This window comes from Cetorhinus maximus, chromosome 14 (assembly GCF_964194155.1).
Source record: "Cetorhinus maximus chromosome 14, sCetMax3.hap1.1, whole genome shotgun sequence".
Classification (NCBI taxonomy): Eukaryota; Metazoa; Chordata; class Chondrichthyes; order Lamniformes; family Cetorhinidae; genus Cetorhinus; species Cetorhinus maximus.
In genome coordinates, this window is record NC_135892.1 from 101658375 (window position 1) to 101946732 (window position 288358).

Here is a 288358-nt window from a genome sequence, read left to right on the forward strand (position 1 = left end):
ACTACGTCCTGAAATGTGCTATCCACGAACCTCTCAGCCTCATGAATGCACCGTAGTGCCCCCAGCTGCCGGTCCAGCTCCAAAGCCCAGAGCTTGAGTTGCTCCAGTTGGATGCACCTCCTGCACATATAGTCATCCAGACTACTAGGCTCACTAGTAAGTGAGTCTGGCATCTAGGATTTCCCACATAGCACAGAATGTGCAAATCACAGGACTGAGCTCCCCTGACATATCTTAACTAAAATAGAATATGGACCCTTGCTTTTATTTTACCCTTTCTCCTACTTGAGTAGATGGTAGATCCTCTAGATAGACTAGATCCTCTAGGTGCTGCTGACTGCCTGTCTCAGGGTCCTCCTCTCACACTCTCCTCTAGGTGCTGCTGACTACCTGTCCCAGGGTCCTCCTCACGCGCACCCTGCTGCGTGTGAAAGATTGAGAGGTGATGTCCCTTGAGCTGGCAGTAAGTGCAATGCCAGTGAATGTGTGATGGCCTTGTGAGTTTAGAGTGATGAGGTGGTTGCCTTACCCTGGCAGATGAGATCATTAATCCTCTTTCTGCACTGGATGACCAACATCTTCTGTGCAGCGTTGGTACTGACCACCACCACCACCGCCTCCCAAGCTGGCGTGGAGAGATTGCTGGACCTCCTGTGGCCAGAGCGGGGGTGGAGGACATCACGGCGGGCCTCCAAAAGGCATTCCAGTGATAGGTCACTGAACTCTTCCTGGCTTTCGCAGCCATGCCTTCACTGGAACAGTCCTGGGCTGCCAGCATTGAGAAGTGTGTGCACAGTTGCAGTTTAGATATGGCACCCAGAGTGAGGAAACGGTGAGATAACGGCATGCTTCCTGTGGCTGCATAATGAATGAGGCGGGAGGCAGATTATACGGCGTGAAAAGCCACCATTGCGGCCGGCGGGTAAAACGTCTTTTTTTCCTGTTCGCTACTGCACTTAGGGGGGAATCGCCCCAGAATTGGACTTTGTGTTCGCTGAACTGTTGAGCACCTCCTGCTAAAATTCAACGAGTTGGCACATGATCATTCTGGGAATGGATATGCTCATGCTGAGCAGGTTTGACTAATGAAAACGGAAAGGGCTGATAATCAGGCCATGGGGTCCGCGCGTCAGGAGTATAGTTAGTCTCCCTCCTACTGTCAATAACTACTCAAACACACACCGTCTGTGTACGTGTTTGCAATTCAGCAGGTTGGATTTAAATAGAACCATGTTGACTTTACTGACAACAGTTCAGGAGCTTCTTAGATCAATTATAAGGAGTTAATAGATAATAGGCTTGGCCCAGTTGAGAGGGAGTATAAATTCAGTGAAATCCTCTTAGTCTGAGGGATTTCTTATTAATATAATCTTCTATTAAGCCTACTGTTGATTCAACTCAATGCTATAATGCTGTAATAGTGCCATTATGGCACAGAAGGAGGTCATTTGGGTGATCGAGTTCACGCTGACATTCTGTAAAGCAATCCAATCAGTCCCTTTGCCCTGCCCCATCCCTGTAGCACTCAGCTTATTTCCCTCAAGTTCCCATTCAACATCGAAAGATAAAATAAACAACATGTAAAAACTCTGGAATTACCTTTCTTTGAGGTTCCTTTTGATTGGATTAAAAACGAAGAGCTAAAATGGTCATTTAGGAAGTTCCTGTAAGAACACTGCCTATTTACTTAGTATAAATTACACACTATGGGTTCCACAAACCAGGCTGTGCTATTTTATGTGAAAAAATGAAGGATGGCACAGAGGGTCATTGAGGTCTACAGCACAGAAAAAGGTCCTTCGGCCCATTGAGCCTGTGCCGGTCAAACAAGTACCTAACTATTCTAATCCCATTTTCCAGCACTAGGCCCATAGCCTTGTATACCATGGCATCGCAAGTGCACATCCAAATACTTCTTAAATGTTATGAGGGTTCCTGCCTCTACCACCCTTTCAGGCAGTGACTTCCAGATTCCCACCACCCTCTGGGTGGAAAAATTCTTCCTCACATCCCCTCGAAACCTCCTGCCCCTTACCTTAAATCTATGCCCCCTGGTTATTGATCCCTCCACCAAGGGGAAAAGTTCCTTCCTGTCTACCCTATCTATGTCCCTTGTAATTTTATACACCTCAATCATGTCCCCCCTCAATCTCCTCTGCTCCAGGGAAAATAACCCCAGTCTATCCAATCTCTCCTCATAACTAAAACTCTCCAGCCCAGGCAACATCCTGGTAAATCCCCTCTGCACTCTCTCTAGTGCAATCACATCCTTCCTATAATGCGGATTCCAGAACTGCACGCAATACTCTGGCTGTGGCCTAACCTGCGTTTTATACAGTTCCAGCATAACCTCCCGGCTCTTATATTCTATGCCTCAGCTAATAAAGGCAAGTATCCCATATGCCTTCTTAACCATCTTATCTACCTGTCCCGCTACCTTAAGGGACTGGTGGACATGCACACCAAGGTCCCTTTGATCCTTGGTACTTCCCAGGGTCCTACCATTTCCAAGGTGTAAAGAAAGTAGATCCAAGTAATGAACTGTCTGAAGCTGCATCAGAGCAGTGGCTTGTGACCCACGGCTCACACATTCCATTTAGATATGGCCGGAGCCTCGAAATGACTGGTCAGCCAACCAAAAGTTCAAATTGACACCGTTAATTAATTTTGTGGTGTATTGTGCTAATGGTTCACTGTCCTGCAGCAGCAGTGATAGCGAGATCTCAGGAATTCTTCCTGTCAACCCTGTCTCCCAGCATATTGTGCAGGACGCCCAGCTTCTGCTACCCGTCTCCCCCCCCGCCCCTCCCCCACCCCCAGCCATACATACACACGCACAATGCCATGGCAAGCGGGAAGGCGATGGACACTCTACAAACCACCCCTCCACCCGACTTTTTTTTTCTGGGCTGCTTGCCCTGCCTCCCAGCCTGTTCCTGGGGGCCTGGCAAAATCCAGTGTATTTTCTATGATGAGGTTCGGGGCTTATTGTTGTCATGAATATTATTTCCAGGTCACCAGACCAGCATTGTGCACTTAAGATATGAGCAACATCTGCACTGTCTGGAAACCGTACACTCATCCCCATAATGATGTGGTGGTAGTTGTAGACCATTTGAATGGTCGCTGGGTAATAACTTTTTACTATTGATAAGCATCATGCAAATGTTACCACAATGTTTCAATGTACACAAGAAACTGCTGGAAAAACCCAGCAAGCCTGGCAGGCTCTGTGGAGAGAGAAACAGAGTTAACGTTTCAAGTTCGATATGACTCCTCTTTGGAAGAACTGAGAAGGTCTGAAGAAGAGTCATGTTGGACTCGAAACGTTAACGCTATTTCTCTCTCCACACGCGCCGCCAGACTCGCTGGGTTTTTCCAGCACTTTCTGTTGTCATTTCAAATCTCCAGCATCCGTGTTATTTTGTTTTTGTTTAGATATACACATGGGAGACACTGGGGTAGTGTTAATGCCACCGAGATAGTAAACCAGAGGCCCAGGCTAATCCTCTGGGGACACGGGCAACGGCAGCTGGTGGAATTTGAATTCAGTTAATCAATCTGGAATATAAAGATAGTCTCAGTAATGGTGACCATGAAGCCATCATCAATTGTTGTAAAAACCCATCTGGTTCACTAAAGAAAAGAAATCTGCTGTCCGCACCTGCCCTGGCCTATATATGACTCCAAACTCACAGCAATGTGGGTGACTCTTAACTGCCCCCTGAAATGGCCTAGCAAGCCGTTTAGTTCACGGGTAATGAGGGATGGGTAACAAATGTTGGCCTTGCCAGCAATGTCCACATCCCACAAAAGAATTAAGAGAAACAAGAACGGGCTGAGTATACACACGTGCACTCGATGGTATTCTGTACTCTGGGAATGCTGCATGTTAGGAAAAACTCTATCAACCAAACTCGCTGACTTTTGTTTATGCAGCAGAGTACGACAACAGAGCATGTGACTTAAGTAAACCACAGGTTTGACTAATCCTTGTCAGATCTCCTGCTATTGCCTTGGAGGAGGTTGTATCAAAAAGGCTGCAATCACTTATACCACAGCTGAGCTGTGGGTTGCTCCTGTTGCTGTATGGCTGAGTATTGGCTCCAGAATATGAGGCAGATTATCTTTGAGACATCGCTCTTCAGCGGGTTAAAGTAGTTCCAGGGCTGCAATGGACATGCTAGGGGTAGTGGTGAATCCTTGGCAGTCCTCTCTCATGTCCTCAAGACTTCCTTAGCTGTTCACTGCTACTGATCATGTTCCCCTCTTTCAGCATGTCCAGATTGCTGTTGTATGGAGCAGAGTTGCTCTCCTCAAACACACCTTTCCCCACACTGGACTTCTGCCAATTCTCACTGCTGCCTTAACATTTACTTTCTAGCAGCTGTAATTAATGTGATTGGGATAGAGGGCAGAATGACTGAATATTCTCTCTGGCCCTTCAACAGGAGTTTAGAAGGTCATAAGAAAATGTTTAGCAGCAAGTCTATGTGTTAGACGTGTTCAGCCCCAGGAGAACTTACACCAGTGAAGAATTCACTAATGCGATGTTGATGTTAACATCAGACTATTACTTATTAATGCTCATTTAACAAACCCGATTTATTTGACTCAATAAGATTTTACTCCTGCAGATGACAAGTGTAATTCAGTGCATTCAACAGTGGTATTCAAGAAATTTATATAGTGCTTTTCACAATCTCAGGATATCCCAAAGTACTTTGGATTGTAGCCCTGTTGTAATGTAGGAAGTGCTTTTGCCAATTTGCACACAGCCAGCTCCCACAAACAATAATGTCATAACAACCAGATAATCAGTCTCAGTGACATAAGTTGAGGTATGAATATTGGAACCTATGTGAAGATTTTCAGCAAAAGTGCAGATGTATCTTACTCACGTGAAATAGTAGAATTCCAGCTCCTCTACGGACACTTCATCCAAGTCAAACTCTCCAAGGTGGTGCTTCAACTCTTCCTCAAGGTGACTGAATGACAAATACGGTTTTATATTGAATATAAAATTATAAGCATTGCAGAATCTTTTATATATGGTCAGAAAGGGAACCTGAACCATACAATTTTCCATTTACTACCCACCCCACCACCAACTTACCCTGATAGCACAGGCTCCTGCTAGATTTTGTTTCCAGTGCATCAGCAGATGCCTGGGCCCTCACCCATTCATGGTATTAAGCCCAAATTCTTGGCATTGAGACAGACAATTAACATTGGCAAGTGCGTGGGGTCAACTCCCAGCTCAGCTGAGTCTGGTCGCCTCTTCTGTTGTCCACATGTATATTTTCCAATCTAGGAAGAATTCATCTTTCACCCCCACTCCCACCTGCAGCCTAGCAGTTCTGAGGCCAACAGTAACAACTTGCATTTATATAGCACCTTTAATGCAGTAAAGTGACCAGGGTGCTTTACAGGAGCAATATCAGCCACTAAGTGGCATAAAGAAATAAAAGGGCAGGTGACCGAGGACCTGATCAAAGAGGTAGGTTTTAAGGGGTGTCTTAAAGGAGGAAAGCAGAGAGGTAGAGAAACTTAGGGAGGGAATCCCAGAGTTTAGGACTCAGGCAGCTGAAGACATGGCCTCCAACCGTGGAGACTTAAAAGCAGGGATCATGCACAAGTGACCAGAATTGGAGAGTGCAGAGATCTTGGAGAGTTGTAGGACTGGAAGAGATTAATAGAGATAGGGAGGGAGTGAAGGATTTGAAAACAAGGATTAGAATTTTAAAATCAAGACACTGATGGACTGAGAGCCAATGTAGGTCAGCGAGCATAGGGAGAAACAGCGAATGGGACTTGGTGCAAGTTAGCATGTGGGCAGCAGTTTTGGATTTTACAGTCACACTTCCCTTGCTGTAAGAAAGCTGGGTTTCACTATCCTGATAAATACACATCGAGGAACCAGACAAATTCTTACCGAGGAACAGTGTAGGGGAGGTTTGACCCGCCTCTCAGCGCCAATTTGCTTTGATGCCTGATGCAGGTCCCAAACGGTCTTAAGTTTAACCCAACTCCGATCAAAATGAATTTAATTTACTCGCCCTCGGTTAAAGTACCCACGAGCTGTTGGGTGAGTGAATGAAGCTCTTTCTTGCTGAGCCATCAAGGAAGAAGCCATGATCCCACACCCATCCTGACCTCACTGCCAGGCCCCGTGGGCATCTGAGTCCCGGCGATCAGGCTGAAACGTCGGTCACAAACACGCATGGTGTGAGAAACAGTCACGCGTTGTGGTTTTCTCCAGGGTGGCCAATTAATTGCCAGAAGGCGGGGTCATGTTTCAATTAAGGATGGCAAGTGGGCTCTAGAAACTGGAAGGTCAATCAGAGGCCTTCCAGCTTGAAAGGGCCAGCTGGCGGCAATGGAAGATAAGCGAGTGAGAGGGCACTTCAAAAATGGAGGTGCCCTCTCTCTCCAACTGGAATATCTCAATCGGCCTTCTTTAATTGGCCGTAAGTGGCCCTTAAGGAGCCGTGCCTGTTAGCCATTGCTTGCAGATGGGTGGAAGTGCTGCCCTCACATCCCGCAAAAACCGCTGTTTGGTGGTGGGGGGGTGGGGGGGGGGAGCGGGGGTGCGGCGGGGTGGAAGGAGCTGGGGAATCAGCACGCCAGCCAGCAGGAATATTGTTAGCTCCCACCCACCTCCAATCCCAACTGCAATGGAGCCAACAAAAGCCATGTCTCCTTTCAATTTTCTCCCAGGTCTCAGGAGCCCCAACTCCCTCGTCTCAGGAGCCCCAACTCCCTCTATAATCCTGATCCAAGGACCTTCTCCAGTGCTCAGATCTCAGGACTTAATGTGGCCAGATCATAGACACTTTTCCCACTGCCAGATCCTGGCCCAGTCTTCCCAGGAAGAAACCTTCTTCACAGAGTTTCTACGCTTCCCTATGTTCCCATGTCTCTGATCCCTCTCGCATTACAGTACTGGGAGATCTGAAAATCCCTCTACAGCGATCTCAGATCCTGTGCCTGCCTACAATGGTTAGAAAACAGTATCCCTCAAACTCAGTGGCAAAGCAGCACAGTTTTAATAAGACCTCTGAAGCAGCATCACAAGACAAAAGCCAGCAAAGTAAGCTCATAATAACAGGGTGGAAAAAAGAAGTGATTGTACTGAGTAAGAGTTTGCCACAAACTTACTGGTGATTGGTGATGATGCTTCTGTTGTGGAAGGCATCTACTAATATTCCCTCCTTGGGAACAGTAGGCTGCGGAGAATCGCTACACATGGATAAGTGGCCAAAACTGAAAAAAAGCAGGCAGAGAGCTACAGGACACGACATCTTCTAACCAAGTCGTCTGTCCCTTGCTCATTATGCTGCACTTGTCCCCAGCAGATGCACAATTCCCAAGCACCTTTATCTGTACTGACATTGAACCGCAATATGTTCTGGTTGTAGTTTTGCCAAATTGCAGCTTTATAGCTCCAGATTATCTGTTGTCCTTCAGTTCAGCGTGACAAAATATTCAGCTGCAAATATGTAACTGATCGATTTGCAACATGACTTCCCTTCCATGAAGCAAGCAATCCCACACTGAACCTCCACCAAAAAAATAATGAAAGCATTAACGTTTCAAAGTTTGAATGAAAGAAAGATTTCACGGTATTTGTTAATTAGAAGTACACCCAAATGCATTCTTCATAATATTCGCTGCTTCAAGATGTTGAGGCAGGATTGCTGATTGCAAACAACTCATGGATCAGTTATTTAATGCGTCAATCTTTGGGTTAGCCAAATGACATAAATTCATTATTTTTTTTAACCTCTTATGGATCATTTGGAAAAAGCAACATGCAACAGAACCAATAGAAAGAGCACCAGATCTCAGTCACGATCTGTGCTGGGCAAGCTGACTTCAGCTACCATCTCAGCACCCTGGGCTAAGGAAGTAAATCAATCTTTTTCTCAGGGTTTCTATTCCTGGTTATCACCTTACATTTTCAGCTGGAAAACAAATTGAGTGAGGAATGTAAGGGCAAACGGACAGACAAGATAGGAGCAAGAGTGAGCCGTATGGCCCCTCGAGCCTGTTCAGCCATACATTAAGATCATGGCTGATCTTCGACCTGAACTCCACCTTCCCGCCCAATCCCCATACCTCAATTTCCTTAGTGCCCAAAAATCTACTGATCACAGATTTCAGACAGAAAGAATATATACACACATTGCACCTGTTTCAGCTAAACAAAATAAGTGACAGCCATTTGCTGGCTTGTGCTTCCAAACAGTGCCTTGACCAATCAGAATCAAGCTGCCTGGTTTAAATTTCAAACAATGCTTGGCAGTTAACTGTGAATCACTATTAACTGGTGCATTCTCCATGGAACACTGCTACCAATCAGATTCCACTTGCCAATCAATCAGCACTCTCTTCTCATATAACATAAAGTTGTTGTTTCTCCTGACATTGGTATTCTTGCGATTGTCCTGATGATTGCAAGAGGAGAAGCTTTGACAAATGTTGTTTTTCAGCAATACTCATGACACAGAGAATAAGATTAGGCGCAATGTAATGCCATCACACTGTGGTCAAGTATCAAGCCAATGTTTACAGTTGGGATTCATTCATGAAGAATGGCCCAGTGAGTGAAGTGTCAGAAGGCAGTCAGCCCTTGTGGACTGTACCTCCCCCTCCCCCCACAGCACTTGTGGACTGTCCCCCTGCCAGAACCTGAACCAAGAGAAGGAGGTGAGGAAATCAGTGTGGAAACACACATGACATAGCCTAATTTCCACGTGCTTTTCCTGATCCAGGTTTTTAGTCCAGTGGGCCGGGCCTGTTTTAGGTCAACTGGCTTCTTATTTCACTAATGTAACAGATTAGGGTGTAGTGGAAATTTCACTAAAACTTACTTGTTAATCTGACTCCCCAAAGCCTGTCCAACATCTACAAGGCACAAGTCAGGCGTGTAATGAATTATGCTCCACTTGCATGGATGAGTGCAGCTCCAACAACGCTCAAGAAGCTCAACACCATCCAAGACAAAGCAGTCCGCCTGACTGGCATCCCATTCAACACCTTATACATTCACTCCCTCCACTACCAACACACTGTGGCAGCAATGTGTACCATCTGCAAGATGCACTGCAGCAACTCATCAAGACTCCTTCAACAGCACCTTCCAAACCTGTGACCTCTACCACCTAGAAGGACAAAGGCAGCAGGTGCATGGGAACACCACCATCTGCAAGTTCCCCTCCAAGCCACACAACATCCTGACTTGGAACTATATCACTGTCCCTTCAATGTCGTTGGGTCAAAATACTAGAACTCCCCTCCCTAAGCATCTATGTTATTTTCCGCAACCATTTCCTGATAGTGAGTTTCACATTCTAACCACACTGAGTAAAGACATTTTTCATTTCCCCACCAGATTCATTAATAACTATCCTGTATTGATGGCCCCTAGTTTTGGATTATTCCACAAGTGGAAGTATTCTCTCCACATCTCACCCATTCGATCCATTCATAATTTTAAAGACCTCTATCGGGTGACCTGTAAGGTTGGAACTTTCCCTGAGTTGCACAAAGTGCAGGGGCGGGCGTGAAAAAAGATGTTTTCCCGCCAGCCGTAAGGGTGGGCTTTTGTGCCATATGATCCACTTCCCGCCTTATTAATTATGCAGCCACAGGAAACACGCTATATTGCTGGTGGGCAGCCTCTGAATCACCCGCCACGCCATTACCTCACCGTTTCCTCACTTCGGGTGCCATATCTAAACTGCAGCCGGGCACAGTTCTCAATGCTTGTAACTCAGGACTGCTCCAGTGAAGGCATGGCCCTGAAAGCCAGGAAGAGTTCAGTGACCTATCACTGGAATGCTTTTTGGAGGCCCGCCGTGGTGTCCTCCAGCCCCCGCTCTGGCCACAGCAATCTCACCACTCCAGCTTGGGAGGCGGTGGCTGTGGTGGTCAGTACCAACGCTGAAAAGGGCGGCCATCCAGTGCAGAAAGAGGATGAATGATTTCGCCTGTGCTGCCAGGGTAAGGCAACCATCTCATCACTCTAAACACACTTAGTAAAGTGATGGAAAGGGTCATCAACAGTGCTATCAAGCGGCACTTGCTTGGTAATAACCTGCTCCCTGACACTCAGTTTGGGTTCTGCCAGGGCCGCTCAGCTCCTGACCTCATTACAGCCTTGGTTTAAACACGGACAAAAGAACTGAACTCCAGGGGTGAGGTGAGAGTGATTGCCCTGTCATCAAGGCAGCATTTGGTTGAGTGTGGTATCAAAGAGCCCTAGCAAAACTGGAGTCAAAAGGTATCTGGAGGAAAACTCTCCGACTGTTGGAGTCATACCTAGCACAAAGGAAAATGGTTGTGGTTGTTGGAGGTCAATCATCTCAGTTCCAGGGCATTGTTGCAGGAGTTACTTAGGGAAGTGTCCTCGGCCCAACCATCATCAGCTGCTTCATCAATGACCTTCCTTCCACCATAATGTCAGAAGTGGGGATATTCGCTGATGATTGCACAATGTTCAGCACCATTCGTGACTCTCAGATACTGAAGCAGTCCATCTCCAAATGCAGCAGGACCTGGACAATGTCCAGGCTTGAGCTGACAAGTGGCAAGTAACATTCGCACCACCTAAGTGTCAGGCAATGACCATCTCCAACAAGAGAAAATCTAATCATCACTCCTTGACTTTCAGTGGCATTACCATAGCTGAATCCCCCACTATCAACATCCTGGGGGGTTACTAATGACCAGAAGCTGAACTGGACTTGCCATATAAATACTGTGGCTACAAGAGCAGGTCAGAGGCTAGAAATCCCATGGCGAGTAACTCACCTCCTGACTCCCCAAAGCCTGTCCACCATCTGCAAGGCACAAGTCAGGAGTGTGAGGGAATAGCCTCCACTTGCCTGGATGAGTGCAGCTCCAACAACACTCAAGAAGCGTGACACCATCCAGCACAAAGCAGCCCATTTGGCACCCCATCTACAAACATAAATAAAAGCAAAGAACTGCGGATGCTGGAAATCCAAAACAAAAACAGAAACAGAAATACCTGGAAAAACTCAGCAGGCCTGGCAGCATCGGCGGAGAAGAACACAGTTGACGTTTCGAGTCCTCATGACACTTCAACAGAACTGTTCTGTTGAAGGGTCATGAGGACTCGAAACATCAACTGTGCTCTTCTCCGCCGATGCTGCCAGACCTGCTGAGTTTTTCCAGGTATTTATTTCTGTTTTTATTCCCCATCTACAAACATTTACTCCCTCCACCACCAACACACAGTGGCAGCAGTGTATACTATCTACAAGATGCACTGTAATAACTCATCAAGTCTCCTCAGACAGCACCTTTCAAACCTCTGACCACCTCCATCTAGAAGGACAAGGGCAGTAGACACATGGAAACACCACCACCTGGAAGTTCCCCTCCCAGCCACAAACCATCCTGACTTGGAAATATATCGCCGTTCCTTCACTGTCACTGGGTCAAAATCCTGGAACTCCCTCCTAAGAGTGCTGTGAGTGTACTTACACCACATGGACTGCATGTTCAAGAATGTAGTTCATCACCACCTTCTCAAGGTCAATCATGGATGGGCAATAAATGTTGGCCTAGCCAGCGGCATCCACATCCCGTGAATGAGAATAAAAAACTCATAAGGCCATCACACATTCACTGGTATCTCACTCACTGCCAGCTCAAGGGACATCCCCACTTTATCTCCCTCTCACACACCCTCACATCTCCAACTGGCCTCATCTCCTCTGGGGACTGCCTCCTCAGCCCTTATCATCTTGAAGCCACTTGCACACATCAACTTATGCCCCCATACACTTCCTCGGATACCCATCCCCCACTTCCCCAAGCAAGCCCTAGTGCTGCAGCTGTTGAAAAGCCAAACCCACTTTATGGCTGGTCTGGTAGGTAGAGACCTGCCATGAAAAGTGATATGGTGCTGCCTGCGATGTCTGGCGCTGGGGACCACAAGTGCTGCCCGAAGCAAGGTAGTCAAACAAACCTCGAAGTCCTTAGCGAAGTGCAAGTCGCCAGGTGCACATCAGTTAAGTATCGTTGTGAAACACGTCAGCATGATTGCATGACCCAGCGTGGTGGGGGGGATGACCCCAGCGAGCAGGGCTTATAATGAGATGCTAAAGCATCGAAACAAAAACAGAAAATTCTGCAAAAACTCAGTCAGGCAGCATCTGTGGAGAGAGAAACAGAGTTAATGTTTTGAGTCCGTATGACTCTTCTTCAGAGGTAAAGAGAAGTAGAAATGTGATTTTATACCGTTTGAGAGGGGGTGGAGCAAAATAGGTTAGGGATAGGTGGGAGCGAAGGAGAAATTTGACAAAGTTGTCATGGACACAGGACAAAGTGAGTGTTAATGGTAGTGTTAAAAGACTAAAGGAAGTGCTGATAGTGGCATAAAGGTGAGATACCAGAATATGTTAATGGAAGAACGAGGAGCAGCGCTCTGTGAAAGCGAAACAAGTGACAGATGACCCTCTGGGTGGGTGGGGCATGAGATTGGGGGAAAAGGATAGCAAAACATTTAAATATTAATAAATAAATTAAACATAAAAAAATAATTGGATTAAAAAAGGTGTAAAAATGGTCTGAAGTTGTTGAACTCAATGTTAAGTCCGGAAGGCTGTAAAGTGCCTAATCGGAAGATGAGGTGCTGTTCCTCCAGTTTGCGTTGAGCTTTGCATTGCAGCAGGCCAAGGATGGACATGTGGGCATGAGAGCAGGGTGGAGTGTTGAAATGGCAAGCGACAGGGTATGCTTGCTGACTGAATGAAGGTGTTCCGCAAAACGGTCACCCAGTCTGCGTTTGGTGTCCCCAGTGTAGAGGAAACTGCATTGGAAACAGTGAGTACAGCAGACAAAATTGAAGGAAGTGCAAGTCAGGTGCTGCTTCACCTGAAAGGACTGTTTTAGGGCCTTGGACAGTGAGGAAGGGGGAAGTAAAAAGGCAGGTGTTGCACCTTCTGCAATTGGATGGGAAGGTGCCATGGGAAGGGGGTGAGGAGTTGGGGGTGAGCAAGCAGTGGACCAGGGAATGGTCCCTATGGAATGTTGACGGGGAGGGGGGAGATATTTTTGGGGGTAGCATCACACTGGAGTTGGTGGAAATGGCAGAGAATGATCCTTTGAATGTGGAGGCTGGTGGGGTGAAAAGTGATGTCAAGGGGGACCCTATAATAGTTCTGGGAGGGAGGGGAAAGGGTGAAGGCAGAGGCGTGGGAAACAGGTCGGACACTGTCAACCACAGTGGGGACGAACCCTCGGCTAAGGAAAAAGGAAAGCATGACAGAAACACCATTTTGGAAGGTAGAATTATCAAAACAGATGTGAAGGAGGCGGAGGAACTGGGAAAATGTGATGGGAGTCCTTACAGGAAGCAGGGTGAGGAGTTGTAGTCGAGTGCAATTAGGAATGGGGCAATGAATACTGGCCTAGCCAGCAACACCCACATTCCATGAATGAATTAAAAAAATTTAGGACAAAGCGGCTCACTTGATCAACACCCCATCCACAAACATCCACTCTCTCCACCACTGACACACAGTGGCAGCAGTGTGGATCATCTATAAGATGCACTGCAAGTACTCATCAAGGCTCCATAGAAAACGCTTTCCAAACCCACAATCACTATCATCTAGAAGGACAAGGGCAGCAGACACATGGGAACACCACCACCTGGAAGTTTCCCTCTAAGCCACTCACCATCCTGACTTGGACATTCCTTCCCTATTGCTAGGTCAAAATCCTGGAGCTCCCTCCCTAACAGCATTGTGGATGTACTTACAACACATGGCCTGCAGTGGTTCAAGGAGGCAGCTCACCACCACCTTTTCAAAGATAATTAGGGATGGGCAATAAATGGTGGCCCAGCCAGCGACACCCACATCCCATGGATGAGTAAAGAAAAAAGGACAAGTTGCATATACTAGGCTTGTATTCCCTTAATTCTGGATTTGGGGTGATCTAATTGAAAGATGTTTAAATGGTTAAAGGATTTAAAATGGCAGATAGTGAGAATCTATTTCTTTAGGTGGGGGAGTCCCAGTAGAATTAAAATTAAAATTGGTGCTAGGACTAGGATAAAGCGAGGAAGGACTTCTACAACACAAGGGATACTGGAAAACTGAACTCCCCCCCCAAAAAAAAGGCTGTTGAGACTTGGGGTCAAATGGAATCTTCAAAACTGAGACTGATGGATCTTTGTTAGGAATTAAAGGGTACAAAAACAAGGTGATTAAATGGACTTGAGACACAGGTCAGCCATGATCTAAGTGAATGGTAGAACAAGCTTGAGGGCCGAATGGCCTGCTCCTATTCCCAGCTACTTGATGCATTAACCAGGGAATCTCACCATTCTTTATTTTGATAAAAATACTCTACAATACACATACTGTCCACACTCTAAAATGTGTAAATCAAGTTTATTTGTTCTCAAAGAGTTGCATTATGAAATAAAATTACTGCCACAAACTTTACAAGCTGCCAAAGATACAGGAATAATAAATTAAGACTACTGCCACTTAAAAAATATTGATATTCTACATGAAAATTAACAAAAAAAATAGTTGCCACCAGGTCAGTTATTCACAACTAAAAAGAAAACCATATCAAGTTACAGGATTATTACAGCATGTGTATACACAGGCATGCTTGGTTCAACAGACTCTGCAGGTACTGTTAAAGGTGATATGTTTCAGCATAGTTTCAGAATAATTGCTCATGCAGCTCTAGTATTGTGGCATTACCAGTTTTTAACTTGTGTGCTTTGTGCATGTCTACTTTCCTCCATTCTGTAAATCTTGTGATGGTACAGTACAATGACAAGGCTCTGTTTCTCACACAGCAGCCACTTTACTGAAGCCATCAGCCAAACTTGCAAGCAATATTGTATCAAAGCCGGACTTTCACTTTCAAAACTACTGCATGCGCTGGAGTTCAATAAAGTGTGAACTGATTCTCAGTCACATGTAGGGTTTTTGTTAAGATCGTTTTTGTTGATAATTTTGGCAGCGAAAGGCAAAGAAAGGAGGGACAAATGAGAAAAGGAGAAGTACGAGCACTTTAAAAAAATTCCTATTATATCTTAACTGAAACCACAGTACATACACAGTTTACAATCATGGTTAGCATGCTGCCTTTAATTTACATATGGGCTAAACGCATTCACAATAATATCCCCTTACGACTACCATTAAGAAATATATAATTTAACTAGACTGCTAATGATGAACCTATTAACATTCATTGCACATGATTAGCATTAATCAGTATGTTTTGATGAACTGAGACACAGGATGAATACAAAACATTCTACAACATGATCCATCAAACAGAAGCCTGCGTGCTGGGTCCAGTTCGTGTTGAGTAGTGTCCTGATTCAGCTGGCACAATTCACAAATCGAACTCACTTTCTTTTCTTGCAGTAAACATAAAGATGATGCAGCCAATTAATGCTTAATTTTATTTAAGGATCAGCCTCCCTGCTTTTGTTGGCCTACCTCAGCTTTCATTTAACACTTAGAAGTATTCAGTACCCTCCTCAAATAAAAATGAACCATCAGAAGATCCTTTCCTAGACACAACAAAAACACAATGGAGGCCAATATCTATAGCATTACGGTCACATTGCTATGAAAATATATTTTAAAAATACCCCAAGTAAGAGATAATTTTCAGAGGAGGGGAGAGGGGGGAACCAGGTCTATTTCAGCTTTTGTAACCAATAAAAAGTTATTCTTTAATAAGCATTTGCATTCTTCAACCTAAATAGAGTTGTGTGGCAGAAAAAACAAATCTGTTAGCAGATGAGCTCCTCTGTTACTACTCTGTGTCTCAAATCCTATCTATGGAGGATGTTCAGAAACAGACCACACAAATTTACAGAATTCCATTTGTTTGCAATTTTGCAATCAGCAGCAACTTGGGTACTTTTTACATTTTCAAACCTGGCACTCATTTAAAACCCCAAAAAAGGGCTATTAGTGAGCACTGTATTAAAGGACCCATGGTATGATGGGATGCCTCAGTAGTGCAGTTAAACTATTTGTTCCCTTTTTGAAAATTAGCATAATTGGAATAAATAATAAAATACAGGTTTGCTGCTTTGTGGGTTTGGTTAAAATTCTTGGAGCCTATTTACACTCACTGTTGCTTGAACAGTTTCCCTTAATGATAAAAAGTTAACTTCTCTAGATCCTACACATTGTAAAAATAGATATTACGCTGCTAATACAATACTCATGGTTAAAACTGTACAGCTGTTCTTTTGTTTTACGCTCTGGTAGAAACAACCAGCTGGGTTTGCACTGGGGCATGGTGGTAACACTCGAACCTGCAGGCAGGTTGTCTAACACTGTCCACTACAATGTCTGGGAGGTAGGGAGAAATCTTCACTGCCATGCAATTAAACTACTCTCTGAGGACTAGTGAAATTAAAAAAAGACAAGCTAAGCAAGACATTCTAGGATAAGAGAAATTAGTAGACTGGGAGGCATCGGAAAATAAAGGTGTTTTTCTCTTCATGGGAGTCAGCAGAATGCGATCTTCATGCCCCTCTGGTGTAAAGGAAGAGTGCTGGCTTTAAGTTGGGCAGAGCACTGCAAAAGGAATAGAAGTACATTATTAGCATCCAGGTACAATTGGAAATTACACAGAATTTACAGCACAGAAACAGGCCATTTGAACCAACCAGTCCATGCCATTGTATATGCTGCACTTGAACCTCCTCCCATCATTTCTGAACTAACTCTGTCAGCATAACCCTTTGTTCCTTTCTTTCTCATACGTTTATCTAGCTTCCCCTTAAAGACATCCATACATTAAATAACATTTACCATGCCATTGAGTATGTACTATTCATCTTAGCTACCCTATGTGATAGCAACTTCCACATTCTCACCACTGTCTTTGGTAAAAGTCTTTTGATTTTCTATTTGATTTCTTTGTGACCATCATATTGATGACCTCTAATTTTTCACTTCCTCATAAGTGGAAACACATTCTCTGTCTTTCTTTGCCTATTCTATTGAAACCTTCCATAATTTTAAAGATCTTCAATAAATCACCCCTCAGCCTTCTCTTTTCAAGAGAAAAGAGATACAGCTTGTTTACCCTATTCAAATTGGCATAACTTCAAAATGCTAATCTCATCCTTGGAAATCAACAGCATTACCATTGCTGAATTTCTCACCAACATCTGGTCACCACCAGAAATTTACAACATAAATATTGTGGCTACAAAAGCAGGTCAGAAGTTGAGAATTCTGCAGTGAGTAACTCACCTCCTGACTCCCCAATGCTTGTCCACCATCTACAAGGCACAAGGATATGATGGAATACTCCCCACTTGCCTGGATGAGTGCAGTTCCAACAACACTCAAGAAGCTCAACACCATCCAGGACAAAGCAGCCCACTAAATTGGCACCCCATCTACAACCTTAAACATCCATCTTTCCACCTTTGGTGCACAGTGGTTGTAGTGTGTATCATCTACAAGATGCACTGCAGCACCTTGCCAAGGTTCCATCAACAGCACCCTTCAAACCTGCTACCTGTACTATACTGAAAATGGGCTCCAGGTTCAAGGGAACACCACCCCCTCCAATTCCCCTCCAAGGCAGGTGAGTAGGTAGGTGGGGGGTTCCAGATTTCTACTACCATTTGTGTGAAAAAATGGTTCCCAATTTCACCTCACGATAAAGACCAGTGTTCTATTAGTCTTTCTGAATGCTTTGCATGCCTATGCACTGGTTTTTAGTGATTTGTGTACAAAGACTCCCAAAGTCGCCATCATTTCTTATCTCATGTCATTAAAAAAATTGAACTATCTTTCTTGGATCCAAAATGGATGACCTCACACTTCCCCACAATGAACTCCATTTTCCACCATTTCGCTTACTCATTTAATCAGTCTACACCCCTTAGTATCTTCCTGCTCCCATCTACACAATCTACTATGCTGTCTATCCAGAAAAATTGTCATAGTTTCTTGTTCGGTGGTTCATGGGGAAGAAGTGGGGCCAGCAGGAAGGGGAGGTGGGGGTGGTGAAAAGACAGAAGCACCTAAAAGAAGCCTGTCTGTTATCTTTGCATTGGAGAAAGAGTGGGTATTATAAAGTTTTGCTTTTTTCGTAGAAAGGTTTCCCATCCCAGATTAATCCTAATGTAAAAGTGAAAAGTATTTAAAATTTGTAATCATAAACTTACATCACTCTCCACACACTCGCAAGGGGAGAAATTTGTTCGCATAATACCGCTACCAGCTACCTGCACAGCATTCTTCAAGAATAATGCTATAAGTGGTGCTATATGAATGAATTTCTAGCTCTCAATCTCCAAAAGCAGAAAGATCTTGTGCAAGCGCTACCCAAAACCACAAACAGAACAAAGAGTTAGTGTCCGCTGTGGAGAATCTGGTCTCCTGGAAGACAAAGAACACGCTTGAGGCTCTTATGTTATTTAAAAAGGTACAGGACTTTAAAACCTCATACTCAAATGTGCTGATTTATTTCTAGGTTGACTCGTAATCCTGCAACAAATGTACTTTCTAGCCTTCAGGGTCCATATATGGCTTTAATTCCCCTAATTAACTGCCCTGTACATCACTAGAGACTTTCAATTATTATAGCAGATGTTACCAAGCCAAGTCGTTTCTTTTGAAGATGAGGCATCTCTTTTCACAAAAGATGTGAAGTTTTCTCCCAATACCAAAAACCTCAATGACTGTATTGCTAGTTTAACTTTTCATTTAGTAAGAGGGGGTCTCTATCTGTACCAGATCTATGAAGATATCAGCACAGCATGAATGCTTCTGCTTCCCATCCACAGAGAATGCCATGGATGTGGGACAGAGAAGAAGGCAAGCTTCTTTTCATGGAGAAAAGGAAGTCAGGTAACTGATCGTGTAAGTTTACATAATAAACAAACGTCTTTCTACCAGCATTGCTGTGATGAAACGTACGTTTGAGAGTGAAACACAAGGTATGGCATATATTATATAAAAAAAACGAATTGGTTAAAAGGCAGGTACTTAGCTTTGAGTCTCTGGTGAGGAGATAAACATGCATGAAGCCCCTTCTTTAGCACAACCCCCTTGTAATCACCCACTATTCAAGTAATAATCAATCCTTTTGCATCATGTTAAAGGACCAGGATATTAGTTCCTAAGAGCTGCATAAATATATAAGTACTAGTTACATTAAACATTTCAGAGCCCCCTGTTCTTCAGACAATATACACAAACCTCAGTCAATCCAGCCTTTACACGAGTGCTAGCACAACAAAAAAAGCAAAACAAAGAAAAGTCAGGTGACAGAGGAAAGGAAAGAAAATGTAAATTGAACAGAAAGAAAAATCAAAGAACAAAAGAAAAAAAAACCTGAAGCGAATTAAAGACCAACAGTTTTCTCAATTCACTTTATCGCAGAGTTATTAAATTCACTTAGGTGACTTTGAGACAAGTTTGTTAGTGTCACAAACGGCCTTTCAATTTAAAAGTGAAAAAGTGATTCCCCATTGGGGCCATATACCTCCATGAGGTCAGTTTGCCCTCAACCAGAAAGGAAGACAAAGCTTAGCTCTGGACTTTCCACAGTTGTCACCAGAATTGCTGTTGGTCAACAGGAAGCTCTTGTGTGTAGAATGGCATGAAGTTAGGATGTCAACTCTATCTCTAGTCATGGGACTGCTCAGCTCTCTAAAGCTGCACCACCTGATTGCTGAATTGACGGCTGGCCAGAGTTGTCACAACCAAAGCTGGGTTGTTAACAGGCTACAGACTCGAATCTGCAATCTGTGGAAAACCATACTCTTCCTGTTGCCATACTGGATTAGTCTGGTATTATCTTTAACTTTGCAATGCTTTTGAACATTCATAGACTTAAAATCTTAGCAATTCTGTTTGGTGAGTTTTTTTTTAAAGATACTTTGAACACCTTTAAATAATGACATCTGAAGTTTGACAGATCAACTTTAAATATAGCACTTTTACTTGGAGATATCTTTTGGATTATCTATCACTTTCAACAATTCAAAGAACTTCTAAACTGTTCCTTTCTGTGTATTAAATCTCACTGATCGATTTTATCTAGGTAGATTTATTTCCCAGGTGCAAGACAAGGTAAGGAGAAGGAGGTCCTGCAAAGCTAGGTTTACATCCATTTGTTTTGCCCACATAATTCCTGGGGTTCCCTGATCGAATTTGCTCTCACAGAATCGTTATGGCACAGGAGGCCATTTGGCCCATCATGTCAGCACCAGCTCTCCAAATGAGCAACTCACCTAATGCCATTTCCTTGCCTTCTCCCCATAATCCTACACATTCTTCCTTTTCAGATAACAGTTTAATTCCCCTTTGAATGCTTTAATTGAATCTGCCTCCACCACACTCTCAGGCAGTGCTTTGCAAACCCTAACCACTCGCTGCATGAAATTTTTTTTCTTCATATCACTATTGCTTCTTTTGGTAATTACTTTAAATCTGTGCCCTATCATTCTCGATTCTTTCACAAGTGGAAACAGTTTCTCCCTATCTACTCTGTGCTGACCCATGATTTTGAATACCTCTATCAAATCTCCTCTCATCATCTTTTCTCTAAAGAAAATAGTCTTAACGTCTCCAATCTATCTTCATAACTGAAGTCCCTCATCCCTCTCTAATGCCTTCCTAAAGTGTGACACCCAGAACTGGATGCAATACTCCAACTGATGCCAAACTAATGACTTAAGCTAGTTCAACATAACCTTCTTGCTCTTCTACTCTATGCCCCTATTAACAAAGTCCAGGATACTGTATGCTTTAATAACCGCTCTCTTAACCTGCCCTGTCACCTTCAATGACTTATGCACATAAACACCCAGATCACTTTGCTCCTGCAGCCACTTTCAGTCTTAGAAGATGGGAGAAGAGACTGCAACATAAGTCCTGAAGGCAATGAGAAGATAAGTCTTTATTCACATGGCCAAGAATATGACCATGAGGACTGGAGGTCTTCTAGCTGCTGATCTTGGACAGCCATCAAAAGTCCTGAAGCTGGTGGCTGTTACCTCTGTGCAGTTTTTGACATTCTGTTCTCATTTCTGGGTACACATCTGCACTGAGGAAGGTCAACCTGATGCAGAAAGCTTGAATCTCCAGAGCTACAAGCAGCTTCAGGTCAGGTCAGGTCAGGCACAACGCACTTTGGGTGTACTTTACCTGACTTGTGCGTAGGAAGGGTGGGGGTGGGGAAAGAGGAATAGGCCTTACATTTCATAAACTTTGATGGAATTTTCACATCTGTGTTCTGTTCTGTGGCCAGTTTTTGTACTTAATGAATCTTGTGACGGTGATGTAAGAGAATTTTCCTCAAAAATTAAAGTACCATCCCACCCCTCATCATGAGGTAGAAAACTCCAGCTATATGATTAGATATATGACATATTTCAAGAAATCAACTGTAAAACAGGCCAGTGACTGAATTACCCATTTCCACAGGTTCACAGCAACAAGGGGAAAACAAATTCCTTTGTCTACGTGGTACAATTTCCTATGAAGTGCATTTATCATTCTGCTCTCTTTTTTTTCCCCCTATTTTTCTCTTTATCTTCACTGTCATGTGTTTAACATTTAGAGTTAGTTTGCTGTAAAGTGCCTGAAGATTAATTTACAATGGCAAATTTGCTCACAGCAAATCAGCATGGTAATCAGAGCTTTTTGTTGTACACTTATAGGCAATGAAGGTTGCTTAGCAACATGCCATCTTGTTTCCAGATAATGCACATTATGTATGTAGCAAGCAGAGAAAGGATTTGTGTTTGAACCACTGCCACAAGGATGAAAACTCTTCAAATGAAATTTCTCTGCTACAGGCCTGCACTTTGACAATAATCTAGTTGCTTTTTGCTTGTACTCATGAATAATAATTAAGAAATCATTTCTGGTTTGGGAAGGGAATAAAACCAGAAAGGAAAGAAGAGGATGAGCATGCAATAATTGATGTATTTGATGCCCTCAAGCTTTACAGCCAAAGAATCACTTCGGAATGGTTACCCCAATTTTTATAAGCAGGTTGAAGGCACGGTACTGCCTCATGACATATTAGTTATCAATGCTGGAAAACGAAACATCTTCTCATTTTTACATCCAAGGTAAGCATCAAGCATTGCAGATCAGTTGTAGTATGAGTAAGATACATAGTATAGCTATAATCATACCCCAATTAGAAGCTCAGACCCAATTTTAGAAGGGATCCTATAAAAAGGTACCTAGCTGTCTAAATAACCAGGTTCCCAGAGTATATTAATCATTGCTGCCCAGAGTTTCTACAACAATTCTTCGGATCACCATCCGTAGCTTTAGAGGAATCTCTCGGGAAATGATCACTTTGCTGGGGTACTGCTGAACTTTCGCCAAGGGAGATTGGGGAAACCCCGTTCAAATTCTGTCTGAATTTAGGAATGCATACAAGAACTTTACATGGCAATATAGTACTCAGTTTCCATGATGCTGATATTAGCCAGCATCATAGCAAAGTGTTTTAATGTAATTTACATCACTGTGTTGATCATTTATTGGCAAAAAAAAGATTTGCCAAACACTTCCAAGAACATTCTGGCTATTTAACATCCATGGAGGTAACCACTAATTTACTTTTTTGACCTGGTAAAACTAAGTTAAGATGCAAGATTGTTAATGATCTGTCAGAATGCTTGCAACAGTCTTAGATTTTAGTAGGGCCATCAGTTCTAGTAAGTATAGTCATCAGATCTTGATTTTAAATTTGGCTGATGCACAACCAAGATCTTAGCTGAAGTATTCTTTGGCAGTTCTCACTGAATCAAGTATGGCAAAATTTTAGTCTCCTTCCTGTACTAACAATCAAACAATCACAAGAGGTCTCAATACAGGCCAGAACTACACCATATTGTTTGAAATAGCCACATTTTAATAAAAGATTCAGTTGAAGCATTTCTTTGCAATAAAGTTCAATACTGAAACAAAATAATATCAAAGTACATATCAAATTTATCAGCATTTATTAATGGATCAGTGAACAATTTATAAAGTAATTCTGCACTAACCTTTCAGAATGTAATCTGTCAACAAGCTTGGTACTCTCTCACTATCTTCCTTCATTGCCTGAAGAACTGAAAGGGAATGCCAACAATTAAGATTTTCAAATCAACTTTTCATGAGTTCAGAAAATCTTAAGTACAGTGAAGCAGAGAATGAAGATCTTTTGGAATATTTAAAATAACCAGAAGATTAAACACTCAGCTATCACAAATATAAAGTACACAATTGTGCAGAAAAAGTTCACAAAGAAGTACACAAATATGAAGAGTTCCTCAGGGTAGTGTCCTAGGCCCAACCATCTTCAGCTGCTTCATCAATGACCTTCCTTCCACCATAAGGTCAGAAGTGGGGATGTTTGCTAATGATTGCACAATGTTCAGCACCATTCGTGACTCTCAGATACTAAAGCAGTCCATGTCCAAATGCATTAAGACCTGGATAATATCCAGGCTTGGGCTGACAATGGCAAGTAACATTCACGTCACACAAGTGCCAGGCAATGGCCATCTCCAACAAAAGAGAATCTAACCATCACCCCATGACATTCAATGGCATTACCATCACTGAATCGCCCACTATCAACATCCCTGGGCATTACCATTCACCAGAAACTGAACTGGACTAGCCATATAAATACTGTGGCTATAAGAGCAGGTCAGAGGATAAGAATACTGCAACGAATAACTCAACTCCTGACTCCCCAAAGCCTGCCCACCATGTATAAGACACAAATCAGGAGTGTGGTGGAACACTCTCCACTTGCTTGGATGAGTGCAGCTCCAACACTCAAGAAGCTTGACACCATTCAGAACAAAGCAGCCTACTTGACTGGCATCCCTTCCACCAACGTTCACTTCCTCCACCACGGACGCACAATGGCAACAGTGTGAACCATCTACAAGAGGCGCTGCAGGAATTCACCAAGCCTCCTTAGACAGCACCTTCCAAACCTATGACCACTACCATTTAGAAGGACAAGGGCAGCAGTCACACAGGAACAATGAGAAAGGGGACGGGAAATACAGGACTGAAGGTGTTGTATCTGAGTGCACACAGTATACGAAATAAGGTAAATGAGTTGTGGCGCAAATTGAAATTGGCAGGTATGATGTGGTGGGCATTACGGAGACATGGCTGCAAGGGGATCAGGACTGGGAGCTAAATATCCAAGGATATACATCCTATCGAAAAGATAGGCAAGTTGGCAGAGGGGGTGGGGTTGCTTTATTAGTAAGAAATGAAATTAAATCGATAGCAAGAAATGACGTAGGGTCAGATGATGTAGAATCTGTGTGGGTAGAGTTGAGGAACCGCAAAGGTAAAAAAATCATAATGGTAGTTATGTACAGGCCTCCGAACAGTAGTCAGGATGTGGGGCACAAGATATACCAGGAGATAGAAAAGGTGTGTAAGAAAGGCAAGGTTACAGTGATCTTGGGGGGATTTCAATATGGAGGTAGACTGGGAAAATCAGGTTGATAGTGGATCCTAAGAAAAGGAATTTGTGGAATATCTACAAGATGGCTTTTTGGAGCTGCTTGTGGTGGAGCCCACTAGGGAACAGGCAATTCTAGATTTAGTGATGTGTAATGAGGCAGATTTGATAAGGGAGCTTAAGATGAAGGAACCCTTAGGAGGAAGTGACCATAATATAATAGAATTTACCCTGCAATTTGAGAGGAAAGCTGGAATCAGATGTAACGGTATTACAGTTGAATAAAGGCAACTACAGAGGCATGAGGGAGGAGCTGGCCAGAACTGACTGGGAGATGAGCCTAGCAGGAAAGACAGTGGAACAGCAATGGCAGGAGTTTCTGGGAGTAATTTGGGAGACACAGCAAAAATTCATCCCTAGGAAGAAGCATACTAAAGGGAGGATGAGGCAACCATGGCTGACAAAGGAAGTCAGGGACAGCATAAAAGCTAAAGAGAAAGCATACAACGCGGCGAGGAGCAGTGGGAAACCAGGGGATTGGGAAGCCTACAAAGACCAACAGAGGACAACTAAAAAAGAAATAAGGAGGGAGAAGATTAAATATGAGGGTAAACTAGCCAGTAATATAAAAGAAGATTGCAAGAGTTTTTTTAGATATATACAGGGTAAGAGAGAGGCAAAAGTGGACATCGGGCCACTGGAAAATGACACTGGAGAAGTAGTAGTGGGGAACAAAGAAATGGCGGAGGAACTGAATAGGTACTTTGCGTCAGTCTTCACAGTGGAAGACACGAGTGACATCCCCAAAGTTCAAGAGAGTCGGGGGGCAGAGGTGAGTATGGTGGCCATTACCAAGGAGAAGGTGCTAGGAAAACTGAAAGGTCTGAAGGTGGATAAATCACCTGGGCCAGATGGATTACACCCCAGAGTTCTGAAGGAGATAGCTGAAGAGATAGTGGAGGCGTTAGTGCTGATCTTTCAGGAATCACTGGAGTCAGGGAGGGTCCCAGAGGACTGGAAAATCGCTAATGTAACCCCCCCTGTTTAAGAAGGAAGTGAGGCAAAAGACGGGAAATTACAGGCCGATTAGCCTGACCTCGGTCGTTGGTAAGATTTTAGAGTCCATTATTAAGGATGAGATTTCAAAATACTTGGAAGTACATGGTAAAATCGGGCAAAGTCAGCATGGTTTCATCAAGGGGAGGTCATGCTTGACAAATCTGTTAGAATTCTTTGAGGAGGTAACGAGTAAGTTAGACAGAGAGTCAATGGATGTTATCTACTTGGACTTCCAGAAAGGCCTTTGACAAGGTCGCACAGGAGGCTGCTCAGTAAGATAAGAGCCCATGGTGTTAGAGGCAAGGTACTAGCATGGATAGAAGATTGGCTGTCTGGCAGGAGGCAGAGAGTGGGGATAAGGGGCTCCTTCTCAGGATGGCAGCCGGTGACTAGAGGAGTTCCGCAGGGGTCAGTGTTGGGACCACAACTTTTCACTTTATACATTCATGATCTAGATGAAGGAACTGAGGGCATCCTGGCTAAGTTTGCAGATGATACAAAAATAGGTGGAGGGACAGGTAGTATTGAGGAGGCGGGGAGGCTGCAGAAGGATTTGGACAGGTTAGGAGAATGGGCAAAGAAGTGGCAGATGGAATACAACTTGGGGAAGTGTGAGGTCATGCACTTTGGTAGGAAGAATAGAGGCATAGACTATTTTCTAAATGGGGAGAGAATTCAGAAATCTGGAGTGCAAAGGGACTTGGGAGTCCTAGTCCAGGATTCTCTTAAGGTTAACTTGCAGGTTGAGTCGGTAGTTAGGAAGGCAAATGCAATATTCGCATTTATTTCGAGAGGACTAGAATATAAAAGCAGGGATGTGCTGCTGAGGCTTTATAAGGCTCTGGTCAGACCACATTTAGAATATTGTGAACAATTTTGGGCCCCGTATCTCAGGAAGGATGTGCTGGCCCTGGAGAGGGTCCAGAGGAGTTTCACGAGAATGATCCCAGGAATGAAAGGCTTAACATATGAGGAACGTTTGAGGACTCTGGGTCTACACTCGATGGAGTTTAGAAGGATGAGGGGGGATCTGATTGAAACTTACAGAATACTGAAAGGCCTGGATAGAGTGGGCGTGGGGAAGATGTTTCCATTTGTAGGAGAGACTAGGACCCGAGGGCACGGCCTCAGAGTAAAGGGAAGACCTTTTAGAACAGAGATGAGGAGAAACTTCTTTAGCCAGAGAGTGGTGAATCTATGGAATTCATTGCCACAGAAGGCTGTGGAGGCCAGGTCATTAAGTGTATTTAAGACCGAGATAGATCGGTTCTTGATTGGTAAGCGGATCAAAGGTTACGGGGAGAAGGCGGGAGAATGGGGTTGAGAAACTTATCAGCAATGATTGAATGGCGGAGCAGACTCGATGGGCCGAATGGCCTAATTTCTGCTCCTATGTCTTATGGTCTAACACCATCACCTGGAAGCTCCCATCCAAGTGACTCACCATCCCGGCTTGGCAATATATCGCCGTTCCTTCACTGACGCTGGGTCAAAGTCCTGGAACTCCCTCCCTAACAGCACTGTGGGTGTACCTACACCACATGGACTGCAGCAGTTCAAGAAGGTAGCTCAACACCACCTTCTCAAGGGCAATTAGGGATGTGCCATAAATGTTAGCCTAGCCAGCGATGCCCACATCCCATGAATGAATTTTTAAAATTATTTAAATGGGCACGGGCATGAATGAATGCACTGTAACATCAATTGTTTTGTGCTCACTACTCCAGCAACAAAAAATAATTCCTTAAGATTCAGGTTTGGCCTCCAAAAGTCCATTGACTTGCGGTGGGACCAAAGATTGGGTGAACAGGTGCGGAAAATCCTGCCCATAGTCATTTTTTTGTAGTAAAAATCATGAGGCATAACTCTATCTTGGACAATGGCACAAAACAGGTAAAAGCAAATTGATAGCTCATTTTACACTTCACCCAATTTTTACTTCTGATCAGTTCAATGGAAAAGAAAATTGGGTATAGTGTAAGACGGGCTCCTGATTCAACATTGGCATCTCCAGTAGTCAAACAGGATGGAAAGGTACTGTGATACTCACTTACAAACTGCAGCTGTGATAAATGATGCCCACAAAGACAGAGCAACTTGCACCAACCTATTAATTAAAAAGTGCCACAAGATCTTGCAACTCTGCAGCAAGTGTGTTTCAAGGGATAATAAGGACCAATTACATGGGGCTATCTTCCTGTAGCCTAATGGCAGTGGAGGTACATCCAATGCAATACTGGGCCACTAATTCAACTGCACTTAGTGGACTACCTGAAATTTTAACAAACAATGCTTGGGAGCAGTGAACCTAGTTCACACGTTTATGGATAATTCAAGCATTGGTAGGTTTCAGTCAGCAGTGTTTTGATACACTGGTCCTTTCCATCTTCCAGACCATTTACTGGTACCACCCATCATAAAGGTTACCTGAATGCTATCAGTAACCATACGCCTCTGTATACCTATTTAGAATCATAAAATTACAGCTTAATTAAAGTTCAGCCACCTATTTGAATTGGTTTTAGCTCGCTTAGTAATTGAGCGCAAATACACAGGGAGAATTCGATCTGTTCCCAGTAAATCATTGAGTATAAAAGGCTACAATTATAATTTATTAGAAATAATGGCAAAATAAATTCTTCCCTCAGTGTTTTGAGAGCTAAGGCTTGCATTTGGATTTTATAAATCATCTTTACTCACTTTTGGTCAAGATTTGAAGATCTTCTACGGATGGGGGGCCAGCCTTCTTCTCATAAGGGATGACTGTTGTTAAATACTGTCACAAAAAGAGTAAAACAGATAATAGTGATCTGCCATGTACAGCATTAGTATATAATTGCTAACATAGGTTGCATTTATTACTCAAGGCTGTTTGCATCTCCAATGGCTGCAGGTTAAAGCCAGCAGGAGGTAAGCGGCCGAGGAATAGCTTCTAGTAATGTCCAATCATACTAGATTCAATCACACCATTACATGATTTTTACTCAGGTGCTGGTAACATTAAATGTCAAACCGTCAAAACTCAACAAACACAGGTAAATAACTAGCATACATCACAGTTGTTACTGCACTTGAAGAGCACAATAACAGACAGACAATATACTCATATGAACATACGAATTGGGAACGGGGTAGACCACTCGGCCCCTCGAGCCTGCTCCGCCATTCAATAAGATAATGGCTGATCTGAATGTAGCCTCAACCCCATATTCCTGTCTACCCCCGATAACCTTTCACCCCCTTGTTAATCAAGAATCTATCTAGCTCTGCCTTAAAAATATTCAAAGACCCCCGCCGCTTTTTGAGGAGCAGAGTTCCAAAGGCTCACAACCCTCAGAGAAAAAATTTGTCCTCATCTCTGTCTCAGTGGAAGTATTCCTCTACACTGAACAAACCATGAGAAGAGGGGATGGATGAATTTGTACACTTACAAACCGAGTCATAATGATAGAGTGAGGTGTCATCAGTTTTATTCAGAGGACTAATAAGCAGTATACAGTATGTACAGTTGTAGAAAGACTGTGTTTATTCCTCATTGAAAACGGTGGAATTGTGCCTCAAATTCTTAAAAGCTAGAAATTGGTCTGTCAGTATGCAAACAGAGCTGAAAAATCACAATGGGCCTGAACTTCCTTGGAGTGGCAATCAGATTCAGATTGTCACTCTGTGCCCAATTACCTACCTCAATTTTTTTTTGGACCCTATCTCGCCGGACTGTCCGACTCAGGCCGGGCGAGATACAGGCATTACAACACGTCCTTGGGGCCCAGCTTCGAAGTCCAGCAGAGTCTAAGTGAAGGAGACCATGTCGCCTTTTTTTTTTTACAGCATTAGCTGCTGTAAACCAGTTAAGTTTAAAGGTCTGTTGAAATTTAAAGGTTCTCGGCAGGCCAGGGGAAAGGTAAGTGTCTAAGGTAAGTGGATAGGATTTAGCGGGTGAGGAAGATCAGAGGTCAGGTCTGCGGAGGGAGGGGGGGAAAAAAGATGGGTGGGGTGAGGAAAGGTCAGGTTGGGCCAGGGGGGAGCGAGGAGTCCCATACAGGTGGGGGGAATCCCGTGAGATGGAAAGGGAGTCGGGGAGTCGATGAAGTCCCCTGAGGGGCAAAAACAAAAAATGCTGGAAAAACTCAGCAGGTCTGACAGCATCCGCGGAGAGAAAGACAGAGTTAACGTTTCGAATTTGTATGATTCTTCTTCAGAGCTTCTTCAGAGTGGAAATCCCCTGGGGAGTTGGGGGTGTCCCATGGGTGGGGTAGTTGGTGGGGTGGGACTGAGTGGAAAGACCTGGGGGTTCGGGGGAGGGTGTGGGGAGTCCCATGGTTGGCTGGCCAGGGGGGTGGGGGGGTCAGTCTGGGTCTGTACAATAAGTGCCCAGAATTTGTTTTAATCCTTCTAACCTTTTCGGGTAACTAGTGGCGTAACCCAGTCCAGTCAGGCCAATCCGAAGTTTGAGATTTAAATCACATTTTCAGATGGTTCCCAACGCATGGCAATTGCCCAGGGGAACTAGGCACTTCTGGGCAATTGCCGTACAAACCTTACCTGGGAACTTCCGAAGGAGATTCCCCAGCGCATCTTTGAGATACTCCCCCAATACGACACTGGGAAACTCGGCCCAACGGCCCATAATATTTTACCTAGACTAAATAGCAGTCATCCCGCCTAACAATCTATACCAGTAGATTTATGAAAATGTGGCAAGGGAAAACCAGTTCCCAATTGACTGTTTCTATAAATTGTCATCTCATTATCTGTCTTGTACTGAGGATACAAATGCATATTGATGGCAGGTAGTGTTGATCTAAAACATACATTGGCAGCTAAATCTTTTTGAGAGCTATCAACATTAGATTCTGCTATACCTGTGTGTTTGCCGGCACAAGGGAAAAATGATCACAGGACTTCATGGGATATCTGAAATGTTTACATGGCCATTTGTTTAATTTATTTGAGCTGCTAACTGATTGGAGTAGGAGTAGGTAACCAATAATGAATTATGTAAACCCCTAGGTCATGTATGTTAATCTAATTAATAACATTGACAAAAAGGTGATTTCATTTTTACTTAAGATCAAAGGATACTTGCTGAGGGGTACAAAATATCATCTGGAGAATATCAAGTCACAACTTCGTAAATCTTGCACAGAACTTGTCTGCAAATGTCTCATTTCCTCAATGGATCTATATCCATGTGTCCATTAAATGATAGACTACCTCCTTCCAGATTGAATTTACATCAAATGGTGTGGAAGTCATGTTACAGTTATATAAAGCTTTGGTGATGTGCCACATTTGGAGTACTGCTTGCAGTTTTCAGCACCCCGCCGTAGGGAAAGATATACTGGCCTTGGAGGGGCTCAAATTATACCAGGGCAGGGGATAAATTATGAAGGTAGGTTGCTTGAATTCATGAGTGAAGAAGGTTAAGAGGTGACCTAACTGATGTGTTTATAATGATTAAAAGATATGAAGTTTTTCTTTATCTACTCAATTTATTCAGCTGAGAGTGTCCAGAACACAAGATAAAGCCTTAACATTAGAGCTAGGTCATTCAGGGATATCAGAAAGCACGTTTTTGCATAAAGGATAGTGGAAATTCAGAACCCTTTCCCCAAAAAAGCTGTGGAGGCTGGGGGTCAATTGAAAATTTCTCAATTAAGATTGGTAGTACAGGACATGAGTATAGAAAAAAGATAGACATGTTGTCAAAGCTTTTTGTCTTGCACTCATCAGAACAGATGCAAAAATGCCAAATTTCAAAGGGAGTAACAATTTATGCTGCATGAGAAAAGGGTGATTAGTTGGCAAGTCAACTCTGAATGGTTGAGGCATTGCCGTGGAGGATGCACCAGGGAATTAATGTTCCCCATGCTTTTGTTTAATTCAACAAGGCACAATGTCTGTACATATTTCTTATGCCTGCAGAGGACAGCTTCTAGCAAAGTGAGTCATATTGTCAGCCCGACTGAATATTAGTTGTTAGTGTATGTCTTTAGACAGCATGTCTTTTATTCCAGCAAAACGAAGATTGATTGATTTTTATTTGGTATAAAATATATTAAAAATATCATGGAAAGAAGGTGGGTAAATGAAGCTGAGATACAGATCAGTAATGACTGAACTGAATGATGGAGCAGGCTCGAAGGGCTGAATTCCTACAATCCTAACAATTTTCAAAGATAGAATTACTACACTATTAAAGAGTAGCATATCAGTAGAAGTTAAATTTTCATTTCAAAGATTACACAATGCAAAAGCTATGGCAGGAATAAGATTTTACTCAAGCTGTTAAATATATGAATGGTTCAATATAAACAGAAAATGCTTTATTCTGGAAAGTGTGAGACCTGAAATTTAGTTGTATTGTTTGGCATTTTTCTTGGTTTCCACCTCCCTCACACCACTACAGTCAGGAAGGTGTGTGAATGTCAGAATGAAAGAGCTTAGACTGATATAACACCTTAATCCCTGTGGCATTCCAAAGTGCTTCACATTCAATGAGTTCCTTCTGAACTGTAAATATTGTTGTTTTGTAGACAAATGTGGTACCAATTTGCACATAAGATTCCAGAAACAGCATATGACACATTTATCTGGTTTTAGGGATGAATGTAGGCCAGGACACTGGGGTAACGGCTACCATCTTCTTCGAATAGTTTCATGGTATCTCTTGCACCCACTTTAACACAGAGGGAGCTTCAGTTTATTGTCCCATAAAAAAGCTGGCACGTGAAACGCCTTCTTAGTATTGCATTGAAGTACTGCCAGGTTTAATCAAGGCATCAGATTGTCAAGCTACACGTGGGACAATGTTTAATGCATGTTAAACCAAATCGTGTTTTTGCCTATTTTGTAGGACCATCTTTGAATTCATGAACAGTGCAAAGTGAAATCAGGTCTAACAAATACATTCATTGCAGTTTTCTCACATATTGCTGTTACACTAATAGTAAATATTAATCTTCCAAATGCCAGGAAATAGAGGTGCATATCTTGTCAAATGCTTTAGAATCCCATTTATAAAATGAGAAGACAACATCAACATTTTTCAACATTCTGTGGTGAAATGAGGATGAAAATTACTTTCCATATTTCATCAATAAGCAAAGGACTCATGCAATGCTACATTATGCACAATGCTGCTGTAATTTTCTCCCAGAGATACCTGATCAAACCACAATCCTATTCAAATAAATTTCCTATTTTATCAGATCACGTCATATTCACAACTATTTCCGAATAATGATTCAAGGGAATATTTTTTGCAAAGTTTTGATATTTTTTACTACTCAGCCAGTCACGCCGAGTATTGTCATTACCTAACCTCACAAAGACAAGAACACTGGTTGTGTCATCTTTATGTGGATTCTGCGTGATTCAAAAAGAACTGTGATGTGACCAGTGAAACCATTAAAGTACAAGCATAGTCCTTTGTAACAGCTAGTTTTAGTTTTTGGCAATGTCCTAAGGGTGCAGAGCAAAGCCCAGGTGCTTCCTTAAATCCAAATGACACAGTAATCCCACTGGCCACAAAACTAATTTCTATATGTGAAGTGTGGGGGTATGGGAGGAAAGAAAGAGATGTGGCAGTGGACAAGCTCCCACAAATAGCAATGTAATGATTTACTGTTTTTCCAATGTTGACTGAGGAATAAATATAGACAACACTGCAGAACCCTGCTTTTCTTTGAAATAGTATCACGGGATCTTTTATGTCCACCTGATAGGGCAGACGGGGCCTCGGTTTAACATCTGAAAGACAGCACCTACAACAGTGCAGCACTCCCTCAGTACTGTGTTAGAGTGTCAGCTTTGATTTTTGTGTTCAAGTCCTAAGGCAGGATCGTCCCAGATTTCACTGTATCGTCTCAAACCCGCCGCCTTAATTATGCATTCCCGGGAAACATGCCATTTCCATGGCGGGAGGGCTCTCATTCACCTGTCACACCATCATCTCGCCACTTCACGGCCGGGCACCATATTTAAAGTCCAGCCTCACGCACACCTCTCAGTGCTTCCAGCCCTTGACTGCTGCAAAGAGGACATGGCCCTGGGAAGCAAAAAGACTGCCACTCCGAGGTTCAATGACATGCCGCTCGAATGCCTTTTGGATGCAGTGGAGGCTCACTGTGATGTCCTCTATTCCCACTCTGGCCGCAACCTTGCTAATCCGGCTTGGGAGGCGGTGGTCAGCACCAATGCCCTGCAAAAGAGGATAGCCACCCAGTGCCACTACAGGGTGAATGGTCTCAGCCGTAACACCAAGATAATTCACTCTTCTCATCACTCTCAACTCACACTCACAAACCCATCGCACATCTACCCTCAAAGAACAACACCACTAACTCTCACACACACCCTCACATCTCCATCAGGCTCATACCCTCTCGAGCTCACGTCCTCATCCTGTCCATGGCTCCGCTCACCAAACGTTCCACACAATGCCATGCTCGCACTCTCTCCATTTGTTTCCATGCAGGAGAAGCTGGCTCACATCAGCAGGAAGAGGTCCCCGACCAGGGGTGGAGTGGTCCACATTAGGCCCTTCACTCACTTTGAGGAGTGTGCCATCGCACTGACTGCTGAGGACAAGGGCCTACTGCACCACATCATCCCTCTCTCAATGCAACTGTGAGTGCTCTCTCTTCTGCTTTTGACTCTGCTGCCATGCACTAATTATCTCTACTTTGATTCACAGGGAGCTCTGCCAAGCGGCCGATACCCTCAGCCAGCCATTCCCTCAGCTCCATCCACGTCCTCACCTCCAGTCAAAATGACACCTCCTCCATTGAAGAGCTGGCAATAAGTAGCCTTGAAGTTACAGCACTTACCCACACCCTGCACCTGTGAAGACACACACCTCGGTGGAACCTAGATCCAGACCAGGCTTGGGTTCACAATCTGGTGGTCAACACACAGATACGTGTCCGCAGCAGGAGGAGGCAGGTTCATGTGAGCTCCACGGCACTCAGAGGACGGCTGGGGATCAAGCATCTATGAGCTGAGAGTCAGTTGATGAGCTTCTAGATTTGGCCTTCCAAATCATCCTAGAGAGTCAGCAGAAGGTGTGGAAACATCATGCAGAGCTGTTGGAAGCCCTCAGCAGAGTGGCACGGCAGTCGGAGGACTGCTTTCTTTTGTGTGCATATGGAGATCGTCATGGGGAGGATGGCGGATGCCATGGAGACCTGGTCCAGCAGAATGTGCAGATGTGTGCAGATCTGCACTCCATTGCGGGAGTCATGGGTGAGTTTCGGTGGCAACGCGAGGGGGAAACGGGGCACCTCGACGTCCCTCCAGATGCTCTCTCCCATCAAGGAGTCAGGCTGGGGAGCAGCAGCTCCTTGAGTCAGGGATGACCCCCGAGTCATCCACTGTGGAAACTCAGAGGCTGCCCTCTCCAAGTCCCCCAACCTCGTCCTCTGTCACCACAGAGGGAGCAGCTGGCCGAGTGATTCTGGAGGGAGAAGTGTGTGCATGGCAGGGCCTTTCAGAGCCTCGTGCAAGCACTCTCCCATGCACACGGATCCTTCATGTATCATACTCACCTCAATGTCCTGAGCATTTTGAATGCTACCTGCTGGGATTTGCTTTCAGTTGTCCATCTGAGCTGACCTGCATCTCTGCCCACCTAATGATCACACTCCCATGCAGCACCTGATCTCGCCCATCACAACTATTGTTTCACTTTCGATTTGGACAGCATGGTCTGGATTCCATCACAGATGACCCCCACCCCACCCCGCCCCTGCACCACCTTCCACCTCCCCTCCCTGACCTACTAGCCACAACCCTTTTCCTTCGGGGATGTCCAGGTGACTGTGCACATTCCCTTCTTTCCTGAAAATCCCACCCCCATCCACATTCGCCTCCCTGGCCTCCTCTTTCCCAGCCCCAGGGTCTGTGTCTACCTCCGAGTTCCCACCAACCACCTTTATTATCCCTTCTACCACTACTGTCGAACCCTCCTACCCTACCACCCATTCTGCCCACGGTCATTCTCTCTATTTCTTTATACCACACCCACCCTCCGTTCGCTCCCCAGGAGGCAGTCATGGACCCATGAGACCCCTCCCTTGCACATTAACTTGGACATCCCTCCTTCTTGACCCCTTTCCACCCAGAACGCCTTGCCCCCAGCCACTTAGGCCTCCCGCTCCACTGGATTACCCCCACCCCCAGCTTAGTCCCTAGGCCCTCTCCCCTCTCTGAACTCCCTCCTCCCCCAGACTCCTTCCCCCCCACCAAGCTTCTTCCCTTATACCTTCCACCCCTCTTATACCCACCTCCCCAGTTGGCATCTTCTCCCCCGTTAGCCCCTCCTCCCCCCAAACCTCAACCCCCGACTCCTTCATCCCCCCTCTCCCGACCTCACCCCCAATACCTCGTCCTCTCGCAGTCAATCCTAGGCCTTCCTCTCCCACCCCTTGACCATCATCCATTGTGAACATCAACTGTGACTTTCCAACTTTCATGAGCTGCTTCGCAGCACAGCCACGTCCATGAGAATCCACTCATGCCATGGACGTTCCTCCAGGAACCTGTTGCTGTCGGGCTCCAGCATCTTCTGCTCCTCGGGGGTCCACAATGTGAGCAAGGCCCTGATGGTAAGTCCCGAATTTTGCACGTCACAGTTGTCAAGACGTGTCCTGCACCGGCGTGTTTTCCTACCAACATGGGCAGATGATCCAGCAGTGGGGGGGGAATGACTCTGGCAGGCTGGCTTTATAATAATATTCTGCTGTATTACAATGAGGTCCCCGACATCTGATGGCAGGGAATGTGGCCCTCCATCAACAGGCTGGGCCGATGATCGCAAACTGGTTTCACGACATCATGAAACCGATTTATGGGCTTCTCACCATATTATCTGCTCACGCCACTGAACATGCCCGAAGCCAGGGGATACGGAAAATCCCAGCCGTAGAGTGAGACTTGAATCCAGAACCTTCTAACACGGATAACACACAAAGGCATACAAATGCATTACAGTTGAATTCAGTATCGTCAGCCAAGGAAGGACAACATAAGCTTGGATTCCTGCTCCCAAAATATATCAAACAATCCTTGTATAGATATAAGGTGAGAATGGAGTTATGTTCAGCTGTGATGCCCCAATAGTCTAACATCCTATTTCAATTGTTTGTATAAGATCTCTAGGTGATGGAGGGAGGAGTCATTGCTGGGACAATAGGGCAAGATGGGTGGAAGACTATTTGTTGGTTGTTCTCTAGCAGGGAAAAGATTTACAGCCACAAAAAATCTAGAATTAGGGCTGATTTGTGGAGCCAATTAGGCCAATAGATCAGGTCAACATAAGAACATGAGATATAGGAGCAAGAGAAGAGCATATAGCCTGTCAAACCAGCTCCGCCATTCAATATAATCAATGCTGGTCTTGGGCTTCAACTCCACTTTCCCACCTGCTCCCCATATCCCTTGATTCCCCAAGAAACCAAAATCTGTCTATCTCAGCCTTAAATATATTCAACAATGGAGCATCCACAGCCCTCTGGGGTAGAAAATTCCAAAGATTCACAACCCTTTGAGTGAAGAAATTTCTCCTCATATCAGTCCTAAATGATTGGGCCCTTATCCTGAAACTGTGCCCCTTGTTCTAAATTCCCCACCTAGGGGAAACAATGCCTCAGTATCTACTCTGTCAATTATGTTTCAATGAGATCACCTTTCATTCTTCTAAACTGCAGAGAATATAAGCCCAAGTTACTCAGCCTCTCATCCCAGGGACCAATCTAGGGAGCCTTCACTGCACTGCCTCCAATGCAAGTATATACTTCCTTAAATATGGAGATCAAAATTGTACACAGTATTCCAGGTGTGGTCTCACCAAAGCCCCATACAATTGTAATAAGGCTTCTTTATTCTTGTACTCTAATCCCCTTGCAATAAAGGTCAACTTGTCATTTGCTTTCTTAATTGCTTGTTGTAACTGCATGCTAACTTTGTGTCCTTGCACAAGTACACCCAAGTTTCTCTGAACACCAACATTTTATAAGTTTCACGCCTTTTAAAAAATATTTTGCTTTGCGATTCTTATGACCAAAGTGAATAACCTCATGCTTCCCCACTTTATAGTCCATCTGCCTCATTGTTGCCCACTCACTTAACCTGTCCATGTCTCTTTGCAGCCTCTTTGTGCCCTCCTCACAATTTACATTTTCACCTAGCTTTGTATCGTCAGCAAACTTGGATACATTATTCTCTGTCTCTTTGTCCAAGTCACTAATATAGGTCATAAATAGCTGAGGCCCCAGCACTGATCCTTGCAGCACTCACTAGTCACAGCCTGCCCATTTATCCCTACTCACTGCTTCCTGTCTGTTACCCAATCTTCCACCTATGCTAATATATCATCCCCAACTCCATGAGCTCTTATCTTGTGTATTAATGTTTTGCGTGGCACCTTGTCAAATGCCTCTTGGAAATCCAGGTATACTACATCTACTGGTTCTCCGTTATCTACCCTACTAGTTACATCGATTTCCCTTCCATAAAAACCATGGGCAGAATTTTCTGCCTGTAAGGTGGGTGGGCCCGACCCAACGTCTGACGGGCGTGGAGCGGATCCCCGCCAGTGAAGCGGGCCACACCGCCATTTTACGTGGGCGGGCCAATTAAGGCCCACCCAGCGTGACGTCCAGCAGGAAGCGCTATGCGCTCCCTGTGCGGGCGAGGGGAAATCCCTGAAATCGAGAGTGCGCTCTTTCGCGCATGGGCACGAAAGAGCACACGTCTCCCTGAGGCTAAGTGCAGCCTCAGGGAGATCGCCTGGACTTTAAAAAATATTAAAAATAGAAAAAAAAATTCCCTTACATGTCCCCCTCATGTGACAATGTCACATGAGTTGGGACATGTTGATATTTACAGAATAACTTTATTACAATTTTTAAAACCCTGCATGAAACCTCATCCCTCAACCTTAAGGTTGGACGGGCAGGTCCTTTAATTGGTTAAATGATCCTGTCAATGGCCTCAATTGGCCATTGACAGGTCAGCGGGCCTGCAGCTGATTTTGCTGCGCGCCCGCTTTCCGGAAAATTTAAATGGGGCGGGGTGATGTCGGGGGTTCCGCCCAACATTATCCTGTGTCATTTTACGTGTCAGCGAGTGGGCCCTGCCCCCTGCTCGCCGACGGCAAAATTCTGCCCCATGTTGACCCGTTCTAATCATACGATACTTTTCTAAGTGCATTGTTAAGACTTCTTTAAGAATAGATTCCAGAACGTTCCCAATGAACGTTCCCTGTTTTCTCTCTCACTTTCTTGAATAGTGATGTTCAACTTGCTAACTTCCAATCCACTTGGACTGTAACAGAACTTAGGGAATTTTGAAAAATCATAGCCGGTGCATCCACCACCTCTGCTGCTTTGTATTTTAGAACCCTAGGCTTTGTAAAAGGCATAGAGTACAAGAGCAAGGAGGTTATGTTAAACTTGTTTGGCCTCAACTGGAGCATCACGTCCAGTTCTAGGTGCCACACTTTAGCAAAGATGTGAAGGCATAAGAGAGAGTGCAGAAAAGATTCACAAAAATGGTTCCGGTGATGACGACCTTTAGTTGCAAAGACAGATTGGAAAGTTTGGGATGTCTTCTTTGGAGAAGAGGATGTTGAGAGGAGATTTGACAGAGATATTCAAAATGATGAGGGGTCTGGACAGTGTAGATAGGGAAAAACTCTTCCCACCGGTAAAAGGATCGAGAACGAAAGGGCACAGATTTAAGGCAACTGGCAAAAGAAACAATGGTGACATGTGGAGAAACTTTTACATGCAGTGAGTGGTGAAGATCTGGAATGTGCTGCCTGAGAGTGTAGTGGAGGCAGGTTCAATTGAAGCATTTAAAAGGCAATTGGATTAGTGGGGGAATGGCACTAGGTTAATTGCTCATTTTGAGAGAAGGTGCAGACATGACAGGCCAAATGGCCTCCTTCTCTGTTGCAATAATTCCGTGATTCTGCAATGTAGGCCACCTGGTCCTGGAAATGTGTCACATTTTAGTTCAAGTTTCTCCAGTATTTTTCTCTGCTAATGTTAATTTCCTCATTCTTATTAACTCCTAGGTTATCCTCTATTTCTGTTATGACGAGATATTTCTTCAATGTTCCTATTTCCTCACTCCCAATGATAATTTCCCTTGTTTCTGCTGCTAAGGGACCAATGCTTATTTTAGCTATTCACTTCCTTTTGATATACTTGCAAAAGCTCTTACAATCTATTTTTATATTCCTGGCTAGTTTATTCTTATATTCTATTTTTTCTGGTAGCCCTTTGCTGGTTTCTAAAATACTCCCAATCCTCAGACTTACTACTATTCGTGGCAACATTAAAAGCCTCTTTTTTTAATCTAATACTATTCGTGACCTCTTTAGTGAGCCACAGATGGATCTTTTGCACTGAGGTTTTGTTTTTCAATGGAATGTATTTTTATTGAACATTTTGAATTATTTCTTTAAATATTTTCCACTATTTATACCTTTTAGTCTATTTACCAACCAATCTTAGCCAGCTCTCCCCTCATGTAACTGACTTTGTTTAAGTTTAAGATTCTTGTTTGTGATTGGAGTATGTTGTTTTCAAACTTAATGTGGAATTCAATTGTATTATGATCACAATTTCACAGCGGATCTTTTACTAATTAACCCTGCCTCATTAAACAATACTGGATCTAAAACAGCTTTATCCCTAATTGGTTCCACAACATATTGCTCCAAGAAACTGTCATGGAAGCATTCTAAAAATTCCTTTCCCAGACCACATTTGCCAATTTGATTGTTCCAGTCTATATGAAGATTAAAGTCCCCCACAACAATTACACTGTTACAAGCCCAAATAATTTCTTGTTTAATGCTCTGTCCAACGATAACTACTCGCACCAGAGTTTTCTGACCCTTGCTATTCCTAATCTACACCTATATTGTTTCTACTTCCTGATTTTCTGAGCCAAGGTCCTTTCTCACTAATGTCCTTATGTCATCATTTAATATCGGGGCCACCCCTCCTCCTTTTCCATTCTGCCTGTCTTTTCAAAATGTTGCATACCCTGGAATATTTATTTCCTAACCTTGGTCACCTTGTAACCATGTCTCTGTAATGGTGATCAGATCTAAACCATTTATCTCTACTCATGCCACTAATTCATCTATTGCGAAAGCTCCATGCATTCATATAAAATGACTTCAATTTTATATATTTTTTAATACTATTCCCTCCATGGACCTTATTCCCTGATGCACTATTACCATTAAATTATTTGTCCCTTCCTGTCCCACACAGCTTGTCTTTACCCACATTGATATATTTTTGTACTGCTTGAATTTTTATTTTTGGATTTCTAAATCTCCCTTCACCTGAACCCTCATCCCTCCTGTTAGTTAAGTCACTTTTTTCCTACTTTGACCGTATTTGTTGGTGCACTCATATCTATGCACATTCTTTCCCTTCCTGTCACACTCTGTTTACCATTGCCCATATCGCTACTCTGCACTATTGCTTTGTCCTTTCTTTTTAACTTTCCAAATCTCCCCTCACATGACCCCACCCCTCCAACTATTTACCTTAAAGGCCGCTCTACATTTCTAGTTATACGACTCGCCATGACATTGGTTCCAGCACAGTTCAGGTGAATCTGCGTTGCTTCTGTCTGTCTGTGCCATTTCAGACAGCTTCAAGGATCTGATGCCTTTCGAAAACCTTCAGCATACCCATCATCTTTTTAGTGGACTTTACCATCAAGGTTCACTTCAAATATTGGAAATCTTGGGCTCGGTTTTATGCCCACAAATTGGGCAGGTTGTCCTCCCACTCCCTGCATGAACATAAAATAGGGCGTGATGACGTCGGATTGGCCATCCAACACTTGATTGGAAATGCTAAGAAGGCAGGAGGTGGGAATGATGGAGCACTCAGTTTCCATCCCACCTCCCTCACCCCACTGGGAGAAATTGTGGCAGAGATCATCATGCTTTTTAGTGGGAAAATGGATAAACAGAGCAGAGGAATATATGCTAGAAAGTCAGGAAGGGGAATTAGTTTTGAACTGTTCCAGCACAGGCTGAAATGGCCTCCAGTGTGTGGGATAAGGTGACAAGCTCAGTAGATCTAAAATTATGGAGCCCATTTGCTTCATGTTACTGAATTCAACAAGTCAAATTCCTCAACTCACAGGGTGCAACCTATTACATTATGGATTATCAGACTTCACAAGATCTCCCACTGACAGAAAAGTCTTGCCCACAGTAAACTCAGATTTCATCTGGGCATTTGGCAAATATCTCCTCCTCTATGAGTCTAAGCTTCAGATTCACCATGGAAGCTGTAAGGAGTATGATGTCATGATTTTTGTACCAATTTCAGACAAATTACATGGTGGAACAAGGAAACTGACAAGAAAAGACCACCTATCAAGCCTGCCACATCCAGAAATCATGCTGTCCCTGTCCACCATCAACTGAACCTCCCATCTCTTAGAAAGGCAAAAATTAGAGATAAAACCAGAATCTAATTTTAGGGAAAACTCTGGTAGCTTCCTTTCTGATCCCCAAACTCAATCGAGTAAGCTCCAGGATGCTACGAAACCTCACCAAAATCACCAACCCCAACTACCCTGCAACCTATCTTCCATAACTCAGAATATCCTCAGATATTCCAAAGTAGCCAAAAACTGAATGATGTACCAATTGTTTTGCTGTACTGAAGGAATGTGGTAATGAGGTAATAGCTGCACTGAAGTAACCAGATAACTTACCTGCACAATGCAGTCACCATAGCTGTAGCTAGGTTTGTGCTTGATATAATGCTGCAACTCACTGCAGAAATCTGACCCACTGCTCAGGTTTCCAACTTAACTCCTTTTCTTCTTAGTGGCACACCATTTCTGTGCCATTCCTTTTTAAATTTTCTAGGGACATGAGCACCACTAACAGGGCCAGCATTTATCCCCATGAGAATGTAATGGTGGATATTCTTCTTGAACTGCTACACTCTTTGTGGTGAAGGTGTTGTTGTTAGGCAGGAAGCTCCAGAATTTTGACTCAGCGACAATGAAGGAATGATGATATATATCAATTAGGAGTGGTGTGTGATTTGGAGCTAAACTTGGAGGTGAGGGTGTCTCTGTTCATCTGTTGCCCTGGCCCTTCTGGGTGGTGACAGTTATGGGGTCTGAAAAATTTGCCTGCATTATTTGCTGAAGCAATGCTGGAAATTTTTTTAAAAAAAGGAAACTAAAAGAGGACATGGTTTAGGGGGTAACATATTAGCATGGATAAAGGATTAGTTAGCTAACAGGAAACAGGGAGCAGGCATAAATGAGTCTTTTTCAGGTTTGCAAGCTGTAACTAGTGGAGTGCCACAGAGATCAGTGCTGGGGCTGAATGTTTTGTAGCTAAATTTGCCTATGACACCAAGATAGGTAGGAAAGTAAGTTGTCAAGTGGAGATAGAGAATCTGCAAAGGGATATAGACAGGTTAAGTGAGTGGGCAAAAAATTGGCGGATGGAGTATAATGTGGGAAATGTGAACTTGTCCACTTTGGCATGAAGAATATAAAAGCAGTATACTATTTAAATGGAGAGAGATTACAAGGGATCCAGGTGTCCCAGTATATGAATCATAAAAAATTCAGCAGGTACAGTAAGTGATTAGGAAGGCAAATGGAATGCTGGTGTTTATTGCAAGGGGAGAAGTTTTACTGCAGCTGTACAGGGCATTGGTGAGACCACATCTTGAATACTCTACAGTTTTGGTCTCCTTATTTGAAAAAGGATATAATTGAGTTAGAAACAGTACAGAGAAGGTTCACTTGACTCATTCCTGGGATGAAGAGCTTATCCTATGAAGAAAGGTTGAACAGGTTGGGCCTATACCCATTGGAGTTTAGAAGAATGAGAGGTGATCTTATTGAAACATATAAGATCCTGACGTAACTTGACAGGGTAGATAATGGGAGGATGTTTCCTCTTGTGGGGAGAATTAAAACTAGAGGAGATATTTAACAGGTCTCCCTTTTAAGACGGAGATGAGGAGAATTTTTTTCTCTCAAAGGGTCATTAGTATGTGGAATTCTCTCCCGCAGAGAGCTGTAGAGGCTGGATCATTGAATTTATTCAAGGCAGAGTTAGATAGATTTTTGATAGACAAGGGAGTCAAGGTTTATGGGGTCAGACAGAAAAGCGGAGTTGAGACCACAACCAGATCAGCCATGATTTTACTAAATGGCAAAGCAGGCTCGAAGAGCTGAATGGCCTACTCCCTCTCCTAAGTACTATGTTTTTATGCTCAGCAGCCCAGTGACTTCTCCTATTACAATTGTATATTGGTAACATACTACTTTTGACTAAAAGGAACCTGCATAAATTGTAATTACTGAAAGAATAGATTGTGCATGGCATGTAGCATTCTTTACCACTAGGTGGCAACATTTCACAGACAGGCAACCAACCAGACAAAAATGTTTGTGTTTCATCTAGCCTGTGATGTTGTTTTAAGTTTCCCTTAATAAACTTTACAAGACTTATAAAACATGTTGCTCTAAATCAAGATGTTAAGTTTGTTATAGAGTCAAGAATTAGGTTTGCCCTGATGAATTTATTCTTAGGATAATTAATGGTTGAATGGAGTTCCTTAGCCACCAGCAAATAAATAGCTGTGTACATTATGTTATCCCTGGAACATCTTCTGTTCATCAAGGGAAGAGACAGCTTTCATTGAAGTAAGACTCATCTGGGTGATATAACAAACACTTGCTATTTAAAAGACTGTTCTGTAATCGCTGCTAATATACAACAAATGAAAGATCTGCTTGAGTTTTCTATGTTAATGTGTGGCCCAACTCTACAAAAACATTTTAATTGTTGTTGGCAAACAGAGAAATTATGTACATAAAAATTTACACACCATCAATCCAGCATATGATCACAAATGAAACGAGCAGTAACCACATGAAAAAAGGTGACCAGAAGGGAAATAAAAATATAAACCATACAAGGCACCTGTTTTTCACCACCTGAGCTTCCAAATGTCTGGCGAAAGCCATTCTGAATGACATTTGAGAGTCCCTCCATGCTGAAACGCTGAAGCAGCAGAAAGCAGAAAAAGGACAGAGAAAGAGCATATGAAATCACAGGCTCACAACCAACAGCACATAGCAGGGACAAGAGCAAGAAGATACAAGATGAGGACCAACCATTAAACATAAAGCTATTACCGCACAATAAAAGATCACCTTTACAATGTTGAAAAATACATACTATATTACCAATTCTAAGTTAAAATCCTTCCATCAAATTTCATACATCCTGACCCAGAATTTATCTTTAAAGTCAGAACCTTTGCATAATTTGTGTGGAGAAATAATGACTATATCACTATAGTCAGCAATGTGATATAACAAATAAGAAGGGACTACAACTAATCTCTAACAACGTAATTTCTGAATTGTTTAATCTCACTTGAATATAACATTTATTATAACTCATGATACATTGGCTATCAGAAAAAAAGATAAATAATTTTATAAATTCAACTCTGATACACAAATATATCTTATCTAAATATTTCCACTCATTTCCAAAAATCAAATAAATTGAAGGATTTTGTTTTTGATTCCTTTCTAAATTCTGTCCTTGGAGATTTTCAGGGCTGTGAACAAGAATTTGTAAGAATATGAGAGTGACAGAACTTCTGACAGCAAAACTGGAAGGGATGAAGCAGACTGCTATCTCATATCATTTAAAATAATTTAATTAGTTGAATATAAATCAGATTATACCTGGTATATTTTGGAGAAATTCACTGCTCTGTCAGCTACCATTTGTTTAAAAAATTTTCAACAGGCGACAATCTTAATGTTGTTCTTCAAAAGAAGCCACTTTGATATTGCAACTTGCGTTTTAAGAGAGTGAGATAACCGTCATATGCAGCCAGTCTTCATGGAAATTGGCTGCACTATGGTGGCCATCAATTTGCAATGGCACTAACATTTTGATCAGGGCGCACATGCAAAGTAGTGTTGCGATAATGCTGTATCATACAATGACTGGGCGGGGAGTGGAATAGTGGCACATAAAGACATCAAGGTGTGCTGTACTGCTAGGAATGCGTGCTTGTACTGACCCAGGAAAACCAGGCACAGCTAGAAAGACCCAATAAAGAATTGTTGGTCTTACAATATCCAATTGATTTACCCTCTTAGACAGAAGTATAAACACTGCTTTATTATTGTAACTTATTATGCCTTTACGATTACTACTCACTTGAGAATGATTTTTTAAAAATTGTTCTCGAGGTACGGAGAACACAGGCAAGGTTGAGAAATTGGTACTAAGATAAAAGTAAAATACCGCGTAGGTTGGAAATCTGAAATAAAAACAGAAAATGCTGGTAAAACTCAGCATGTCTGGCAGCATCTGTGGAGAGAGAAACAGAGTGAACATTTCGAGTCTATATGACTCTTCTTCAGAGCTCTGTTTTCCGTTTTTATTTGAGAAATGGGTTTTGGACCTTCTCCCTGAACTGCTACATTCCTTGTGCTGCCCAATAATGGTGTTGGATAGGAAATTCCACAATTTCATAGCATTTTGATCCACAGCAATGAAATACGAGCCAGGATGGCATTCACCTTGGACAGAACATGGGCGATGATGTTCTATAACATCGCTACTCTTGTTCTTTTTGGTAGTAGATCATCACAGGGGAGGAAGTTATCTGTTATCTACTATAAAACTTATTGCTATTCATTTTAGACGGGTGGAGTGGGAGTAGGGAATCCCAAAAAGACAAAAATAAATAACAAACACAAAATTAAATTTTCAAATAATACATTACTGTATCTGAATTGGGCTTGGCAGCTCCAAGTATGTTATTTCCTATCCAATGCTTTGTAGGGCATCAGTCTGCTTAAATTAATGGATGACAGATCTCACAGCAAAGAAAAACCTATTTGAAGCTTAAACCTTCAATTAAAGTCTTAAATTTGAATCCCAGAAGTGCTGTCATTGAAACTTGCTGGCCTTGGTCGAAAGAATATTTCCATTGCCCTGCAAACTGAAAAGGTGAAACAGCCAGCAGTCCAAGACAGAGAGAAGAAATTAAAAAAATACATTTGAAAAGAACAGTGGGGGGAAAAAAAGGAGACCTGTTTATCACATCTATTATCTGAATTGGTCCTTTATTAGTTTTAGAAAGATATAGCAGCAAACTATCTGCATTTTGATAAGTTAAAATGCAAGGATGTTATGTTTGATAAGTATTTTTTTTATATAACATCAAAACAGACGGGAGGGGCAAGTCAACTCAAATAACTAAATGAAGATTTTAGATAGTGTGATTCTGTCTGTAAAATACTAATCTAAAAACCTCCCTGGTAAGCACTGCAGCTGTAAACCATCGTTGCAAATCAATTTAGAAGCTTTTTCACTTGAAAAACAGAATCAGTACAGAGTCCCCACTTTGATGTTGGGAGTGTTCACATGCACAGGAACAGTTATGAAATTGTCCTTTCTTCTTCCTAGGAAACATTCTAGTTTCTCCACCACACACTGCTAATTTCTTTGACATGTTAATCCACTGAATTTGTTCAGTGGGAGAAAACGCATGTGAGTCTTGGTTTCTCTGTGTTATCTGTCATTGATGTTGTTAACAAAAGGCCCACATAGCTTTTGCAACGCTAATCAGTGTGACAATATGGAAGACGGTCCATGGCCAGAAAATCAGATGTGATTATGACTTTTTAACAGCTTTGGGTGATTAAGCTCATGCACAAATAACTTGGCTGCTATGAGGTGGAAATGGAGAGGATTCAGTGCACTGGGAGCTCCCACACAATTTGGAACAACATCGACTAGAAGTAGTCATGCACTTCTCAATACCTTCATCTGGGAATTCATTCCACGAAGATAAAAGGAGAAGATCACTTGATTGGGGTCCTGTAAATAAACTTTCATCTCCTTAGCTGTCAGCCTGGCTGTATAAGAAACATTAAAAAGATAGAATCTGACAGCACAACTGATTTAATGTAGGAGTTGGATATTCTAAAAATTATCCATGTCCAAACATTAAAATGGGAGTTAGATAAATCAACAGCAAAATCGTATAGTTATATTTGTATCCCCTTCTCTCTTTACTACTCTATCAGAGGAAATAAAGAAAGCGCATCTCTGACAGCTTGCAGTCAACTAATAGGATAGCACCATCTCCCCTGCCAATACATCAAACAGTTCCACGGCCATGAAGTTTTAAGTTAATGTTTTCTCTCCTGCCCCCTCCCTCAAGACCATCCTTACATGAGAGAAAGCTGGTCTACAACATGCCACAATAAGGCTGTGCTGGATGTGATTAATTATCCATTTTTAATTTTGCTCCTCAATAGCCTTCCTTACACAAATAAATGGAAAAAAAACCACACGTTCAGCAAAATAATTTGCTGATTCAATATTATTTGAATTTAAAAATGCACATTGATCACAAATAATGCTAAGAGCTTTGTCCTTTCAGTAATCTAATCATGACTCACCGTTCCCGGCATATGACTTTTTTCCTGCTTTCCATTTTGCGGGCTTCCATTCTTTTGTTTCTTTTTCTTCTTCATTGTTTCCCTATGCTCCTTCTGTTTGTTTTGGACCTCAATGAGTATGGAGATGAAGCTGTTTTTCACCTCTTTTTCAAACTCGAGCTCATCACGCAAGGCTAGCTGTTGAATCAGCTCCTCTGAGTAGTCTTTTATTGCAGTCTCAATCTCCTCCAGAAGCTCATTTAATTCAGCCATAGACAATCGCTTCACTCCTGAAAATATGGTTAACAGAAATTCTTGAAAGGTCAAGCGAAATTCACAATACATGGAATAATTCTGTGGCAGCTTACAGAATCCAAAATTTAAGCAATTTTGTATTTGGCAGATCAAGTAAATCGGGCTTTGCTTTATTGCAAATCATTAACTAGTATTTGTGAAAATAAGTATTGTCTACAGTCATCCATCAATGTTAATGAAAAGCAGACGATTACCTTCAAATACCCAATGAACAAACTGTAATCTAAATAATAACAGCATCCTCTCACAATGTACTGATCCGGTACCAAGAAATATGATTACCAAAATTATTTGTCTAGTCACAAAAGCACAAGTATAAATACGATGGCAGTTGTATGGTTTACCGCAATTTTCTTCCCTTAGTTTATGTGAACTCATTATACAGTGATTTACGTGATTTTTTCATCATCAGCATTCTTCCATCTACGAAAGATAATAATCAAATGGGGTGTCTTCCTATGATGCATCTTTGCTAATGGCTGAAGAGGCCAATCCTTGAGAGGCAGATTCTGCCTCAAGTGCCGCACATGAAGCTGCCAGGTATTAAGCCTTGACATCCTTGCATCCATAAAGATGCAAGTAAACAAAAAGTTTACCTACATCTGAACAAATTGCAGTTTTCCTATGCATCATTTTACTATTTTGTTTCATCTTCAACAAAGAGTAAAACTAACAGATTGAGCCTTCTGGATGACATAAGGTACATGCTGTGCCTTTCTTATCCCTTCCCTTGCCCCACAGGACTGGATTTCAAAGGTGCCTGCATCTACATTATTCATTATTTCATATACATTCTATACATTTGGATATTTTAATCCAAAAGAAAAGGATGCCATTTAATTAGTGAAAATAATTGATTCCATACCGTTTTATACCTTTTTTCATTCATTCATGGGATGCCATGCCAGCATTTAATGCCCATCCCTAATTGCCCTTGAGAAGGTGATGGTGAGCTGCTATCTTGAACCGCTGCAGTCCATGTGGTGTAGATACATCCACAATGCTATTAGGGAGGGAGCTCTGGGATTTTGACCCAGTGACAGTGAAGGACGATGATATATTTCCAAGTCAGGATGGTGTGCGTCTTGGAGGGGAACTTCCAGGTAGTGGTGCTCCCATGCATCTGATGCCCTGTCCTTCTAGATGATAGTGGTCATGGGTTTGGAAGGTGCTGTCTAAGGAGGCTTGGTGAATTCCTGCAGTGCATCTTTTAGATGGTACACATTGCTGCCACTGTGTGTTGGTGGTGGACAAAGTTAGTGTTTGTGGATGAGGGGCCAATCAAGCAGGGTGCTTTGTCCTGGATTGTGTCAAGCTTCTTGAGTTTTGTCGGGGCTGCACTCATCCAGGCAAGTGGAGAGTATTCTATCACACTCCTGACTTGTTCCTTGTAGATAGTGAACAGGCTCTGCAGAGTTAGGAGGGGAGTTACTCGCCACAGGATTCCTACCCTCTGAGCTGCTCTTGTAGCCACAGTATTTATATGGCTAGTCCAGTTCAGTTTCTGGTCAATGGTAACCCCCCAGGATGATTGATAGTGGGGTTTCAGCAATGGTAGTGCCATTCAATGTAAAAGGGCGAAGGTTTGATTCACTTTTGTTGGAGATGGTCATTGTCTGGCACTTGTGTGACGCAAATGTTACTTGCCACTTGTCAGCCCAAGCCTGGATATTGTCCAGATTTTGCTGAATCTGAACACGGACTGCTTCAGTACCTAAGGAGTCACGAATGGTGCTGAAAATTGTGCAATCATTAGCAAACATCCCCACTTCTGACCTTATGATGGAAGGAAGGTCATTGATGAAGCAGCTGAAGATGGTTGGGCCGAGGACACTAACCTGAGGGGCTCTTGCAGTGATGTCCTGGAACTGATGTGATTGAGCTCCAAAAACCACAACCAGCTTCCTTTGTGCTAGGTATGACTCCCATCAGGAGAGTTTTCCTCCTGATTCCCACTGACTCCAGTTTTGCTAGGGCTCCTTGATGCCATACTTGGTCAAATGCTGCCTTGATGTCAAGGGCAGTCACTCTCACCTTGCTTCTGGAGTTCAGCTCTTTTGTCCATGTTTCAATCAAGGCTGTGATGAGGAGAGGAGCTGGGTAGCCCTGGTGGAACCCAAACTGAGCGTCAGTGAGCAGGTTATCGCTAAGCAAGTGCCGCTTGATAGCGCTGTTGATGATTCCTTCCATCACTTTACTGATGATCAAGAGTAGACTGATGGGGCAGTAATTGGCCGGGTTGGAATTGTCCTGCTTTTTGTGTACAGGACATACCAGTGTTTTATACACAGAGGTGCACAAACCCACATTTGTCTGTGCCGGCTTCAGCTATTGTTAAAATCAGTTGTGAAGAGTATTAATTTACATGGGGTACTGTGACTAAACAAAGGTGAAATAAAGAATGTACTGCCCAGGTTCTCTGAACAATAGCTCAGATGTCTGGATATTCTTGTCCTCCGGATGGTTCACAGGCGTTGGTTCAGACCATGGTTTAAAACTCTCATCAGTTGCCTACGGGAGATTTACAGTACTCGTAGAGTTCTGAAGAGAGCTCAAGAGTAATTAATCCAAACAAATGACGTCACGTTATATAGCATTAAAATGTAATATTTAATTTATTCTTAATCCTGCATGATTGCTCAACTGGATTTGATCTGCTTCAGACCTTGGGGACTAGGAGGCTGACCGACTGGAAAATTCCAGTCAGCCTCCTGTAATTTGCCTCAATTAGATGGTCGGGTGTAGCCAGAGAACCGGCTTGTCGGACGGCAGGGCTATTTTAAAGTCCCATCCATCTCCAATTCCAGCCCCAGCGTGGGCCAAAAATCCAGCCCCGAATCTCAATTTTGCATTCAACAACTGTAAACTTTGCTCAAAACTTGCAAAATGTAATGAAACGATCAGAAGACGCTCAGTAATTTATTATATGCAAAAATAAAATGGGTGCTTCTGCATTTGGCACTGATCATTGGACACCAATAATCACAGTCAGCTTCCTGCATCTACACTGGTCCAAATACACAGAATATTTATATTCCCCCAGCCTTTAGTTCCATAAATCAACTTTGAAAAACACAAAATTTAACTCCCTTGAACTTTCAGCTAACTGTTTTCCTTTACAACGGTATTTTAAAATTGGCACCCAACAGGCCAATTTCCACATCTGAATTTGAAAAAAACTTCTGCTTTCATAAGCAAGGCTGAAAGTTTACAGGCTTCTTTTATTTTTCATTCATTTCTTTTCCCCAAAGTTATCAATAATAGAATCCATGCAGTCACAAATGCAGCATTAAATTAAAATAGTTACTGTTGACCATGGTGGAAACATTTCAAATAGCCATTTTGAAATTAGCCTTAGTGTGTCACTGGTGACGCATTCAAAACATCTTTGCAGTTTTGTTGGTGCTTTTACCATATGCTGCAAGGAGAACTGCACAAAATAGACAAACCTGTCTGCAAGCAAACATTAGGAACATAGGGTTTAGGAGCAGGAGTAGGCCATTCGAGCTTGCTTCACCATTCAATGAGCTCATGGCTGATCTGGTTGTGTTCTCAACTCCTCTTTCCTGTCTGCTCACACCACCCTGCCCCCGCAACAATCTTCGACCCTTTGTCTACCAAAAATCTATCTAGTTCAGCCTTGAATAAATTAACTGATCCAGCCTCCACTGCTTTCTGGGGAAGAGAATTCCACACAGTAATGACCCTTTGAGAGCAAAAAGTTCTCTTCACCTCAACCTTAAAAGACTGTCTTATTCCTAAACCGTGTTCTCTAATTCTAATCTCCCCCACAAGAGGAAACATCCTCTCAGTCAAGTCCCCTCAGATGAAGAGTCATCCGGACTCGAAATGTTAACTGTGTTCCTCTCTGCAGATGCTAAACTCCAATGGGTATAGGCCCAGCCAGTTCAATGTTCCTTCATAGTATAAGCCCTTCATCCCAGGAATGAGTCGAGTGAACCTTCTCTGAACAGCTTCTAACACAATTGTTTCTTTTGTCAAATGAGACCAAAAATGTACACTCTACTCCAGATGTGGTCTCACCAAGGCCTTGTACAGCTGCAGTAAAACTTCCCTACTTTTATATTCCATTCCCCTTGCAGCATTCCATTTGTCTTCCTAATCACTTGCTGTACCCACAAATTTTTTTGTGATTCATGTACCAGGACCCCAGATCATTGTGTACCTCCAAATTTTGCAGTCGCTCTCCATTTAAATAGTATACTGCTTTCCTATTGTTCCTGCCAAAGTGAACAAGTTCACATTTTCCCACATTATACTCCATCTGCTAAGTTTTTGCCCACGCATTTAACCTAACTACATCCCTTTGCAGACTCTCTACTTCCTCTTGACAACTTACTTTTCTACCCATCTTGGTGTCAGCAGCAAAATTAGTTACCATACATTCAGTCCTTTCATCCAAGTCATGATATAGATTGTAAATAGTTGAGACCCCAGCAGTGATCCCTGTGGCACTCCACTAGTTACAGCTTTCCAACCTGAAAAAGACCATTTATCCTAACTCTGATTCCTGTTAGCTAACCAATCCTTCATCCATCCTGTATGTTACTCCCTAAACCTGTACTCTTACACTTAATGTGGCACCTTATCAAATGCCTTTTGGCAATCTAAGTACAACACATCTACAGGCTCCCCTTGCTTGCTTGTTACTTCCTAAAAAAACTTGAATAAATTAGTTAAACATGATTTCAATTTCAGAAAGCCATGTTGACTCTGCCTGGATCACATTATAATTTTCTAAGTATCCTGCTATAACCTCCTTAATAATGGATTCTAACAATTTCTCTATGACAGATGTTAGGCTAACTGGCCTATAGTTTCCTGCTTTCCATCTCCCTCCTTTCTTGAATAAAGGTGTTATATTTTCCATTTTCTAATCTGTTAAGACCCTCCCAGAATCTTAGGAATTTTGCAAGATTATAACCAATGCCTCTACTATCTTTGCAGCCACTTCTTTTAAGACTCTACAATGCAGGCCATCTGCTCCTGGGTACTTGTCAGCCCAGGTCTAATAGTTTTCACAGTGCCATTTCCCTGGTGATGTCAATTGTTTAAAGTCCCTCCTTCCATTTCACCTCTTGATTTTCAAGTATCTTTGAAACATTTTGAGTCTTCTACAGCAGACACAAAATACCTGTTCAGCACCACACCATTTTCTTGTTTTCCCATTATCAATTCTCCAGACTCACTCTTTAGAGGACCAACATGAGTTTTAATTCTTCTTTTCCTATTTAAATATATGCAGAAACTGTTGCTATCTGTTTTTATATTACCATCTAGCTTTCTCTCATAGTCTACTTTCTCCCTCTATTTTTTGCTTAGTCATTCTTTGCTAGTTCTTGCAATCTGACCAATCTTCTGGCCACTCATCTCTGCAGATGTGTACAGTGCTTCTCTCAATTTGATACAATCCTTAACTTTCTTATTTAGCCATGGATGATGCATCCTTCTCAAAGAGTCTTTTTTTCTCACTGGGGTAAATCTTTGCTGTGAGTTATTAAATATCTCCTTAAAAGTCTGCCATTGCATCTCCCATGTCTCAACTTTTAACCTGGCCACTAGTTCACTTTGGCCAGCTCTATCTTCATATATAGCTTATTTAGATTTAAAACACTAGTCTTAGACCCACATATCTCCCCTAACTGAACGTGGAACTCTATCATGGTATGATCATCGTCACCTAGAGGCTCCTTTACTATGAAGTTATTTATTAATTCTGTCCCATTGCACATTACACACAAGACAAAAGGTTGGTTTCTTTTTTTTTATTTGCTCACAGGGTGTAGGTGTATTGGATAGACCAGCATTTGGGACGGGGAAGGGATTGTCAATACTGAGGAGGACTGCAATAAATTAGAGGATGACATTAATAAACCTGCATACTCAGCAAAGGATTGGCAAATTAAGTCCAACAAGGCAAATAAGAGGTGGCACATTTTGGTAGGAAAAATAGAGAGGTCACTTATTGCTTGGAAGGTGCAAATTTAGGTGGGGTAGAGGATAAAAGGGATTTCAAAGTGTAAATACGCCAATCACCAAAAGTTGTATCACAGGTTAGCAAGGCCCAAAAAGCAAACCGAGCATTAGGTTTCATTTCTACAGGGACAGATTTGAAAAGTGAGGAACCACACTTAAAAGAGTACTGTGTGCAGTTCTAGGCGCCACATTGTAAAAAGGATTCAGAGGCACTGCAGGCTGTGCCAAAAATGGTTAGGTATACATATCAGGAAAGAATTGACAGACAGGCTGGGTCTCTGTTCTCTTGAGAAGGGGGCTGAGGGGTGGTCTAATAGAAGTCTTGAAAATTATGAAAGATTTCGACAGAATGGATACACAGAGAATGTTTCCTCCTGTGGGGAAGAGCATAACTAGAGGCCATCAATATAAGATGGTGGTGTAGTGTCTTACACTTCACTTAGGGAGTCCTGGACCCATGGATAATGATGGTAAAGGCTCCAATGTTCTTTCCTTCACATGCCTGACCAGAAATCTCTTCCGCTTTTACTGCCTGCCATTGGTATGGGTTGGAAGGATTGGCAGATTGATACTCAACCTGTTTGGCCACGTGTGGCCACTGTGGTCGGACTCGAACCTGAGCTTCTGGCTCAGGTGCTGGGTCACTACCCACTGCACCACAAAAAAAAGTTGTTCCTTATTTCACCTCTGGTTCTTATGTTGATTTACTTCAATTCTATGCCATTTGGTAATTGACCCTTCAGCCATTGAAAACAGCTCATCCTTAATTGCACTATCAAAATCCTTCATGATTTTAAACACCTCCATAAAATCTCTCCTTGTCCTCTGTCAATAAAAGACACAGTAAGTCCTCGCTTAACATTGACTTACTTAACATTGTTTTACTTTAAAGGTGTTAATTTTGTGGCAGTATATCCATTTAACATTGTTGGTTTCACTTTAACATCATTTGCCACAGACGTCCTCTTCTGTGGCCTGTCTTCATGACTTTTCCCACAGTGCTTCCACCCTTGTCCTCAGTCCCTCTTCCCCGAACTCTCGGCCTTGCCTCCCCACCCTCCCACCCCTGCATATCCACTCCCGGCCTTGCCAACTCCCCCATCATTGCAGACTCCCAGCCTTGCCAACTCTCAGCCTCGCCAACTCCTGGCCTTTCCTCTCCCCACTTGCCGACTCCTGGCCTTGCCATGCCAAGTCCCAGCCTTGCCTCTCCCCCCTTGCTGACTCCTGGCCTTGCCTGTCCCCCGTCTTCTCAATTGCTGAATCCCGGCCTTGCCTCTCCCCCATCTCCTCCATTGCTGACTCCCAGCCTTGCCTCTCCCGTCTCCTCCATTGCTGACTCCCAGCCTTGCCTCTCCCCCGTCTCCTCCATTGCTGACTCCCAGCCTTGCCTCTCCCCCGTCTCCTCCATTGCTGACTCCCAGCCTTGCCCCTTCCCCCTTGCTGACTCCCAGCATTGCCTTTCCCCCCTTTGCCGACTCCTGGCCTTACCTCTCTCAGCCTTGTTGACTCCTGGCCTTAATTGCCTCTTTCCCTCCCCTCTCCCCCTTGCCTTCACCAGGAAATCCAATCTGGAATTCAGAAGAAACTTTTTTACCCAAAGAGTGGTGAGAATGTGGAACTCACTTCCACAGCGAATGGTTGAAACAAACAGTTATAGATGTATTTAAGGGAGGTTAAGCAAATGAGGGAGAAGGGAATAGAAGGTTACAATGATAGATTTAGGTAAGGGAAAATGAGGCGGGGGGGGGGGCTCAATTGGGGCATAAACACCAGCATGGACCAATTTGATCAGATGACCTGTTTCTGTGCCATATATCCTATGTAATCTTATGTAAACACTGGATATTTAAATAAATGGGTGGTTTGAATGTGCTGCAACTAGATTCTCATCACAAAGTTAGAATGTACAGCACAGCTGGAATTATTTTCTACATTGATGGCAGTGAAACAGAGCAGTTACGTCTCAACTAGCATCTGAACTCAAATGCACAAAGCCAAAACATCTGAATTCTGTGACACTACTAGGTTTAAAACTCCACAATGGCTGCATAGATAAGAGCACACCTTTGCTGAAAAGTATTCACATAAACTTTTCTCTTTTCCCCATTGTTGGGCAATCGAGCACCATTCCTGGCTGAGAACAAGGGGATAACATGCTAAAGCTCAACAGCATTATCGGGGAGGGGTGAGGTAACTGAAGAGTGAGGTGAATTCCTTTATCATTGGAATAATACAGCACTAAAGAAAGGCATTCAGCTCATCAAATCTATGCTGGCACCTTTGAAGAGCAATTCAGCTAGTATTGCTTGTCCACTTTTGCCCCAGATCCCTGATTTTTTTTCCTTCAAGTATTTATCCGATTCCCTTTTTTAGGCTACTATCGAATCTGTATCCATCACCTCATCAGGCAGTGCATTCCAAATCCTAACCACTCGCTGCATTAAAAAAAGGTTGTTCCTTATTTCACCTCTGGTCCTTATGTTGATTTACTTCAATTCTATGCCATTTGGTAATTGACCCTTCAGCTATTGAAAAAACAGCTCATCTTTAATTGCACTATCAAAATACTTCATGATTTTAAACACCTCCATAAAATCTCCCCTTGTCCTCTGCGCTCCAAGTAGATCAGCCCGAGTTTCTTTAACCTATTGACCGTAACTGCACCCCGTTCCTGGAACCCTTCTGCAAATCTCCTCCCTTGTTTTACGCTTGGCAATGTGGCACGTAGGATGCAGCCAGGGGCAAGTGTAGGAATGAAAAATATCACATGAAAATCAATGGCTCACTCTCGTGGAGCATGGGGCTCAGTTCTATTTGTACTAGAAGACCTCCAGGACTTTGTCCAAGTAGCCATTTTTTATGTGTGAGTGTTTTTTGTGAACAGACCCATAACCTTGTGAAATAATAACGCATATCTTATTTTATTCCATTGGAACAGATCTACAATATATCCCAGGTCCCTTCCATAGAGAGGGGTGGGGTGAGGCACTAGACTAAATCCCAGCATAAAACGGTTTAGTTATCAAGACGGGTTGAAGAGCTGGGACTCTACACTTTAGAGAAACAGACTTAGGGGTGATCTGATTAAGGTTTATAAGATAATGAAGGGAATATATTGTGTTGCAGTTGACAGTTTATTCCAGTAAAACAGGTTTATAAGGACCAGGGGTCACAATTTTAAGTTGTGTAAGGCCAGATCTAGGTTAGATGGCAGGAAATGGTTCTTTTTCCATTACAGAGAAAGTTCATTTAACTAATTCCTGGGATGAAAGGGTTGTCTTATGAGGAAAGGTTGGACAGGTTGGACCTGTATCCATTAGAATTTAGAAGAATGATTGAAGCATATGAGATCCTGAGGAGACTTGTTAGGGTGGATGCTGAATGGATGTTTCCCCTTGTGGAAGTGACTAGAACTGGGGACAGAGTTTACAAATAAGGGGTCTCCCTTTAAGATGGGGATGGGGAGATTTTTCTTCTCTCAGAGAGTGGTCTGTGGAATTCTCTTCCTCAGAGAGTCAGGGTCATTGAATGGTTTTAAGGTTGAGTTAGATAGATTCTTGACTGACAAGGGAGTCAAAGGGTATAGGGGGTAGACAGGGAAGAGATCACAATCTTATCAGCCAAGAGCAGGCTTGAGGGGCCAAATGGCCTACTCCTGCTCCTAATTCGTATGTATGTTTGTATTTAGTGGACCTGTAGAACAGGCTGCCAGCTCATGCAGTGGATGCCAATTCACCAAATTCTTTCAAGTGAGAGTTGTTTCTGGTTGGAGTGGGCAACACCTCTTACAAAAGGTAGGTAACTTCACAGAATTGAGGGTGAGAGTGATCATCTAGACTAGCTTTGATCACCTAGATGGGCTGGAGAGAAATTTCCCAGAATTTCCCCCCCTAACTGGTCTGTTTTTTAAATTTGATTTTTCATCTCACCCAGGAGATCACATGATTTGAGTAGTGCATATATTGTGATACACAAGCTATCGCAATTGTGTGGAACTACCATTGTTTGTATGCTGATTAAGTCCCCTTTATGTGCTGAAACTGTAGATATGGTGGAGTGGGGAGTCAGCCGGCATAGTACTACACAAAGTGGTAGATGAAAGTTCAATGCTGGCAGCTGTGGCTTCCGCTAACACCAGTGGCACTCTGTGATCCGAGTTACTAGGTAATACCCACTTTCCAAAGTGGTGTTTCTCAGTTTACTTTAAAAGGTCACCTCAGCAACTCTTTGGAATTAATGGAGTACAAGTACCTATTACTAGTTTCAATGTCACAAGTAAATATAGAATACTGACATATTGTTAAGTTTGTAGATGCATATAAGGGAAAGCTAGACAAGTGTATAAGGAAGAAGTGAATAGAGGATGATGATAAATTTAGATGGAAAGGTGGAAGGAGGGACAAGTGCAGCATAAACGCCAGCATGGTCTGGTTCAGCTGAATGACCTATTCCTCTGCCGTATATCCTATGTATGTAATCCTAAGTAACTGGGTGAAATTTCTTATGCTTACAACAATAAATGGTCAAGAATGCATTACAGCAATCTTTATGCATGAGCAACCCAACTCGATTTTTAAAAAATGTTCTCTTTAAATAGAGTAACATGCCTCAAGACTAATAAATATTCCACCAACAAATAAAGCAACAAGCATATCAAATGTTAGCTCTCGCAAAATCAATGACCACTCTTAAAACATATGTGACACAAAATGAACTGCAGCGCTAATTGATATTCTACAGGCCCTGTGCTTAATGAAAAGATAATTGGCTCCAGTATGCTTGGTGGATTGTTTTTTTTAAAAAAAAGCACATGACATTCACAATAAGCATTTCTGTTACCATCTGGCAGGTTGGCTGTCTTTGATCTACAACAGGAAAGAATTACAATATTTACAGCTAAAAGGACTCACAAGCATCACCATTTTAGCAGAAGGCTAGAGCTTTGATGGATCCATCGTAATGCAACAACCGTATTTGGGTTTCCTCCTGACAAATTGCTATCAAGAAGTGTAATTGAGTGAGCTGCTTAAAGGATTTAAATAATGTAAATGCATTTCACACAACATTGAAATCACAAGTTTGCCAAATCTGATGTGATCTATTGAAATGATTTGTGCTGATAAGTTTTGCAATTTGGTATGATCTCCAAGTAATTTGAAGGTGATGATCAATTTATCCTTTTTGCTTCTATGAACTTAACTTATAGAAGAAATGAAGCCAGGTTCCCAGGCATTAACATGTAAGTGACTTAAAGAGAGTCACATGTCACATGTCAAGAACAAATGCAAAATTCTAAGTAAAATCTTGGAAAGAGGGATTAAAATTTCAAATCAGTCAACAATCATCAACTGCTTTATCAATGACTTCCTGTCATCATATGGCCAGGAGTGTGATTGTTCACTTATGGTTCCATGGCGTTCTCCTCCAATAATGATGCATCCCATGCTGGCTTTTATTGCACCTGAATATCATTCAGGTTTGGGTTTACACTGACATGTAACATATGTGCCACTTAATGCCACTAATGACCAAAAAGAAAATCCAATCACCCCCTGCCTGAATTTCCACAATTCCCCTTTTGACAAGTCCCCCAATAAACATCTCAAGTGTCGCTATTTACCAGACTTCAAATGAACCAGCTGTGGCTGGATAATCTTTGACAAGTGGCTCATCTCCTGATTATCAAAGGCTCAAGTGACGAATATGATGGAATATTCACCTCTTGTCTGGATGGTGCAGCTATTTTCAATTCCTGACCAGGGAAATGAGTCATTTCTTTTTATTGACCCTCTTAATCATATTTTGGTTTAAGGTTTGTAGGTTTCCTTTAAATTTTGTCTTTGTTTTTGCAGTTTCCCTTTAAAGGGGCTGCTTTTTAATTTGTCCCTAATTTTGTTAATTCAGTTTACTTGGTTGACTCAAAAAGAGTTACAGTAGTCAAGAACTTCAGAACCATCTAGGACAAAGCAGTACACTTGGTACCCTTACCAAAAGACTCAAAATCCAATCCCTCCACCATGACTGCATTGTGGCTGCAACAAATGCTATTTACAAATGCATGGCAGCAATTTATCAAGCTTTCTTCAATAGCAATCTCTCAGGTCTACAACCTTTACTGCAAAGAACTAAAGGATCATGGAAACACCATCACCTCAAAATTCCCTTCAGTCATAAGCCAATCTGACCTGGCATGTACTGCCATTCCTTCACTGTCACTGGGTCAAGTACCAGGACTCCCTACCTAACAACATTGTGGGAGCGCTGCCAAATCAGTAATGCTATAAGAAGGTGATCAATTATTTTCTCAGAACAATTAAAAATGGTGATAAATGCAGCCCTGCCCATGTTAAACACACCCCAAAAACAAATTTTTAAAAACTGTGTTTTGTCTGAGGCCCAAATTATAGCATACCACTTTTTAAATTTTTGATTGCCATATAAAGATAAATTTTAAAATATTATTTTTCATCATTGAATCAATACATTGATATATTGCTAATGGTAAATATTACAACCTAGAAAGAACAAGTGGCTTCAGCGGACAAGGATATAGCATCTTCTTCTACATCATGCTGTTTCTCCAGTAACCACAGACTCAAACCTTTTCCATTTTGCATTAATCTGCTCACAGCTTGTTTCATTTTGTGGTGCATGTTCCCACTGACCATTTATTTTATCCAGCTATCTCACTGCACTGCATAAAAAGCAGCAACTGGATCATTAACTTTGTGAATCCACATGCATTTAATTATTATGCCATTGGGAATGTCTTAGGGCAACGGAAAATCAAGTGACAGGACTGGTAAAGGCATATTGCTCAGCGGCATACTTGCTGCATAAATCAGCAGAGTACCTCCTCTGGCTATCTGGAGATCTGGCAAATTGAGCTTCCAGCAAGCTGCTCCGCTGATATATGCAGCAACCCATAAAATTTGGAATTTTTCTTCTTATATAGATGAAAAACAACTTTATTATTAAATAATATTTATGGAGGGAAGAAGAGAATATTTTGGATTACAATTAATTGCTTAGCTTTTCCGTTGGCATTATTCTGTAAACTACAGTGCAATGCAACTATGACTGTGCCAGTCCACGTTGAGATCCATTCTAAGCACTGGTCCTCCGTAATTTGTTGCCAGTAGGTTTACAGGAATGGTCAAGGTTAATTTAGTGGCTAATTTGTCTTCCCCTCAGAGATGTGCTAACTCTGTGGATCAGGAAAACACTCTATGGAAAACTGTGATTATGAACCTGCGCTATACAATTCTGTACCACAGTTCAAAAGTGTTGTATCACTGGCCATCCAAACATTTCACAACATCTAAAACTGTGTCTATTAACTTGAGGTTATAGCTTCTGTTTTTTCTCTCCCACAATCCTCTCTTGCCTCTGTAGTAAATGTGAGACCTACTTTTACAGAATAGATTGTTCTAAATATTAATATTCCGTACCTAAAAAGGTTGATGCTAGTAGCTTCTCTGAACTATGTAAATAATAAATGTAGATTAATATGTTACTTCTTTAAATCAATTTATTCCATTGAATCTAATTACTCTGTATGGCCCTTACAAACAAAAGTAATCTGAAGTTTATATTCTGACAAAAACAGATAATTATTTTGTGTCCTTCTCGTAAGTAATCTGACCATTCTTCAGAAATGATTAAAAATGCCTTTATCTAAGGCCGTCTAAATGCATGTTGTTAAATCTCAATGAATAAAATCCCTTCCAAGTATGGTAAACCAAGGAATCAGTGCTGTTATCCAGTTTAGTCTGTGCGGGTTCTTTGTCCAACTCAGTATGCTAATTCTCCTTTGATGTGCTCTGGACATAAAAAGTAGACACAAGAAGAACTTGCGATGCTCTCCAAGTCCTCCTGAAGGTAATCTTTAAAACGAGGATCTGATAATCAGGTAGGCTGTAGCCATGGAAAGTTTACAACTTAATGATCAGGACAAAAATGGAAAGCTCAATAAATTATAACAGCCTCATTTTTCTATGCATTTTAATATAAATGATGAATATTTCATCTGAAGAGTCATATTTGACTTGAAATGGTAACTGTCTCTCTCCACAGATGATGCCAGACCTGCTGAGTATTTCCAGCACTTTTTGTTTTAATTATGGATATTTCATAGCTCATTGAGATTCCTCCACACAAATTTTATTTTTTTAAATTTGCATTTTGCTCTAAACAACTGCACCTTAAGTTATAGAGCCTCCAATTTATCTGACTAAATGAGTCAATGGTTTCACTATATGGGCTCCAGGATTTTCACCTGTATTTTGGCGATCACATTCTGCAGTTCATCTATATATAATTTGAGATATTGATTATTCAGTCACTATAAACCAATCATCATTACGACAAAAATGAAAATTCTTCTCCCAAGGGGAACAGGGTTGAAGGAAAGCAGAAAAACGTCACCACAGTCGTTCCTGCAAATAATCTTGTGGCAGAGACCTAAAAGCAGGTATCCTGTTTGCCACAAGTAGTACATGTTTGTGGGTGGTGGGGTGAACGTGTAGTGGAGTATGGGGTGGGGGCACAGAGAGCAACAAAATGCATATTTAAACGATTACACGGTGTTTAAAAAAAAGCTACACTCACTTATCTTCCCAGGGAAGGATGTGGGAATAGGAACATAAGTAGGCCATACAGCCTGTCCAGTCTGCTTTGCCATTTAACTAGATCATGGCTGATCATCTAGCTCAATGTCACTTTCCAGCACTCTCTCCATATCCCTTGCTGTCTTTAGTCTAAAGAAATCTATCGAATTTGGTCTTGAACATGCTCAATGATTGAGGGGTCCACAGCCCTCTGGGGTAGAGAATTCCACAGATTTGCCACCCTCTGAGTGAAGAAATTCCTCCTCATCTCAGTCTTAAATGGCCTACCCCTGATCCCGAGATTATGTCCCCTTGTTTTAGACCCTCCAGCTAGGGAAAACATCTTATTTACATTCAATAGAAAAGTTATGGTACAAAAAGAGGCCATTCAGCCCATCGTGCCTGCACCAGTCAAATAAAAGAGAAAAAAAGAAAGCTGCCGCTCATTTTTAATTCCACTTTCCAACACCTGCTCTGTAGCCTTGCAGGATACAGCACTTCAGTTGCAAAACCAGGTACCTTTTAAATGAGTTGAGCATTTCAGCTTCAACCACCAATTTTAGGTAGTGAATTCTAGACGCCCACTATCCTTGGATGAAAAGGTTTTTCCTCATGTCCCCTCTAATCCTTCTACCAATCACCTTAAATCTATGCCCCCTGGTAATTGTCCCCTCAGCTAGGGAAAACAGGTCTTTCCTGTTTACCCTATCCAGACACCTCATAATTTTGTACACCTTAAATAGGTCACCCCTCATCCTCCTCTGTTCTAAGGAAACCAACCCTAGCCTATCCAATATTTCCTCATTGCTGCAATTTTCAAGCCCTGGCAACATTCTTGTAAATCTCCTCTGTACTCTCTCCATAGCAATTACGTTTTTCCTATAATGTCCCACCCTGTCATGCCCTGTAAGAATTTTGTAAGTTTCAATGAGGTCACCTCTCATTCTCTGACACTCTAGGGAATATAGATCCAGTCTCTTCAATCTCTCCTCATAAAAAAATCCTGCCATCCAGCAATTAATCTGGCAAACCTCCGTTGCGATCCCTCTGTGGCAAGTATATCCCTCCTTAGATAAGGGGACCAAAGCTGTACACAATACTCCAGGTGAGGTCTCACCAAGGCTGTATACAACTGCCAGCAAGCCCTCTTCTGCACTCAAATCCCCTTGCGATAAAGGCCAACATACCATTTGTCTTCCTAATTGCTTGCTGCACCTGCATGCTAACTTTTAGTGACTCATGAACAAGGACACCTGGATCACTTTGGACATCCCCACTTCCCAACTTCTCATCATTTAAGAAACATTCTGCCTTTCTATTTTTTCTACCAAAGCGAATAACTTCACACTTATTCACATTATAATCCATCTGCCATGTTCTAGCCCATTCACTTAGCCTGTCTAAACCCTCTTGAAGCCTCCTTGCATCCTCCTCACAATTTACATTCCCACCTAGTTTGATGTCATCAGCAAATTGGAAATATTACAATTGATCCCCACATCTGAATCATTTATATAGATTGTGAACAGCTAGTCCTGATCCTTGCAGTACCCTACTAGTACAAGCCAGCCACCTTGAGAATGATCTGCTTATTCCTACGCTCTGCTTTATATCTGTTAGCCAATTCTCAACCCATACCAGTATATTCCCCCCAATCCCATGCGCTCTAATTTTATTTACTATCCTCCTGTGTAGAACTTTATCTGAAAGCCTTCTGGAAATCCAAATACACCACATCCACTGGTCCTTCTTTACCAATGCTACAAGTAATATCCTCAAAAAACTCCAACAAGTTTGTCAAACATGATTTGCCTTTCATAAATCCATGTTGACTCTGCCCATTTTTACCATTCTTTTCTAAATGTCCAGTTATCACATACTTTATAATAGATTGTAACATTTTCCCTACTACTAACTGCAAACTAACAAATCTGTAGTTCTCCATTCTCCCTTCCCCTCCAGGCCCCCACATTAACCAATATTGTAAACCTTTCTCTCTCTTCAGGTGTTGTCTCTCTCTCTTCAAAAAACCAAACTTGACTCCACTGTCCTTGCAAACTTATGTTCCATCTCCAACCTCCCTTTCCTCCCCTAAGTCCTTAAAGGTGCTGTCACCTCCCAAATCCGATCCCATCTTTCCCAGAACCCCATGTTTGAATCCCTCCACCAGGTTTTTGCTGCTGCTACAGTACGGAAACAATTCTTATCGAAGTCACAAATGACATCCATGACGGTACATTGGAACAAAAGAGTCTAGGGATAAACTTTTCCTCCTCGTCCTGGCTGCAGCCTTGACACAGTTGATCAAACCGTCTTCCTCCAAGGCCTCGCTACGGCTGCTCAGCCGGGTCGGGCTTTTCTCATCTAGTTCCATTCTTATCTATCTAATCGTAGCCTGAGAATCACTTGCAATGATTTTTATTCCTGTTCCCACATTACCTCTGGTGTCCCCCAAGGATCTAACCTTGGTCTCCTCCTATTTCTCATCTACACACTGCCGTTAAGTGACATATTCCGACGGCACAGCATTAGTTTTCAAATGTAAACTGATGACACCTAGCTCTACCTCACCACCACATCTCTAGGCTCCTCCACTTTTACTAAATTATCAGATTGTATGTCCAATATCCAGTACTGCTTGAGCAGAAATTTCCTCCAATTAAATATTTGGAAGACTGAGGCCATTTATTTTCAGTCCCTGCTTCAAAGTCTGTTCCCTCACAACCAACTTCACCCCTCTCCGTGGCAACAGTTTGAGATTAAGCCAGTCTGTTCGCAATCTTTGTGTCACATCTTATCCCAAGATGAGTTTCCAATCCCATATTTGTGCCATCAGTAAGGGCTCTGTAACATCGCATGATGTTGCCCCCAACTCAGCTTATATGCTGTTGAAATCCTCATGCATGCTTTTGTTACCTCTGGGCTCAACTAATCCAATGAACACCTGATTGGTCTCCCACATTCTACTCTCCGTAAACTTGGGATCATTCAAAGCTCAGCTGCCCGTGTCTTAGCTCGCTGCAAGTCCTATTCCCCTATCACCCCTGTGCTCACTGACCTATATTGGCTCCTGGTCAAGCTGTTAATGTCTTGTCAATTACATTGACATGACATTAGCAACCTTTACAATTACATTGTTACGGTTAAGAGAAACAGGTGATGAGTATTAATTATCTTTGAGCACACATAAAAAGGAGACAAGTCTGCAAACGGTAGGCACCATGGGGACTAGGGTGCATCATCACCCTCTGAAATTACATTTTGGTTTAGTTAGTTAAGTTTCCTTGATGTTTTGATTTTTGTTACAGTGCCCCACCAGGGCCTGTCATCCCCTCCCATATGTTGATTTTTGTTTAATTTATTGATTTTGTTTTACCAAAAGAATATCGGGGATAGGCCTTCCACCTGGTGGGCACCGCGGGGGGTGGGGTCCATCATCACCCCTGGAAATGACATTTTGATTTGATTTTGTAAGTTTCCTTGGATGTTTTGTTTTAGTTACAGTGCCCCATCTAGGGCCATCATCACCTCTCATTTATTAATTTTTGTTTCACAAAATAGTATAAATAGGGGATTGCTGGAACACGGGTAGGGGGGTGCAGTGGGAGGAGAGCAGTGAGGCTGAACAAGTCAATAGGCTCTCAATAAAAAAAAAGCTCTTTGTCTTGGTTTCGGCTTTACCAAACAGCTTGGATCCTATTAACACAAGCAAAATCTCAATTTTAAGATTTTCATCTTTGTTTTCAAGTATATCATGGCCTTTCTCCTCCCGGCCCACAACTTTCCGAGATGTCTACACTCCTCTAATTCTCTTCTCTTAATTCCCAATTTTAATCACTTCACCATGCCTTCAGTTGCCTTGGCCCCAAGCTCTGGAATACTCTCCCTATACCTCTTTGCCTCTCTACCTTGCTTCCCTCTTAAGACAATCATTAAAACCTACCTGTTTGGCCAAGCTTTTGGTCATCTGACCAAAATATCTCCTCATGGCTTTATTTTATAATGCTTCTATGAAGCGCCTTGGGACATTTCATTGTGTTAAATATATGTTGGTGTGGTTGAATAGGCAAAAAAGAATGCTTAAACATATTTATACAAGTTAAATATTCTGAATGTCTAATTCTTGACAATTTTATCCAGACAATACTTACAAGTTAAACATAAAAAACAATAAGCCATAAGGAATGTTCAGTCATCGGCAATTAAAGTGTGACTAATCGACAATTAGAAGACGACAGATTGGGCCCCAGAGATCAGCATGACAAGTCTGCATCACTCAGACACTGTGTTATTCCGAACACAATCAAAGTAAACTGTAGGACTTTAAACTTCACTATGGCACAAAACAACCAGCTCAACACACGTGCCTCATCAACCTGCTTCACATCACGACTTTTACCAAATTTGGCAGGATTAAACTGGAATGGGTGCACATTTCTAAATTTTTACATCAGAATATTGGTTTTAAAATATCTACTTCAAACAATCCATCTGTCTTATTCCAGTCATTCACCCGCCTCCAAAATAAAGCTGCAACTCTCTTTTACGGGATCATACACCCACATTGTCTTTACGACAATAACATTGAAAATTTTGCTTTGCTTTGATAATCTTTCAAAATCTCCCATAGCCCAGCTTTAACTACATGCATTCAAAGCACTTACGTTCTTCATAGCTGTTGCTGGTGTTAGATCTCTTGAGCGTCTGAATTTCCTGGGAAAGTATGGAAAGTCGGTCAGACTGTGTGGGTGTGTCATCTTCCTCAGGGTCAGGAGATTCTTGCATCATTTCTTCTATTTCCTCAATCACCTTATAAAGAAGCATGAAAGTATGTTTTATAGCAGCCACAATGTATTGCCATTAGTTTCTAGTGGCAGTAAAAATAACAGTAATATAGATTTTGTATTAATTGGATCACCAAATAGGTCTTTCATACATATATTGACTTACTCATGGGCTTATCCATGTCAAAACACAATCACATACAACTTTACAAGAACTGCTAACATCAATCAACTAAAGAGAAAGCTAAATGATGTAAAGGTATTTTTATGTTCATTAATGGTGAGACAAGTCTCATGTAGCTAGTTACAAACCAAATTTAGATTCTGGATTTTGCCAACACAAAAATCCAGGAAAATCCACTTTTGGGAGTCTTCCAGGTCATCAGTCTGTGCCTGTTCTGTCAGTTGCATACTTGGCTTGCAAGCGGTTACACAAGACTGGTTTCTGGGGAATCCAGCAACAATGGTATAATATAAAAGTGCCTTTACACGCTTATATTTGGTCTCCTTTGTACAACAGGAAGGAACAACTTCTTCAATATCCAAACTGACAAAGAGCTTAGAAGGAGTAGTGCTGCTTATTTGGATCGAAGTCATTCTTAAGATAGTGTCATTCTTAAGATAGAATGATTTCCATCATTCATTCTGACAATTAAAGTTCTAGGTTGCTATAGTATCATACCAATTGCATAATGGATAGTAAAGTAGGTGACAGGGGTTTTCTCTTCCCACCACTCACATCCAGGAAAAACCTGCGGAGAATTTCAGAGCCTGTTTTAAAATTTGCACAATGAAGAAATAGTAACTAAAATTTATCAAGGATAGTGCCAAGTATGGCTTAATTTTAAGAAAAATATCCAAATTTATATGCACTGATACAATGTACTTTAGGAGATTTAACTCATTTAAAGTGCAGAGAGATTTCAATACTTTGATGTAACAAAATAACAAAAGTGATTTTCAAGAATTAGATTAAAGTACCTCTTACATGCATATTTTTGAGGCATAAGCAATAATGGATAATTGAATTTAGAAGAAAGATGAAACAGAATTTCATGTAAAAAGTGACTTGAGGAGACACTACAAACACCTAATGTGCTGAAGACATAACCTATCATATTTGCATAACAGATGGATGTGTTTCTAACAGATTCTAAAAAATTTAATTAATATTTATAATTTTCTGCTCAATAGCTGTGAAATGACAGCTATTTAACAACATTTTTGTTCCATTTATATCTCAGCTTGGCTTTGTCAGAATGTCTCTTCTCTCTGAATCAGAAAACTGAGAGATTTAAGCCCCTCTCCTAGCAGGTCAGCACTGAGGAAGTGTTGCATTTTCAGAGATGCCAACAAATTAAGGCCCAATTTCTCTGACAAGTGGATGTGAAAAACCCCATCACACTATTCAAAGAGGAATAATCAGTTTGACTCAGTTGATAACACTTCAAACATTTCTTATGTTTATTTCTAATCAGAGAGGGCAATCTTAACTCTAAAAACCGATTGGTTAGGGGCAGGTCAGAGCTAACTTTTTTTAAAACCTCAAAATTGACCCCAAGCCCTACTTCTAGATTTAATAGTGTGTGTCGGTGGTGGTGAGGGGGCGATGGCAGCACAGGCAATGAATCCATTCTTGGGAGATGGATCATTTGATAATGTTATTTAAGAACTACTGACCAAGCTGGCTGAGTCCTAAAGGACATACCTGCTAGACTGGGTCTGCTGCTGGTGGTGAGGGAACCAACAAGAAGGAAAAACCTACTTGACCTCGTCCTCACCAATCTACCTGTCGCAAATGCATCTGTCCTTGACAGTATTGGTAGGAGAGACCACCGCAGAGTCCTTGTGGAGTTGAAATTCTGTCTTCACATTGAGGATACCCTTCACTGTGTTGTGTGGCGTTACAACTGTGCTAAATGGGATAGATTTCAAACAGAACTAGAAGCTCAAAACTGGGCATCCGTGAGGCGCTGTGGGCCATCAGTAGCAGCAAAATTGCATACAACCACAATCTGTAACTTCATGGCCTAGCATAGCCCCCATTCTACCACTACCATCAAGCCAGGGATCAACCCTGGTTCAATGAAGAGAGCTGGAGGGCATGCCAGGAGCAGCAACAGGCATACCTAAAAATGAGATGTCAACCTGGTGACACTACAACACGGGACTACTTGCATGCCAAACGGCAAAAGCTGCATCTAATAGTCAGAGTTAAGCAATCCCACAACCAACAGATCAAATCTAAGCTCTGAAACCTGCTACATCCAGTTGTGAATGGTGGTGGACAATTAAACAACTCACTGGATGAGGAGGCTCCACAAATATCCCCATCCTCAAAGATGGGGGAAGCCCAGCACATCAGTGCAAAAGACAAGGCGGAAGTATTTGCAATAATCTTCAGCCAGAAGTACCGAGTAGATGATCCATCTTGGTCTCCTCCGGTGGTCCCCAGCATCACAGATGCCAGTCTTCAGCCAATTCAATTCACTCCACACGATATCAAGAAACTGCTGATGGCGCTTGATACCGCAAAGGCTATGGGCCCTGACAACATTCTGGCAATAGTCCTGAAGACTTGTGTTCCAGAACTAGCTGCACTCTTAGCCAAGCTGTTCCAATATAGCTACAACACTGGCATCTACCCAGCAATGTGGTAAACTGCCTTGTATGTCCTGTTCACAAAAAGGACAGATCCAATCCAAGCAGCTACTGCCCCATCAGTCTACTCTCGACCATCAACAAACTGATGGAAAGTGTCGTCAACAGTGCTATGAAGCAGCACTTACTCAGCAATAACCAGATCACTAACGCTCAGTTTGGGTATTGCCAGGGTCACTCAGTTCCTGACCTCATTACAGCTTTAGTCCAAACATGGGCAAAAGAGCTGAACTCCAGAGGTGAGGTGACAGTGACTGCCCTTGAGATCAAGGCAGAACTTGACCTGGTGTGGCATCAAGGAACACTAGCAAAACTGGAATCAACGGGAATCAAGAGGAAAACCCTCCACTGGTTGGAGACATACCCAGCACCAAGGAAGATGGTTGTGGCTGTCGGAAGTAAATCATCTCAGTTCCAGGACGTCACTGCAGGAGTTCTTCAGGGTCAGGCAATGACAGATCTCTAACTAGAGAAAATCCAACCATCTCCTCTTGACATTCAATGGCATTACTATTGCTGAATCCCCCACTATCAACATCCTGGAGGTTACCATTGACCATAAACTGAACTGGGCCAAGCATATAAATACTGTGATTACAAGAGGAGGTCAGAAGCTGGGAATTCTCTAACTCATCTCCTGACTCTCCAAAGCCTGTTCACCCTCTTCAAGGCACAAGTCAACAGTGCGATGGAATACTCTCCATTTGCCTGGATGAGTGCAACTCCAACAACACTCAAGAAGCTCGACACCATCCAGGACAAAGCAGCCCGCTTAATTGGCACCAGCTTCAACATCCACTCCCTCTACCACCAACGCTCAGTGGCAGCAGTGTGTACCATCTACATGATGCACTGCAGCAACTCACCAAGGCTCCTTCGACAGCACCTTCCAAACCTGCGACCACCTCTACCACTTAAGAGGGACAAGGATAGCAGATGCATTGGAACATCATCAGCTGCAAGTTCCCCTCCAAGTCACTCACCATCCTGGCTTGGAACTATTGTATATCGCCATTCCTTCACTGTCGCTGGCTCAAAATCCTGGAACTCTCTTCCTAACAGCACAGTGGATATACCTTGGACTGCAGCAGTTCAAGAAGGCCGTTCACCATCACCTTCTCAAGGTCAATTAAGGATGGGCAATAAATGATGGTCTAGCCAGTGATGCCCATAAAATAATAAAAAATAGAAAAGAACAGCAGCTGGCCATTCATTTCATTTGCTATTTGTGGGACCTTACTGGATGAAATTACTTCCCATATTTGACCACAACAGCAGTCAATGCATTTTTCTTTTCCTGGGCTACTAGTTACAGCTACACTCCATAACCAGGAGCATCTAAGCTTTGGTTTTAAGCATATGTAATGCAAGGCAGCGGTAGCAAATAAGGCTACTTTCTATTTTGTTTTCCTCAGTTTCTACTAACAGGAGTTAATGGCATGAATTCCCTCTGCCCTATATATGGCTAGCCAAAGGTGAGTGACAAGAATCCTAGCTGCCAGTGACTGGTCTATTCTCTCCAGGGTACATAAATGAGCCCAGTTTGTCGGTCAATCATCAAATGTAGCACAGACCACCCTGGCTCAGTTGTCAGATTATTGGTTCTAAACTACCAACGGGAGTATTTTATCTTGCAGCTGGCCTCCAAAGAAACGCATTTTAGTTCCTCACAGATCCCTCAAGAAGACAGTGACTAACGAATCATTAGAAAACTATCAAGCTTAGGTTTGAGCTCCTGATTATGCCATCTACATTACTGCGCCACAAAAGGAATGGCTGATAGACTGATTCTCTCCAGGGCACTGTGGTAGGTCGTTTCATTTTTTTTGTCAAAAACTTAACTCACAGCTTGATTTTCAGTCCTGCAAGTGGGAAAAAGTAGCTCTTCTGTAGAATGCAATGGCATGCTGAAGCATGAATACTAATCCTAGCACTTTACATGCTGCAACCTAATCCCACATTGGAACTTTGACCTTACTAGTCTTCCTTCAATTACAAGAAAGTGGAGGCTGAAATTGGCATCCACCAGGGCCCCAGGTGAATCAACAGTTGGGATAAATTTTACCTTCTAACTTTAAGGTACCCTTTGAACTGAGCAAATCCTTAGTACTCACTTGGAGGCACCACCCACCTTATTTCAGTGGATAGCCTACTGTTGAAGGTGGAAGGAGTGCTTTGAATTCCTAGGTGAATCTGCTAACACCACCACATCATCAGCAAAAGAACATCACATTTCTTTCAAAAATGTCTGGCACAGATACTCTGAAGCTGTCTTTCATGCTGCCATTCAACATATTACTGGTTGTATCCTAACATGACTTCTTTAAATTCAAACCCTGGGTTTTTAATTGGCTGAAATAAAAAGTTTTAAAAGTAATTTTTTAGGTCAACAAAGCTAATTTTTCTAAATGTTTCTGTCCACTAAATGGGCTATGAGAGGAAGTAAGTTAAAGGCTCTTTAATTTTGGCAGAGAAAATGTTAAGAAAAAAATGAGTAGAAAAAAGTAACACTGAAGATGAAAAATCAAAATAGAACAGGAAAAATGGAAAATAGAATTGTTAAGTATGAGTTCTAAAGGGTTAATAGAGGTCATAGAGGTCTACAGCACTGAAAAAGGCCCTTCGGCCCATCAAGTCTGCACCGGTCAGACAAGTACCTAACTATTCTAATCCCATTTTCTAGCACTAATAGCGATATTCCAGTAATACAATAAACCCTGATATTGAAGTAATTTTATTATTGTAATACCAGTCCGTATTTCAGTGTTGCAGTGAGAGCTGAAAATTGGATTAGTTAACGCACTTAAAATTGAAGCAACCTGATCGTTGAGATACAATTAAAAAAAAGAGTATTCTCAGCTGTTGTTATATTGCCTATATTTTAAGTTTTATTGTACTGAATAGGATGGTCATTTTGTCTAAAGGGAGAGTAAAACCTTAGTAATGAAAATTGCAATATTCTTAATGAAGCACACTCAAATCTTTATCAGAGCTGTCAGTTTCTGTTGAATATCAGGAGTGACAATTATAATCATAAGTAGCAACATAACTGGTAATATATGAACATATGGAGCCATGTTTAAGAATGACATATATCATATTAGATCATCATGGGGAGATGGTGGCATATTGGTAATGCCACTGGACTAGTAATCCTGAGACCCAGGCTAAATGTTCTGGGAACATGGTTCAAATCATACCATGGCAGTTGGTGAAATTTAAATTCAATTAATAAATCTGGAATGGCAATGGTGACCATGAAACTATCAATTGTTGTAAAAACTCATCTGGTTCACTAATGTCCTTTTAGGAAAGGAAATCTGCCATCCTTACCTGGTCTGCCCTACATGTGGCTCCTGGCCTACATGTGGCTCCAGACCCACAGCAACGTGGTTTACTTTTAAACCACCTACTGAAATGGCCTAGCAAGCCACTGAGTTCAAGAGAAAATTAGGGATGGGCAACAAATGCTGGCTTCACCAGTGACACCCACATCCCATGAAAGAACTTAAAAAAACATTTTTAACCCAGACATCTTGTCACTTCTAATAAGCGACATCTGTGACTTTATATAAGTGTAAATATAGCATCCATCTCTATTAATTTTAAGAATCATTTGACCTTGCAATACTTCTAACAGTGCAATATGGTTCCCTCTTATAAAATGAGAAGAGGTGCTCTAATTTGCTCAATCTAGAAGCAGCCTACTCAATGATTATGAAGCATTATAGAAGCAGGAGCCGATGGACGAGCAGGACTTAATGCGGAATAGGATGCATTCAGAGTTGTGGACAAACAGGAATTTATGGAGGATGGAGAGCCAGAATAGACAGTATTGAAGTAGTCAAGCCTGGAGGTGACAAAGATTTCAGTGCTGGAAAATTTAGCTAGGGTTACAGGCAGGCCATACTACTGATAGGGAAGTAAATGGTTTGGGTGATCGCCAGGATGCAAGGCTTAAAGCAAAGCTCAGGGCCAAACCGGATGGCATGGCTGCAATCAGTCTGGTTCAGCCCAAAAAAGTGGTTAGGGAGAAGGATGGAATCAGTGACAAGGCAATAAAGTTTGTGATAGAGATCAAAGACGACAATTTTGGTCTTCCCAATGTTGAATTGGAGAGAGCTACAGCTCATTAAAGACTGGATATTGGGCAAGCAGCCGAACACCACGGGGATCTGGGTCAAAAGGTGGTAGAGCTGGGCATTATCAAGTTAAAAATGAAAGTTGATGGTGTACCTGCAGGTTATATAGAATAGGAATTACAAGAGGAAAACGGGCACTTAAGACCCAAACGATCCACATTTGTGTTTGTGTTTCACATAAGCAGTACCCCTGATCCCATTTACCCACCTTTTTCTGTATTCCTTTATCCTACTTCAATCAGCTATCTAATGTATTCTTAAGTGTTCACATGGGGCTGAAGTTTGTTCTGAGATCTGGATCCCAAAGTTGAGTCCATTTCTGGGTCCTGACCTCTGCTACCTTGACGTGATTTTTGGTCAACAGGGCAATTAGTGGTCAGGGTCCACACTTGCTATCCAATTAAGGATGGTGATCAGGATCCGGAGGCTGGACAGCCAATAGGAGGCCCTGCAGCAGTGACAGATCGGCAGCCCCAAAGAGGGAGAGAGAGAGTATGAGAAAGCACAAGACAATGAGAGTACGAGGAAGAGTGCAAGGGAGACTGAGAGAGCGTGAGACAGAGCACAAGAGAGAGAATGGGAGAGCGAGAGAGAAAGAGTGCAAGAGAAAGCGAGAGAGAGCGCAGCGCAAGAGAGAGACCAAGAAAGAGAGTGCGAGAGAGAGCACAAGCAACAGCCAGAGAGAGAACGAGAGCAAGAGCGAGAACGAGAGCGAGAGCAAGAGCGAGAACGAGAGCAAGAGCAAGAGCGAGAACAAGAGCAAGAGCAAGAGCAAGAGCAAGAACGAGAGCAAGAGCAAGAGCAAGAGCGAGAACGAGAGCAAGAGCGAGAGCGAGAGCGAGAACGAGAACGAGAGCGAGAATGAGAGAGAGCGAGAGCAAGAGAGAGAGAGCGAGAGCAAGAGAGAGAGCGAGAGAGACTCAAGATGGAGGTGCCCTCTGAAGATTTTTTAAAAACTTAAAAATGAAGAGGCCACAGCTGCCAGGCTGTCATTGTGAAGGGGGAGGCCCTCAATGCCTCCACAACGATCTGTGGCCACAACTGTAGTCATCTTGCAATCTTGCCACTTGGGGGAGGAGGGGATTAAAAAATTATAGATGGAGGGTTGGCCGTCTGGAGACTGCCTCCATTAATTGGCTGGATTACAGCCTCAATGGGGTGGCCAACTGGAAAACTTCAGTCACCTCCTCCCCCAAACCCCTGAAGCTGCATGTTTAAAAATGGCCTGGAAACAGAAGCAAGCTAACAAGCCGGCAGGTGGGTGAAATTTGTGGCCCCATTTGCATTCAGTTCCACCTTCACAGCCTTTTAAAAATTTGGCCCATGGACTCAGCATTATCAGTAATTCTGGTACATTCCAAAGTCTCATGGTTTACTCTGTAAAAGAAAATGTTTCTCCCGCTCTATCCTAAATTTCTTACATTTAACCTTATATCCCTTCATTCTAGAATCCTCAAACACAGGAAATATATTCAGTACGAAGATGAGGAAAGGAAAAGGGTCATGAATAGACTCTTGGACGTGGTTACTGGTGGAGATACATTAGCTATGTTTAGATAGGTGGAAATAAAACTACGTTACAGCAGTCCATTAGTTGGCCAACAGAGGTATTAAAGGAGGATGGCATGGTCACCGATGTTGAATGCTGTGGAGAGGTTGAAGAGGACAAGGAGGGTTAACGCACTCTTAGCAGTCATGATAGACTTTACTATTGAGCTTACAGCAGACTGCATATTCCTGGAAGATATGGTTTACTGAACAACAGCCTACACATTTCTTATTAGAAACTGGCAACAGGAAGGATTCACAATAAGTTGTAAAAATACAGAAGTTGGTTGTAATCAACCACCAGTGACATAGTTAGGCCAATCAAGGCAATACAAATTCAGTTGTAAGAAATGGGTTCCTATGATCAGAAGCTGAAGCTGCTGAATTTTGCAGAAACAATCTCAACACCATCTTTTTGGGTAGTACGCTTGATATTGAGGTAGAGTGTGATTTTGGCCACGAGGGGACACAATATTCATATTAACCAATGCTATAATAAAACAGAAACCTAATACTGACAACGCCAAAGGATTTATCAGCTACACTGAATCTTACTTTTGACATGTTTACTTCACTGGGCTGAGAACTAAAAACATGCCCTTTAGCATAAATCAACAGGATAAAGAAAAATTGGGTAAGAAATTTTGCTCTGCATTGCTGAATAATGTGCTGCCTCCGTCATGTGAAAGTAGAGAAGTTGGAGAATTGAATCATATTATCTGTCTAATGTGAGGCAACATGGATATAATTGGCATAATATCTTATTATAAACATATATTTTGTTCTATAAAAGGCTGCTAACAATTGTAACAATCAAAATAGCACTTTTAAGAATATCAGTTAAATAACTGATAACTACTTGGAATAAAAATAAAAATAGCTGGAAAAACTCAGCAGGTCTGACAGTATCTGCGGAGAGGAATACAGTTAACGTTTATAGTCTGGATGACTCTTCTGGGATTAGGTCTCACAACTTTACTTGAACAATTAATGTGTTAATTAATTCCACTGATTTCAAAAAAACTGGTTGCTTTAATTTAATTTGAGCGCTCAAATTGAAGTCACCTGTTCAGCTGTGAAGAGTGGCTCGTCATTTATACAAGAGACAATAATGGAATGCATGTCCAACTGATCCCGTAGCTCCTCATCATCAGAAAGATCAAGGTTGAGGTTATCATTCAGCTAGAAAACAAAAATAAGATCAATGTTTAAATTACTCAGTCTTTACTTATTGGGAAGCTTATAAATCAGCATCTTCATTTATAATTCATCATCTCTTTCACTTGCTTTTGTTCATTGTCTTCTGAAGAACTGAGTTGCTGCAGCCAATCATTAGCATATGTTGTACTACACAGGTATCAATAAAGACCATATGTGACTACACCACTTTGAAATACAATGTTGTTCCAAATAGCGGTTTACGGGATAAACTTGGTGGTTTTCAATTTGTGCTACTAGGTAAGGATTTGATTGTTCAACAAAGGAAGTCTTGTACGATAAGCAAAATAGAAAATAATTGGACACCTTCACCCTGTCTGTAGGATTGAAAATTAGGCTGCTCTTTACTTGGCCCCCAAGTATTGCTGGCTGATGAGACAGCTAATGAATGTTAGTCACTCTGCCAGGTTTAGAGGAGCAGTTGTGAAAATTAAAGGTTATTCTGCCAGTCACTTACAAATTTCCAATTATTCAGCCATTGGCCCTCTGTCCCCTCAACATTTCTGCGGCTACCAATCTGCTCAATCGCACCCTCACCTCCACTTTTGAAGCTCTTGCCGTATTAAAACTCTCTCACCCTACCTGTTTCCCTGGTACATTCCTCAACTCTGCTCCTTGACGTCCATGGGACACAAACATATATGATTATGGTGGATAACTGGTTTAGCGACTCATCGCTACATCTGGCTGGATCACAAAGTACTATTGAATCCTGCTCTCCTCCATCAAAACTGCTCACTATTCCAGGATACTTTTGGAACACCAGGCGTTAGTGGTGATCTTTCAGGAATCACTGGAGTCAGGGAGGGTCCCAGAGGACTGGAAAATCGCTAATGTAACCCCCCTGTTTAAGAAGGGAGTGAGGCAAAAGACGGGAAATTACAGGCCGATTAGCCTGATCTCGGTCGTTGGTAAGATTTTAGAGTCCGTTATTAAGGATGAGATTTCAGAATACTTGGAAGTGCATGGTAAAATCGGGCAAAGTCAGCATGGTTTCATCAAGGGGAGGTCATGCCTGACAAATCCGTTAGAATTCTTTGAGGAGGTAACGAGTAGGTTAGACAAAGGAGAGCCAATCGATGTTATCTACTTGGACTTCCAGAAGGCCTTTGACAAGGTGCCGCACAGGAGGCTGCTCAGTAAGATAAGAGCCCATGGTGTTAGAGGCAAGGTACTAGCATGGATAGAAGATTGGCTGTCTGGCAGGAGGCAGAGAGTGGGGATAAGGGGGTCCTTCTCAGGATGGCGGCCGGTGACTAGTGGAGTTCCGCAGGGGGCAGTGTTGGGACCACAACTTTTCACTTTATACATTAATGATCTAGATGAAGGAACTGAGGGCATCCTGGCTAAGTTTGCAGATGATACAAAGATAGGTGGAGGGACAGGTAGTATTGAGGAGGCGGGGAGGCTGCAGAAGGAGTTGGACAGGTTAGGAGAATGGGCAAAGAAGTGGCAGATGGAATACAACATGGGGAAGTGTGAGGTCATGCACTTTGGTAGGAAGAATAGAGGCATAGACTATTTTCTAAATGGGGAGAGAATTCAGAAATCTGGAATGCAAAGGGACTTGGGAGTCCAAGTCCAGGATTCTCTTAAGGTTAACTTGCAGGTTGAATGGGTAGTTAGGAAGGCAAATGCAATGTTGGCATTTATTTCGAGAGGACTAAGATATAAAAGTAGGGATGTGCTGCTGAGGCTTTATAAGGCAAAAACAGAATTACCTGGAAAAACTCAGCAGGTCTGGCAGCATCGGTGGAGAAGAAAACAGTTGACATTTCGAGTCCTCATGACCCTTCGGCAGAACTGAAGTATAGTTAGGAGAGAGGTGAAATATAAGCTGGTCTAAGGTGGGGGGGCGGGGGGAGAGAGAAGTTGAGGGTGGGGTGGTTGTAGGGATAAGCAAGCAGTGATAGGAGCAGATAATCAAAAGATGTCACAGACAAAAGGATCAAAGAGGTGATATTATCTAAGAAAAGTGCTAATTAAGAATGGATGGCAGGATACTCAAGGTACAGCTCTAGTGGGGATGGGGTGGAAAGACTAACAAAGTTTTAGTTTTAGATTTAAAAATAATGGAAATAAGTGGGAAAAGAAGAATCTATATAAATTATTGAAAAAAAAGGGGAGGGGGAAGAAACGGGGTGGGGATGGGGGGAGGGGGAGTTTAAGATCTAAAGTTGTTGAATTCAATATTCAGCCCGGAAGGCTGTAAAGTGCCTAGTCGGATGATGAGGTGCTGTTCCTCCAGTTTGCGTTGGGCTTCACTGGAACAATGCAGCAAGCCAAGGACAGACATGTGGGCAAGAGAACAGGGTGGAGTGATAAAATGGCAAGCGACAGGGAGGTTTGGGTCTTTCTTGCGGACAGACCGCAGGTGTTCTGCAAAGCGGTCGCTCAGTTTGCGTTTGGTCTCTCCAAAGTAGAGGAGACCGCATTGGGAGCAATGAATGCAGTAGACTAAGTTAGGGGAAATGCAAGTGAAATGCTGCTTCACTTGAAAGGAGTGTTTGGGCCCTTGGACGGTGAGGAGAGAGGAAGTGAAGGGGCAGGTGTTGCATCTTCTGCGTGGGCATGGGGAGGTGCCATAGGTGGGGGTTGAGGAGTAGGGGGTGATGGAGGAGTGGACCAGGTTGTCCCGGAGGGAACGATCCCTACGGAATGCCGCCAGGGGGGGTGAAAGGAAGATATGTTTGGTGGTGGCATCATGCTGGAGTTGGCGGAAATGGCGGGGGATGATCCTTTGAATGCGGAGGCTGGTGGGGTGATAAGTGAGGACAAGGGGGACCCTATCATGTTTCTGGGAGGGAGGAGAAGGCGTGAGGGCGGATGCACGGGAGATGGGCCGGACACGGTTGAGGGCCCTGTCAACGACCGTGGGTGGAAAACCTCGGTTAAGGAAGAAGGAGGACATGTCAGAGGAGCTGTTTTTGAAGGTGGCGTCATCAGAACAGATGCGACGGAGGCGAAGGAACTGAGAGAATGGGATGGAGTCCTTACAGGAAGCGGGGTGTGAAGAGCTGTAGTTGAGGTAGCTGTGGGAGTCAGTAGGCTTGTAATGGATATTGGTGGACAGTCTATCATCAGAAATTGAGACAGAGAGGTCAAGGAAGGGAAGAGAAGTGTCAGAGATGGACCATGTGAAAATGATGGAGGGGTGGAGATTGGAAGCAAAATTAATAAATTTTTCCAGGTCCTGACGAGAGCATGAAGCAGCACCGAAGTAATCATCGATGTACCGGAGAAAGAGTTGTGGGAGGGGGCCGGAGTAGGACTGGAACAAGGAATGTTCCACATACCCCATAAAGAGACAGGCATAGCTGGGGCCCATGCAGGTACCCATAGCCACACCTTTTATTTGGAGGAAGTGAGAGGAGTTAAAGGAGAAATTGTTCAGTGTGAGAACAAGTTCAGCCAGACGGAGGAGAGTAGTGGTGGATGGGGATTGTTCGGGCCTCTGTTCAAGGAAGAAGCTAAGGGCCCTCAGACCATCCTGGTGGGGGATGGAGGTGTAGAGGGATTGGACATCCATGGTGAAGAGGAAGCGGTTGGGGCCAGGGAACTGGAAATTGTTGATGTGACATAAGGTGTCAGAGGAATCACGGATGTAGGTGGGAAGGGACTGGACAAGCGGAGAGAGAAGGGAGTCAAGATAACGAGAAATGAGTTCCGTGGGGCAGGAACAGGCTGACACGATCGGTCTGCCAGGACAGTTCCGTTTGTGGATTTTGGGTAGGAAGTAGAAGCGGGCCGTCCGAGGTTGGGCAACTATCAGGTTGGAAGCTGTGGGAGGAAGATCTCCAGAGGAGGTGAGGTCAGTGACAGTCCTGGAAACAATGGCTTGATGTTCTGTGGTGGGGTCATGGTCCAGGGAGAGGTAGGAGGAAGTGTCTGCGAGTTGACGCTCAGCCTCCGCGAGGTAGAGGTCAGTGCGCCAGACAACAACAGCACCACCCTTGTCAGTGGGTTTGATGACAATGTTGGGGTTGGACCTGAGAGAACGGAGTGCAGTAAGTTCAGAGAGAGACAGATTAGAATGGGTGAGAGGAGCAGAGAAATTGAGACGGCTAATGTCACGCCGACAGTTCTCAATGAAAAGATCAAGAGAAGGTAAGAATCCAGAGGGAGGGGTCCAGGTGGAGGGAGAATATTGGAGGTGGGTAAAAGGATCCGTTGAACGGGGAGAGGACTCCTGCCCAAAGAAGTGAGCACGGAGACGAAGACGGCGGAAGAAGAGTTCAGCATCGTGCCGAGCCCGAAATTCACTGAGATGAGGGCGTAAGGGTATGAAACTAAGTCCTTTGCTGAGCATTGAACGTTCAGCATCGGAGAGGGGAAGGTCAGGGGGTATAGTGAATACGCGGCTGGGGCTGGGGTTAGAAGATGGGGTGGGGACGGAGGGACAAGCAGGGGTGGAGGGTCCCAGATGGGTGTTGGTGTCGATGAGTTGTTGGAGCTTGCGTTCCTTAGCACTTGAGAGAAAGAGAAAAAGTTTCTTGTTGAGGCGTCGGATGAGGCGAAGAATAAAATGAAACTGGGGGCACGCACAGCTTTGAAAAAGGGTGCGGCGGTGCTGTTGGAGGGAGAGATCGAGTGTGTTCATATGGCGGCGCATGGCACTGAGTGTGAATCTCAGAATGCGACGGGAACAGCAGTCCGAGAAACGTTTTATGTCCCGGAGATACCTGTAATCCTGGGTGGGTTCGAAACAAGAGGGATGGAATTTCAGTTGAAATCCATGTGGGGTGAGTCGGAGACGGAGACAGTCACTGAGAAAGGAAATATGGCTGTGAAAGCGGGTTTTAGTAAACACCTTGTCAAACACCAGGAGAGAAATGGAAAGCAATGAAGGTGAACAGGGCAGAAGAGACAGGCGGAAATCCTGTCGGAGAACAGAGCAGTACTTCTTCAGGGAGGGCATTTCTTGAAGAGAGGTGGCAGTCAATTAAACACAGAGATAAAAACAAAAAGCTAAAAGCTACTGCAGATGCTGGAAATCCAAAACAAAAATAGAATTACCTGGAAAAACTCAGCAGGTCTGGCAGCATCGGTGGAGAAGAAAACAGTTGACGTTTCGAGTCCTCATGACCCTTCGGCAGAACTGAAGTATAGTTAGGAGAGAGGTGAAATATAAGCTGGTCTAAGGTGGCCTCCGCATTCAAAGGATCATTCTCTGCCATTTCCGCCAACTCCAGCATGATGCCACCACCAAACATATCTTCCCTTCACCCCCCCTGGCGGCATTCTGTAGGGATCGTTCCCTCCGGGACACCCTGGTCCACTCCTCCATCACCCCCTACTCCTCAACCCCCACCTATGGCACCTCCCCATGCCCACGCAGAAGATGCAACACCTGCCCCTTCACTTCCTCTCTCCTCACCGTCCAAGGGCCCAAACACTCCTTTCAAGTGAAGCAGCATTTCACTTGCATTTCCCCTAACTTAGTCTACTGCATTCGTTGCTCCCAATGCGGTCTCCTCTACATTGGAGAGACCAAACGCAAACTGGGCGACCGCTTTGCAGAACACCTGCGGTCTGTCTGCAAGAAAGACCCAAACCTCCCTGTCGCTTGCCATTTTAACACTCCACCCTGTTCTCTTGCCCACATGTCTGTCCTTGGCTTGCTGCATTGTTCCAGTGAAGCCCAACGTAAACTGGAGGAACAGCACCTCATCTTCCGACTAGGCACTTTACAGCCTTCCGGGCTGAATATTGAATTCAACAACTTTAGATCTTAAACTCCCCCTCCCCCCCATCCCCACCCCGTTTCTTCCCCCTCCCCTTTTTTTTCAATAATTTATATAGATTCTTCTTTTCCCACTTATTTCCATTATTTTTAAATCTAAAACTAAAACTTTGTTAGTCTTTCCACCCCATCCCCACTAGAGCTGTACCTTGAGTATCCTGCCATCCATTCTTAATTAGCACTTTTCTTAGATAATATCACCACCTTCAACACCTCTTTGGTCCTTTCGTCTGTGACATCTTTTGATTATCTGCTCCTATCACTGCTTGCTTATCCCTACAACCACCCCACCCTCAACTTCTCTCTCCACCCGCCCCCCACCTTAGACCAGCTTATATTTCACCTCTCTCCTAACTATACTTCAGTTCTGCCGAAGGGTCATGAGGACTCGAAATGTCAACTGTTTTCTTCTCCACCGATGCTGCCAAACCTGCTGAGTTTTTCCAGGTAATTCTGTTTTTGTTTTGGATTTCCAACATCCGCAGTAGCTTTTAGCTTTTTGCTTTTATCTCGAGGCTTCATAAGGCTCTGGTCAGACCACATTTAGAATATTGTGAACAATTTTGAGCCCCGTATCTCAAGAAGGATGTACTGGCCCTGGAGAGGGTCCAGAGGAGGTTCACGAGAATGATCCTAGGAATGAAAGGCTTAACATATGAGGAACGTTTGAAGACTCTGGGTCTATACTCGATGGAGTTAGAAGAATGAGGGGGGATCTGATTGAAACTTACAGAATACTGAAAGGCCTAGATAGAGTGGACGTGGGGAAGATGTTTCCATTAGTAGGAGAGACTAGGACCCGAGGGCACAGCCTCAGAGTAAAGGGAAGACCTTTTAGAACAGAGATGAGGAGAAACTTTAGCCAGAGAGTGGTGAATCTATGGAATTCATTGCCACAGAAGGCTGTGGAGGCCAGGTCATTGAGTGTATTTAAGACCGAGATAGATAGGTTCTTGATTGGTAAGGGGATCAAAGGTTACGGGGAGAAGGCGGGAGAATGGGGTTGAGAAACTATCAGCCATGGTTGAATGGCGGAGCAGACTCGATGGGCCGAATGGCCTAATTTCTGCTCCTATGTCTTATGGTCTAATACAAAGATAAACTCCAGCTTCTCTACTCTGTGATAAGCCATCTTCTTAAAACCCCTCTTCCCACCTCCAAAAACAAGTATGAGGTGCTAGTGAACACCTGTCATGAAGATAGAGAATATCCATTCAGCTATCTCTGCCACTTCCCTCCATTCCCCAACCCATCAAACTTTCCTCAAGGTGCCACCTGGCGTCCCCACTCCCTCCATAATCTTGCATCTTTCTCTCTATCCTGTTTTACCACTAGGAGCTCTAATTGGCCATGAGCTCCATCCCATATGCATCATCGAGCCTATTCCCACAAAACTGCTGATCACCCAAATTCATTTCTTGGTCCCATGTTTGCTAATATTCATAACTGTTCACTCTCCTCAGGCACTGCTTTCCTTCCCCTCAAATCTGTGATAATCAATCCCTCCCCAAAAAACCCACTCATGACCCCTCTGTCCTTGGAAATTACTGTCCCCACCTTTCCTATCCAAAGTCCTTGAACATGTCTTCAATTCCCAAATGGGAACTTATCTTTCTCAAAACTCTATTTTGATCCCTTCCAACAGGTTTCGGTACAGCACTGAAATGGCCCTTCTCAAAATCACAAACTCACGCATAGAAACATAGGACTTAGGAGGAGTTAGCCATTCGAGCCTGCCCTATCATTCAATAAGATCGTGGCTGCTCTGATTGTGGTCTCAACTCCACTTTCCTGTCTGCCCCAATAACCCTTGACTCCCCTGTCTACCAAAATCTAACTCAGCCTTGAATTAATTCAATGACCCAGCTCCATTGCTCTCTAGGGAAGAGAATTCCACATACGATCCTCTGAGAGGAAAAAATTCTCATCTCCTTCTTAAAAGGGAGACCTCTTATTCTTCTACTGTGCCTCCTAGTTCAAATCTCCCTCATAAAAACATCCTCACCCTTTCAAGTCCCCTCAGGATCTTATATGTTTCAATAAGGTCACCTCTCATTCTTCTAAACCCCAATGGATATAGGTTGAACTTGTTCAATCTTTCTTCATATGATAAACCCTTCATCCCAGGAATGAGCTGAGTGAACCTTCTCTGAACTGCTGCTAACGCAATTATATCTTTTTTCAAATAAGGAGACCAAAACTGTACACGGTACCCAGATGTGATTTACAGCTGCAGTAAATCTTCCATACTTTTATATTCCATTCCCCTTGCACTGAACGTCAACACTCCATTTGCCTTCCTAATCACTTGCTGTACCTGCATTCCAAATTTTTGCGACCATGTATCAGGATACGCAGATCCCTCTGTACCTTAGAGTTCTGGAATCTCTCTCCACTTGAATAGTATTCTGCTTTTCTATTCTTCTTGCCAAAGTAAACAAATTCAGATGTTCCCACATTATACTCCATCTGCTAAATCTTTGCCCACTCACTTAACCTAACTATATCCCTTTGCAGACTCGCTATCTCCTCTTGACAACTTACTTTCCTACCTGTCATCGGCAAATTTAGCTACCATACATTCAGTTCCTTCATCCAAGTCATTGATATAGATTGTAAATAGTTGAGGCCACTGGCACTCCACTAGATACGGCTTTCCAAGCCAAAAGAGACCCACTTATCCTTACTGTCTGCATCCCGTTAGCTAACCAATCGTTTATCCATGCTAATATGTTACCCCCATACCATGTACTCTTATTTTGTGTAGTAACCTTTGATGTGGCACCTCATCAAATGCCTTTTGGAAATCTAAGTACACCACATCTAAAGGTTCCTCTTTATCCAACCTTGCTTGTTACTGCCTCAAAAAATGAATAAATTAGTTAAATACAATGTCCCTTTCAGAAAGCCATGTTGACTCTCTGATTACAATTTTCTAAGTATCCTGCTATAACCCCCTTAATTATAGATTCCTGTGATGTTAGGCTAATAGAGATATCGTTTCCCGCTTTCTATCTCCCTCCTTTCTTGAATATACGTGCGACATTTTCCATTTTCCAATCTGCTGGGACTCTTCCAGAATCTAGGATGATTATAACCAATGCCTCTACCATTTCAATTTCTTTTAAGACCCTAGGATGCAGGCCATCTGCTCCAGGGGACCTGTCATGCTTAGATCTGATAGTTTCTGCAGCACCATTTCCCTGGTGATGATAATTGTTTTAAGTTCCTCCCTCTTTTTCACCTCTTCATTTTCAAGTACCTTTGGGGAGTTTTCGAAGTCTCCTACAGTGGACACAAAATACCTGTTCAACGCTTCCATCATTTTCTTGTTTTCCATTATCAATTCTCCACACTCATTCTCTAAAGGACCAATACTAGCTTTAGTAATTCTTTTCCTATTTAAATATTTGTAGAAACTCTTACTATCTGTTCTTATATTACCATCTAGCTTTCTCTCATACTTTCCCCCTCTATTATTTTTTTTATCATTCTTTGCTGGTTCTTAAAATCTGACCAATCTTCTGCCCTACCACTAATCTTTGCAGATGTGTACAGTGTTTCATCCAATTTGATACAATCCTTAACTTTCTTATTTAGCCAAGGATGATGCACTTTCTCATTAGGATAAATCTTTGCTGAGAGTTGTAAAATATCTCCTTAAAAGTCTGCCACTACATCTCAACTGTTCTACCTTTTAACCTAGTTTTCCAGTTCATTTTGGCCAGCTCTTCCTTCATACCTGTATAGTTACCTTTATTTAGGTTTAAAACACTAGTCTTAACCCTTACTTTTCCCTTTCAAACTGAATGTGAAATTCGATCATGTTATGGTCGCTGTCACCTAGAGGGTCCTTTACCATGAGGTTATTGATTAATTCTGTCTCATTGCACATTACATATTACACACAGCAACAATCACACACAAGACAAAACTGGTCACCTGGTTTCATTTTATTTTTATTCAATCATGGGAAGTAAGCGTCGCTGGCTAGGCCAGCATTTATTGCCCATCCCTAATTCCCCTTGAGAACTTTGGTGGTGACATGCCTTCTTGGGCTGCTGCAGTCCATGTGGTGCAGGGTACATCCACAGTGCTTTCAGGAAGGGGCTTTCAGGATTATGAGCCAGCAACAGTGAAGGAACGGCAATACAGTTCCAAGCCAGGATGGTGTGGGGCTTGAAACCATGCATCTGTTGCCCTTGCCCTTCTAGGTGGTAGAGGTTGCGGGTTTGGAAGATGCTGCTAAAGAACCCTTGGTGAGTTGCTGCAGTGTATCCTGTAGATGATAGACACAGCTGCCAGTGAGCAACGGTGGTACAGAGTGAACTTATTTAAATGGTGGATCGGGTGTCAATCAAGTGGGCTGCTGTGTCCTGGAGGATGTCAAGCTTCTTGAGTGTTGTTGGGGTTGCACTCTTCCAGGCAAGTGGAGAGGATTCCATCACACTCCCTTGTGCCATATAGATGGTGGATAGGCTCTGGGGACAGGTTGCGAGTTACTCTCCACAGAACTTCAGCAATAGTAATGCCATTGAATGTCATGGTGAGGTGGCTAGATTCTCTCTTGCTGGAGATGGTCATCGCCTGGCACTTGCGTGGTGCAAGTGTTACTTGCCACTTATCAGCCCAAGCTTGAACACTATCCAAGTCTTGCTGTATATGGACAAGGACTGCTTCAGTATCTGAGGAGTCATGAATGGTATTGAACACTGTGCAACCATTAGCGAACATCCCCACTTCTGATATTATGATGGAGGGAAAGTCATTGATGAAGCAACTGAAGTTGGTTGGGCTGAAGACACTACCCTGAGGAACTCCTGCACCGATATCACGGGACTGAGATGATTTACCTCCAACAACCACATCCATCTTCCTTAATGCTAGGTGTGACTCCAGCCAGTGCAGAGATTTCCCGCCCCTGATTCCCATTGACTCCAATTTTGCCAGGGCTCCTTGTCTCTCTCACTTCACCTCTGGAGTTCAGCTCTTTTGTCCATGTTTGGATCAAGGCTGTAATGAGGTCAGGAGCTGAGTGGCTCTGACAAAACACAAACTGAGAGCCAGTGAGCAGGTTATTGCTGACTAAGTGCCGCTTCATAGCACTATCAACAACACTTTCCATCACTTTGCTGATGATCGAGAGTAGACTGATGGGGTGGTAATTGGCGGGGTTGAATTTATCCTGCTTTTTGTGGACAGAATGTACCTGGGCAATTTTCCACATTGCTGGGTAGATGCCAGTGTTGTAGCTGTAATGGAACAGCTTGGCTAGGGGCACAGCCAGTTCTGGAGCACAAGTCTTCACTACTATTGCCGGAATGTTGTCACAGCCCATAACCTTTGCAGTAACCGGTGCCTTCAGCCTTTTCTTGATATTGCGTGGTGTGAATTGAATTGGCTGAAGACTGGCATCTATGATGCTGGAGACTTCAGGAGGAAGCTGAGATGAATCATTCACTCAGCACTTCTGACTGAAGGTGGTTGCAAACGCTTCAGCTTTGTCTTTTGCACCGATATGCTAGGCTCCTGCATCATTAAGGATGGGGATATCTGTGGAGCTTCCTCCTCCAGTGAGTTGTTTACTTGTCCACCATTATTCTACCATGGATGTAAGGACTGCAGAGCTTAGATCTGATCCGTTGGTTGTGGGATTGCTTAGCTTTGTCTATCACATGCTGCTTCCGCTGTTTTGCATGCAAGCAGTCCTGTGTTATAACTTCACCAGGTTGACACCTCATGTTTAGGTATGCCTGGTGCTGCTAATGGCATGTCCTCCCTATACAGTCAGCCAGCGAATCACCGATATTTGCTTCTCTTTTCGCTCCCACACTGTTACTTCAGAGTTCCCCCAAGGATCTATTCCTTGTTTCTCTGGAAGAACAAAACCATCTTTGGTCTCCACCACAATTCCATTCAACTGCCATCACCTCCTTCCCTCTCCATAGCCATAGTCGGAGGTTGAGCAGGACTATTCACAACCATAGCATCCTATCTGATCCTGAGCTGAGCTTCCAATCCCACATCCTGAATATCACTAAGAGCAACTACTTCCACCTATGTTATGTCAGCTCATCTGTTGATGAAACCCTCATTCATGGCTTTATCTTCAAACTATCCTCTCCTAAATGCTCTCCTAGACAGTGTCCCATCTTGCACCTTCCATAAACCTGAGCACACCCAAAACTCTGCTGCCTGTGTCTTTTATCATGCCAATTTTTGTTCACTCATTGCTCCTGTGCTCACTGACCATCTAACAATGTTTCCATTTTAAAATTTGCATCCTTGTTTTCAAATCCATCCGTGGCCATACCCTTCTCTGTCTTGGAAACCTCTTCTGGCCCTAAAAGATCACTGCTCCTCCAATTCTGGTTCCTTGCACATCCCAGATTTTCTTCACTCCATCATTGAAAGCTGTACCTTCAACTCTCTAGGCCCCAAGTTCTGGAATTCCCTCGCTAAACCTCTCTTTCTTCCTTTAAGATGCCTCTTAAAACCTACTTGGCCAAACCTTTGATCGCCCATCTTAATATCTCCTTATGCAGCTTGGTGTCAAATTCTATTTGATAATCGCTTCTGTGAAGCACCTTGTGACATCTTACTATGTCAAAATCACAATAGCTTTATTTAAGAGATAAATGAGTGAAAAACATTACATCACCATTTGAAACTCGTGTCAACTCTACCATAAAAATTAGGAAAGATAAAGCGACTGAAATTGGTCTACTTCAGCAGTGCAAAACGGGCTTGTAGAGAGTTGATTTTTATTTTTTACTGACTTAAAAAAAATCTTGCCAATATTTTTTCATGAACAACCTAGACTCAGGCAGTATCATTATAAAACTTCCAGATGATACAAAACTTGGCAAAGTGGTAGATGGTGATGAGAATACTTATAGGTTTAAAGATGGCATAGTTGGGGTGATGCGGCAGATGGAATTTAATGTGAAGAAGTATGTTTTGGGAGGTCTAATATGGGAAGGCAGATTTCGACATGATTTCGAAAACTGTAGATGAGCAGAGACTGCTTGGTGTCCATCTACAAAAACCTTTAAAGTTTGCATATGAGGTGGTTAAAAAAAAGGACATAGGTTACTCGGATTTATAAATAAAGAAATAAAATATAAAAGTATAAGAGATAATGCTCGAAATTCAGAAATCACTAGAGGTCAGATTCAAAATCATTGGAAAAGATCTAGAGGGGAGATGAGGAGAAACTTTTCCGCTAATAGAGTTGTCAGAATCTGGAACGTTTTACCTGAAAAGGTGGTAGAAACTGATTGCAAAAATAATTTTCACAGAATCTCACAGTGCAGAAGAGGCCCTTCGGCCCATCGAGTCTGCACTGACACGTGAGAAACACCTGACCTACCTACCTAATCCCATTTACCAGCACTTGGCCCATAGCCTTGAATGTTATGACGTGCCAAGTGCTCATCCAGGTACTTTTTAAAGGATGTGAGGCAACCCACCTCCACCACCCTCCCAGGCAGTGCATTCCAGACCATCACCACCCTCTGGATAAAAAAGTTTTCCCTCACATCCCCCTAAACCTCCTGCCCCTCACCTTGAACTTACGGCCCCATGTGACTGACCCTTTAACTAAGGGGAACAGCTGCTCCCTATCCACCCTGTCCATGCCCCTCATAATCTTGTACACCTTGATCAGGTCGCCCTTCAGTCTTCTCTGCTCCAAGGAAATCTGTCTATCCAGTCTCTCTTCATAACTTAAATGTTTCATCCCAGACAACACCCTGGTGAATCTCCTCTGCACCCCCTCCAGTGCAATCACATCCTTCCTATAATGTGGTGACCAGAACTGCACACAGTACTCCAGCTGTGGCCTCACCAAGGTTCTATACAACTCCAACATGACCTCCCTACTTTTGTAATCTACGCCTCGACTGATAAAGGCAAGTGTCCCACATGCCTTTTTCACCATCCCACTAACATGCCCCCCCGCCTTCAGAGATCTATGGACACACACACGCCAAGGTCCCTTTGTTCCGCAGAACTTCCTAGTGCCATGCCGTTCATTGAATACTTCCTTGTCAAATTACTCCTTCCAAAGTGTATCACCTCACACTTTTTCAAAGGAAGTTGGACAGCTACTTGAGGATAAGAATTGCAAGGTTAAGGACAAAAAGTAGGAATGTGGGGTTTTCAAAGGGCTAGCACAGCAATACTGGCCAAATGGCTTTTTTCTCTGCTTAGTTTCCATGATTCTATCTTAACTATGATATTTAAGCATCACAACTTTACACAGACCTAAATATAGCAATACAAAATAAAAATAGAAAATGCTGGGGGAAAAACTCAGGTCAGGCAGCACCTGTAGAGAGTGAAAATGAGTTAATATTTCAGGCCATTTCAGAAGCTGTTTATTTCCCCTAGATGCTACCTAACCTGAGTTTCTCCAGTATTTTCTGTTTTTATTTCAGATTTCCAGCATCCGCAGTATTCTCCTTTGGAAATAATAGCTGTTATCAGTTCAATTTGCATCTTATAGTGGAAGAATTACACTTCCAACCTTATGGGAATAATTGCCACAATGTTTAATATTGAATTGGAAGACAGCAAGGAGGGAAGAAAATTCTCCCAGCATTGAATAATTATGGCCTAATACTAGTCAAGTATTTCAACAGATCCGAAATAAATTTCAGGGGCAGCTCGTGAAATAAACGATAAGTGCGTCCTGGAAAGGTATGTTCTTTTTTATATAGCTTTTTGCTCAGTCCACAAAATAAAAGAGACCTAGAGCAGAATTTAATGGGTGGCAGGGTTTCTGCCCCACTTTCCAAAGAGCTCTTGATGGAGAGGCTGGGGAGGTGGGGTGAGAGGGAGCATTGGGTGGGGGGGACCGGGGTGGGGTGGGTGGAAAGCAGGGGCCAGGTAAGGGAGGCACCCAAACCCCCTTTCCCACCAAGGCCCAAGCAAGGTGATATGCTGGGCTTCCCCACACACCTTGACCTCCTCTCGCTGCCCTAGGCCTCACCCACCCCATAAAATTGCAGCCAGGTCAGAGGTGGGTGGGAGGGCGGTGAGAAGGCCACCTGTGAAATTTATCAACAACCCAACCTGTAAACCTGCCAGTGGGGACTGTTAAATTCTGTCCCAAGTGTACTAGAGCCCATATAAATAAAGTGGATTAGAAGTAATACAAGCTCGTATAATGCCAGGATCACTTCTCAAGTCATTGTGAAAATGTCATTAGTTGCTTCAACACGTTTACACTATTACCTGACTAATCAACACGCTGATAAAAAGTATTTTAATTTAATTTTACTGTTTGTCAATGAATCCTACCCTATTCTGCAACTTCACCCTATTGTCCAACTACTTTTAGAAATTACAGGGTGTGGTAGCAGACTGGTTATGTTAATGGATTAGTAATCCAGAGGCCTGGACTAATGATCCAGGGACATAGCTCAAATTCCACCACAGCAGCTGGCAAATTTACATTCGACTAATTAAATAATATTGGAGTCGGCGAGAACAGCAGGGTCAATCCTGTAACCAGTTTCCAGTCAGAACCCGGGTTCTGAAAGAAAAATCCATGTGTGACATCACAGAGAAGCAGGCAGGTGATCAGCTGGTGAGTACCCATTGGCTTTGCTCATTTATCTTCCAAAACTGGTAATTTATTTTATTAGTGTAAAGTTTAGGAATAATAGTAAGCTTATTGTGAGTAGAAGGATTTACTAATTATAAATTAGTTAAGAAAATAATAAATTAATTAACACATAATAAAGTTGGCAGGACAGGTGATGCATGGCTGCTGTAGAATGTGTGAGCTCGTGGACACCAGTGTGATACAGGCAAACACACCTGCAGTAAATGTCTGCAGCTTGAGGAGCTTCGGCTCGGAGGCCGAGCTGCAGACGCTGCAATGTATCAGGGTGCGGGAAAGTTACCTGGGCACTTTATTTCAGGGAGCGATCACACCGCACAGAATAGGGTCTTTTGATTTAATCTGTGGTCAGGGAGAGGAGGATGTGACTGTGAGTGAGGCAGGTAAGGAGATTGAGAAGGTAGGGGTGGAGGAGCCTCAGTCCTTACGTATTTCCAACAGGTTTGAGGTTCTTGCAACCTGTATGGATGGTAGTGGGGGCTGCAAGGCGGATGAGCAAACTGACCATGGTACAGGAATGCATTCAAGTGGGGGGAGTTAATAGGAATGTAGTGGTAGTAGGGGACAGTATAGTCAGGAGGATTGGTAGTTCTCTGCAGTCGAGAGTGTAAGTCCAGATGGCTGTGTTGCTCTGGGTTAGAGAGAAACTTGCAATGGGAGGGGAAGGAACTAGTTGCGTGATTCACATTGGTACCAATGACATAGGTAGAACAAGGGGAGAGGTTCTGCTGAGGGAGAATGAGCAGCTAAGGGTCAAATTAAAAAGCAGAACCTGAAAGGTAATAAATCTCTGGATTATTACCCGAGCCACAAACAAATTGGCATAGGGTAACTAAAATTAGAGAGTTAAATGTATGGCTCAAAAATTGGTGAGAGAGAAATTGGTTTAGATTCATGGGGCACTGTACCTTTGGGATGGTCTTCATCTGAACCATACTGAGACCAGTGTTCTCGTGAGTGGTATAACTAGGGCGATGGAGAGAGATTTCAACTAAATAGTGGAGGCAAGGGATCAAATTTGGGAAAATATGATGAATTACATAGAGAAGACAAGACAAAAGAGTAAGGGAGCAATAAGAGAAATAATGCTCAGAATGTGGCAAGAAGGAACAGAATGTACAAACCTAAGTGTGCACTAGCAGATAAGGCTTGAGGTTACAAAAATAGTAAAAGAACAGAACTAAAGACTCTGTATCTAAATGTATGGAGCATTCGTAACAAAACAGATGACATGATAGCACATATAGAAATAAATATGTATGATCGGATAGCCATCACAGAGGCATGGCTGTAAGATGACCAAGTCTAGGGCCTGAATATTCAAGGGTACATGACATTTAGAAAGGAGAGGAAGCTAGGAAAAGGTGGAGGGGTAGCTCTATTAATTAAGGATGACATCGGTACAAGAGAGAGGGTTGCCCTTAGTTCTGGAGATCAAAATGTAGAATCAGTTTGGGTAGAGATAAGAACTAGTAGAGATAAGAAGCCACTTGTGAAAGTGGTTTATAGGCACCCTAACAGTAACCACACTATAGGACAGGGTATACAGGAAGAAATAATGGGCGCTTGTGAGAAAGGTACAGCGATAATCTTGGGTGATTTCAATCTACATATAGATTAGACAAAACAGATTGGCAAAGGTAGCCCGAATGATAAGCTCATAGAGTGTTTTTGTGACAGTTTCTTATAGTAGCACGTTCTAGAGCCAACCAGATAGTAGGCTATACTAGATCTGGTAATGTGCAATAAGACAGGATTAATTAATGATCTCATAGTGAAGGCACTCCTAGGTAGCAGTGATCATCATATGACTGAATTTCACATTCAATTTGAGGGAGAGAGGAGGGGATCTAAGACTAGTGTTTTAAACTTAACTAAGGATAATTATGAAGGCATGAAGACAGAGCTGACTAAAGTGAACTGGAAAACTTGGTTAAGGGATAGGTCAGTGGAGATGCAGTGGCAGACATTGAAGGAGATATTTCAGAATACTCAGAAAAGATACATTCCAGTGAGAAAGAAAGCCTCTAAGGGAAGGATGCATCATCCATGGCTAACTAAGGAAGTTAAGGATAGTATCAAATTGAAAGCAAAAAACATATAATTCCACAAAGATGAGCGGCAGGTCAGTATATTGAACAGAATATGAAGAACAGCAAAGAATGGCTAAAATATTAATAAGATGGGAGAAATTTGAGTACGAGAGAAAGCTAGCTAGAAATATAAAAACAGATAGTAAGAGTTTTGACAGGTATTTAAAAAGGAAAAGAATAAGTAAACTGAGCATTGGTCCTCTAGAGAGCAAGTCTGGGAATTAATAATGAAAACTACGGAAATGGCGGACGAACTGAACAGATATTTTGATCTACCTTCACTGTAGAGGATGCAAGTAACATCCTAGAAATAAGTGTGAATCAGGAGGTGAAAGGGAGGGAGAAATTTAAAATAATTACAATCACCAGGACAATGGTACTGAGAAAATTATTAGAGCTAAAAGCTGACTGGTCCACAGGTCTTGATGGACGTCATCCTAGGGTCTTGAAGGAAGAGGCTGCTGAAATAGTAGAGGCATTCGTTTTAATTTTCCAAAATTCCCTAGATTCTGGAAAGGTCCTATCAGATTGGAAAATAGCGAATGTAACTCCTCTATCCAAGAAAGCAGGGAGACAGAAAGCAGGAAACTACAGGCCAGTTAGCATAACACCTGTCATTGGGAAAATGCTAGAATCTATTTTTAAGGAGATTATAGCAGGGCACTTAGAAAACCTCAATGCAATCTGGCAGAGTCAACATGGTTTTGTGGAAGGGAAATCATGTTTGATTAATTTATTGGAGCTCTTTGAGGAAGTAACAAGCAACGTAGATTGAGGGGGACCTGTGGATGTGCTGTACTTAGATTTCCAGAAGGCATTTGACACATCAAAGGTTACTACACAAAATAAGAGCTCACGGTTTTGAGGACAACATGTTAGTGTTATAGAGGTTAGCTAACAGGAAACAGTAGGCATAAATGGGTCATTTTCAGGTTAGCAAGGTGTGGCAAGTGGAGTGCCAAAGGGATCAGTGCTGGGGCTCAACTATTTACAAATTATAACAATGACTTGGATGAAGGGACTGAATGTATGGTTGCTAAATTTGCTGATGACACAAAGATAGGTAGGAAATAAGTTGTGAAGAGGACATAAGGAGCCTGCAAAGAGATATAGTTAGATTAAGTGAATGAGGAGTATAATGTGGGAAAATGTGAATTTGCTCATTTTGGCAGCAAGAAAAGCAGTGTACTATTTAAATGGAGAGAGATTGCAGAGCTCTGAGGTGCAGCGGGATCTGGGTGTCCTGGTACATGAATCGCAAAAAGTTAGTATGTAGATACAGCAAGGAAGGCAAATGGAATGCTGATGTTTATTACAAGCGGAATGGAAAATAAAAGTAAGAATGTTTTGCTACAGTTGAACAGGGCATTGGTGAGACCACATCTGGAGTACTGTGTACAGTTTTGGTCTCCTTATTTAAGAAAGGATATAAATCTGTTAGAAGCAGTACAGAGAAGGTTCCCTCGAGTGATAACTGGGATGAGGGTGGGGGTGTTACCTTACGAGGCAAGGATGGACAGGTTGGGCTTGTATCCATTGGAGTTTAGAAGTTTGAGAGGTGATCTTATTGAAACATACAAGATCTTGAGGGGACTTGACAAGGCAGATATTCAAAGGGTGTTCCCCCTTCTGAGGCCAGAATGAGGGGACACAATTTAAAAATCAGGGGTCTCCCATTTAAGGCAGGGATGAGGAGAATTTTTTTCTCTTACAGCATTGTCAATCTTTGGAACTTTCTTCCCCAGAGAGCAGTGGAGGCAGAATCAATGAACATTTTTTAAGGCAGAGCTGGATAGATTCTTGACTAACAAGAGAGTCAAAGATTATTGGGGAATGTGGAATTGGAATGTGGAATTGAGGCCACAATCAGATCAGCCATGATCTTATTGAATGGCAGAGCAAACTAGAGGAGCCGAATGGCCTACTCTTGCTTCTGATTCAAGACTACAAAGTTAGTATGACTACAAAGTTAGTATGACCACAACCAGATTACTGCAAAGTCCCATCTGGTTCATGAATGCCCTTTAAGGAGGAAAATCTGTCATCCTTACCTGGCCTGGTCCATGATTCCAAACCCACAGCAATGTGGCTGACTCTTAACTGCCCTCTGAAATGGCCTAGTAAGTCACTCAATTGCACTCAGGAAGGCAGTTCAAAACCACCTTCTCAATGGCAATAAATGTTGGCCTTGCCAGCACCACCCACATCCTGTGAATAAAAGGAAAACTACTCGCTACATGGTGTTGGGTTTACAAACTTCTATCTTAAACACAACCATTGAAATGTTTTCTCACACTGTTTTTATGCAAAGTAAAGCAGGCATCCTTAGGCAAAACTAATAATTTTAAAATTTAATTGAAGTGCAAAAACTATTTCATTCATAGAATCTTTTAATATGTTGAATGCATTATTTGCAATTGCCAAGAGCAATGAACAGACTAGAATATAGAATCATTCTCTCTGAAGCACTGTTGACAATGGAAAAGTATTTAAAAATACCTCAGATTTCCTGATTTTATCTGAAGAACATCAGTTAAGTTGCAATTCACCAACTAGAATGGTAAGGTGAAAGTAGATGAACTCTCAGTGCCACGCTCTGCTACCTCTTGCCTCAAAGTTCTGTGTAATCTGCAGAAAAAGGTTTCAAAGTCCAGGAACTAACATCGGTATGCTATTTGGAGACCACAGATCTAGGCTCACGGGGAGAATAGCTACAAGGAAGACACATGGAAACTGATGTTATCTAGAGTGCTGTATGCCAAGAGAACTTCATACTTTCAGGAAATACAAGAAGATTTGGTAACACTCAAGGGGACCTTTAGAGTTGAATTTATTTTCTGTTCAGTAAAGCCTATCTACTTCACCACTATCACCCAAGCAGGACAGATTGATATGGGGAATTACACTTAATTCTCTTTTTGTACATTTTACAGTATATTCAAGTGTTTTTTCAAAATGCACATGGACAAGGAAAGTACTAGTACTACACCAGCAATCTTCTAAATGACAAACCAACGAAAATGCAACAGCAGGCTATAGGAGGAACAGCTGAGCTCATGATAAGATGAAATTGGTTAGTGAAGCATTCAATTCTGCTTGCTTTCTACATACATCAAACAATACTGCAGAGTAGATGCAATACCGACAGTGGTGATAAAGTGCTTGGCAGCTCAGAATCACCCAATAGAAAATCTAACAACATAAGTGTGAATTTTGATGGAAGTTGTCAACTGAGAATCAAGTGATGACTCCACTGTTCGCAGCAGATCTCTGAAGTTTGGTCCACATATACTTCAGGGTCATTGCTTCATTTTCTTTTCATTAAAATCATTCGAATCTTATTTTGTTTGTTATTTTAAGCCTCAAGATACTATGGCAAAGACTGACCAGACAAATGTGCTAGAAATCAAAAATTTTAGTATTCACACAGAACATAAATCTTTCTATATTTCTGGCTTAATTCACTTATTACAAAATGAGCCTGGGCTCAATGATAGCATTGCCACAATTGAGTAAGAGATTATAGGTTTGACCCCTACTCAGACAGCCAGGAAAATCAAGACATATTCTTCTTCACTTGCACCATTTATACAGATAATTAGTGCATGGTCAAAAGCAAGAGAGCGAGCACTCACATTTGCACTGAGAGGGGGTAATATGGTGCAGGATCCTCAGGTGGGCGTTCACCGCCGACTTCACCACAGGCATGGTCCACATCCGCACAAGTAAGCTCGATGGCATACTCCTCAAAGTGAGTGAGGGGCCCAATGTAGGCCACTCCACTCCTGGTATGGGACCTCTCCCTGCTGCTGTGAGCCAGCTTCTCCTACCTGAAAACAGATGCAGAGTGCGTGCGCAGGATGAATGGCACTGCGTGGAATGTTTGTCTGGTGAGCGGAGCCATGGACGGGATGTGGATGCAAGCTCTAAGAGGATATGAGCCTGATGGAGATGTGTGGATGTGTGTGAGAGTTGGTGGTGCTGTCCCTTGAGGTGTGAGATCCCTGTGGATGTGTAGTGGGTTTGCGAGTGTCTAAGTTGAGAGTGATGAGGTGGTTGACTTACTCTGGTGGAACGGATGAGAGCATGAGATTGGTGCCTCTGGTGGACCTCCTGCAGCCAGAGCAGGGGTAGGGACATCATGGCAGCATTCCACTGCGACCAGCAGGCACCCCAGAGAGGCGTCACTAAATTTGGGGGCTGACGTCTTTGCTTTCAGGGTCATTTGTCACCTGGAGCAGCCCTGGTTTGTAGAGAAGAAGTAGGCAAGTGCTCTGGTGCACTTTCAGTCTGGCACCCGGAACAAGGAAGTGCTGAGTTCATGGCGTGGTGAGCAAATCCGAGCCCACCCAACAGCGATCACGAGTGCTTCCCGTGAATGCATTATTAATGAGGCAGGATGCGCTGGGAATGGGACGATACAGCGCAAAAACCTACAAATGACTTTTTACACGCCCACTACCGCACTTCGCACAATTCTCAGACGATTCCACCCACTGTCTCAAGGAGAAAAAAAGCTCAAAATTTATTCAAATATTCAAGAATTAAAAAAAGCATAATTATGTTCTTTATATAGGTATTACTTAATTTTAAGCAGTGTCAACATGGCTAAGCGGTAGTACTCCTGTCTTTGAGTCATCAAGTTGAGACTTCATACTCCATTATTGAGAAACGGGTACATGGTAGGTGATACTGTCCTTTGTGTAAAATGTTAAACCAGGACCGAACTGACTACTCAAATAGATTTAAAATATTCCACAGTACCATTAAGGAGGAAGGTGACCTGACCATCATTCATCACTCCAACAAAAATTATTTGGCATTAATTGCCCACTTAAGGATTTCAATTGGCAGTTGGTGGGAAGGCAACCCACTGGTCTTCCCAGCACAGACTGGAGGCAGGAAGGCACCAGTTCTCCACTGCTATCCCCCCCACCACCAATCTTGCCACGGGGGTGAATATGCTAGCATTAAATTGCACCCTACATTTCTAACATATTGATAAGCTGTGGAGGATTTTGGGAAGGTCTAGTGTTTCTGAAATGCATATAAATTAAAGTTTTTCTATTTAATATAAATAAAAGAAATATGTACAGGATGACTCAAGAAGACTGTGACCATGTGATAGAGATTTTATCAGTGGCAATCTGGTCAACTGGTAACATAAGAAAGGGATAGGGAAAAGAGAAGCAGTAGAAAAAATAAATGCAAACAAATGGAAGAATGGGAATATGCGGAGAAAACATGGCTTTTTGATGTGTAATATGGTAACCGCACCATTCATTGTAATACACAGAATACAGAAGAGAAGATTCCAGATTTAATCCCTAGTCTATACAGTTAGTTGACATACTGTGAGTGTAAGTTACTGTTTACAATTAAGGTTGTCAGTCGGGCTTGCAGTGTCGTGCATTTGGGTGCACTGGGAGCTACGTATATTAATATATAGGACCCTGTGCTTTGCAGACAAAAAGACATGTCGACACAATGTTCCTGCTTCAGCTAAACAAAATAAGTGACAGCCATTCTCTGGTTCATTCCCCAGGGCAATGTCTTGACCAATCAGAGTCAAGCTGAGCGGTTTAAATTTTGAACAATGCTTGGCAGTTAACTGTCAATCATCATCAGCTGGTGCATTTTCCATGGCAACACCTCTACCAATCAGAGTCCATTTGCCAACCAATCAAAATTCACTCTGTTGGCTCTGGAGCATTGCTGTATAACCGTGAATCACTGGTAGGTGCAGCAAGTCCTTACTTTAAAGTTGTGGTTGGATTCCTGAAAATTGCAACTTTAAGTGAATCATTGATTCCTATGGGAACCTATGTTAAAGAAAGAGATTGTTTCTTCTGGATGAGAAATGTCCAAAAGAACTTGTGTGCAACTTGTATTTATATTGCATGGTACAGTATTTCAAGTGTCAGTGGCATGTGTATGCGCGAAAGAGCGCACTTTGACAGATGGGAATTCCCTCCACCCCCCGCACAGGAAGCGCATAGCGCTTCCTGTCGGGTAGGCCTTAATTGGCCCGCCCACTCAAAATGGCAGCAGGCCCCGTTTTGGCGGCAGGGTTCAGCTGCCCGCCTGCCGCCGAGCCGGTGGAGCCTGCCTGCCCATCGAGGTAAGAATTCTGCCCTGTTTCTAATAAATTTAAAGAGAAATTTACTGCAGAAATTGTTTAATAAAATAAGAAAATTGTAATATTTATCACACTTACAGTGTTTTACTTGGGAGTGGAGGTAGACTGTGTTCAGGAATTAAATTGCAGCAACAAGGAACACTCACGTGCAAACAACAGCAGATGCCAAACGCGCAGTGCACATTTTCTACTGCAGGAAATATGTCATAGACACCTTTTTTTAAGCTTTATTTAGGCATTTTTTTTCTTTTCTTCGGCAGTTTCTAAAGACGGCGCCAATTTTTTATTTTTAAAACGATGGATAAGCGAGCATTTGGGCCCGCAATGGATGAACTGGTGTACAAAGACTTTAGTGCAAAGAAGCAAATTCGCGAAAGAGGAAGTCGGGAATGGCGGGACTTCGCTGTAATTTTTAAAAAGAATTTAATCGGGTTTTATATTGTATTTAGTGATGTAATTTTATTTTGCAAATTATTTCAGCTAGGAATACACAGTGCTGCACATGCATGGTACAGTATTTCAAGCTGTAAATAGGTTCTTTTGGAGAGAAAAGCCAATCTCTGACTTTAACATTGATTCCTATGGGAACTTTTAGTTCACTTAAAGTTGCAATTTTCAGGAATGTAACCACAACTTTAGAGTGAGAACTTAGTGATTCATTGTTATACAGCATTGCTCAAGAGCTAGCAGAGTGAATTTTGACATTGTCATGACAACCATAAGCAATTGACAATCTCAATACTTGGGTACTTAGTGTTTTTTGTACATTTCTCAAAGGGTGATAAAATAAAACTTCTGTTTCACATCTTTTCTCAAAGCACTATGCAGTTTATCACTTAAGGCAGATCTTTGTTGTGTCAACTATTTAAAGTAAAATTTACCTTTTTATTTGAAGTATCATTTGCCTGTTAATTCATGTTTAATTTGCATTAGTTCTGATTTGTATTAAAGTAGATGTTACAAAAAGTGAAATCTTGTTAGTAACTTCTTTTGGGGGAGTTGTTTGGTAATTTTGGTTATTTTGTTTTACAGTTCTCAAATGGGGATCGTGTCAAAATTGACACAGTTACCAGATCCTCTAATTACACTGAGACAGATGACATAAAACTGAATGAGATAACATGTTATAATGTAATTACTGACCCATAGTAAGGCGATAATGGGCAATAATAATTAAGGCCTGCAGTCAGAATGTGCATAGCCTAGATGGATCTACATACAGAGATATATAAACATGTATACAAATCTTGCCAAAAATTCAGTTCAGTGCTATTTTAGTAGCTATTCAAATCCCATAGCGTGTGCCTAGTCCTTACCTCCATGCAAACCCTTGGTGACAGTGTGTGAACTATGAACTCAACCTTAATTCTGTACAGAACTGTACATGACTGGTTGCTGTGCATCAGTAGGAGCCCCTTGGGATTAGTGTGTCCTTCGACTCACAGCAGTTAAATCCAGAGATAGAACTGCTGCAAGCTGCAATCTTTTATTACCGTATGTGCAACCAGGTCCAACAACTCGATGGGGATTGCAGTCCCATGAAATCTAGGATATATTCCCTGCTGGATAAATTTTATAATGGGAAATTGTGAGGTAATTTGGCTGCTAATTGGAAATCAATTTCATGACTATAAGTCAGTTGAATAGCAAATTCTTAACTGCAACTGACAAAAGTCAGACTCCCCACTGAGGCAGGACGCATGCTGTTCTGAATTGGACAGTTGCCAATATAAAATGGTTACTGACTTCAATCCAAAATCTTTCTCATTTTTCCCCCTTGAGCTAGCTGCTTTGTCTGCAACCCAAAGGCAGCTACAGGCTCTTTCAGTCTACCACTAAAATCATTTTGCATGCTTTTGTACAGATGAGAGACACAACATTAACTAGTGTCAATCAGTACAATAATAAACAATATATATTAAAAAAACAGTTCTATGATTTCAATACAACGAGGTAAGACACCATGGGGTTAAACACTATTTAGCACAATGTTCATATCGTCATAGACATTCTCAGAAGTACGAGAATCAACATAGAGAATTGAAGAAAGATAAATTATATATTAAAAAATTACCTTTGCGCATTGTTTTAATGTGCATCAAGCTCTTGCGCTATCATTACAGTCAGGCAATCTGTCTACTGCAATGAGTCCTTCCACTGTGTGTATTCAATCTGTCAATTTTTTCTTCTCTATTGGTAACTGTATTCATTTTCAAGAGATTAAAAGCTTTCATTATTCACACTTTGCAAAAGCCTTTAGTCTAGTTTCAATTTTTTTTTAAATTAATTATTGGGGTGTGGGTGTTGCTGGCAAGGCTGGCACTTGTTGCCCACTCGTTGCCCTTGATAAGGTGATAATGAACCTTCTTCTTGAACCATCACTGTTGTTATGTTAATTTGAGCACAGCAATGTTCCTTAAAAAAAATGATGAGATTTTTAGTGATTTGATTTAAGGAAGAACATTCTCTGGGATTTTGAACAGTTTGATGAGATCTTTCACATTCACTGGTCAGGCAAGTGGAAATTAAAATAGAGGTTCCCCTAATTGTTGCCATATTACCAATTTATCACCAGCTGTATCAAAAGGGCATAATTCCATGGGACAATACAGCTTAGCTATAACTGTAGCACTGGGTATTACATTTTGGACTTGGATAAATATTAATCATTTCAATTTGCAAACCCTTTTTGATAGATGTATTGCCATAAGTGGAGTTCCGTGCATTTGCTGGCCAAACTCCATCTGGAATTTTTAGATGTCAACATGATTCATTGGTTCAGCAGTGAAGATGCTCACTTTTAGACATGTGTCTCAATTAATGAAACTCATTGGTAGCCTTCTGATTTTTGCTTTTTAAATTTTCCTGCAATTGGGTGAAATCAGCTGTGAGCAAATACTCGCTTTGAGTCAAAACTCAATGTTCACAATCAGAAAAAGCCAGGTTTAATTACCAGAACAATTTCTGAAGGGACAAGTAAAATATTAAGTGAATAATAAATGCTTACAGCTGTCTTCACAAAGTATCTTCAATAGTTTCTACCCAATGAACTTTGTTCACTGCCTCTGATTCATGTGATTGAATGTAGGTTCTGCATCGATGTTGTGTCAGGGCAGAGAGATAATGAAACTACCCTTGCATAGAACAGGAAAGTGGCTGCATCTGTCACACCAGGCCCAAATCCAATTGACCCGAACACATCTGGAGGTGGGCAAAGAAATCAGAAGGGGCTCGTTTTCTTTGCCTTTTGGGGGGTACATATTTGGATGTCACATGATGACAGAATCATATTCAGCTACAATGTTAAGTCAAAGAGAAAATCCTTCCTCAGAAGTATATTGCAATTTCCTTCCTCATTTTGGCTGATCTTGGGCTTCAACTCCACTTTCCCACCCACTTCCTTATTCCTCGATTCCCTGAGAGACCAAAAATCTGTCCCAGCTTTAAATGTATTCAACGATGGAGAATCCACAGCCCTCTGGGGTAGAGAATTCCAAAGGCTCACGACACTTTGCGTGAAGTAATTTCTCCTCATCTCAGACCCAAATGGCCCCTTTTTAGATGTTTTAGATTCCCTGACCATAAGACGTAGGAACAGAAATAGGCCATTAGGCCCATCAAATCTGCTCCACCATTCAATGAGATTATGACTGATCTGATAATCTTCAACTCCACTTTCCTGCCTTTTCCCCATAACCCTTGATTCTCTTACTGATTAAAAATGTTTCTATCTCAGCCTTGAATATACTTAACGACCCAGCCTCTGCAGCCCTCTGCGATAAAGATTTACACAGATTTATTACCCTCAGAGAAGAAATTCCTCCTCATCTCTGTCTTACATGAGCAACCCCTTACTCTGAGATTATGCCCTCTGGTCCTACACTCTCCCACAAGGGGAAACACCTCTCAGCATCTATCCTGCTGAGCCCCCTAAGAATCTTATATGTTTTAATAAGGTCCCCTCTCATTCTTCTAAACTCCAATGAATACAGGCCCAACCTACTCAACCTCGCCTCATAAGAAAATCCCTCCATACCCAGGATAAACTTAGTGAATCTTCTCTGGACTGCCTCAAATGCAAGTGTATCTTTCCTTAGATAAGGAGACCAAAACTGTTCACAGTATTCTAAGTGTAGCCTTGTATAGTTTTAGCAAGACTTCCCTACTTTTATACCCCATTCCCTTTGAAATAAAGGCCAACATTCCAATTGCCTTCCCTATTACCTGCTGAACTTGTTACGTTAGCTTTTTGGGATTCATGCATGAGGACTCCCAAATCTCTCAGTGCTGCAGCTTTCTGCAGTTTTTCTCCATTTAAATAATATTCAGCTCCTCTATTCTTCCTGCCAATGTGCATAATTTCACATTTTCCCACATTACATTCCATCTGCCAAATTTTTTACCAGTCACTTAACCTGTCTATATCCCTCTGTAGACTCTATCATTCTCACTACTTGCCTTCCCATCTATTTTTGTGTCATCTGCAAACCTGGCGACAGTACATTCATTTCCCTCATCTGAGTCATTAATCTATATTGTAAATAATTGTGGCCCAGCACTGATCCCTGTGGCACTCCACTAGTTACAGGCTTCCATCCTAAAAATGCTTCTCTTATCCCAACTCTGTCTTCTATTGGTTAGCCAATCCTCTATCCATGCTAATATACTACCCCCAACACCATGGGCTCTTATCTTATTAAGTAGTCTGATGTGCGGTACCTTATTGAGCGCCTTTTGGAAATCCAAATATATTACGCCTACTGGTTCCCCTTTATCTATCTGGCTTGTTACCTCCTCAAAGAATTCTAATAAATTTGTCAGACATGATTTCCTCTCCATGAAGCCATGCTGACTCTGCTTGCTTATATTATGCATTTCTAAATGCTCTGCTATTACATCCTTTATAATAAACTGTAACATTTTCCCAATGACGGATGTAAAGCTAATTGGCCTATTGTTACTTGTTTTTTGTCTCCTTCCTTTTTTGAATAAGGACAATACAATACAAGTTTTCCAATCTTCTGGGATTTTTCCAGAATCTAAGGATTCTTGGAAGATTATTACCAGCGCATCCACTATCTGTGTAGCTACTTCCTTTAATATCCTAGGATACAACCTATCAGGTCCAGGGGACTTATCAGCCTTTAGTCCCATTAATTTCCCTAGTATTTTTTCTCTAGTGATAGTTATTGTATTTATTTCCTCTCCCCTTTTGCCCCTTGATTATTTAGTATTTTTGGAATGCTACTAGTGTATTCTACCTTGAAGACTGATGCAAAGTATTTATTCAACTCCGCTGCCATTTCCTGGTTCCCCATTATTATTGACCAGTGGAAACAATCTCTTAACATCTACCCTATCAAGCCCCTTCAGAAGCTTGTATGTTTCAATGAGATCGCCTTTCATTCTTCTAAACTCCAGAGAATATAGGCTTAATCTACTCAGCCTCTCATCATAGGACAATCCCTCATCCAAGGGACCAATTTAGTGAATCTTCACTGTAATGGTTTGAATGCAAGTATTCCCTTCCTTAAATATGGCGACGAAAACTGTACACACAAATTGATCTGGCTGCACCACGTGCAATGTCTGAACAAGGTTATAAAGCTGTTTTTCTACTTGTAGTCTTTTCATTTGAATTCTGAAAGAATTTACACTTTGTTACATGAGCCTACAAGTCTGCTGGCAAGTAGGCGGAAGAGATACATAAATAAATTCGGAATGAAAAGACCAATATAAAAAGGATCATAAATTTACATCTTTTTTTAGCAGCAAACTGTTTTTTGTGGCCCTTTAATCACTGATTCCCAAAAGATTAGGCTTAGAAATACAATTCTATTATGTATAAATTTTATGTAGTAACCCATAAAGTTCACAGCACCAGACTGTTTCACACAACTGATAGGCTGATTTTATTAGCAGAGACCAAAATCTGAAAATTCAGTGATGCCCAAGTCAGTAATGGTGAATCACTCACCGCCTTTTCTGATAGATTCAGTGTTGGCAGGTGCAAAGCACGAGTGTGGGATGTCTTCCAGTCCACAGCCATTACATTACCATAGTTATCGGTCAGTGCATTCCAAATCCTGGAGAGAAAACAGATGCATCAACAGAGTGTCAATGAGGTAAGCTGCTGTTTACAATCTGGCAGAAATTCAACTTCACCTTAAGCAAATAATAGAAACTTCAGATCAATGCAACAATGTCTCAGACATAATTATATATAAGGAAACATGTATGTTTAGAACATCTGATGTTTTAAACTTTATAACTTTGCACTTCCTTCCATATTTATGCAACGTTGACTCAAATGGGCATCGAGGAGCAGCATAGCCTGGATCTCCAGCCACCCTGCCCAAAGGTTAATTACCTTGTTCCCATTTGGTCAGGTACTGTAGTAAGAGTGATAAAGCAAAACAAGATACTTTTCCACAAAAAAATTAAGAAACATCTGAGCAACCTTGGCATAGTTTGCCTTACAAAGCCACTGAGGAAGGTTGTATGAAAAAGGGATGAGGCAAGAGAACCATTTGATCAAACGTTCAGGATGGTAACTTTGCGACAGTCAATACTTAAGTCAAATTTTGACAAAGGAATTACACTGTAACAAAAGCAGTTCAAAGTGGACATTTTGACAGTGAAAACAACACCAAAGATTAGCACTAGCAAATCACCGACAGGCACAAAGACCAACTAATGTAACACAGTAACTATGATGTCTCACTAGTACTTATTGAATGTCAACATAGTATCATACTTTCAGTGGTCAAAGCAGCAACTAGTTTCTAGAGAATGGTTCTTTCTATTCCAACCAGAATGCAACACTACAAATGGCATTATCCCAGTTGCATGGGGCAACTGAAGGGTTTACGCAGGGTAGTGAATGATAGCACTCTAAAAATTAAATGATCAAATTGTGAACAATAAGTTATAGATAAAGAATCTATGTCTAACAAGCACAAATGAGTTCAGTGAATGTATCGACTCACCATTAACATTCATGTTATCATTTATTGCAGGGGGAATTGAATACAAAGTAGGGTGGTTATACTTCAGTTTTCAGGGCATTGGTGAGATAACATCTGGAGTACTATGTACAGTATTGGTCTCCTTATTTAAGGAAGGATGTAAAAGCGTTAGTAGTAGAGAAGGTTTGCTAGGCTAATACCTGGAATGGTCTTATGATGAAAGATTGAACAGGCCAGGCTTGCATCCGCTGGAGTTTAGAAGAGTAAGAGGCAACTTGATTGAAAAACAAGATTCTGAGAGGTCTTGACAGGGTGAATGTGGAAAGAATGTTTCCTCTTGTGGGAAAATTAGAACAAGGGGTCACTGTCTAAAAATAAGGGCTTGCCCATTTAAGACAAAGATAGGGAGAAATTTTTTCTCTCAGAGGGTCCTGAGGCTTTGGAACTCTGCTTCTATCGCCTTTTGAGAAAGAGAGTCTTTGAATATTTTTAAAGCAGAGGTGGATAGATTCTTGATAAGCAAGGGGGTGAGAGGTTATCAGGGGTAGGTGATAATGTGGAGTTGAGGTTACAATGAGATCAGCCATGATTTTATTGAATAGTGGGCTAAGCTAGAGGAGCCAAGTGGCTTACTCCTGCTCCTACTTCATGTTTGTATTTTACCATGATTATGAATGCTATTTTAAAAATTGCTCACCTCCCTGTACCACCTTGACAACACAAACTTCTAACAATTTCAGAAACATTTGCTGACATGAAAACAAGATATTCAATTCTCACCGCTTAGTTACTTTCTTATTCACTTATCCCAGTTTAACTTCCTGCGTCCAAGCTATCCGCCAAGTCAGAAGGATAGGCAAATGTAAAAACAAAACATACAGTTGTGCCTCCTCAGTTAGCTGAGAGAGAGTAAAAGAGAGGATAAAGAACAAGAGGGGAGAGAGAGAAAAAGAGAGGAAGAATGAGTGAGGGAGAAAGAATGAGCTAGGAGGGAAAAAAATGAGCAGGGAGGGTGTGAGAAATGAACAAATAAACACAGGCAGGTAGACTAGAAACCAGTCACAAAAGATGAAAAAAGTTTGCAAAAATCTCTTAGAAACTTGCAAAGCAATACTATAGGCCAAGTATTTATTCTGGCCAAAGGGTGAAAACAGGTGTTAAATGGGTACATTGCTAATCAGGTTAGCCTGTTTCAAAGATAAAAACAAAAAGCTAAAAGCTACTGCGGATGCTGGAAATCCAAAACAAAAACAGAATTACCTGGAAAAACTCAGCAGGCCTGGCAGCATCGGCGGAGAAGAAATCAGCCAACGTTTCGAGCCTTCATGGTTCTGCCGAAGGGCCATGAAGGCTCGAAACGTTGGCTGATTTCTTCTCCGCCGATGCTGCCAGGCCTGCTGAGTTTTTCCAGGTAATTCTGTTTTTGTTTTAGCCTGTTTCAAAGTTTGAATTTAGCACAAAGATTTGGTCCTCATTACAGATTATTATAATTTGAGCATGCTTGGAGATGCTAAACCAAAAACCTGCAGGTTTAACAGTCAAGCATTGATTAAATGCAATTTTTATGGAGCAGCATGTTATGGACACGAGGGGGGTTAATTTAAACAGCACTAATTTCTTTTCTCACCACCTGTCCGTAAACAGAAATGTGTTTTGATTTGTTTCCTTCTTTATAAGCGGTGGTGTATTTCCCCAGCACCTGGGTTTTGTGTGATCCAATTTTCTTTAATAACCCCACAGCAAACTCAAGATAGGATGAACTCAAAGGGTTAGTTTATTTGCATAAATTCAAAATGCGGGAGGAAGGTCGCAACATCAGCTCCACACTCAGGCAGTAAAGAAAGGGATAGAGAAAAGAAGGATTCACAGTACAGACCACCAAGAAAATAAATACTGGGTCATGTTGGTTCCAGAGTCAAAGTCCAATGAGGTATTACTTCAAAGACATCAGCTGGTTGAAAACTGATGCTGTATAATTCACTTTTCCAGTGATGTTGACTTCACAAAATGAGACAGGCACACAGAGATGAACCAGTCTTGTAGGTGGTGGCACAGAACCTCCAACAGAAGCAGTGTAGTGGGGCCAGGTGTTCAACCTGGGCAGAGCTCCTTTTCTGTGAGGCTGCTAGTCAGGTGGTGAACAGCAGACTGAGACTATGCAGTTCAGCAAGGTAATACTGCTTGTTCCACAAGCTGTTCCACAGACAGGAAAAAGACATCCAAATACTGGTTTCTTCAATAAGGTTAACCAGATCACATGGGCATTTAAAATTCTCTAATGTTTGCTGCAATGGAAATGCCGAGTGCTAAATCCTGGCACTCAAAATCAAAGATATATAATCAAGCTGTTGCAGAAAAAGAAAGCTGAACTGCTTACAAGAATTGCTGACAGTGAAAAAAGTCTCATGGAACATCAGACAGAACCACTTAAAATACAACATCAAAAGTACCTTGAGATAGTCAGATTGATCAGCGCTGCAGTCTTTAAGGTGCTAAAATTTGCAATTTTCTTAGCAAAGTTTAGGGAAACAATACATTTCAAAAATGGAATAGCAGTTTGTAAAAGCTATGAGATTTTTCAAATGTGTCAAAACACTATCGGAAATGTATGTCCATTTCAGTTAATTTCACATACAGAAAATGTGAACACTGGCTTTGGATTATCTCTCAATCACCAGTTTTCATAAACAGGGCTTGAATTGCAGTTTATCCCTCTTCAAATTCCACTATAATTTCTTATTTACATATATTAATTACACTAAAGGAGCATGATAAACATCACCTTGTTTTTCTGTACATTTTTTTTGCAGGCTCCCCTAATGGGACATTAGGCATTAATGGCATTGAACATTATGGTGCTGAGCCATAAATATCTGGACAGTGTTGGGGATGCTACAATTGACCTCAAAAACTGCACAGCAAAATGTACAATGATCATTAAATAGTGGGAAAGTTGGATTTATAGGGATAATGACTTGCAAATATAATGTCTGGTATGGCACATTTCTGATGCTGCCTATGATTCATGAGACGTGCTGTCTGGAAGGTACAATACACTGCAAGGAGACAGGGCGGGGTCAGGAAAGTCACATTACAATGGGCCAGCTCAGCAAAAGCAATTTGCTGCCTAAAAGCATGTACAAAAGTTCTCAGCGCAACTTCCACGGGTCATCACCAAAAGATGGGCTCTTTTGTTCATACATGTAACATTGGATGAATGTATTTGAATTGTAATAAAAGCATTATTCTCTAGTCTGTGTTTTAGACAATCTCAGCATAATTCAAAGCAATTTCTGCTACAGGCTACAGTAGTACAACATGGTTTTATTTTCATTAACACAATGAACTCTTAGCAAAAGCATGTTTATAGTACACTTCACAATATTACAAATCCACATGTTGAACTTGAGCCATGCCATAAGCAACTGGAAATGCTGGCTGATCAATATTAAATGTCAACTGGGAAAGTTGTGAAGTTCAATTAGCTAGATAGCAATAATAACTACAAAAATGATAAGGAAACATATCTACCTGAAAACTTTTAGAATGTTGATGGGGAGATGGTGGTGCAGTGGTAACGTCACTGGACTAGTAATCCAGAGACCCAGGCTAATCCTCTGGGGACATGGGTTTAAATCCCACCATAGCAGCTGGTGGAATTTAAATTCAATTAATAAATCTGGATTATGGTGACAATGAAACAATCTGGTTGGCACTAATGTCCCTTTAGGGAAGGAAATCTGCTGTCCATTCCCAGTCTGGCCTACATGTGACCCCACAGCAATGTGGTTGACTCTTAACTGCCCTCTAAAACGGCCGAGCAAGCCAAGTTCAAGGGCAGTTAGGGATGGGCAACAAATGCTGGCCTTGCCAGCGACGCTCACATTCTGCGAAAGAATCAAGAAAAAAGAACATTCAAAATTAAGCTAATTGGTAGCACTCATATCACTGATTCAGAGGGCTAGGGGATTCATATTCCATACTATGATTCATAATCTAGCCTAGCACTTTAGTTCAACACCGAGGGAATGGTGCATTATTCAAAACACCATTCTTTAGCTGAGACTTTAAATCGAAGGATGTTTTTTGTGACTCAGGTGGACAAGGATCCTGAGGCACTACTCACAAGGCAGAAAGTTCCTCTGATGCCCTGGCCAACGTTCGCCCCTCAACCGATATACCAAAAACTGGTTAGTTTACAGTTTGTGACCCCTACTATGCTGCTACATTTCTCTACATAGCAACTACCAGTAGGCTTCCAAGTAATTGGGAATCACTTTTGAGACATTTCTCAAACAGTGTAAAAATACTATGTAAATGTAGGTCTTTCTTCAAAATGTTCCCGTAATGCCCTTCAACAGTTCTACCGTGACCAATACCACCAAAAACCGATTATCAGGTCATTTATCTCAGTGCTTTTGGAGGGGTGAGGGGAGAGGTTGCTTTTATGTGCAAAATGGCTGCCACTTTTGCATAATGTCCACTACACTTCAAAGTAAAATAAGCATATCTGAAGCACTTTAAGAAGTAATAAAATAGAATATTAATATACATTTCTCTTTCTTTGAAATATCCAATGTTTGCTACAATCTTAATCAAAATAATAATCACACCCCTTTACAAAATGTAGTCACTTTCAATAACAAAGTGCAAATTAGATGGGATAAATTTGTAGCATTCGTATAGGATATATGTTTTGATGCATTCCCATACCCATATAATACTGAAAAATACATGTCCATTTATTGCACCATAGTTTTCAAAATCTCCACTAAAACGCTCCCTTTTCCCTATTTCTCATTAAGGCCCTAACCTTCATTGAGGTACAGTCCCATGTTGCTGGCAAAACATTGCCTGACGGTCCATTTCCCATGGGCAAGCCTGGATATTGATTGCCTGCAGCCTATTTCACCTTGAAGGGCATCTGTTCTCACCAGACATTCATTCACACTTATTTTCCAGTCAGTCTGTCACTGGATAGCAACCAGGAATGCTAATTCTGAGAGGGTTATTTTGTAAGCACTAGAAAATGTTCTACAAGAAATGTATACTATAAATGTAACTGGTAATTGTAAGTGCCACATAATGTGCTGAGAGAGATTTTCTGTATTGCACTTTATGTAATGCCTTATTTGAATTATGTAATACACTTTTATAAATACTATAAGGTATATTGTTTTTAAAAAGTAGGGGTTATTTTGGGATGGAATGAAAACAGGCACCAAGTCAATGCTGTGCCAATAATACATGCCTGATAAAAGACTGGTTTGAGCTCACAATTTTGGGGCTAATTGGAGATTGTCATGATTTAAACATGCCGTCAACCACTGATTAGCACAATTTTCAGACAGCAGTGTTTGCACACAGACCCACTGAAGGTATGGAGTGCGCTGGCTAACAGACAACTACATGTATCAGGATGGCTCCAGGACTGAGGGAGTGGGCTCAAAAGTTTCCCAGAAGTAGCATTTGGAGGTTCTGGTAGAGGAGGTACAGAGGAGGAGGGATGTTCTATGCACATAGGGAGGTGGGGGGAAGGAGGCCACGGAGGCAAATAATGTACTGGGCACGAAAGAATGCCAATGCAGTCAAAGTCAGGCATCCTGGACCCAGGACATGGCTCCAGTACTGAGAAAAACAATTAACAATTTGACACGCCTTGGTTCAAACATGAACAAGAGGTGAACTCCTGAGGTGAGGTGAGATTGACTGTCCTTAACATCAAGCCAACATTTGACCGACTGTGGCATCAGGGAGCGCTAGCAAAACTGGAGTCCATGAATCAGGGAATCGGGGGAAAACTCTCTACTGGATGGAGTCATAGGTAGGACGAAGGAAGATGGTTGTGGTTGTTGGAGGTCAGTCATCTCAGCTACAGGACATTACTGCAGGAGTTCCTCAGGGCAGTGACCTCGGCCTAACCATCTTCAGCTGCTTCATCAATGACCTTCCTTCCATCATAAGATCAGAAGTGGGGATGTTCGCTGATGATTGCACAATGTTCAGCACCATTCACGGTTCCTCAGATATTGAAGCAGTCCATGTCCAAATGCAGCAAGACCTGGACAATAGCCATGCTTGGACTGACAAGTGGCAAGTAACATTTGTGCCACCCAAGTGCTGGGCAATGACCATCACCAACAAGAGAGAATCTAACCATTACCTCTTGACGTTCAATGGCATTAACATCCTGGGGGGGTTACCATTGACCAGAAAGTGAACTGGACTAGCCATATAAATACTGTGGCTACAACAGCAGGTCAGAGGCTAGGAATAGTGCAATGAGTAACTCACTCCTGACTCCCTCCTGTGACGAGTAACTCACCTCCTGACTCCCCAAAGCCTGACCACCTTCCACAAGGCACAAGTCAAGAGTGTGATGGAATACTCTCCACTAGCCTCGATGAGTGCAGCTCCAACAACACTCAAAAAGCTTGACACCATTCAGGATAAAGCAGCCCGCTTGATTGGCACCACATCCACAAACATTGGCTCCCTTCACCACCGAAGTACAGTGGCAGTGTCTACCATCTACAAGGTGCACTACAGGAGCTCACCAAGCCTGCATAGACAGCATCTTCCAAACCCACGATCACTGCCATTTAGAAGGACAAGGGCAGCAGACACATGGGAACTCCACCACCTGGAAGCTCCCTTCCAAGCCACTCACCATCCTGACTTAGAAATATAACGCCGTTCCTTCACTGTTGCTGGTTCAAAATCCTAGAACTCCCTCCCTAACAGCACTGTGGGTGTGCCTCTGCCACATGGACTGCAGCATTTCAAGGCGGCAGCTCACCACCACCTTCTCAAGGGCAATTAGGGATGGGCAATAAATGCTGGCCTAGCCAGCAACATCCACATCCCATGAATGAATTTTTAAAAAGCTTTATACTGATATTCACATAACCCACGCTATTGCAATCCTTCATACATATGACTCAGACCTCCAATCACATTTTGAAATGTTCAACCATCACACACACCACACACAAACAAATACATTTGCTCACAATCACCACTATTTTTCAGGACGAGATAGCACATAACAGGCGCCACCAGGACCTGATCAGAAATGGGAAGCCCAACAGCATCAAATCACACCCATTGAGGCAGCTGACGGTGATTGGCAGGGGAGTGGCAGATGCCATGGCCATATATAGAACATGGGGACATCTTGCTTCAAGGTATGTGGCCACTCCAGATTCCTTACATATCCAGAACTACTCCTAATTCCTAATACCCTAAACCTATCCTCACAGAGGAGCTCCATATAATCTCATCACGCACATCCTCTTATTTTGGCCTAATGCACTGTACCCTGACCTTTCTAGCTTTAATCACTGCAGACTTCCAGGGGCAGAAGCCACCTTACCCCTGGAGGAAGAGGAGGTCAACAGCGAGGAAGAAGGCACTGCATCAATGGGCATCACCAGCTCAGAAACTAGCACATGTATCTTGGAGACTTGTGTAGAACATGGATCCTCACAGTGGATTGCACTGGACATTAGAGGGCAGCAGTAGCCACGTCAACTGGAAGCAGCACCAGAAGTGCCACCTTGTTGGGGTGGGGGGCCTGGTCACATACACATCAAATGCTTAGTGTAATAGCCAACCCTCCTAAAAGCTTACAGTTCATAGGTAGAAGCGTGGGGGAGTTCACCTCTGGCTTGGCTTGTGGCTTGACAAAGAATCAGTGTGGAGACTTTCCAATTACATCCAACAACCTGTGCAGCCCAACATCATGCAGGGTCTGATGGAAGTCACAGGAGTTTCAAGAGAATGGCAAAGTGTTGCAATGGAAGCTCAGGCAGTTGCCATGGTGGCTCTGAGCTCCTGGTTTGAAAGGGACTTGGAGAGTATCTCAGTTGCTCCTAGATCTGTCTTCCAACAGAGCAATGTGCTAACTGAACAGATGCTCGGAGGTAGTGAATGGGAATCGTGGAGCAGGGACATACTGGGCTCTCTCCAGATGATAGCATTCTTGCTGCCTCCCAATTCACTCCACACAACTCCTGAAGCCTGTGTTGGCACTCATCTTGAAATGCAGTATAGTCAGTCATGAACATTGAAAGTGGAGCAATGGCTACAAGTAGTGCTCAGATCCTCACTAATCACTTCATTATTCTTGTTCAGCTGCTTTGTTGTTAGGAAAAGTCATTACTTGCAGGGCTAACCAGCAAAAAACGGCATTCAGCCTCTTTAATAAGCATTAGGAGCCACTCTAATTTGTCGTCAGGATTTTAATGATACTTTGGTCAACCCCTCCTAGTGCTCCTTTACCAAGATGGCCTCTTACGCTAAAAGTGGGTTAAGCAGGCACATTTTGATGACCACATTTTGGTCATCTAGGAGACGCTTTAGCATCTAAAGTACCCAGGGAAAATAGCCCTCTGCATGCCTGTCAGAATGTGGAATCAAACCAGGAATTTTCTGGTCTACTTAGCATTCTATGGGTCAGTTGTATGCTTCTAACCCTGATTTTTCTGTTGGTGAATCAACATTAGTAAATCTATTGCCAATTATGTTGATTATAACATATAGCTACTTAACGTTTTACATTTTCTCCTCACCCCCAAGACAGAAGCATTGGTCAGCTCAAGTAACTATTAGCTGTCTGCTCACACGTGAGCAGATTACTACCTAAACAAAAGACTGGAGAACTGCTGACATCTAAGAGATCATAGTACACCATAAGCCGCCACCTTCAGAAAAGGAGGTAAAAGTGGAAATAAATATCTTTAGCCTGAATATTTTATGTATTCATGATGGTAGAAAGCCCTCTTGCTTTAAAATTCACCATCTGTGATCATGCTCCCCTCCCCTTCCCCTACCAATCAAACAATACACATCCAAAGTAGAAATCCCAAATGCAAGACAGGTGCTGCTAAAGAACTCTGTTTAGAACAGAAAATACAACTCAAACATTGAATCTAGCCATGGTGCACAATTTTAAAAAGGTATTATTTGGCAGGAGTATGGATTCCATAAAAATGCAATTTGTGCAGAAACAAAACAATTTTGGTGGAGCCAGTGAAATAAGGTTGCCACTAAAACAGGGGCTGGCAATTTCTGTGCCCGTTGGCACGGGCGTATTCAGTGGCATGAGTGGACAATATGGCAAGGCAGCCAAAAATCGCTTTCATAACCTCATGAAACCAGTTTGCGATCGTCCGCTCCGCCCGCTGATGGCGGGCTGCATTTCTCGCCATTGGTCATTGGGGAACTCATTGTAATACATCTGCATATCATTATAAACCCAGCCCACTGGAATCATCCCTCGTAGACTGCAGAACAGTTGGACGACTGGGCACGTTGTACAATCTCCTTCCTAAAGCTGACCGTGGAGCACCACGTGTGGAGATACTCACAGGCCCGTGCAATGTCATCATCCTGATTTGGACCAGTCTCTCCCATGGTTCAAGCTAACAGTGCAGTCTTGGAGCACAGGTTAGGAGAATGCCTGTACCTGAGCTGAGAGCACAGCATGCAATCTAATGGGCAAAGCTGCCGCCAACTGGTCAGGTGGAGTGGGGTGGAGGTGGGTGGGGTTTCCCACAGCCATGCAGCGCACCAATCTCTGGCCATCCAAGTGGTGGCCAGTATTCTCCAGGATGAGTTAAGTGGCCTACTGGCTTAACCAAGATAGGTTCTTAGTACACTCGTGCTAACCTACGCATCTCTCTCTTTCATCCTGCAGGAGTACAACAGCAGGATCATGAAGCCTGGAGAACTAGCTGTATGCCTTGTGGCAGTCAGAGAGCGAAGACGACTGAGAAGAGAGTGTTGGAGGCATCTTGTGAAGGAGGGAGAAGCAGCACCCTCTAGAAGAAAGGGTGGCTGGGGCTCCCTTACACGCCGTTGAAGAGCCACAGCCAGCCGTTGCTGCTCGGCACCTGGTTAGATCCAGGGTCTATAGATGCCACCTTTCATTCCTGCAGATGTTCAAGAACAAGTGTCACAAAAGACCGCGCATGTCCTGGGAAGTGGTCGGTCACATCTGCCGGCTACTGCAGGATTTGGCACCACGGCAGTCAGAGTGCATCCACTGCCAGTGGCCTTGGAAGTGACTACGGCACTCAGTTTCCATGCCAGTGGCTCCTTTCAGGGCTTCACAGGTGACCTCTGAAGGATAACACAAGTCTCCACTCACCAATGCATCCATGAGGTCATAGATGCCAGCTTCAGAAGGGCACAAATGCACTTTGTACATTTCACCCGAGACCAGAACAGCCAGGATGCATGAGCGAAACAAAAACAGAATTACCTGGAAAAACTCAGCAGGTCTGGCAGCATCGGTGGAGAAGAAAAGAGCTGACGTTTCGAGTCCAACATGACCCTTCAACAGAACTCGAAACGTCAGCTCTTTTCTTCTCCACCGATGCTGCCAGACCTGCTGAGTTTTTCCAGGTAATTTTGTTTTTGTTTTGGATTTCCAGCATCCGCAGTAGCTTTTAGCTTTTTGTTTTTAGGATGCATGAGCGATTGGATTTGCCCAGATCTCGGGTATCCCACAGGTGCAGGGTGCCATCAACTGCACTCACGTGGTGCCCAGGTCTCCATCGCAACACGCAGTCAACTATGTTAACCACAAGGGATTCCATTCACTGAATGTGCAGTTGATGTGACCACTACAAGCACATCCTGCAGATTTGCACACAGTTTTCCAAGGGCTGTCCATGAATCCTACATTCTGAATTGGTCACAGATCCCTGAAGTCTTCCAGGGTCCACAGAAGCTGCATGTTTGGCTCCTCTGGGACAAGGGCTACACGCAGAGGACATGGCTGACAACACCCATGCGGCAGCCTCAGACTGCAGCAGAGCGAGGGTATAACGAGGCTCATGCTGCAACTCGCAACTTAGTGGAGCAGACCATCGGGATGCTGAAAATGAGATTCTGATGTCTGGACCAGTCTGGTTGGAGTCCTTCAATATAGTCCACAGAGGGTGTCACGCATCGCCATCATCTACTGTGCCCTTTACAACCTGACGCTGCAACAGGGAGAGGCTGGGTGAGGAGGAGATGCAGGAGTTGGAGGTCTCCTCCAATGGAGGAGGATGTCGACGAGGATGAGGGTGAGGGGGTCCTTGAAGGCGACAATGACTGGGATGAGGCCCTCGCACTGGCCAGACGAGGCAGGCACGCTCAGGAGGTCTTCATAGCTGCTAGATTTGTGGAGGATAATGACGACATGCAGTGATGAGACACCACAGATCCTCACATTGCATCTATCTGTCTTATGGCAGCACATTTACTGTCTGTGATAAGGCTCCTGTCATGGAGACGCAATGGAGGCCCCAACAGTCGCTCTATTGTAGGAGGATGATGACAACATACAGTGAGGACACTCCATAGATCTTCACATAGCCTCTGAGAATGTCTGACTTCTGTCTAGCCGAGGGCATCTCGCTTGCGCTCTGTGATCAGGGCCATATCATAGAGACGCAGCCATGAAACTTTAAAAGCATCTGATCCTTTGTCTGCCTTTAGCATCTGACCCCTTCAGGGGCACAGCGTCACTGGTCACAGGTGCTGAAGAGATGGGGGTCAGCCCCACCTTAAAGGTGCGACAGCACACAGAGCAGATGGCGGAACTCTGACACCTGCCCACAAAATTCTGGCAGCAATGACAAGCACCATCGAAGTGCAGTCATCAGTAATGTGTCCAGAGAGAGGCCAGGCCATCACTTTGGTCTGAAGGCTGTACAAAGCACAGGGAAGAGGCCCTTGACGGAGACACGTGCCTTTATCTTGTGCAGAAAGGTTTCACATCTGAGTGACACGAACACTGCTCATCAGAACAAGGGGCCATAGGCAGGGAGACATTCTTGGGAGTTAATTCACAATAGTGAACAGTATGTACAAGTGATTAACACCCATGTGCAACTATACCTTAACTTTCCTAACCCTGCTGCTACATCTTGGTGCTCCCCGGCCTTCCACAGTGGAGGCAACCTGCTGACTGCTATCTGTCCGTGATTACCTTGGCGGGCGTCCTCTGGAGGATTGAGACCTGGAGGGCCCTGACCTGCTTTCGGGATCCTGCTGTGTGGCAGTGGCACCCTCCTCGGCCTGTGGAGCTAGAGCTGCTGAGGTCACAGAAAGAAGGGATTCGGCTGGGTCAGACAGTCCCAGAGTCACCTGGCTGGGTGACCCTGGTGGGAGGTACACTTGCTGATCCTCCTCCCTATAGGATCATTAAGTGTACCCCCCACCAGGGCTGACTCCTTCAGGAGAAGGGGTAGCTGGAGTGAGATCGAGCTGCCCCACACCCCTCTCGTGTACACACTGCTGAAGGCCAACTATGGCGTCAGTGGTGGAGTTGAGCCCACGCAGCAGTGCAGGAGTAACATCCTGGGCCAAGGTCTCCATGGCGGCCACCATCCTACCAGTGTTGGACTCGGTGCGTTGGCAAGCTGGTGCTATCACCTCAGCCTGAAGGCGGACGGACTCCTCCATTGTGCCTTGCAATCTGAGGAGTGCAGTGGACATCCCTTCCTGATGTTCTCGAACTTGCCCTTGCAGTTCCAGCAACTGTGACATAACTGAGTCCAGAGGCTCATCATCTGACTTGGACTCAGCAAATTTCTGGCCTCCAGCCATCCTCCGAGTCCCAGAGTTCTGGGAAACCCCTGCCACCGCCTGCTGTGGATCACACAGTGCAATATGCTCACCAGGTTGTGATCTGGAAGCTGCTGTAAAGCTAGGTCCCACCGAGGTGTCTCTCTCTGCGCTGGTGGAGGTTTTTTTTTTCATTTTTATTCATTCATGGGATGTGGGCTTCGATGGCTGGGCCAGCATTTGTTGCCCATCCCTTGTTGCCCTTGAGAAGGTGGTGGTGAGCTGCCTTCTTGAACCACTGCAGTCCATGTGGTGTAGGTACACCCATAGTGCTGTTAGGAAGGGAGCTCTGCGATTTTGACCCAGTGACAGTGAAGTAACGGTGACATATTTCCAAGTCCGGATGGTGAGTGACTTGGAGGGGAAATTCCAGGTGGCGGTGTTCACAACTATCAGCTGCCCTTGTCCTTCTAGATGGTAGTGGTCGTGGGCTTGGAAGGTGCTGTCTAAGGAGCCTTGGTGAATTCCTGCAGTGCATCTTGTAGATGGTACACATTGCTGCTACTGTGCGTTGATGATGGAGGGGGTGAATGTTTGTGGATGTGGTGCCAATCAAGCAGGCTGCTTTGTCCTGGGTGTGGGTGAGCGATGTGACGGGACTTCAAGGAAGGTGCCTCCAGATTCCTCTTCATAGGTTTCATTGGGACTTGATTGAAGGCCCTAGGTCGTGGACGCCATCGGCTTTTTCCCAGATGTGCCTGGGAAGCAAAGAGAGATAATTAGTGCATGGCAGTGGCCTGTGAAACAGAACACATCAGTCACAGCACAGTTGTCTGATGGATGTTGCACTGCTGGATTCTCACTTGGTACAGCACCGCCAACCTCACTGTCAGCAGAGAAACAGTCCAGATCGTCGCCGACCAGCTGGATGGCTCTGTTTTCAAAGTCCGTGAGGGCCTTGATTTCAGGCATTCCTTCACCAGTCTGCAACCTCTCTTTCTTGTTGTGTGCTAGATTGGTCCTGTATGAATAGAGATGGAGAGAGTGTAAGCAGGGCGCCTGCCAGGCCAGATGTTAAGTATGTCTGGCATGTGTGTCTGGTGAGTGGTCCCATGGACAGGCTGAGGATAATGAAGGTGTGTGTGAGAGAGTGAATGGTGATGTCCCTTGGACCATCAGTGAGGGCCCTGTGGATGTGTGACGAGTTTGAGTGTGAGTTGAGAGTGATGAGAAGAGAGTCACTTACTCTGGTGGAATGGAGATCATTCTTCCTCTAGCAACAATGGGTGGCTGTTCTCTTTTGAAGGGCCTTGATGCTGACCACCACTGCCACCACCTCCCAAGCTGGATTAGTGAGGTTGCTGCCCATCCTGCGGCCAGAGTAAGGGTAGAGGACTTCACGCTGAGCCTCCACTGCATCCAAAAGGTGCTCGAGGGATGCATTATTGAACCTGTGGGCTGCAGTATTTTTGTCTTTCAGGGCCATGTCTTCTTTGCAGCAGTCCTGGGCTGGAAGCACTGAGAGGTGTCCGAGTGGCTTGACTTTAAATCTGGCACCCAACACGCTGAAGTGGCAAGGTGATGGTGCGGCAGTGAATGAGAGCCCACCCACCATGGAAACAGCGTGTTTCCCAGGAATGCATAATTAATGCCACAGGTTTGGGAAGATATGGTGTGAAAAGCTGCCAGTGCGGCCCCACCTACTACCGCGCTTAGTGCAAATCTGGGACGATTCCGCCCAGTCATTAAAATGTTACATATATTAATATAATAAGTATAGTGAAACAATATGATTCAGTCATTGCAATTCTAAATGTAGCATCAATTCCTCAAGGTCTCAGTCATAAACCATGTGCCATTTTTCTCTAATTACTCAGAACTGTTGAAGTAAACAGCAGTCCTCATAAACACTGTGTTACAAATATGAAGTTTGTAAGATTGTTTTGTTTTGGACTCTCTATTTTAGGGTAGAATAAAGCAATGAAGGGGGTACGGTGACCAGTTCTGAATTCTGCCCATCATCAAGCTTGGTGGCTTAGTTGTTAAAGGTTAAAGTGGGGCCCAGGTTGTCTCACTAGGAAGAAGGTGTGAGATATTCGCATCTGTCAACAATGACCAGAGCAGCTGTGTTGACAGTGAATAGATTTTTAATTTCCAAGTATCATAGAACATGTGGGCAAGAGAGCAGGGTGGAGTGTTAAAATGGCAAGCGACAGGGAGGTTTGGGTCTTTCTTGCAGACAGACCGCAGGTGTTCTGCAAAGCGGTCGCCCAGTTTGCGTTTGGTCTCTCCAATGTAGAGGAGACCGCATTGGGAGCAATGAATGCAGTAGACTAAGTTAGGGGAAATGCAAGTGAAATGCTGCTTCACTTGAAAGGAGTGTTTGGGCCCTTAGACGGTGAGGAGAGAGGAAGTGAAGGGGCAGGTGTTGCATCTTTCGAAAATGAAGCAGCATTTCACTTGCATTTCCCCTAACTTAGTCTACTGCATTCGTTGCTCCCAACACGGTCTCCTCTACATTGGAGAGACCAAACGTAAACTGGGTGACCGCTTTGCAGAACACCTGCGGTCTGTCTGCAAGAAAGACCCAAACCTCCCTGTCGCTTGCCATTTTAACACTCCACCCTGCTCTCTTGCCCACATGTCTGTCCTTGGCTTGCTGCATTGTTCCAGTGAAGCCCAACGTAAACTGGAGGAACAGCACCTCATCCTCCGACTAGGCACTTTACAGCCTTCCGGACTGGATATTGAATTCAACAACTTTAGATCTTGAACTCCCTCCTCCATCCCTACCCCGTTTCCGTTTCTTCCCCCTCCCCTTTTTGTTTTTTCCAATAACTTATATAGATTTTTCTTTTCCCACCTATTTGCATTATTTTTAAATCTATACCTTTAATGCCCTGTTAGTCTTTCCACCCCACCCCCACTAGAGCTGTACCTTGAGTGTCCTACCATCCATTCTTAATTAGCACATTCATTTAGATAATATCACCACCTTCAACACCTCTTTGTTCCTTTATCTGTGACATATTTTGATTATCTGCTCCTATCACTGCTTGCTTGTCCCTACAACCACCCACCCCCCTCAACTTCTCTCCCCCCACCTTAAACCAGCTTATATTTCACCCCTCTCCTAATATTACTCAGTTCTGTTGAAGGGTCATGAGGACTCGAAACGTCAACTCTTTTCTTCTCCGCCGATGCTGCCAGACCTGCTGAGTTTTTCCAGGTAATTCTGTTTTTGTTTTGGATTTCCAGCATCCGCAGTTTTTTGTTTTTATTTCCTGAACCATGTATGTGCAGTTGTCAGTGTCAACGATACAGCAGCTTCAGGTTCCCAGTGCAGTGAAACAATGGGCAAATTCTAAGCTGCTTAACACTACAGGGAGTAGCCTCAATTCCAATAATATTTTAATTATTTTGTTTTATCTTGCAGAGATATCTGATCTCCCTTGGATCCCCTGTCTCTGTCATGGAAAATACTTTTGAACAACATTTGCAAATTGAAACACTTAAGAAAATGCAATATTAATGTAATCAGCATGTATTAATGTAACTACCAACAGCAATTTAAAGCAACACTTGTAAAAACAATGAAAATAATGCTATCTGACAACACAACGGAATGTACTTGTAGTAAATAAAAGAAAAACACCTGCATCTACATAGCATTTTTCATGCCCACCAGACATCTCAAAGCACTTTATAGCCAAGTCCTCCTTCCTTAGGCAGTTCATCAGGATCAAGGATGACTTGCCCCACTACAGTTTGATGAGTTCTAAGATAGCTAATAAGTCCAATGCATGATCTGCAGACTCTGCCACCGAGTAGGTATTACTCTGTAATAAGTAGATGGTGCTTGGTGGGTTGGGTAGATGAGTTGTTGGGAGATTTGCACACTCTCAGATGCCCCGACTTCGCCTCTGCATGTTTCCAACAAAGTCTCTCTATGTGTTCGGTAACCTTCTCAAATGAACCTTCGCCATTTTGGTTGGTCACAAGCCAGGGACTCCCATGAGTGAGCAGGGTGTTTTCTCTTCAGAGATGCTTTGAGGACATCCCTAAAGCATTTCCATTGTCCTCCTGGGAATCTCTTGCCACAACCGAGATCTAAGTAGAGTAGTTGCTTCGGGTGTCTGGTGAGAAGCATACAAACGATTTGAATGGCCCTGCAGAGCTGGTTTTGAATGATTAGTGCCTCGATACTGGTCATGTTGCCTTAGGAGAGGGCATTGCTTTGAACCAGCTTTCTTGCCAGCGATTTGGAGGATCTTGCAAAGGCACCGCTGGTGGTACTTCTCCACTGTTTTGAAGGGCCTGCTGTTGGTTGCTCAAGATTCTGAAGCATGTAGTAGCATGGGGATCACTGTAAACCATGACCTTAGTCTTGGGTTTGAGATTCTGGTCCTCAAATATGTTTTTCCTCAGTCTGCTTAAGGCTGAGCTGGCACATTGGAGGCGATGATGAATTTCGTCATCTATGTCTGCCTTTGCTGAGACGAGGCACCACAGACATGATCTCCACTGCAGCAAATCCAAAAAAATGCAAGGAACACCACTAACCTGCTATACATGGCTTTTTTCAACCCATGAAAGTCTTTGACTCCGTCAAACATGAATGTTTATGGAGTATCCTTTTCAAATTTGGCTGCCCTCAGATTTGTCACCATCCTCCACCTACTGCACAATGATATGCCACCAATATGATCCTCACCAATGGAACACAGACCCTATTTTATCTCAGTGAAGATTGGGGTCAAAGAAGACTGTGTCATTGCACCAACCCTCTTCTCCATCTTCCTTGCTGCAATGCTACACTCATCTATAGCAAACTACCCACAGGTGTGGAGCTAATTTACAGAACAGACAGGAAACTGTTCAACCTACACTGCCTTTAATTCAAAACCAAAATCACTCCAACTTCAGTCATTGAGCTCCAGTATGCAGATGGCATGTGTGTGCATTCATTCAGAAACAGAGCTTTATTGTTGTTTTGATTTTGTTGACACTGGGGGGTCACATTAACTTTCAAATGTTAAAATGGGGGTCATATTGGAAAGTTTGGGAAGTACTGTTAGAGAGTATAAATCCAGGCTGCCAGATTACTAGTCCAGTAACTTAACCACTACACTACCATAACCGTCATCAAGGAGTAAATGTAGCTCCATTCCTGAATGAGTTACTTCATAGGTACAGAAAGGGTTTATATTTGAAAAATTAAAATAAAGCAAATGTGGAGTTCATGTCCAATCTTGTTTCGACTATTAGGAGTGAGTTACAATAATAAGATTTTTCATAGACTGTTCATAAATAAATGAGATTTTGATCTCTTATTTCATCACAGTTTATCCTTCACTTTTCAGAGCTTCATGAGTAGGTGAAACATTTTTAGCACATCATTGCAAGAATGTTGGCCAAGAACAAGAAGAGCTGCTCCTGTTTGAATTATAATAGATATTTTTATATTCACCTGATGAGGCAGAATGGAGCACTTGCTCAATGCTATACTGAATTATTAGCCTATATGTGGTCTTGAGATGAAGCCTATAATCTCCTGCCTTAGAGGCAGTGCTACCAAATGAGATGTTCCGGTTTAGAGGAAGACACTTGGTCTATACTAGAAAAATATATTTTTTAAAAATCTGGAATGATTATAAATATAGGTTTCTTGAATTGTCAAATTTTTGCATATAAATGATTGCTTTTCAAACAACGTGGTGCTTCATTAAATCTGAACCAGAAAAGAGGTTTACAATATTTAGAGGCCTCTGACGAGCATAAAACTTCACCATAGGTAGACAGAACTGCCATATATGTACTCAGTAACTTCATTGCATGTACAAAAAGGAGATTTCAATTCTTCCTCCTCTGTTGATTTTTGCTCTTTTTTTTAATTGTACAAAGAGGTTCAAAGTAAAGATGATCTGTCTGTTTGTCCTATGATAGGTGAATGACCCAGGGAGAAAAATAAAAGGAGTCTTAGCGTTATGCACATGCACAAGGAATTGCTTTGATTTTTGTAAAAAAGTCAGCTATGAGAGAACCATATTGCAGAAATACTCAATTAAATCCAAAATTCATATAAAGAAATTATAAAACATAACCAGTTTCAACATAACATGAGATTTTTAATTAAAACAAAAAAAAACTCCTTTCCATTGTCTGCAGAGGCGTTTATTTCAATTCATGAGCCTTTGATCTATTTCTGCTGCCAGATCACCTGCTTTTAATGACTTTGTTTAGGTTCAATCTGCAGGACATTCATGTTTCAAAATGCAGACGTAGCAGTGAAGTTCAGATCTTTCTGCAACTTTGATGTTAAGATACCAGGCCTAAATTAATCACACATATCTCCAACAAACCCACAATTAATCAATCTCAACATGGGAGAACTACCTCAAACAAGCCAGCAAGAGAAGCAGAGATTTCAGGATACATTGCTGTGGTCCAGCACATAAAGCAAGACTATTGAAAAGAGCAGCTCCCTGAACAACAAAGGCGTCAATTACATGGGCCTGAACCAAGTACACCATTCGCAACACAGGTTGCTAATAATTATCCTTTTGCATGCAACTGTGTAGAACTGATTTTTTTTTTAAACTTGGAGGTTAGGTTTAAGGTTTAAAACAAAACTGAAATTACAATGTGTATATAATCTTCCCAGAAGACTAATGTTCATGAGCATGGAACAATTGAAGTTTGGAGTACAGAAGTAGCCCATCCAGTTCAACAGCTCTTTGCAAGAGCAATCCAGAACACATCCCACTGTCCCCCAAAGTCTGGCACCTTCTGTTTCTTTTTAACACAAAGTGCAGTATAAATTTTGAACACTCTCCCCCAAAAGGCTGTGGATGCTGTGTTAATATCAATTTTCGAGCCCGAGATCAAAAGACAATAAAAGTCTTTTTCTAGGGAATTCAAAACAAACATTTTTTATACCAAAACAAAAACAGAATTACCTGGAAAAACTCAGCAAGTCTGGCAGCATCGGTGGAGAAGAAATCAGTTAACGTTTCGAGTCTTCATGACCCTTCGGCAGAACTGAGTATAGTTAGGAGAAAGGTGAAATATAAGCTGGTCTAAGGTGGGGGGGGGCGGGGGGAGAGAGAAGTTGAGGGTGGGATGATTGTGGAGATAAGCAGGCAGTGATAGGAGCAGATAATCAAAAGATGTCACAGACAAAAGGATCAAAGAGGTGTTGAAGGTGGTGATATTGTCTAAGAAAAGTGCTAATTAAGAATCGAAGGCAGGATACTCAAGGTACAGCTCTAGTGGGGGTGGGGTGGAAAGACTAACAAAGTTTTAGTTTTAGATTTAAAAATAATGCAAATAGGTGGGAAAAGAAGAATCTATATAAATTATTGAAAAAAAAGGGAGGGGGGAGAAACGGGGTGGGGATGGGGGGAGGGGGAGTTTAAGATCTAAAGTTGTTGAATTCAATATTCAGCCCGGAAGGCTGTAAAGTGCCTAGTTGGAAGATGAGGTGCTGTTCCTCCAGTTTGCATTGGGCTTCACTGGAACAATGCAGCAAGCCAAGGACAGACATGTGGGCAAGAGAACAGGGTGGAGTGTTAAACTGGCAAGCGAAAGGGATGTTTGGGTCTTTCTTGCGGACAGACCGCAGGTGTTCTGCAAAGTGGTCGCCCAGTTTGCGTTTGGTCTCTCCAATGTAGAGGAGACCGCATTGGGAGCAACGAATGCAGTAGACTAAGGGGAAATGCAAGTGAAATGCTGCTTCACTTGAAAGGAGTGTTTGGGCCCTTGGACGGTGAGGAGAGAGGAAGTGAAGGAGCAGGTGTTGCATCTTCTGCGTGGGCATGGGGAGGTGCCATAGGTGGGGGTTGAGGAGTAGGGGGTGATGGAGGAGTGGACCAGGTTGTCACGGAGGGAACGATCCCTACAGAATGCTGCCAGGGGGGGTGAAGGGAAGATGTGTTTGGTGGTGACATCATGCTGGAGTTGGCAGAAATGGCGGAGGATGATCCTTTGAATGCGGAGGCTGGTGGGGTGATAAGTGTGGACAAGGGGGACCCTATCATGTTTCTGGGAAGGAGGAGAAGGCGTGAGGGCGGATGCGCGGGATATGGGCCGGACACGGTTGAGGGCCCTGTCAACGACCGTGGGTGGAAAACCTCGGTTAAAGAAGAAGGAGGACATGTCAGAGGAGCTGTTTCCAGGTAATTCTGTTTTTGTTTTGGATTTCCAGCATCCGCAGTAGCTTTTAGCTTTTTGTTTTTATTTTTTATACCTAGATTGGCAAGAATGTGGAACTCACTACCACAAGAAGTGGTTGAAGCGAATACTATAGGTGCATTCAAGGGGAAACTAGACCTGCATTTGAGGGAGATGGGAATAGATGGCTAAGGTAGCAGTTTTAGATGAGAAAAAAGGAAGTTCAAGTGGAGAATAAACACTGGCATGGACCCATTGAGCCAGACAGCCTGTTTCTGTGTCGTATATCCCATGCAATTTTTGGCCATACTCAACCAGATTATGTTTGCAAAACTCAGAACATATTGTAATACAATAGTAAAGTAATAGAATAAACATGTCTAACGCAAGATGTGGTTTGTGATTGGACAGCACTTGCTGAACAATCCCGAGTGTGCCAAGAATTACACTCTCAATCAATTTAAGATTATCAGTTGGGCTCAAAATATGGCTCACCCACACTTGCTAGAAGCTACATATATTCATATGCAGGGACCTGTCCTCTGCAGGCAAAAAGAACATGTCCGGGCATTGCACCTTTTCCTAAAAGCGTAGGGAACAATGCTTCCCTGGTGCGTTCTCCATGGCAACGCCTTGAACAGAGCCGACTTGCCAACCAATCAACACCCTTTTCTCATGCTATTTAAATTATTGCTCCCTGAGAGATTTGACATTCTTGCATCTGTCCTTATAAGCGCTCAACAGCATGTCTCTTCTTTCAGCAATACTCAAGTTCTGTACTACCAAGCGACGATATGTAGTTTTAGTTATGCAATGGTATCAACAGACGTGGATTAAAAGCAGGTGAATGGAGTTGAGATACACATCACCCATGATCTCACTGTATGGCAGAACAGACCCAAGGGACTAAATGGCCTATCCTTGTCCCTATACCTCAGATGTTCCATTTTTCCTTAAAAGGATACAATGGTGTCTGCCTCAACCAGTTCCTGTGGCAAAGCATTCCATGTCCTGACAAACTTCTATGCAAAGAAATTTCTCATAATTGTCTCTGCTTATTTACTTAGTGATCATATTAAACTCATTGCCTTTTGTTACGAATTCACCATTAAACTGAGGAAATTGGTTTTCCCTACTCACTCCAAGAAGCCTCTTCATAATTTTAAAACATGTATTAAGTCTGTTCTTAGGCTTTTATGCTTCAAAGGCTCATCAAAAGTTCCGATGTCACATCATTCTTCATGCTTAGGTCCTATCCCTGACAAATATTGTGATAAATCTGAACTGTACTATAGCTTTAATGGCTTTTCTCTAATGGGATATCTAAAACTGCACACAATATTCAAACTGTGGCCTAAACAATGTTTCATATAAATTGATTATTGCTTGTTTATTGTTGTACATTCTGCCTCCATTTATAAAATCCAAAAGCTAGGGGATGGCATAGTGGTATTGCCACTGGACTAGTATTCCAGAGACTGAGGATAATGCTCTGGGGACCCGGGTTCAAATTCCACCATGACAGATGGTGAAATTCTAATGATGATCATGAAAACCATTGTCAATTGTCCCACCTGGTTCTCATGTCCTTTAGGGAAGGAAATTTGCCACCCTTACCTAGCTTGGCCTACATGTGACTCCAGACCCACAGCAATGTGGTTGACTCTTAAATGCCCTCTGAAATGGCCTAGCAAGCCACTCAGTTGTATCAAATCGCTACGAAGTCTATAAGGAATGAAACTGGACAGACCACTTGGCATCGACTTAAGCACTGGAAACAACAATGGCAAACTCAGCCCTGTCAACCCTTCAAAGTCCTCCTTACTAACATCTGGGGGTTTGTGCAAAATTGGGAGAACTGTCTCACAGGCTAGTCAAGCAACAGGCTGACATAGTCATACTCACGGAATCATACCTTACAGGTAATGTCCCAGACACCACCATCACCATCCTGGGGTATGTCCTGTCCTACTGGCAGGACAGACCCAGCAGAGGTGGCAGCACAGTGATATACAGTCAGGAATGATTTGCCCTGGGAGTTCTCAACATCAACTCTAGACTCCATGAAGTCTCATGGCATCAGGCCAATCATGGGCAAGGAAACCTTCTCCTGATTACCACGTACTCCTCCATGTTCAACACCACTTGGTTGCACTGAGTCTGCAAAGGCATAAGGGTGGGGGACGTCAATGTCCATCACCAAGAGTGGTTCTGTAGCACCACTAGTGACTGAGCTGGCCAAGTCCTAAAGGAGACAGCTTGCGAGACTTGGTCGGCCGCAGGTGGTGAGGAAACCAACAAGAGGGAAAAACATACTTGATCTCATCCCCACCAACCTGCCTGCCACAGATACATCTGTCCATGACAGTATCAGTAGGAGGGACCACCGCACAGTCGTTGTGGAGATGAAATCTGGTCTTCACATTGAGGATACCCTCCATCGTGTAGTGTGGCACTACCACCGTGCTAAGTGGGATAGATATTGAACAGGTCTAGCAACTCTAAACTGGGTATCCATGAGGCACTATGGGCCATCGGCAGCAGAATTGTATTCGAACACAATGTCATGGCCCGGCATATCCCCCACTCTACCATTACCATCAAGCCAGGAGATCAACCCTGGTTCAATGAAGAGTGCAGGAGGGTATGCCAGGAGCAGCACCAGGCATACCTAAAAATGAGGTGCCAACCTGGTGAAGCTACAACTCAAGACTACTTGCATGCCAAACAGCAGCATGCAACAGACAGAGCTAAGCGACCCCACAACCAACAGGTCTAAGTTCTGTGGTCCTACCACAGCCAGTTGTAAATGGTGGTGGACAATTCAGTGCCATTCGTGACTGGAGGAGGAGGCTCCATAAATACTCCTACCCTCAATGATGGGGGAGCTTAGCACATCAGTGCAAGAGGTAAGGCTGAAGCATTCGCAACGATCTTCAACCGGAAGTGCCAAGTGGATGATCGATCTCGGCCTCCTCTGGAGGTCCCCAGCATCACGGGTGCAAGTCTTCAGCCAATTCAATTTACTCCATGTGATATCAAGAAATGGCTGAAGGCACTGGATACTGCAAAGGCCCCAACAATATTCCGGCAATAGTACTGAAAACTTGTGCTCCAGGCCTTGCCACGGCCCTAGCCAACTTGTTTCAGTACGGCTACAACACTGACATCTATCCGGCTACGTGGAAAATTGTCCAGGTATGCCCCATCCCCACAAAAAGCAGGACAAATCCAATCCAGCTAATTACCACCCCATCAGTCTACTCTCGGTCATCAGTAAAGTGATGGAAGGGGTCATTAACAGTGCAGTTTCTTAGAAATAACCTGCTCACTGACGCTCAGCTCGGGTTCCACCAGGTTTCTGACCTCATTACAGCCTTGGTTCAAACATGGACAAAAAGAGCTGAACTCCAGATGTGAGGTGAGAGTGACTGCCCTTGACATCAAGGCAGCATTTGACCGAGTGGGGCATCAAGGAACCCCAGCAAAACTGGAGTCAATGGGAATCAGGGGGGAGTATCTCCGCTGGTTGGAATCATACTTAAACTATCTCTATTTCCAAACACTAGGTAAGTTATATGCGTTTTTGGGCGTGTTAAATATTAAAGATATACCTCATTCTTAAGTTTAATTTGTATTTCTGTATTCATGTGTTAAGAAAAGGAGAAGTTGAGGTTTACTTTCACTTTAAAAAGTGCTTGCATTCTAATGAGATTTTTATAACTCTTGAAGGGAGTAAGACAAACAAAGTAGGCAACATAAACTATGCTGTTGCCTAACAACAGGGACACACACACACACCCCCACACACACACCCCCCCACACACACACACACCCATACCCACACACACCCCCACCAACCCTAGAAGGGACAGATAGCCATTCCCAAACTAAAGATCAGTTGAAGCCAGGACTCAAAATGAGTCAGGACAGGACAGGAGAGTAAACTGCATAAGCCAGTTCCAGAAACTAAAGAAGAAAGTCCCAAAATCCAGGGGAGTGGAACAGGAAAAATCAAAGAGGACATTCTAGTTATAGGACATGGACAGGAATCTGGAAAGGTCCTGTTCTGTGGAAGTGAAAGTAAGGAGCAGAGAGGAAGGCTCCATGCGTCAGGCTTAAAGAGAAGAAAGCTGCAGGAAGCAGATTTAAAACAAGAAACTGGAAGATCCAAGGAGACAGTTGAAGGTCTGTGACTCTTAACTATGGGCATGTGAAGCAACGGTATACTGTTGGCACAGCTAAGTCAGAGAGAGAGATTGCGTGGAAGGAAGCTTGAATGCACGTGGCGATCCAGGAGAGAGGAACATCGGAAGGAGAGTTCAAAACTCTGGAGGTGGATACTTGCGAAAGGCGTTGTTTAGGAGAAGATTCTAGAACGAGTTCTTCAGGAAATCCTCATGTGAAAGAGAGAGTTCAGTGAGGCCAGTTGGTTCATAATATGACAAGTGGAGAGATCCACAGCATCTGTTTGGGGTGGCATCTGTCACATGGTTTCAGAGTGTGGTGTGCCTGACCACAGGTCTCCTATTGGTTTATACGGAATATGTACTTACTGTGAACATTAGAGTATAAGGTAGTTCTTGCAACTTGTGTTATCCTTACAAATCTGTATATATCTGCAAAGATATAGTTGTGGGTGAAAGAGTATTGTAATGTAGTTCATCTTTTCTTGTTTAATAAATGTTTTATTCTTTTGTTAAAAGTTCCTCAGCTGACTCCCGTGACTCTGTTCAGCAGCCACTCTCCACGTATCTAAACAAAAAAATAAAAGTTCGGATCTATCAAGCCAGGTTCCACCATGGGATCACACTTGTCCAGTAGTAACATCAACTGGGATCATAACACTAGCACAAAGGAAGATGATTGTGATTGTTGGAGGTCAATCATCTCAGTTCCAGGACAGCACTGCCAAGCATCTTCAACTGGTTCATCAACAACCTTCCTTCCATCATGAGGTCAAGAGTGGGGATGGTCGCTGATGATTGCACAATTTTCAGCACCATCCGTGACTCCACAGATACTAAAGCAGTCCATGTTCAAATGCAGCAAGACCTGGACAATATCCAGACTTGGCTGACAAGTGGCATGTAACATTCGTGCCACGTAAGTGCTAGGCAATGACCATCTCCAACAAGAACGAATCTACATCGTCCCTTGACATTCAATGGCATTACCATTGCTGAATCCCCCACTATCAACATCCTGGGGGGTTACCATTGGCCAGAAACTGAACTGGACTAGCCACATAAACATTGTGGCTGCAAAAGCAGGTCAGAGGCTAGGAATCCTGCGACAAATAGCTCACCTCCCGATTCCCCAAAGCCTGCCCACCATCTAGAAAGTACAAGGCAGGAGTGTGATGGAATACTGTCCACTTGCCTGGATGAGTGCAGCTTCAACAACACTCAAGAAGCTCAATACTATCCAGGACAAAGCAACCCACTTGATTGGCACCCCATTCCCCACTGATGCACAGTGGCAGTAGTGTGAACCATCTACAAGATGCACTGCAGGAATTCACCAAGGCTACTTTGACAGCACCTTCCAAACCCACAACCTCTACCATCTAAGAGGACAAAGGCAGCAGATGCATGGGAACACCACCACATGGATGTACCCCTTCAAGTCACACGCTATCCTGACTTGGAAATATATCGCCGTTCCTTTACTGTCGCTAGGTCAAAATCCTAGAACTCCCTCTCTAACAGGGTGTACCTACAGCACATGGACTGCAGGTGTTTCAAGAAGGCAGCTCACCACCACCTTCTCAAGGGCAATTAGGGATGGGCAATAAATGCTGGCCTAGCCAGTTTTGCTACATCCCATGAATGAATAAAAAGAGTGGCCTTTTTTTTGATGGTTTTTTCTAACTGTATTTACACACCTAGGTCTTGGTTGATCCACACCTTTCATCATTTTTCCATTAAGAGTATACCCTTGTTTTTGTCCTAAAATGTATACTTCATACATATCTGTATTAAAATGTATTCACCACAGGTCTTCCAGATAGATTTTACAGGCCTCCTCATTGTTTGCCAAACTGCCTACTTTTGTCTCATCAGCAATTTTGAGATCTTACTTCTATACCATATCTATTCATAGCAAGAACTAAAGTGGACCAAATAGTGACTCTGGAATTCACAACTTCCATCCCTTCTCCAACCCAAGTTACTCCAACTCTGCCAGTAAATCAATTTAAATTGTTTTTAGTACATTTACATCAAACACCTGAATTGTTTTAACGTGTCTCCCGTGAGGTGCATTCTGAAAATCCATAGAGTACTTTAATTGCATTCCCTGAATATATCCAATTGGTCACTTCAAAAAAACTCATGTTTTTCAAACAAGATTTCCTTTTAGCAAATTCATGCTGGCTCTCTTATTTTAACCCATGAATTTCTAAATGCTTACTGATTATATCTCAAATTCTAAGAGTTTGCCCACAACTGATGCTAAAGTAACCAGTTTACCCTGCTCTCTTTCTTGAAGAAGAGCTTATTCAGCTTCTCTCAATGACACAAATTACATCTGTGCCCACACCACACTACAGTGGAATGCAGTACTGTGCTGCAAATTAGTAAATTAATGAACGTTCCCACTGGGGAAATCTAACAACATCTGAGGGCAAAAGGGACAAAGATAAATATCCATGAGGCTAGATGCCAGATTTCGTTGCATGGGATGTCAATTCTCCAGACCTATTATGAAGTGAGGTGCAAAGAAATGCAATATCTTTTAATAGCAATACGTATCCAGGAGAAATTACATTAACCCATTACCTCCTCCGATTTGGATGCAATCTACTCTAGTTCAATTTGTTGTGGCGGGAAGGAAAATAATACCATCTGTGCGTACTTCATCTGACTGCTATAATTTATTGCAGGTGAAAACGGCTTGAATCAGCCTTCACAAATACCCCATTCCATTCATCAAAACTTTCCAATTGTTTGGCTTCATAAGGAGTTTTGGAAAGTATTGACATTTGGAAATAAAGATATTTAACAAGGTGAGAATAGATGAGGGTTTTTATTTTGTTGGGGTGGGAAAGACAGGTATATTGAAATCATTCCGAATGCAAGATGCTGTGTCCAGTAGTGTTTCTAACCTGTATTACTATTGCATACCTTTTACATGTCAAATTTAAATAGCCGAGCAGCTAAGGAACTGTGACCCAAAAGGAGCCATGTTCTCACGGCAGGATAGGTAAACAGCACTATAATATGAAAACAGCACCAGATCTTTACTTTAGAAATCGCAGTAGAAATGACAGCTAACTAAATCTTAGCATCTTGGTAGGTCAGTACCTTTCGTCACTGTTACAGACCATCATGTTACTAGGGACAATGCAACAGCTCTGAACTCTCCCACCAAGCAGCAGCATAATCATTAGCATTCAACTGTGCTCAGTTTCCAATTTTTATAATAGAGTGCGACGAATTAAATATCCACTTATAAGCAGTTCAAGCATCCCTATTAAAATGGAAGGTAAGCTCTCATATTAGTGAGAGGTTGGTTGATACCTTACTTCTTTTGGACACAGCAATGTTTGTATTGTACTCTCATTTTCTCTAGAAACTCTAATGTAAAGTATATACAGAAGCATGATTAAGAACACCCAGAGAACCTTCTTCAGCTTATTTCAACTACTGGTCTTTGAAGGGTGGAAGAACAATGTTACACTAGAATTTGATGTTAGTTTTACCTGTCAATCAAAAGTACAAATGGGCAAATCAAATAAGATGGTTGCACTTAAATAGCTTGACTACTTCTTCACACACTAAAATCGCTAACAGTTGAATCAAACACAACTTCTGTAAATGATGCCAATTTTTAGCCCCTTGTGCATCACATTAAAATGAAAGTAGCTGACACCATGCTAACTATTAGATAAAATAAAGCTCCAACTTCTTCTAAGATTTAGCATGGTATTGGCTGCTCTAATTCTGTCATGATACATATGGGGTTAAAGACCAGCTTCATTCACAATAGCAGTTTTAAAGGAAATTAGGAAACAATTTTAAAACAATATAAAAAGATATGTAAATACAACAGAGAAATGAGATTAGATTAGATAAATCTGGTGAAAAGCACTGACACGTGTGCAATGGGTTGAATGATCTCCCTTCTGTGTTATAATTCAAACATTTTTTCAAGTCAATAAAGCAATGAGAGAGAAATATAATTTCATATATAAAACAGAAAAATCAGCTTCTCAAATCTTAAACTGAATAAGCATGCTCATTAGAGTGGTCAAGTGAACAGTGAGGCGTACGCACATCATTTTTCAATGGCATCATATACCCCAGGCAAGTGCTTTTTATAGACAAAAATCAAATCAATGCTACTCAATCTGCTATGAAAGCAAATCACTTAAGGGCAGAATTGTCCCACTAATCACATTCACTTGAAAATTTAAACATGTGAAAAGAACATCTCTTTATGACCTTTTCCGGAGGTGCCCTCAAATTCCTCATAAATTATCCTGGAGGATAAAATTAGAATAATACATATTTGTAAATAGAAATCAGAATGAACTACTTACATCATGTGTACATGATGTGGAACTGTGAATAATCATTTCAGATAGGAGTCAAAGAGAATCTATCAATGCATTGCCATAGTTTTTTGTATCAAATCTTGACTTGGAATTTTTGCCACATAGGGAAAATTATTATATAAGAAACAAATACTTTACTGAAAGACTACTTTAAACCTATATCGTATGATACAACTAAATCCTGAGGCACTTTGGAAGAAATTGCAACACTTATGCTACTAGCACCTAGATTAAGTGTTTTTTTTTTGGAGAAAGAGCAAAATCCTGTTGAGAATCAGCCTCTGTATATGCTTTGCTGAAGTGGTGTTAGTTACTTCAAAATTCATTTAAGTCAATTATAAGACAAGAGATGTTCCTGGTTTTACAGGATAAATTCAAACATTTTGGCCTTAAACTACAGAGTTGGGCATGGAAAGCGGGGATGAAGTCAGTATTTCGGAACGATGCCAAAAAAATAGACATTTACCCAAAGCTATCAACATATTTATGCTTTTGTTGGTGAAGAACCAGATAGTCTTCAAATAGTTTGGGTCCTGTTCAAAATACATGTACTTGTGCAGTATTTAACTGAATGCCTTCTGAGCTAAACTCGGAGTGAGGAGGGAAGTGAAGCCATTCAATAGGTTTTCTCTGCATGCGGATACAGTTCTCAGGAATTCTCCCAAACTGAATTCTTATTTTAAAACATAAAAAACTGTAGAAGCCACTGCAGCTGAAAGACCAGGGAAAAAGTTGATAGAGTGGAAAAGAAGAAAAGGGATGATCTATAATTAATGGCGACTAGCAGAAGAATGCTTAAAAATAAAGAAATTAACATTTTGAAACTGACAAATACACAGGTTTAAAAAGAACAATTGATACTTTAGAAGTGTCACAATCTCTGTAGAGGCTGGTCATTTCTAAAAAGAAAGGAATTTCCACAACACCAATGGAAACCGCTAAACAAGACTTCACTTTTTAAAACTTTTACTGTAACAAATCATATAAAATCAACAAAATTCAAACATTAATTAACAGGCGAAGGATATTTCAAACAAAGAGGTAAATTTCAATTTAAATACAACGAAGATACACCTCACACAGTTACATGCATTTGCATTACTTCCCACACAAATGTGGCACCACATGTACTCTCAGTCTGTCAACGCAGGTTCTGCTATAGGATCGCTCACTTCCCACTCGATCGTTTCATCCCTTGAGTTGAATTCACCAGCAGCCATATTTCATCCAAACACTGTTACTACCAACATGGTTCATGTCTACGAACCCACTCTCACTTGGGTCACAACAGTCCTGATGGCACGGAATCCCCAGAGACTCCATTTTCTGATCTGGCAACACTGAAACAGCAGCAATGGGCCTTAAGCAATCCACAATCCCTTGCCCTTCCTATCTTCAGATCTCTGCTCTTTCCAACTGCATAATGCACACAGTAACACATCTGCTCTATTCTCAGCAACCTGCTTAACCCCAGGGTCTGTTCAAAGGCTGCCAAACAGAAAACTGTTCCATTCAGAGAGAACCTTGCTTGTTTCCTCTTTACACAAATCCTGTGTTCTGAACAGCCAAACTGAAAATATAGGCTGACCCTACATTGCTGCAATTTCCATTTACTGTTTGCTTCTTAGTTATTCAACCCAATGTCAACCTCAAGTCACATGGGCATTTCTTGGAACCTAATGATGGCATAGTTAGGAAACCAATTAATCCTCTTTCAAAATACTCCCTAGTTCACCCTGGTCTTAAAGGGGACATTGCACAAAAAAGAATATATATGTTTTTCCTAGCACATAGGTCCTCACACAGAAAATACAGGCTTTTCCAAGCACATGGGAGATCCACCCAAGGAAGAGGAAAGCTAGTGCATGTCAAACAGAATGGACAGCAGGAACAATCTACTTGTCCAATTAAAATGCATGGGCAGTATTTCCTACATTGAAAGTGGATAACATACCCAGCTGAGGCACATAAAAAGGACCATGGAAGGGGGTAAAATCCTCCTGTGAATAACTGTTGGAAAAAAAGAAAAATTAGCACAAGTTCAAAACAAGAAAATTATTTTGCTAAATTACCTACAGAAGGGAGCTCACCCCAATTAAATGGTAAAGCAAGCAATTTCATATGCACATTTACAATCAAGTATGTTTTGGTAATCAATTTGACAGTTAAAATCCGTAGATAACGTGTTTTATCACAAAAGCATTTTGGAATAGTCTTCTCTCTTCCTCCATTATACATTCTCATCTAATCCCAAAGGCCTATTACTCTATACAAGATCAGATAGAAAACTCTTTATACTTCCCTCGTAAGCATGCAATTTTATTCAAACATCTATTGATCAGACTTTTATTTGTCAACAAGCCAGCGCTCACAGCACACAATGAAACTTTGCGAAAGCTTTTTGCGATAGCTTTTAGCTAGCTTGTGGTGAATTGTACTACCAATCTAAATAAGACAGTGATCATGGTACTGCATGTGTCGTCTCTACTTAGCTAACATGACATTAACACTTGGTGCACAAATTTGGCTAAATTAAATCTACTGTCTTGAGTAATTTATTCAATTTATGACAAACTAAACTCTTGCATCAGAAAGGCATTAATCACATGTGGATAACTGACTAGGTGTATATGGAAATATTAGAAAATGAACAGCGAACAACATGAGGGTTTAATATACATGTTCTGAGCACACAGCTGTACATCAGCAAAAGCTAGAAAACTTGCAGTAGACCGGAGTGAAAACAAAACTCTTTCCACACCCTCTCTCTCTGCAACATTCCAAATATGAAATGAGAAACAATGTTCCCAACACAAAGTACTTGAGGTCACTAAGTAGCCAAGTCTAACAACTGTTTTCAAATACAGACACCATTAATGGCTAGGTCATCTGTTTCAGATGCGAGATGGGCAAGTATGGACAATTTGCTGATTTTTTGACACAGTGGTTTGACCTAGGCTCAAATTTAAATCCTTCTGTAAAAAAGACTTGCCATGATCCTGGACAAGACCCCAAATTTGCTACAATCCGGTTAGGGGCCAGCAATGTTTTGTTTAAAGTAGACAAAGTTTGAGATCTCAGGTACTTACTAAGGTAATAAAGCTACAAGATTCCATAGTTTTAAACAAACCAAAATAAACCTTACGAAATCCGAAAAGTAAAATAGTGGCTTCCCGAGGCTGCACTCCAGCATCAACTCACATACACAACTCTAGCTCTTCCGCCGCACCAAGCAGAACACCACCGCTCCAAAGGATTATCTCTGCCCCAATAGCCTGCAGCACAGAGTCGACCAACTTCCGCTGCCTTTTCAGCTCTCCAGGGCTTCTCTTGAGCCCTATCAGTACAGAGTCAGCACACAGCATCTCGTTTGCTGCCTGAAGCCTCTTCCTTTGCTCCTCTCCCAGTGGTTTCTCTCCTACTCTGGATCCCCTTCTGGGTCCTCTTCCCAAAGGTTCTCTTCTTTCTGTGGGCTTTCTCAGGTGGTTCTTACCCACAGTCACAGAACCCCCACCTTTTATGGTGCCATACTGGGTCCCACGGTCGGGTTTGCATGCCATTTTTCTCACATAGGTGTACTTCTGTCAGGATAGCTGAGCCCTTTAACTGCAGGAGAAGAAAGCTAGAAAAGGGCACGCACGGCCAGACACGTTACCGTGTACTGCGCATGAACTAAAACCCACGGCCTGCCAAGGATCACAGTCCTCGGCCGCCACCTGGGAAACCCCGTACCCACACCTTGAGAGAAAGATAAGTAGGTTTCATAACAGCCTTGACAGATTTTAACATTGATAATACAAGCAGGGATTATGTGGTTAACAACAGGCCACATGGTAGCATTATGCTGTATTGGGAGCTAAAGAGGTTGGTGAGATGATTGTGAGACAATGTTTAAAGAACAATGCCGTGCATCAGGATGAAAAGTTAACACCATGTGAGCTTTATCACCTGGTGTTGAGATTTATGTCAAGGGGCAGACCACATTTTACGAGCCCCCTGTCTTCAACCCTGCCAGTGGTGGACCGTAAAATTCCACCCCAAATTTTCTTAACTCCTTGTGGACAGGGACATGAAAAAGTCACCTGGGCAAAGCTACCATCTTGGTTTGGAAACTTGGAGGAGAGGAAAGGATGAGAAGAGTGAAGACATTAATTTTTTTGTGAAGTGTGGGTTGTGAAAACAACATGCTTTATTAAAAAAGCCGAACTTATTAAAATAAAATCATGCTTGTCTTCCAAAGGTAGGGTCTATTAAATCCTTTGCAGACTTAAAAAACTTCAAATGCCAGCTATCATGATAAACAGCAGATAATCAGTAGATGACAATAAACGAGAAATAAAGAACAAATTGAAAAACTAAGACAATTCAGGATTAAGCTGCTGAAGCATGAATTCTACCCACCCACATAGAATTATTGGGTTTTTTTTATCTGTAGCTTGATTTAATAGCCATAAAATTTAACACAAAAGCAGAGTTTGTCTTTTTTTTATCTTGCTTTATGAAAACAGCCAAATTTACACAAATTATAAATGTAATAACAAAAATCATCCATATCTTACTCCGCAAATTTAGATAACACTGCCCCAAAGGCTGAAAGGAACTTGTTTTATAGTAGAACAACTCAGTTTCAGACTATCTCATTCACAAAAATTAATGAATAAAGAAAATATGTCAACCACTAAACCCTCCTTTGGCACTAATTGTTTGACACAGAAATGCTATTAAACAGTAATATTTCCCTTAAAAATGATAAAGGATTGCTGGCTTCAGTTAGGAGATTTGCTATGAATTCATGTTAAAGGTACCCATTTATCAACGCTTGCAAGCTTAACATATATGCTATACGTTGCATATCATACATCATCTCCACTTAAAAAAAATTATATATGTAAAACAAGCACTCATTAATAGCTTCCCTGTATTAAAAGCCTTATACCTAATATTATGTGATTTATGTTACGCTACTTGGAAACATTCACCAAGATGCTACAACAACAGACTAGATCTTGATCCTAACAACAAGGAGAAAGCAAAATACTGTTGAAGCAGGAAATTTGAATAAAACCAGAAAATGATATAAACATTAAGCAGGTCAGTCAACATTTGTAGAAAGAACAGATATTTTCTTTTTTTGTACATTAAACTCCCTAGGCAGTAGCTTTGGCAAGTGACCTTGTTGGTTTTGACAATAGTGAATATAGTCACATCTATTGATACTGTAGAAGACAATCAAACTTAGAATCTCAACGTCCAAGGACTGTATTTTCCTTTTATAATCTATCAGCATAATACCATAGCACAGTTCAGCACAGGAGACAACAATTCGGCACACTAAATAAGTCATTTAAAGAACAATGCAGTTAGTCCCACTCCCCCGCTCTTTCCCTATATTCCTCCATTTTTTTCTCCTTTAAATATTTATTCAATTTTCTTTTGAAGGTTACCATTGAGTCTCTCTGCACCATCCCATCAGGCAGTGCATTCAAAATCCTAACTACCCATTGCCCAAAATGTTTTCCTCATGTCATCTCTAGTTCCTTTGTCAATCACCTTAAGTCTAGTTATTGACCGTTTTTTTCCATTCTTTCACAGGATGTGGGTGTCACTGGCTCGGCCAATATTTGTTGCCCATCCTTAATTGCCCTCTAGAAGGTGGTGGTGAGCTACCTTCTTGAACTGCAGCAATCCATGTAATGCAGGTACACCCAGTGTTGTTGGGCGGGGGTTCCAGTATTTTGATCCAGCGACAGAAAAGGAACAATGACATAGGTCCTTCAGCTACCAGAAAATGTTTCTCTTTGCAAGCTCTTCACGATTTTAAATACGTCTATCAAATCTTCTCTTTGCCTTCTCCAGTCTATTCACCTAACTGCAATCCCTCATCCCTGAAACTATTCTAGTAAATTTCTTTTGTACCCTCTCCAAAGCCTTCATGTCCTTCCTAAAGGATGATGCACAAAATTGGATACAATACTCCAGTGGGAGCCAAACCCGTGTTTAGCATTTTGTATTTCAAGTTTCCATTTCTAAAGTTCTGGCCCCAATGCTTTATTAACTGCTTTTTAACCTGTCCTGTCACCTTCAAAAATCTTTACAACAGCAGCCCCAGTGTCTCGCTTCTTGCATCCTCTTTAAAATTGTACCATTTAACGTGTCTCTCCTCATCTTTCCAAATGTATCACCTCTCACTTTTCTGCATGGAATTTCACCTGTCATGTGTCCACCTTGGTCTATGTCCTCATGCTTCTGTGCACATCACAGGGCCAACAGGAAATAATCCTGTTTTGGCTGCTTCCCTTTGTTTGTCAGCCATGGCTCAGTTGGTAGCACATTTGCCACTAAATCACAAGGCTCTGGGTTCAATTCCCATTCCAGTGCTTGGGCACAAAAACCAAGGATGACACTCCAGTGCAGTACTAAGCAAGCATTATTCTGTCAGAGGTGTCGTCTTTTGGATGATTTGCTAAACAAAGGCTCCATGTGCCTGCTCGGGTGGATGTAGAAGATCCCATGACACTATTTCAAAGAGCAGAGATCCTGGCCAATATCTAACCCTCAATCAACATCACAAAGCAACAGATTTTCCGGTCATTGTCACATTGCTATCTGTAGGAGTTTGCTGAGCGCAAATTAGCTACCACGTTTCCTACACCATAACAGTGACTACACTTCAAAAAGTATTTCATTGGTTGTAAAGTGCTTTGAGATGTCCGGTAGTTGAGAAAAGCACCACATAAATCCAAGTCTTTCTTTCTTTCCCAGTGATGTTCTCAGTACATTCAAAAACCAGACATTAGAAAGCTGAGTTCGCCCCCTCAATATTATAATTTAGCTGGAGTGCTATGCTTCAACTATTGATAGTATGCTATCACAATAGAAGAGTCAGCAGGCTGTCAGAACATTAGAAATTCTCAGCTGGCAACTGAAAGTGAGTCAGTAACTTGAGGAAACAGATTTAAAATCACTAGCAAAATAATGAAGGGAGAGGTTAGAAGAAAATTATTTTATGCAGAGGATTATTAGGATTTGGAATGTCCTAACCAAAATACTAGTGGAAGTTGATTGCATAACTTTTAAATAGAAAGGGTAAAATTATTTAAAAACATGCTGGGAAAGAGTGGGCAATTGGATAAGTATTGGGATAGCTCCCACAACACTCAAGTTCGACAAAATCCAGGACAAGGCAGCCCCCGCTTGATTGGCACCCCATCTGCCACCTTAAACATTCACTCCCTCCACCACCAATTCACAGTGCGCGTCATGTAGAAAATGCACTTGCAGCAACTCACCAAGGCTCCTTCGACAGCACCTTCCAAACCCACTCTACCAACTAGAAGGACAAAGGCAGCACATGTATGGGAACACTGCCACCTTCAAGTTCCCCTCCAAGCCACACACTATCCTGACTTGGAACTATATTGCCATTCCTTCACTGTTGCTGGAACTCCCTTCCTAACAGCATTGTGGGTGTATCGGTACCAGATGGACTGCAGCGGTTCAAAGCGGCCGCTCACCACCACCTTCTCAAGGGCAGTTAGTGATGGGCGATAAATGTGGCCTAGCCAGCGATGCCCACATCCCGTGAAAGAATCAATTTTTTTAAATGCTGCTGAAAAACTTTTTTTAAAAAAACCTCTTCATTAACAAGCAGCCCGCTTCTACCAGCTTTCACATCAATGTCAGATACAGAACAATGCAACCAAAGGTGAAGCAATCATTATTATTATTCCCATAATAATTTTAAATTTTAACAATTGAAACATTTTAAAAATTCATTCTTGGAATACAGGTGTCACTAGTGAAGTCAGCATTTACTGTACACCCCTTGCTGCCCTTGCTAAGCTGGTGGTGAGCCTTCTTCTTGAACCATGGTAGTCTCTTTAGTAAAGCCACTCCCAAAGTACTGTTAGGTAGGAATTCCAGGATTTTGACCCACTGGGCCGAATTTTATCAGTGACGCATCTTGCCTGATGTCGGAACTAGAAGTGTGCGCCATTTCCACTCTCTTGCTTTTTCCTGTTTCCCATGCGATTCCAATTAAACTGTAAAAGTGCCAGTGTCATGTACAGGAAACAAATGTGATTCTGCAGCAAGGGATGCTTTTCACTGGTGAAACCCACTGTCAGCTGACAATGCTGTAGCTATGGGTGAGCTATAAAAGAGCCTCCTGGTCAAACAGGGAGGCTCTGCATTACAGCCAAAAGTTTCCTGCACAACTCCATCACCATTAACATAAGACTCATTGAAATTTCACATATAAATAATTCACCTTACATTGGTTTCACTTTACTCATCGCTATTTGTTGAGACTAACTTAGTCAGAAAGCCAAATGTTCTGGCATGCGTCATGGTTAGCACACGTTGGGGGAGTTAGGGACATTTCTTTATTGTGGATAAAATGATGATGTGTTTTTGCATTCACTCCTTACTGAATGTTCATGTTAGTGTCCAGTGTTGTACTCGCCAATCTGTGGGACTTGGCTGAACTCACAGGCTTACTTGGCTTTCCCTTCTATGCATTTTAAAGGACATTGTCCGAGATCACTTTCCGTAGGAATAATTAAAATGAGGTGAACTCAAAAGCCATACAACTCTAGATGGGCCCACATTTGGGCCGGACTGACCTCACCCTTTAGGCCCCTCATTGGCTGCCACCATGCTCCCTCCTTCCCACCACCACCAGGATGCCAGACCCTTCCCACTCACTCCTCCATGCCCCCAATCCCAACCTTTGCCCTCCCTCAGATCCCTCTTCCAGTCCTCCATGCCCCCAACCCCACTCCATACAGTCTCTTATTACTGACTCACCCTTGCCAGTTTTGAGCCTCCATGCAAGCTGCCATTCTCCTGCTCCCCTCCTTTGAGCCTTGAAGTTCAACAAGGTAAACCAATGAATTCAGACACAACTGCACAAAGCCAACCGATGCACGCCACCTTTAAACAAACGAGAACTGGGTGTGACAAGATTTCATGTGCCGCTGACTTTATCTTGAAGGTAGGACTTCATAAAAAGTTTTACACCACTGAGCATTCATGGCATGCAAATGTATTAGAAATACCAACCCACCATAAGCTGGCATGAGGCCTGACATGCCACAAACACAATGATTTTCTCTGCATCACAACCCACTGTTGGGAAATGGAAATTTTGCACCCCGTCAAATTCAGTCACCCTGGATGCCACATTTCCCGCACTTGCAGGCCTCCATCAGAGCCGACATTCTCCACCCCTACCAAGTCCGAGCGGAGATGGTATGTCATTTGGAGGGAAACTTACATGCATTTGCTGCCTTCATGCTTTTACTTGATGAAGGTCATTGGTTTGGGAAACACTTTCAAAGAAGCTTTGGAGAGTTGCTGCAGTATATTGCAGCCATGAGGTGGTGGAGGAAAAACAAGTCAGAACACTCTTTTGAAGCTGACTGAGTTTATGGCCACAACTAGTGGTAAAATAGCTTTATTAGGGTCAATTTGCTAGGTAATACTACAGAGTAAAAACATCAAACTAACTCATCCGCTGAGACCCTATCGTTCTATTAGGATTTCATATTAGTAAGCAATCTTCTTAGATCTAGGGATACATCAATTATATATAGATTATTACTCCAGTGGACCAAAGCCTGCACTTCCATGAAGTTGAATTAATTTGATATGAATACTGCTATACTTCAGCCACAACTTCACAGAATCATATGATTCAATGAAGTGGTGGCTAATGTATGGCGAAATTCATGAACGCACTAATTTCATCTCTATTGCTTCACAAAGTGGAGGGTTTGGTGCACTGCAGCATTAATCTATAGATATTGACGCGTCTCTAGTTCTGTGAGAAAACTGCTTACAGCATCAATAATATTCTTCCAGCCGCAGAGAAACTGAATGCAAGTTGACCCTAATAAGAATAAATGACATTTTGATGAAAATGTTTAATGTTTAATTATGGTTTTGCTGAAGAGGTTATCTATTGTTAACTTAATCTTTACAAAAACAATCCATTCATATAGCAGCTTTAACATAGAAAAACATCTCAAGGCAATTTACAAATGCATCATGAGACTAAAACAGTACCCAGTCAAGGAAGGAGATATTAGGAGGGGTGACCAAAAAGTGGACCATTACGTTGGTCTTAAGCAGGGTCTTAAAGACAAAGAAGGTGAGAGGCTTAAGGAGGGAATTCTAGAGTGCAGCCTGTCATGGTTGCATCATATTCCCATGAGCGTATGGAGACGATTGACATTTTTTTACTTTAAAAATAAAAGAACAACATAGCATATGGACAATTTATCTTGACTCAAGATGACCACCGATTGTCAGATGACCTTCTATGATTTCTGCACAAAGAATTAACTCATGCCCTAACATGCTTCCAGAAAGTTCTTAAAATGGGTGGGGTGGGGTGCCTTCCCTAGACTCCTAGATCTACTTCTCCAGCTCTAAACTTAACAAGGAGAGCTGTAAAGAAACCAGTCAAATCATAAGTAGGTGTGAAAGACCACCAATAGCTTTTAACGAAATCATTCGTGGTGGACAATAGAAGTATTGATCATGTGACTGAAACTGGCTACATATAACAAGTCTTATTACCCCAAGAACCAGGGGAACCCAATAGGACAGAAGGGATAATTCCTCTAGCCCAAAAAAACAGAACGCACTGAACAGTCAGTCAGTTCAGGTAGTGCGAAGGCTAATTTGGTTTTACCTGAAAAGATTCACCTGCAAGCAAGGATAAGAGTGATGATAAGCAGGAGTTGATGTGCAATAAGATACAGTTACAAGGATTTTGGATGAGCTAAAGTTTATAGAGTATGGAAACGTGAGGCTGGCTAACTTGGAGTTTTTTGAAGAGGTAACAGAAAAGGTCGATGAGGGTAATGCTGTTGATGTGATGTACATGAACTTTGAAAAGGCATTTGACAATGCCACACAACCGACTTGTGAGAATAGTTATTGCTCATGGAATAAAAGGGACAGTAGCAACATGGATCCAAAATTGGCTGAAAAATAGGAAGCAGAGAGTAATGGTCAATGGATATTTTTTGGGCTGGAGGAAGATTTCTAGTGGAGTTCCCCACAGGTCATTATTGGGACCCTTGCTTTTCTTGATACACATTAATGATCTAGATCTTAGTGTGCTTGGGACAATTTCAAAGTTTGTGGATGATATGAAGCTAGCGAGTGTTGTGAACTGTGAGGAGGACAGTGTAGGACTTCAAGAGGACATAGACAAGTTGCTGGAGTGGGCAGATAGGTGGCAGATGAAGTTCAACGCAGAGAAGTGTGAGGTGATGCATTTTGATAGGAAGAACATGGAAGAATATAAAATAAGAGGTGAAATTTTGAAAGGGGTGCAGGAGCAGAAAGACTTGGATGTATATGTGCATAGATCATTGAAGGTGGCAGGACAGTTGGAGACAGCAGTTAATAAAGCATATAGTATCCTGGGCTTTATTAATAGGGGCATAGAATACAAGAGCAGGGAGGTTATGCTAAATTTATACAAGACATCCGTTAGACCTCAATTGAAATATTGTGCACAGTTCGGGGACCATATTATAGGAAGGATGTGAACACCTTGGAGAGAGTGCAGAAGAGGTTTACAAGAATGGTCCCACAGATGAGAAACTTCAGCTATGAGGATAGACTGGAGAGGTTAGGACTGTTCTCCTTGGAGAGAAGGCAGCTGACAGCAGTTTTGCTGGAGATGTTCAAAATCATGAGGGGGCTGGACAGAGCAGACAGAGGGAAGTTGTTCCCACTCGTAAAAAGATCATGAACGAGAGGGCACAGATTTGAAGTGATTTGCAAAAGAAGCAAGCATGATATGAGAAAAAACTTCTTCACACAACGAGCGGTTCGGGTTTGGAATGCACTGCCTGGAAGTGTGGTGGAGGCAGTTTCAATCGAGGCATTCAAGAGGACATCAGATGATTATCTGAATAGAAACAACATGCAAGGATACGGGGAAAAGGAAGGGCAATGGCACTAGATCATAATGCTCATTTGGAGAGCCGGTGCAGACATGATGGGCCGAATGGCCTCCTTCTGTGCCATTAAGATTCTGTGGAATAGTTGAGTCTGCAACACAGTTATCACCCAGAAGTAAAAGGAGGATGTTAAATCAAGGCCCTGACAACCCCCTCAGGTTTATGTAAAAGATTTCATGGCACTATTCATTGAAGGGCAGGGAAGTGCTTCCAGTGTGCTTTCCTATATTATTACTCATTTAACATCTCTTTAAAAATTATTTGGCCATGTACGTCAGTGCTGTTTTGGGGATCTTTCTGTGCATAATTTGATTATTGTGTTTTCCAAATTACAACAGTAACTACAATTCAAAAGTACCTCATTAGTTTTAACTGCATTTTTGGTCACCCAGAAGTGATGAAAAGCACAATATAAATATACAGCCTTTCTTTCATTGAAGCATTAACCCATTTTTTTCTCTTAGATGTTGATCAACCATCTGCACATTTCATGCATGAACTGTCAGTATCTTAGTTCAGAACATCTTTGATTTAAATTCAAATCATCACTGAAACATTGGTTAGCATTTTCCAGCAGCAAAATCCATTTGTGTTTCAACAATGTAAATCATTTTTCCATCTTTTGCTAGAATGGCGTATTAAGTGCCTGATAGGAAAGCTGGCTTAACCAAGAGATAGCACTAAAAAGAAACTTCATGCATACTTCTTATCTAACTAGGGACAGAAAATGATACATAAGGAAAATTTGCAAGATCTGGAAGAAAACCTAGCACTGAGTCAGGCAATAGCTTTGGTTACTTAAGATGATGAAGGGAGAATTACCAGCAAGAAACATTACAAAATCTGGGGGAAAAAGTTATTTCAAATTTTAATTTAAAGTTAAAATTTAAAATCTCAACATACTTTATTGCTGTTTTTGGAAGTATTTGATTCTCATCAGCCATCACTGTACGTACTGACAAGTCATTTTGCAAATGCACCGGCAATTTATGTGCTATTCTTTTTATGTTTGTATGAAAAGAAGCAAGAACGCTTGGGTTAATTCTTTGCAAATTTGTTCGTTCAGGCTGTTACACCATTCTGCATCAGTAAATCATAAAACAAACTCTTGTTCCACTTAGGGCCTACCTATCCAGTATAAAACGAGGCCATTGCTGCTCCATTTCTAATGGAAGCCAAACTAACAATCTATTACTTTCCTTTCAATGCACACTCCTTTCAAAAATATACATTATCCCATCAGACATTTAGTAAACCCTAATAATTCATTAAGAATTTCAGTACAGGATCTCTTTGCTTAACATTGTTAATTAGTTCCTGTAAAACACAATACACGAAATGACATTAGCCGAAACAAAGACAGAATGTTACAAACAGGGTTAGGTTCCTGGGGAAAGGCTTTTGAAATACATCTCTATGTAAACAACAATTCTGCAATCTGTGAATGTGCACTAATAAAGTTAAGAAGTAGAAAACATCATCAATAGATTCATCCCACTGTGAGAAAGCTACGAAAATAAAGGTTGGGTACTCGCCAAGCTTAAGGGAATGGATGAGTGGTGGTGAAGGTGGGTTTTACTGGAGGCTGAGAGGACTTTGGAGGGATATTAGATGGGATTTTTTTTTTTAAAGGGCTATTAGTAGGACTCTTTGCAACATCCTTTGTAGGGTTCTTTGGAGTGGGGCTTTTAAAAGAATTTTTCCAGTGGCAGCTGCACTTTTGTTTCTATTCTCTGTAGAGTTTCGCTGCAGCAATTGACCGCATTGTTAATGCTTCTCTTCACTATTGAACTACGCTCTCAGTCAGGATCTTCATCAAAGATGGCCATTACCTCTTCAAGCTTTTTCAAGCCATCATCAAGTGACTTTGAGCTAAATGCCTTGGTTGATTGTTCTTCTTGCTCATCTTCCTTCCCCTCCTCTACAGCCTTCTGTTGTTCCATTTCTTTCAAGTCCTCGATAGATAATGCCTCTCCATGGGAGGCAAGCAACTCCACAACATTCTCAATGTTTAGCTCATCTAATCCAGTTTGCTTGTCCATTTCTACTATCATCTCTTGGAGTTTCTCAATAGGCTCCGCACAGCATTTGGCTCTAACAAAATTGGACCACAACTTCCTCCACACACCACTCAAAATGGATGAGGTAATCTCATTCCATGCCACAGAGAAGTTTTCAATGGCCTTCTATGGTAATAGGTCTGTCACTGTCACTGGGTCAAAATCCTAGAATTCCCTCCCTAACAGCACTGTGGGTGTACCTACACCACATGAACTGCAGCGGTTCAAGAAGGCAGCTCACCACCACCTTCTCAATGGCGATGAGGGATGGGCAATAAATGCTGGTTTAGCTAGTGACGCCCGCATCTCATAAATAAATTTTAAAAAGGCCTTGAATGTTGCAATCACCCTTTGATCCATAGGCTGAAAAATGCAGGTGGCGTTAGGTGGTAGGAAGATCACTTTGACATTGTCACTGAGGTCATCAAGAAGAGTAGAGTGGCTTGGAGCACTGTCCAGCAATGCTTTATTGGCAAGATTGTTTGCTGAACAATAATCCTTGACAGGTGGACAACAGCAGGAAGTAAGGCTTGTGTTGCCCATGCCTTCTTATTTGCCCTCCATATAACAGGTAGCTTGTTCTTTGAAGAACCTTCCGTTACCCTGGATGTTTGGGAATGGCACAATTGGCTTCACTTTAAAATCACCTGCAGCATTTCCAAGCAGCAATGTCAGACGATCCTTTGCTGCTTTGAAGCCTGGCATACTCCTTTCTTCACTTGAAATGTATGTCCTGGAAGGCATCATTTTCCAGGATAAACCAGTCTCATCCACATTAAACACTTGTTGAGGAGTGCAACCATCCACCTCAATGGTTTCACTTAATGTTTCAGTGAAGCATTCTGCTGCTTTATCATCAGCACTGGCAACTTCACCACTTACAATGTTATGCAAGTTTGCATGTTTTAATACTTTGCAAACCACCCATGACTAAGCATTAAATGGATCAATGTTTGAACTTTCACCACAGTTTTTCTTAAGATCATCGTACAAACTCCTAGCCTTTTCTTGAATAAGCATTAAACTAACAGGCATGCATTGTTAAGTTTGTTCAATCGAAATGGCTAGCAGTCTTTCCATCATAATTCCACTCTCATCATTTCTACTTAATCTAACAGCAGCCGAAGGAGTTGTTAGCATATATATATATATATTCTCACCATTGTTGCTGGCAAGTCAAGAGCTCTAGAGATATATGTTCACCTGTCCCAGAGCACCTCATTATATCTAATTTCACTTGAAGTGCACCTTGTTTTCACTGTATTTTCTCAGCAGGAAGCACTCATGAGCACTGGCTATTTTTTTGGTTCATTACGAATGAATTTTATGGGTAAAATTAACAAATAATACCACAACAAGTCAAGACAACCATGATGGCAACAGGAGATAACTGCTGTTTTGACTGTTCACAATATGGCATGGCACACACTCCACCCATCTATACTATATAAGGGCGGTGTGTTTAACCAGCGGTCTTTAAAAGAACCACTGGAGACCACTACAGGACAACACAACTTGGGCCCAGCACAATTAAAAATCTGGGCTGCTTCCAAACTGTTTGAGCTCATAACAGCCACCCAAGATTGCCAGCTCCCCACCACGAGTCCCAGCTTTCGCAGGCTCAGTATTGGAGTTACTCAGGAACACTCAGATGTACAGTGACGTTAATGCAAAATTGGAGATCGACGTTAACATGAAACGACTTTGTGCGGGGCAACATTAACCAAGAATTTCCTGTATTGGGATAGGCTTCCTGTGTTGTTGTTTTTTTATTCATTCTCAGGATGTGGGCCTAGCTGGCTGGGCCATCATTATTGCCCATCCCTAGTTGCCCTTGTTCAGGTGCATTTAAGAGTCAACCACATCGCTCTGGAGTCACGTGTGGGCCAGGCCAGGTAAAGATGGCAGATTTCCTTCCCTAAAGGACATTAGTGAACCAGATGGGTTCAATGAAGCAACTCAACAAAAGTTAACAATGTAAAACAGGAAGCCAAAAGCAAAATGCTGCAGGTGCTGGAAATCTGAAATTAAATCAGAAAACGCTGTAAATACTGAACAGTTCTGACAGCATCTGTATTTCTCTCTTCACAGACACTGCAAGACCTGCTGAGTATTTCCAGCATTTCAGTTTATAATGTAAAACACAACATGAGCTCAATCCAAGGAAAGGACTTACTGAAAACACAAGCAAAGAAACTTAAGTGCTTTATTTTTATTCGATTTCCTTTTATCATTTATAACAATTACTACTACAGGAGGAAGATAATTAGCATTTTAAGTATAGTGCCTTTACTTTATAAATAAAAACATTTCCAATAGTTGTGACAAACGTATCATATCAAATGATACAATGGGCTAAGGCTCCAAGTAGTATGCCAGTATTTGTACTTACAGTGCATAGACAGAACACCTTATTAACTTTAATCATTTTTACTTTTTTTTCAAACTGAAAAATGTACTTATGTTCAAAATAATAATACATAACACTGATGGTGTGCAAGGAAAATCAATTAAAGCCCAAAAAGGCTAAAATAACAAACAAATTCTAATGAAAGGTCATTACCCTGAAACATTAACTCATTTTCTCTCTCTGCAGATGCTGCCAAATATTTCCAGCATTTTCTGTTATTGTAATTTTGGCATGGTTACCTTTAACATAAATTTCAATCCCAAGGTATCAATTTTCATTGTTCATATCTCTGCTGCAATAATTTAATGACAGGCTAACCTCACTCAAGTGATAAGTCCAACAGCCTAGCTATGAAAAGTAATACAATTTTAAAAAAAGAATGGCTATTTATTTGGGGGATGCTAACTCCACATATATAGATGATAGCGTCAAAAATTGATTGAAGTAAGTGGGGATTTAAATTGGACTCTGCCTCAACTTGACATGGATTCTTCTATTCGGGACATGTTTCCAACACTCAGGAAGAGGATTATAATTACATGCTGAAGATACCTAAACGAGAGCAGCAGCTGCAGGCTGATAGTTAAACTGACTGTCCTGGAAGCAGAATTTTCTATTAATATATCTTAAATGACAAGAAGCCAAATTCTCCTCCCTAAAGAGGAATGAGCATGACAGTGTAGAAAGCTAGTGAATCAAAGAAGCAGTCAGTCTAAAAACCCTGGTCTTCCCCTTCCTCTCCATGAGCTGAGTACAAGTGCAACCCGACAGGAACCGACTCAGAAACCCAGGAATGAAATTGGAATAAAAGCAAAAAACTGTGGATGCTGGAAATCCAAAACAAAAATAAAAATAAAAATACCTGGAAAAACTCAGCAGGTCCGGCAGCATCTGCGGAGAGGAACACAGTTAACATTTCGAGTCCGTATGACTCTTCAACAGAACTAAGTAAAAATAGAAAAGAGGTGAAATATAAGCTGATTTAAGGGGGGTGGGACGAGTAGAGCTGGATAGAGGGCCAGTGATAGGTGGAGATAGCCAAAAGATGTCATAGACAAAAGGACAAAGGGGTGTTGAAGGTGGTGATATTATCTAAGGAATGTGCTAATTAAGGGTAGAAAGCAGGACAAGCAAGGTACAGATAGCCCTAGTGGGGGTGAGGTGAAGGAATCGAAATAGGCTAAAAGGTAGAGATAAAACAATGGATGGAAATACATGTAAAAATAACGGAAATAGGTGGGAAAAGAAAAATCTATATAAATTATTGGAAATAAAAGGGGGGGGGATCGGAAAGGGGGTGGGGATGGAGGAGAGAGTTCATGATCTAAAATTGTTGAATTCAATATTCAGTCCAGAAGGCTGTAAAGTGCCTAGTTGGAAGATGAGGTGCTGTTCCTCCAGTTTGCGTTGAGATTCACTGGAGCAATGCAGCAGGCCAAGGACAGACATGTGGGCATGAGAGCATGGTGGAGTGTTGAAATGGCAAGCAACAGGGAGGTCTGGGTCATGCTTGCGGACAGACCGAAGGTGTTCTGCAAAGCGGTCACCCAGTCTGCATTTGGTCTCTCCAATGCAGAGGAGACTGCATTGGGAGCAACGAATGCAGTAGACTAAATTGAGGGAAGTGCAAGTGAAATGCTGCTGCACTTGAAAGGAGTGTTTGGGCCCTTGGACGGTGAGGAGGGGGGAAGTAAAGGGGCAGGTGTTACACCTTCTACGGTTGCATGGGAAGGTGCCGTGGGAGGGGGTTGAGTTGTAGGGGGAGGAGTGGACCAGGGTGTGCCGGAGGGAACGATCCTTGCGGAATGCCACCGGGGGGGGTGAAGGGAAGATGTGTTTGGTGGTGGCATCATGCTGGAGTTGGCGGAAATGGCGGAGGATGATCCTTTGAATGCAGAGGCTGGTGGGGTGATAAGTAACCCTATCATGTTTCTGGGAGGGAGAGGAAGGTGTGAGGGCGGATGCACGGGAGATGAGCCGGACACGGTTGAGGGCCCTGTCAATCACCGTGGGTGGAAAACCTCGGTTAAGGAAGAAGGAAGACATGTCAGAGGAACTGTTTCGGAAAGTGGCATCATCAGAACAGATGCGACGGAGGCGAAGGAACTGAGAGAATGGGATGGAGTCATTATAGGAAGCGGGGTGTGAGGAGCTGTAGTCGAGGTAGCTGTGGGAGTCGGTAGGCTTGTAATGGATATTGGTGGACACTATCACCAGAAATTGAGACAGAGAGGTCAAGGAAGGGAAGGGAAGTGTCGGAGATGGACCATGTGAAAATGATGGAGGGGTGGAAATTGGAAGCAAAATTAATAAATTTTTCGAGGTCCAGACGAGAGCATGAAGCAGCAGTGAAGCAATCATCGATATACCGGAGAAAGAGTTGTGGGAGGGGGCTGGAGTAGGACTGGAACAAGGAATGTTCCACATACCCCATAAAGAGACAGGCATAACTGGGGCCCATGCGAGTACCCATAATTGAAATTGTAATGCTGCATTCCTGGTTACCAATCAAGGAGTCTGCTGGAGATCATCAACCAGAGAAACCCAAGGTCCCAAGATCCACTTGGTATGAAATACATTGTTTTTTAAATTCACCTCTTGGATTTCTATTTAGCCTGCTGATGGGTCCCCTCAGATCTTCCAGTCCTAGAACCTACCTAACACCAACTTTGTGGTGCCTCTGTCTTTGGGTACTCCATTACTACACCAACTGGAAATTGAGGCAGGAGGACCAGAAGCATCTACCATTACCACACTACCATAAACACTCCCTTTGTCTTGTATCCATGACACCATTGCCCAATCTCTCCTGAGCTCCCACTATCCCTGACCTTCTATTTTGCTCCACCTGCTCCACCCCCTCGTACACAGTATAAAATCCATCACATTTCTCCCTCTCATTAGCTCTGAAGAAGTGTCATACAGACTCGAAACGTTAACTCGGTTTCTCTCTCCACAGATGCTGCCAGATCTGCTGAGTTTTTCTCACATTTTCTGTTTTATTTCAGACTTACAGCATCAGCAGTATTTTGGTGTTTAATTCACTGCCAATTCTCTTCCAGGAATGCCTACCTTGAAGAAGTAATTCCCTTCTCTAAGACAGGATTTCCGTTTGTCTTTTTCACCATGTTCACCTTTATTGCTTTCCATTTCCCTCCTGGTGTTGGACAAGGTGTTTACCAAAACTTGCTTTCACAGTCATATTTCCTTCCTCAGCGACTGTCTCCGTCTCCGACTTGCCCCACATAGATTCCAACTCAAGTTCCATCCTTCATATTTCGAGTCCACCCAGGATCACAGGTGTCTCCATGATGCACAACATTCCTCGGACTGCTGTTCTCCCCACGTGCGGAGATCCACACTCAGTGCCATGCACTGCTATATGCACACACTCAACCTCTCTCTCCAGCAGCACCAACTCACCCCATCTCAAAGCTGTCCTTGTCCCCAGCTCCATTTCATTCTTCATCTCATCTAATGCCTTAACAAGAAACTTTTTCTCTTCCTTTCAGCTGTTAAGGAACACTAGTTCCAACAGCTTATTGATACCAATGCCCATCCCAGACCCTCCATTCCTTCCCACCCCTCTGACCCTATCCCTTCTTCTAATCCAAGCCCTTGCCATGTATTCACTATATCCTCTGACTTTCCCCTCTCCGGTGCAGAATCAGCAAAGGACTCAGTTTCACTCCCTTCCACTCTCACTTCAATGGATTTTTGGGCTCAGCACAATGCTGAACACTTCTCCATCACCTTTGTCTCGGTGCTCAATTCTTTGGGCGAGAGCCCTCCCCCTGTTTAACAGATCCTTTCACCAGCCTCCAGCATTTCCCTCTACCTGGACCCCTCTCCCTGTCCTCTTACCTCCTCTTGATCTTTTCATTGAGAACTGTCGGCGTGACATCAGCCATTTTAACTTCTCTGCTCCTCTCACCCATTCCAGCCTGTCTCCTTCTGAACTTGCTGCACTCTGTTCTCTCAGGTCCAACTTTGTTGTCAAACCTGTCAGCAAGGGTGGTGCTGTTGTTGTCTGGCAGACAGGCCTCTACTTTGCAGAGGCTGAATGCCAACTCAAACACATCTTCCTACCTCCCCAGGCCATGGTCCCACCGCAAAATATCAAGCCATAGTTCCCAGGACTGTCACTGACCACATCTCCTCTGGAGATCTTTCCTCCACAGCTTCCAACCTCAGTCTCCCAAACCTGCACAACCCGTTTCTACTTCCTTCTCAAAATCCACAAACAGGACTGACCTGGTAGACCCATTGTGTCAGCCTGTTCCTGCCCCATGGAACTCATTTCTTCCTATCTTGACTCCATTCTCTCTCCCCTTGTCCAGTCTCTTCCCACCTATATTCGCGATTCCTCTGAAGCCCTAAGTCATATCAACAATTTCCAGTTTCATGGTGCTAACCAGCTCCTCTTCAGAGGATATCCAATGCCCCTACACCTCTATCCCCCCACCAGGATGGTCTGCAGGCTCTCGGCTTCATCCTTGAACAGAGGCCCAAACAATCCATACCCACCACCACTCTCTTCTGCCTGGTTGAACTTGTTGTTTTATTCATTTACGGGATGTGGGCATCGCTGGCTGTGCTAGCATTTTTGTCCATCCCTAATTGCCCTTGAGAAGGTGGTGGTGAGCTGCCTTCTTGAACCTCTGCAGTCCATGCGGTGTAGGTATACCCACAGCACTGTTAGGGAGGGAGTTCCAGGATTCTGACCCAGCGACAGTGAAGGAACGGCAATATATTTCCAAGTGAGGATGGTGAGTGATTGAGGGGAACTTCCAGGTGGTGGTGCTCACATGTATCTGCTGCCCTTGTCCTTCTACGTGGTAGCGGTCGTGTGTTTGGAAGGAGCTGCCTAAGGAGCCTTGGTGAGTTTCTGCAGTGCATCTTGTAGATGGTACACTCTGCTGCCACCGTCACTGAATAATTTCTCCTTTAACTTGTCTCACTTCCTCCAAATAAAAGGTGTGGCTATGGGTCCCGCATGGGCCCCAGTTATGTCTGTCTTTTTGTGGCGTTAAGTGGAACATTCCTTGTTCCAGTCCTACTCAGGCCACCTCCCATAACTCTTTTTCTGGTACATCGATGACTGTATCGGTGCCACTTCATGCTCTCGTCTAGACCTGGAAAAATTTAATTGAGCTTGCTTCCAATTTCCATCCCTCTCTCATTTTCACATGGTCCATCTCTGACACTTCCCTTCCCTGGCCCCTCTGTCTCCATTTCTGGTGATAGACTGTCTACTAATATTCATTACAAACCCACCAACTCCCACAGCTACCTTGACTACAGCTCCTCACACTCTAATTCCCGTCAGGACTCCATCCCATTCTCCCAGTTCCTCCGCCTCATCAGCTCTGATGATACTAACTTCCAAAAACGGTGCTTCTGACACGTCTTCCTTTTTCCTTAACCGAGGGTTCCCTCGCACTGTGGTCGACAGGGCCCTCAACCGTGTCTGACCCATCTCCTGCACCTTTCCCTCCCTCCCAGAACCATGTGATAGGGTTCCCCTTGACCTCACTTTTCACCCTACCAGCCTCCACATACCAAGGATCATCCTCCACCATTTCTGCCAACTCCAGCATGATGCCACCACAAAACACATTTTCTCCTCATCCCGTGTCAGCATTCTGTAGGAACCGTACCCTTTGTGACATCCTAACTCACTCCTCCATCATCCCCAACTTCTCACCCCCTTCCCACTGCATCTTCCCATGCAATCGCAAAAGGTGCAACACCTGCCCCTTTACCTCCTCCCTCTTCACGATCCAAGGCCCCAAATGCTCCTTTCAGGTGAAGCAGTGCTTCACATGCACCTCTTACAATTTGGTCTATTGTATTCACTGCTCCCAATACTGTCTCCTCTACATTAGAGAGACTAAATGCGGACTAGGTGACCGCTTTGCGGAACACCTTCGCTCAATCCACAAACATGACCTAGGCCTTCCTGTTGCTTGCCATTTCAACTCACCATTTTGCTCTCATGCCCACATGTCCATCCTTGGCCTGTTGTAATGTTCCAGTGAAGCCCAAAGCAAATTGGAGGAACAGCATCTCATCTTCCAGCCTTCTGGACTTAACATTGAGTTCAACAACCTCATACCATGAACACTGTTCTAATGTTTTGCTTTCACAGAGCGTTGGTCCTTGTTCTGCTATTAACACATTCTGCTATCTTACCTTTATGCCACTATCAGCACCTTCTTTAGTCTTTAACACTCCTGTTGCCTTGTGTCCATGCCATCTTTGCCCAATCTCTCATGAGTTCCCACCTACCCCTGACCTTTTATTTTGCTCCACGTGCTCCACCCCCTCTTACACAGTCTAAAATCCATCACATTTCTACTTCTAGCTCTGAAGAAGTGCCATATGGACTTGAAACGTTAACTGTTTCCCTCTCCACAAATGTTGCCAGACCTGAGTTTTTCCAGCATTTTCTGTTTTTATTTGGGCCAGAGAAGCATCCCCTCATGCCTCATTAACATGCCATCCTGAAAATCCTGAAGTAAGGTAAAAGACCATTGAGCCTCTGGAATGGGTGATCCCCTGGGGCAAAAGTTGCAATAAGTTGGCAGCTGTGTGAATTTTCACCTTAGAGTCAAATAAAAATAAGCTCCTCGCATTTGGCATTGGAAGAGAGGGTGGTGGAGGAAGGAGAAGAGGGTAGAAAAATACATAGAAGTTGCAGACCACTCATTAGGCCTAACCAATCCATGTTTATGTTTTCTTTTTCCATATCCTTTCAACCATTTTTCTTTCATCCAGAGGAAATGTTTCTCCCTTCTTCTCCCCTCATAATTTTGAATACCTTTATTAGGTTTTCCTTTAATTTCTCTGCTCTAAGAAAAATCCCAGCTTCTTCAAACTGAATTCCCTCAACCCTGGTGTTATACTGGTAAGCCTCTCCAGTACCCTCGCCATAACTCTGATATCCTTCCTAGAGTGTGGTGCCAGAATTTCACACAGTATGCTAGCTGAGGGTTACCAGAGATTTGTAAAGGTTTAGCATCACTTCCTTGTTTTTGAATTCAATGCCCCGTTTACAACGTCAATAGTCCCATGTGTTTTATTAATTGTCCTATCAACTTGTCCTGCCATCTTCCAAGATTTGTGACTATGTATCCCCAGTTCCCTCCATTCTTGCATACCCCTTAAAATAGTACTATATAGATAATGCTCCATCTTCATGTTGTTTTTCCCAAAGTGCATACTTGACAATTATCCTCACGCTTCTGTCCATTTCACCAGTCTGCCTAGGTACTCCTGCAGCATACTACTATCATCCTCATTATTCACTGTGTTGCCAAATTTTGATTGATCCACAAATTTAAACTGTACTCCCTATAGCCAAGGCCATGTCATTCTCTTTCTATATATCATTTATAACATATATGTGCATCTATGTGTGTTTGCCAACCCCTGGGGATCCCACTTCATACTTCCCTCCTGTCAAAAAAACATCCATTCATCTTTAATTTCTGCCTCCTATCTTTTAACCAATTAAGTACCCAAATTACCATTTAACAATCCATGCTTCAATTTTCCAAATGAGTTTGTTATGGAGTAGTACATTGAAGGCTTTAGAAAGCTCATTCATACAACTGCAATACTTTCATCAACCCTCCGTTAATTCATCAAAGACCTCAATCAAGTTAGTCAGACATGATTTGTTATTAACAAATCCACGCTGGCCATTGCCAAGTGAGAATGAATTTTGTCCTCGACGATTGCTTCTGGTAGTTTTCCTAGCAATGATGTTACACTGACTGGCCTGTAGTTACCAGGTTATTTCGGTCCCCTTTGTCAAATAGGGTCATATCTGTTTTAATCCTGCATCACATCTGGACTAGGTAACTTGTTAACTTTGAGTGAAGCCAACTAGTTAGGGCCTTTCTATCTATGTTCTTATCCTATCAAATATCTCTACTCCCCTTCCTCTAATATGAACTTCATCCTTTTCTTTTAATCTAACAGATGCAAAGTACTCATTAAGTACCTTACATACACCTTCTGCCTCCACAAGATGATTTCCTCTTTTGTCCCTAATCGGCTTCATTATTTCTTTAACAATCCTTTTACTTTTTATATGTCTGCAAAAGATTTTTGAGTTTCCTTTTATGTAATCCGCTAATCTTTTTTCATACTCTCTCTTTGTCTTTCTTGTATCCATTTTAAATTTCCCCCTCCATTCTCTGCATTCTGTCTGGTTTTTGATTGTAGCCTGTGCCTGACATTTCTAACAAACTTCTTTCTCTTTTATTTTAACCTTTATTTCCTTTGTCATACATGCAGCTCTACCTCTGGATGCCCCATCTTTCCTCCTTATGGGAATATGCTCGTTTGCATTGAAACTATCACCACCTTTAAGGCCTGCCATCACAAAAGCTCATCATTATCTCATGTTTTTTAATATCTATACCTAGTGGTAAAATCTAGAATTCCATTCACTCGTTAATCTGAATAACTGACTTTAATGTTCTATTCCACTAAATCACCCTGCTCTTCTATATCACCAAGCCTACTTCCATTCTAAGTATAATTACTGCTGTTGGTTTGTTTTAAAAACAAAATGCAACACATCCTCCTCAACGATAATGAATTCCATTTGTCACATTTTAACCTATTCCCCCATTTTATTAATATTCATTTGCGGCATGCTTTAGTCTTGAATGAATTAACTATATCTCCTATTTTGGCATCAACTGCAAATTTTGACACTATCCCCTCAAAACCTACATATGAATCTCTGATAACAAACATTGAACAGAAGAGGAGCCTAAGGCTGTCCTTGCTCTCCAGGGTGACTAAATCAAATCAGATTATGGTGCACAGTAATCCATCACTATGCACCAGACACAGTTATTTCAATGGGCTCAACTTCCATTTTTAGGAATCAATGGAAATTCAAGCAACCTGACATATGCTGAGATCACCCTCATGCTAGGTTATATCAGCTAACTGTTCTTCTTTGAATTTAAACTTAAATCAGTCCTGCTTCTTTAAAATTTCAAGGAGTTCAGGTTTTTGGTCACCAACCAAACCATAGTAAAGCACTAGGTGTGGTGGGTTGCATTAGTGATAGCTGCAGGTATCCCATTAGGTAAACAGCTTTTTTTGACAATAATATAGTTTTCTACTAGTCCAGATCATCCTTGTCCGGATTGATATCTGTGCCAATCTGCCATTTAAGATTAAAGTGTGCTGAACACCTTAGTGTTCAAAGCTCCCATTTAACTCATGCCAACTGCAATATCTGGTGCTAAATAGTTATGAAGGTACAGAGCATTTTCTGATGCGTAAAGCAGAAATTGTTGATTCCAGGAGAGGAAATAGAGCTGGGCAAAAGGAAAACAGGAAATACAATCTTTCCTACTTGGATTTGGGATTTAAATTTGCTAGATCTGGCAAAGATCCTCAAGCACAATGTGTTGTTCATGCTGAAATTCTTGCTCAGGATAGCATGAAACCAAACTAAATGCCACTTTGTGACCAAAATATCTGCTCTCAAAGATAATTAGAGAGATTATCTTTATTCAAAAGCTTTTCCAACTGAAATGATAGATGAAGTTAATCAAAGAATGTTTGACACAACATTGGATATCAAGCGTCTTCCAGGTGTGAGACATTGGTCCCTAAAAATGGCCCTTGTTGCACCAATTTTATGCCTGAGTAACAGGATTGAGGTGTAATTTCTAGTTCAAAGACTGAGGGATGAAATCCAACTTTGGCAGTAGCACAAAAGAGATGATAGAAAATCTGATTTTGCAAACGAAAACCTACGGCATGTAAAACGGGCTGATGATTTGCTGTCACCCATATTGCATTACTGTTGAAGTCTAATTTTGTCCAATTTACTTTTGATTGGAGCAGATTGAGAGAGATGGTTGTGTAGTGGTAGCATCACTGGACTAGTAATCAAGAGGTCCAGGCTAATGCTCTGGGAACATGAGTTCAAATCCCACCAAGGCAGCTGGTAGAATTTAAATTCAATTAATGAATCTGGAGTATAAAGCTCGTCTCAATAGTAGCGACCATTAAACTATTATTGTAAAAACCCATCTTGTTCACTAGTGTCCTTTAGAGAAGGAAATCTGCCATTCTTACCTGGTTTAGCCTACATGTGACTCCAGACCCACAGCAATGTGGTTGACTCTTAACTGCCTTCTGAAGTGGCCTAGCAAGCCACTCAGTTCAAGGGCAATTAGGGATGTGCAACAAATGTGCGTCCTGCCAGTGACACCCACATCCCATGAAAAAATAAAGAAAAAAAGGTTCAGAGGACCTTAACGAACAAGATCACAAACAGACCTAATGGTACACTTCTGCAATCAACACAGGTCTCAACATATTGGAATTCAACCACCTTTCAATTGCGCTTTCCATCTCATTCTATTTTTACCAGAAAATACTCAACAGGGGCTTTGTTCACACCAAGAGAAAAGGATTGCAATGGTATATATTAAAGATAAACATTTGCCCTTCCCACCCATGTACTATCAGACACTGCCAAAAACGAATCATATGGTTTTATATTTGAATTACTATCTAGAAACAAAGGCCAGAATTTTCCAGGCTCCCCATGGCAGGACTGGCAAGCCACTGAAATCTCCATCTACATCAGCGGGACTGGAAGATCCCACCGGCGTGAGAGGCTGGAAAGTTCCAGCCAAAATGTTGAACTGGCAAATAAATAAATTTGTCATTTTAATGGATGTGCAAGTCTAATCTGTTAATGTAATGGAAAAAACTGCAAGGAATGGATAAATTTGGACTGTCGATCTGCGCACATTTATTCTGCCACTTGTGGGTTACCAAACAAATGAAAATAAATACAAAATGTAGTTTTGTGATTGCACTGTCATCAATAGAAGACACTAAGAAACTGCAGGAAACTTGCAAAGATGCACTGCAGGAACTTACCAAGGCTCCTTAGACAGCACCTTCCAAACCCACAACCGCTACCATCTGAAGGGCAAAGGCAGCAAACACTGGGAACACCACCAACTGGAAATTCCCCTCCAAGCCCCTCATCAACCTGAAATATATCCCCGTTCCTTCACTGTCACTGGGTCAAAATCCTGGAATTCCCTTCCTAACAGCACTGTGGGTATACCTACACCACATGGACTGCAACAGTTCAAGAAGGCAGCTCACCACCACCTTCTCAAGGGCAATTAGGGATGTGTCACAAATGTTGGCCTTGCCAGCAAGGCTCATGTCCCACGAATGAATATAAAAAAGTTTATCACTCAATGTCACAAGGCAGAAGCACAATTTGATTCCTACAAGATCTCCTTCTGCACTGTAACAATTCTATGATACGTTACTTAATTTAAGACCTCCACAGAGATAGTTCCTTTTCTGATGGTTGATTTAGCAGTACATGTTAACGAATTCTGCGCTGGTTGATCATTTCACAATAATTTTGGTTACACTTAGCAGATGAGAACTTGTACTTACTCCAAGCAAAAATTTTTTAGGTCGAATGTACCTTCAAGGGCACAATTTTGTTTGTTGGAGCTGACTACATACATGTCTGTTGTGGAACCCATCAATTTTTACTCCATCAAAATCAATTAAATGAAAATTCGACTGGTTCTATAACAGGTAGGCAATTACCACCCAGCTAATGAAAACAAAAAAGATCACCCTATTGAGTCTGGGGCTGCGTCAAACTGGGTCATCAAATAAACTCAAAGAACAAACATTAAGTGGCTCACTAAAGTTTAAATTAATTAAAGTTTATTAAAAAAAGTCAGTTTTTCATGTAGACAGGCTCTGGAACAGAAAGAACATAGTATTAAAGTTAAATTACACTTCTCTTTAGGGAATCTAGTTGTTGTGCTCCTTAGAGTGGCAGAGGAGGCCCTATTCTGAGATTACGCTTAATGGAAGCCTACAGGTTTTTCTTACAAGGAGGAAAAATTTGATGAATATTCAAAAGTCCAGCAGCCAGTTCGAATAACTAATAAAAACTCTTATCGGCTCTTATTTTGAGAAAAATGAATTGCAATAAATAAGAATTGAAAATCATAACCATGCCAAGTGTCATATAAGTTGTAATAAACAGTTAAAGGAATTTCTCCTTGATCTTTTCATTGAGATCTATTGGCATGCTGCACTCCATTGTCTCAGGTAACTCCATTGTCTCAGGTCCAAACCAGCTGACAGAGGCCAAGCACCAACTCTCAGGCACTTTTCCCTACCTCCCTCTGGACTATGACCCCACCACCAAACATCAAGCCATTGCTTCCAAAACTGTCACTGAACTCATTTCCTCTGGAGATCTCCCATCCACAGCCTCCAACTGCACAGTTCCCTCAACACCGGACAGCACTCTTCTACCTCCTTCCCAAAATCCACAAACTAGACCGTCCTGGTAGACCCATTGTTTCACCCTATTCCTGCCCTATTGAAATATTTTTTCTCCCCTTGTCCAGTCTCATCCCACCTACATTCATGATTCTTCTGACGCTCTATGTCATTTCAACAATTTCCAGTTTCCTGGCCCTAACCACAACCTCTTCACTATGGACATCCAATCCCTCTACACCTCCATCATGCACCTGGATGGTCTAAGGGCTCTCCACTTCTTCCAAAAGGAGGGCCAAACAGTCCCCATCCACCACCACCCTCCTCCGCCTGGCTGAACCTATCCTCTCATTGGACAATTTCTCCTTTAACTTGTCTCATTTTCTCCAAATAAAAGGTGCAGCTATCGGTACACACATGGGCCCTAGTTATGCTTGTCTTTTTGTGGGGTATGTGGGATATTCCCTATTCCAATCCGACTCAGGCCCCCTACCATAACTCTTTCACCAGTGCATCAATGACTGTATCAGTGCCGCTTTCTGCTCTCATCCGGAACTGGAAAATTAATCAATTTTGCTTCCAATTTCCACCCCTCTCTCATTTTCACGTGGCCCAACTCCGACACTTCCCTTCCTTGACTTCCCTGCCTCCATTTCTGGAAATAGACTGCCTATTAATATTCATTACAAGCCCACCAACTACCACAACTACCTCGACTGCACCTCCTCACACACTACTTCGGAAGGACTCCATTCCATTCACCCAGTTTCTCAGTCTCTGGTGCAAATGTTCTAATGATGCTGTCTTCCACAGCAGCACTTCTGACGTGTCTTCCTTTTTCCTCAACTGAGGATTCCAAACCCTCCCCCACCCCCGCCCACACCACCCAGCATGGTTGACAGGGCCCTCAACCATGTCTGACCCATTTCCTGCACTTCTGCCCTCACCCCCTCCCACAACGATGATTGGGTTCCCCTTGTCCTCACTTTCCACCCCACCAGCATCCACATTCAAAGGATTATCCTCTGCCATTTCTGCCAACTCTAGCGTGATGCCATCGCCAACACATCTTCCCTTCCCCTCAGCATTCTGAAGAGCTTGTTCCCTCCGCAACACTGGTCCACTCTATTACCCTTAACACCTCATCCCCTTCCCACGGCACTTTTCCATGCAATCGCAGATGTAGTAATACCTGCCCCTTTACCTCCTCACTGTCCAAGGTCCTAAACACTCCCTTCAAGTGAAGCAGTGATTTACTTACACTTCTTTCAACTTAGTCTACTGTATTCGCTGTTCACAATGCAGTCTCCTCTACAATGGAGAGACCAAATGCACACTGAGTGACCGCTTTGCAGAACATCTCCATTCAGTCTACAAGCGTGATTCTGACTTTCAGTCACTTGCCAATTCAATACACCACCTTGCTCTCATGCTCACATTTCTTGTCCTTAGCCTACTGCGATGTTCTAGTGAAGCCCAATGCAAGCTTAAAGAACAGCACCTCATCTCCCGACTAGGCAACAGAGTTCAACAACTTCAGACCATGAACTCTGTCCTCCATTTTGTATTTTTCCCCTAGTGCCAATCTGTATCTTAATCTCATGTTTTGCTTTCAGACAGTACTAATCTTTATTCTGCTATTAACACATTTTACTATTTTACTTTCAAACAGCACTAACCCTTATTCTGCTATTAGCATCTACTCTGGACCAATGCTTTGTTTCTTTACTACTACAATTCCCACTCTCTTTGCCTTTTGTTCCATGACATCTTTGTAATTTAATTTCACCCACTCTCTAACCCAACCATGGCCTTCCTTTTTTGCTCCAACTGACCTTCTCCTACTATTTCAACAACATAAAACCCATCACATTTCTTCCTCTCTTCAGTTCCACTGAAGAGTCATATTGGACTTGAGATGTTAACTCTATTTCTCGCTCCATAGATGCTGCCAGGCCTGCTAAGTTTTTCCAGTACTTTCTGCTTTTACTTGAAATCTCCAGCATCTGCAGTATTTTGCTTCTATTTTAATAAAGGAGGCTTTTGATTCAGGTTTAAGTCAGAATGAAGGCCTTGTACTGATTAAATTTGGATTCAGACTTTTAAAGTTAGTTATTTTGGCTTCTATCCAAACCAAAACCAAAGCCTTGCAGTCTGCATATTTAAAGTCAGTAATGCCTCATTTATGCTGCGAGACATGCTGTAATCTGAAGTCAGCACCTCCTATCTAGCCAATTTATAACTCTGCTGGGCAGTTCTATGGTTGTTTTATTATGCACACTGTTATGTGCTGCACAGGTTCACATGCACAGTTTTTTATTGCTGAGAAATGTTTTGGACAAGAGGGAACCACTGGTGTATCTAGCCTACCATTCGATTCCCTGTGATTCTGGAACTTATTGTCCTGAATCCCAATATAGGAATTCAGCTACTCATTTTTAAACCCTCTCATGGATTTCTACCTCATCAGTAATCTATAACACATTATTTTCCTCTTACTGAAAGAGGTGCTTCTTAAATATTCTTTTGGTAGCAGAAACTGTATCCTCAAGTTCTTTACCCATCAGAGGAACATGAGCCAGAGACAACAAGCAAATGAGACAGCCAGCAAGGCAGAGTGCAAGAGCGTGCACAAAACACATGGTCACACGCACACAGAGGGCTGAACTCTTGCGTGCCAGTTCCCATGCTCCATCTGGCCTTTGGGCCTTTTTCCCAGGGTAGCGGGGGAGGGTGCACCAAGCAGACTTTGAGGACCTCCCTGCCTAGGTTCAGCTGCGGCCACAGGGCAGAGACAAAAAGGTTGGCGGGCGAGTGGGTAAAAAATAGAGAGAGAAGAGAGGCAGAGTTTGTGTGTGCATATGCATGGTGAGGACAGGATCTCAAATAGCAAGTGCCAGAAAGCTGTTCAAACTCACAAAGAATGGTGCCTTGGGCAAGACATCATTGGGCAGCTGGCACCTGTGAAACTACAATTCAACATAACCAGCACTTGTAATGCGAAAATTTGGGGGGCTATAAAAAGCTGCAATTTTGCAAAGGATGCAAGGGCAACTTAAAGGCTGTATAAATGTTATAGATTTGAGAAAAAAGGACAAACAAAAATGGTCCTTCAGGTGGTCACTTAATCTCATTATGAATGCAAGTACTAACGCAATACACTATTGAGAACACAGGTTTGTAATAAAGTGTTGTGATAAAAACAGCCTTTCAGTATGGTTTTAGATACTGCATAGATTTAATCCACAATATGAATATGAATTTATACCATTTACCTCTTGATAGACCCATTTTCTGAGCCTAAAGGCTTCAGATTCTTGCGCAGTAGTCTTGTCCCTCTCATGGGAAACAGGCTGTAATCAGCATGGTCAAAGAAGAAATGTTTATTTTTAGTGAATAACAGAGTCCCAGAAAAAATGCAGAAGAGACTTGATAGCAATACACTTAGGGGATAGGCTCCATAGTGAAAATGCAATTTATCTGAGGAATAGAAAGTAGCTTGTGACTGACAGTGCAGTAGCAGGAAATACCTTGTTTTAATGTCACAGAAAATGAAAGACGCAATACAATATTTTTGTAGGATAGCCTACTGTAGCCAGAAAAAAACACTTAAGTAAAGCATTTGAAGCAGACTGTACTATTTAAATATAATGGGAGACCAGTTTTAAAAGCTTCACCTAGAGCAAAATCTGGATTTCATTTCGATGCTGTCTTGACATTTGGGGCATCACACAACATCCTTGGGTTAAATAGGTTAAAATCTAAAGTGCTAACTAGAAGTACAAATGCATAAATGTGCAGTTTGGATACATTCAGGTTTAGGCTATGATGCACTCCCGCAATCAATCATTGTGCTGACATGGTGTCGATGCTCAAACTTCAAGAACTACTTGAATGAGTCACTATGTAACCATCCGACAGAAAAGAATCAACCTCTTCAAGAGAGGAGGAGAACTGATGAGAAAACTGCCAAAAATAAGACAAGAAAATAAAACAAAACTTTACACATGTGCCAGGTTGAGAATTCTGGCATATCATTGCCAAAAGGATAATATAATGCTGCCAGTACAAAGCAGCTAGAACAGCTACTAGACATGTCTTACCAATTTTCCCTCACACCAGCCACACAAAGTTACATTCTTTAAAAAAAACTTGCTTTGATTTTCTTTCGTAAATAACTGAGTGACAGCTGACTGCCTTTCAGTTTCTGCCCATTAATCAGAGCTGACTGTCTGTCATCTCTTAGCTGATAAAGACTAGCCTCAGTCAGAGGCAGCAAACACACTTCAACAAGAAGCTCAACAACATCCAGGACAAAGCAGCCCACTTGATCAGCACCTTATCCAACCTTTAAATGTTCATTCCTTCCAGCACCAGAACACTGTGACTGCGATTTGTATCATCTACAAGATATACTGCAGCAACTTGCCAAGGTTTTGTCAACAGCATCTTCCAAACATGAGATCTCTACCACTTAGAAGCATCCGGCAGGCACATGGGAACACCACCAATTCCAAGTACCCTTCCAAGTCATACACCATCCTGACTTGGAAATATTGCTTTTCCTTCATTGTCGCTTTGGTCAAAGTCCTGGAACTCACTACTCCTAACAGTATTGTGTGGCTAAGAGTAACTTCACCACACTGCCGCAGTATAGGAAGACGGCATATAACCACCTTCACAAGGATGGGTAATAAATGCTGACCCTGCCAGTGATGCACAGATCTCCTGTATGAAGAATAAAAAATAGAGTTGCGAGGATATGACCATAAAACAAAGCTTAAGAATCAACAAGTACAACTAACTCCTCCTCACTGCTTGCAATAGGGAACAAATCTGTTAGCAGCTAAGCCACAGGAGCATATGAAGACACAGCACACTTTTCTATCTAACTCTCAAAAATGTAGCCAATGATGTTGGCTTCATGAATTAAGCACTTTCTCAGTATTACAGGCAGTTAAGAATGTAAGCAGCTGAGATTTAAAGACCCAGAATCACTCAGGGTTTATTTCTGCTCTCTGCTGAGTTAACTTATCTTGGTTAGGGTGTAGTAGGAGTGATTTAATTGGTCACAGGCCCTCTCGGTAGGGAGGCAGTCAGACATCAGGTCCCATCACTCACCAGGTAGAATAGACTCACCTTCTAAGCTCACACAAGACACTGGACAACACATGGCATTCACTGAAGCATACATGAGCAAGAAGCTCGCACCCTTCAGCAAAGAAAGGGAAAAGAAAATTAGTGGAAAAGGAAGTAAAAACATCAAATGGCCAAGCATTTTGCTGTGATTTTTATAAGAATAGGCGCAGAGCATTATTCTGGCATTCACTTCTGGTGCTGAGTGACAGAACAACAGGAGGATTAAGATAATCTTTTAAATCAGTTGTTTAATACTTATCCTAAAAGTAACTAAATGGTTAATTTTGAAAGCCATCTTGCCAGTTAGATGCCAGTAGAAGTCAGAGAGGGGTCTATCACATCATTGTTCTGTGGCTTTCACCCACATATGTCATTAGCAGAAGAATCTAGTAAAATTACCTGGTATAGATTTTAGGAAGTTCAGTTATTTTGTAGGCCCTTCTTCAGAACTGAATATTGAACAACTACTTAGGCAAAGCTAGTTCCATTTCTGAAAGCTCTGGATTGTGACATGATACAGCAAACAAAAATATAATTAACAATTCTCAATTCCCGGTGGAAATGTATTTCTACAGCAATTATTTCATGCCCTAAAGGTGAGTTTATATTCCAGCAACAATCTCTAGTAACACAATCAGTGTCATTATGAAATATACAGCCATCTTTGTCCCCAGTCACCATCTCCTTGTTCTGACTGGGAATAACTTAACTGTCAAAATAGACTGCGAATAGAAACTCTCTACTGAACTATTTCTTTTAAAGACAATTTTATATTGGATTCTACCAATGGAAGACAGTTCTCCCACTGTGAACAGCATTTATGAATATAAAAGGATCTGATACCTCTAAACCCAATAGCATTAAAGACTCAAATTTTAGTTGGCCCAGCCAATTACCATTGGGTCTTGACTCTACAAAGCAGAGTGTTTGCTTCCCGGAATTGTGGGTTTACTACCTCCAGTGATCCTTGATTGAGCACTGCTCCCCAGGATGCCTTACACCAGAATAAAAGAATCTGTAACAGCCTCCTTTCTTCCCTTCAAACCATGAGGCGGTGGTGGTGGTGGGGGAGGGGGGAGAGATTCACCTTTGGAAGGTTTTTGTTTAAAAATAAACTGAGCAATGCTAAATATCAACATTCAGTGGGAGAAAAACACAAAGGACAACTAAGACAGGATCAATGTCAAATAAAGTCAATGAATAGAAACTCTGGAGTTAAGGCCCATTCCCTGAAACAACAGTGAACTGATCTTTTATGTGAGAAACATAATTAAACTTGTCTGCAAAATAGTTTCCTTAAATACAGAGTGAGCTTGGGCTGAGACACCAAAACACAAGGAGGCTGGGATCAGCATAATCTCTTAGGTCCCCGGCCTCCTTTTAGAAAATTACATGTATACATTTATCCTAGTTTTTAATCTAAACTCTTCAACACTTATACCAGTAGGGTATTTCACTCATAGCTAATGAACAATTCAGTAAAGTATTTAGAAGTGTCAGTTTACAATTCTGTAATCACAGATTTAACCTCAAGGTTTATGAAGTCAAATTTGATAACCTTTAAAATATCAGTTCAAAGTCACACCGCTAGATAAATATCTCTAAAAAGGGAACATTATGCTGTATTCATCATGCACTTCAACCCCTTGTCAACTTTTGTCATCTAAGTCAAAAAGTAGCATTAGCATCAGAGCTACAGCCCAGTTACCTGCCCTTTAACTGAATGCAGAATGCACTGAGGTGAAAACAATTAAATCGGCATCCATTTAATATACATAGAACTGCTGGATTGATGTAACCTCTCTAAAGCAAGCTTCAGGGCAACAACACAGTTTGAGTAACAAAAACAAAAGCCATCTTAATTCAGAGGTTTAAAGCACTAGCTGAAGCAAAAATCTACTGTACATATGTAGTATTGTTAAATGATCGCAGGTTCAGTCAAACATCTATTTGTAGAGACATGTTAAGTATTGTATGTTCATGCAACTCAAATAGCAACACCAATTTAGGTACACCTTCATTCAAGAGGAAAAGAACCCTACTTCAAAAAAACATTCACTTTTAGGACAGAATGTAATTATTTCTAATGGGGGGGGGTGGGGGGTGCGCATACACTCTATAACCAGTTACTCCCATTATTTTCTGTACTATTCACAGCTCAGGTACAATGACAGGCATGACAGCGAGACTTTTAAGCCTGTCCCTATGGAGGCACTAAATTAATCATCCCTGATGAAGCGAGAGTGCTCTTCTGATTTTAATTAACTTCTGTTAAGACAACAGGGATTTTACATCTAGCACAGATACATCTGACACGAAACAAATTAAAGGAATTGTACAGATTCTTTAACTGCATTAACGCAAAACAGCTATCACTGGCATGGAAGAATTAAATGGCACCTTATCAGATAACAGATTTAAAAACAGACCGTGAAGAAGAACTGATGGAAGATCAGCTATCTTAAAACTTTAACTGTTTCTCTCTTCACAGACGCTGCTTGACCTGGTAAGCATTTCCAGCATTTTCTGTTCTTATGTTAAGAGGAAGGTTATAAGGGAAACAATGAATGACAGAAGGGTGAAAAGATTGAAAATGAGAAAGAGAAAAAAAAAAGGAAGAAAAATCAGCGAGAAAAAAGTACAAAAGACAGGCAAGAAAGGATAGAGACAGAGGGACAGAAGGGGAGGCCAAAAGCAAATTGATATAGCCTATAATGTCCTCAGGTCATCCCACAGCACTTCACTCTAATGCCACATAAGGAGATATTAAGACAGGTGACCAAAAGCTTGGTCATAAAGGTGGATTGTAAGGAGCATCTTAAAGGAAGACAGAGAATAGAGAGATAGAAAGCTTTAGTGAGGGAATTCCAGAGTTCAGGGCCAAAGTAGCTGAAGACAATGCCCCAGTGAAGGAGCTAAGAAACTGAGGGATGCGCAAGAGGCCAGAACTGAAGAGTGCAGAGATTTCAGAGGACTGTAGGTTACAGAGAGAGGGGAGGGCAAGGCCAGGGAGGGATTTGAAAATAAGGATGAGAATTTTAAAATTAAGGCATTACTGGACCAGGAACCAATGTTCGCCAGTAAACTCAGGAGTAAAGGATAAACAGAACTTGTTGCAAGTTAGGGTACGGACAATGGCTTTGGTCTTCCCAATAATTAATTGGAGGAAATTTCTGCTCATCCAACACAGGACTTCAGACTTGTTGCACAACAAATTAGAGGCAATGGAGAGGTCTAGAGACGTGGTGACAAGATGCACCTAGGTGTAATCAGCGGTTGGAGATTGGGTAATAGTATGCAAGGACAGGTGCAAGGGACTCAAAGATTGGTTAATCCATTTCCAGTGGAGCTGGTTGAGAGGGGAATGTTGGTCAAGACACTTGAAGAACTAAGTGAACAATGACATGAGATCTTTCACATCTATTTGAACTGGTTCAAAAGATGGCATTTCAACAATGTCATACTACACCAACGTGTCAACCTTAAACCCATTACATTGAGTCAATTTAACAATCTTTGATAGAATCTAGAGCACTGACACAGGCTATTTGGCCCAACTCATCAATGCCAGAGATAAAAACAAAAAACTACTGCGGATGCTGGAAATCCAAAACAAAAACAGAATTACCTGGAAAAACTCAGCAGATCTGGCAGCATCGGTGGAGAAGAATAGAGTCGACGTTTCGGATCCACACGACCCTTCAACAGAACTGAAGTATAGTTAGGAGAGGGGTGAAATATAAGCTGGTTTAAGGTGGGGGGCAGGGGGAGAGAAGTTGAGGGTGGGGTGGTTGTAGGGACAAGCAAGCAGTGATAGGAGCAGATAATCAAAAGATGTCACAGACAAAAGGATCAAAGAGGTGTTGAAGGTGGTGATATTATCTAAGAAAAGTGCTAATTAAGAATGGATGGCAGGACACTCAAGGTACAGCTCTAGTGGGGGTGGGGTGGAAAGATTGACAAGGTATTAGTTGTAGATTTAAAAATAATGGAAATAGGTGGGAAAAGAAAAATCTATATAACTTATTGAAAACAAAAAAAAACAAAAGGGAGGGGGAGGAAACGGGGTGGGGATGGGGGAGGGGTAGTTTAAGATCTAAAGTTGTTGAATTCAATATTCAGCCCGGAAGTCTGTAAAGTGCCTACTCGGAAGATGAGGTGCTGTTCTTCCAGTTTGCGTTGGGCTTCACTGGAACAATGCAGCAAGCCAAGGACAGACATGTGGGCAAGAGAGCAGGGTGGAGTGTGCAGAAGATGCAACACCTGCCCCTTCACTTCCTCTCTCCTCACCGTCCAAGGGCCCAAACACTCCTTTCAAGTGAAGCAGCATTTCACTTGCATTTCCCCTAACTTAGTCTACTGCATTCGTTGCTCCCAATGCGGTCTCCTCTACATTGGAGAGACCAAACGCAAACTGGGTGACCGCTTTGCAGAACACCTGTGGTCTGTCCGCAAGAAAGACCCAAACCTCCCTGTCGCTTGCCATTTTAACACTCCACCCTGCTCTCTTGCCCACATGTCTGTCCTTGGCTTGCTGCATTGTTCCAGTGAAGCCCAACGCAAACTGGAGGAACAGCACCTCATCTTCCGACTAGGCACTTTACAGCCTTCCGGGCTGAATATTGAATTCAACAACTTTAGATCTTAAACTCCCCCTCCCCCCATCCCCACCCCGTTTCCTCCCCCTCCCTTTTGTTTTTTTTTGTTTTCAATAATTTATATAGATTTTTCTTTTCCCACCTATTTCCATTATTTTTAAATCTACAACTAATACCGTGTCAATCTTTCCACCCCACCCCCAATAGAGCTGTACCTTGAGTGTCCTGCCATCCATTCTTAATTAGCACATTTTCTTAGATAATATCACCACCTTCAACACCTCTTTGATCCTTTTGTCTGTGACATCTTTTGATTATCTGCTCCTATCACTGCTTGCTTGTCCCTACAACCACCCCACCCTCAACTTCTCTCCCCCTGCCCCCCACCTTAAACCAGCTTATATTTCACCCCTCTCCTAATTATACTTCAGTTCTGTTGAAGGGTCGTGTGGACCCGAAACGTCGACTCTTTTCTTCTCCACCGATGCTGCCAGACCTGCTGAGTTTTTCCAGGTAATTCTGTTTTTGTCATCAATGCCAGTGTATACACACCACATGAATTCTCCCACGAATTACCTCTTCCCTCTCTGCTTCCACCAAATCTTTCTATCCCTTTCTTCCTCATAGGGAAAGAGTTTTGAGAAATTGCCATGTGAGCAAGAAAGAATAAAGATGAAGGGAGAGAAAAAAACATTGTTTACAAATAACATTTAAAAGAACACAAACATGTTGAGAAAGGTTAAATATAAGGCTTTATAAAAGAAATTAAAAAAAAACAGAAAAATTGTCAATTACAATGGAAGCATAAAATAGCATAATTTTAAATGATCTGCACCTTAGAAGGATTTTAAAGTTTGTATACAGATTTTATGACTAACCAGAACCAACCCACTGGTGGCATTGTTCTTAGGCAAGGCAAAGCTGCCTACAAAATTACTGGAAAAAACAAACATACATATCAAACACCAACAATAGAAATAAAAAGACCGACAAACTATCAAATCAGATTCTAAACATTTTCTGTCTTCTTCTCTATGCCATCTTTTATTAGTCATATGTGGCACCGACAAAATAAAAATAATGCTTTTCAAAAGCAAATTCTACTGTCACAGCGATTCCATGAATGCCAATTGGAGCTGCTCCTTTTTTCAGCCCAGCTAAAAAAAACTGGGCAGAAATGAATCAATTACATTTAAATGGCAGGGAATGCATTTCAAATTTCCGAAATGGAAGTTCCCAAACATTCCACCATTAATGCCATCACACCAGTGCTAAAATACATTGTTGACTAATGTGATGTGATACATACTACGAATCATAAGTCCTTACGGCTTGAATCACACTGCCTGCAAGTTATGAAAAGCGATAACAGACTTAAATGCCTATATGCAGAGAATTATAATGAAATTATTCTCGTCAGTTTGGTTAGTACTAAAAGGATTTAAGTAGGAACTGAGCAGGGCAGAAAGAAAACCGTTGGAACCGTTACATTATCAAACTATTTCAATATTCCACATAGCAGAAAAATCAGTGAACAGAAGATCATTTCCACCTCAGGTTTCTGAAATAGAAATTTCTGCTGTAAAACTGATCACAGGCTTGTACCATAATTTGTTCATTTCCAGCACATCAATTCCCTCCTGTACGAGAATTTAGAGAACAAAAGACCATTTCGATCCATCTGGTCTGCCCCTAACAGCATGCGATTTCATCAGAATTCCTAGACAATGATTCCCTATACAAAAATATGCAGATTACAAAGAAATAACAGCATCCTTTCCAGAATGAGTTCCCTAGATTTTGTAATCTAGTTCACGTCATTCTGGTAGACAAAATTTAAAGCAGATTAGCAGTAATAGTAAATACAGAAAGCAAACTAGCATACATTCCTGTGCTGTACTTATAATTGCTATTGTCCTGACTCCCACAGTAGTGTTATATAATAAAGGTAACAGTAGTGTTTCAGGAGGGATGGAATCCACATCAGGAATTTTCTATTCACCTGAACTGCTGGTTTTTCTGTAGTTGGCCTGTACGCTCTGTAAAGCGAACTGCTTCAAGACACAAACTGACATTGTTCCAGTACATGAACTTTACTCAAAAACATAAACACACACCATCCAATACAATGCTGTGCAATTACGCTTACACGATATTGTATTTTTTGTACATTAGAATGTGAGTCCACAAAGTGATCCGCAATAATTTAATTAAATTGGCAGTTTCCACAGTCTATACGTACACAATGAAGTGGGAAATTGTACACTGATCCAAGAAGATTGGCTGGTAAAAATTAGGGTTAACAGGCATTGTTGAGAATATAGAGGGAATGTTGTTCCACAGTTGGTTGTGCTGGATCTAACCTGGAAGGACTAAAGGCTAACAATGAATGCTCAAAGTCGAAAGTGTTAATCATCTCTGATTTTCAATGGGGATAGGAAAAAATCTCAGCCAAAAATCAGAATGTTTGAGTTCATTGTCATGTGGTGCATTATAACTTTAAAACAGGCAGATTAAAAAAAATCAAGCGAGCACCTTGCCTCACAAACACCAAGGAATATATTATGCAAATTCCACGTTTGTGTTTTCCATGTTGAGACAGTGTACAAAAGGCTGCTTGCTGAATGTTCACCTCAAACAACACAGAAAACCATTACAATCCAATTTCAAATGGCTCCAGACACAGTAATCAAAATCGTTACAGAACAGATGTTCACTTTAATTATTTCATTGTAAAAGCAGAATGAATTGAATTCTCTTTTCTGCAGAAATGAGAAAGGACTTTCACGGCTAACTTAAGCAATCCTACAAGAAAACAAAAGGGTTGGTCCTGAATTGCAACTTGAAAAAAGACCAGAGCAGTAACTGGTCCTAAAATGAAGACATTTAATCCCAATCCTATGTTAAAAATCTTCAATATCATATCTCATCCTTCCTGAACAATAATAATTCCATTTGCCTACTTTGTCCATCACATCTTTCCCTTTGTTTAGTAATATTTATCAATACAATATTAATGAGGTACACTGGTGTATTACAATTACTGTGATGGAAACCACAAAGTCACAAATTTCTGTACTGCAGAGGAATCATTATAAAGACAGAGTCCATGGCCCAAAAAGAATTCGAAGTCAGCCTGCTTATTTGCATGTATATAATGGGAGTTACATTCAAAAGATATTTTATTATATATTATTATGTTACATGCAAATAAGATCACACGGAGTTAGGGGTAATATTAGCTTGGATAGAGGATTGGCTAACCAGCAGAAAGCAGAGAGTCGGGATAAATGGGTTTTCTTCTGGATGGCAAGCTATAAATAGTAGGGTGATACAGGATTCGTCCCTTGGGCCCCAACTATTTACAATCTATACTAATGACTTGGATTCAGGGGTAGAAGGTACTATAGCTAAATTTGCAGGTGACACCAAAATAGGTGGGAAAGTAAGTTGCAATGAAGAAATAAGAAATTTACAAATGGATATGGACAGGTTAGGTGAATGTGCCAAAATTTGGCAGATGGAGTTTAACGTGGATAAGTGTGAGGTTATCCATTTTGGTCGGAAGAATAAAAAGGCGACTTATTATTTAAATGGAAAGAAACTTCAGAATGCTTCAGGGCAGAGGGATCTGGGTGTCCTCGTGCATGAATCGCTGAAAGCTAGTATGCAGGTACAGCAGGTAATAAGGAAGGCAAATAGAATTTTGTCATTTATTGCTAAAGGAATAGAGTATAAAAATAGGGAAGCATTGTTGCAACTGTACAAGGCATTGGTGAGACTGCACCTGGAGTACTGTGCGCAGTTTTAGTCCCCTTACTTGAGGAAGGATGTAGTTGCATTGGAGGCGGTTCAGAGGAGGTTCACTAGATTGATTCCAGAGATGCGGGTTTGTCCTATGAGGAGAGGTTGAGCAGTTTAGGCCTATACTCGCTAGAGTTTAGAAGGATGAGGGGAGATCTAATTGAGGTACATAAGATGCTAAAGGAGATAGACAGTGTAGACATGGAGTGGATGTTTCCCCTTCTGGGGCATTCTAGAACGAGAGGCCATAGTTTTAGGCTAAGGGGTAGCAGATTTAAATCAGAGACAAGGAGGAGTTATTTTCTAAAAGGGTCGTGAATCTGTGGAGTTCACTATCTCAGAGTGCAGTGGATGCCGGGACACTGAGTAAATTTAAGGAGGAGACAGACAGATTTTTAATTAGTAACGGGTTGAAAGGTTATGGGGAGAGGGCGGGAAATAGGAGTTGAGGCCGAAATGAGATCAGCCATGATCGTATTGAATGGCAGGGCAGGCTCAAGGGGCTGAATTGCCTATTCCTGCTCCTAGTTCTTATGTTCTTAAAAGGAGAGGGGGAAATCCAAGGTTTCAGCTAAACAAATACCATAATACATTTTAAGCTTTCTAAGATATACATAATCTTTTATGTAGGATCTGAAGGAACTACAACAGAATATTTAGACTGGAGAATATTAAAACATTCCTTAATTTGCAGTGCAGTGACTATACAGCCTAGCAATTGAATTAATATTAAACCTTTTATGCACTGTGTGGCCTACCACTCAGTTGCAACGAGAAGCTGTAGACATAAAGTTGAAGCAGTCATATCAGACACCAAACTTGACAGAAGACAACAACACACACTACCTGGCATGCCTTAAAAATAATTTGCAGCTATCCAATGCTCTCTCAATACAGGTGAAGAAAGAACCAGTTTCATTCTAATGGAAATTACCCATACTGTCCAATTGGAGATCTATAACCTATAATGATTATGAAGCAACTTCACTCCCTCTAAATAGACAGATAATGTTATGTAGATAAATACAGCAGCCAATATGGGTACAGTAAGATTCCACAAACAGCTAAGTGATGAATGAAAGAATGTTTGCCAGGGTATACAGCAAGCTGACTGATTTCCTTTGAATAATGCTATGCACTGGAAAAGGAAGATAGGCCCATTAGACCAACAAGAACTTCCTCTTTAAATCACTACATCTCAGTACTGAGGTGCCCATCTAGATTATGCATTTAAATCCTGCAGTCTGATTTAAACACTATTAAGTTACATAATGCTTTTTGCTGATATGGCAAAGAGTAGAATCAGATGTGAAAAAGGCTATTTTCAACTAATTCATCTGTTTGAATGGCATTGGCCTGCATGGAGTCCAAGGAAAGGAAATCTGCAGCCTTCCAAAGATGACTAATATTTCAATACTGAGCAGATACAGATGTTGCAAAATAATGAACTTATTGATTATGATTGGCAAGGCCACGTTTTCTTGATCATGTCACAATCATTAGTAATCCTTCAGTCATGCATGCATGCATCATAGCGGGAGATATGTTTAACATAATGCTGAAAAATCCCTTAAAATAAACAAGGTTCATAGTCAAGATATCCTGAAGTTATTTTAAGTCTGTAATCTTGTATTCAGGTGCTTTTTCAAGCTTAGCTCTTAAAGTTTGGCACCAATCTTTTCATTTTTGTCCTCCCACCAATGAGATTACTGCCTTATAGTTGTCACTCCCAATTATCCATTTTACATGATAGAAAATAGATTTTCACAACTCGTCAGTAAAAGGAAACAATGCAGGTTATATCACCCAATCTGGTATCCTTTCAGATCCTCGAAAGTACAGCTATTTTATTTGCAAACTAAAATCAGAAAGCAACCACAAGGAAACCAGATTACAATAGTAAGAATAACATTGCTTTATACAACTGATAGTAAAGGGTAGTAAAGGATATGATAGCACAGTATTTTGACTCAACAACATTATCGCATGGAACAGAAGGCTACAGTCTGAACCCAGGGTTCCCCATACAATAAATTTACAATCTTAGCATGGCATCAGGTGAATTAACGCAGCCCCAAAGTACTTTACATACCATGCTGGCTACAATTTGTATGAAGAGTGAAAGTGACTTCAAAGATGAGTAGATTCAGCCATTAAAATGATGCCAGGTAGACCCTGGTTTACAAAACATGGCAATCAGGCTGCAAATGAAGAACATAAGAGATCTAATTTTGGACAAGTGAAGCCGTTGATTAGTCTACATTGTATCCAACCATAATTCCAAATGTTAACAAAAGGCATACCTCTCATGATAAACAAGTAGATCATAAGATAAGACATAGTAATCACAAACATTTTGCAATGCAGCACAACCAGATGTGTGTCAACATGGTTCTTAAGCGCATGGAATTTGATGTCCAGGAAGAAAAATTGTAATGGGATGTTGAGCTGGGGAAGTGTAGAACAGCTGCATCAAAAATAAACATTGGAAAGCTTAATGGAATTTTACAAATCCATTTTACTGCTCTGAATAAATCACTGGGCAGTCCTGGCTCCTAAACTTGACCTCACAGATTCACAGTACTGCAATGAAAGACCTTGAATTCTTTTTCTTTAATGAAAATACTGCTCTGAATATTAATGATTCCTTCAGTGAAACTCCTGGAGGATCATTCTTACTTCAAAAAACAACTCATTTTTAAATAGGATTTTAAAAAAGCAGAATCTGGAGAATTAACTCCCTTAATTCTTCTTCTCCCCATACCACATTCTAATTGGAAAATAAAATAAGATACATCACCCATAACAAATTGAAAAAAATTGCTAGCAACATGCAGGACACAGCAGTCCTGACCTCTTTAAAATCACAGAACTGGGGAAAGCATTAAGGGGCCAGAAATGTGGCAAAGCAGTGGGATATGACAACATCGTACCAGAACAATTTGGCCCCCATGCTCATGCTTGAATGACTCATTTCTACACAAGAATCATCAGTTCAAACTCAATCCCAAAGGTGTGGCGTATGGCAAAAATCATTACCATTTCAAAGCCTGGAAAAGGTCTCACATTATTGGCCAGCAATCGAGCGATTTCACTCCTTTCTGCGTTGTTTAAGATCTTTGAGCGTCTTATAGTGCAACGCATATCTCCAGGAGTAGAGACCATCCTTAATGTCAACTGGACTGACTTCCTTAAGGGATTAGCACATGTGATCAAGTTCTAGCACTTACCACCTACATCGAAAATGGTTTCCAGAAGAACCTGAGGGCAGACATTATGATCCTAGGCCTCAAAGCTACCTGCAATACAGTGTGGCACACTGACCTGCTCCTGAAGCTGTCCAGAGTGAACAACAAACAAAGAAAAGTACAGCACAGAATATCTGCCCTCCAAGCCTGCGCCGATCATATTGCCCATCAACTAAAACATTTTGCACTTCCGGGGTCCGTATCCCTCTATTCCCATCCTATTCATGTATTTGTCAAGCTGCCTCTTAAACACCACTATCGTACCTGCTTCCACCACCTCCTCTGGCAGCGAATTCCAGACACTCACTACCCTCTGCGTAAAATACTTGCCCCACACATCTCCTCTATAGTTTTCTCCTCTCACCTTAAATCTATGTCCCCTAGTAATTGACTCTTCCACCCTGGGAAAAAGCTTCTGACTATCTACTCTGTCCATGCCACTCATAATTTTGTAAACTTCTAACAAGTCGCCCCTCAATCTCCGTCGCTCTAGTGAGAACAATCCGAGTTTCTCCAACCTTTCCTCATAGCTAATAACCTCCAGACCAGGCAGCATCCTGGTAAACCTCCTCTGCACCCTCTCCAAAGCCTCCATATCCTCCTGGTAATGTGGTGACCAGAATTGCACGCAATATTCCAAGTGTGGCCTAACCAAGGTTCTATACAGCTGCAGCATGACTTCCCAGCTTTTATACTCAATACCTCTGCCAATGCCTTCCTGACTACCTTATCCACCTGTGTTGCCACTTTCAGTGACCTGTGGACCTGTACACCCAGATCCTTCTGCCCATCGATGCACTTAAGGGTTCTGCCATTTACTGTATAATTCCTACCTGTATTAAACCTTCCAAAATGAATTACCTCGCATTTGTCCGGATTAAACTCCATCTGCCATTTCGCCGCCCAAGTCTCCAACCGATCTAAATCCTGTTGTATCCTTTGACAATCCTCTTCACTATCTGCAACTCCTCCAACCTTAGTGTCGTCTGCAAACTTAATTAGCCCAGTTACATTTTCCTCCAAATCATTTATGTATACTACAAACAGCAAAGGTCCCAGCACTGATCCCTACGGAACTCCACTAGTCACAGCTCTCCATTCAGAAAAGCACCCTTCCACTGCTACCCTTTGTCTTCTATGACCAAGCCAATTCTGTATCCATCTTGCCAGCTCACCTCTGATCCCGTGCGACTTTACCTTCTATACCAGTCTGTCATGAGGGACCTTGTCAAAGGCCTTACTGAAATCCATGTATATAACATCCACTGCCCTTCCATCGTCGATCATCTTTGTCACTTCCTTGAAAAACTCGATCAAATTAGTGAGACATGACCTCCCCTTCACAAAACCATGCTGCCTCTCACTAATACGCCCATTTGCTTCCAAATGGTAGTAAATCCTGTCACGAAGAATCTTCTCCAATAATTTCCCTACCACTGACGTAAGGTTCACTGGCCTGTAATTTCCTGGATTATCCCTGCTACCCTTCTTAAACAACGGAACAACATTGGCCATTTTCCAGTCCTCTGGGACCTCACCCGTAACCAGTGAGGATACAAAGATTTCTGTCAAGGCCCCAGCAATCTCCTCCCTTGCCTCCCTCAGTACTCTGGGGTAGATCCCATCTGGCCCTGGGGACTTATCCACCTTAATATTCTTCAAGACGCCTAACACCTCCTCTTTTTTGATCTCAACATGACCAGTGCTTCTAACATTGGTCGGGATAGTTGTCGAAACACTCCTTTGCAACAGATGATTCTGGGTCCACCTTGGACAAGAGAGGTGCATGGAGAAACTGGCCAACGGATTACCATAGGCTCAGTGCTAGCTCCAATCTTTCAACATATATACAAATGACCACATCCAGCAAGTTCATTTATGCTGAAGCCATCTGTAGTGCCACCCAAGCTCCATTCTTCTGCCATAATGAAGATGTTAAAAAGTTGACGGACGATTGCAGCACATGGTACCTCACACTGAATCCCTCTAAAACTATATCCAGTGTATTCCATCTCCACAATGCAATTCTGCGATTCTGAATCCACCTTGGACAAGAGAGAAGTGCATGGAGAAACTGGCCAACAGATTATCATAGGTTTAGCGCTAGCTCCAACCCTGTTGGGCTGAGGGTTTGGCAAAAGTATTCACAACACATCTTGTTGGCACTCAACTGAATGCAACAATGCACATAACTGGAACCCTCCACTCAACACCTGGCTACCTGTCCTCACAAATATCACTCTCCAAACATCTGCCAATTGACAAAAACCCACAAGCAGGCTGAAACCTGCCGCAACCCATTTACCACTCCATGATGATCTGTTCAACCCACCTACTGAGCGTTTTTTTCCTAAAGTTTCAGCTCAGGACGTGGTGTTTTGCCTGTGTTTTTGTAAGTTTTAACCGAGTCGCGGTGACTGTGTTGCGTACTGGGAATAGGTTGTTTTAAATTTTGGGTTTTGTACTGTGGGGTTGTGGGTGATTCAATAAAGCAATCGTGAATTATCAGAAGAAACTTGTTTCATTGGCATTCTGTTCAAGCCATACACTCGTGAATCTGGTGTCACGATCTTGAGTGTGGGGAGGGTCTCTGAGGAAAAAGGGGAACTCCTACAACTGTGATCTTGATTTCGAGCTTGTAAGAAAAATCTGTCTTTTCCTCGTTAGCAACCGGACATTATGCAATAGATTTCACCTTCAAGGTATTAGGCAAATTTAATAAAATACGGCAAGTTTACTAAAAATGGAAGTTATCAACTACACCTAGCGAAAGGAAATCCTCAAACTTTCCCTAGCCACCTGTGCTGTGACCTCTGCTAACATCATTTTGCTGCTGCTTATATATATCCGCAGGAGACTGAGGCATTCTGCCATAGGACTGCAGCTAAGAACTCCCAGTTCTCAAGTGCTGGCATAATACCATGTAGCAAGTAAAATCTTTGTCATCACAGTCAATTGAAATGATTTTCAGATTTACTGGTAATAAAACTAGCGCTCTGTTATATAAAAAGACCAAGGGCATAAATCAAATTCTTCATTAAGATTATTTTTAAAATTCTTAATATTATCTAGCTCATACATTCCTCCAGAAAAAGGAGATTAGGCTTAACTGACTTGGATGGTACTATAATCACAGTATTAACAAAACTACCAGATAAATTTCTTTTAAATATGAAATTCATGCCTGCTAACCTAACAGGACTCTTTTTTTAAAATACAACAGAACAAGCGCTCTACACTTGCCACATTCTCATACGGATACAGAATTATCACATTACACAAGCATTGCGCGACCCATGGCAAACATTCATAGATAAATTGTAATACCTCAGGATCATGTGGAGAATGGAAAGCTCAACTGTCAGGGCCCATTTAAAACAAAGTCCCTCTAAAGAGCATTATACGTAAAGACCTGTAAAGCAATTTGAAATTAAGCAAATTCTAAAGATTATACCATGTCAGCAAATTTGCATGGTCAAATGTGAAGGGAGACAGGATATCTGTTTATACTCTCTTTCCACAAACAGAATGTATTAATTCAACAGTTTTCATTATGCAACATTAAGTTATTAATACTGAAGGACTGAGCATTTGATGAACCTTAATTTCAACATGGATGCAGGGAAGAGGAAGACCACAGAAGATGATATATTTGAAATTTATAAGGTAAAAGAGAGGGAAGTTCATTCAAGAAAGAATGGCCATAGCTTTAGTATCCACAAAACACAAAGGTTGAAAGCTAAAAAAAAATTACAGGTTTGCATTTAAATAGTACTTTACCACATCTCAACATTTCTAAGCACTTTACATGCAATATATCATAGAAGGTTGTGTAATTCTGCTTAAATGGAAATCAGCTGTTTGTTGGTGCCAACTTTAGCATTGGAAAGACTTGTTTCATAGTTCACATAGATGGTCTCCAAAAATATTGTTATACAAGGAACGAGGTAGATAGCTCTTAAGGGCCAGCAATGTCTTGATGGCTTAGACCATTTCCTGTACAGAAAGATCTTACGATTCTAGTTTTAGGTCTACACATCTGCAATTTTTTGGATTTTCCCTAAGTTTTTCATTTACATTGATATGATTCCTTTTTCAATTTTCAGTTGTTTGTATTGTATTCACAGATCTATAAGACAAGGCAGATTATACATAACTAAGGGGTGTGGAGGACTAAAACATTAGTGAAAATAAGTATATATAAGTGAGTATGAGAGAAAAACAAGAGCTATTGAAGTATTATATCAAGAAACTTGGATAACAGACAACTCCTGGGATTGAAAATTAAAAAATACAGCCAATTCTCATTTCTGACCATGTACATACTAGCCACCATCTACACCTTTAAAAACAATTATAAGATAAAAATTGAATAAATTAGTAAGAACTATTTGATAGAAACAGAGTACATGAGATACAGCAACAAATGAGATACAGAAGATGGAGAGCAGCAAGAAAAAAAATCTGATGCAAAAATCAACTAATGTGTGCAAGAAACAGAAGGGAAGAAGGAGAACAAAGGGAAAACCAAACTGAACCAGAAGAGAATCACAGAAAATTCACTAATTTTATAAAAATACACAATATAGAAAGTTCCTTGGATGATTTGAGATGAGATTCAATTATATGGATAATGGCACCTGAAGTGAGCATTAGACTCAATATATTAATTCCTTTGTGATAACAATTATTTAGAATCTCCAAGGAGATATTTTACAAACCGAAATAATGCAAATTAGGCACATAATATACTGTATGATTGTGAATGAGAAATTAAACGTGTGAAACATTAATAATCAGCTAGACCCCTGATTTTAATAATCTGAAAATGATGACTGGATAGCTAATAAAGTTAACTCATAATTTGAACCATTTATTGACAACATACCACAATACTACTTTTACAACTATGAGTGGCATACATGGTCCAACATTTTGCTTTACAGTGCACCATCATCAATATCAGTAACTCCCTTTAAAATATAGAAGCTACTAGTATGTTGGAGTACTGATCACTTGCTGCAGAGATGCAGTTCAACCATCACCTTCAGAAATAACCCACACAATAGCAACAGCTCGATGCTGTCAAAGCACAATGACAAAGGTGCATCTGCCTAATGCTTACTACAATATAGGAACAAGGTTTATATTTTCATTTCAGTTTAAACATAGTATCTTGATATTGCTATTGGCTATTCCAATTGTCACAGAAAATTCTATGGGCTCGTACTCTTTCAGACTGCAGATTACTCCGAATACTCAAGGCTACCGATTTTGATGAGGAGATATATATATATATGACTTTCCAAATTCATAAGTCCCATCAAATAAGTAACACATATAGCTACAATTCATTATAATTAGACATTTCCAGAGCAAAACCAGGGGCACTGAATTTTAACTATGCTGGCATTATGACAATATATTGCTACCCAGGGGCATAAATTGCCTGCAGTATGGTGGTGCATGCAATTTACCCAAAGATCAAAGCACAACAGACTCTCCCTTATATATCAATACAAATTAGGCGGTCAGCTGTGTCTACACGTTATGAAAACTCTTTTAAACATTTCCAGTATCCTCAATGAGCTCTGTATATTCCGGACTGATGAATGCTTTTTGCATAAAAGTTTGATGCTGCAGTGAGAAGGGTGCACTCAAAAAAAAAAGTCGTACAATGTAGGAATTTTAAGGGGGGGTGGGAGGGGGGGGGGGGGGGAAGCAATGTCTGCTGGAAGTCTGAAATGCCAACAAAAAAAAAATATCGATCTGGTAAACACGTTGCAACATCAGGAAACAGAAAGGAGAGAGATCTGCAGAAAGAGAACAAGGTTCCCCAGTAAACGTGAGGCTATATGGACTGTCAAGCTATGGCGCACTGGGACATGACACTGCAGCAGCCAGACCTCAAGTGCCAACGGGACAAAGTTTCCATCGCTCGGAAGCTGCAGGGCGCCACCGGAGACAAACTCGACCCTAACCCGGGGGGGGTAACGGGTGGGGGGGGAGCTGCCCGTACACCCTCCGTCGCCCCCCTTTTCCTGAAGCTACTCACTCGTCGTCTCTCATGATGCTCTCCTCGGAGATGGGCTTGACCGGGGCGATGTTCTCCGTGTTGGTGTTGTAGTTCCGAAAACACACCGTCAGCTTCTCGTCGAAGTCGTTGACCAGGTCCTCCATCGACTTGAAGCTCACGATCTCCCCGGAGAAGTTGTCCAGCTCGGAGAAATCCTCCAGGCTGTGCTCCAGCGCCCCGCAGCCGCCGGCGGCGGTGCTGGTGCCAGCGACGCCGTTGGAGTTCACCTGGTCCAGCTGGTAAGTAGCCGGCGGCGCTCTGAACTCGTTGAAATCCTGCCAGTCCTCGTCGAACTGCGCTAAGGGAGCCGCCATGATCGCGGTAGCGGGTGGGGAGGGGGGGGTGGGGGCGGGGGCAGGGGGGTTTTCCAGCGCTTCCCTCACCCCTGCTCTCTCTCTCTCTCTCGGGCTGACAACACAGCGGCCAGCGCGCCTGCGCAACAACCGCCGTGTGTCCGGAGGGGGGCGGGGCCGGATGCGTGCGTGCGCGCACTCCCTGGCGTTGTGGCCTCACACGCTCGGCATTTTCCAATAGAGCGCGTGCTCAGGCCATCGCACTCACGGGCTCCGCCCACCTGACCATGGACTCACCCGCTCGCCGGCCGAACCATTCGCTCTGCCTGACGTGAGCAATGGTGCGTGTGCGTGCACAGGAGATGCGTGCGCGTCGCACGCCACAGGGCGAGCGCGCGAACTGCCCATCCCTGCAAGCCTCTCTGTGACGTCGACAGGGGGTGTGGGGCGTGGTGGGAAGTGATAGTTCCGCCCACCTTGGGTGCTTAGGGGCGCCGGCTGTCCGAATGAGCATTATGCCTTAGTGCCATTCCCCTGTACCCTTGCACATTGATTCTATTCAAATAATCATCTAATGCTCTCTTGAATGCCTCATTTATATGAGGGTATCAAAGCTGTTCATGGTTGGTTGCATAGCCCTAAACATAACAGAAGGAAGCCATTCAGCCCGTCGTGTCCCTGCCTGCTTTCTGTAGGAGCAACTAGGCAGTCCACCTGCCTGTTCCCTGTAGATCTGTAAACCTTTTCTGATTCAGATAATTACCAATTCCCTCCTTAAAGCCACAATTGAATCTGCCACCGCCAGACTGTCAGGAAGTGCATCCCAGATCCTAACCACTTGCTGCATAAAAAAAATTTTCCTCATGTCACCATTGCTTTTTTTGCCAATCATGTTAAATGTACTTCTTTGCCATCCACCAGTCACAGAATTTTTATGGTGCAGAAGGAGGCCATTCACCCAAGCACTGGTTCGCCAAATGAGCATTATGACTTAGTACCATTCTCCTGCCTTTTCCCCATGCCCTTGCACATTGTTTCTATTCAAATAATCATCTAGTGTCCTCTTGAATGCCTCGATTTAACCTGCTTCCACCACACTTCCAGGCCGTGCAGTCCAGACTCAAACCACTCGCTGTGTGAAAAAGATTTTTCTCACATCACATTTGCTTCTTTTGAAAATCACTTTAAATCTGTGCCCTCTCGCTCTCGATCCTATTATGAGCAGGAACAGTTTCTCCCTATCCACTCTATCCAGCCCACTCATGATTTTGAACACCTCCATCAAACCTCCCCTTAGCCATCTCCTCTCCAATGAAATCAGTTCCAACCTCTCCAATCTGTATTTGTAACTGAAGTTTCTCATCCCTGGAACCATTCTTGTAAACCTCTTCTGCACTCTCTCCAATGAGTTCACATCCTTCCTATAGTGTGATGGCTGTACTGTACACAATACTCCAGCTGAGGTCTAACTAGTGTCTTATATAAGCTCAGCATGACCTCACAGTTCTTGTATTCTATGCGCCTATTAATAAAGCCAGGGATACTGCATGCTTTATTAGCTGCTCTCTCCACCTGTCCTGCCGCCTTCAATGATCTATGCACATATACACCCAGGTCCCTTGGCTCCTGCACCCCCTTAAGAATTGTATCACATTTTCCATGTTCTTCCTACCAGAATGCATCATCTCACACTTCTCCGCATTGAACTTCATCTGCCATCTATCTGCCCACTCCACCAACTTGTCTATGTCCTTTTGAAGTTCTACACTGTCCCCCTCACAGCTTACAATGCTTCCAAGTTTTCTATCATCTGCAAACTTTGAAATTGTTCCCTGTGCACCAAGACCTAGATCATTAATATATATTGGGAAAAGCCAGGGTCCCAACCCCCTTGGGAACTCCACTACAAACCTTCCTCCAGCCTGAAAAATATCCATTGACCATTACCCTCTGTTTCCTATTGCTCAACCAATTTTGTATCCACATTGCTCCTGTCCCTTTTATTCCAATGGGAACAGTTTCTTCTTATCTACTTTGTCCAGACTCCTCATGATTTTGAACAACTCTATCAAATCTCCTCCTTACTTTCTCGTCTCTAAAGAGGTGAAACAGCCCAGCTCCACTTTATCCTCAAAACTGCATTCTCTCATTCCTGCAACCACCCTCTCTAAAGCATTCACATCCTTTCTGAAGTGTAATGCCCAGAATTGGACACAATTGGACAGCATTCAAGCACAAAATTCATGCCACTCAAGTGCCAGCAATAAACATCTCCAACAAGAGAGTGCCTAACTACTTCCCCTTGACAGCGGCCAGTCAGGATTGGAATACTTACCACTTGCCTGGATGGATGCAGCTGCAACAACACTGAATATGCTCAACACCACCAAGGACATAACAGATTGATCACGACCACATCCACTAGCCTAAGCACCAATTCTCTCCATCACTGCTGTACTGTGTCTGCAGTGTGTACAGTCCACATGATGCATTGCAGCAACTTGCTAAGACTTATTTTGCAATGCCTACATGGGAACTCTATCACCTGCAAGAATCCCTCCAAGTGCCATATCATGCTGACTTGGACATAAGACCATAAGACGTAGGGGCAGAAATTAGGCCATTTGGCCTATCGAGTCTGCTCTGCCATTCAATCATGGCTGATAAGTTTCTCAACCCCATTCTCCCGCCTTCTCCCCGTAACCTTTGATCCCCTTACCAATCAAGAACCTATCTATCTCGGTCTTAAATACACTCAATGACCTGGCCTCCACAGCCTTCAGTGGCAATGAATTCCATAGATTCACCACTCTCTGGCTAAAGAAGTTTCTCCTCATCTCTGTTCTAAAAGGTCTTCCCTTTACTCTGAGGCTGTGCCCTCGGGTCCTATTCTCTCCTACTAAAGGAAACATCTTCCCCACGTCCAGGCCTTTCAGTATTCTCTAAGTTTCAATCAGATCCCCCCCTCATCCTTCTAAACTCCATCGAGTATAGACCCAGAGTCTATATATATATATATAGACATATATCGTCAGTCCCAAGTTGGTGTTGAGTCAAATCAGGGAACTGGCTACTAGCAGCATTGTGAAAGCACCTTCATCACACATTGAGCATGCAATATTTTGTGTTGGCTTATTACAGTGACAACTATTATTATTTGCTGCTGGTAAATTTGCAAGTGCAAATCTATTACGAATACCTTCAAATGAAAGACTTGATCCATATTAATGTGACATTAGAACTGTTAAATTATGGAACTATTTCCCGCCCAGTGTGGTAACCTTGTAAGTTTACTCAGTTTGCACAGCAGGGCAGATTGGAAGCACCACCATTGAAACAAGTGAATGTGTCCAACAATGCTTATTTGTAGTGATACAACAACAACATACATGTATATAACACATTCAACATAATAAAACATCCAAAGATCCTTCACAGGAATGTTTTTCATCAAAATTAGACACTGAGCCACATAAGGCAATATTAGGGCAGATGGCCAAAAGGTCAAAGAGGTTTTAAGGAGCGTCTTAAAGGAAGAAAGAGCATTATGGAGGCAGAGAGATTTAAGGAGGGAATTCCAGAGTTTAGGGCCTAGGCAGCTGAAGGCATGGTCTGGCGGAACAATTAAATTTGGGGAGGCCAGAATTAGATGCGCGCAGATATAGTAGAAGGCTGTTGGGCTGCAGGCACTTACAGAGATGGAGAGGGGTGAGACCTTGGCAAGCACAGGGGTGATAATTGAACAAATTTGGTGCATGTAAGACATGGACAACAAAATTTTGGATGACCTCAAGTTTACGGAGGGTGTAATGTGGAAGACCAGCCAGGAGTGCATTGGAATAGTTAAGTTTAGAGCTAAAAAGGCTTGAATGAGTGTTTCAGCAGCAGATGAGCTGAAATAGGGGTGGAAACAGGCAATGCTATGGAGGTGGAAATAGGTTTCATGCTGGCACAGATATGTGGTCAGAAGCCCATCTCAGGCTCAAATACGACACCAAGGTCGTGAACAATGTGGTTTAGTCTCAGGCAGTTGCCAGGGAGAGGGATGGAGTAGATAGCTAAGGAATGGAGTTGGAGCAGGAAGTGAAGATAATGGTTTCAGTCTTCAGAGTTAAAAAGTAAAAATCTTCAGCAACAGAAAAAAGCCTCAGTATGTATCTAGGAGAGAAATTAATAGACAATAATGATAACATTAATATAGTTTATCATCTTCACTGTCTTTGGCTTGCAGTCCTTTATTTCTTGTTGACATTTGCCCTTCCTTACTGGTCAAAGCTCCTCCTCAGGAGGTGGAAACTGCATTGATCTCATTTGACATCTGTAATTTTACCCGAACAGCTGTATGAAATCTATATTGTGTGTTGTACTTTGCACTAAATTATATTTGTAATGATATAACTTGCTATACAATGTTCACAGGGTTTCAAGTGAGTTGAATAAAATTCTGAATGGTCTGGGTTTTCTCTGATTCAATAATCATTGACAAAGTGTTTGTAGTTTTGCAGACAGGATAAATGGTAATCTTATGTTACCAGATGCCCAAAATTACACTTCCTTCCCTGCAACTGTAAAATGTCATTTTGGCAAGTTTGCCTTCATTTCTAAATGTTCTGACAAGGACTTAGCATACTTTTTTTTATCCTTTCATGGCATGTGGGCATTGCTGGCTAGGCCAGCATTTATTGCCCATCCCTAACTGGCCAATCCCTAATTCACCTTAATACTTTGTCACTGAAATGGTAACGCAGAGACCCGGGGGAATGCTTTGGAGTCCCGGGTCCAAATCCTACCACAGCAGATGGTAGAATTTGAATTCAATAAAAACCTGGAATTAAAAGTCCAATGATGACCATGAAACCATTGTCGATTGTTGTAAAAACCCATCTCGTTCACTAATGTCCATTAGGGAAGGAAATCTGCTGCCCTAACCTGGTCTGGCCTACATGTGACTCCAGACTCACAGCAATGTACTTGACACTTAAGTGCCCTCTGAAATGGCCTAGCAAGCTACTCAGTTGTATCAAACCACTGCAAAGTCACAAAAAAGGAATGAAACCAGATGGACCACCCGGCATCGACCTAGGCATTGGAAACGACAATGGCGAGCTCAGCCCTGTCGACCCTGCAAAGTCCTCCTTACTAACATCTGGGGGCTAATGCCAAAATTGGGAGAGCTGTCTCACAGACTAGTCAGGCAACAGCCTGACATAGTCATCCTCACAGAATCATATCTTACAGATAATGTCCCAGACTCCACCATCACCATCCCTGAGTATGTTCTGTCCCACCAGCAGGACAGACCCAGCAGAGCTGGCAGCACAGTGGTATATACATTCAGGAGGGAGTAGCCCTAGGAGTCATCAACATCGACTCTAGACCGCATGAAGTCTCATGGCATCAGGTCTAACATGGGCAAGGAAACCTCCTGCTAATTATCACGTACCACCCTCCCTCAGCTGATGAATCAGTACTCCTCCATGTTGAACACCACTTGGAGGAAGCGCAGAGGGTAGCAAGGGCACAGAATGTACTCTGGGTGGGGGACTTCAATGCCCATCACCAAGGGTGACTCGGTAGCACCACTACCGACCAAGTTGGCTGATTCCTAATCAGACTGGATCTGCAGCAAGTGGTGAGTAAACCAACAAAAGGGAAAAATATACTTGACTGCATCCTCACCAACCTGCCTGCCGCAGATGCATCTGTCCATGACAGTATCGATGGGAGTGACCACTGCACAGTTGTTGTGGAGACGAAGTCCTGCCTTCACGTTGAGGATACCCTCCATCGTGTTGTGGGGCACTACCACTGTGCTAAATGGGATAGCTTTCGAACAGGTCTAGCAAATCAAGGCTGGGCATCCATGAGGCACTGTGGGCCATCAGCAGCAGCAGAATTGCACTCGAACACAATCTGTAACCTCATGGCCCAGCATATCCCCCACTCTACCATTACCATCAAGCTAGGGGATCAACCCTGGTTCAGTGGAGAGTGCAGGAGGGAATGCCAGGAGCAGCACCAGGCATACCTAAAAATGAGGTGGCAACTTGGTGAAGCTATAACACAGGACTAATTGCGTGCCAAACAGCATAAGCATAAGTGATAGACAGAGCTAAGCGATCCCACAACCAATGGATCAGATGTAAGCTCTGCAGTCCTGCCACATCCAGTCGTGAATGGTGGTGGACAATTAAACAACTCAATGGAGGAGGAGGCTCCACAAATATCCCCATCCTCAATGACGGGGGAGCCCAGCACATCAATGCAAAAGATAAGGCTGAAGCATTTGCAGCAATCCTCAGCCAGTAGTGCCGAGTGAATGATCCATCTCGGCTCCTCTGGAGGTCCCCAGCATGACAGATGCCAGTCTTCAGCCCATTCAATTCACTCCACGTGATATCAAGAAATGGCTGACGGCACTGGATAGTGCAAAGGCTACAGTGCCTGACAATATTCCAGCCACAGTACTGAAGACTCGTGCTACAGAACTTGCCGCGCCCCTAGCCAAGCTGTTCCAGTCCAGCTACAACACTGGCATCTACCCAGTTATGTGGAAAATTGCCCAGGTATGTCTTGTGCACAAAAAGCTGGACTGATCCAACCTGGCCAATTACCACCCCATCAGTCTACTCTCCATCATCAGTAAAGTAATGGAAGGGATCATCAACAGTGCTAAAAAGCAGCACTTTCTTAGCAATAACCTGCTCACTGATGCCCAGTTTGGGTTCTGCCAGGACCACTGAGGTCCTGACCTCATTACAGCCTTAGTCCAAACATGGAAAAAGAGCTGAACTCCCGAGGTGAGGTGAAAGTGACTGCTCTTGACATCAAGGCCGCACTTGACTGAGTGGCATCAAGGAGCCCTAGCAAAACTGGAGTTAATGGCAATCAGAGGATAAGCTCTCCACTGGTTTGAGTCATACCTAGCACAAAGGAAGCTGTTTGTGATTGATGGAGGTCAGTCATCTGCAGGAGTTCCTCAGGGTAGTGTCCTCGGCCCAACCATCTTCAACTGCTTCATCAATGACCCTCCTTCCATCATAAGGTCAGAAGTGGGGATGTTCGCTGATAATTTCACAATGTTCAGCATCATTCACGACTCCTCAGATAATGAAGCAGTCCATGTCCAAGTGCAGCAAAACCTGGACAATATCCAGGCTTGGGCTGACAAGTGGATAGTAACATTTATGCCACACAAGTGCCAGGCAATGATCATCTCCAACAAGAGAGAATCTAACCATCGCCTTTTGATGGCATTACGATCGCTGAATCCCCCACTAACAACATCCTGGAAGTTGCCATTGACCAGAAACCAGAAACTGAACTGGACTAGCCATATAAATACTATGGCTACAAAAACGGGTCAGAGACTAGGAATCCTGCGACGAGTAATCCACCTCCTGACTCCCCAAAGCCTGTCCACAATCTACAAGGCACAATTGAGGAGTGTGATAGAATACTTCCCACTTGCCTGGATGAGTGCAGCTCCAGCAACACTTAGGAAGCTTGACACCATCCAGGACAAAGCAGCCTGCTTGATTGGCACCCCATCCACAAACATTCACTCTCACCACCACAGACACACAGTAGCTGCAGCATGTACCATCTACAAGATGCACTGCAGGAATTCACCAAGGCTCCTTAGGCTGCACCTTCCAAACCCGCGACCACTACTATCTAGAAGGACAAGGGCTGCAGATAGATGGGAACACCACCACCTGTAAGTTCCTCTCCAAGCCATTGACCATCCTGACTTGGAAATATATCACCATTCCTTCACTGTCGCTGGGTCAAAATCCAGGAACTCCCTTCCTAACAGCACTGTGGGTATACCTACATCACATGGGCTGCAGTGGTTCAAGAAGATAGCTCACCACCACCGCCTTCTCAAGGGCAACAAGGGAAGGGCAATAAATGCTGGCCCAGCCAGCGAAGCCCACATCCCATGGATGAATAAAAAAATAACTTGGCTACTTCTTATAAACTCAATATAGAAGTTATTACCAGAATGAATAAAAAGAGAAAATGCTGGAAATACTCAGCAGGTCAGGCAGCATCTGTAGACGGACAAGCAGAGTAAATATTTCAGGTTGATGACCTTACATCAGAACAGTGTATTTCAATTTTGTATTAGTTAACACCAAATGTTGGCTCTGAGGGGAAGAATTTACATAAGGGAGATAAATCTAATTGATTTAACCAAATGGCCATTATCTGATTTTTAAAAAGTTCACTGTCCTTGGACCTAAGTCTCACTTGAATGTGTTTTATTACTGCAATAATGTCTTAGATTGGGGAATAGTTACTGCCAAGATTGAGGAAAATGGGTTTGAACATAACATGAAGGCAGAGAAGAGGAACAGTTTTAGAAAAGGTACACAAATATTATTTTTGTAAGCCAGAGCTGGTGTACACCGTATTATGTGAGAAGCAGTCAAGGCCTTAAGCTTGACAAGAAAATGATCACTGAGACTCACTAAGTGTGAGCTCTAGATTTACAGACACTCATAAAAGTCACTCTAGATTTTAGAGGTAACAGGGATTAAAGATCTGTGGAGAGAACCACAGTGATAGGACTCAAGGCTTCACGTTCCAGATGTTCATCTTCTGCATGTGCTCTTCCACGTGTTCATCCATTTTTCCAGAGGAGAACAGAAAACTTTAGACATACAGTACAGCAAAAACTGTATAGCTGAGTTCCTAAGCACATCGAACATTGCTTACTGTACCCACAATGAAAAATAGGCTGTAATCTTACCAGTGCACATGGATCCCAATGTTGGGGCCAGATGCAGGTCCCAAGCTCCCATAGGTGGACAGCAGGAGCGATTTTACCAGTGGTGGCCAAAATTAAGAGTCCACCATCAGGACCATCATCCAATTAAGGATGGTGGCTTGCCTCTCTGAGCTGCTGGCCCAATCAGAGGGCAGAGAGATCTGCAGTCTTGGGAACTCCGCCGATAGACAATAGACCTGGGCAGCCGTTGCCACTGGGGAGCCCATCCTTGGGTTAATAGTTGTTCGATTATGTTGTTGATGATACACAGGTGATGGGCGTTGTTTGATTAACAACTGAATACACATATAAAGAGTGTCAGCACCGGATGCAGAGGGGGGCAGGGAGGGAGAAGGATCTCCTGCTCCTGGCCAAGGTGGACATCAACAGGTCCAGGCAACGGGTGATCAAGGGGCTTATCCATCCCGACTGTCTGCCCTTCTACCATGGCTATGTTCATGGCTGGGTGACCCTGGAGAGGGAGCATGCGGTGTCCACTGGTACGCTTGAAGCCTCCCACGACCGGTGGGTGTCATGGGGGCTGCGGTGAATTATCACCCCCGGGAATGATATTTTGGTTTGTTTAGTTAAGTTTCCTTTGACATTTTGATTTTTGTTTCAGTGACCCACCACGGGCTGTCATCCCCTTTCATTTATTTATTTCTGTTTATTTTATTGATTTTTGTTTTACTAAAAGAGTATAAATAAGGGATCCCCACCAGGGGCTGTCATCTCCGTTTATTAGTTCAGTTTATTGATTTTTGGTTTCTTCATAAGAGAATATAAAGAGAGTCAGGGGAAGATGCTGTTGTAGTAGTAATTTCACTGGGTTATTAATCCAGTGGCCCATATATAGCTTATGTGAGGTTGCAGCCTCTTTTCAATTATATGAGGGAGCTGCTCCTCAAGTTTTGGTTGCACTTCAGCCCCATGCTCCTGATCTTTGGCCACCCGGTGCGGAGAGGGGACAGGCAGGATGGAGGATCTCTTTGTAAGCCTGCTCCTGGGCCTGGCCAAGGTGGCCATTTACAGGTCCAGGTAGCGGGTGGTTGAGGGGGTCGTTTGGCCAGACTGTCTGCCTCTCTTTTGTGGATACATTCACAGCTGGGTGTCCCTGGAGAGGGAGCATGCGCCGTCCACCGGTATGCTTGAGGCCTTCTGCGACCGGTGGGCACCACAGGGGCTGGAATGCATCATTGGTACTAAAATCATACTTTAATTTTATTTGATAAGTTTCCCTTGAGAGTTTTGGTTTTTTGTTACAGTCCCTTTAAGGGGCTTTCAATTATTTAATTAGTTATATTTGTTTATTTGTTTTGCAGAAAAGTATAGAGAGAGTCAGCTGGAACACTGGGTTGGTAGTTAGGAGGCAGAGATCTGTAATGCTGCATTCTTTGAATAAACCTACTAACAGGGAAAAGATCCGTGTCCTGTTTTGTACTTCACCATCTGGCTTGGATCCATTTAACATCTTGGGCCGTGGAGCCTCCAGAAAGGAATACCCACCCCCCACAACCCCCTCAGGAAGCTGCTTGGAAACTGCCCCACTGCAGCACACAGTGGGGGCCATTCCAAGGCTCATAAAATGCCAGCAGCCGAGTAAAATAGCTGTCAACGGGCTTTTGTAATATATCCCTTGGTGACAGGAATACATCAGATTCCCTCCCAATGCCTTCTGCCACCATTTACCACCCTTGCCACCTCTCAGTCCATCTCTAAAGGGCTGGTTAAATTCCAGCCGTACAACTACCAGTTTTTCTGCAGTGGTCTAGGTCACACAAATGTGCACCTAATCTAGCAAAATGTATAAGATGTGAGCCATCAGCAACACAATTTCCCAGGCGGATGTGATATTGCTGAAGTCTACACGTGATTTCACATCCACCTAATCTTCCGCTCTAACTTTATTCAAATACGAGGAACAGTATCAGTGGAGCTGAGGCTTTGTGATTGATAGTGCTTCCCTTAAGCATGGGTCATTAACATGCACATTGGCCTGTCATTGGCCACACATATTAAGGTCCTGATGTCAACAATGAGGAGGTGTGCCAAACAAAAGGTGATCACCATCCACAATGACAGAGTCCTCTTAGTAATAAATGACAACTTCCTGTTAAGTAGCACCTTTAACATAGACACATGCCCCAAGGAACTTCTCCAAGGCAAGAGGTAAAACACAGATGCCAAGCCAAAGAATGAGGTACCGCTAGGGTTGACTAAAAGCTTGGACCAATAAGAGAGTCTTTAAGGAATAGAGCAATTGGAGAGGGTTCTAGACAGAGTAGATAGAGAGAAATTGTTCTCATCGATGGAAGAGTCGAGAACTAGAAGATACAGGTTTAAAGTGATAGGTAAAAAAACCAAAGCAACAAGAGGAAAAACCTTTTTACACAGCAAGTGTTTACGATCTAAAATGCACTGCCTGACTATGTGGTGGAAGCAGATTCAGTCATGGCTTTCAAAAGGGAATTGGATAGACAACCGAAGAGAAATAGTTTGCAGGGCTACAGAGAAAGGGCAGGAGAGTGGGACTAGATAAGCTGCTCTTGCAGAGAGTGGGCATGGACTTGACAGGCTGAATGGCCTCCTCCTGAGGTGTATCGATTCTACAATTCTAAAGAGATCTGGGATTCAGGGATGGAAATTCCATAACGTGGGACCTACACTAGCTAAGTGCACAGCCACCAATGGTGGATCAAAAGCTGGAGGATGCAGCACACAAGAAAATTCAGGGTCATCCAATGTTTGTTGTTGGACAAGCAACCTGACACAACAGTGGATTGAAAGAAGTGGACGAGAGGTTGAACTGATTGTAATTAACACCAATCTGGACCTGAAATAAAGATTAAACAATTCTGTTGCTGTAACTATCGAGTCAAATGTGTAAAAATATTATAGAATGGAATTATATAGGTGGGGAATATATTGTGAATGGTTACTGCACGCACTTTGTTCTCCAAGTCTGAATTTTCACATTCATGTACAGGTATCTGAGCTCTTATCCAGCGTCGCAAAATCCAGAAGGACCCAAAAAGCAGCTATATTCAAAGCTGGCACCCTGGGTAGCGATTTGAATAAAACCCTTTTTTATTCATTATTTTTCACACTTTATTTTATGTATTTAAGTACATGTTACAAAACCCGTAAAGTCTCCAAATCCGTCACATGTCCGGTCCCTGTAAATACAATGCAGTGTCCCATCTATGTTTCTCGTTCAAATGCTGTCTGACCTGCTGTACATTCCCAACACTCTCTGTTTTCATTTCAAATTTCCAGCCTTTTTATTTACCCTTTTGTCTACCTTTTTATTACGGGTATATTAGGAATATTATTCTTGAGCGACAGCTTGCATTGGCAGGGATGCATAAATCTCAGGCATATATAGATTATATGCATATAAATATAAATTGTGCATATTGAAACAATAGGGAAACCAATATTTGAATGAAATCAGCAAAGTATAAATATAATATATAGTTTAATATATTACGTATATTAATATATATAATATATACTTTTACACATTATATATATATTACACATACACATAATTTTATATATATATATATAAAATGTACACTTTGCTGATTTCATTCAAATATTGATTTTGCTATTGTTTCAATACACACAATTGAAGGAAAAGAGAGAGAGAAAATTGTATCTCGCGAGTGTTAGTGTATTGGAAATACTACTCTTTTGTAAAACAAATAAACAAATATAAACTAATTAAATAATTGAAAGCCCCTTAAAGGGACTGCAACAAAAAACAAAATTCTCAAAGGAAACTCATCAAATAAAATTAAAGTATGGTTCTCAGGTCCAATAATGCACTCCAGCCCCTGTGGTGCCCACCGGCCGCAGAAGGCCTCAAGCATACCGGTAGACAGCACATGCTCCCTCTCCAGGGACATCCAGCCATGAACGTAGCCTTTTCTTTTATAAATTAACCTATTCTTGTTCTCCTGTTCTTCATTGCATCCTTCCGCAGAACTACAAACCAACAATGCATTTAATTTCATATTTTCATTTACTTGCACTTTCTATTTATTGCCTTGGATTGATTGTTGTTATTGTGTTCAGCCAATTTCACAATTAATGCTCCAGTGTATTGAAATGATGGATAACAGTGAACCTCTTTGATTCATACATCCTTCCCCGAACTCCAAACTCTCTTAGATTTTTTAAAAATCTCCTAGCTATATCTGTGATGATAGCACTCAGATATCCTGCAAGGTGAGGCATTCATCAGAATCACTGCACTCCATCCTTGGTCATTTCAACCTGCAGTAATAAGGTCTCTTCTCTTCAGGAGTGCAGGCAAATTGGAGGTCAAACAATAGCCTGCAATTTGTCCGCCTGTTCTTTAGCTGCCATCCTGGTTAAAGGAAGATTGAAAAAGTAAAATAGTCTCTCTTGAAAAATGTGCTTTAGAAAGCAGTATAAAATATGTGTGTTATACATAAGGACATGGGTATGGGTCCAGTATTAATAAGATATTCATAAATAATGTGTGCATTATGAATCAGAGATCGCAGTGAGAGACACTCCCAGTCAGGGATTGCTGTGTTGTATGTTGTGTATGTGTGTTCTGAATGGTTCTTGCTGATTGCTCCATCTGTTTTAAAGACAATACAATCTGTGTGCCAGACTGTCAACTTTGCTTCATGCGTACTGCACATGTAGCACCCTATCAATAGGCTGCATGCCAGATACATTACTGAACTGCATTGGGATCTTATGCAAGTTAACCCCTGATGTTATTACGATGACAACCTTATTAATATTCATTGAAACAGTCCCCCTGAATGTGGCAATCAATTAAACCATTTTTCCTATGTATTATACTGTCTGCACCACATGCCCACCATACCACCCCACCCCCAAAGTGCCTGAGGGAATTAAGAATTATAATTTTGTTAGCTGGCAATCAGAAGAGCCAGAATCTATTCCCCTGGATATGTGCCTTTCAGACTTTTACATCAACTCAGCCTGAGATTTCCTGACAAATTGTACCCAGGGTGCCTCTTACAATAGACTGCTATCACTCTCCATATTGACGCCCAGAGGCTGCTGGCAATTGCATCCAAATCATTAGATGTGCTAATCTAAGAAATGTAAATTTTGAATTTTTGATGACAAAGTCGTTGGACAAATCAATCAAGTGAACTCAGAAAATTATGTGAACACCGTATAGAATTTGTTAGCTTCTAACGGTTTAAGGGTTTAACGAAGATCACCTTTGACAAGTGACATCAGGATTGTATAATTGTGTCAAATTTAGAACGAATCTGAGAAGTAACAACTGTACAAAATTCACTGTAATTCTTTATTGTGCCAAAGTAATAGAGACATTTATAAGATAGATCAGCGTTTTATGCTTACATTTTTTTTTGAATTCCTTTAATCTCATTTGACTGTGGAGATGAACCAGAACTGAATTTTACTCCATGTTGTTAGTTTGTTAAAAGCTGCTGCTTTTTTAGGTGAATAGCTACTGTCAGGTAGATTGTTAATAGTATGGGGGTTATCACACAGCCTTGCTTGACCCCAGTCTGGATTTTGAAGATGTCTGTTTCAGATCTCCCACTTAAGACACTAAGCAAAAGTCCTAGTGTGCAGAATGGTTATCGTCACCACTCTCCTGTACTGCAGTGAAACCTGGGCTTGTATTAGTGACACATACGAGTGGTGAGAAATTCAATCAGTAATGCCTCCACCACATCCTCCGGATTCAATGGGAGGACCATCAAACGAAGGCTAGTATCCTTCTTGAAGCCAGCTCCACAAGCATTCAGGCAAAACTCCAACAAAATTAACTTTGGTGGACTGCTGGTACGGTCTGGATGGCTGAAAACAGTCTCTCCCGCCAGGTCCTGCTCTCTCAACTCACAAATGGCCAAAGTTGTAGGGGAGGACAAAGAAAACATTAGAATATCAACCAATCCTAGCATTTCCTGAAACTATCAGGAAGATTTCCACTGGTGCCTGTATTTTACACAATATGGGGGACCTATACTATACAAATGCACTTGACCAAAGTTCCATTACACCCAACAATCCTATGCTCACTGACTTACATTGGTTCCTAGTCACCCAGCTCTACCAATTTACAATTTTCATCTTCATGTTTAAATCCCATTATAGACTTGCGTATATCTTTTTCTATAATTTTTTACAGCCCTCTATGAACTCTGTGTTTCTCCAATTCTGGCCTTTATGTATTCCCCGCTCTCTTTAACCCACTATTGGTGGTTCTACCCTCAGCTGTCCCAGGTCCTAAGCTCAGGCTTTCCCTCCCTAAAGATCTTCACCTCCCCAACTCCCTTAAAACTCCCCATAAAACCCTTTCCATTGGCCAAGCTTTTAATTTTCTCTTCTCACGTTTCCTTCTTTAGCTTGGTGTTCTTTTTCTCTTCTGATAATACTCCTGTGAAGTGAAGGGGCATAAAGGAGCCAGGTAAAAATAAGTTGTTGTTGAAAGCTCTGCTTCCTTACATCACCCGTTAATTCCCTAGCTCTAATTTTTAAGTTTATGTTCCCTTTATTCTGGATACCCCCACCAAAATAAATAGGCTCTATCCACTCTTTCAAATTCTTTAATCACCCTAAACACCTCAATTAGATCACCCCTTAATCTTCTATATCTAAGGGAGTGCAAGCCTAGTCAATGCAACCTGTGCTCATAATTAAACCTTTTAGCCTCTATATCCTTCTGTTGAATCTGTGCTGCATTCCCTCCAGGGCTAATATACGTTTCTTGAGGTACAGTGGCCAGGGTGGAATGGGGTACACTATATGGGGGTTTACCCAGAACAATGACCTCTCTAAATACTTTTCATTGTGTGCTGTCTGATCATTTGAATGCGCAGTACCTTAAAATTGTTTTACGCGGCTGTGTATGTGTAGAATCTTAAAGGGGAGAACTTACGAGTGGTCTGTGTGGTACCTTCTGGGTTACTGCGCAGCAGTGCACACAGACGTAACTTGCAGGAACATTGAACCAGAGCTTTATAAGATTATAACATAACTTCCACTCCTTTGTACTCCAGGCCCATTGAGATAAAAACCAACATTCCATTAGCCTTTTCAATTATGTTTGTCTCCTCTGCAAGTTCTACCTATCAGGTGGGCCAATCGGGAGCGGGCACGGGCGGGCGCAGAGCCGATCGCTGCCCGTGATCGGCTGAGTGCTGCCATTTTACGTGGGAGGGCCAATTAAAGCCTGCCTAGCGTGACGCGTGCCCGGGAGTGCTCAGCACTACCTGTGCGAGCGGAGGGAGGAGGGAGAGTCAGGGCCTGCGCTCTTTCACGCGCATGCTCGCGAAGGAGCGCAGAAATCTCCCTGAGGCATGGAGCTGCCTCAGGGAGATGAAGTTCAGTTTTAAAGTTTGAAAAAAAGAAAGAATAAAATTATTCAGACATGTCCTCGCATGTGACAGTGTTACATGAGCTGGGACATGTTTATGAATTGACAAATTTTAAAAATTTATTTCATGAAACCTTCATGAAACCTCATCACGCCCGTGGATGTGGCTTCATGCAAAACGCGAAGGCTGCTTGAGCTCTTCGCCTGCCCTCCAACCTTAAGGTTGGACGGGCAGCCCTGGCAATTGCCTAAATTGGTTCATTAATGGCCTTAACAGACCTTTGACAGTTTGGCGGGCGCGCAGCCGACTCCGGCGTGTGCCCGCCGAACGAAAGATCAGAATGACGTTCAGTGACGTCGGGACGCATGCCCGACATCACCTCGTGTCATTTTACACATCAGCGTGCGGGGCCCGCCCCCACACCCTGAGGAGAAAACTCTGCCCCAGGTATATTTAAGGAAGTCGATGTTGTCACAGACAGGGAGGGAGATGGTGGGATAACTTCTCCCCTTTCTCCTCACCTCTCGGTTGCCTGGAAAAAGATGTGTTTTAGAGGGAGCGTTTTATCTTTTTAAGTGTTGTGATTTTCAGTTATAAACATGAAGCAGGCTTTTGGGCGAGTTTAAATCAATGATAAAGGATAACGATTATTCACCCAACACCCCAAAACATAAATGCAACAAAACACATTCACTCACTCAAGCTCACAGACAGACACATGAGTAAAGATGGATTCTAGAGATAAAGCGTGCATTTAGGTTATTAGCAAAAAAAATACAGTAAGTAAATCATGTGGATAAACAGTCCTTTTAGGTGTACACAGTGCAGGCCTCGGTGAATTCTCTTTCGCGTTCTTTGGAGATGAATGGAAGTTGAAAGTCTCTGGATTTCTAGATGAGGATATGGCTGAGTTTCTGTAGAGGTGAAAAGGAATTACTCCTAGTTGACTGGTTGTTAGAGAGGGTTCTGTTCTCCTGGTTGGAGGAATGGTCTCTCTTGCCTGGTTGGTTTGTAGACTGATTTGCTGGGTTCCCTTGATCTGCTATCTCTAACCAGTTTTGATCACACAATGGCAAGTTTCAGTGCTTCCCATTGTCCACATAATTTATTGGAACTGGGGTGAGTGATACACAACGGAGGAGTGATTGATAACTCATCAACATACCAGCTACAATTAGCTCACTGGAAGACTATTTGATATTCTGCCATCGTGGCCCTGACAAGCCAGGCAGCCGTTGTCTGCTCACTCTCTTCCAGTGAGCTCTGGGAAACCCATTTACATTTGAGAACTTTCCAGAAGCTGGTTCAGGCATGAGTTAATTCTTTGTCTATGCAGAAATTACAAACAATTGTCACCTGGCCCTCAAAAGCCTCCTTGGGCAGCATTTTGACCATTTTTTAAAGTCAGTTTTCAAAAGTCCACATTGGCTGAAGCTCCGTATCCAGAAAGTTAAGAATATGTTATCCTACTAAGCATGACATGCCCCCATGGCACGGAAGAAAAGGAATCTCAATTACATTTTTTAAAAACATTTTTTTCAGGGTAAAGCAAAAGAAACATGAACACTCCATCACACATTCTACAAACATTCAGACATCCACACGTTAATCCTATAACTGTTACAGCTATTTTCTGTTTGAAACTTAAGGTTTCTTATCATCCTTTTTGGATGAGGCACAGTCTGATTCAATTTCTTCAGGAGTGAGGGGTCTGGCCTTCAGAGGGCCAGTGTTCAGGAAATCTAGTGCCTTCCATCTCCCTTTCCCCCTTTAACACACCCAGTGATGGGGTGACTAGCGAGTTTGAATTTTCGCACCTCTTCATAATGTTTTGTGAACTTCAATACCCACGGGCATACAGTTGTTGGGAGGTTTTGAGTTTCATGGGTGTTCAGATTCAATCTTGGAGTCCTGGGGGGGGATTCAAGTTTCACAGCCTGCTGAGGAACAATGTTTGGAAAATGTGAACTTCTCTTACTGCATGTTGCACTGCCTGTTAAGCTCTTAATCCTTTAATGGCTGCTTCTACAACCATTTGGTTTAATAGTTCAGGTTTGGGAACATTGATAAATCTTATTTCTAGGGTGATAAATTGTTTTTAAACCCCTGTAAGGTGTCTAGATTCTCCTCCTGTTCTTTGTCCTCTGTGGGTTCTGAAGCTGAATTGCTGGGTTTAGTTAGATGTAAATTTTGAACCTAACTATTTGATCCTTTTGAGGGCAATTCCACACTGACTGCACTTGTATTTCCCTTGGGATTTTCGCAAGTGCTGTTAGTCTTAGGGTGCATTATCTTCCCCTTTTTTCTTTACTTCAGGAATAAGTTTCTCCCCAGCTTGTCCCATGTCCTCTGGGGCACTACTTCTATGTAGCAGGTGGCTGTCTAGCCTCCGCTGCACTCCCCTATGGCACTTCAACTAGGTAAGGCATCTTCCTCACGTGCTACTTTCCTGTTTCAGAACTTTCTGGGTCCCTATTTGAATCTTGGAGGAATGTTTCTACCAACAATACCTCTGGTACATTTCCTTCAACCTCTGCTGCTTTCAACCCAGTACTTTTGTTTTCCTATGGCTCTATTTTGGCCACTTTACACTCTACAGGCTGACTTTAAATTTAGTTAATAAAAATCTGGGATTGAAAGCTAGTCTCAGTAATGGTGGTCATGAAACTATAATCGATTGTTATAAAAACCCATGTGGTTCACAAATGTCCTTCAGGGAAGGAAATCTGCTGCCCTTATGGTCTGGCCTACATGTGACTCCAGACCCAGAACAACGTGGTTAACTCTTAACTGCACTTTGAAATGGTCTAAGCCACTCAGTTCAAGGGCAATTAGCGATGGGCAACAAATGCAGGCAGGCCTTGCCAGTGATGCCCACATCCCATCAAAGAATATAAAAAAATACATGTATGCCTGCCAGAGAGTTTCTGCACAGCAGGCAAAGTTTCAGAAAATCAGTGTTATGCAGCAGTTAAGTTTTTCTTATGTGCAATTTTCATGCATTGATACATTTTATGTCCATGAAACAGGTGTGTAGGAACTTAAAAAGGCAGCACTTCTCTCTGGATTTACATGCATTGCATTAGCTGTATTAAAGATATGGAAATGTTGAATTCATGCCAACCAGTCCTCCAGTACCAGTGAAGATTGCACTACTTTCACAGCCTGTAACAAACTCAGCTTTCATTTACTTAGGGCAACAACCCAGCTCCATCACATGTCGACAATACCTACAGTCATTTCTTAAATCATGACTGCTTTCTCAGGTTACCTCACTGGTTCACTGCATCCAGGCCCGGCAACAATGAGAGCCATCTTTCTCTAAGCGCTCACTCCAGCCCGCAATTATCTATCAACCATACCTATCTTCATGAATCTTCAGTCCTATATAAATAGGAAAAACCTTGTGATGGTTCAAGGGGTGTGTGCTGCCAATAACTAGTAGAAATGCTATTGACTATTGCAGTAGCAATCACAACTTATTTAACTGTACCAATTTGGAGAGAGGCCTACCGCTTCTGCCAGGATAATTGATTGGTGGATGGCTGGCTAACAATCGGTAGATCTCACTGACAACTTTATGGAAAAAAAATTATTGTGCAATAGAGGAACTTCCATTGACAACTTTGTTGGTGGTTTTGGCACATCAATGGCTCATTTACTGGATTAATTGATGCAATAACAGATTGTGGATAATCTGACAGCTTCTTAATGCAATTGATTGATTTGAAGGAAGTTCCCCAAATAATAAAGGCAGTCTCATGTAATTCTGTTTTTGTTTTGGATTTCCAGCATCCGCAGTAGTTTTTTGTTTTTATCTCTGTAGTGAATTTAAATGTTGGATTTTTTTAAAACAAAATTAATGAATGTTTCTGAAAAGAGAAACATGTGGCAAAATTTCTCTCTTTTTAGTTCAAGTTCTATTCAAGTTCTGTACTACCAAGCGACTGAAAAAATAATGAGCTTCTCTGATTTTGGGACTTTGCTGGATAATTTATTGTATAGCATATTGTAAAGCCATAGTATATTGTATTGCATATATTCTCTGTTTTGCTGATGTTTACATATTCTATTTTTGTTGATTATACAACAGGGGCATTCAAACCATGGGCCACAATCCACATGTGGCCTGCAAACCCTGGATATCTGACCTCCAAGCCACAAATATATCTCTAACACAAAAACAAAAATACCTGGAAAAACTCAGCAGGTCTGGCAGCATCTGCGGAGAGGAGCACAGTTAACGTTTCAAGTCCGAATGACCCTTCAACAGAACTAAGTAAAAATAGAAAAGAGGTGAAATATAAGCTGGTTTAAGGGGGGGAGGAGGAGGTAGAGCTGGATAGAGGGCCAGTGATAGGTGGAGATAACCAAAAGATGTCACAGACAAAAGAACAAAGAGGTGTTGAAAGTGGTGATATTATCTGAGGAATGTGCTAATTAAAGGTAGAAAGCAGGACAAGCAAGGTACAGATAGCCCTAGTGGGGGTGGGGGTGGGGTGAAGGAATCAAAAAAGGCTAAAAGGTAGAGATAAAACAATAATGGAAATAGGTGGGAAAAGAAAAATCTATATGAATTATTGAAAAAAAAAAGGGGGGTTATCGGAAAGGGGGTGGGGAAGAAGGAGAGAGTTCATGATCTAAAATTGTTGAACTCAATATTCAGTCCAGAAGGCTGTAAAGTGCCTAGTCGGAAGATGAGGTGCTGTTCCTCCAGTTTGCGTTGGGCTTCACTGGACCAATGCAGCAAGCCAAGGACAGACATGTGGGCAAGAGAGCAGGGTGGAGTGTTGAAATGGCAAGTGACAGGGAGGACTGGGTAATGCTTGTGGACAGACCGAAGGCGTTCTGCAAAGCGGTCACCCAGTCTGCGTTTGGTCTCTCCAATGTAGAGGAAACTGCGTTGGGAGCAACGAATGCAGTAGACTAAATTGAGAGAAGTGCAAGTGAAATGCTGCTTCACTTGAAAGGAGTGTTTGGGCCCCTGGACGGTGACAGTTATCTCTGGTGTGGCACCTTCTGTGACACCATGATCACTGCTGTTAGAACTGTTTTTGCAGAATAAGTGCCCTGATGATTTGTTCAAACCGGTTTGTTTACATAACACTGCGCCACTGCCACCTCCCACCACATGGCCCTGTTGACTGCCTTCACTCAGCCTCTTTCCTTTATCTCATATAGTTCTCTGATGCATGAGATTGACTTTATTATTTGGGCAAATTCTTTCATTTTCAATCAATTACATTGAGAAACTGTCGGTTGACCCAGCGGTCAGAAGTCCTGGACTATCAGTGTTACTGCAGTAAATGCCCTTCTATATTTTTGGGTGTTATCTGTATAATTTGTATAACTTTTCAAAGGCCCCTGATAAAGTTACATATCTTAGGATTTTTATAAAGAAGTTAAAGAAATTAATTGCAATAGTAGATAGTTAGTGTGAAACTTGGCTCAACAGTTCAGTGGAAGTAAAAAAAGCAGTTATAAATGGACAAGGTTCTCTCTTGCCTGTGGCACAAAGTGGAAAGTAGTGCACACTGCCTAAAGTTTTTGACCCTTTAAAATGAATGGGCAGGGTCTTTGAGTGTCCATGCCTGATTTTCCAATTTGAGCTGTTGATAGGTGAAGCTCCACAATTATAGTGTACATGTAAAATTCCTGCAAATAACTCAACAATGATAAAAAAGAAGAATTGAAGAAAGACTTGCATTTATATAGCATCTTTCGCAAGTTCAGGATGTCCCATTTACAACCAATGAAGAACTTTCGAAGTGTAGTCAAAGTTGTAGTGTAGGAAACAAGGCGGCCAATTTGCACACAGAAAGCTCCAACAAACAGCAATGTGATAATAACCAGATAATCTGTAATGATGTTGGCCGAAGGATAGATGTTGGCAGGGGACAGGGAATAACTCATCTGCTCTTCTTCATGGGATCTATTTCGGCCATCTGAGTGAGTAGAGTGGGCCTCTGTTTAACATCTCATCTAGAAGACAGGACCTCCGACAGTGCAGGACTTGCACTTAAGCGTCGGCCTAAATTTTTGTACTCACGTTTCTGGAGTTGGTCTTGAACCTGCACCCTTCTGCCTCAGAGAAGAGAGTGCTGTACACTGAGCCATTGCTGACAAAGAAAGGATTAATATGGGTGAAAGGTTGGCTATTCAGTGAGAAATGATTTGCCAAGTGCTAACGTGGACCTGCCTAGATTATTCGTCTAATCAGATTATTTAGCCTTGTGTAAATCATTAATTAGGTACAATTTGGTCTCAAACTGTGCCATAAAATTTACTGCCTTTTTAATAGAGCCCTGTTGCAATGTTTTAAATGCAGGAAGAACTCATTGCTTGTATAACTTTATTTTTGGAGTGGATTTAAACCTAGATGGTTTGTTCTGACTGTCTGCTAGTGGGTGACATTTTCAGTAAAATGTATAACTCCCAAAAAATCCATATGACTGGAAAAAATTATTTTATAAGCTGTATTTTTAAAGTTGCTAAAGTAGCTGCAGAGTCACAATGATATTAGGCAAGGTTTACTTCCCCTTACATTTTACTCTTAAGATTTAGCCACATTTTACAGTAAAGTACACTAATCAGCAGCTCAGAACGATAATACCAGTCTGGGAAAAGAAGACAGGCTTAGCATTATTATGTTCCTATTGTAACAGATATTCCAATTTTCTTATTATTGGCTTAGCCCAACAGCATGAATATTTTTGAAAAGCCCATTTAACAGAAGGATAGTGCCGGAAGATTGGAAAATAATGAATGTTATTCCAATCTTTTAAAAAGGTCAAATGTGTTATCCTGTGGAGTATAAATCTGTTAGCCAGGCACCTGCAGTGGGGAAAATATTGGCCTCCATTATATAGAAGCAGTTTAAGTGTATCTAATGAAATTGGAGCTGGTAAATGCAAGCCAACATGAAATTATGAAACACAGGTCATGCTCAATGTATTGATTGTTATACTTTGGGGCATTCAAAGCAAATAAACAATGGGAGGGTGGTCAATGCTATGCATCTTGTCTTTGGAAAATGTTTTATAAGAACCCTCATGGCTAAAATGGGGACCAGGAGACCAACAAAATGGAAAGTGAATTTAAAAGACTAGCTAAGCTCTCATATTTCTTATGGATAGGATGTGGTGGGAGCACCTTTGTGATAGCTGCTTTACTGGTCTGTCCCTCCAAGGGCCATGCTCAGTTATGTTCTACAGAGAACGAAGATACACACTTCATTGCAGGTGATAATTTGCAGAGGTTCTTCCATCATGAACAGCACTATGCCCGGGGTTTCTGCATCTCTTCCACTGAAGTTATGACAACCTGGGAAGCCCCACAGACATTCGTCTCCGTTCTGCTTGTACTGAGTCTTTGCTAGGGTAAGACACTTTGCTAGAGCAACTCATCCCACTGTCTTGGTCTCCTTATCTTTCCAGATTTAAGGTCATTGGCAAAAGAAGCAATGGCGGCACAAGGAAAAACTTTTCCACACAGCGAGTGGTTGGGATCTGGAATGCACTGCCTGTGGGTGTGGTGGAGGCAAGGTCAGTTGAGGCTTTCAAAAAGGGACTGGGTCATTTTCTGTAAAGGAAAAATCTGCAAGGGAAAAGGCAGGAGAGTTAGCACACACATGACCGGCCGAATGGCTTCCTTCTGTGCTGTAATCATCCTATCATCCTATGCTTCAGGCATTTACCCACTTCTCCCTTAGAACTCACAATGGTCTCCCTCAACCGTATTTGCCATGGCAAAACATTCTAATGTCCAAAAATTCTAATCTTCCTAGTTTTCTCTATTCTAGTATGTGTTTGGGGAAATAATCCAGAGATCACCCAACCAGATGTCCTGTTCCTAAACTTTCTTCATAATCTCCCATTGCAGGATTTCAGGCCTTTCCTTTTCTTTCCTCTACCATTGGTTCTCGCATAGACCAGGATGACTGGCTGCTCTTCCTCCCCCTTCCCTATGGCAGGATTTTAACCTGTGTCAGAGCTAGGAAGGAGGTCGGTAGGTGCTAACCATCACATCACTCGCCGATGTGCCAGTTTCCAGGCTCCATCCTGCCCCTAGGGCATTTTCCCAGAGGCAAGTTGTATGTGGCCGACAGGGCTAACCACCTACAAGTGGCGGGTAGACAACTGAAGTAATTAAAGGCCTATTAAGGCTTATTGAAGGAGACTGACTGGGGTTTTCCAGTCAGCCTCGAGGCCCCCGCAAGGGGCGGGGGGACAGTTTAATTGCCTGGAAGCAGCCTCCCGGTGGCTGACCCAGCAGAAAAGGCCTCTTTTTACCACAAACTTAAGAAAAGAATCGGGTAGGTTGCCTCTATTTTGAAGCTCCCCTTCTCTCACTCTCATCCTGCTGCTACTTTTAGGCTCGAAGGCCTTCTATTGGACCTCCAGCTTCAAGAGCCCACCCACTGTCTTTAATTGGGCGGGGAACCTCTCCCCGTGCCATTTTAGGGGGTGCCCCAACCAAATTCCAGGTCGGTGATTGTTTGATCGCTGTGACAGGTTCGCCCCCCAAGGTAAAAAATCAGTCCATAGTGCCTGACCTTCTAACTCCTATATTCCTAACTGCATTGCTAATCTCCCTCTCTTGGACTCTCTTTTTTTTTTGGTGCCATTATCAATTAGTTCTCATGCTCATAGGGGTATAGTAACACAGTAGTTATGCAACTGGATTAGCAATATGGAAGCCTGGGCTGACGATCCAGAGGCATGAATTAAAGTCCCAGTACGGCAGCAGGGGAAATTAAATTGTATTAAATAACTCTGGAATAAAGTTAGTATCAGTAATGTGACCATATTGTCGCAAGAACCTGTCTGGTTCACTAATGCCTTTCAGGGGAGGAAATCTGCCGTGCTTTCCCAGTCTGGCCTATATGTAACTCCAGCCCCACAGGAATGTGGTTGACCCTTAACTGCCCTCTCAAATGGCCCCGCAAGTCACTCAGTTCTATTCAAGAAGATGGCTCACCACCACCTTCTCAAAGGCAATTAGAGATGGGCAATAAATGCTGACCTTGCCAACAATGCCCACATCCTATGAACGAATAAAGAAAATCCTCTCCACAGAAAGCCGGTGCTTCAAATACGATAGCGAGGATAACCTAACCTGGACATTTTTGTCTAGTTAGTCTCTCCTCACTTTCCCTGATCTGGGAATAGACATTATTCCTTCCTCTACCGCCACCAGTTCCCTATTTCCCACAGAGTGACTACCCTCTGAAACATCCCGAAACCTCCTGTGTCGGATTGTCTTTAACTCCATCCTGAACTTTGACTTCTTGAGGTAAAGCAATTTCAATTGGAAACAACTCCCACAGATATGTTTGTCTAAGATAGTATTTGCTGCTCAGGAAATTCTTCCAAAGTCACCCATTGCCTTTGCTGCTGTTCCAACTTTAAATGTAACCAAATGTAGTTAAGTTTTAAGTTGTTTTTATCTACTTATAAGTTCAATTGAACCAATCTGCTCCTCCTTTCCTTTTTGCTCTGAATTCCCTTTCTCATATCATTCCCAGCTCACTCCATGTCATACTCTCCTCTCAAAGATATGAGCTGACCAGTTTGCACTCTGAAACTTCACCTTTGGTTGATACAAAGGAGGGTCTGCTCCAAACACCTACTATCATCTTTAACGATTCTCTTCTGTAGTGATTGGTTACAACTTAGTGCCTGGCGAGTCCACTTCAGAAGGTGTTAAGAGCTATTCATGTACAATTGGAGTAACATATAAACCAGACTGGGTAAGGCTGCAAGGTTACTTACACGGAAGGGTATTGGTAACGCACTTGGGCTTCCATAGCAATCCAGCAGCTCAGGATGATCACTTTTCTTGGTGTTAACCCACAAATCAGCATATCTATTGATTTCAATTGCACAATTTGCCATGGCAAACGCACATGCTCTGGGTTGCTCATCCAGTACAATAACCGCAGCTCTACCACACACTCTTGATGATCCGTCTTCAAACGTCCTTCATCTGTTGACATTCTTACCCTCCTCTGGTCTCAAATGGATCCCCAACATTTCAACCATTGCTAAAGCTTGTTTCAAAAAAATTTGGGGGTGATTTTAATGGAGAAGGGAATTGAGTGTAAAGCAGGCTGTTAGTCATAGCGTTATTGTGTCATTATATCACGTTTGGCCCAATGTGGACATGTCGGGTCCCTGTACAGCAATCCAGTCAGTCCAATTCTCCTGCTTTATCCCCACAGCCCTGAGGTTTATTTCACTCAAGCGTCCATCCAATTCCCTTTTAAAATTATTGATTGCCTCCTTCCATGCCATTACCACTCACTGCGTAAAAGAGCACTTCCTCACACACACCCCCCCCCCCGGCCCCCCACCCCCCCCCCACCCTTCCGGGGGCGTGGTGGGCCTGGGTGGGGGGGGGGCGCGGGGGGTGAGGTGTCAAGTCAGGGCGGAATTGGGTCAGGGGATTCAGATAATTTTGCGGGGGCGGGGGGGGGGTTGTTGGATCGGGGGGGGGTCAGGGGGAGTTGGGTCAGATCAGGGGAGGGGGGTGTCAGGTCATGTCAGGGGTGGGGGTGGGCTGGATCGGGAAGATTTGGGCCTGCTGGGGAGGGGGGGTGGAGTCAGGGTCAGGCCATGGGCGGGTGCAGGGCTGAGTGTTGGGCCTGCCATGTGGGTTGGGGGAAACCCATGGGGGTTCAGGGGTGTGGAGAATCCTGTGGAGGGTGGGGAGTTCCTTGGGGGATGGGGGAGTCACGTGGGGGAGTGTGGTTAGTCTGGGCCTTTACAATAGTTACCCCCCCAATCCCCATTCTGATGCTGGGGAGCTCGGAAGTTACAGCCCAATATCTCTATTTATGTCTCTCAATATGCCTCACTACCTTCAAATATTTATGCACCTGAACCCCAGGACCTTCTATGCTTGCAATCTTTAGAACTGTGCCATTAAATCCATTTTGCCTGTTCCTATTCCTTCTGCCAAAATAGATCACTTCACATTTCTTTGTATTAAATTCTATTTGTCACGTCTGCCTGTTCTGCTCGCCTGTCTACGACCTGTTGCAGTTGTTTGGTGTCATCATTGTTGTTTGCTGCACCTCCAAGTTTGGCATCATCAGCAAAGTTTGAAATTTTACCCTGAATTCCAACGTCCAAGACATTTAGGCATATCAAAAACAGCAGTGGTCCTAACACTGACGTTTGGTGAACACGACTGTCTCATTATCACCCATTTTGCCCCAATGCCCAAGGCAAATTTCACCCCCCCTTTATTTTCCCTGAGCACCTTAGTGGCGGGGGTGGGGGGGGCAAACAGCCAGCAGTCATGGGCCTGGATTTTGCCCTTGGCGGGCGCGCACAATCAGCGGGCCCGGGACCGGTCGGGGAAACGGGCCGTCACCCGCGATTGGCCCCACTGACCGTGATTTCATGCTGGCTGGCCAATTAAGGCCTGCCTAGTGTGAGATGCATTTTCCTAATGGTTGGGAAGGGCCGGGCGGTTGGCCTGTCGGCACTGGGTCCAATGGCGACCCAGCAGGCAGTTTAAAAATGGCACAGGCAGATGGCAGGGAAGAATATATCTTCTATGTGCTGAAGACTGAAGCTATGGCCTCAAATGTGGCTGGAGACGCTTGACGGGAGGGCAGGTCAGGTGGGCGCTGTGACCCCTGGTTTTCGGACGAGTGCCTCGCGGTTCCCCTGGAGGAGGTGGCTGCCAGGAGGGACACCCTCATCCCCAGAGATGGAAGGAGGAGGCCACCGCACCTGACAAAAAGAGCTTGGGAGGAGGTGGCAGTGTTGGTCAGCAACCATGATGTTGTGCGGTGCACATGGGTGCAGTGCTGCAAAACGTTTACTGACCTGCTGTGCTCGGCAAGGGTGAGTATCGTGTTGGCATGGATCAGAGTGGTGAAGTGTTAAGGGCCGGCCATCCCCTCGTGGAGCTCAGGGGTGTTAGAGCCTGAGTGCCAATTGTCAATGACACTGGAGCTGGCCAAAGGGGGGGCGGTGAGCCCTGGCTCCTTGGACTGAGTACCTTGTGGCTTGAGGGCCACGACTCAAATGTGCCCTGCAAGGTGTTCCTCAGGTGGGGTTGGCCAGGCTGCAATGGCGCTGCAAGTAGAGAGCAGACTAGTCAATGCTCCTCTGTCCTTCCAGGAGAAGGTGAGCCATAACAACATAGAGAGGTCACAGACAGGTTGAGGCCCCCCAAACCTCCTAATCCTGACAAAATTTGAGCAGGACGCCTTGAAGCTGGAGAGGCGCCACACACCCCGGTCAGCCAGTCACAGAAAGGCTGGGGTGTCAGATGAAGGTAAGAGTGCAATGCACAGAGGTGAGAGTTCCAGATGGCGCAAACAGTCTTGTGTAGTCTCATCATTGATGTGAGTCTCAAAACTGGAGTCCCCATTGACCATTGAAAGACGATGGCACCATGATGCAGATCTCCATTGTCTCACCAGGGTGCCTGGTATGCACAGTGACAGTGTGATGACTTAAACTAATGACATGTCGTTGTTCTCCCTTAGATTCATCAACACACACTCGTTCTCAGGGCCCTGAAGAGCCACCCCTGATGCCAGAGGACAGCCGGGTTCCAGCTGCACCTACGTCACACCCGCTCTCTGAACCAGGCACCAGCGCAGATACCAGCACCTCGGTGGGCATTAGATCTTCGGCTAGAACGTTGGAGCAGAGCAGTGAGGGCACTTTACAATTGCTTGAGGAGCAGGCAGAGGCAGAGAGTACCCAGGGCGCCAGCAGTTGGAGGACTCCTGGAGACCAGGAAGCTGCTGAGTCGAGGGCAGATGATGAACCTCTAGAGTTGTCCATTAGGTAGCAGATGCTGGATGTCCAGCATCCAGTGTGGGAGGATCTGGTGAAGAGATCCATGAGGATATGTGTGCCCTGTCTCTGTTGTGGATTAGTCCATGCAGAACATAAGCACTGCATTGACCCTCATGGCTGAGCGCACTGCCTCCTCCATTGAGAGAGTGGCAATTCTCATGGAGAGGCAGCTCCAGGGACAGAATCAGGTGTTCCAGGGGTTGCGCTTGGACCTGCGAGCCCTCACACAGGCAATGACAGATGGTCAGTGCCAGCATGGGAGATGGATGAGGCACCCAATATCCCAGCTAGTTGCCCGTCCGTCAATGACGAGCAGGGAGGTCCAAAGCGACCTCATGTTGGCGCATGAGCTGCTTGTCATCTCTGTTGGCTCCTATCAGGGCACTCTGGATGATGGCAGCAGCTCCTCCGCCCCTCTGCCAGTGACCGTGGCATCTGATGAGGCTGCGATGACTGGGGAGATGCCAGCTGTGGCACTGGCCACTCCCTCCCAGGTGGGGCCAGCACATGCTGTCAATGCCACTGACCCTTTTTATTTTGCCCTTGGATGAGGTTTTGCAAAATGTGGCTGCCCGCCTGCCCGTGTGAGGAGCGCAAAATCGAACAGGCAACATTAAATCGGGTTCAATTGTTTTTTTAATGGCCTTAAGTGGCCTTTTAATTAATGGTTGGCGCGGCTCCAACACCTGCGCGTGCCCCCGCCGACCTGAAGATTGCGCACGTGCAGGATGATGTCGGGATGCTTGCCCGACGTCTTTTCGTGCTATTTTACGCCCGATCAGGTTGGGCCCTCAGCTGCCCACGGGGTGTAAAATTCTGCCCGTGAGCTACATTGGTGCCAATGACATATGCAGAAAGAGGGGTGTCGTCCTTCAATCAAAATTTAGGCAGCTAGGTAGGAAATTAGAAAGCAGGACTTCAAAAGTAGTCATTTCCAGATGACCCCTGATGCCACTTGACAGTGAGCAGAGAAATGGGAGGATAGAGCAGATGAATGCACGGCTGCAGAGATGTTGCAGAAGGGAGGGCTTTAGATTCTTGGGACATTGGGATCGGTTCTGGGGGAAATGGGGTCTGTACAAGCCTGACGGGGTTGCACCTAACTAGAGCCAGGACCAATTTCTTTGTGGGGCAATTTTCCAATGCTATTTGCGAGAGTTTGAGTTAACTTGGCAGAGGTGTGGGAACCAACAGGTAATATTAGAGAGGAATACCAAGGTGCACAGAATATTGACAAAGATAGATAGCACCAGAGTAGGAAATAGTAAGTAACTAGGTGGATTCAACGTAAGAGGAAAAATAATAAAACCTAAATTAGGACTACTGTGTATGCATGTGAGTGCGTGGAATATGGGCAAGAAAATTGGTAAGTTACAGGCACAGATTGCCATATGATGTTGTGGCAATAACAGAGACCTGGCTTAAAGAAGGGCAGGAATGGGCATTAAATATTCCTGGATACAAGGTGTTCAGGAAAGATACGGAGGAAAGGAAGGGAGGAAGGGTGGCAATATTGATTAAAGAGAGCATTGCTGTGCTGGAGAGACAGAGGAGGTCCCAGAGGGGTCAAAGACAGAATCTATCTGGCTCGAGCTAAGGAACAAAAAAGGTGCAATTACGTTTCTCAGTGTAGTCTACAGGCCACCAGCTAGTGGGAAAGATGCAGAGGAACAAATTTGCAAGGAAATGACAGAGAAGTGCAAGAATTATAGGGTATTTATAATGGGAGATTTTAATTACCCCCAAATATAGACTGGTATGGTGGTAGTGCAAAAGGCAGAAAGAGGCAGGAGTTCCTAAATTGTGTTCAGGAGAATTTTTGACAGCAGTATGATTCCACTCCAAAGAGAAAGGAGGTGTTACTGGACCTCATTCTTGGAAATGATTCTATGTATCTATGCTCAGGTCAATGCTTTCACAAAGGAACCATGGAAGCTGATCAATAGGATCTTTGTTCACAAATAAATACTACAATAGTCTCACTATGTACCCTGTAAAACAAAGGCCAATATTGACAAAAGCCATTGAGAGCTGCAGTGATTCACAATTGCTTTAAAGGCAGTGGAAATCATTGGCTAGAATTTCCTGGGCCCTTTGATATGGGATAGGAGGAGGGAGGGCTGACAAAATGGTTTGGAAAGGCATTGGGATGAGAGCCTAATGTCTATTCACCATCATGTAATATTTCTGGAGGAAGGTTGACTGCTTGGCTGCCCACTGGGAGAACAATTGACTCACTTAAGCAGCCAATTAAGGGCCACCCAACCTCTGTGGGCATTTTGCCTGAGTCAGGGGACCTGCTGACATGTGAGGAGACTGCCAGGTGAAAACTGGTGGTATCCTAGTGAGTTCTGGGAAAAGAGGTGTCATATTTTTATTATGATATAAAGGCACCAGTCACTCATAAGGGATTGTATAAACATGTCGTGGGTTTATTTATTTAAACGAAGCATGTGAGAACATATACACATGGATAGAAAGAAGACATCAGCAGCAGAGCTGTGTGCGCTGTGTTCTGCTCACAGGCCAAAATGAAAATGAGACTGGATCACATGATACACTTCCCTTGTAGTGATGACACCATTTTCATTTCCTTGCAAATTTATTTCTCTACATCTTTCCCATTAGTTTGTGGCCTATAGACGACACTGAGAAATGTAATTGCACCATTTTTGTTCCTTAGCTCTAACCAGATAGATTCTGTCTTTGACTCTTTTGGGACCTCCCCTGCCTCTCATCTGTCGCTATCCCTTAAAGGCACAACACAACATCCCTATTTTTTTAAGATACTTTCCCTCCTTCCAAAGAATTAGAACTTTTTACAATATATGTTCATGTTTAGTTACCATTACATAAGTGAATTTATGAATCTGCAGGTGAATCTATGGGCAGGATTTTACACATCGGTGAGCGGGGGCGGGGCCATCTCACTGACACGTAAAATGACGCATGGTGATGTCGGCGGGAACTCCCGACGTCATCCCGCCCCACTTAAATTTTCAGGAAGGCGGGAGCGCAGCAAAATCAGCTGCGGGCCCACTGACCTGTCAATGGCCAATTGAGGCCATTGACAGGGTCAATTAGGCAATTAAAGGACCTGCCCGTCCAACCTTAAGGCCAGGAGCCCCGGCGGCAGCTAGAAAAAACATGAAACCTCATCCACGGGCGGGATGAGGTTTCATGTAGGTTTTTAAAAATTTTAATAAAGGTTTTGTAAAAATTATGGATATGTCCCAACTCATGTGACATTGTCAAATGAGGGGACATGTTAGGGAAATTTTATTTTTCTATTTTTATCTTTTTTACATTTACAGCCGATCTCCCTGAGGCTGCACTTAGCCTCAGGGAGATGAGTGCGTTCTTTCATGTGCATGCGCGAAAAAGCACACTCTCAATTCTGGGATTCCACTCCCCCCACCCCTCCACCCCCCACCGCACAGGGAGCGCATTGGCCCGCCCACGTAAAATGGTGCCGCGCCTCCGATTGGGGGCGCCGATCGGAAGCGAGCTTGTACGCGCCCGCCCTTTAACTCCCCCCTCCCCCCAAAACAGGGGGAAAATTCAGCCCAATGAGTCTCTGAAGCATAGAGGTAATCTGCTTGTATGCTCAGATCTTGTAATGGTAACCTTGTCTGGAGGTTTCTTTAATGGCTCACAGTGACCCATGGAGTTGTCAATCTTGGATGTTGTTCCTGGTTGCATTTGGGATCTTGTCGTAGGACTGTACAGTGGCTGAGGAACTGGAATGGATCTAATTTGTCCTTGGTTACGCCTCACCATTGTGCCTATGTGTGTCATGGTTTCATAGAACCTTGGTTCCAAATAAATCCTTGTCACTTCGGCTGGTTACCACATACCTTCTGTGGGATCCTGAATATGAACTTGGTGTCCCAAGTGTAAACTTGGCGATTCTGTACCCACATTTTTATCATGCAGTTTGGTTGCCTTCTCTTGCAGTTTTAAAAGTTGCTCTCAAGTTTCTGAGAGAGTTGAATGGGTAAGAGTAGGTTGAATAGTACGCACCAGTCTGCTGAACATGAGCTCTGCTGGTGATGAATAGTTGTATTTAAAGGTGTCGCTCTCAGATGTAACATTGCAATACATAGATCTTGCTTGGTTTGTCTACATTTGAGAATTAGGGATTTCACTGTGCGAATCATTTGTTCAGCTTGGCCGTTAGATCAAGGGTAATGAGGAAAAGAAGTAGTGTGATCGATATTTGACTTCTCACACGTATCCTGAAATGGCTTACCGATAAATTGCGGACCATTATCCGTAATGATCTCTCTAGGCGCACCAAATAAACTGGACAGTTGTGCTTGATGTATTGTGCAATTGTCAAATAATGGGGTACTTGGTAAAGTAAGTTGATGATGACAATGAAGTCAGTGATATGGACACGAAAGAGGTCGGATGCGATTTTGGACCAAGGATGGGTAGGAATTTCATATGAAATCAATGGTACTTTGTGCTGACTTGGCATATGCGCTTGACATGCCTCACACTTCTTGACACAATTTCAATGTCATTGTTCATAGCCGGCCAATAGACTGTATCTCTTGCGAGTCTTCTCGGCTGATCTATACCCATGTGTGAGTAATGAAATTGTTGAAGAATATCAGGTCACAAAGATTCCGATATGATGGCCTGCCTGCCTTTATAAATGACTCCCCGGGAGATGCCTAGCTCATCCCGGTAGGGCCAAAATGGTCTCCCATGTTCGTGGGCATGCTGAATTCAATCAGGCCATCCTGCAATGGTGGTTTTTCACTGTGTCTATAGTGTGGAATCTTTCACTGTTTCTGCTGGCATTTGGGTTGTGCAAAATGTACCAGATCAATTTGGAGAACATCTTCAAGTGTAATGTTAATGAAGTCAACTTGTAGATCCAAGGATATATCTTCTGTTTTCGCTGGGTTAAGTGTATCCGATGTGACCATCAAGTTACCTGGCTTGTACCTAATCTCACGGTTGTAACTTTATCTTTATCAAGAGACATTGCAATCTTGGTGGTGCACTGATCGATGGTTTTCACCAGGTCATCTCCAGTGGTTTGTGGTCAGTCTCTGCCACAAATCTTTTGCCAAATGGATAGGTATGAAAATACATGATTCCAAACACTAAAGCTAATGTTTCCCATTTGATGTAGGAGTAGTTGGATTACGTTACAGGCAGAGATTTTGAAGCAAATGCAACCGGTTTGTCTATTTGAAGTAAGGATGCTCCCAGACCTTTCTGTGAGGCATCTATCCCCAGGGTAGTTATCTCCCGAGGATTGTAAAATTGCAATGTTGATGCTTCTGACAATGACTGTTTCAGAGCTTTGAAGAGGAATTGGTGGTCTTCATGCCACAGGAAAGGCACATCCTTTCTCAACAATCCCCTTAGCAATGAAGATTTTTGAGAAAATTGAGAATGTATGGGGTCAAGAAATTAAAGAGACCTAAACATCTTCAAAGATCTTCCTTATCCTGAGGTGTTAGCATGGCCTTAATATCTTCTATTTTACTCGGATTGGGATGTATGCCAGCACTGGAATAAATGGAACCAAAGAAATTGATCTGCTGCACGTTGATGGCACATTTCAGGCTGTTGAATGAATCCTTCATTACACATCGCTTGCATCAATAAGTGGAAATTATGATTGTGTTCTCGCTTTGTTCATCCAACAACAGCAATGTCATCTGTGATACAGATGGCACAGTGCAAGTAATGCGGTCCACGTGAGCTTGAAAGAGATCCTGGCTAACAGATAGCCTGAAAGGAAGTAATTGAAAACAGTATCATCCAAATAAGGTATGAAATGTAATAAGCACTTGGGATTTCTCCGCAAGATGTTCTGACCAGCAGCTATGCTTAGCATCAGGTTTTGGAAAGCGTTTTGCACCTGCAAATCTCGATTTAACTCTTCTAGTGTGGGTATTTTGTAAGGACAATGTTTCAAAGCTGCATTTAAACATTATGGATTGAGGCATACTCTCAATGACCTGTCCTTCTTTATGACACACGCAATTGAGCTGCACAAATCTGTGTACTCTTATATTCTTCTAATGATGCTGCCTTTCTCCATTTTGTCTAGTTTGACCCTTAATTTGGCTTGTAAGTGGGTGCTGCACTTACGTGGTGGATCAATTGATGGACTTGCATTCTCCTGAAAGTGTCAAGTCACAGCTCCCTTAAAACTGCCAATTTTGTCAAAACATTCTGGCTATTTCGCTGTTAAGTCATAAACCAAGGTGATAGAATTAATTTCTGAGGTTGATCTGCTGTATGAGGTTTGACTGATTCCATGGATTGTCACTAGTACGAGGTCATGGCATACCAGTAGGCCTACAATTGCTGGGCCTTTAGTCTCCATGATGTAGAACATCTGTGACACCCAGGAAGATTGATTGCACTTGCATTCCAGAACTATGGATCCTGCACATGCAATCAGTGAACCAATGTACACCGAAGGTTATGCAGTTGTAGGTTTTGCCATGGCCTTCCACATTTGTGGATACATGTCTTTTAGAATCTGCAGAGGTTGGATGTTGGCACTTGCCCTTGAGTCAATCTTGGCCCATAACTAGTCGTTACCAACTTTCTTAGGGCAGATAATTTGGATCTTGTCAAACATCTCAGACGGTGTGACGGCATGTAAGTTTTCCACAAGATTGACGGTGTGAAACATGAATTCACTGCTCTTCATCTTGTCGTGCAAATCATTGTCATTTTCTGGTTTGTCAATCACCTCATGTATATGTTCCTGACGGGGTACCTGATGGTCATTCTTATTGCTTGAAGGTACCTGGTGTGTATGGTCTGTTTGGATCAGTGCATGGCTCTTTGTAGCTGCAGCAGCCTTTGCTCTAGTGCACTGCCACTGCCAATGGCCCTTTTCTGGCACAAGCCTTGCAGAATTGCTGGAAAGCTGGGCATTCCCTTGGTGCATGCGGAAGGCCACACCTTCCACGTGTCTTGCCTTGTTTGGGGGTTCTAGTGGGTGTGTCACATTTGGGGTTGTCCATGGGATCTATAAGCTTCGTCGACCTGCAACGACCACTTCACACTTACGTCCATCCCTGAGTAGCTCTTCGTTCCTATATATTTTGGGCTTGTCTTGCAGCTCTTTCTGGAACACTTCCATGGGAGTGGATGCGATCACCAACTCAACAATTCTGTCTGTTAGCCCGCGTTTGAAAAATCACAGTCCACACCCTTTTCTCTGCATTTGCTGATGAAGTGGTCAATGGATTCTGTCGGCTGTTGTCAAAATGACACGAACTCTTGTCGATGAACACTTAAGTTTAACCAGATTCTGAACCGGTCTTCCAATGTAGTCCATATCTTTTGAGGATCCTTTAACTTTTCTGCTGTTAATCCTGATGTATTCTGCCTGTGTAGATATTCATTCCCAATTGCTGGGTGAATTTTTATGGCTTGCTTGTCTGGTTCAGACACACCTGAACCAAGAAACCATCAAGAAACATTTTGAATTCAGATAACAGTCAGCTGCATCTCAATTCAAGCTGGAGAATGTTGTGGACATTTTGGCAATGTTGCTTTGACGTTTCTCCTTGTTTTATTCAATTTATTAATTTTATTTACACAACATTTCCATTGTAAACTGTTTACTTCAGAGGGATGAACCTGGAGGAGTGAGTGGCACCAATACCAGGTCTGCCGGGTTTGACAGGCTTTTAGGTGATGGAGAACTCTCCAAGATAATATCATTTAGCAACTCCCAAAGCTGCCCGTTATAATTGCAACCTTCTCTGGCCCCATTTTTATGATGGTTTTGTTTCACTCTCCGATGCTGCAAACTTGTTACGGTCCGACCAAAACGTCAAGGGTGATCTCATGCCATGTATCACAATCTAAAGCTGTTCACCATGTTGTACCTGTACGTAATCTTGCTGCCACATTGTGGACCACTGCTGAACACCATGTTGTGTTTTTAATAATGATGTAAAGACACCAATCACTCATAAGAGATTGGGTAAACACATTCTGAGTTCATTTATTTAAAGTAGGCACATCAGAGCATGTATACGTGGGTAGAAAGTTGAAGACACCAGCAGCAGAGCTGTGTGTGCTGTGTTCTGCTCACAGGCCAAAGTGAAACTGAGACTGGATCACATGGCACACTTCCCTTCTGGTGATGGCCAGCTGCTATCCGTGAAAGGCCATATTATAACAGGAGGCTTCTTTATACGCACTCCATGGATAGCCCCCCTGGTGGCATTGGCTATCCTTGCAGCAACAGCACAGTCAGCGACCGCACCTTCCCCAATCACCTGGGCCTTGCTGCTTGGCCTCACCATCATCCAACCCCCACTTACCCCTCTTAGAGGGTGCCCGCCCTGCCTTTGAGGCACCCTCTTCCTGCAGCTGCATTCTCAGCAATGGCCACCGCTAACAGTGGCGCTGCTGAGTCCGGACAGCCTGTCCTCTGATCGGGCTGGCAGCTCTTGGGGGGTGGAGAAATTGACTGCTGATGGCAAAATGCCACCTTCTCTCACCTCCCGCTTTCGGCTCCGACAGTGGGAATTCTGCTGTCTCCACAAAACTCAGCCTTTTGAGTTACTCTTAAAACACCTGCCAGTGTGTCTGAATCACTGGGGGGAATTTTAACCGCAGAAACAGGTAGATTGGGTCTGGTGGGAGGTTAAAAAAACCTCAAACCCACAACCAACCCACTCACTTTCGGTCTTAATGGAAGAAGGAAAACCAACTCACTTCCAGGGGGGGGGCAAGGCACTTATTTTAATGATGTTGCAGGCTCAGAGTTTACCTCCATTTTAAATCTTAGGCTAGCCAATTGAGTTTCCTGTATCCCAGGAATCCAGGCAGCTTAAAGGTGAGCAAGGACTGCTGGCTCCAGCAGGTAGCTCTCTTTCCAGCACTGCTTGTAGGCCTAGTATAGCAGGAGTGCTTCTCCCCATCCCCTCACTGGCCAACAGGACTTACCTCTAAATCACTTCGGTGATTGGACCCCTTCTTCTGAGTTTCCCTAAAGCAAAACTGCCCCTCTCCTCCCGCCTCCGTGTAAATATCAGGGTCATTAGCTGCTAGCTCAGCAACAGCCTATCTACACCACAAGGATGGTAGTGTGGTGGTAATGTTAGTGGATTAGTAATCTAGAGGCTTAAACTAATACTCCAACGCCATGCGTTCAAGTCCCATCACAGTAGAAATTGGAGACACATTCAGTTAGTTAATCACACCAGGCAGCCACGATTGGCCAAATGGCCTCCTCTATGCCATAACAATTGTGAAAATTTGTAATTGAAAAGCTACTCTCAGTAACCACAGAACCACCAATTGCTGCAAAAGCCTATCTGGCTCACTCACTAATGCCCTTTAGTCCTTGCTTGGTCTGGCTTCTATGTGACTCCAGATCCTCAGCAATGTGTTTGATTCTTGAGTGTCCTCTGAAATGGTCACTCGGTTGTATCAAACGGCTACAGAAAAGTGATTCTACCTGGACCACGCAGATAGGAGCGGCTCTCATTGCCACCCTCGTGAAAGGGATCAGGAATGGGCAACAAATGCTGGCCTTGCCAGCGATGCTCACATCCCACGAAAGAGCTTTTTAAAAAACGCCCCTCAGGAAACGGCAGGCAGTTCAACCTTTACCTATGAGGCTCGCGACCTGGATAAGGTCTCTTACAAGTGACCGTCCAGATACAGTGTAGTAATAGACTGTGAAATGTGGGCTTGGAGCATCGCATTGCTCTAACTGGATGAATTGAAACTGGATTGTCACCACACCCGGGGCACATGGTTTCAAACTACAGTAAATGGCAGAATGGCTGCTGCTGATGAGCTCTGCTCCTGTGAATATTTAGCTCAACTGGCATTGTAACATTTTGAATTCTGCCTGTTGGCAGCACAGCTGCTAACCACTTCCAATTTCATTTTTATTCATTGTTTTATCCCCACCTTTTATCCTATTTCAAATCTTTTTTCCCACCACCGTGTCCTTGCCCCCATCCCACCCCACCCCCATAAGGGCCATCTGTCACTTGCTCATGTTGTTCTTTCCAGAGTGCTCACCCTTGTCCTGCTATTATCACATTCTGTTTTCTGACCTTAATGCCACCTTCAGCACCTCCTTTAGCCTGTACCACTACCATTAACACCCCTTTGTCCTTTTGTCCATGACATCTTTGGCAATCTCTCCTTTGTCCCCACCTATCGCTGGCCTTCTATCCAGCTTCACCTGCTCCACGCACCCCCCTCCTTAAACAGTATAAATTTCATCACATTTTTACTTCTCTTTAGCTCTGAAGAGTCATACAGACTCAAAACGTTAACTCTGTTTTTCTCTCCACAGATGCTGTTAGACCAGCTGACTTTTTCCAGCATTTTCTGTTTTTGTTTCAGATTTCCAGCATCCGCAGTATTTTGCCTTTGTCTAATTGGGCGTGTCCCACTCCAACAGAACGAAGTCATAAGCTGCTAATATCAAAATGTTCCCTTCCATTACATTCCTTTCAATAATTCACACTGGGCAAACACATTCACAATAATTCTGCACTAAGCATCAGCGTTTCGCCTCTACAAACAAGATGCACGTGCCCGCAGTTTTGAATTTGCTCAGGTCACTTCCAAAGCTATAGGAAAATACTGCCAGGATGTGTAATGCATTTATTTTTGGTGCCTTAATTTCTTGGAAATCTCTGCAAATCGCCCACAAAGCTTTACTTTAAAAAGTCCATTTGCAGAAACGTGCCTCACAGCTTGTTACTTCATTCATGCAGAATGTGCTGCAATGTGTCTGCTTGCTTGCCTCTCTATCAAGACTCTCAGCGCCATCCAATGGCTAAAGTCAGTATACCACCATCAACCCGTTCACAGATGTAGAGTTAGAATGGCTGCTCAATGCCAGAAATTTCTGTTGTTTGTTGAGATGCCTCCTCAGCCATGTCTCTGCAGCTGGTTTGTTACTCAGGTATATGGAAGAAACCTGGCACCAAGCAGGTGCTTCTGCAGGTAGCTAAGTTCCAAACTGCAAGTCTAGTTATTGCAGAGGCTGAGTAAATTGGGCTTATATCCTCTGGGGTTCAGAAGAATGAGAGGCAATTTCACTGAAATCTACAAAATTCAGAAGGGGCTTGTTAGGGTGGACGCTGAGAGGCTGTTCCCACTGGTCGAGGAATCTAGAACATGGGGGCAGAGTGTCAGGATAAGGGGCCAATTATTTAGGACTGAGATGAGGAGAAATGTCTCCACTCAAAGGGGTTGTGACTCTTTGGAATTCTCTATCTCAGAGGGTTGTGGATGTTCCATCGTTGGATACATTTAAGACAGGTTTTTTTGGTTTTTCAGGGAGTTAAGGGATATGGGGAGCAGACAGAAAAATGGAGGTGAAGCCCAAGATTAGCCATGGTCATATTGAATGGCGGAGCGGGCTTGATGGGCTGTGAGGTCTACTCCTGCTCCAGTTTCATATGGTAAATCTCATACTCATTTCCCAACAATTAACTACCGACAACAGAATAATTATTGTATTTAAATAATCCTTTATCACTCGGCAACATCTCATGGCAATTCATAAAAAAAATCACAACAGTGCACGTAAAATTTGCAGATTGAAGGCACAACAAAACCCCAAGTAACTCATTTTATTTTTGGATGCTAGTTATTTTCAATGTTTTTTTTAAAAATTCCAAGCAAAAAAAGAAAAATCCAAACTGATACAAATAACAGGAACAACCTGGAGGATAAGATAAGAGTTGAAGTTCCTTAAGGAAGGGTTAAGATCACCCATTCTTCTTTGTCATTTTATGACCTTCTAGTAAAATAGTACTCAAACCGTAACTTACAAAGGCATGTGCTTTTGCAATATCAGGCTCCTAAAATCAGCAGAATGAGAAAAAGATTTACCCAAGCGAGTCACAAACTGTGAAATGAGGCATTTCTTAATATATTTTTTCAGGAAAGCATTAAAAGCCACTCAAGATGCGTGTATTTCAGCATCTTCCGATATTTAAAAACAACAAAGTGACTTTTTCATTAAAAGAAGGATTTCATCCCTTCTCCAGCCCCGCTGTTCCAATAATGTAACCGTAGCGAAGGGACCAATCACTGAGATCTCCACCTTGTGCTTGAGGCTATGACAACTGCCGTGCCTGGCTGTCTGCAGACGACAGCAAACCTTACTGCAACGACCTATAATCGTCCTTGTTGTCCTGAGCACGTCACATTGCTGCTCCAGCATTGCAGAGCCTGTGAGGCTGCGATATTACAGTATACTTCAGGCAGTATTCAGCTTTGATGAATTGCAAGAGGTTTCAGATGGGATTTGTTTCCACTGAGGTGGAGCAGAGGATTTTAGTAGATTGCTGCAGTCACCTTTGGGAGGAGGGAGGGTGGTGGGGGGGTGTGAAAGGGGCTGAGAGTTTGACGTGCTTAACGTCATAGTCACGGAATCACAAAGCCACAAGAGGTTTGGCTGTAAATCTGTAACATTAAGCTCTCATTCCCTGGTGGCCCTGCTGTTTCTTTTTGCATTTTCTTTTCTTAACTGGAAGGGGTTGGATGCTTGCCAGTGAGAGTTTTGAATTCACAGTTCTAATCACTCATCTTTACAAAATAAAAATGATTACTTGTGTCCACCACAATATTCACAGCATTGTTGATTACGCCTAACAGTATAGGTCATACTTCAGTTTTTGTCCGACTTTTGTGCCTGCTAGACACGCCTCAAACTTTGCATCCATCTCTTGGCTCTGCTCTTCAGTGAACAGGTTTCTCCAGTCTCCAACCATACCTATATTTAGATGAAAAAAAAAATTTAAAAGTAGTCAAGCCATTAAAACCGCTTTGGCTCTGCTAATCATGTAGAATCCTCTGGAGTAATCCCCTCAAAGCAAAATAAATGGGTTGCAAGGTGATCTTGGAAAAGGACCATTTGTGGGGTGGGGTGGAGGGGTGGGGGGTGGGTGGGTGATGGTTTCACTCATATGTCTGAGGTCCCACACTAGTAATAATTTTATGATTATTGCTGAAAAGAGAGATATGTGGCTGAAGCTCCTCGTCGTGACGAGGACATCAGGACGAGCACAATTGCCAAATTTCAAGCAACCGTAACAATTTACACTGCAGGAGAAAAGAGTGCTGATTGGTTGACAAGTCGTCACTGATTGCCTGAGCTTTTCTTTCCTTTATTTGCCCACATCCCGTGAAAGTTACTGGCAAGGCCAGCGTTTGTCGCCCATCCCTAATTGCCCTTGAACTGAGTAACTTACGAAGCCATTCCCCAGGGTATGTCATTTCTCCTGCTAAATTCCTCACGCGGGCAGTTATGAGTCATGGGGTGTGGGGATTGCCAGCATTTATTTCCCATCCCTAATTGCCCTGTTTGGAGGGCGTTTTTTTTCAAAGAGTCAACCATATTGCTGTGGGTCTGGAGGCACATGTAGACCAGACTAGGTAAGAATGGCAGATTTCCTTCCCTAAAAGACATTAATGAACCAGATGGGTTTTTATGACAACTGATGATAGTTTCATTGTCACCATTACTGAGATTACCTTTCACTTCCCATTTATGAACTGGATTCAAATTCCACCACTGCCTTGGTGGGATTTGAACCCATGTCCCCAGGGCATTAGCCTGGTTCTCTAGATTACTAGTCCGGCAACATTAGCACTACACCACCATCTTGCTCTGGAGAAAGGAATGGGGAACTATAGGCTCCCCAAACTTCTGGGTAATTCAAAAAAGGTGCAACATATTCCTTTTGTTTGCAGAGGACAGGCTCCTGCATATGAATGTATGTAGTTTCTACCAAGTGTAAGTGAGCCACATTGTGAGCTCAACAGATTATCTTAAATTAGTCATTAGTGTAGCTATTAGTGCACTCAGGATTGTTCAGCAAGTGCTACTCAGTTGAAGAATCACATTTAACAAGAGTTTTGTTTTTATTCCTTCACAGGATTTATTGCCCATCCCTAGTTGCCCTTGAGAAGGTGGTGGTGAGCTGATTTCTTGAACCGTTTCAGTCCATGTGGTGTAGGTACACCTACAGTGCTGTTGGGAAGGGAGTTCCAGGATTTTGACCCTGCAACAGTGAAGGAATGATGATATATTTCCAAATCAGGATGGTGAGTGACTTGGAGGGCAGCTTCCGGGTGGTAGTATTCCCATGTGTCTGCTGCCCTTGTCCTTCTAGATGGTAGTGGTCATGGGTTTGGAAGGTGCTGTCTAAGGAGCCTTGGCGAATTCCTGCAGTGCATCTTGTGGATGGTAAACACTGCTGTTACTGTGCATCGGTGGTGGAGGGAGCGAATGTTTGTGGATGTGGTACCAGTCAAGCGGGCTGCTTTGTCCTGGATGGTGTCAAGCTTCTTGTGTTGTTAAATGTGATTCATCAACTGTGTAGCACTTGCTGAACAATCCTGAGTGCGCTAATAGCTATACCAATGACTAATTTAAGATAATCTGTTGAGCTCATAATGTGGCTCATTTACACTTGGTAGAAACTATATTTGCCATCCAGGCAAATGGGTAGTATTCCATCACACTCTTGACTTGTGCCTTGTAGATGGCGGACAGGCTTTGGGGAGTCAGGAGGGGAGTTACTCGTTGCAGGATTCCTAGCCATTGACCTGCTCTTGTAGCCACAGTATTTATATGGCTAGTCCAGTTCAGTTTCTGGTCAATGGTAACCCCCAGGATGTTGATCATGGGGGATTCAGTGATGGTCATGCCATTGAATGTCAAGGGGCGATGGTTGGATTCTCTTTTGTTGGAGATGGTCATTGCCTGTCACTTGTGTGGCACGAATGTGACTTGCCACTTGTCAGCCCAAGCCTAAATATTGCTGAATTTGGACATGGACTGCTTCAGTATCTGAGGAGTCACAAATGGCGCTGAACATAGTGAGGATGTTCGCTGAGGATTGCACAATGATAGAAGGGAGGTCATTGTTGAAACAGCTGAAGATGGTTGAGCCGAGGACACTACCCTGAGGAACTCCTACAGTGATGCCTTGGAGCCGAGATGACTGACCTCCAACAGCCACAACCATGTTCCTTTGTGCTAGGTATGATTCCAACCAGTGGAGAGCTTTCCCCCTGATTCCCATTGAATCGAGTTTTGCTAGGGCTCCTTGGTGCCACACTCGGTCAAATGTGGCCTTGATGTCAAGAGCACTCACTCTCACCCCACCTCTGGAGTTCAGCTCATTTGTCCATGTTTGAATCAAGGCTGAAATAAGGTCAGGAGCTGAGTGGCCCTGACGGAACCCAAACTGGGTGTCAGTGAGCAGGTTATTGCTAAGCACTGCTTGATAGCACTGTTGATGACCCCTTCCATTACTTTACTGATGATAGAGAGTAGACTGATGGGGCAGTAATTGGCCAGGTTGGATTTGTCCTGCTTTTTTTGTACAGGACATACCTGGGCAATTTTCCACATAGCTGGGTAGATACCAATGTTGTAGTTGTACTGGAACAGCTTGGCGAGGGGCACGGCAAGTTCTGGAGCACAAGCTGTCAGTATTATTGCCGGAATATTTTCTGGGCCCAAAGCCTTTGCACTATCCAGTGCCTTCAGCCGTTTCTTGATATCACATGGAGTGAATTGAATTGGCTGAAGCCTGGCATCTGTGATGCTGGGGATCTCTGGAGGAGGCCGAGATGGATTATCCACTCGGCACTTCTGGCTGAAGATTGTAGCAAATGCTTCAGCCTTATCTTTAACACTGATGTGCTGGGCTCCTCCATTGTTGGAGGATGGGGATATTTGTGGAGCCTCCTCCACCAGTGAATTGTTTAATTGTCCACCACCATTCACGACTGGATGTGGCAGGACTACAGAGCTTACATCTGATCCATTGGTTGTTGGATTGCTTAACTCTGTCTATCACTTGCTGCTTATGTTCTTTGGCACACAAGTTGTCCTGCGTTGTAGCTTCACCAGGTTGACACTGTATTTTGAGGTATGCCTGGTGCTGCTTCTGGCATGCACTCCTGCACTCTTCATTGGACCAGGGCTGTCTTTATTGTAATGGTAGAGTGGGGGATATGCTGGGCCATGAGGTTACAGATTGGGTTCAAGTGCAATTCTGCTGCTGCCGATGGCCCACAGTGCTTAATGGATGCCCAGTCTTGCTAGATCTGTTTGAAATTTGTCTGAAACCCATTTAACACAGTGGTAGTGCCAGACAACACGATGGAGGGTATCCTCAATGTGAAGGTGGGACTTCATCTCCACAACGACTGTGCGGTGGCCATTCCTACCGATACTGTCATGGACAGATGCATCTGCGGCAGGTAGGTTGGTGAGGATGAGGTCAAGTATATTTTTCCAAATTGTTGGTTCCCTCACCACCTGCCACAGGCTCAGTCTAGCACCTAGGTCCTTTAGGGCTCGAATAGCTCAGTCAGTCGTGATGCTACCGAGCCACTCTTGGTGATGGACATTGAAGACTCCACCCAGAGTACATTCTGCGCCCTTGCCACCCTCAGTGCTTCCTCCAAGTGGTGTTCAACATGGAGGAGCACTGATTCACCAGCTGAGGGAGGGCAGGACGTGGTAAACAGCAGATTTCCTTGCCCATGTTAGACCTGTTGCCATGAGACCTCATGGGGTCTGGAGCCGATGTTGAGGACTCCCAGGGCAACTCCCTCCTGAATGTATACCATTGTGCCGCCACTTCTGCTAGGTCTGTCCTGCCAGTGGGGCAGGATTAACCAGCAGAAGTATTGGTGATGTCTGGGACATTATCTGTAAGATATGATTTGGTGAGGTTGACTATATCAGTCTGTTGCTTGGCTAGTCTGAGAGACAGCTCTCCCAATTTTGGCCCCATATGTTAGTAAGGAGGACTTTGCACTGTTGACAGGGCTGAGTTTGCCGTTGTCATTTCCGGTGCCTAGGTCAATGCCAGATGGTCCATTTGGTTTCATTCCTCTGAGGCTCTGTAGTGGTTTGATACAACTGAATTGTTTGCTAGGCCATTTCAGAGGGCATTTAAGAGTCAACCACATTGCTGTGGGTCTGGAGTCACATGTAGGTCAGGTAAGGACAGCATATTTCCTTCCCTAAAGGGTATTTAGTGAACCAGATGGGTTTTTAAAAACAGTCAGCAAATGGTTTCATGGTCATCTTTAGATTTTTATTGAATTACAAATACCACTACCTGCCGTGGCAGGATTCAAGCCTGGGTTATTACCTGGGCTTCCCAGATTAGTAGTCCAGCAATAATACCACTACGCCATCACCTTCCCCAAGATCCTGAGTGCTAATAACGATCTGATTGCCCATCAGCACTGTAGTCCCAACAGTGTCAGTGGCAGCACTGGTCAGGACTGGGGCTACAAAAAGTCCCCAGATTCTAAATCCCAGTGTCTAGGTCCAGGAAAGTGTTGGGGGTTGGGGAGGGGCCTCAGAGCAGAGAGGGGAGGTGAGGCCTGGGGCCCACCTTCTCACCAGAGGCTTGAGCAGGGCGACTTGCCAGGCTTCCTTGTTGCCCTTGAATGCCTTTGCCAGCCTCGAAAGTGAGGTCTGATGGGAAGCAGCCCTTGAGTGCCCAATAATTGGCCACTTGAGGGCCTCAACTGAGGGCAAGCTGACCACCCTAGGCCTCACCTGCCCTACTTAAAATTGCAGATAGGTAGGGGGTGGGCGAGACGGCGGTGGGAAGGGCACCCAGGGAATTTTACGGGCCCTCCCACCTTCAAACCCACCAATGAGGGACCATAAAATTCTGCCTTTGCAGTGAATCATGGGCTCCTCAATACAGAGGCTGGACTTGGAGAAGTTCTATAAATTTGCTGATGTGAAATTTGCTGTTGGCAAGATAGGTAAGCCAACATGTGACTGATGTGAACATGTTGCCATCTTTATCACTGGTGGTACGCAATTGCAAAGGGAGATTATAGCAAGTTTTGCCAACTTTTCACCTTTCTACCTGCATGGGAATGCTCATGTTCTTCCATGGAGCTCTGCAATGTTAGCATGTCGAAGTGATGACCATCGCAATTCAAACACAAGGTTCCTCAACGCTCCACTCACCCAGAACAATCAAGCGTCCTCAACATTTGGGTGCCGCATGTTATCTCATACAGTACTGCTTGAATTTATAAATGCTTACAGGAGAAGGCCGCATGTATCAAGGGATATCATGCAGCCAGGAGTGGGTGTGATCAACCCGCGAACATTAACAGCTTATAAAGCGCAGTTTAGGGTTGGAGAGCTGAGAGACAGAGAGAGAGAGAGGGGACAATGTAGAGATCAGAGACCTCCCCCAAGCTCATGACAGTTGTCATTTTTTGCATTTCATTGCTTTCTCTCCTTATTCATTTCACTCATTTCCTAATTCAAGCATGCATTGCAACAGAATGCCTAACACACTGAATGTCACGCATTGCAAAACTCTTACAAGGGGAGCTTACTGTTAATGTTGTGAAATATTTCCTTTTCCTCCATGTTACAGCATCGAGGGAACATCATTGCTGGTAAAAATGTGTCATCAAATCGACCGGAGAAGAAAAAACTTTGCCAAACATACTTGGTAAGGCAATCGCAGTCAAAAAAAAATGTCAAGTCATGCCACAAGAATTAATCAGAACTTTATAAGTCACTGATTGGGTGTCAGCTGGAATTTTATGGACAATTCCGGGCACCACATTTCAGGAAAGATGTCCTGGCCTGAGAAAGGCTACACAGGAGGTTTACCAGGATGTCACCAGGGATGTGGGGTTGCAGGTATGAGGAAAGATTGGAAAATTTAGGCCATTTTCCCTTAGAACACAGAAGGAGAAAGGTGACCTCACTGAGGTTTCAACAGAGTAGAGAGAGAAAAAAAGTCCCTCTGGTTAGTGGGGCAAAAACTAGAAGTCACAGATTCAAAATCACTGGGGGAAACATCTGGGGAGGAGATAAGGAGAATATTTTTCACTCAGTTGCTGGGATCTGGAATGCTCTACCTGCAAAGGTGATGGAAGGTGAACTAATAAATAATTTTAAAACGGAGTTGGACAGTGACTGAGGAGAAGAAATTTACAGAGTTACAGACATAAAGCAGGAGTTTGGGACTAAGCTTGACTGCTCTTTCAAAAAGCCGGCACAGGCAAGATGGGCCAAATGGCCTCTTCCATGCTGTAAGTTTCTATGATTCTCTGAACAGCAACAACACGTCCCATTTCCTGCCTCTCAACGTGATCAATGCAGACCCTCACAAGAGTTTGATTTCACTTACCTTTTCGAAAGATAACTTTGCCGAATGTGGAGTGAGTCACATGGGAGTTGTCACTCATGGCCTGGAACGTACCTCTCTTCGCAACTGATTGAATCTGTTCGTCGCTCAAAGAGAGGTTGAAGAACTCTACAATCTTCCGAATCTCCCCTACCAAGTTCTTTCAGGGGGAAACAAAACCAAAACATCTTAATAAATCTATGAAAAAGGGAAGTGGGCAGAACAAAAAAAGTGGGTAAATTCAGGTGAGCCTGTGCTCCCAGCAACAACAGCACTCAAAGGGTCACAAATTAGGGCCATGGTGTGTTAGGTCTCATGTGCATTTCAAGAACAATGCAAAGCTGGGAGAGCGAGAGAACTAAATTTCCACAAGAGCTTTTAATATATTCCCAACCAATCTGCGGTTTATTTCTCTCTAATTGTCCTATTGCAGGAGTTCCTTTCCCTGGTTTCATAAAAAGAAAAAAAATGTATAAATGTTGGGCACCAAAAGCGATTCAACACCCAGGCTATTTGTGAACTGTGTTATTGTCACACTGTGAAACATATTGGATATGAATTGCATACCACACTCTTCTCAATTTCAATAAAAGTTTCAGTGTTACCCAATTTCCTCATAACACAGCGACTGAACCATGTTTAGTGAAGGCTGTCTGAATTCTAGCCTTGCAATGCTGAACTCTAAACTAGACGAGGACAGGGAGTGCAGTGACCCTTGTGCCCCAATGAAAAAAATTGCTCAGAATAGCTGACAAGCTGATCTTGGCCCACTGTCACACAGATTACTACAAATCAAGCTACTTCCACCCCACCTATTTGTTAGGGCTGACATTATTGAGCCTTGGAGTGGCTCTTTCACTTATATAAAAAAACTGGTAGAGGAGCAGGGGAAGGGGTGGTTACAAAAGGAAATCTCCACTGCACCAGCGAACACCCTTTGGAATTCTGTGCTGAATATTCAGCAAGTGCCAGTTTGAGGGTACAGTTACTTGTATGGTGCTGCTTCAGTCTGCCTGCACTCTGGGTCACTTAATCCCATAGCTATCAAAATGGCAACTACTGACTTGAGAGCTGGGGAAAATAACCCAGGTAGGAAGGAGGGGAAATTCCATTTACAACGTATTAAGCATAATTTTTTTTTTTTGAAAAGTGGCAGTACTTGTGCTTAATAGTCAAGTAATACTATAAGTGGGGTATTTGTAAGGGAAATATAGAGGTGAAGGAGAAGAAGCCATGCAGCACAAATCCTTTCACAGCTTTTGTACTATCCTTCATTATGGACTCCAGCCAAGCCTTTTCATCTCCTGCAAAGGCTGAGTGGAATTTTCCCATTCCTGAAGACCTCGCACGTCTGGAGATGTATGAGGCAGACAAAGCATGTGCTGTCTGTTTTCTGTAGCTTGTTTTTCCTCCTGGAGCAGGTCGGTAGCTTGAAACCAGAGGCTTTAGCTTGAAGGGGCACCACTCCACATCAATCATGGCTGAATAGGAGGCTCTCCAACTCTTACCGCCTGCCATAAGTGTATTGGAAAGATTTGCAGGCTGATAATCAGCCTCTTTGGCTGCGTTATGACATACCTTCCGTGGCCATTAAGTCCTGGAGTGAGACTCAAACCCCAGAGCTTATGGCTTAGAGGCAGGGGCATTATCCACTCAGCCACAAGGCTGCACCTTATCCCTGAAGGATAAGTCTATTTAATTTGATGTTGGTGACAAGAACACAGGAACATTTGATGCAGGTGGGGAGGGGTGTTGACTAAGGGCGAAATCATTGATACTGTAAACGCCTGCACTCAGAGCTGACCACGATAGATCAGATGAGGCAATTCATTTGCGTCAGTTTCTGGAACTCTGGCTGTGTTGCACAATGACTTGTGGTGAGTTTATTTATTTATTTATTTTCTTTTTTACTTAGTTCTGTTGAAGAGTCATACGGACTCGAAACGTTAACTGTGTTCCTCTCCGCAGATGTTGCCAGACCTGCTGAGTTTTTCCAGGTATTTTTATTTTTGTTTTGGATTTCCAGCATCCGCAGTTTTTTGCTTTTATCTGCACCCAAGGTTAACCTGCTGATTGGGAAAGACAGGGAAAGAAGGGCTTCCATTTCGACAGCTGCTTTCACAGCCTCAGGGCATAATAAAGTGCTTTGCAGATAATTAAGTACCTTTTGAAGTGTAGGCACTGTTGTAATGTGGGAAACACAGCCACCAATTGGCACACAGCAATCTCCCACGAACAGCAATGATCAAATAATTTGTTTTAGTGGTGTTGGTTGAGGGATAAGTATTAACCTGGGCACCGGGGACACCAACAGTGCATATAAAAACTGTGGTTTAAACAGCAGATCAGAGGCTGGGAATTCTGCAGCAAGTAACTCGCTTCCTGACTTCCCAAAGCCTGTCCACCATCTACAAGGCACAAGTCAGGAGTGTGATGGAATACTCTCCACTTGCCTGGATGAGTGGAGCTCCCATAACACTCAAGAAGCTGGACACCATCCAGGGCAAAGCAGCCCGCTTGACCGGCACCCCATCTGCCACCTTAAACATTCACTCCCTCCACCACCAATGCACAGTGACAGCAGTGAGTAGCATATGCAAAGATGCACTGCAGCAACTCACCAAGGCTCCTTCGACAGAACCTTCCCACCAACTAGAAGGACAAGAGCAGCAGATGCATGGGAACACTACCACCTGCAAGTTCTCCTCCATGCGACACACCATCCTTAACTTGGAAATATATCACTGTTCCTTCACTGTCGCTGGGTCAAAATCTTGGAGCTCCCTCCCTAACAACACTGTGGGTGTTCCTACAACAGATGGGCTGCAGCGGTTCAAGAATGTGGCTCATTACCACCTCTTCAAGAGGATTAAGGAATGGGCAATAAATGCTGGACTAGCCAGCGATGCCCAAATCCTGTGAAATAATTTTAAAAAACTTCCGCAGTACTGCATCAAACCACTTCATGGGCTCGTGGCCTTCTGACACAATGAACTACCACCTAATTCTAGTTCGGTTCTGGTCAATTTCTAGTTAGGGGAGGAACACAAGCAAGAGTGACAATGCATCAGGGGTCATGGATTTTTCCCCCTTTAAAAATGCAGCTGCCCACTCTATTACTAATTGTTCTGCCTCCTTTTATATAAGTCAACTTCAGTTACCTATCTTTTCTCTACTGAAACATGTCGATTTACATGTGGCACTCATTTAGATCGTTTGTTTCAACAACTACCCTCGTAACATACTCCACAATCTTATAACTGTTTGGGTTCCATCTGACATTCCTTCTTTATCCAATCTTCCTAACTTTTCCATTTTATGCCCTGCTGCTTGAACAACATGAATTATCAGATCAACAATTGTCAATCATTTTTAATCTTGCAAACTTCTATTCACTTCGGGCCAACTCTTCTCCTAGGAAAATAAACCAAACCCCTTTAGTCTTTCTTCAAAAGTTCAATTTCTGATATGATATAGGATCAATGCATAATTTTATGCCTGACACCAGCAGTATTGTGACAAAAGGTTAAGAGCTCCCGCACTCTCTCTATGTGTTGCAATTTAAATGTATCGGTTCAAATTAGTTATGTAAAAGAGAATTTTTACTAGAAATTCTCAGACACATTTACAAAGTTGCTACACAACAAGCAGCAGGGTTTCCTCTCAATAATAGGAAATGAAGGTTGGTCAATCTGCTAACTGCCTCCAGTTGTCTAGCTAATAATCTTTAATCTTGGCAATAACTCTCTTGTAATTGTCAGTAACCAATAAAAAGCAAGAAACTAATCCTGCATGTTAATCTGTACAGCATTGGGTTTGTATCGATATAAAGAATCTCTACTGACCTCTTTCAGCTCTTCATATGTGATAATCATCACATTCTCGTTGTCAATGTATTTTTCCCAGACGAGAGCATAATCAAAGTAGGAGCCCCAGCCAACTGGTTTAAAAATTAGAAAGTAGGCATCAAAGAGAGTAAAATATTAATCGAAGGCTCAGTCACACTTATGAGTTTGGGCCACAACTGCGTGATTCTCTCAGGCTTAGTGCCAGGAACCGTTCCTGTAAGTGAGTTCCTCTTGTCAACAAACAGAAGGATAATCTTGTTCACACAATATTTGGTCATGCAGCATCGGCCAATGTTGAAAACAACACCCTTGTCAATGCAATTTGCTCCTTGAAAATGGTTCTATTGCGTCTTACCAGGATTGTTAATCTATCAGAATATGTGCCTTAGACTAAAAACTATGAATCAGATTTATTAAAGTAACAACTAACCAACAGCAATATGTTAAAGTGTAATTGTGTCTAGAATTAGTGATTTAAAAAATACTGAAGCCCCATAGCACTGCACTTGGAGAACCAAGACAACAGGTAGTCTGCAGGTGAAGTCAGGCTATGGGCCGAGGGATATCAGACTGGGGCACATAGGGCCGAATGTATGATTTTAAAATAAAATTATGTCTTTCTTTATATTTTTCCAATATAAATTAAAATGGAAACTGCCCATGTAAACATGTCACACAGTAATAACACTCTATCACCAGTGGTGGTGCTGCTCATGTTTACATATCCAGGTTCCATCATAAATGAGGACAGGAATTTAATTCTCACTCGGTTGCGAGACGAGAGGGACTTCCTGAAAAATTACTTACTTATTTACAGATCAGAATGTTTCATAACGAAACATTGAAAAAAAGAAAAAATTAAGTTATTCAGACATGCCCCCTCATGTGACAGTATCACATGAGCTGGGACATGTTTATGAATTTTCATGAAAATTTTTATTGAATTAATAAACCCTTCATGAAACCTCATCCAGCCCGTGGATAAGGTTTCATGAAAAATGTAAAGGTCGCCGGGGCTCTTCGCCTGCCCACCAACCTTAAGGTTGGACAGGCAGCCCTGACAATTACTGTAATTAGTTTATTAATGGCCTTAACAGGCCTTTGACAGTTCAGCGGGCGCACAGCCAACTCCGACGCATGCCCGACATCACCGCGCATCATTTTACGCGTCGGTGTGCGGGGCCCGCCCTTGCACGCTGAACAGAAGATTCTGCCCTTCGATTCCTTTCATCCTCATTGGATGCATCTAGCTTCCCCTTAATACATCCATGCTATTCGCCTAATCACTCTTTGCAGTGACGAGTTCCACATTCTAACCATTCTCTAGGTAAAGAAGTTTCTCCTGAATTCCCTATTGCATTTTAGCATGAATGGTGTAAACAGTTGAAAAAGGTCGCTCGTGCAGTTTCACGAGGTTGGGTAGGTGAGTGGGTGGGGGGTTGGGGGGGGGAATGTGGTGGGGTGGCGCTGGTGGTGGAAGGGAAGGTCCAGCTATTTTCCCACCAGAGTTAGAATAGGAGACTGGGAGAACTCCTGCAGAATTTCAGTATATCAAGAGGGTTAGTGCTAAAGTCAGAAACAGCAAAACAAGGGCCTAAAGTCAGAGAGAGTCAAAACTAAAAGTCACGTCGGGAGGGAGAAGGCAATAGTCCATCTGATGAAGCTGAACTGGCTGCTTTCTCTGCTGAACACAGTGAGATTGCTGGTAGAATACAAATAGCTACCAAGCAGAGGTGAAGCAGTAGGATATACAATCATGCCGATTAGCTATGGAGAACATAATTTCTGCAGTGCCCAGAAACTGTTGACGTAATTCCTCCTTCCATCAAATTACCAGCCCTAAGCATGAGGGACGCAATCCTGATCCAAGGGATCCCTGCCCTCCATCTATCAGACTGAGTGAAGCCTGCAGGAAATCCTCTGACTCTTCCAATAAATTCCTGGCGGGGTGGGGGTGGTAGGGGCTGGTTTTGCAGGGGTGTGAGCAACGTATGGAGGATGTGGAGGGATGAGTGGAGTCCAAATCAGGCAGCGCACTCAGAAATTGTAATCTTCATTTGGCTTGGCCCACGTTAACATCCAGATTTTGTTATATTATCTGTGTGAGGCCAGCCGGAATAATGGATTTTCAAAAAAGATGCCAGTGTAGGGAGGGCAGATGGCATCCAGGGATTCTTTGCAGGGCCTGTTGTTTTGATGCCTCATTCCCAGCTCTACCCGGGCTCAAGGGTTGTGCTCCCCTTTTGCACTGCATTAAACCAGGGCTCAACTCCAGACTTGATGAGCATTCAATTAAGAGGTCAGGCAGCATCTGCGGAGAGGAACACAGTTAACGTTTCGAGTCCGTATGACTCTTCAACAGAACTAAGTAAAAATAGGATTTTTACTTAGTTCTGATGAAGAGTCATACTGACTCGAAACGTTACCTGTGTTCCTCTCCACAGATGCTGCCAGACCTGCTGAGTTTTTCCAGGTATTTTTGTTTTTGTTTTGGATTTCCAGCATCCGCAGTTTTTTGCTTTTAATTCCGAAAAGCTTGTCTGATAGATAGATGACCCATCCAATGCATCCATAAATTGCCAACCTTGGAAAACTAGTCATTGCTAACCAACAGCTTCAAAGAGCTCATATGGTATATCAAAAAGAAAATCTGAGATTCAAAACTACCCTGATTATAAGCTTAGTGGCATTAAAAAATACATAGTTACAGGAGCTTCAGAACTGGAGCTGTGGTATGTTGTTCATATTGCAGGGAGAGAACACATAAGTCCAGACAAGTCTGAAGACAAATACCAATCTTGAATACACATAATATCTCTACTATTTGTGGGAGGGGCCAAGGAATCTGGAGCACTCCGCATGCCCTCAGCAGAACATTTCATTCTGAATGTTTTCCAATATTGTGAAATCTACAATGACCATGATTTTGACATTTTTTTTTGTTTCAAGCCTATGAGGGTTCAATCGGTTTTAAATCAGATTGATTAGTAGCCCCAGATTGGTTGTCCTGGTGGACTGTCGGCTGATCTACAATCTGTAAGCTCATGACCCAACACATGTCTCTTAATTGAATAAAAGCCAAAAAACTGCAGATGCTGGAAATCCAAAACAAAAATAAAAATACCTGGAAAAACTCAGCAGGTCTGGCAGCATCTGTGGAGAGGAACACAGGATAATAGGATTTTTACTTAGTTCTATTGAAGAGTCATACGGACTCGAAACGTTAACTGTGTTCCTCTCCGCAGATGCTGCCAGACTTGCTGAGTTTTTCCAGGTATTTTTATTTTTGTTTTGGATTTCCAGCATCCGCAGTTTTTTGGCTTTTATTCAATTAAGAGGCATGTGTTGGGTCACGAGCTTACAGATTGTAGATCAGCCGACAGTCCACCAGGACAACCAGTCTGGGACTACTAATCAATCTGATTTAAAACCGATTGAACCCTCATAGGCTTGAAACAAAAAAAAAATGTAAAAATCATGTTCATTGTAGATTTCACAATATTGGAAAACATTCAGAATGAAATGTTCTGCTGGGGGCATGCGGAGTGCTCCAGATTCCTTGGCCCCTCCCACAAATAGTAGAGATATTATGTGTATTCAAGATTGGTATTTGTCTTCAGACTTGTCTGGACTTATGTGTTCTCTCCCTGCAATATGAACAACATACCACAGCTCCAGTTCTGAAGCTCATGTAACTTTGTATTTTTTAATGCCACTAAGCTTATAATCAGGGTAGTTTTGAATCTCAGATTTTCTTTTTGATATACCATATGAGCTCTTTGAAGCTGTTGGTTAGCAATGACTAGTTTTCCAAGGTTGGCAATTTATGGATGCATTGGATGGGTCATCTATCTATCAGACAAGCTTTTCGGAGTTAAAAGCAAAAAACTGCGGATGCTGGAAATCCAAAACAAAAACAAAAATACCTGGAAAAACTCAGCAGATCTGGCAGCATCTGCGGAGAGGAACACAGTTAATATTTCGAGTCCGAATGACCCTTCAACAGAACTAAGTAAAAATAGAAGGGAGGTGAAATATAAGCTGATTTAAGTGGGGTGGGACAAGTAGAGCTGGATAGAAGGCCAGTGATTTTCTGAGTATCTGTCTACACTGCAAAGGAGGCGTTTAAAACTCCCTGTACACATGAATAACACGCAGGTCCTTGGTGGGCTTGATTGAACTTTTAATATATAGAGTTTAAGATTTATTGAGGGCAAAGTAAAATAAATATTCTACATAAAGAGGAGCCCAAGGAGCTTGGAAGAAGCTTCAAAATGAGACAGAGTTCAAGTTGAGGTTACAACAGACGGCAAGTACAAGGATATCAAGAGAATTAATGGGATTTTTACTGTGTCTTTTTTGAGAAGGTTGCCACAGCTCCTCTAGTGAGGTTACAGCAGACCAATAGGAGGACACTCTGACATGTCATCTCCTAAAAACGGAGCATGTGATAAAAAAATTCTGCCTTTGGTTTTTTGCCAATTGAATCTTTAAACATTAACTTGGGACAGGGTGGTGGGTGGTGGGGGGCGGGGGGGAGATTGGTGGGTAGTGGTTAAGCAGCTGGTGAATCGTTCAGCCCCTGAAGCATGACGCTCAGGAGATTTTAACTCCCAAGTCCTTGTTTGTGTGCCTGGACTCAGGTCCAAAGCTGGCAAAAATGAAGACATTGCCAGTGGGGCAAGGGAGTCAGCTAGGGTAGAATTTCCAGTAAAGCTGGTATGGATGGGGAGGGTATGCCAAGATCAGGGCAGGAATGGGGAGAAGCATCCAGATGAGAAGGCTCAAGACTTCCTTGTAAAGCCAGGAGGTGCACTCCTGCAGTTAGAGTGGTGTCATCGGGACACGACACTGCTATTTAATATGAGGCTCCCATTTTCCTGTGGTTGTAGGCCTTCATGTAGATGAAGTCAGGCATGTGGGTAGTGATGTCGTCACTGCACTGGAGGCCCAGCCTAATGCTCTGGGGACATGGGTTCAAATCCTATCATGGCAGTTGGTGGAATTTAAATTAAATTAAATGAATTGACCTGGAATATAAAACTAGTTTCAGCGATGGTGACCATGGGGGGTCCCATTTCACAGGTGCTCAGTGCCCGATTGAGGGACCCAACATCAGGAAGTGGTGGTCAGTTACTGAAAGCCACTCCCCTTCCTTTGCATCTGGCCCTCCCCGCTCCCCTCAGTGACCCCCTTCCTGCGGCCCCTATCTAGTCCCACCCACCTGTGTCCAGGGATCCAGTGGCGATCCATGGCTGTCCCTTGGAGCACTACTGGCAGAAGCTCCTGGTGGCACTGCTGGGGTCCTAAACCTCAGGGAAGGCCCAACGCTCATCAGTTATTTAATTCGGTCCCGTGCACGGAAGCAACGCGGAGTTCCTGCCGGTTCCCCAAACAGTGGGCAAGACTCCCGCCACCCACATTAAATCCCAGCCAAGGTGTGATTGAGTCTCAGACTGTGTTTAATTTTGCAGTAATATTTCATTTAGTCATCCTGCTTGCATGGTTTTTCTCCAACCAGTGGGGGGCAGGAGTAAGATGATGGTGAGCAGCTTGCATCATTTCCCTGCTCTTGCCCCCTCACCCCCATCAACACTTTTATTTACCTTACTTCATGCAGGTATAGCCCGCCTGGTACTGAAGCTGGGGTCTCATTTTAACGGAGTTTAAAAGCGCTCTCCCATTGGAAGCGGTGTATTTGGCTGCCTAGCTCTGGAATTCCCTCCTTAAAGCTCTCCACCTTTTCACCTCATTCTCCTCCTTAAAATCTACTCTGTTAACTGAGTCTTTGGTCATCTGCCCTAAGATCTTTTTATGCAGCTCAGAATCCCTGAGCACAAGTGGGCTGCAGCCAGGCCAGGGATAAAGGGGGTGAGGTTGCAGACAAGTTCTGCTACAGGGGACTCAGACAATGATCTCAATCAGGTTCTACACAGGAGGGCACTGGCGCTACTACACCGAGGTGCTGGGTGCACTGGCTGGCCTGCCAGACTGCCTCCTGTCATGGTCTTTTGCACTGAAGGTTGCACTAGGACAGAAGAAGTCAGGATGAAGGGGGAAACTTGGATTTCATTGAAAAAGGAAAAGGCAGAAAATAATGTCAATGAACAGACAATGTGCTTCTAATCCCTCAATGTTTTTTTTTAAGAGAGCCTCCCTGGAGTAGAGAGGGCTTTTGTTGCTTTGATAATCAACTGCATACACTTCTGTAGCCTGAAGTCAGCTTTTCAAAGAGTAGGGAGTGTACTGATAGGGTATAGCTACGTGATTAAAATTCAAAAAGAATTATGCAGCTTGATAAAGTTAAACTTAACAGTAATGGTAGCCAAGATGTGTACCTTCTCCAATCATGTACTTCTTGAAGAACTCATCCCAAGATACAAAGTTGGGTAGTAAAGGGTTATTCTGATGGAAGTGATAATAGGACACTGCATTGTCCTTGGGATTACGAAACACAACCAGCATCTGTAGAGAGTTGACAAGAGAAATTTGTATTTAATCTGCTTCTGCAGGAATTCTGGGGGGAACCAAACAGAATATCATCACCATCTATTCTGCTTTCACAATAATAACAGGAATCCCTTCAGTGTAGTTCGCAGACCTGATTCCAATCAGCACTCAATTTAACACAAGGTGATAATGTCTTCACTACCAGAAGACAAAACATTCTGTTCTATTCATGGTCTACTGTGCAACCACACTTTTTAAATAAATGATTTTCCCCCCTCAGTTTCAGGTTTTCAAAGCAGCTTTGCTCTCATGACCATATTAATGTCATTCTTGATCTAGTCATTAGATTCAACAGCAATTTAGTATGATTCACTCACTGTGTCCACATAGAAGTGTCTGACCTATACTCTGCTCTTTCCTACCGACAGCCAAATTTGTGAAGGTAAACCAGATTTCAACTGGCCCTCTACCAGCTGAGGCTTATCGCACTGGGCACTGATCCAGCCTACTACGTACAAAATGTGCTTGCAATGACAAACAACTGTCATTTCTTTTCTTTCCTTTTTGTCTATTTTCTTTCCCAAGTTCCTTGGGCCCAGGTGTATTACCACAGGTGCTTGTGACTCTGCAGTACCTTATCAAAGTAGTTATCTGGATGGGTGTCCAGATAGAGTGAACACTAGACAACTTGACCCAGAGGTTTGTAAAAGACTGGTTGAATCATAACCATCCCAATCAGTTTCCACTTGGTTCCACACTCACAGATCAACCCAGGACAGATTAATTATTAAACCACTTTTATACCCAAAGCAGTCCTGTAGTTATAAATACTTTGCTGCTACTGACTAAGCCCAGTCCTATACAGTTTGCGTGTAGAGGTCATCATAATCTCATTCCTTTCTGCATGAAGAGGTTTCTTACGCTTTTTGTTTTAAATTTCTTGCATTTGATCTTGTATCCTTTCCCTTGATCTTGGTCACTTAACATGGAAACATTCTGCTTCTACCTACCTTGCTTCATCATTTGACTAATTTAAACACAGCACCATAACCGTACATGGTTCCAAAGAAAGACTGTTCTTTTTTCAAGATTTTCTTTATATATGAATTTCGTCATACCACATATCATAATAATTTGTATTGTACCTCTCTGAGGCCTCAACATTTTTTCTATAATGTGGATTCCAAACCTGCATACACAAGACTGCAAGAGTATACTCATATAAACCTGTATCCTAAGATCCCTCTGGCAACTTTGAACAGCACTTGCTATTCAGAGTACCAGTACTGACCTTATTTAGGTGAACAGAATAGTCTCAGAATTAAAACTTATGGAGCATCACTACAAAATTTCCATTAACTCCTACTCTGTTTTCTGTTTGCTAACTAATTTTTAATACGGTTGCCTATCCTTCCTCTAACTCCATACGCCTTAATCTTCCTTAATAATTTCCCATATGGTACCTTGTCAAAAGTTTTTCCAAAAGTTATGTACGCTGTATCCATTGTATTTCCCCAGCTATCATGTCTGTTTTCTCCACTACTAGCACAAATGTACCTTTTGAAATATGTGCTTCCTACTTCTAATTATTGTCTCTCTGTGGCTCAGTTCATAGCACCCTCGCCTTTGAATCAGAGGGTTGTGGGTTCATGTCCCACTCCCGGAAAACCAAGAACTGTGATTGTACTCGAAAGAGTTGCAATCTGTGACTGTTGATAACTTGAAAGAGTTTGAACTGCCTGAGAAGTGTTTAATGCTGTGTAAGCATTATAATTGACACCCATGGTAATAACAAATGGTTAGAGCCGCCTGCCCAGTCGGTTCAGGATAGCTGGGCAGGGCAATTGGTGGGGACTGCATATTCCATCTAGTCCTGATGCTTTAGTGCTTATTTTGATTAACAAACATGTAAAAATGTTCTTTTTGTCCATTGTAATGGCCTTCTTCTCATTCTCAATCACTTCAAGGTTTATCTCCTTCATCCCTTTCATACTCCTGTTTTTCATACAATGCTTAAAATCTGAAATTGTTGACAGCGAAAATAAATTGTCTGAAACCCTGCAACTTGACATCCAGTTCTTTTTCTTTCTATTTGTGTTTCTGTGGTCTTAGTTTTCAGATGTTGGCCACACAGGATCATGATCAGGTTTAGTTTGGGTGACTAAAATCTTTGTCAGGTCTCACAGTACTCTGCATTGCCATTTGATGTGTAATCTTACCTTTGTTTTCTGCTCAAATATAGATGGTGGTAGATTGTCGTAATGAGTATGCGTGCCATAAACCCGGGGGGATGGGTCACTTTTCATCAGCTTAAATGAATAACCAAATAGATATGTGTAAGAAATGGCAGACCAGTAAGGGAACTGCACAAGAGTGAAAGCAGAGATCAGTCCACATTTACAAAATAATTTTATGCTAACGTCTCACCAAATACATTCTGTCAAAAGGTGACCCACCCAAAACAATAATTCAGTTACTATCTCAACAGATAGGTTAGAGGCTAGGGATCCTGTGGCGAGTAGCTCGTCTCCTGACTCCCCAAAGCCTGTCCACCATCTACAAGGCACAAGTCAGGAGTGTGATGGAATACTCTCCACTTACCTGGGTGAGTGCAGCTCCAGCAACACTCAAGAAGCTCGACACCATCCAGGAAAAAGCAGCCTGCTTGATTGGCACCCTATCTACAAACATTCATGCCCTCCACCAACAACGCACAGTGATAGCAGGGTGTACCACCTACAAGATGCACCGCAGGAACTCACCAAGGCTCCTTAGGCAGCACCTCCCAAACCCACAACCAAGGGCAACAGACACATGGGAACACCACCACCTGCAAGTTCCCCCCCCAAGCCACTCACCAACCTGACTTGGAAATATATTGTTATTCCTTCTCTATCTCTGGGTCAAAGTCTAACAGCACCATGGGTGTACCTACACCACACAGGCTGCAGCAGTTCAAGAAGGTAGCTCACCACCACCTTCTCAAGGGCAATTAGGGATGGGCAATAAATGATGGCCTAGCCAGCAACGCCCACATCCTATGAACAAATGAAAATTTACATCAACTTTGTTGGAGAGTGAACAAAGGAACATTTCAATTGAACAATAATTGTGGCATTAGCACTTGATACTTTGACCAGTTTGGGTAAAGCATAGGCATATGACCAAGCTCCCTCTGCAGTGCCATTACAATGTGCTTTCAATGAGCTTTGGGGTAACAACTGGCATTCATTTGTCCCAGTGTGGAACTTTTTACTTCCCAAAGAAACTCGTTGTTCCTACATTTGAGGTCCACCACCAGAATCAAGCCCTCTCCAATTCAGGCTGTTGGCTCAGAAATGATAACCATATGATTGAAGGATCAGAAAGAGGGCAGGATTAAGGTCCAGGCTACACTATTTAGGTCATGAGCACATGGATTGTGGAACTTAGAAAGTGCTATCCAAAAGATGCTTGAGGTTGGAATTCGAGTACATTATTGGGACAGGGTACAAGGAATTTAGGTAAGGAAAGCACAAGACTGGAAAAGACACTGCAATCCATCTGGGAGATCCCACTTCATCACTTACTACCTCAAATATCTATCCAACCTTTCCTTAAATGTTTCCACACTACCTGCTTTCATGGGAAATTAATTACACAAATTTGCCACCATCCCCCACGCACCCATGCTTCTGTTCGAAAAAATAACCTAAATGATGTGCATTTCACTTTAAGGCGGCAAAGTAATGCCTCCAGAATCTGTGCTGAAGTCTTTACAATGAGCACTCTTTAGATCACACTTGGCACTACCATTGTCTAATTCTGATCATCACACCACAAACATCAACATGAATTAAAGAGGGTGACAAGAGCAACAGAGCACTCTTGGTATAGCATGCAGGAGGTTGAGAAAAGCTAACGGGAGCTTCAGTTCTACAGTCTTCAAACAGATGGTGAAGAGGAATCCCATCACAGTGCATAAAATATTAAGTTGCAAACAAATAGTGTAAGTCTAAAAGATTATTTCAAATTAAGCCAGGATAGGGCCAAAGGGCATAAATTAATATGGAGGTAAATTTAAGAAATTTTAAGACAAAAATCTTTTACTCAAAGATCTTCTAAGTGGGCAATTGAGAAGAAAACAAACAACACTCAAACCCAGCCTGATGTAACAAGCTCATACATGAGAAGGAATAGCTTTTATGAGCTGAATGGCCGTGGCTCAATTCCTCAGGTGAAATCTTGTGCTCTGGCAAGTGGCGAGCTTGGAGGTAGGAAGGGCAGGAGGGAAGGTCATGTACTCAGGCAGGATGGTGGCATACCTGAACACTGTTGCCTTCCTGCCTCTGCCCGAATTAGGTTCTGGGCTGGAAGGCTCCTGGTTGACCTTCCCATCCCACTGCCAAGTGAGGACCTTAGCGGTCAATTAAGGAACTCATCCTGACGCCGCTAGGATTAACCTAGATGCAGGCAGGCCTGCTACTATGTGGCGTGCATGGCAGTTACAACAGTGCGGCCAGATTCTCAGCTCCTGATTTGGGGAGGTAGGGTGTCTGGGTGGGGTGGGGCGGGGGTCCCTCGGTCAAAGACTCTCAGTGCCTGATCGAGGGATTCGACATCAAGAAGGGGTAGTAGACACTGAGAGCCATCTCCCTCCCCTTGTTTCTGACCTCCCTACACCCCTCTCCCCACAACCCACACTTCGCAAACTCCTCCCCCCACATTACTTACCTGCGGCCTAGGTCACTCTAACCCTGGGACTCCGGGGGTGTTCTTCCAGCAGCAGCTACGGCCTCCTCATGATGTGACTGAGCACAAGGGCTGCTGGTGGCATACCTGATTGGCCAACAGCTCTTGCTCAGTGGGAATTCCGTCTGAAGTCTTGATTCCAGGGGAAGGCTCGCCGTTGGCCTTGCGGGCTGCACTTCTAGCCACCAGGCGAGACCCCAGGCGCCTCAACAAGATTCCACCCCCCTCCATGTAAAACATGGCAACTTAAAAAGATCCTAGCGGAGCATTCGCAAACATCTTTGTAGAAATTTCTAAAGGTCATTGACTTTTCCTCATATAGTTCAGAATTTACTATGTGCAAAAGGTCTCTCACAAAATGTGAACCATATGTTTAGTCATAAAAATATGAGAGTAGATCAGTGCAAGGATCTGCTTCACCTTAACATTGACAGGTTATTTCAGTCTTCAGTATTTCAGTCAGTAACTTGGTTTGCAAGAAAGAGGATTTTGTAACAAATACAAGTTTGAATTATTAGCTTGCTATTAGGATAGATGCCCGGTTTGAGAAAACAGGCTCAAACCTTCAATTTTTTTTAAAAAAACATTAACATTTTAACTTATCTCTTGCTTGAGGAGAAGCTGTAACAGCCTGTGGATCGCAGCCTAACAAGTTATAGTGAATTTTGCCATTGTTAATATTGCTAGTTACTGTTTGACCACCTTCACCTTTGTATACAGGTCATACTACAGTGCAGCCAATCTCAAATGGATGTCAAGGTCAAGATAACAAGAGCAAGACTTGCATTTATATGGGGCCTTAACTTTACTGCGAATTAAGTACTTTTTGAAATATAGTCACTGTTGTAAAGTAGGAAAGTACTCAGTATAAGTAGGTTATCCTATTTAAGTGAAAACAATTTGGTGTCAGCGGTAATCCTTAGAAACGGCTTCTTTAGAGTCAGCAACATGCTAAGAAACACAAATTAAGGATCAAGAATGCTCTGAAACAGCATAATGAAAAATACCAAGGACAATTTGAGGGAAGGATGTTATGAAAACGACATCAACAACTTTCTCCTACATGGTCATTTTTACAAATTAGTGCTCCTGAGACAAAGCTTTGAGATGAGGGCTTATATTAAGGTAACTGGGGCACAGAGACCAGCATGAAGGAAGCACACACTGTGAATGCAAATGAGGCAGTACTTGAGTTCATGATCTGACGATGAGCAGGTTGCAAAAAAGAAGCACGATGGATGTCACCTTCCTGGTTTTAGTAATAGGTAATATGTTCATTCAAGTCCACAAGCCAGTGTGTAAACCTGATAAAAACAAAATACTGCAGATGCTGGAAATCTGAAACAAAAACAGAAAATGCTGGAAAAACTCAGCAGGTCTAACAGCAACTGTGGAGAGAGAAATAGAGTTAACGTTTAGAGTCCATGTGACCCTCCTTCAGAGCCTGATGATATAGTCGGACAAAACTATGTACAAGGGAGTTATTTAACAGATTAGGAAAACTGGATGGCTTTCAGTAACATGTAGGACACAGTACATGAGTAAATTGAGACATGACATGTGGTAAGGTTTGGAAGAAACAGTTGACTAATTGATTGCTTAGATTACCCTGATAATTCCATTATCATTGTATCATCAAGATGAGGAAAGGTGAGCTTTGTTCCTTTTTCCATCTAGCAATTCTCTTGTTATAATTTACAGGGCACGTTTCTTCAGTAATTCTTTTTGTTAACTCCCCTTCCCCCTTCCTCAACTGAAGGAACTGGCTCCCGACTGCACTATATTTCATGGGAACTAGGCACCTTCATGGGCATTCTTCACATGCGAGCCAAGTCAATGAGGGAGATGGGAAAGATAAACCACAGCCAAATGCAACCCTGCCTCATCAGATAGACATGCGCAGATATAAAGTGCATTTGCATTGAGTTTGGCCATGGTTTAGATTATGCAATTTATGCAAATTAGCAGTAAGTCATGGCATTGTATCACTAACACATGGTTATGATAGCATAGTGGTTATGTTACTGGACTAATAATCTGCCGGCAATGGTTCCCATCCCACCAAATGTAGCTGGGGAATTTATATTCAGTTCACCAAATTAATCTCGAATTCAAAAGCTAGTAACAGTAATAATAACTAGATAACTACCAGATTGGCATAAAGACCCACCTGGTTCAGCAATGCCCTTTAGGGAAGGAAATCTGCCATCTGTACCCAGTCTGATCTACATGTGACTCCAGACCCTCAGCTATGTGGTTAACTCTGAAATGGCCTAGCAAGTCTCCCAGTTGTTAAGAAGGTGGCTCACACCAGTGTCTGAAGAGTAATTAGGGATATGCAGTTAATGCTGCCCTTGCTGGTGATACCCCCACCCATCCCATGAATGAGCTCCATTCCTAAATTTATGGTGATCTAATCTATAATGTTGTGGATGCAATATTAAAATATAGGAGTTGCTAGGTGACAGTTACATCCCTGAGTTTCCAGGTGGGTAAAGAGTCATCCATTGGCCCCATCTTCCTGTTTGGGCGGATGCAAAAGATCCCTTGGCATTACTTTGAAGAAGTGCAGAGGAGTTATCACTGGTGTCCTGGCCAATATCACATAGCTGTTTGTGGGAGTTTGCTGTATGCAAATTGGCTGCTGTGTTTCCTACATTACAGGCATCTGGTGGTTGTGAAAAGCAAGCCTTTCTTTTCTTTAAAAGACTCAAGCACAATTTCTCATCCACATACCTCAAGTCTCTCAGTATTTTCAAATTCAAGCAACTTGACTTTACTAGGACCAAACTTCCAGTCTTTAGATTCATTTTGACTAGCAGAGGCAATATCGCCAAGTAACTGATTCACCCAATTAAATCCTGTAGAACACAGTGAAAAAGTTAATATAAACTGGTCATATGTCATCAATGTAAGCAGATACTTGCTGCAGGAACAGAACTTTCCCCGAGGCAGAACACTAACCATGCACACACAGGCACAGGCTCACACAGACACACACACACGCAATTAGGAACATAGCAGGAGTACACTATTCAGCCCATCGAGCCTGCTCCGCCATTCAATATAATCATGGTTGATCACCCACTTCAATGCCTTTTTCCCACACTATCCCCATATTTCTTTACATTGACAGATTTCTAAATGCCATTCTCTACTTTAAGCATACTCAATGACTGAACTTCTACAGCCCTCTGGGACAGAGAATTCCAAAGATTCATAACCATCTGAGTGAAAAAAATTCTCCTCATCTCTATCCTAAATGGCTTCCCCCTTATTTTGAAATTGTGTCCCCTGGTTCTAGGCTCCCCAACCAGGGGAAACATCTTACCTGCATCTACCTTGTCTATCCCTTTAAGTATTTTGTAGGTTTCAATGAAATGACCTCTCAGTCTTTGAAACTCTAGAGAATACAGGCCCAGTTTCCCCAGTCTTTCTTCATAAATCAGTCCCACCATCCCTGGAACAAGTCTGGTGAACCTTCGTTGCACCCCCTCTATGGTAATAATATCCTTCCTAAGGTAAGGGGACCAAAACTGCACACAGTAGTCCAGGTGTGATCTAACAAAGGTTCTATACAATTGAGCAAGACTTCGCTACTCCTGTACTCAAATCCTCTTGCGATAAAGGATTCACAGCCAGCACTCTAGTCTACCAGTTGCTGGGGCTGCCTGGAGCAGGGCTTGAACTCAACCCTTCCAACTCCAAATGCTACCACTGAACCAGTGTTCACTCCATCGTAAACAAATGCCCCACGCATTGGATGTTAATGCAGTGTAGAAAGCATTCAGGATAATCCTGCCACTAAACCAAAGGCTCACTTCTGCTACAGTGTCAAGGAACAATAAATTTTTTTAATTTAAATTTAATTTAATTTAAATAATAACTTATTAACCTTTAAAGTACTAGCAGATGCTGCATTTGTTGTGTTGGCCATTTGGTGCAAGTAGTTCTTTAAGTGCCCTGAACAATACGGTTGATCTGCTATGTTTAAGTTATAGATTCCAGTTACATCAGCAACAATCTACACAATAAAAAATCAATTCTTCCAAAGGGCTTGGCATTAATTTTGGGCAGGCGATTTGTATCATATTTCTGCTTTTAGTTTCACAGATATGACAGCACTTTTTTTCAAGCATTGCACAGTGCTCAGGAGAATGCCAAATTCCAGGATCCCTGGAATTTCTGATTCGGCTGTGGAGGAACTACTGGAGCAAGTGAAAGGCTGGGGTGAGGAGTCTGCTATTATATAACTAATGATGGATAGATACCCAGGCAAACAAAGTCAGAGAGAGGTTGCACAGCCTACAGTGTTGCAACCAGGGTATAGCTCCAATGTAGGAAGCAAATAGTCACTTGATCAGGACACTGAAGGGTTCAATTTTTATCTTCCTGTGTTTTTTGCTGAATGAAGCCTTGAAACACTATACTTTCTTCAAAGCACTGTTAATCCATCCCTTTCCTAACCCCCATTACACATGCTCTTCCTCCAAATCACAATGCAACTCTGCACCGCAGCTGTACTTATAATCACAACTCAACATCTGTTTCTTGTTTCAGAGTTGGCACAAACATTCTAATGGTCTCGGGTTACAATGTGGGCTGCATTTCACTGTTCTGACAATTTTCACACTTCTGTTGCACACAACCACCAACCCTTCATGCTCACAGCTTGCTGCTTTCACACTCTGCACAAACATGTATCATAACCCATTCATGGGCTGCTCACCAACTCACTCCCACTCTTCCTGCAGAAGAAGATGGCACATAACACAAAGGCGAGGAATAGAACCAAAGGAGCTCCATCAACCATCCAGGCCCTTACTCCAATGGGGGACATTGCCATTGAGATAGCTGGACACAGGGGGGATTGTGTGGGTCAGAGGTGTGAAGGTCGGTGATCACATATGGCAGGGAGACAGGTTTTGCTATTTCCAAATATCCATATGTGTGGCTATTTCTCTCTCCTCAAATAATCATGCATGCAGATAGCACAGGAACTTGGTGCTACATTGCATCACTGCTCAGGCTTGATAGGCTGATTAGCCCACTCCTGCTCCTATTTCTTATGATCTGTTGGTGCTCACCCTTCACATGAGGCGCAGCAGCTTTCCTCTCTCAGGCCCTTTATTGAAGGGTGGAAGGATTAGCCATTTTTCTACATTAAAATTGTTATATGAATACATGTCTTTTGGTTGATACTAGGAATGTTGCTCATAATTTTTATTGAATGGGGCGGGGAGGGGGCTGGAGTTGAATTATTTCAGCTAAAGCACTCATCAGTTAGCTACTGCCCAGTTCTCTGGGTGCAGGTTGAGGCTGATATCCCACCTCCAGATTATCATCAGGGTCTTCCTCGTCAGGTGAAAGGTCTTCACCTTGTCCCTTGTTCTCCGCTTTGCAGATCAAAATTGTTCACAATGTAACAGACCACCATGATCAAAGACACTCTCATTGGGTGGTGTTGGAGAAAGCCATGCAATTGATCCAGGCTTTCGACAATCTTTCAAACCCATGATCTCTACCAGTTAGTAGAACAAGGGCAGCAGGTGCATGGGGACACCAGGACCTGCAAATTCCCCTCCAAGTCACACCACATCCCGACTTGGAACTATATCACCGTTCCTTCACTGTCACTGTGCCAAAATCCTGAAACTCCCCTTCCTACCAGCACTGTAGGTGTACCCACACCAAATGGAGCGCAGTGACTCGAGAAGGCAGCTCACCACCACTTTCTCAAAGGGCAATTAGGGAAGGGCAATAAATGCTGGCATAGCCAGCGATGCCCACATCCCGTGAAAGAATAAAAAGAAAGCAGCAGATGCTTGAGCATAATGGCTCTGGTTGTACACATAACTCAAGCTGTATTGCTCTTCAGTCAGTGTAGGCTTTGGAGTGATGTCATGAATATAGCGCTTGTGCTCAAGTTGCTAAACTTGCTGTGCTGGGTTTAAGGGCACTAAGGGTAGGGGATGGGAGAGGAATGTTGCCTAACTCGCTCTCTCCAACATTTTTGCGAGTCGCCCCTGGAAGGCGGTGGGAACGCCAGCCGCTGCTACCTCGCCGTCGGGTCGTGGGGACGCTCCCGCCTTCAACAATGAATTGCTGAAAGCAATTTCTATAGTGAGGCTCCACTCAAGAAGGTGGAGATAGACCGTTTTATAATGTTGCATAGACCGAGGCATTATTCGAGACTGCCCGCCTTAATGTGAAAAATGTAGCAACACTAATCGTGCAGCGTCAGTTCCAGCTTTCAAATTAAAACATAAGCAGCTACAAAAGCTGTAACAACTGTAAAAAAAAAATTGCAACAGTAATGCTACAAAATAATGACAGATTTAAGGGAAAATGCTGCAGAAATAAAACAGAACTGTAAAAGTAAGACGAACAGGTAACTCCACTCGCTCTCTACAAATATGAAATCAAATCAATATTTGGAAAGAGATCTGAGGTGAGATTTAAAACAGAGATTTAAAATTTTCCACTTTTGGACAGAAGCAACTTTTTATTTAAACAGAAAGAGTTTGAGTCAAAAGGAGTTCTAACTTATTTTAAGATATATATGTATATATATATATAAAAAAGAACAGAGATGACCCAGCTCACCGCATTTGGGATAAGAACAGGTCAACATGTCTTCGGGACGCGCCTCGAACGTAGGCAGAGCTTGGAGGTTCTCCACGGAGGTCAGGATTGTGGGGTACTGCACCCCTTTATAGCGGAACATCATCTCCTCCGGCTGCAGGCTGCTCGCTCGCTCCAACATTTCCGCGAGTCGCCCCTGGAAGGTTTTGGGATTGCCTGCTTTAGCCTTTGCTCCTTCGCTGTCGTTCCTCTCCATGACAGGCCGTGGAAATGCTCTCTCACCTTCAACAAAGAATTGCCGAAAGCTTCTCCCTTTTTATAGTGAGACCGGGGTGTGAATTGGTGCTATTAAGAGGGCGAGGCTTGGGTTGGTTCGCACGCTATGCTTCGTGCCATGAGGTTAGTACGATATAAACAAACTGTTCCATTTTCTCTGTGGAGTTTTGTGCTGATTTAACATCATATCTCAAGATTTGTGCTTTGCATTGATTAGAACTGTTAAACATTTCTGTTCAGATTCAATACCAAGTCAAGCATTACGAGGTATTTATAATACAGACACAGGGCATTCTGCCCCGTATAGATCCATGTCAATGCATAGGCTCCACACAAACCTCCACCACCCACACACTTTTTTCATCTAACTCCATCAAAATATGTCCTTTTATTTCTTTCTCTGTCACATATGAACTCCACTTGAACCCTGGCTCTACTGAGGATGGGGCAGTGGTTGGTACACGTGCTAGTTAGTTTATCTACCCTCTCAAGGCAATCTTATGTTATTTTGCCATGCGGTAGCGAGTTCCACATTCTAACCATCCTTGGGGATAAAGAAGTTTCTGCTGAATCCACTAGTAGATTTATCATTGACTAGCTTATATTTCTGGTCTCATCCGCAAGTGGAAACATTTTTTTATTCATTCATGGGATGTGAGCTTTGCTAGGAAGGCCAGCATTTGTAACCCATCCCTAATTGCCCTTGCAAAGGTGGTGGTGAGCTGTCTTCTTGAACCGCTGCAGTCCATGTGGTGTAGTTACACCCACAGTGCTGTTAGGGAGGGAGTTCCAGGATTTTGATTCGGCAACATTGAAGGCACAGCGATATATTTCCAAGTCAAAATGATGTATGTCTTGGAGGGAGAGCTTGCAGGTGGGGGTGTTGTCATACATCTGCTGCCCTCGTTCTTCTAACTGGAAGAGGTCACGGGTTTGGAAAGTGCTGTTAAAGGAGCCTTGACTGGTTAAGAGATAAGAGTAGGTGTAGACCATTTGGCCCCATGAGCCTGCTCTGCCATTCAATTATGATTGTGGCCTTCACTTGACATTCCTGCCTGCTCCCTATAACCCTCGACTCCCTCGGAGATCAAAAATCTGTTAAACTCAGCCTTGAATATGTTTCATAAGACCATAAGACATAGGAGCAGAAATTAGGCCATTCGGCCCATCGAGTCTGCTCCGCCATTCAATCATGGCTGATAAGTTTCTCAACCCCATTCTCCCGCCTTCTCCCCATAACCTTTGATACCCTTACCAATCAAGAACCAATCTATCTCGGTCTTAAATACACTCAATGACCTGGCCTGCACAGCCTTTTGTGGCAATGAATTCCATGGATTCACCACTCTCTGGCTAAAGAAGTTTCTCCTCATCTCTGTTCTAAAAGGTCTTCCCTTTACTCTGAGGCTGTGCCCCCAGGTCCTAGTCTCTCCTACGAATGGAAACATCTTCCCCACGTCCACTCTATCCAGGCCTTTCAGTATTCTGTAAGTTTCAATCAGATCCCCCCTCATCCTTCTAAACTCCATCGAGTGTAGACCCAGAGTCCTCAAACGTTCCTCATATGTTAAGCCTTTCATTCCTGGGATCATTCTTGTGAAACTCCTCTGGACCCTCTCCAGGGCCAGCACATCCTTCCTGAGAAAAGGGGCCCAAAATTGTTCACAATATTCTAAATGTGGTCTGACCAGAGCCTTATAAAGCCTCAGCAGCACATCCCTGCTTTTAGCTTCTAGTCCTCTCAAAATAAATGCGAATATTGCATTTGCCTTCCTAACTACCGACCTGCAAGTTAACCTTAAGAGAATCCTGGACTAGGACTCCCAAGTCCCTTTGCACTCCAGATTTCTGAATTCTCTCCCCATTTAGAAAATAGTCTATCCCTCTATTCTTCCTACCAAAGTGCATGACCTCACACTTCCCCATGTTGTATTACATCTGCCACTTCTTTGCCCATTCTCCTAACCTGTCCAAATCCTTCTGCAGCCTCCCCGCCTCCTCAATACTACCTGTCCCTCCACCTATCTTTGTATCATCTGCAAACTTAGCCAGGATGCCCTCAGTTCCTTCATCTAGATCACTAATGTATAAAGTGAAAAGTTGTGGTCCCAACACTGACCCCTGCGGAACTCCACTAGTCACTGGCCGCCATCCTGAGAAGGACCCCCTTATCCCCACTCTCTGCCTCCTGCCAGACAGCCAATCTTCTATCCATGCTAGTACCTTGCCTCTAACACCATGGGCTCTTATCTTACTGAGCAGCCTCCTGTGCGGCACCTTGTCAAAGGCCTTCTGGAAGTTTAAGTAGATAACATCCATTGGCTCTCCTTTGTCTAACCTACTCGTTACCTCTCAAAGAATTCTAACAGATTTGTCAAGCATGACCTCCCCTTGATGAAACCATGCTGACTTTGCCCTATTTTACCATGCACTTCCAAGTATTCTGAAATCTCATCCTTAATAATGGACTCTAACATCTTACCAACGACTGAGGTCAGGCTAATCGGCCTGTAATTTCCCGTCTTTTGCCTCACTCCCTTCTTAAACAGGGGGGTTACATTAACGATTTTCCAGTCCTCTAGGACCCTCCCTGACACCAGTGATTCCTGAAAGATCACCACTAACGCCTCCACTATCTCTTCAGAACTTCAGAACTCTGGGGTGTAATTCATCTGGTCCAGGTGATTTATCCACCTTCAGACCTTTCAGTTTTCCTAGCACCTTCTCCTTGGTAATGGCCACCATACTCACCTCTGCCCCCCTGACTCTCTTGAACTTTGGGGATGTTACTCGTGTCTTCCACCGTGAAGAATGGTGCAAAATACCTATTTAGTTCCTCCGCCATTTCTTTGTTCCCCACTACTACTTCTCCAGCGTCATTTTCCAGCGGCCCAATGTCTACTTTTGCCTCTCTCTTACCCTTTATATGTCTAAAAAAACTCTTGCATTCTTCTTTTTTATTACTGGCTAGTTTACCCTCATATTTAATCTTCTCCCTCCTTATTTCTTTTTTAGTTGTCCTCTGTTGGTCTTTGTAGGCTTCCCAATCCCCTGGTTTCCCACTGCTCTTCGCCGCATTGTATGCTTTCTCTTTAGCTTTTATGCTGTCCCTGACTTCCCTTGTCAGCCATGGTTGCCTCGTCCTCCCTTTAGTATGCTTCTTCTTCCTCGGGATGAATTTTTGCTGTGTCTCCCAAATCACTCCCAGAAACTCCTGCCATTGCTGTTCCACTATCTTTCCTGCTAGGTTCATCTCCCAGTCAATTCTGGCCAGCTCCTCCCTCATGCCTCTGTAGTTGCCTTTATTCAACTGTAATACCGTTATATCTGATTCCAGCTTTTTCCTCTCAAATTGCAGGGTAAATTCTATTATATTATGGTCACTTCCTCCTAAGGGTTCCTTCACCCTAAGCTCCCTTATCAAATCTGCCTCATTACACATCACTAAATCTAGAATTGCCTGTTCCCTAGTGGGCTCCACCACAAGCTGCTCCAAAAAGTCATCTCGTAGACATTCTACAAGTTCCTTTTCTTGGGATCCACTACCAACCTGATTTTCCCAGTCTACCTGCATAGTGAAACCCCCCATGATCACTGTGACCTTGCCTTTCTTACACGCCTTTTCTATCTCCTGGTGTATCTTGTGCCCCACATCCTGACTACTGTTTGGAGGCCTGTACATAACTCCCATTATGGTTTTTTTACCTTTGCGGTTCCTCAACTCTACCCACACAGATTCTACATCATCTGACCCTACGTTATTTCTTGCTATCGATTTAATTTCATTTCTTACTAACAAAGCAACCCCACCCCCTCTGCCAATTTGCCTATCTTTTCGATAGGATGTATATCCTTGGATATTTAGCTCCCAGTCCTGATCCCCTTGCAGCCATGTCTCCGTAATGCCCACCACATCATACCTGCCAATTTTAATCTGCGCCACAAGCTCATTTACCTTATTTCGTATACTGCGTGCATTAAGATACAACACCTTCAGTCCTGTATTTCGCGTCCCCTTTCTCATTGTCGTCCCTATATCTGATGTGCTTGAAGTTAGATTCCTAGCTCTTTCCAAACACTCTGTCCTATTTTGTGTTCTGATGACTTTAATAGCCTCTCCTGGGCTGTCCTTTCTTTTCAGTTTTTTCATAATTTTCCATGAAGTTGAATCCACCCCCCCACACGCTAACCTGCTGCTTTGTTTCCCATTAGTCATACTTCTTGGAGTTTTACCCTTCCCTCCGCCCCCACTTTCTAGTTCAAAGTCCTGTTGACCACCCTATTTACCCTTTTCGCTAGAACAACCCAGATCGGTTCAGGTGGAGACCATCCCAACGGTACAGATCCCTCCTGTTCCAATACTGATGCCAGTGCACCACGAAATGGAACCCCTCTGTCCCACACCACTCCTTTAGCCACATGTTTACTTCCCTTATTCTCACGTCCCTATGCCAATTTGCATGTGGCTCGGGTAGTAATCCGGAGATTATAACCCTTGAGGACCTGTTCTTTAATTTAGTTCCTAGTTCCTGATAATCCCCAAACAGGTCCTCTTTCCTAGTCTTACCTATGTTATTTGTCCCGATGTGGACCACAACAACTGGATCCTCCCCCTCCCTCTCCAATATCCTTTCAAGCCGGTCAGAGATGTCCCTCACCCTGGCACCGGGCAGGCAACATACCATGCGGGACTCTCGATCCTGCTTACAAAGGATGCTATCAATTCCCCTAATTATAGAATCCCCTACAACTACCACTTGTCTTTTTGCTCCCCACTCTTGAATGGCCTCCTGTGCCACGGTGCCATGGTCAGCTGGCTCATCCTCCCTACAGCTCTGTTCCTCATCCACACAGGGAGTAAGTACCTTGTACCTGTTGGACAAGGTCAAGAGCTGAGGCTCCTCTGTTCCTGAACACAGGATCCCTCTACCTGCCTCACCTGCAGTCACACCCTGCTGACCCTGACCACTGAATGAAATTGAGGTACTTAATCTACCGGGTGTGACCGCCTCCTGAAACAAAGCGTCCAGGTAACTCTCCCCCTCTCGGATGTGCCACAGCGTCTGGAGCTCGGACTCCAGCTCATCAATTCTGAGCCAGAGTTCCTCCAGCAACCAACATTTGCTGCAGATGTGGTCACTGCGGCTCGCAATGGGATCTGCCAGCTCCCACATCATACAGCTACAGCACATCACCTGCCCAGCCATCTTGACTTAGATAATTAATTTATTAATTAGCTTTGCAGTGTTTTTTTTTTCAAATTTGGTACAGATTTCCTACCAACCAATCAGGTCACAGCTTTCCTGTGATGTCACTTTTTTCAGTTTTGGCTTCAGTTACTCTGTGCCCCGAGGTCACCGCTCCGGTGCTCCTCCCTCTGAGTCAGCTCCCTGGAGACAAGGCCGCGAATCCCCGTGGTAAGCTAGATTTATACTCACCGCTCCGGTGCTCCTCCTTCCGAGTCTGCTCCCAGGATTTACTCACCAATCAGCTGTTTTTTCTTTAAAATCCACTTTCAGAAGAGTATCCCTCGCAGGTCTGGTTGCACTCCTGAAAGCACTGCTCCCTCTTTTTGTTTTAGGTTTGAGGGGGAGGGAGGGATGGAAACACTACATCAATGTAATGTTTGGGGCTATTCCGTTCTTTGACAGTGGGTCCTCCTCAATTCCCTCTTGAGTCGCAGTGACTTCTCCCAGAATGCTTCAGTTACTTCTCACCAGCGCCGTCTGTTAGATGCTCTTCCTCCTGTTGAGTGCAAGAGTCCTTCTTCTCAATTACCTCCTGAGTTGCGGTGGCTGTGGTGACTTCTCCCAGAATGCTTCAGTCACTTCTCATCAGCACCCTCTGTTGGATGCTCTTCCTCCTGTTGAGTGCAAGAGTCCTTCTCCTCGATTCCCTCCTGAGTCGCGGCGGCTGCAGTGACTTCTCCGAGAATGCTTCAGTCACTTCTCACCAGCGCCCTCTGTTGGATGACCCAGCCTCCACTGCTCTCTGGGATAGGGAATTCCAACGGTTAACAACCCTCTGAGAGAAGAAATTCTTGCTCATCTCTGTCTTAAATGGGAGACCCCTTATTTTGAAACTGTGCCCCTTGTTCTAGAATTCCTCATGAGGGGAAATATTCTGTCAGCACCTACCCTGTCAAGCCTCCTCAGAATCTTCTATGTTTCAATAAGATCACCTCATCCTTCTAAACTCCAGTGAGTATAGGCCCAACCTGCTCAACCTTTCCTCATAAGGCAACCCCATCATCCCAGGAATCAGCCTAGTGAACCTTCTCTGAACTGCTTCCAATGCAAGTTTATTCCGCCTTAAGTAAGGAGACCACAATTGTACACAATACTCTAGGTGTGGTCTCGCCAATGCCCTGCAGAATTATAGCAAGACTTCCCTACTTTTATACTTCACCCCTTGTAATAAAGGTCCATTTGCCTTCCTAATTACTTGCTGTACTTGCATGTTAACAGCATCTTGCTGCAGTGCATCTTGTAAATGGTACACTTTTTAAAGTCTACCCTATCAAATCCTTTCATACTCTTTCGAGTCACTCCTCAGCTATTTCTTCTCTAAAGAACATTCCTAACATTCCTTAGCTAATATCACCACCGTCAACACCGCTTTGTCCTTTTGTCTATGACATCTTTGGCAATCTCTTCTTTACCTCCACCTATCACTGGCCCCCTATCCAGCTCTACCTGTTCCACCCCCCTCAACCAGCTTATATTTCACCTAATTTCTATATTTCCTTAGTTCTGAAGAAGTCAGACAGACTCGAAACGTTAACTGCACCCAAAGATGCTGTCAGACCTGCTGAGTTTTTCCAGCTATTTTTGTTTTTGTTTCAGATTTCCAGCATCCGCAGTATTTTGATTTTACCAACCTGTTAATTCTTTCCTGATAGGTATAACCCCTCAGTTCTGGTATTATTCTAGTAAATCTTTTTTGCACCTGAAGTGGCTCGCTGCTATGTTGAAGCTTGTTTACCGATTAAATGCCTATTTTGCAATTTTATTGGTGTCTTGCTGTATTTTGTTGCAGTTTCCCTCTGTATGAACCACACCATTTGTGATGTCATCCACAAATTTTGACATTGTAATTCTGATTTTCCAATTTTTTAATGTCAATAGTGAACAGCAATGGCCCCAATGCCTATCCTTATGGAACACCATTTCTGATCCTTTGCCAATCTGCCTAACTACCTAAAACTCCTACTCTCTGCACTCTGTGAATAGCCTTCAATTAGACAAGGAGGAGACAGAAAAATATCTCCAAAGTCTTAGTAAACTTGGTGTGAGCATTGCTGGCAAGACCAGCATTTATTACCCATCCCTGATTGCCCTTGAGATGCGGATGGTGAGCTGCCTTGTTTAGCTGCTGCCATCCGTGTGGAGTTGGTACATCCATTTACTATTTGACTTTTCTGTATTGGTTTGACACAACTGGGTGGCTTTTTCTAGGGCATTTTATGGGGCCATTAAGAGTCAACCACATTACTGGCAGTATGGAGTCATATGTAGCCTAGACTGGCTAAGGATGGCAGATTTCCTTCCCTGAAGGACATTAGTGAACCTGTTGGATTTTTATGATAATCTGGTAGTTTCATGATCACTATTAACTGTTGCATTGTTCGGTAGACCTTAATAATGTCTTTAGTCTTATGTAGTTCAACATTATGTATTTATTAACTACAAGATCTATGTACATGTATACAGTAAAGGGTTCAAGCTATGAGCTGTCTCCATGCTTGCATGTACACATGGCTCTGCCCGACATTAGTCTGACCCCTGGGTACAGGTCATGTGTCCTCTTACATCACTGTGTGGGCAGTACTGTACTCAGTCCCACGTTAACCTTATATGTGCCAGGCCCTTACACTACACCTCCCCCCAAGCCTTTATCCATTGAATTTAAAGTTATTCTACTTTACCCCATGTATTTACATCATTATTACTACCCCGTCTCCCCCCCTCAAGTCTTTTTGAGCTTGTAGGTTCAGGCTGTCTAGGGATTTTATAGCCCTTCCATATCTCATTCGCACGAATGTCAGAGATGTGATAGGCTCTGTCGCTGCAGGTAAACTCTGTTGATTTGGAGGTTGTTCTGGCATCTGGGTGTCTTTTCATCTTTTTCCATTCCTTGGTATTGAACTGCTCTTTGTCGATTCGGCTGTTATGATGATACATGCTTGTTGTTCTATCCCGTTTCTTGTGGGGTGGATGAACGTTGCACTCGTCTCCATGGTGTTTGTTCCTCTTCTTTCGTCCTGTGTGTTGTCGTGACGTTCTCTAATGGGAGCTGACCCTTTCTGTTGTGAGGATGTGGTTTTCTTAGTAAGCTCACCTTTCCATTTGGTTCTATGGTGTGCTACTTGGTTCCAGCATCGTCTACGGCACTGCCATGCTGGCTGGGAGTTGCAGCATTTGCTCTGTGGATGCAGTGTTGACCTCATCAACAGTCATCAGAGCCGGAGGTTGAGGCTCTTCTGGTTGGTTGCTCTCTTGTCTCATCCTCCACTGGAGACATTGTGGTAGCCGTCTGAGTGGTTGGCTGGTCTGACCAATGAGGGGCTTCTGGCACCTGTAAAGAAAATGGGCAAACCTGCTCTGCAAAGAGTGAAGACAATTCAGAGCTGAAGTCCCAGACAGGATACTCTTTCTTGTTTGAACTCTCGGGAACTTGCAGTTCTGTATAATTTACAACTCTAACCTCTTCTGTCATTTTCAGGAAATTCAGGACTACGCAAGCATCTCTGCTGAGGAGAGAGAAAGACTGGTTATGGATGACGTACACCAGGTTGAAGATTTGTTTGCCGCCATACCTTAATGCTCCCAGGATCATGCCTATGACTGGAAGTTGGATTCCTCCAGGCCCACAGAGTGGTGTGTATGTTGTTTGTAACCAGAGATGTCTCAGCCATGATTCTTTGTCTGATAGGACCATACCGTTGGGTCCTGTGTCCAATTTAGAGTTTATGAGATGGCCATTAACCAAGATGTCCACATTCTAAAATGAAAATCCTTGATCTTTGACCTCACCCAAGAAGCATGGCCATGGGCCCTCTTGGTATACTGTCTCGACCTCATGAATCATCTTTGGGTCTTCTGTGCATTTTGAAGTTTTGGCATTGTGCAGTTTCCTGACATGTCCAATTCCATTACAGTGAAAGGTTTGGGGTGGAAATTGCCAGATATTGATCATGCCTGTGGAGAAGCTTTGCTTTCACAGTGCTGGTATGGTCACTTTACTGGTCTTGCATCCCTTGGCCTGGAGTGTCCCTGTTTCACTAACTGGACAATGGGGTTTCCTTTGTACCATGGTTTACTTTCTACTGTTAAAAATGGACGCATTCTGCACACGGTGTTCAGGCAGCCTAACAGTCAGAATAGCTTTCTCGAAGGTTAGACCTTCATTCCCTTGCGGCATGTCTGAGAGTGTGTTATCCGCCATGCCTACAACTATGCTATCCCTGTTAAGTTCAGATTTTAGGCCTCCATATTCACAGCCTTCAGCCATTCTGTATAGATCATTAATGAAGGAGTCAACAGGTTGTCCTGGTTGCTTTGCATGTTAATTAAATTTAGTCCTTTCAAAGACTTTGTTATTTCTGAAGTCAAAATAAACACCAGATTATTTTAATACTTCTTCAAATTTTGCAGATGTTTCATTGATTCCTTGTCTAGCGATAAGGTTGACTGCTATTGGGCATGCCACACAAAGCAGTGTGTTAATTTGTTCAGCTTCTATCTTTTTATCCAGGCCTGAAGCAATCATGTGTCTAAGGAATCTTTTTCTCCAACGTCCCCAATTATGTGATTGTTCTGGGCCCTAGATAAGACCAAACTGATTTGAAGAGTGGATTTCTGATCCACGGTTAAAATTTTAAGATTGCAGGTTCAGCTTTAAGAAGTTGCTGAATTTCAAGATGATGCCGCTGTTCATTTCAAGGCAAAGGATTTTCCCATGCTTGCGGGTTTTGGCGGGCTCCCACTGTAGTGTCTCTTGTGTTCAGCATTGAAAAATTTTAAACAGTGTCTGCTTAGATCGATTGGCTGCAGACTTCACTGTTTCAGCGTTATGCTTCAGAGTCACGAAAGCGTCAAATCCTGCTCTTTGCTGGTTTCTTTTAAAGCTGATTCTTCAGTCACAATAGACTTTTAACTTAATTAATTAATGTTTTCCTTTTGTTTGGAGTGAGCTCGGATGCCACAAGTTCAGGCGTCAGCTCGGGGATCAGGTTTTGCTGACTGCGTTTTTAAACTGAAATTTCTGACCACTGAATTATTTAAAAGTTTCCCAGGACTTGCTTTGTCCAGTAATTTAAAAGTTTTAGCTCAGTCCCGCTAGGTCTGCTGACTCTGCAAGCTGGGAATCCAAGCTGGACTTCCCTTATGGCGTTTCTGCTGCAGTGGGGAATTTTAAATTCTGCCTTCAGCTTCCAAGCCTTTCCTTGGTATTTTTCTCTGGCGATTTCCTTTCACACCTTTGCTTTTTGAGCTTTTTTTCCAGTCAGAATGCTCCTTTGAATTTTTTCTTCAGTCTTCCAGGATTTTAGGTTTCTTCTGCATTTTCTGCGAGATTTTGGGTTTTCCCATTTGCTGCTGCCGCATTGGTAGACGTTGAGTATCATTCAGTCTTAATGAAATCTTTGTAGTCTTATGTAGTTCAGAATTATGTATTTATTAACTACAAGAACTATGCAGACCCTTATACTATATTAATGAGACTTACATTTTATTCCACATTTATTCATTTGTTGAATTTAAAGTCCCCCAGCTGCCATGATGGAGTTTGGCTTTTTATATTCTACAAACAAACTACAGCAACTGCTTACATCTGTAGAACAATATCCTAAAGAACTTCACAGAAGCATTAATAAACATGCTTAAATTTCAAGATAACTTTGTCTAGCTTGCAGCCCATCACCCACTTGCTGTCCATACGAGTCCTGCTTTTTGACCTTTTCTTTACTACCGAATGGGTCCTGACTAGAATTCCAAAGAAGAGTCATATTTGACTAGAAATATTAACTCTGGTTCTTTCTCCACAGATGCTGCCAGACCTGCTGACCTTTTACAGCACTTTCTGTTTTTATTTTAGAATTTCACTCTCCTGAGCTGAAATCCATTGCTTTGTGACTTCTGGATCTCATAGCGGCCTCCAAAATTGCCACACCCATGAGTGACTGTGCACATCAAGGCTCCTTAGGCAGCACCTTCCAAACCCACAACCACTACCGTTTAGAAGGACAAGGGCAGCAGGTAGATGGGAACACCACCACCTGGAAGTTCCCCTCCAAGTCACTCACCATCCTGACTTGGAAATATATCATTGTTCCTTCATTGTCGCTGGGTCAAAATCCTGGAACTCCCTCTCTAACAGCACAGTGGGCATGCCGACACCATGGATAGCAGCGGTTCAAGAAGGCAGCTCACCACCACCTTCTCAAGGGCAATTAAGGATAGGTAATAAATGTTGGCCTAGCCAGCGAGGTCCACATCCCGTAAATGAATTTTAAAAAATCTCTTCATTTCCTCTGTGATCAGTTTGGTGGTGGGGCCATTTAATCAGGTGGGAGTGGGGCTGGTGGGGACCCCATTTGCCTTCCCAATCTCAGTTAATGCCCACTTAGGGGCTTTATCCTGCTGCTGCTGGTATTAATCCATGGGGGACTCACCATGTGGGAAGCCCGAAAAGCAACCCTAGCTTTGTTGCTTGTGGGCTTCCAGGGGGTGGAGACCCTCATTCAAAGGCAAAGTGTCTTATTGAGGGACCCAGCATCATGAAGGGCGGGGGTAGAGGGGGTGGCATGCTGAGAGCCAACCCCCTGCCCTTTCTACTGACCTCCCTCCCCCTGTCCCGCAACTTCCACCCTGCAACCCTCCCTCCTATCATCATTCACCTCTCCCTGGGTCCAAGGCAAATCCAGGCCTTGGTGAGTGTCATACCAGCAGTAGCCACTGCCTCCCCAGTGGCGCTGCCACTCACTGCAGAGCTGCTGGCCTCTGATTGGCTGGCAGCTCTTGGCAGGCAGGACTTCCGCCCCTGTGACATACAAACATGTGAATTAGGAGCAGGAATAGGCCACTTGGCCCTTCAAGCCTGCTCCACCATTCAGTAAGATCATAGCTGATCTGATTGTAACCTCAACCCCACATTCCCACCTATCCCCTATAAACTTTCACCCCCTTGCTTATCAAAAATCTATCCATCTCTCCCTTAAAAATATTCAAAAACTCTGCTTCCACTGCCCTGTGAGAAAAAGAGTTCCAAAGACTCACGACCCTCTGAATGAAAAAGTTTCTCACCTCTGTCTTAAATTATTAAATTTATTTTTAAACAGTGACCCCTAGTTCTAAATTATCCCACAAGAGGAAACATCCTCTCCACATCCACCCTGTCAAGACCCCTCAGGATCTTATCTGTTTCAATCTAGTCACGTCTTACGCTTCTAAACTCCAGTGGATACAAGCCTAGCTTGTCCAACCTTTCTGCATAAGACCATTTCAGCTTTTAGTCTGGTAGACCTTCTTTGGACTGCTCCATGTCACATGCACATTTTGGCTGCTGCTCCAAACAGTGCCTATCACTTCTATTTCCCTTTTTTTTCTTCTTTTCTCTTTGCCTCTCCAACCTTCTCCTGCCGTCATCCCTCCTTTAATTTCTCCTCTGTTGGGTACTCTGCCTTCTCAAATTGCTACCACCATCCTTCAGCACTCATCGACCTTTCTGCTCTCATGCCGTCATCTCTGCCTCTCTTCGTGGATAAGCCTACAGTTCCCCTCTGTGCCTCTCTGTTAACAATATCAACTAACATGGAGGCCAGGGAGGGAAGTTGGGTGGTCAGCTGTTTGGTGGGAATTTGTGGAAGATGGGCAGAATGTCTGGATACGTCAGGTAAACAAATGTCTGCTGATCTTACGCCAAAGTTACAGTGGCCAACCAGGTGAGGCCCTAGAGGAAATTCCCAGGGATGCTTGCAGGTCTATACATGCTTTTCACTGTGCCTGCAGTTATAAAGACATGAATGTAGAAACGCATTATGCCATTGATTCGACACCAGCCTTTCACCTCTAGGACACCAGCTCAAATCCAATCCAAGCCAACAGGATGAAACTTTACTCTGTTTGCAACGGTATGGGTCACATTAGTTTGGTCAGTGTCAACCCAATTCCCAGTGTCCATTTTCTGATGCATAAAACCGTCCCAGTTTGGCATTAGTTGGAAACCTCGTACAGAGAGTGCACAGAACAGCCAGCTTTGGAAATGGTAATAACCTACATTCTTCTGAGGTTGAACACATATACTTTGGAGTTAAATGAACTCCACATCCAGCTGATGCATACCCTTGATACATCAGGGTAGAGTGGGAGTATAATGTGACAGTGGATAACCAATGACAGAAGGATTTTTCATGATGAATTTGAGCCCAAGAAAGGCTCATTTGAAACTCTTTAAACTTAAATTAGGAACCTGGCAGCTAACAGACCCTTCCATTCTATTAGGCTGGGCTGGATTCCAATTCAGGTGCCAACCCTGTGAAAGTTCATTGTGTAAATCCAGTAAAAGTAGTGTGCTAATTTAGTGAAAGTACAGTATGCGAATCCAGTGAAAAGTACACTCTAATAATCCAATAAAAGTCTAATATGTGAATCCAGTGAAAGTACAGTGTGTAAATCCAGTGAAAAGTACACTCTTCTAATCCAATAAAAGTCTAATGTGTGAATCCAGTGAAAGTGCAGCGTGTGAATCCAATGACGAACATCAGTTTAAAGATTTGGCGAGTGATATAGGGAAAAAATTTCTACACAGAATCTGGAATGTGCTGCCTGAGAATGTGGTTGAGGCAGATTCAGTCATGACCTTCAAAAGGGAATTAGATAATTACCTGCAGTGAAAATAATTGCCAGGCTAGAGAGAAAAGATGGGGAGGGGTGGTGCGTGGAACTAGGTGAATTGCTCTTGCAGGGAGCCAGTATACGTGATGGGCTAAATGGCCTTCTTCTGTGCTGTAACCATCCAATGATTCTTGTGTGTGAATTCAGTGATGTGCTATCATGCCACCTAGTTCACCAGCAGCAAAAGTTGAGTTTCATTTCATGCACTTCAAAACAAAGAGCAAACATGATGACACAACATTGTGTCTTCATTGATGAACGTTTCTAAAAGATATGAAAAAGTATAAAAACCGAAGGAATTTAAAATACTTTCAATTAGACTATGAAAAGTTAGCCAAAAACCATAAAACTGTCTCCAAAACACAGGATTCCTTTGGCTGTGAACTTAAATTTTCATTAAAGGAGAAACCTTGACATTACACAGTGATTCATCCAGCCTCTTGGTATAAATGTGGCAGAAGAATGATGGCACCCATTCAGAAACCTTTTCAACCATAGGAATTCACCAAGGCTTCTTAGACAGCACCTTCCAAACACACGACCACTACCATCTAGAAGGACAAGGGCAGCAGATAGATGGGAACACCACCACCTGGAAGTTCCCCTCCAAGTCACTCACCATCCTGACTAGGAAATATATTGCCGTTCCTTCATTGTCGCTGGGTCAAAATCCTGGATCTCCCTTCCTAACAGCACTGTGGGTGTACCTACACCACATGGACTGCAGCGGTTCAAGAAGACAGCTCACCACCACCTTCTCAAGGGCAATTAGGGATGGGCAATAATTGCTGGCCCAGCCAGCGAAGCCCACATCTCATGAATGAATTTTAAAAAACTAACCGTGGTATTCTGTCATAACCCAGGCAAGCTGTGCTTCCACAAGTCTTTTGCTAATATATGGCAGAAGACTGAGTGAATCCCTATGGAATTTCAGAGTCCAGGTTCCTTGTGTTTAATATTAAATTTAAAGTCAAGGTTTTATTTTGTGTAAGCTAAAATACACAAGTTGTTGGCTGCAAAGGCAATCAACTTCCTCCAAAACCCACAGCAAGCACATGCTATTTGTTTTACTATGATCAGAATCTGTACTGAAATAATCCAGGTCCTGATAGTAAAGGAATGATATGATAAAATCTCCTTTGTTCTGCAAACTGACTGATAAGCTTTTGACAGCAATGCTCTTTGCTCCCAAAAAAGTCTTAAATTTTGCATGACTCAAATATAACCATTACTGAGGGAGAGGTCGAGTCTCAGAGCTGCCTGCATGTTCCAATGGCCCAGGAGGCATTAAAGACCTGAAGAGTACTGTGAGTAGAACACTGCACCTTAGGAAAGGTATATTAGCTTTGGAGGGTGTGTAGCATAGGCTTACCAAAATACTACTTGGACTCCAAGCATTAAATTACAAGGAGAGATTACACAAACTAAAATCGTATTCCAGAGAATTTAGGCTAAGGGATTATTTGATTGATGTTCTCAAGACAGCGACGGGAACAGATAGGGTAGATAGAAACAATTTCCACCATTTGGGAGTCTAGGACTAGGTGGGGCAGGAAAATTTCAGTCAGGTTCTTCAGGTGTGAAATTAGGAAAAACATTTACACAACCAAGGGAGGAATTTTGCGGCCCCCATCACTGGGGCGGGGCCATAAAATGCAGCAAGCCATTCAAAAGTTCATTGACTTTGGCAGGAACGGAAAATCCCTCCAGCGGGGTGGGCTGTAACATTCCGCCCAAAGGATGGGAGAGGTTTGGAGCTCTCCCGTGCAAATGGAAATCAATAACAGATCAATGATTAATTTTAAATCTGAGATCTATAGTTTATTGTTCAGCAAAGGCATGAAGGGATATGGGGCAAAGGCCGGTTTATGGAATTAGGTTTCAGATCAGTCAGGAGCTCATCAGTCATGACCGCGAAATTCCGCCCTAGGTTGTGTAGTTGTTTTTCCTAATTTCACACCTGAGGAATCTGACTGGAATTTTCCTGCCCCCCTAGTCCTAGGCTCCCAAATGGCGGAAATTGTTTCTATCTACCCTATCTGTTCCCGTTGCTGTCTTGAGAGCCTCAATCAAGGCAGTTCAGGCTGGAGGGGCTAAATGGCCTCCTCCTGTCCCTACAGTCCTATGTTACTTAGAGCAGAGAAGATTGAAGTGCGAATTAATAGAGGATTTCAAAATTGTGAGCTTTGCTGGAGTTAACAGGGAGAAGCTGTTTCCAGCAGCATCTGTGGACCAAAAGGCATCTGTCTGCTGTATGAATCTATGATCCTATGCCTCTTAATTGGGACTGCACTGATTTCAACAGATGGATCGCTGAAAACAGCATGCCCACGATCACACAATCAATAGTGGCTGTGTGCAAGGGTCATAGCAACAAGTCCAAGGTAAATATGAAGGAGAAGATTTCCATTTGATCAACGTAAACATGGTGTTGGATGACAGGCATTTAACAATACAAATTATCTTTGGAGGCAGCTTTATTTTACTGCCAGGAATGTGATGGAATACTTGTATGCACTTGCCTGGATGAATGCAGCTTCAACACTCAAGAAACTCAGCACCATCCAGGACAAAGCTGCCTGCTTGAACACCATCATATCCACACCTTAAATTTTCACTCCTTCCACCATTGATGGACAGTGGCAGCAGTGTGCACCAACTACAAGATGCACTGCAGCAACTTTCCAAGTCTCCTTAGACAGCACCTTCTAAACCCGTGACCTCTATCATTTAGAAGGACAAGGGCAGCAGACGTATGGGAACACCATCACTTCCAAGTCACTCACCATCCTGATTTGGAACTACATTGCCCTTCCTCCACTGTCGCTGGGTCAAAATCCTGGAACTCTGTCCCTAACAGCACTGTGGGTGCACCTACACCAAACGGACTGCAGCGGTTCAAGAAGGCAGCTCACCACCACCTTCTCAAGGGCAATTAGGGATGGACAATAAATAAAAGCAAAATACTGCCGACGCTGCAAATCTGAAATAAAAACAGAAAATGCTGGAAAAACTCAGCCGGTCTGGCAGCACCTGTGGAGAGAGAAACAGAATTAACGTTTCGAGTCTGCATGGCTCTTCTTCAGAGCTCGCCACAGATGCTGCCAAACCTTATGGACAATAAATGTTGGCTTTGCCACAGTCACTCACTGCCTATGAATGAATAAAAAAATTTGTAGTGGCTGCACTATTTGAAAGAATAGGCGGACATATTAGCTGGCTGTCGGGGTTACCAAGGCTACCCACTGACCAGCTGCAATTAAATTAAACAAATTTAACTGAGAATTCTGCCATAAAATTTGTCAAGGACCTCTGCATTCCACATATCCTCCACCTCCCCATAAATTCTGGGGCTTCTGATTCTGATATGCAGGGTGTCCTGAAGATTCACGTGAAGTCTTTGTCCTCATTAGTGTGTTCCCCTCTCTTAAAAAAAAACCCCTAAAGCAGAAGAAGAAACAGCAAATATATAATTTAAACAGCACCATTTACATCCTGGATATATCCCAAAGCATTTCACGGCCAGTGGACAGCAGCCACTGTCCTTGTCTGGACCTGGAAAAATTGATCAATTTTGCTTCCAATTTCCACCCCTCCATCATCTTCACATGATCCATCTCTGAGACTTCCCTTCCCTTCCTTGACTTCTCTGTCTCAATTTCTGGTGATAGACCGTCCACCAATATTCACTACAAGCCTACCGACTCCCACAGCTATCTCGACTACAGCTCCTCACACCCCGCTTCCTGTAAGGACTCCATCCCGTTCTCTCAGTTCCTCCGCCTCTGTTGCATCTGTTCCGATGATGCCATTTTCTAAAACGTAACTTCTGACATGTCTTCCTTCTTCCTTAACTGAGGTTTCCCACCCACTGTGGTTGACAGGGCCATCAACCGTGTCTGACCCATCTCCCATGCCTCTTTCCTCACACCTTCCTCTCCCTCCCAGAACCATGATAGGGTCCCCCTTGTCCTCACTTATCACCCCACCAGCCTCCGCATTGGAATGATCATCCTCCACCATTTCCGCCAACACCACCATGATGCCACCACCAAACACATCTTCCCTTCACCCCTTCTGTCGGCATTATGTAGGGACCGTTCCCTCCGGGACGCCCTAGTCCACTCCTCCATCACCCCCAACACCTCAACCCCCTCCCACGGCACCCTCCCACGGCACCTTCCCATGCAATCGCAGAACGTGCAACACCTGCTGCTTTACCTCCTCCTTCCTCACCGTCCAAGGGCCCAAACACTCCTTTCAGGTGAAGCAGGACTTCACTTGTACCTCCTTCATATTGCCAGCAGTGAGCACCTCAGTGGCATGGTCACCCTCTGGATGGCCAATTGAGGCATTTCAGTGGCCAATTAAGGGCCACTTGTACTCCCATGGGCATTTTGCCCACGTTGGGAATGCCCGCCATCGCCTCGGGAGACTGCCAGGTAAATCCTGGTGGGGGGGGCCCACATTGATGGGTGCACCAAGACACCCCCACCCCCACACCCCACCGATCACACCAGGTCCCACCTCCTGGCTTCCCCAAACCAAACTCAGCGTTCTTTGATAGCACCTCAGCAATAAACACTCATCCTGGAACTGCAACCAGCGGTGGCGCTGCTGAGCTGCCGGCCACCTGATCAGGCTGGTAGCTCTAGGGGGAAAGAGGGTCCTATGACCAGTGAAAGCGGGGATGTGGCTCCTGCTTTCAGCCTCGGCGACGGAATTTTGAGGTCCTCCGAAAAATTCAACCCAGCGTTAACATTTCAGGTCAACAACCGTTCATCAGAACTGGAAGAAGTTAGAGAGGCCACAGATCTCAAGCAATCCCAGAGGCAGGAAAAGATGGAAAGAACAAAAAGGAAGGTCTGTGATAAGGTAGAATGCGGGAAAGATTAAATGACAAAAGGGGGTGGTAATGGTTCAAGTAAAGAATCAAAAGATGTGTCTAGAGGAGGTGTAAATGGGAATAGCAGAGTCATTGCCTTCCTTTTTTTCCTGTCCCTCCTCTTTTCCTCTACAACATCTGGTGAGCATCATCACAAGTAAAACATGTTAACACTGGTGCATTCTCAATGGCAACACTTCTACCAATCAGAGGCCACTTGCCAATCAATCAGCACTCTCTTCTCATATAGTATAAATTGTTGTTCCCTTCACATTTGGTATTCTTGAGAATTGTCCTGATGAGTGCAAGACGAAGAGCTTCGACAAAAAATGTCTCCTTTTCCAGCAATAAAACATGTTGGCAAATCAAGTGAGAAAAAGATTTGTCAAGCACATGTGGTGAAGTAATTCACGTCAAAAAGATGTCATGTCATACCACAGGGGTTTCAAGAACAGCAATAACACATTCCACTTCCTGCCTCAAAATGAACATTTAAGAATCTTGCAAAATGTTATTTTCAGCTGTCCTTTCAGAAGATAACTTTACCCAATGTGGAGTGAGCTCCCTGGGGATTGTCTCTCTTGGCCTAGAAGGTCCGTCTGCCAGCATTTTTTGAATCTATTCCTCACTTATAACGAAGTCATGGAACTCTGCCATCTTCAGCATCCCTTTGCCAGGTTCTGTTAGGCAGGGGGGAAAACCAAAAGTCTTTTAATAAAACCTATGAAAAAGAAAGTCGGTAGAACAAAATGGACGGGTAAATCCAGAGACCCTGTGCTCCCAGCAACAAGCTGCGCTCAAGGGAGGTGCTCTTCTTTGGCTGCTTTTCATGGGGATCCACCTGTAGGACAGAACGGGTCTCATTTTAACATCTCAAGTGAAAGATGCCGCCTGCAACAGCACAGTACGGCCTGAATTTTGTGCTCATGTTTCTGGAATTCTTTGATTCACAGGCGAGAGACCTCCTGCTCTTCGCAGCCAACAAGGAAACTTTAAGTTAAGTGGGTGAACCATGCCTGCTGGACCACCTCTGGCCCATGGCCCAGCTTCCGACAGGGTTGGCCCGGTGGAGAAGCTGTCACTTGGCTCCCCTTGCTCAGACCTCCAGAAAAAATTGCAGACCGGGCCCCGATAACATTTACTTCCAAATATTGAGCACTTGCTTGAAAAGGCAAAGGATGCACAAAATCACCGAGAGAAATGGGAATTCCAGCAAACCTGCCAAACTCTAAAGATTGAAGCACAATGAGGAGGCAGGCTGTACATCATGCGAATAGAGGGTATGGGCCAGGTAGAGCTCGGTGACAACAACGAAACGAACGCTTCCTTTAATTTCTTCTCTTTCTTTTCCTTCAAGTTCACTCACGGATAAACAATCAGGGATATCTGTCTAGTAGCAGTAGTATGGTCCGCAATGTGTTCCGAACATGCTCCTTTTAACTTTGTGGGGATCTCCCAAGTTAATGTAAAAGCAAAATACTACGGATGCTGGAAATCTGAAACAAAAACAAAAATAGCTGGAAAAACTCGGCAGGCCTGACAGCATCTGCGGAGAGGAACACAGTTAATGTTTCGAGTCCATATGACTCTTCATCAGAACTAAAGAAATATAGAAATGTGGTGAAATGTAAGCTGGTTGAGGGGGGTGGGACAGGTAGAGCTGGATAGGGGGCCAGTGATAGGTGGAGGCAAAGAAGAGATTGCCAAAGATGTCATAGACAAAAGGACAAAAGGGGTGTTGACGGGGGTGATATTAGCTAAGGAATGTGCTAATGGTGACATTAAGGCTAGAAAACAGGACAGCAAGTGCCAGATGGCCCTAGTGGGGGTGGGGCGGGGGAAGGAATCGAAATGGGCTAAAAGGTGGAGATAAAACAATAGATCGAAATAAATATAAAAATAGTTGGGAAAAGAAAGATATATTTTTAAAATTATAAGTTATTGGAAAAAGGGGGATCGGAAAGTGGGTGGGGATGGAGGAGAGAGTTCATGATCTGAAGTTGTTGAACTCAATGTTAAGTCCAGAAGACTGTAGAGTACCTAGTCGGAAGATGATGTGCTGCTCCTCCAGTTTGCGTGGAGCTTCACTGGAACATTGCAGCAGGCCAAGGATGGACATGTGGGCATGAGAGCAGGGTGGAGTGTTGAAATGGCAAGCAACATGGAGGTCTGGATCATGCTTGCGGACAGACCGAAGGTGTTCCGCAAAGCGGTCACCCAGTCTGCATTTGGTCTCTCCAATGTAGAGGAAACCGCATTGGGAGCAGCAAATGCAGTAGACTAAGTTGAGGGAAGTGCAAGTGAAGTGCTGCTTCACTTGAAAGGAGTGTTTGGGATCTTGGATGGTGAGGAGGGGGAAGTAAAGGGGCAGGTGTTACACCTTCTGCGGTTGCATGGGAAGGTGCCGTGGGAGGAGGTTGAGATGTAGGGGTGATGGAGGAGTGGACCAGGGTGTCCTGGAGGGAACGATCCCTGCGGAATGCTGTCAGGGGGGGTGAAGGGAAGATGTGTTTGGTGGTGGCATCATGCTGGAGTTGGTGGAAATGGTGGAGAATGCTCCTTGGAATGCGGAGGCTGGTGGGGTGATAAGTGAGGACAAGGGGGACCCTATCATGTTTCTGGGAGAGAGAGGAAGGAGTGAGGGCGGATGCACAGGAGATGGGCCGGACACGGTTGAGGGCCCTGTCAATCACCGTGGGTGGAAAACCTCGGTTAAGGAAGAAGGAAGACATGTCAGAGGAACTGTTTTGGAAAGTGGCATCATCAGAACAGATGCGACGGAGGCGAAGGATCTGAGAGAATGGGATGGAGTCCTCACAGGAAGCCGGGTGTGAGGAGCTGTAGTCAAGGTAGCTGCGGGAGTCGTTAGGCTTGTAATGGATATTGGTGGACAGAAATTGAGACAGAGAGGTCAAGGAAGGGAAGGGAAGTGTCAGTGATAGACCATGTGAAAATGATGGAGGGGTGGAAATTGGAAGCAAAATTAATACATTTTTCCAGGTCCAGACGAGAGCATGAAGCAGCACCGAAGCAATCATCGATGTACCGGAGAAAGAGTTGTGGGAGGGGGCCTGAGTAGGACTGGAACAAGGAATGTTCCACATACCCTATAAAGAGACAGGCATAGCTGGGGCCCATATGGGTACCCATAACCACACCTTTTATTTGGAGGAAGTGAGATGAGTTTAAGGAGAAATTGTTCAGTGAGAGAACAGGTTCAGCCAGGCGGAGGAGAATAGTGGTGGATGGGAATTGTTCGGGCCTCTGTTCGAGGAAGAAGCGAAGAGCCATCAGACCATCCCTTTGGGGGATGGAGGTATAGAGGGATTGGACGTCCATGGTGAAAAGGAGGCTGTTCGGGCCAGGGAACTGGAAATTGTTGATATGATGTAGGGCGTCAAAGGAATCGCGGATGTAGGTGGGGAGAGACTGGACAAGGGGAGAGAGAATGGAGTCAAGATAGCAAGAAATTAGTTCCTTGGGGCAGGAATAGGCCGACACAATCGGGACAGTCCTGTTTGTGGATTTTGGGTAGGAAGTATAAGCGGGCTGTCCGAGGTTGGGAGACTATGAGGTTGGAAGCTGTGGAGTGGGGGAGAGGGCTCCTGCCCAAAGAAGTGAGCACGGAGACGAAGGCAGTGGAAGAAGAGCTCAGCATCATGCCGAGCCCGAAATTCATTGAGATGAGGGTGTAAGGGTATGAAACTAAGTCCTTTGCTGAGCACTGAACGTTCAGTATCAGAGAGGGGAAGGTCAGGGGGTATGGTGAATACACGGCCGGGGCTGGGATAGGAAGATGGGATGGGGTCAGCGGGATGGGCAGGGGTGGAGGGTCCTGGATGGGTGTTGGTGTCGATGAGTTGTTGGAGCTTGCGTTCCTTTGCACCTGAAAGAAAGAGACAAAGTTTCTTGTTGAGCCATCAGATGAGACGAAGAATAAAATGAAACTGGGGGCAACGACAGCTTAGAGATAGGGTGAGTTGGTGCTGCTGGAGGGAGAGGTCAAGTGTGTTCATATGGCGGCGCATGGCTCTGATTGTGGATCTCAGAATGCGACGAGAATAGCAGTCCGAGAAGCATTGTATGTCCCGGAGATACCTGTAATCCTGGTTGGGTTCGAAACATGAGGGATGGAACTTCAGTTGGAATCCACGTGGGGTAAGTCAGAGACGGAGACAGTCACTGAGGAAGGAAATATGACTGTGAAAGCAAGTTTTAGTAAACACCTTGTCAAACACCAGGAGGGAAATGGAAAGCAATGAAGGTGAACAGGGCAAAAGAGACAAGCGGAAATCCTGTTGGAGAGAAGAACAGTACTTCTTCAAGGTAGGCATTCCTGGAAGAAAAGTGGCAGTCAATTAAACACTAAGATAAAAGCAAAATACTGCGGATGCTGGAAATCTGAAACAAAAACAAAAATAGCTGGAAAAACTCAGCAGGTCTGACAGCATATGCGTAGAGGAACACAGTTAATGTTTCGAGTCCGTATGACTCTTCATCAGAACTAAAGAAATATAGAAATATGTTGAAATATAAACTGGTTGAGGGGGGCTGGGACAGGTAGAGCTGGATAGAGGGTCAGTGATAGGTGGAGGCAAAGAAGAGATTTCCAAAGATGTCATAGACAAAAGAATAAAGGGGTGTTGACAGTGGTGACATTATCTAAGGAATGTGCTAATGGTGACCTTAAGGCTAGAAAACAGGACAAGCAAGTGCCAGATGGTCCTAGTGGGGGTGGGGTGGGGGGAAGGGATCGAAATGGGCTAAAAGGTAGAGATAAAATGATAGATCGAAATAAATTTAAAAATAGGTGGGAAAAGAAAGAAAGATATATATCACCGTCCAAGGGCCCAAACACTCCTTTCAAGTGAAGCAGCACTTCACTTGCACTTCCCTCAATTTTGTCTACTGCATTCGCAAGCATGACCCAGACCTCCCTGTCACTTGCCATTTCAACACTCCACCCTGCTCTCATGCCCACATGTCCGTCCTTGGCCTGCTACAATGTTCCAGTGAAGCTCAACGCAAACTGGAGGAACAGCACCTCATCTTCCGACTAGGCACTCTATAGTCTTCCGGACTTAAAATTGAGTTCAACAACTTCAGTTCATGAACTCTCTCCTCCATCCCCACCCTTTTCCGATCCCCCCTTTTCCAATAATTTATAATTTTTAAAATATATCTTTCTTTTCCCAACTATTTTTATATTTATTTCGATTTTCGTTTTATCTCCACCTTTTAGCCCATTTCGATCCCTTCCCCCCACCCCACCCCCACTAGGGCCATCTGGCACTTGCTCGTCCTGCTTTCTAGCCTTAATGTCACCATTAGCACATTCCTTAGTTAATATCACCCCCGTCAACACCCCTTTTGTCTATGACATCTTTGGCAATCTCTTCTTTGCCTCCACCTATCACTGGCCCTCTATCCAGCTCTACCTGTCCCACCCCCCTCAACCAGCTTACATTTCACCACATTTCTATATTTCTTTAGTTCTGATGAAAAGTCATACGGACTCGAAACGTTGACTGTGTTCCTCTCCGCAGATGCTGTCAGACCTGCCGAGTTTTTCCAGCTATTTTTGTTTTTGTTTCAGATTTCCAGCATCCGTAGTATTTTGCTTTTACATTAACTTGGGAGATCCCCACAAAGTTAAAAGGAGCATGTTCGGAACACATTGCGGACCATACTACTGCTACTAGACAGATATCCCTGATTGTTTATCCGTGAGTGAACTTGAAGGAAAAGAAAGAGAAGAAATTAAAGGAAGCGTTCGTTTCGTTGTTGTCACCGAGCTCTACCTGGCCCATACCCTCTATTCGCATGATGTACAGCCTGCCTCCTCATTGTGCTTCAATCTTTAGAGTTTGGCAGGTTTGCTGGAATTCCCATTTCTCTCGGTGATTTTGTGCATCCTTTGCCTTTTCAAGCAAGTGCTCAATATTTGGAAGTAAATGTTATCGGGGCCCGGTCTGCAATTTTTTCTGGAGGTCTGAGCAAGGGGAGCCAAGTGACAGCTTCTCCATCGGGCCAACCCTGTCGGAAGCTGGGCCATGGGCCAGAGGTGGTCCAGCAGGCATGGTTCACCCACTTAACTTAAAGTTTCCTTGTTGGCCGCGAAGAGCAGGAGGTCTCTCGCCTGTGAATCAAAGAATTCCAGAAACATGAGCACAAAATTCAGGCCGTACTGTGCTGTTAAAGGCGGCATCTTTCACTTGAGATGTTAAAATGAGACCCGTTCTGTCCTACAGGTGGATCCCCATGAAAAGCAGCCAAAGAAGAGCACCTCCCTTGAGCGCAGCTTGTTGCTGGGAGCACAGGGTCTCTGGATTTACCCGTCCATTTTGTTCTACTGACTTTCCTCTTCATAGATTTTATTAAAAGACGTTTGGATTTTCCCCCCTGCCTAATAGAACCTGGCAAAGGGATGCTGAAGATGGCAGAGTTCCATGACTTCGTTATAAGTGAGGAATAGATTCAAAAAATGCTGGCAGACGGACCTTCTAGGCCAAGAGAGACAATCCCCAGGGAGCTCATTCCACATTGGGTAAAGTTATCTTCTGAAAGGATAGATGAAAATAACGTTTTTCAAGATTCTTAAATGTTCATTTTGAGGCAGGAAGTGGAATGTGTTATTGCTGTTTTTGAAACCCCTGTGGTATGACATGACATCTTTTTGACGTGAATTACTTCACCACATGTGCTTGACAAATCTTTTTCTCACTTGATTTGCCAACATGTTTTATTGCTGGAAAAGGAGACATTTTTTGTCGAAGCTCTTCGTCTTGCACACAAAGGACAATTCTCAAGAATACCAAATGTGAAGGGAACAACAATTTATACTATATGAGAAGAGAGTGCTGATTGATTGGCAAGTGGACTCTGATTGGTAGAAGAATTGCCATGGAAAATGCACCAGTGTTAACATGTTTTACTTGTGATGATGCTCACCAGATGTTGTAGAGGAAAAGAGGAGGGACAGGAAAAAAAGGGAAGGCAATGACTCTGCTATTCCCATTTACACCTCCTCTAGACACATCTTTTGTTTCTTTACTTGAACCATTACCACCCCCTTTTGTCATTTAATCTTTACCGCATTCTACCTTATCACAGACCTTCCTTTTTGTTCTTTCCATCTTTTCCTGCCTCTGGGATTGCTTGAGATCTGTGGCCTCTCTAACTTCTCCCAGTTCTGATGAACGGTTGTTGACCTGAAATGTTAACGCTGGGTTGAATTTTTCGGAGGACCTCAAAATTCCGTCGCCGAGGCTGAAAGCAGGAGCCACATCCCCGCTTTCACTGGTCATAGGACCCTCTTTCCCCCTAGAGCTACCAGCCTGATCAGGTGGCCGGCAGCTCAGCAGCGCCACCGCTGGTTGCAGTTCCAGGATGAGTGTTTATTGCTGAGGTGCTATCAAAGAACGCTGATTTTGGTTTGGGGAAGCCAGGAGGTGGGACCTGGTGTGATCGGTGGGGTGTGGGGGTGGGGGTGTTGTGGTGCACCCATCAGCCTGGGCCCCCCCTCCACCCCCACCCCTCCGAACCTGCTTGGGCGGCTGCCAGGATTTACCTGGCAGCCTCCCCAGACGATGGCAGGCATTCCCAATGTGGGCAAAATACCCATGGGAGTACAAGTGGCCCTTAATTGGCCACTGAAATGCCTCAATTGGCCATCCAGAAGGTGACCATGCCACTGAGGAGCCCACTGCTGGCAATATGCCATGGCGGCATGAAGACTTGGAACTCCCCTCCCAAAGCCTTCCTCCACCACCTTGCCAACCCACCTGTTTCCTGACCTGACCCCAACGGGCCAAGGAAATTCAGCCTCTGTTTGTCGTTCCACCAACCTGCTGAGGGTTTCACGCATTTTCTGAATTTAAACCAGGTCTGCAATCCCTTTATGTTTTCTCCTAGGATTTCCAGGAAATCTTGGAACACTGAGATCCAAACACTGCTAGAAGTTAATAGCAGGAGAGTCGCACAATTGATTTATTTTCTTGCCCAACATTCTGCACCCAAGACAATCAATTCAACTGATACAAAACAAGCTAGGCTGAAGGGTTTTGCTCTGTCCTCCAATAGCACGAGAACCCCATTGTACCTGGAAGACTGTAAGTTACTGAATGCTTTCCACGTTACGTTTTAGAAAATCTGATTATGTTTTTCAAAGAAAAATAAAAATGTTCCATTTTAAAGGAAGGGAGAGATGTTGTGAATGCAACCAGACACTAGAGGGAGAACTAGTTGTATACCATTGGAACAAGGACCTTGTGGTGATTGCCTCAGTTGCAATAAACAAAGACGATTCCTGCAAAGAAATAATCAGTGTTTGCAAAGAGAAAAGTGCAACACCACCCAGGGAGAAATCAATAGCGGGTGGCAGAGGTGGATTGGAGGATAACGCAGGTGAAGTTGATGAGAGGAGCCAATTAGGAAAGGAGGGAAGGTTCACTCACGTTGAACGCAGTCAAGTTGATTTGCGTCACAGGTAGAGTCGAATGACTTAAACATGATTATGCAAGTCTGCGATTTGGCTCTTTGAACTTTGTGAACACTTCAGGGCCAAATTGGTAATCCAATAAGTCCAGGACTGTGGGTGGTTTTAGAAGGAAGAGCAACTGAAGCCTGACAGCTAGTGGTCAGTGAAAGCCTGGGAGGCCCAAGCAGCCCATGGTAATTGAGAAAGCGTACGCTGGCAACCATTGCCATTTTTACCAAAACCTCCACCTCACAGCTTGGTCTTGGACCTCACACACAAACAACACACAAGCATAGGATATTTATACCTGAGGAATTGCACAGCTTTACTAAGTATTGTCAGAATTCATGCTTTAGGTTTTTAGACACATGCTGTGATGCAATGTAGTTATGAATGTAACAAAGAGTACACAACATATTTATTATCTCCTCCACTGTGCCCTGGGCAATATTTATCCCTCAACTAACACCTGATAATATTGTCTGGTTATCATCACATTGCTGCTTGTGGGGCCTTGTTGTGCCAGGTTTTCCCACTGATTATGAGTCATTAACAGTGACTACAAGGCAGGAGTGAGTACACTTTAAAAGGACTTCATTGGCTGTAAACTGCTTTGGGACGTGCTGAGGTCACGAAAGGTCCTTTTTTCGAGGTCTCTGTGGCTCTTCCATCAAAGTTATGGTGAATGAGTGGGAGAACTCTGCGGACATTTATCCTTTCACCCTCTGGCTTTTACCAACTATCAGACCAATTACACTGGCTGGGTACAGCTGGCAGAATAGGTTGGCTTTCTAGTTAGTCCTTTTGCCTCAAGATGGACAGAAAGCAGCACCACCCTTTGTATCTGTAGGTGGAGATATTTAGTTCTTGTTCTCTCTCCCTCATCCTCTAAAGATTCCTCTGTGGGGCAGCACATGTACCTCCAAGCCCAGAGTGTTATTCTGTACAGGATCATTCATGCCCTCCAAATAAATGTCATTCTCTTCTTTTTCATGTGAGTTTTAGGGTATTGCGTTCAGGTCCAGAAAGTGAGACAGTGGGACATCAGAGCAATGAGCTTAGAGTTCAGCAAAATGGGCTATCATGGCAGTTTTTTTTCATGCACATGAGTGAGTGAGTGTATGAGTGAGTGCGTGAGTGAAGGTTGGCGTGGCAAACTCCATTCGTGTCCTCAGGTCCCAGCAGCATGCTGCTTTCCCTTGGGGAAAGTGATGAAATTGTTTGATGAATAAAGAAAGACTTGCATTTATATATATAGCACCTTTCATAACCTCAGAATGACCCAAAGCACTTTACAGCCAATGATGAGCTTTTGAAGCATAGCCACTGTTGTAATGTAGGAAATGAGGCAGCCAATTTAGCACAGCAAGCTCCCACAAATGGCAATATGATAATGACCAGTTAATGTGCTTTTTTTTAGTGATGTTGAGGGATGAATATTGGATATGCCATCGTCTCTTTACATCTGTCCATCTTTCCCAGAAATCAGGTTTCTGTCCCTGCCACAGCACTGAAATAGCTCTTATCAAAGTCACAACTGGCACCCTATGTGGCTGTGACAAAGACACAGTTGACCACGCCATCCTCAGATCCTCCAACACCTTTCCACCATGGTCCAACTGGGTGGGATTCCACTAGGCTGCTTCCACCGTTACCTATTCGGTCATAGCCAGAGAATCACCTGCAATGGCTTCTCCTTCCTGTTCCCACACTGTTACCTCTGGTGTTTCCCAAGGATCTATCCTTGGCCACGTCCTATTTCTCATCTACACGCTGCCTCTGGGCGACCTCGTTTCAAAACATAGCATCATGTTCCACATAGATGACTATGGGCAGGATTTTACCGTCGGCGAGCGGGGGCGGGGCCCGTTCACCAACGCGTAAA

General features: G+C 43.1%; 2 protein-coding genes and 1 long non-coding RNA gene across 4 annotated transcripts; 1 reads left to right on the top strand and 2 right to left on the bottom strand.

Annotated features, from left to right (window-relative positions):
• Window positions 1-14419: 14419 nt before the first annotated feature.
• fez2b (fasciculation and elongation protein zeta 2b) lies at window positions 14420-189314 on the bottom strand. 2 transcript variants are annotated; one of them, XM_078557350.1, is made up of 8 exons: window positions 188848-189314; window positions 106936-107044; window positions 77200-77316; window positions 67664-67808; window positions 48097-48365; window positions 28267-28342; window positions 23078-23143; window positions 14420-16613 (listed from the first exon to the last, which is right to left on the bottom strand). In XM_078557350.1, the coding sequence occupies exons 1-8, from the start codon at window positions 189180-189182 to the stop codon at window positions 16597-16599; spliced, it is 1134 nt and encodes a 377-aa protein (XP_078413476.1). In that variant the 5' UTR covers window positions 189183-189314; the 3' UTR covers window positions 14420-16596. The 2 variants fall into 2 exon arrangements, with proteins under 2 accessions (XP_078413476.1, XP_078413477.1); XM_078557351.1 differs by lacking the exon at window positions 23078-23143 and having other exon boundaries at window positions 16455-16613.
• A 40307-nt stretch (window positions 189315-229621) lies between these two features.
• On the bottom strand, window positions 229622-259194 carry sult6b1 (sulfotransferase family, cytosolic, 6b, member 1). Its single transcript, XM_078557352.1, has 7 exons — window positions 258960-259194; window positions 255090-255214; window positions 249842-249931; window positions 247511-247637; window positions 241170-241264; window positions 237328-237484; window positions 229622-230891 (listed from the first exon to the last, which is right to left on the bottom strand). The coding sequence occupies exons 1-7, from the start codon at window positions 259192-259194 to the stop codon at window positions 230767-230769; spliced, it is 954 nt and encodes a 317-aa protein (XP_078413478.1). The 3' UTR covers window positions 229622-230766.
• Window positions 258967-268862, top strand: LOC144689882 (uncharacterized). Its single transcript, XR_013578729.1, has 2 exons — window positions 258967-259337; window positions 267939-268862. It is a non-coding gene; the product is annotated as an uncharacterized LOC144689882 (long non-coding RNA).
• The last annotated feature ends 19496 nt before the right edge of the window (window positions 268863-288358 follow it).

Bases quoted from the DNA above. Each gene is read 5' to 3' on its own strand.
- fez2b (XM_078557350.1), bottom strand. From the start codon at position 189,182: ATGGCGGCTCCCTTAGCGCAGTTCGACGAGGACTGGCAGGATTTCAAC. The intron at 77,317-106,935 runs GTGAGTGATTCA...TTTGTTTTCTAG, and splicing joins TGAATCTATCAGAAAAGGCG to CTGAATGATAACCTCAACCT. The intron at 48,366-67,663 runs GTAAGTGCTTTG...CCATATTTTCAG, and splicing joins CAGCAACAGCTATGAAGAAC to GAGTGAAGCGATTGTCTATG.
- sult6b1 (XM_078557352.1), bottom strand. From the start codon at position 259,194: ATGGAGAGGAACGACAGCGAAGGAGCAAAGGCTAAAGCAGGCAATCCC. The intron at 247,638-249,841 runs GTAAGATTACAC...AACTCTCTACAG, and splicing joins TATTTGAGCAGAAAACAAAG to ATGCTGGTTGTGTTTCGTAA. The intron at 230,892-237,327 runs GTAAGTGAAATC...ATCTAAATATAG, and splicing joins CAAAGTTATCTTTCGAAAAG to GTATGGTTGGAGACTGGAGA.